Raw genomic sequence first — 276,752 nt, forward strand, 5'->3', positions numbered from 1 at the left:
CCCTGCAAAGTGTTGGGATCAATTTGAACTCCCCTTGTGTGTTGAACACACACTCTGCAGGCTTTGCAACTGGATTAAGGCTTTAGGCAGGAAAACCAGCGAAGGCATACTTAAGGGCTGCCCTATTAGAGGCAGCATTTTGGCATGGAGTTGTGATTTGTTTTCCTTGGTCAAAGAAAACACGAACAGAAACAACAATACGGTTGTCAGGAACTGTCTCTGTGTTTTGTTTATGTTTTTAAGCCAAAGAAGAAACCAGTTTTGTCATAAAAGTATAGGTTTGTTTGTTTTTCTTGCCTTTGTTTTTGGAGGCAATATTTTAAAGGTCATTGAACACAAAACCTTTCATTTGGTGGAACCGTAATACAGGTCGAGTCTTCCCAATTCGAAAATCTAAAACACTGCAAAAACTAAAACTTTCTGCCAACTTTTGTTATTTGTGGAGGGCGCCCTGAAAATGGATGCGAAGGCAAGTGTGGAGTGGCCCCATTTGTCTGTATCCTGCTGAGAGGGTATGAAAAAGACTCAGATGGAGTGGGGAAGGCAAAGATTTTCCCCTTGGAAAAAGATTTTCCAAGGGGAAAATCTTTGCCTTCCCCATAGCCTTGGAAACCCTCAGTAGTGCAATGGGTTTATTTGTTTATTTATTTATTTATTTGCTTTATTTCTATACCACATTTTTCAGCCTAAACAAGCGACTCAATGCGGGTTAAAGGTTGTATGGAAAAATGGTGGATATCTGATGGGTATTTCGGATAAAGAATTGGATAAAAATGTGGATCACTTCTTCGATAAATGACAACATGCACAAAAATACAGTTTGCTCAAGCTTGAAAACGGATCGAAGCACTGATGATGGAAGAATGGATTACTAAGGTTCTTGAGATAGGCAAAATTGTGAAAATAATGTGCATTCTAACAGATAAACCAATGGAATATTTTCTGAAAAACTAGAAAGCATTTATGGACATTTTGAGCAATAAGAAACCTAACAAAGTAAGTGGTTACAGCTATAATTAGGATTATTGCATTGGAGTGCTAATGGTATTTCTTTCTTTTTTTATCAGTTTGGATTGGGGTAGTTGGAGCCTTAGTGTGTTTCAGTAAGTTAGTGTTTAGGGTTGGGGATCACAACCAGACACAGTGAAGACATCTGCCCTTGCACTATGCTACTCTGCTGCTGAGTACACATGCCCAGTGTGGAACACATCTCACCACACTAAAACAGTAGATGTGGCTCTTAATGAGACATGCCGTATTATCACGGGGTGCCTGCGCCCTACACCACTGGAGAAATTACACTGCTGATACCCCTGTTTGGGTATCAGCCAGCACGTCAACGACTCAAATCAAGAAATAGTTTTCTTAGATCTACAGAGACACTCGCTGGAACACCTCAGCAAGCGAGAGTTCAAAAGTGGCAGGCTCAAACCCAGAACCTCAATCCGTGGGTGATACCAGATGAGAGACTCCCCCCTGGGCACACAGAAAACTGGGCGACTTGGAAGGCGCTGAACAGACTGCGCTCTGGCACCACGAGATGCAGAGCCAATCTTAAGAAATGGGGCTACAGGGTGGAATCCACGGCATGCGAGTGCGGAGAAGAGCAAACCACTGACCACCTACTGCAATGCACCCTGAGCCCTGCCACATGCACGATGGAGGACCTTCTTGCGGCAACACCAGAGGCACTCCAAGTGGCCAGATACTGGTCAAAGGACATTTAATTAGCTACCAAGTTTGCAAAATTTGTTTTTTTTATCTGTTTGTTTATTTTGTTCTGTTAGAAATGTAATGTTCTGGTTGCGGATGACATGATAAATAAATTAGGTGAAGAGATAGTTAAAAAATGCTGAAATGCAAGCCTAAGAGAGAGGTTTGTCCTTTGGCCTACAGAAGAGCAAAAGGGAAAGAGAGATAAAAGTATTTGGAAAGCACAGGATGCAGTGTGGTTCAAGGATACAAGGCAGGCTGACATTCAAGAAGCAGTCTGAAGTCATAACATCTATGTTTAGCCTGAAGAAGAGAAGGCTGAGAGGAGACATGATAGCCATGTATAAATATGTGAGAGGAAGCCACAGGGAGGAGGGAGCAAGCTTGTTTTCTCCTTCCTTGGAGACTAGGACGCGGAACAATGGCTTCAAACTACAAGAGAGGAGATTCCATCTGAACACGAGGAAGAACTTCCTGACTGTGAGAGCCGTTCAGCAGTGGAACTCTCTGCCCCGGAGTGTGGTGGAGGCTCCTTCTTTGGAAGCTTTTAAACAGAGGCTGGATGGCCATCTGTCAGGGTGATTTGAATGCAACATTCCTGCTTCTTGGCAGGGGGTTGGACTGGATGGCCCATGAGGTCTCTTCCAACTCTTTGATTCTATGATTCTATGTTTGCTCTAAGTATGTAGAAAGTTGTCAGTTTTAGAGGCGCCGAAGTGACAAGAAGGTGAAAGAACATGTTTTTGAGACATTGTTCCGGAGGTGGATCTGTTTCATGACACAGCAAGAAAAGTGTATAAGAAAGAACTGAAAAATCAAATGGGACACACAGCCTTATAGAAAGACATTTGACTTGTCTGGCTGTTTGTCCTAGTGTGGCCACACTTGAAAATAAAAGGATTTTTGCTTCACTCACGGAGACTGTTTGCCTTCCTTTGTCATTGGTAATTAAAATAGTTCCCTACAGAACCATGATACAGGTTGAGTCTTCCCGATTCGAAAATCTAAAATACTGCAAAAACTAAAACTTTCTGCCATCTACCAACTTCTGTTATTTGTGGATGACGTCCTGAAAATGGATGCGAAGGCAAGTGTGGAGTGGCCCCATTTGTTTGTATCCAGCAGAGAGGGAATTAAAAAAAAGACTCAAGTGAGGGTGGGGAAGGCAAAGATTTTCCCTTCCCTTTGCTAAAGGGGCAGAAGGTGTGCTGACAGCCTTGGAAACCCCCAATAGTGCAATAGGTTAAAGGTTATATGTAAAATTGGTGGATATCTGATGGGTATTTTGGATAAAGAATTGGATAAAAATGCGGATCACTTCTTCGATAAATGACAATATCAGCAAAAATACGGTTTGCTCAAGCTTGGAAACAGATCAAAGCACTGATGATGAGAGAATGGACTACTAAGGTTCCTGAGTTAGGCAAAATGGCGAAAATAATGTGAGTTCTAACAGATAAACTAATGGAATATTTTCTGAAAACTATAAACAATTTATGGACATTTTGAGCAATAAGAAATCAAACAAAGTAAGCGGTTACAGCTATAATTAGGATTATTGCATTGGAGTGCTAATGGTATTTCTTTCTTTTTTTTCAGTTTGGATTGGGGTAGTCGGAGCCTTAGTGTGTTTCAGTAAGTTAGTGTTTAGGGTTGGGGATCACAACCAGACACAGTGAAGACATCTGCCCTTGCGCTATGCTACTCTGCTGCTGAGTACGCATGCCCAGTGTGGAACACATCTCACCACACTAAAACAGTAGATGTGGCTCTTAATGAGACATGCCGCATTATCACGGGGTAATGCGCCCTACACCACTGGAGAAATTACACTGCTTAGCCGGTATTGCACCACCTGACATCCGCCGGGAAGTAGCAGCCAATAGTGAAAGGACCAAGGCAGAGACATCTCCAGCTCATCCCCTGTTTGGGTATCAGCCAGCACGTCCACGACTTAAATCTAGAAATAGTTTTCTAAGATCTACAGAGCCACTCGCTGGAACACCTCAGCAAGCGAGAGTCCAAAAGTGGCAGGCTCAAACCCAGAACCTCAACCAATGGCTGATACCAAATGAGAGACTCCCCCCTGGGCACACAGAAGACTGGGCGACTTGGAAGGCGCTGAACAGACTGCGCTCTGGCAACACGAGATGCAGAGCCAACCTTAAGAAATGGGGCCACAAAGTAGAATCCACAACATGAGAGTGTGGAGAAGAGCAAACCACTGACCACCTGCTGCAATGCAACTTGAGCCTTGCCACATGCACAATGGAGGACCTTCTTACAGCAACACCAGAAGCACTTAAAGTGGCCAGATACTGGTCAAAGGACATTTAATCAACTACCAAACTCGCAAATTTTGTATTTTGTCTGTTTGTTTGTTTTGTTCTGTTAGAAATGTAATACAATTGACTGGTTGCCCTGACACGACAAATATATAAATAAATCGTGTTTAGGGTCAAGAATAGGGCTCCACAGTCACCTATGTATCCACCGCCAAGACATTGCACTTGGAAGGCCACCATACTCGGACAACGAGGGATCGCCTAAGTAAGTAAGTAAGTGTTTTAGTATTATGTTTTTAGTTGTAAATCTTTCTTTTTTCCTGCTTTTTCTTTTTCAAATGTATATTACTTTAATTGTGAACTAGATAGTTTGTGTTAGAAATTAATAAGTACTCTGAAATAAAAAGAAAGAACCCAATTAACGCACCAAGTGAATCCTCACAAAAGTTAATGAACAAAGGGTGGCAATGTGAGGGGGGAAAGCGCTCCTGAGCAACAACAGCTACTGCATTATTCTAATCCTTACTGTGTAAATTAGAAAAGCAGTGTTATCCTCATATAGGAGACAACTCAGAGGTGCGGGGACTTGGGACAGTATCACTTTGATTCACCGCTCAGTCTTTGGCACCATGCTAAGCTTCTTTCTAACCTTTGGCACTGTTAATTCAAAGCCAAACTGACATATATGTTTTATATTGTTGTTACTATTACATTGCTGTTAATTGTATTTTTATGTTTTGATGTGAGCGCCATGGGGTACCACTTTGTAAGCCGTCCTGAGTCCCTCTACGGAGGTTGAGAAAGGACGGGATATAAAAGCCCTAAATATACAGAATTATTGTATGCTACAACTTTCACGGGGAATTTTTTTTTTGAAGAATCACATATTTGATTGGCTCCCAAAGTAAATTGGCCCTTGATTCCTGAAAAGTGAGCATTTCAAAACGAGTCTTTGTAGAGCCATGGGATTTTTCTACAGAGGAGCACTCAAACATTTGAAATGCTATGATTTCAGAAGAAATAAATCATATGCTTTTGTCAAGCATGTTATCTAGTTCTTACTTCAATTGTTAAATACTGGTTATTATAACCAATAAAGTTCAGCAAATTGTAGCATATGCCTGGTGACAGTCTCTCAGTATCACTTTTTGAACCTGTCTGTCAGGGAAGTGGTATTTCTGAGTTGAATGTCAAGATGGCAACCCAGAAAGGTGCCATGTTTGAACCAACCCTTCCACCTTCAGGATAGTGTGAGTTCATAACTGGTCACATCAGGGCCAGGTAGGAATTTCCCCCCAAGGGTTTTTCCTTTTGCAGCGGGGTGGAGTGGGGGTAATTAGCTTAATGTGCTGTAATTTAAATAGGTTTTCATGACATGTTTAAAAAATTCAATTCAATTGGGTAATCACTGTGGCACCACCTTGTGGGTTTAGGGTAGACTTCTAGAATGGCCTCTCTAGGGAGTGGCATGGAAGACTGGGAAGGGAGGTTTCCCTTGGGTCTAGAATAGAGGGGGGGGGGTTCTCACCCTTGTAAAATCCTGTGGTTTGGGAGGAAGCAAGTAAATATGTGGGAGGAAGTCATAGGGAGGAGGGAGCAAGCTTGTTTTCTGCTTCCCTGGAGACTTGGACATGGAACAATGGCTTCAAACTACAAGAAAGGAGATTCCATCTGAATATTAGGAAGAACCTCCTGACTGTGAGAGCCGTTCAACAGTGGAACTCTCTGCCCCGGAGTGTGGTGGAGGCTCCTTCTTTGGAAGCTTTTAAACAGAAGCTGGATGGCCATCTGTCAGGGGTGATTTGAATGCAATATTCCTGCTTCTTGGCAGGGGGTTGGACTGGATGGTCCATGACATCTCTTCCAACTCTATGATTCTATGAAGGAGGTCAACTTTAAGACAGCTTCCAACTTTGGTGATTTCAGTATGTAAAAGCAAAGTACAAAGAGGGGTGGATAGATGGGCTGCGGCTACAACACAGCTCAAGAGGTTTGCTTTGAACTCTTGGGAGAGACCATCATACACAACTGCCACAGACTTCAAAGTTTCCATGCAGTTGTGTTTCAACTATTCACAAACATCATCCGGTCCCTACAGAACAGCAAAGATCTCTGTCAGGCAGCCTGCCGTCTCTCCCCAGCTTCATTTTGCAAGTTTCCTCATATGAGACATGGACAGTTAAAATGGATTTTAGCTTATTTAAAGATAGACATGCCCAAAGCAAGCAAACAAGAAGTGAAGCCAAACAGACTTGCCTGCTTCGTGCGAGCGAGATTGATTCATTTTCTTTGGAAAGAAGTCCTATTTCCAAATAAATTACGATTCCCACAGCCGAAAGCAGATTTCCTCCCACCCTTATTTTGCACTTTTGTGTCAAACCTTGGTTGCCAGGTAACCATACTTTTATGATTCATCTGGTTTCTGACTAGCTCCTTTTTTTGAAATTTTGCAAGATGGACAACTACAAATGGCATCTGATCAATAGTGTGGTATCACAGATTTGAGGACCTCAGGCATGCTGCAATGCACAGCTGGAATACTCATATCCTCTCAGGGATTCCCTGCTTCCCTTTCCCAGCCTTCACTTCTAGCTAATTAAAGGAACCATATTGCATTTTATTTTATTCTCTTCAATTGACGTGGTTTGGAACAGGAAAGGGCTTCTGTAGAGAGAGCAGAAAGGAGAACCAGGCCAGAAGCAGGGCAATGAGGTCATCATTCAAGAGGCTCCTTCCGTCTCCCCCCACCAAGACTTTTTAAATGGTTTAGTACGCCAGCAGCTGAAAATCACTCCACATCAGAAGCATCATTGTCAGAAAGATGGTAATTACTTCCCTTCACTCGGATATATTCAATATACCTCCCATCATCGGAATCTGTAATGCCACATGTACACAGCGATTTCTCAAACAAGCTTTCAATTTCCTCTAGTTTTTTCCCTTTAGTCTCAGGAAGGCAGCCGTAGAGGAAAATGAGTCCCACAAAAGCAAACCCTGCATACAGGAAGAATGCACCTGCAACACAGAATAAGACACAAACACAGTTAACATATGGTTCTTTCCTTCGTCTTCTGAAACAAAATTACAAGGCCGTTGTCAAATATCTGATAAATATTTGAAGAGTCGATTCGCAATGAAGGTTGTGGATATAACACACACTGGAAGAGCCCCACTAGCAGATGATGATGATGATGATGATGATGATTATTATTATTATTATTATTAATTATTCCTTGAAGGAGCTGGGGGTGGTGACAGCCGACAGGGAGCTCTGGCGTGGGCTGGTCCATGAGGTCACGAAGAGTCGGAGACAACTGAATGAAAGAACAACATTATTATTATTATTATTATTATTATTATTATTATGTATCAAAAGCATTGCATACATTAGTATAAAACTGATAAAAATAGAAGGTGCGCCATATCCTTTGACCAAAAACGAGCAACAGCAACAGCATTTTTTGTAGCCTCCAACAATTCCTCCTCTGAACATGAGGCAGGGCACACAAGCATACAGATGCAGAATTGTCTGTTCTGCTCCACAGTCACATAAGGTGTGGGATTCTTTTAGGTAGTGCCATTTTACCAGGTTGTCTTTTGATCTGCCCACACCACTTCTGAGTCTATTCGGGGACTTCCAGGTTGACATCAGTGACTCAGTTGAAAAGTGACAAGATTATACTACTTTTGGGTTGTTGTGGGTTTTTTCAGGCTATATGGCCATGGTCTAGAGCAGTGGTTCTCAACCTGGGGTCCCCAGATGTTTTTAGCCTACAACTCACAGAAATCCCAGTCAGTTTATCAGCTGTTAGGACTTCTGGGAGTTGAGTGCAAAAACATCTGGGGACCCCAGGTTGAGAACCACTGGTCTAGAGGCATTCTCTCCTGACGTTTCGCCTGCATCTATGGCAAGCATCCTCAGAGGTATACTACTTTTGTGTTGTTCTGAGATTACTTACTTCTGTGAAACCTATCTATCACTTTTTGACAAAACCGAAATGGTATGAACAGATTAGAACCTGTTGTCTGTTATTAGCCCAGATGAAATTCACAGCCAATACCCTGCATCATAGGCTACAATACAATAAAATACCATATTAGTGAATTGCAACCATTCACAATAGGACCACTGCACACCACGTCCTGTTGTACAACAGACTTCCATTGTGAATAAGTAGTGAGGTATCTCTGAGTAATGTGAGTAGTGAGGTACCTCTGAGGATGCTTGCCATAGATGCAGGCGAAACATCAGAAGAGAATGCCTCTAGAACATGGCCATATAGCCCAAAAAACCTACAACAACCCTGTTTCTTTAATCATACTGCTTTGTAAGTCTTGGCTATCAGGGTTTTGTCAAAGCAGCAAAGCAAGAATAACATCACAGCAGTGGATTATCCTAAATGCTCCAAATGACCAGCCACTGCCAGAAGGGACAGAGAGTTTCATCTATGCTAACAATCACGTCATCAGCAGGGAGCTTTTAAATGGTTGAACAGAAGCTCTCCAAAGCTTTAGGTGCTCTTACTGCCTATTACAGGGAAACCCAGCTGATACCTAATCCATCTAAAATGAAGACATGTGCTTTTCATCTCAAGAACAGACAAGCATCTCGAGCTCTGAGGATTACCTAGGAAGATATCCCACTGGAGCATTGCAGCACACCCAAATACCTGGGAGTTACTTTGGACCATGCTTTAACTTACAAGAAGCACTGCTAAATATCAAGCAAAACATGGGTGCTAGAAACAACACATTTCTAGCATGTGTTAGAAGCTAACTGGCACAACCTGGGGATCACAACCAGACACAGTGAAGATATCTACCCTTGCGCTTTACTACTCTGCTGATGAATATGCATGCCAAGTGTGGAATACACCTCACCACGTTAAAACAGTGGATGTGGCTCTTAATGAGACATACCGCATTATCACAGGATGTCTATGCCCTATACCACTGGAGAAATTATATTGTTTAGCTGGTATTGCACCACCTGACATCCGTCGGGAAGTAGCGGCCTATAATGAAAGGACCAAGGCATAGACCTCTCTGGCCCAACCTCTCTTCAGATATCAACCAGCAAGCCAATGTCTTAAATCAAGAAATAGCTTCCTAACATCTACAGAGATCCTTGCAGGAACATGTCAGCAAGCAAGAGTCCAAAAGCGGCAGATTAAAACCCGGAACCTCAATCTGTGGCTGATACCAGATGAGAAACTACCCCCTGGGCACACAGAAGACCGGGTGACTTGAAAGGTGCTGAACAGACAGCGCTCTGGTGCCACGAGATGCAGAGGTAAACTTAAGAAATGAGGCTACAAAGTGGAGTCCACAACATGCGAGTGTGGAGAAGAGTAAACCACAGGCCATGTAGTACAATGCAGTCTGAGCCCGACCACATGCACAATGAAGGACCTTCTTACAGTGACACCAGAGGCACTCCAAATGGCCAGCTTCTGGTCAAAGGGAACTTAGAACAATGCCAAGACTTTAACTCTGTTTGTGGTTTTTCTATAAATTATAATTGTATGTTAAGTTGCTTCTGACATGATAATAAATAGTGGATTATCAGTAATAGCTATAGAAGTAAGGTGTGTATATTTTAAAAGCATCCTTTTACTCTTGAGGACTTGGGACTCTCATCATGATAAGCAATGGTATATGATCAATAGTAAAATACCCCATATCAGTAGTGATTGTGCATTTAGGACAAAGGGTTCTCTCTGTATGTGAAGTAAAAGCAAGTAGTATATAACCTGTTCATTAAAAAAATAGAATGGGTTAATATTAAAAATGGAGAAAGAAAAATCTGATTCACTTGCATAGGGAGTTTAATTTGACTTCATGAAGGGAAAAAGTTTGGAGGAAATTGGCATTTATCAGTCATGCAGCACTGAGAGAGAAAGAATCAGTTAGGAAAGAAATCCCCGAGGAATGTGTAAGCAATCCGGCCTATCTGGAGTATTAAAAAGATAAATTAAGATCAGACTGAATACTGGAAATAGCTAAAAAGAAAAAGAAAAACAAGAACTGGAAATGGCTAGCAGAGAATCAGAAATAGCTAAAAGAAATGAGAAATAGAATTGGCTAAATTTAGAAATGGACTGCAGGAAAACAAGAGAACTGGAAGAGGAAAGGCTAGTGGGAAGACTTCAAAGGATTGGTCCCCCTTGTACAAAGGGAAGGTCCTCATATTTTTCTTATGACATTTGAGAAGGCAGTACTAAAGTGGAGAATATTTGAGGAGGACATATGAAATTTCCCACCAGTTTGGTCAAGGAGGGGTTGGTGTATCCCTAACTTGATCTAATCAAGAGTTGCTCAATACTAAGACAGAAACCAGGCTGTGGGACTGTGAAGGGGACTTTATGGATAAATGAATTATGCCCATTTAAGGTGGAATCAGGTGTCAAACAGGGATGTGTTATTGCCCCAACCTTATTTCCCACCTTCATCGCTATGATACTTCATCTTGTTGATGGGAAGCTTCCCACCAGAGTGGAAATTATCTATCAGACAGATGGCAAACTATTTATCCTCAGCAGACTGAAAGCCAAAACCAAGGTTACAACAACATCTGTTATAGAACTCCAATATGCTGATGACAATGTCGTCTGTGCACATTCAGAAGACACTCTAAACACCTTCGCAGAAGCATACGAGAAGCTCAACCTGTCACTGAACATCGAGAAAACCAAAGTGCTCTTCCAGCAATCACTAGCCAATCTTTCTCCAGTGCCAGAAACACAGCTTAATGGTGTAACATTAGAAAATGTTGACCATTACTGGTACCTTGGCAGCCACCTCTCCACAAAAGTCACCATTGACACTGAAATACAACACCGCCTGAGCTCTGCGAGTGCAGCATTTTTCCAAATGAAGCAGAGTTTGAGGACTGGGACATCCGTAGGGATACCAAGGTGCTTGTTTATAAAGCTATTGTCCTCCCAACCCTGCTAGAGGTGGACTATCTACAGACGTCACATGCAACTCCTAGAACGATTTCATCACCATTGCCTCCAAACAATCCTGCAAATGTCTTGGGAAGAGAAGCAGACAAACATCAGCATGCTGGAAGATGCAAAGACCACCAGCATTAAAGCAATGGTCCTCTCCCATCAACTCTGTTGGACTGGCCACTGTGATGATGTGTAATTTTATTCCTATGGTTATGTGTTGTTTAAACAGTAGTTAATAAATGGTAAGTATGTAGAATTATATTTTGTTAGAGATGGTCGCTGGCTTGGCCTGAGTTGCCATAGCAATGGGGGTGGAGCCAACTGTCACCTAACTGCACATCTGTTTGAAATAAGCAGTCTGTGACCGTTAGAGTTACAGAGAAGACTGAAATCTCTGGTGGGAGATTCAGGGAACTAGTCTCTGACCGTTAGAGTTACAGAGAAGACTGAAATCTCTGGTGGAGATTCAGGAGACTAATTTGTGACCGAAAGGGTTACAGGAAAGGACCCGGTAGTGATAGAGCTACAAGGGGGTGATTGATTCTGGGTTAAGAATCAAGGTTTGGCTGGGAGCCAATTCTGTTAAATAAGCCTTTTAGCTTATTTGTTTTATTAGGACAGTTGTCCAGGAAAGATACATTTGCTTGAGGAAATCTCTTAAAGTCTGTACCTAAAGTTAGTCATGAAACCTTACTATTGTAACCAACTAAGTTTGCGCTTCTAGTGAAGAAACAATTGAATCGGTTATATTCTAATAAAACTTGTTACTGTTCTTTTTACAAGCCTTGCTTCTGTTACCTTTATTTCCATGCCAAACAGCCTGCATAAGAAGTAAAACCAAACCAGGGACATTAAACGCTACGCTATCAAATAAATAAATCTTTCTGTAATTAATAGTCCCTTTATAAACCAACTCTTAAGCTGATACTGATCATTGCCCGGCTTCCTCACAGAATTGGTGGCAGTAATTTTACGCTCCTTCACAGCCACGTTGTCGGATACCCGACCACTGTATTATTTATTTTATTTTATTTATTTCCTGCATTTATAATATCCTAAAGGACTGATATCCTTTTTTTCTAATATCCTTTTTTCAGACCCTCTTCTCACCCTGAAGTGGCTCCCTCACCACTGGGGGACCTTACATATGATAGGCTGACCTAACCTATGGTTTGGGGCTTGCAACATGCTCAGTGAACACCATGTCATGTTCTCAAAGCAGGATAACTGTGTATCATTTAAGACAGAAAAAACTTACCATAGTAGGTGAGATATTCCGCTGTATGCAGAAATGTTAGTGATACTAGAACATTGAAAATCCAGTTTACACCAGAAGAACATGCATTTCCTGTACTTCTTGCCCAAAGGGGATATATTTCGGAATTTACTGTCCAAGGCATTGGTCCCATTCCTTTAATAAAATACACAAATATTTATTTTTAATAGAATACTGGCCAATAAAACTTTGCAAAAATTGGAGAAAAAGATAAAATATATCTAAACAGGAAGACACTACTGACAACATTACTGTTTAATACAAACCATTATATGAAGGCTAACAAAAGAACCCATAAATCTACACCTTAGATATTGGAAGTCATGTTTAGGACTGTAAGAAGGAAACAGACATTCCAGAATTTATATTACTTATCTAATAAGGGTAAGTGCGTCTATTGGAATTCTATCATTTTTAATAGAATAAATGGCGTGGGACAGTTGCATTTTGGGAGCAAAGATATGGAACATAATCATTTGAATAATGTACAACTAACTCTTTCCTGACCACTGAGACTGGGCCCAAAAAGCTGACAGCAACAAAATTAAATGCACTGGAATAAGCAAAAAAACTGAGAAAAGCACAGATGCAGAATGCTTTCATGGATTTATTTGAGTAAAAATGAATGAGTAGGGAGTGTTTTAACATTACACAGAACTGAAAGAAGATGGTAATCTATGAATGATAACAACAGAAGGTAATGGAAAGGAGAAAGAAAATATTGTAACACTATTAGTAAGTAGACACATAAATTAAAAAAATGTATTTAGACAATGTCTGAAAAACAAAGAACTAATGTAATACAAATGTCTGGTTGCTCCTGACACGATAAATAAATAAATAAATAAACAGCAGAAATAATGTAAATGAATTTGTTGATTTGATTGTCAGAATCAAATCAACAGCGGTGAGGGATAGATAATATATATAAGCAGAAAAATAACACTAGATGTCAAAAGTTAAAGTATGGTAGATCAGGGGTCCCCAAACTATGGCCCGCGGGCCACTTCCGGCCGCCAAGGGCACTTATCTGGCCCACGGAGGAGGAGCCCCCCCCCCCCACACAGTGCCCCTCCCTTGGCTGGCTCACGCTATCCGTCAGGCCTGATGGGCAGTGTGAGCCAGCCAAGGGCAGCTGCCCGCATGGCCTACTCGCGCGTAAAGCGCCTCGTGAGGTGCTTTACGTGCAAGTAGACCGCGCGGGGCTGCTCCTCCCTTGGCAGGCTCACGCTATCCGTCAGGCCCAATGCGCAGCGTGAGCCAGCCAAGGGCAGCTGCTCCACGTGGCCTACTTGCACGTAAAGCACCTCGTGAGGTGCTTTATGCGCGAGTAGGCCGTGCGGGGCTACTCTTCCCTTGGCAGGCTCACCCTGCCCATCGGGCTTGATGGGCAACGTAAGCCAGCCAAGGGAGGCTGCCTTGGTGCTCCATGCAGTCATGCTGGCCACATGACCTTGGAGGTGTCTACGGACAATGCCGGCTGTTCGACTTAGAAATGCAGATGAGCACCACACCCCAGAGTCAGAAACAACTGGACTTCATGTCAGAGGAAAACCTTTAACTAGGAAAATTGTGGAAGATCCAGGGTGGGAGAAAGAACTCTTGTCTGTTGGAGGTAGGTTTGAATGTTTCAATTGGCCACCTTGATTACCATTTCATAGCCTGACAGTTTTTAGGGAGAATCCTTTGTTGAGAGGTAATTAGCTGGCCCTGATTGTTTCTTGTCTGGAGTTCCCGTGTTTGAGTGTTGTTCTTTATTTACAGTTATAATTTTAGAGTTTTTTTTAATACTGGTAGCCAGATTTTGTTCAGACTAGAAATAGGAAGATTTCCCATTCTCTGCTCCTGGAATTACTGCCTAAAGAGGGCTAGAAAGAACCCCCTCTAAAGGCCCTTCCACACAGCAAAATAAGATATGTGCAATGTGCATAGGAATTTTTTATTGATTTTTTTTTTAAAACTATAGTCCGGCCCTCCAACGGTCTGAGGGACAGTGAACTGGCCCCCGGTTTAAAAAGTTTGAAGACCCCTGATGGTAGATTGTATTGAATAATATGTATCTGCTGTAAAATAAACAATGTATAACAAATGTATTGAACCATGATAAAATAATAAAAATATATTTTTTAAAAGAATTCCCATTTCCCTTATTAATTTTTGGGAGGGAGGGGAGGCAAAGTATACATGGACATAACATTAACAATATCATCATCAACATCTTACATTCTCTCTCACAAACTTTATTCATTATTGGGAGCAAGTTATGACTGAATGAGCTGCCTCAAGTCAGTTCTTTGAAAGCATTAACTGGCTGCCAGTCTGCTTACTCTCTAAAACATCAGAATGAATTAGTTGGCGGAAGGGATAAGATGTTCACACAAATGTTATGCAGCCATTTTCCTTGTAAGAAGGAATGAGCTGCCTCAAGTCAGTTCTTTGAAAGCATTAACTAGCTGCCAGTCCGCTTACTCTCCAAAACATCAGAATGAATTAGTTGGCGGAAGGGATAAGATGTTCACACAAATGTTATGCAGCCATTTTCCTTGTAAGAAGGAAGGGACACACACACAACCATGATTCATGGAATTGAGAGATCTTCTGAGGGTATTACCCTAGAGGTCCAGTTTATTTCAAGTATTACCTGGTGCAAAGCAAATCAGGTATAAGATAAGTCCCAGGAGTGCCGTCCATGAGTATGGTGTAGGACAGAAGTTATATGCCCAATATGTGTCTTCCGTTTTGAGTCTGGTCTCATTTGAACACCTGTAAAACAGTTGCCATGCAAAACAAAGGTTTAAAGACAGAATCAAGACATGTGAGCAAAGTACAAGAGTACAAGAGTTCAAAACAGAAAAGAGACTCACACAATCAGGATCCTTGACCTGAAACAAAACATACCTTCTGCTTAAAGGCAAATGATGGGCTCATTCTGTATGTACAGAAAAGCTTTGTTGACACTATATCATAATCCTAACTGGCACAAGTTACAGGGAGCGGTCTACCCAGGGGCGGCTCAACCCATTACGCAAAGTAAGCATTTGCAGTATAGTTGATTTTGCCCAGGGGCGCTCTTGAGGCGCTCTTGGGGGAAAATAGACCTTGACATATGTGAGTTGTAGTTACTGGGGATGTATAGTTCACCTACAATCAAAGAGCATTCTGAACTCCATCAATGATGGAATTGAACCAAATATGGCAAACAGAAAATATATATCAGTGATTGGTGGGGGGGGGGGGATACTGTTTGCTTGCATTGAGAATTACCTAGGGCCGCCTCTGGGTCTACCTCCCTGTTTAGGAGCTCCATTGGCTGCTGTTTCTTTTCTGGTCCCAATTCAAGGTGCAGGTACTTACCTACAAACCCTGAACGGTCTGGGACCCATCTACCTTCCTGACCACATTTCCTTTTATGAACCTACACAATCCCTTTGATCTTCCGGAGAGGCCCTTCTTCCGCTCCCATCTACATCGCAAGTGCGACTTATGGGGACGAGGGAGAGGGCCTTCTCTGTGGTGGCCCCTCGGCTCTGGAATTCGCTCCCCAGAGAAATTAGGCAAGCCCCCACCCCAGCAGTCTTTAGGAAGAGCTTGAAAACTTGGCTGTTCCAGTGTGCTTTCAAGGAATTATGAACTATAACTCCTGACCTGACCAAACCTTGCAAAAAATTGCCCTCGGAAGCACTTTATTTTCTACCTACTAGTGCAATTAAACCCTACTTTCGTCCCTCTCATCCCCTGTCCAGATACAATACATTGCCTTCTCACCCAGTGTTTGAAACTTTTTAATCCTTGCTACCGGCCCTGCCCACTGTGATTTATTTTCTGTGTTTAAATTATTGTGATTTTACATTGCTTGATGTGCTTATTTATATTGTTTCTTGTATTTTATTTTTATATTTTATTGTCATTGTATGTTGTTTGCTGTATTGTTGTGCTTGGCCTCATGTAAGCCGCCCTGAGTCCCCTTGGGGAGATGGTGGCAAGGTATAAATAAAGATTATTATTATTATTATTATTATTATTATTATTATTATCAATCCTCCAAGTAGCGTATTTTATTACACTGTTAGTTTTGTAGTTTAAAAATGGTAATGCCTAATACTGAATCCAAATGGATATCCTTTCATTTTAAAAGCATTGCTTGTTCTCCTGTATCAATAGACAAGATGGAGAAGATGTGACTAGGACTTGGTGCAATGGGTTCAAATTACAGGAAAAGAGATTCCACTTGAACCTTATGAAAAACTTCTTGACTGTAAGAGTTGTTCGACAGTGGAACTCGTTGCCTTGGAGTGTGGTGGAAGCTCTTTCCTTGGAGGCTTGTAAACAGAGGCTAGATAGCAATCTGTCAGGGTTACTTTGACGGTGCTTTTCCGGCATGCCAGGGGTTTGATCCTATGTCACCCTATGATTCTCTTCTAAAATTCTTTTAAAGCTGAAAAATGCTTTGAACTTCTTTTGTAGCTTGAAGCACATACTTCTAGCCCCTGCAAACAGGTATCTTTCTGCAAACAGGTATCTTTCAGAACTCTGTAAAAAGAAAGCAGACTACCATGCTCCCACACTTCATTGTGTATTTGGAAATAATATTTCTAAAGCAATTAAAAAACCAAGGCGCTGGCAGATGCTAACTGATGCAGGCTTCCCTGTTCATGCACACAAGTGGCTGTTCTTATTTCTCTAGGTAATATCTTTATGTAGACTGATATATTATTGCATGACGAAATGCATTTGAGAACTGGGAATGGGAAATTGGAAATTGAATCAGATTTTTTTGTGTGAGTGTGATCTGAGGACTACACTATTATCAAGTTTGGAAAAGACAGGAACTCTGTTTATAATGCAAATGTATGACCAATAGAACAGTGCTACTCAAACTTTCATATCTTAAATTCTACTAATAATTCTGTTGACATGTCCACTCCTATCCTGTTGGAAACAGAAAATCCCACTTTACGCAAGAAGAATATTTTTTTGTTTACAGGCACTATTGTAACTGAACACAGACTAAACACAAACAAAAATTAATTCTATTAGTAATGCAAGTTTTTAATGCTGGTGTTGACAGGTGATCACAGTGTGAAAAACAAGAGCTCAAAATAAAAAATGAGTGGGAATAGTTTTTAGTATGACTCATACAAAAATTGGTTATATGTTTTCTGAATTTAATTGTTTAATATTATTCTTTTTTTAATTTTTATTTATAAATTCGTCAAACAAAATGTATAAGCATACATTCTTCCCTCTTTTTACAATCTCTTAGACAAAAGAGTATGTCATATTATATATAATCTAACAGTAAAAGAAAAACAAAAACAAAAATATCTTTAAGCATATTTCTTATCATTATTTTTAAATTTCCATTACAGCTTATACTACATTTAACTCTATCACACACCTTTTATCTACTTATAAATGCTTTATTTCTTTGTAATTATTATTATACCATTCCCCCCGCCCACTCTTCCCCTTCCCCTTATGTTGTTTCCCAATTCCAAAATGTCATTGTTTCTGTTGCTGGCTTATACCCCTTTCCCTCATTAAAAATATACTAAATAAAATTTTCCCATATTTTCCAAAAATCTGTTTGTTTCCATATTCCCCTTTTAAGTTTAATATTGCAAGTTAGCTTATCATTAATAGCTATATTCCGAATTTCCCTATACCATTCTTCTAATTTATTTTTTTTCTTTCCAGTTTTTTGCTATTAGCAGTTTAACTGCTGTTATCAAATTAGAAACCAATTCTTTCTCCTCTTGTGACAGAACTGTATTGTCATGTATAAGTAATAATGCTAACTTTGGTGTAATCTTAATCTCCATTTTTATTATTGCTCTTATTTCTTTAAATATGCTTCCCCAAAATTTTTGTATAGTTTTGCATGACCACCAAATATGAAGGTACGTCCCTATTTCTTGACAGCCTCTCCAACACTGATTTGAGTATTTTTTATCAATCTGACTTAATCTAATGGGAGTTAGATACCACCGCTATATCGTTTTATAGTAATTTTCCTTAATTCTTATATACATATTTTTGAGTAATCTCATACTCCATAAGCTTGCCCATTCTTGATTATTCACTTTCCCCCCCAATCTACTTCTCATACTTCCTTCAAATAAACTTGTTCTTGTTCGTCCATTAATAATAATTTATAGATATCACTTACTGTACTTATTAAAATTGTTTTTATTGGTTTCATATTATTCTTAATGTGAACCATCCTGAGCTTTCAAAAATGCCCCAGAATATAAGTATTTTAAATGATGACAAAGACACAAAATAATATTTTCATGTACTTTCAGACATGCAGGCAGAATCCAATCTCACTATTCCTCCATCTGCTTGTTTTGTTCAAAGCATGATGATTAACTATTTAGATCATTTGCATAACACTTTCACACGGTAAACAAGTTTAAAGTCTTTCCTCAATATTATCTAGAAATTAAAATGGCAGTTTTTTGTATTGAATACCACTTTACATATGCCACTGATTGCTGCCGTATGATTCAAAAGTAATTCGCAATGTCTGATTCCTCCTCTGACCCACCTTGTAAAGCCAGATTTTCACATTCGCATCAGTCTGAATTACAGACAATAGAATAAAAGTTTAATGGCACATCAGCTCCTTTCAGTGTCGCTCTTAGTATTTCTTTCTCTTGCAGGTGCTCAGCGATGAATGTGAGCTGATTATCCATAGTGATGTGTCTTGAAGCAAACAATGCTGTAATTGGCTTAGGAGATCCTATTCAGCCAGCCCTGCAGCTGCCCACTAAAGAGAAGTCCAACTCTTTCTGATGAACAAGTAAATACGTCCGTTTGTCATACTGCATACATATAAGTTGTCATATTGCATACATATAAGTTGATATGAAGCACTTTACTGATTGCAATCCCAATCTCTTGTTTGGCAGTATGCCCGTTACATGCCCATTATGACAATGGGCAGGGTTGGCAAAGAAGGAGACTTTTTTCTCTCCTTCCCTATCATTCTCTCCACACCCTGGGATGTAGATCACCTCTGTATGAGCTGTACATGGTGCCATATCATATGCCCAATTGTGGATTCTACAAATCTCTTCTTTGCAATGCCAACCGCTTGAACCCTCACCATGAAATAAAGAGGCCAGATGACAGATATTGAATGGGCCATATGATGATGTATCTATTTATTTGTTGAACTTCTGCAAACTGACCATGGAACAACAGACTGGTTCAAGATTGGGAAAGGCGTACGGCAGGGTTGTATACTCTCCCCCGACCTATTCAACTTGTATGCAGAACATATCATGCAATGTGCAGGGCTTGACGAATGCAAGGCTGGGGTGAAAATTGCTGGAAGAAACATTAACAACCTTAGATATGCAGACGACACCACTTTGATGGCCGAAAGCGAGGAGGAGCTGAGGAGCCTTCTAATCAAGGTGAAAGAAGAAAGTGCAAAAGCTGGATTGCAGCTAAACATCAAAGAAACCAAGATTATGGCAACAAGAATGATTGGCAACTGGGAAATAGAGGGAGAAAACGTGGAGGCAGTGACAGACTTTGTATTTCTAGGTGCGAAGATGACTGCAGATGCAGATTGCTGCCAGGAAATCAGGAGATGCCTCCTTCTTGGATACTTATTTATCCAATCTTGATAAAATAGTGAAGAGTAGAGACATCACACTAGCAACGAAAATCTGCATAGTTAAAGCAATGGTATTCCCCGTAGTAACCTACGGATGTGAGAGCTGGACCATAGGGAAGGCTGAGTGAAGGAAGATAGATGCTTTTGAACTGTGGTGTTGGAGGAAAGTTCTGAGAGTGTCTTGGACTGTGAGAAGATCCAACCAGTCCATACTTCAGTAAATAAAGCCTGACTGCTCATTTGAGGGAAGGATAGTAGAGGCCAAGATGAAGTACTTTGGCCACATCATGAAGACAGTTATGCTGGGGCCGACCAAGAGGAAGATGGATGGATGGCATCCTTGAAGTGACTGGATTGACCTTGAAGGAGCTGGGGGTGGTGACGGCTGACAGGGAGCTCTGGCGTGGGCTGGTCCATGAGGTCACGAAGAGTCGGAAACGACTGAACGAATGACCAACAACAAACTGCAAACCTGAAGGGAGAAGGGGGTTAAATCCACCTAATAGGTCTAGTCAAGGGGCAGGAGTCAATTCTCGAACCACTTCCACTGACCTCCCTTGGGCCAGCACCTGGCCCATAAGGACAATCCAATTTATCTTGGTTGCTCACCTCAGATGGTCTTAATTGGAAGGCCATCCTGAGAATGCTTCATAGAATCATAGAATCATAGAGTTGGAAGAGATCTCATGGGCCATCCAGTCCAACCCCTTACCAACAAGCAGGAAAACTGCATCCAAAGCACCCCTGACAAATGGCCATCCAGAACTGGGGCAAACTTCCCACAGTCCAACTCCCTTCACCAGGGCAAGAAAACGTAATCAAAGCCCTCCTAACATCCAGCCATAAATACAGATAGATATATATGATTCAGACACAGAGAGATATAGTATCATAGATTTGAAAGGGATCCCAAAAGAAGGACAAATTATATGTTGCATGTTCCAGAGTAAACCGTACAATCTCCACATCAACACTGACAAAGAAACAGCAAGAAATACTGTTTACCCACAAGCATAAAGAAATGACATATATCAGAAACCAACGCTTTCTCTTTACTTTATTTTCCAGATCACCAGACTGGGAGGAGTTATTCAGGGGCTGTGGTTCACAGACATCGGTTAGGAAGAAAATAACACATATCCTGACCTCTTAATGTATTGCCTTTCTATCAGGTACTTGTTAGTCCAAACTAAGTTTGATTTAGAAACAAACTGGAGACCATACATAGCTTATATCAGACATGAGAACAACCATATAAGTTCCCTGATAATGAGAAACAGTAAAGTTGGTTGAAGGAATTAGGAAACTAGCACATGAGTAAGAGTGAACCCTATTAATTCCACTATAGATTTCTATCTTTTTAAATCAGGCTTGGGTTTTGGTCTCATTATGCAAAGGCTTGCCTTCAGCATCTGTAAGGTCACCAAGGTGCAGAGGCAAAGATGTTTCGCCTTTACTCAGATGCCAGGTATTTCATTGATTTCACAGTTTCTAAACATCTCTGTTGATGTTGTTACCAATCATGACCCTTTCCCCTGTTGCTCAGGACTGAAAAGCCAGGATTACTGGCAGCTTGTTTCCATAACTGTCACATTCAATTAGTGTCCCTGTCTGTTCAGTGATTCCCACCAAGGTGTTTCAATTCCCAAAGTTTAGTGTATGCTCATTATGGCTGTGTTGACAAGCATAGTTAACAAGGTAATGACAATATTGACAAGTGAACACTTTAGGAATTCCCTCTTCCCCACAGCTATTTTCTGCCCAGTCCTATTTATCAACAAACCTTAGGAGAGGAAAAAAATACAGTCGAGTTTTGAATTAGTGTGCTTGTTGCTGAAAACGATGGCAGAATTTTCAAGCAATCCAAGAAGATAAAGTACGGCTTACTTAGGCAATTCCTCAATGTCCGAGTAGGATGGTCTTCCAAGATCAGTGTTCTAGTGGGTCCGTAGGTGACTGTGGAGCCCTATTTTTGATCTGTATCTTCTCCCGCAGTGAGGGTATTGGTTTCCAGGTGGAAGGCGGTCCCGGTTGGGGTTGGTTTGATGCACCTTCCTCTTGGCACGTTTCTCTCTTTCTCCTCCCATTCGTGTCTCTTCAAATTCTACAGCACTGCTGGTCACAGCTGACCTCCAGCTGGAGCGCTCAAGGGCCAGAGCTTCCCAGTTCTCAGTGTTTATGCCAGCGTTTTAAAGGTTGGCCTTGAGCCCATCTTTAAATCTCTTTTCCTGCCCACCAACATTCAGTTTTCCGTTCTTGAGTTCGGAGTAGAGCAACTGCTTTGGGGGACGGTGGTCGGGCATCTGGACAACGTGGCTGATCCAGCGGAGTTGATGGCAGAGAAAGTACGGCTATTTCACAATGGAATAGAACCTCTAAATCCCTTCCTCCACCAAAAGGTTAAGAACAGTACCCACAAAAGGTTTCTAAACATAAAGAATAGGAAATCTGGCACAAATAAGAACCCAATGTCTGTTAGTGATGTGCACAAACACTACAGGGTTGTATAAGAAAGGCTGATCAAAGGAAGCAATCAAACAGAAACTATAAGCACTATTTGGAAAATTCCTACATATCTGCAAGTAATTAAAGATTCTTCCATGCTGACATAAGTGTTTTTGCTTTTTAGAAATCTTAAGAACCATAAATTAACTGTAGTTCAAAATAATGTCTAGGGTGAGCAATACTCTAATGTTATAATTATAATCAATTTATTGCGAAGATATCACTTGAGTCTGTATTTAATCTCTACAGAAGGATATCACATCACAGGGAAGATCCAGGTCATTTATGAAGATTAAGACTCCAACTACTTTTTAAACAATGAGTACATTATGACTCCCTTATTCAGGGGAGGAATACATTCCAAGACTTTACATAGATTTTTTTTTGTTATGTCAGGAGCGACTTGAGAAACTGCAAGTCGCTTCTGCTGTGAGAGAATTGGCCGTCTGCAAGGACGTTGCCCAGGGGATGCCCAGATGTTTTGATGTTTTACCATCCTTGTGGGAGGCTTCTCTCATGTTCCCGCATGAGGAGCTGGAGCTGACAGAGGGAGCTCATCCACACTCTCTCCAGATTCGAACCTGCGACCTGTCGGTCTTCAGTCCTGCTGGCACAGGGGTTTAACCCACTGCGCCACCGGGGGCTCCTACATAGATATATGAAACTGTGTATGATAGCAAACCTTATGAAATAAAGGACTTCTGGCCCACAATTACCACAGAGTTGCACCGAACAACCTAGAATATGCTTAGAAAAGACACACACATACAGGGATCGTATTAAAATAATGTTTCCACCAGCTTTTTATATATATGTAAAGAAACAGTCACTTTCAATCCATATATGAATTAAAGAAAGATGAGGATCAGAATGCTTCCAAATCCCCAAATCTTTTCTCCTGCTGTCATTTTGTCTAAATCAGAATAATCATGATTTATAACTTATTGGTACTGGGGAAAGGGAATTGGCAAAGTTCTTACAAGATTTGTGTCTCTTTCCTTCTTGTTCCATGGAAAAGTAGATTGGGAGTGAGTTGCTGAGCTCGAAAGTTACTGAAGGGGAAAGAGTTAAGCCACCTTTTTTGCATATACTTTTCCTCCGTTCAGATTCAGACTGAGCATATTTTACTACAAGGACACACACACAATCACAGAATTCTGTGTAAATAAATGAAAACATTCTGAACATTGAAAAGATATGTATTTTTATACTAGGGAAGTAAAGTGTGGTCATTACAATGAATGCCTCTGCCATTTTGTTTAGAATTCTCCACACAGCAAAGTATTGCATACCACACTGTACGTCACAACCCTAGTTTTGTTCAATTATCTGGCAATTATTCACAAAGTCTTCTAGGAGGAACCCAGCTTAATAGGAATACAAACAAAAAAAACACTACAGAAAGTTAAACGTGCAAAAACAAAACATGTAAATCAGAGCCAAATAATCTGTCAACAAGGAATATGTATGATACATTGTGGATTATGTCTATCTAAATAAAAATGTAATGTTTGTTTGTGGGATTAGCATAACTCAAAAAATCACTGGACGAATTGACACCAAATTTGGACACAATACACCTATCAGGCCAACGATTGCCCATCACTCATAAAAACATTGAAAAACATAGCAAAAGAGACTTAAAAAGCAAAACCCCCCACAAAAATTACATTACAACAGACGCGCAAAACCACATATACACATCTTCACAAATATATAAACACACAAAACACATATACACAGACTGGGCCACAGCAACGCATGGCAGGGGATGGCTAGTAGAATATAAAGCTATATTTATACACACGCGAGTGTGGAGAAGAGCAAACCACAGACCACCTATTACAATGCAGTCTGAGGTCTCCCACATGCACAATGGAGAACCTACCAGAGGCACTCCAAGTGGCCAGCTACTGGTCAAAGGAAATTTAATATAACTAGCTGCCCCCTGCCATGAGTTGCTGTGGCCCAGTCTGGTGATCTGGAAAATAAAGTGATGAGAAAGTGTTATTTTCTAATATATGTTATTTCTTTATGCTTGTGGGTAAACAGTATTTGATTACGTTTTCTTGCCCTGGTGAAGGGAGTTGGACAGGATGGACTTAAGTATTTTCTATTGGTCATAGGGGTTCTGTGTGGGAAGTTTGCCCCAATTCTTTCGTTCTTTCATTGTAGGTGAACTATAAATCCCATGAACGACAACTCCCAAATGTCAAGGTCTATTTCCCTCAAATTTAATCTGTATTCCTAGTTGGTATATGGAACATTCATGCCAAATTTGGTCCAGTTACATCATTGTTTGAGTCCACAGTGCTCTCTGGATGTAGATGTACTAGAACTCCCAAACTCAACGTCAATGCCCACCAAACCCTTCTAGTATTTTCTGTTGGTCATGGGAGTCCTGTGTGCCACATTTGGTTCAATTCCCTTATTGGTGGAGTTCAGAATGCTCTTTGATTGTAGGCGAACTATAAATCACAGCAACTACAACTCCCAAATGACAAAGTCAATTTTTTTGAGTGGTGGTCACTCCTTGGGTTAGTAGGTGTCTTGGGGCCAAATTTGGCGGCAATTCGTCGTGTGGTTTTTGTGTTATGCTAATCTTACAAACGAACATTGCATTTTTATTTATATAGTTGGCAACTTTTTAAACTTTGTGTTTTAAAAATACATCACAACTGTACCCTTGGTTCGCTCCTGATACAATAAATAAATAAAGCAATATTGCGTCCCACTGCCTCAAATTACTGACATAGTACAAAAATAACCATCTTGACTTCAACTGCTTATCACATATCTTTCACAAACATGATGAAAAATGGATACAAACCAGCCACGACCAACTGAGAAACGGTCGTGGCCTTTATATTTTATGAATATTTTGCTGACAACTAATTTTGTTTGCTTACAACATGCTTAGAATTATGATTCAGCCTACAAATGCAGTGATTCAGAGAAGGAATCTTCAGAGGTTTGCCGTTTTTATTTTAAGGTTCTTCCTTGCAGGGTGCACGCTGGATTGCTACAAGACCTTCAAAAGAGTATTAAGAAACAGCATGAAGACTGATTCATGTATCAGACACTCATTTACACTTTTGAAAAACCATGTATCTGCACGACTAATATTAACTTTCTAATATGAAAGGAAAAAAATGATACACAGTTTCCCAACAGTAATTTGGTTGCCTCTCCACTACAAAAGAGTTTTATCAAAATCACTTTGTCAGGGAAAAAACTACTTCTCAGGGATACTCAAAATAACTAGTTAACAATAGTTTGAAGTACTTCTTCATAACACATATAGGTCTGAATCTATTGATCACACAAAACAGAGGAGATCCACTGACTGTGTGCACCAACTCACTATTTAACAATTTATTTATTAGGCCTGCTCTAGCTGAGACTATCAACAAGACTCATAATTACAAGATGTGGTGACTATCACTATTTTACGCTGCTTTTGTGATGAGCACAAAATATTCTGTAAAGATGAACTTTACCCTTATTATTTATTTATTTATTTATTTATTTGGTATGCTTGTATACCGCCAATATCTCAGCCTGTGCGGCGACTCATTGCGGTTTACAACATGTTAAAATATACAATGTTAAAAAATACAATTCACTTAAGCATATAAAAATTAAAATTAAGAATACATACAAAAAACATACGCAGTATTGGGCCACCAATACAGATCGGGACATCTCATAGTTAAAATCGTCATCCAATTCGTTGTCTTGATTGCTAATCCATGGTCAGATAAAACATCACGACGAAGGTCAATTGAAGACTTGCTCAAACATCCAGGTTTTTAGTTTTTTCCTAAATGCCATTAGCGAGGTCGCTGATCTTAATTCAGTAGGGAGGGCATTCCAAAGCCGGGGGGCCACCGCAGAAAAGGCCCTATCTCTCGTTCCCACGAGCCGCACCTGTGAAGCAGGTGGGATAGAGAGAAGGGCTTCTCCTGAAGATCTAAGGGTCCTGGTGGGCTGATAGGCCGAGATACGTTCGGATAGGTATGTAGGGCCAGAACCGTTTAGGGCTTTAAAGGTCAAAACCAGCACTTTGAATTGGGCTCGGTAGCTAATCGGTAGCCAGTGAAGCTGGTACAGCAGAGGAGTTGTGTGCTCCCTGCGCCCAGCCCCTGTTAATACCATGGCTGCCGCCCGTTGGACTAGTTGGAGCTTCCGGGCCGTCTTCAAAGGCAACCCCACGTAGAGAGCGTTGCAGTAATCAAGACGGGATGTAACCAGAGCGTGGACTACCGTGGCCAAGTCAGACTTCCCAAGGTACGGTCGCAGTTGGCGCACGAGTCTTAACTGTGCGAATGCTCCCCTGGTCACCGCCGAAACCTGGGGCTCCAGGCTCAGCGATGAGTTCAGGATCACACCCAAACTGCGAACCTGTGTCTTCAGGGGGAGTGCGACCCCGTCTAACACAGGCTGTAACCCTATACCCTGTTCGGCCTTGCGACTGACCAGGAGCACCTCTGTCTTGTCTGGATTCAATTTCAATTTGTTCACCCCCATCCAGACCGTCACAGCGGCCAAGCACCGGTTCAGGACCTCGACAGCCTCCTTAGTAGCGGGTGGGAAGGAGTGACAGAGCTGGACATCATCTGCGTACAGATGACACCGCACCCCGAAACTCCGGATGATCTCGCCCAGCGGCTTCATGTAGATGTTGAACAACATGGGGGACAGTATTGAACCCTGAGGAACCCCACAAAACAAAGGTTGTGGGGTAGAACAGGAGTCCCCCAGTGACACCTTCTGAGACCGACCCTCGAGGAATGACCGGAGCCACTGCAGAGCAGTACCTCCGAGACCCATTCCCGCGAGGCGTCCCAGAAGGATACCGTGGTCGACGGTATCGAAGGCCACTGAGAGGTCGAGTAGCACCAACAGGGACACACTCCCCCTGTCGAGCTCCCGACGGAGATCATCCACTAAGGCGACCAAGGCTGTCTCGGTACCATGTCCCGGCCTAAAGCCAGACTGTGCCGGATCTAGATAATCCGTGTCTACCAAGAATGCCTGGAGTTGTGAGGCCACCACACGTTCCATGACTTTGCCCAAAAAGGGAAGATTGGAAACAGGCCGATAGTTTACCAATTGAGTGGGGTCCAGTGATGGCTTCTTCAACAGCGGTTTTATTACAGCTTGCTTTAAGCTGGCTGGAAAAATGCCTTCCCGAAGGGAGGCATTAACCACCACCTTAACCCACTCGGCCAATCCCCCTCTGGCCTCCTTTAGAAGCCAGGATGGGCAGGGGTCTAGGATGCATGTGGTAGCTCTCATTCCTCCAAGCACCTTGTCCACATCCTCGGATTGAACCAATTGAAATGAATCCATCAAAATCAGACAAGCAGATGCTCGTGTTACATCCTCAGAGACTGCCGTTAATGCGGCGTCCAGTCCAGAGCGGATCAAGGCGACTTTGTCTGCAAAGAACCGAGCAAAAGCTTCACAGCGAGCAGCCGAGTCATCAGGGCACCCATCCTGAGTGGTGGGTTTTAAAAGGCCTCTGACAACTCGGAACAGTTCAGCCGGACGGTTCTTTGCAGACGCAATAGTGGCCGCGAAGAAAGTTTTCTTAGCGGCTCTTATTGCCGTGGCATATGACCTTAAAAAGGCCACAAACCGTGTTCGGTTTGACTCGCTCGGATCCGAACGCCACACGCTCTCTAGTTCCCTCTTCTTTCGCTTCAACACCGCCAGCTCCTCAGTAAACCAAGGGGCCGGTTTAGATCGGCTACTTGAGAGGGGACGTTCTGGAGCGATCGTGTCTATTGCCCTAGTCATCTCCCCATTCCAGAGAGCGACCAGGGCATCAACAGGATCACCAACCGCGGTGGCGGGAAAATCCCCAAGAGCCGTCAGGAATCCTTCCGGATCCATAAGCCTCCTGGGGCGGACCAATTTAATAGGTCCTCCACCTCTGCGGAGGTTAGGGGGCGCAGTAAGTCTAAAGCTGACCAGGAAGTGGTCGGTCCATGGCAACGGAGAGATGGATAACTCCTCAACACCGCCACCTTCCTCCCATCCCTGACAGAAAACCAAGTCCAATGTATGTCCAGCACTGTGGGTGGGGCCAGATACTTGTTGGGACAGACCCATGGTCGCCATGGTAGACATGAAGTCCTGAGCCGCTCCCGTTAGGGCAGCCTCAGCATGGACATTGAAGTCCCCCAGCACAAGCAGCCGCTGGGACTCCAATGCCAGGTCCGAGACTACCCCCGCTAGCTCAGGTAGGGAGACTGTAGTGCAGCGAGGTGGACGGTACACTAACAGAATCCCTAATCTGTCCCGGTCACCCACCCTCAGGTGGACGCATTCAAAATTTGTTGACTGCGGGATGGGGGTCCTGGTCAGAGGAATAGAATCTCTATAGACTACTGCAACCCCGCCTCCCCGCCCTCCGGATCTCGGTTGATGCTGCACAGAGAACCCGGGTGGACAAAGCTGGGTCAGATTTACACCTCCAGCTTCGTCCAGCCAGGTCTCCGTGATGCACGCCAGATCTGCCCGCTCATCCAAGATTAAATCCTGGATGACAGTTGTTTTGCCGTTGACAGATCTGGCGTTCAACAGCACCACTTTCAATCCCGAGGGACCGCCATCCTGGTTACACCTACTTACCGTATCAGGAGACCGATTTGGGATTACTAAAGTTTTTCCGCGTTCCCTAGGCCGAATTAAAGGTCTCCTTTTCCCGTATCTCCCCTTCCCCACCACGACTTCTATGGGGGCTCCTCGGTTAACGGAAGCCTCTCCCTCCTCCATGACGCTTTTGGTGCTTATATTAATAAGCCAGGGATCGTTATGGCTTGCATACCATGTTATAATTGCATTTTGCCATAGCTTATCCTTCCAAGTGTTCTTCAGTCCCGTTAAGCTATATTCAAGATCCCTCGCACTATTCCATTTATCCTTACCCACATATACAATTAGCAGCCAAGTCAACAGCTGCCAAGGAGCAGATGGAAGCATGGGTGGTAGAAGTTACACACAGTTAGAGCAGGGATTACGCTGTTAAATTACGGATGGTGTTTTAACACAATACAATAGAACAACAATATAAATGCGATGGCTTAATAACCCAAGGTGTTAACTAAAATGCGTCATGGAGGCCTGCATCAGTACTAGCTATACAATCAAGGTTAAAGTGCTGTAGTTGGCTAAATGCACCAAAAAGTCGTTTAAAGTGCTGATGGCATAAAGTGCAAGATCAACAATTAGTAAAGTGCACAAGGTAACCAACTGGTCATGGAGTTAAATTAATTAGCAATTAGCAATAAACAAGGGATGGTCCACACAATCAAGGTCAACACAGACGGAATTAGAGCAATGGTCAACACAGTCTATCTAAAATTCTATCTGAAATTGGAGCAACGAGATGCCCAAATGCCAAAATACTGGGGCCAAAAGATGGTCAACACAGTTCTCCGGAAATTGATGGTTGGCAAGTGAGATGTTGGAGATCGCATGCGATGGTGGCAGTTTTCAATAAGGTGGTGGAAAGATATGGTAATGATATAAGGTTTAGCAGACTAAAGTGCTTAGATTAAGGTGACCTGGGCAAAATAGGCTGAGATGGTTCTAACGTGCTCAATATGCAAGGAATGTCTACTATAAATAGTTCACAACTACTCAGACAAGACAGACAATTCGTCCCGAAGGGCCTAGGTCCTTGGGCCCGTGGAACAACAAGCCGGCACCCAGGGCCAGGTCTCCGGATCTTCTTGGCCGTCTCGGGTAAAGATGATCTTAGCAGAGCAGATGGTAATAAAGCACGTTCAACACAAGATAGCAGCGTCACAACAACGGTCAACACAATCAGTCTGAACAGCACAATGATAACAATACCATGATGACAACACAACCAATCCGCCACAGTGGAGGAGCCGCTAGGCCAGTTGCAGGCCAGTTGTCAATAAATAAAGTCGCAGTCGGGCCTCTGCCTGCGAAACTAGGCTCCGAAGAAGAGCTGGTCCTTCTGAGCCGAGAGGCAATACGGGACGCCAAGAGGACGCCGAGGAGATAGCAGGACAAACTGACCCGGGCTGAAAGGAGCCGGCGTGGGGCTGGCCAATTATTATTATTATTTATTTATTATTTGCATTTATTGACCGCCCCTCTCAGCCCGAAGGCGACTCGGGGCGGTGCACAGTAACAAAAGAACAGTGTACAATAAGTCAAGACAATACAGACCAGACAATACAAACAAACATATACTTATGCTAAAAATCCGCTTCGTCAAGTCCTGGGGTCATAGCCAATTTCATAATCCTAGTCCATTCCAGAGTCGTTCAAGATACACTCAGTTGAAGGCCTGCTCGAAGAGCCAAGTTTTCAGGGCCCTCCGAAAGGCCATCAAAGAGGGCGCCTGTCTAACTTCAACAGGGAGGGTGTTCCACAGCCGGGGGGCCACCACCGAGAAGGCCCGCTCTCTCGTCCCCGCCAGGCGTGCCTGTGAGGCAGGCGGGACCGAGAGAAGGGCCTCCCCGGATGATCTCAAGGCCCTCGTGGGCTCATAGGCCGAGATGCGGTCTGCAAGGTATTTTGGGCCGGAACCGTTTAGGGCTTTGTAGGATAACACCAACACCTTAAATTGGGCCCGGTAGCGAATCGGTAGCCAATGGAGCTGGGACAGCAGGGGCGTTGTATGCTCTCTGCGTCCTGCTCCGGTTAACAGCATGGCTGCCGCGCGTTGGACTAGCTGCAGCTTCCGGGCCGTCTTCAAGGGAAGCCCCACGTAGAGAGCGTTGCAGTAGTCGAGGCGGGATGTGACCAAAGCGTGTACCACCGTGGCCAAGTCAGACTTCCCAAGATACGGGCGCAGCTGGCGCACGAGCCTAAGCTGTGCAAATGCTCCCCTGGTCACCGCTGAAACCTGAGGCTCCAGGCTCAGCGATGAGTCCAGGGTCACACCCAAGCTGCGAACCTGCGCCTTCAGGGGGAGTGCGACCCCGTCTAGCACAGGCTGTAACCCTATACCCTGTTCGGCCTTGCGACTGACCAGGAGTACCTCTGTCTTGTCTGGATTTAGTTTCAGTTTGTTCGCCCTCATCCAGACCATTACAGCGGCCAGGCACCGGTTCAGGACTTCGACGGCCTCCTTAGAAGCAGGTGGAAAGGAGTGACAGAGTTGGACATCATCTGCGTACAGGTGACACCGCACCCCGAAACTCCGGATGATCTCACCCAGCGGCTTCATGTAGATGTTAAACAGCAAGGGGGACAAGATGGAGCCCTGAGGAACGCCACAGATCAACGGCTGTGGCGCTGAACAGGAGTCCCCCAGCAACACCTTCTGAGTACGACCCTCCAGAAATGACTGGAGCCACTGCAAAGCAGTGCCCCCAAGACCCATCTCTGCAAGGCGCCCCAGAAGGATACCGTGGTCGACGGTATCGAAGGCCGCTGAGAGGTCCAGGAGCACCAACAGGGACACACTCCCCCTGTCTAGCTCCCGGCGCAGATCATCTACTAAGGCGACCAAGACCGTCTCGGTACCATGTCCCGGTCTGAAACCAGACTGTGCCGGATCCAGAATATCCGTGTCTCTCAAGAATACCTGGAGTTGTGAGGCCACCACGCTTTCCATGACTTTGCCCAAGAAGGGAAGATTGGAAACAGGCCGAAAGTTGTCCAATTTAGTGGGGTCGAGTGATGGTTTCTTCAACAGCGGCTTTACAACAGCCTGTTTTAGGCTCGCTGGAATCTTGCCTTCCCGAAGGGAGGCATTAACCACCACCGTTACCCACTCGGCCAATCCCCCTCTGGCCTCCTTCAGAAGCCAGGATGGGCAGGGGTCTAGGATGGACGTGGTGGGTCTCATTCCTCCAAGTATCTTGTCCACATCCTCGGGTTTCACAAACTGAAAAGAATCCAACAAAATCTGACAAGCAGGTGCTTGTGTCACATCCACGGAGACTGCATCTAATGTGGCGTCCAGCCCAGCGCGGATCAAAGCGACTTTGTCTGCAAAGAACCGAGCAAATGCTTCACAGCGCGCTGCCGAGTTGTCAGGGCTCCCACCCGTAGGGGGAGTTAAAAGACCTCTAACAACCCGGAACAACTCCGCCGGACGGTTTTTTGCAGACGCAATAGTAGCCGCAAAGAAAGTTTTCTTTGCGGCTTTTATTGCCGCGGCATATGTCCTCAAAAAGGACACAAACCGTGTTCGGTTTGACTCGCTTGGGTCCGATCGCCACACGCTCTCTAGAACCCTCTTCTTTCGCTTCATCGCTGCCAGCTCCTCAGTGAACCAAGGGGCTGGTTTAGCTCGGTTACTCGAGAGGGGACGTTCCGGAGCGATCTTGTCAATAGCCCTGGTCATCTCCCCATTCCAGAGAGCGACCAAGGCCTCGACACTATCACCTACCATGGTGGCGGGAAACTCCCCAAGAGCCATCAGGAATCCGTTCGGATCCATAAGCCTCCTGGGGCGGACCATCTTAATAGGTCCTCCACCCTTGCGGAGGTTAGGGGGCGCAGTGAGCCTAAATCTAATCAGGAAGTGGTCGGTCCATGGCAACGGAGAGATGGACAACTCCTCCACACCGCCACCCTGCTCCCATCCCTGACAGAAAACCAAGTCCAATGTGTGTCCAGCGCAGTGGGTGGGGCCAGTTATTTGTTGGGACAGCCCCATGGTTGCCATGGCAGACATGAAGTCCTGAGCCGCACCTGTGAGGGTTGCCTCGGCGTGGATGTTGAAGTCCCCCAGCACAAGCAGCCGTTGGGACTCCACCGCCAGGCTCGAGACAACCCCCGCTAGCTCAGGTAGGGAGACTGTAGTGCAGCGAGGTGGACGGTACACTAGCAGAATCCCTATTCTGTCCCGGTCACCCACCCTCAGGTGGACGCATTCAAAATTTGTGGTCTGCGGGATGGGACTCCTGGTTAGATGGATGGAATCTCTGTAGACCACTGCGACCCCGCCTCCCCGTCCTCCGGCTCTGGGTTGGTGTTGCACGGAGAAACCTGGAGGACAGAGCTGGGAGAGGTTTACGCCCCCCGCTTCGTCCAACCAGGTCTCCGTGATGCACGCCAGGTCTGCCCGCTCCTCCAGGATTAAATCCTGGATCCAAGATGTCTTTCCGTTGACAGACCTGGCGTTCAACAACACCACCTTCAAGCCAGAGGGCCCGCTCGCCTGGTTACACCAATTTACCTTCGGAGACCGGTTGGGAATAGTTAATTTAGATAAGCGGTCCGAATTAAGCCGAATTCGAGGTCTCCGTCTCCCGCATCTCCTCCTTCCCACCACGACCTCTATGGGGGCCCCTCGGCTAGTGGAACACCTCCCCCCCTCCATGCCGCAGTTCCGAGCCATACGATCTCTTTCTCCTACGCTTGTTGTTAGGCTTAAAGGTTCTTGCCAACATCCCCTCTCCCCCTCCTCCCCCCTCCCCACCACATCTTCACTGGCCAAGCGGCAGGAGGCCAGCCTTCTCTGAGTCAGCAGGCCCCAAGTAGCCACGAAGAATGCCAGAGGCCAAAGCTGCCAGCAGCGGGCCGCCAGCTGGAACCAGGCCGAGGGGCAGCAGTGCGCCAGGCCCCCCGGCCGCAATGGCGGCCGCGGCGGTGACGATGGCAGAGATCGTGGCCCACCTCCTCCCGAAGGACCAGAGCGCGATGGAACCGGGCAGCGGAACAGCCCCCGCCGAGCAGCAGGAACGCCGAGCCCACAAGGCCCACAAGGCGACGAGGCAGTGGAGCAAGGCGTCGGCAACGAGGCGTCGGCGGCCGAGCGCCAACCCAGCGCCGAAGCGACCACGGAGCGCCAGCAGACTATAGGCCAAGCCGCCAGAGGAGTAATGGCGTCCACAACGATGGTGCCGGTCAGAACTCGCTTCCCCCGAATGGAGTGAGGGGACGGGCAGCAGTCAAGAGCAGTCAGGAACCAACACACCCCCGGGCCGTGAGTCGTGGGTCGGTTGGGGGGGGGGGCGGTTCGGCAGTTGGGAGGGAACGCTCTGCTAGGCCCTAAGATGGCGAAGGCCTCAGCGTTCTACCTCTCCTCCCTCCTCCTTCTTTTTAGCTCCCCTTCTTGATGAACTCGCCAAAAAGGCCTCCGGAGGGTTCCTTCAAACCCCCGGGTGCCAAGGTGGCGGCTGGTGGTTGTGGGGGGGTTGGATGGGGGGGGAATTTAAGGTTCGTTTGGATGATCTCACCGGACCGCTCTGTAAGTCAGCTGTTAGCTCTCCGCCATCTTACCGGGTTTTCCACTCACATGTCTGGAGGAGTCTCTTTCCTATCCCTGTTTTTTTTGAATAGAAAATATAGACATAAAATGTACACCTTCAAATATTCAGTTTTTAGTTTTAAGAGAAATTACATTCAGATATGCCTTGCCATTATTAAATCCCCAACTAGCTGGTCTAACTCTATTTAATATATATATAATTTAATTTTATTATAATTCAATACCTGGTCTAAGTCTATAAATCTAGATAGCCATTGCCTCCCTGGAAGAGTGTGAGGGAGGCAGTGGGTCCCACCCTTGGAGTGAAGAAAGCATACTCCTTTAACCCAATGGGAAGAATATGTTGATGAACATCAAGGCATGTTGATGGACATCAGCTGAGAGATAGGGCGGGTGTGTATGAAGATTGGGGCTGGCGGGAGATAAAAAGGAAAAATGCAGAAAAGGGAGAGTGTTGCACTTCAGGACAGGAAAAGCCCTCTGACTTTAAACACTACACCGTTGGATGGAAAACAATCCTTTTATTGAAAATAATTAAAAAGCAGTAAGGTAAAAAACACTTTAAAGAAATAGGTAAATCCAATTAGATAGGAAGATAAGCAGGAGCAAAGTAGTCCAGGGTAAAGTCCATAAAAACAAACTCAAAACTTCCCAAATAAAATGCAAGAAATTAGGAAACATGAATCCAAGGCATGAATATAGAAGCATAGATAAAAAAACCCCATGAAACAAAAGCACTTAAAACATGAATTTTCCAAGCAAAACTTCCATAAACAAGGATGAGAACTTGACTTGATTCCAAATGATGCTTCATCTGACTACATATCCTGTACTTGGGACTTTTATCTCCTCGTTAGCTATGTCTCTAGCACTCGCTTTAGCTGAGAATTTCTTATCTTTTACTCTCGGAGCCTGGCAGACCGCCGAAGCCACTGTTCGGGTCTCCTCTTTTGACTGATCTCCTCCCGTCTATCTATTTGCTCATTAATTTCTGCAGCTGGACCAGGTGCCTTGTTGTTTTCATGTTCCCTATCATGGGAACTCTCTGGTAACAATTCAGAAAGCACATCATCATCCCCACACCCCCAGGGACATTCCCATGGGAAACTACACTTTGAACAGGGATCGCCTGGTCATTCTCTGCATCAATATTACTGGCCAAACCATTGCCATCTTGAAACTCATCCTGCAACTCATTGACATCACTCCCCACATCCAAAGCACCCTGATCCTGAAACACAATCACAGGCTGAGCTCCAACAGAGAGGAGGAAGAAGACGAGATACCTTTGGATCTTTCTGTGACAAGACTACAATAAAAGGACAATTGTGAGTCCCTTAACAGCTTGCCTGCTTCCCCTCAAAGACTGCTATCCTGCCTTTATATTACCCACATGGCAGAGGGGAAGATTCATCCATGCATTCCATAGCTTATGTCATTCCTCTTTCAATGGAAGAGGAAAAAGCTCCCATACTCCCTCTCTCAGTAAACCTGAGAAAAGCAAAGAATAAGTACATTCAAGATAACAGATCCAATCAAATCAACGAAATCTGCCATATTTCCACGGCATCTTTATCTTGTAATCACATTCATTTCCCAATAGTTTTGGCACAGCCATATTTTGGGCCAAAATTGGATTCACTTTCTTCTATGACTGTTCTGGGAAGCAGTACTCACAACCGTGATAGTGAACCTATGACACGCGTGTCAGCACTGACACGCATGGCTATTTTTGATGACACACAGACACATGCGGCCACATACAGAGAAATACACCTTATAAGAGCCAATCTAATTCCATCCTTAAATTTGTAAAAGGCTCTACAAATTTAACATCTACATGTTTGAGCATTGTTCACTCCATAACTCAGCATGGATAATACATTTTTTCTTATTTAAACTATAAATATTGCAAAATTGTGGTTTTTTTCTCAAAGTGACACTCTACTTAAGTTATGCCCAGGTTTTTGGAAAATTTTGACACACCAAGCTCAAAAGGTTGCCCATCACTGATCTACAACAACAATAACAACAGATATATCAAAGCAACAGAAAGTATACATAATGGTAATAAAAAGTAATCTTTATAAAATGTATGTCAGGAAATCCATGATCCTTTACAGTATTGCACCTTACATACATTTTAAACAATAGTATTTAAGATGCAGCTGTTATTTAAGATGAAACGCATGTCAGAGGGGATTAATATTAGCCCTGGCAAGTAGGAATCTCAATCTTCTGCCCTCTTCTTATCAGATGCCACTGCTGAATAGATTTTTGTCAGAGGTAATATGTCTGACCTTCTGTTCTCATCTATGTTGACAATATGGCATTTTTCAGAAGGATCCAAATGGATCCTCTAACAACCCAAGCATTTCTCTTACTTCCTTTCCTTTCCACATTGGGAAAAGTTTACACTTTTTCCCTCCCACTGAACCAAGATCTTTGCATTGCTGGCAACTCTTCTGTGTGAAATTTTCTGGAGCACAACCTGAGGGCACAAGGAACAGAAACCTTGCTCTGCAGATTGATGATCTGTTTCTTCGATCTGTAGAAGGACCCTTTTGGATTCTGACCTCTGTGAATAAAAACTGTTTCCTGCTAATTCTGAGCTAGCATAGCATGCTGCCTACACATACTTAGAAAGGGCTTTCCTTGTATGTTTCAAGTAACAGTTCATCTATATAAATAAAAATGTAATGTTCGTTTCTGGGATTAACATAACTCAAAAACCACTGGACGAATTGCTGCCAAATTTGGCCACAAGACACCTACTAACCTAAGGAGTGACCATCACTCAAAAAATTGATTTTGTCATTTGGGAGTTGCAGTTGCTGGGATTTATAGTTCACCTACAATCAAAGAGCATTCTGAACTCCACCAATGATGGAATTGAACCAAACTTGGCACACAGGACTCCCATGAACAACAGAAAACACTACAAGGATTTGGTGGGGATTGACCTTGAGTTTTGGAGTTGTAGTTCACCTACATCCAGAGAGCACTGTGGACTCAAACAATGAAGGATCTAGACCAAACTTGGCACAAATACTTCACAGATAGAGTTTGGGGAAAATAGACTTTGACATTTGGGAGTTGCAGTTACTGGGATTTATAGTTCACCTACAATCAAAGTGTATTCTCAACCCCATCAACGATAGAATTGGGCCAAACTTCCCACACAGAACCCCCATTTTTTTTTTGGTTGTGTCAGGAGTGGCCCCTGGTGTGAGAGAATTGGCCGTCTGCAAGGACGTTGCCCAGGGGATGCCTGGATGATATTTTTTTGATGTTTTTATCATCCTTGTGGGAGGCTTCTCTCATGTCCCCGCATGAGGAGCTGGAGCTGATAGAGGGAGCTCATCCATCTCTCCCCGGATTTGAACCTGCGACCAGTCGGTCTTCAGTCCTGCTGGCACAGGGGTTTAACCCACTGCGCCACCAGGGGCTCCAGAACCCCCATGACCAACAGAAAATACTGTGTTTTCTGATGGTCTTTGGCGACCCTTCTGACACCCCCTCACGACCCCACAGTTGAGAAATGCTGCCTTAAGGCCATCCAGTCTAACACCCTTCACCAGGGCAAGAAAACATAATCAAAGCCTTCCTGACAAAGAGCCATCCAACCATAGATATGGATATATATGATTCACACACACACACGACAGTTATAGTACTATAGATTTGAAAGGGACCCCTAAAGAAGGACAATAATATGTTGAATGTTCCAGAGTAGGCTAACCAGACAATATCTACATCAACACTGACAAAGAAACAACAATAAATAATGTTTACCTACTACTATAAACCAACACTTTCTCATTACTTTATTTTCCAGATCACCAGACTGGGCCACAGCAACGTGTGGCAGGGGATGGCTAGTACTTATATAAATGACATAGGAGCAAGATTGGTCAGTATTTCCTGGCATTAGAGGCATCTTTACCAGGTTTTAAAATGGCAATGATCTTAGTTTTCCTTATAGGCAATGCCCAATGACTTACAAGCAATGCCCAATGCTGTCAGTTCCAACCAGAGCTTGGAAAAATGACTTTTTAAACTATAGTTTTCAGCATCCCACTACTGGCCCGGCCAGTCCAAGGTGGCTGGATGATCTTGAGGATGGTCACTCAAAAACATTTCCATGCTCTGAGCCATATATTCCTTTTTACTGGAGCTCCAAGTGGGATTTCCTCTGCAACCTTCAGCGTTATTCTTTATCCAAAGCAACACTATTTTTCTTATGTTTTCAGACTACTGTTTATGAACCCAAGAAGCTATCCCTTCCTGGCAAGCAACAGTGTTTTGATGGTCTTTTATGCTTTTCCACCACTATGAATGATGCCCTTGATAAAAGACAATGTACTGCACATTTCTAATTTTTAGCATCCCATTATTCTAAAAGTTATTTTAGTCATTAGCCATCATTAAGCACAATTATAATGGCTGTAATCAACAGTACAAGAACAGAAAAGCACAGAAGACATGTTTGTCAGAGGAACAATGATTACATTAATCACACTTGATGCTGATTTTTGTCTTAAAATATTTCAACAGTTTTAGTGCTTGAAGGTGAATGTGATGACAGAACTAGGTTTCTTCCCACCTGAATGAAATATCAGCACAATAAAGCTTTAAATCCTAAAGGATACCTTTAAAAAGAACTGTAATCAATCAGTGACTGTGGGATATAATGTGCCTATGTTTTCTATAGAGATTGTTAATTAATCTCTCAAATAGCTGTAGTATTTTCAGTACCTTTACTGAACCTAATTGTCTGACTTCTCTAACTTTTAACTGTAAGTAGGTAACAAACCTCACAATTACCCTAAGACCTTGCTAGTAATGCAAGATTATTGTTTTTTGAAAAGGTAACTAAAGAAAAAGGATATATTGCTATAAGAGAACAATTTGTTTCACAACAGGAAAGACAGAAAGATATACAGAAATGGGGATGCTGAATTCTCGATTGTCCTGGAATGAGTGCAATCCAAATTAAGAACCAAATTAAGGCATGGAGGCTGCTAAGATGGTTGAGCAATGACCTCTCACAAACTAATACCCATGCCAACATAAAGGCAGATCAGATAGCACACCAACTCTTGAAGAATGGGAAACCCAACCTTGCCACCAAAGTAGGAAAGAAACCAATAGCCAGACAATCAGAGATTGAGAACAACAACCTTCATGAACCCTTTACATCTACTGAATTGGACATGGCTCTCAATAAATGTAAAAATGGCAAAGCAGCTGGCCTGGATGATCTATGGATGGAACAAATCAAGAACTTTGGCCCAAAAGCAAGGCGCTGGCTGCTGGAGCTAATGAACAACTGCACTGCATCCTGTCAGATCCCCAAAATCTGGAGAAAAGCAAGAGTCATCACCATCTTGAAGCCAGGCAAAGACCGTAATGATCCAAAAAAGCTATAGATGGATCTCCCTGTTGTGCCACCTCTACAAAGTTCTGGAGAGACTTATTTTGCATAGAATTATGGAAAAAATAGACCCATGTCTGATTCCACAGCAAGCTGGCTTCAGGAAAGGCAAAAGCTGCACATCGCAAGTGCTGAACCTGACTCAGCACATAGAAGATGGCTTTGAAAGGCAGCAGATGACAAGAGCTGTCTTCATAGACCTGTCAGCGGCTTATGATATCGTAAACCACCACCTACTCCTGAGAAAAATGTATAATATCACAAAGGACTACCGTTTCACCTGCCTCATAGGAAACCTGCTACAAAACATCAGCTTTTTTGTTGAGTTCCAGGGCCAGAGAAGCAGATGGCGGAAAGAGAAGAACGGCCTGCCTCAGGAAAGCGTGCTTGCCCCATCCATGTTCAACATCTACACAAATGACCAGCCACTGCCAGAAGGGACAGAGAGCTTCATCTATGCTGATGATCGTGTCATTACTGCTCAAGCAGGGAGTTTTGAGATGGTTGAACAGAACCTCTCCGAAGCTCTAGGTGCTCTTCCTGCCTATTACAGGGTAAACCAACTGATCCCTAATCTATCTAAAACACAGACATGTGCCTTTCACCTTAAGAACAGACAAGCATCATGAGCTCTGAGGATCACCTGGGAAGGAATCCCACTGGAGCATTGCAGTACACCCAAATACCTGGGAGTCACTCTGGACCGTGCTCTGACCTACAAGAAGCACTGTCTGAACATCAAGCAAAAAGTGGGTGCTAGAAACAATATCATACAAAAGCTGACTGGCACAACCTGGGGATCACAATCAGATACAGTGAAGACATCTGCCCTTGCGCTGTGCTATTCTGCTGCTGAGTATGCATGCCCAGTGTGGAACACATCTTTTTCTTTTTTCTTTTTTTTGCAAGAAATAAACACAAGCATTCTGTTTCTGTTAGCACCGATTGAGCCACCTTAATATGTCTGCATTAAAGAGGGACATAATTTATGTGAAATGGTGTGGAAAAAAGTGTGGCATTCATTTACTAACGGTCCATTGCTTCTGACAACTGTGACTAGATTTGTCTAAACTCCAGTGATAAGCTAATTTTATGAAGGTGGAATTAAGTCCGTCATTCTGACAGCTGTGCAGGTTGCAATGCTAAAAAGCTACGAAGTATCATCTGGTCAGGACGTTATGCATGCCATCAAATGTTATATAAGCGTTCATATTGTTGTGAGTGGATATTCAGTTTTTAAAAAACAATGAAAGATTGTGTTTCTTTGGTAGAACATATAATCTGAACAGAAATATCTATTTTGTCAGAAAGAAAACACTGTTTGCTCCATGACCCCTTAAAATAATGTGGGTAACATCTCCACCAACGTATTACTGATTATATTATGTTTCCTTACCTTCACTTTCAATTCTTCTCTATCTCATGAGCACCCCCCCCCCATGATTTCCACCATGAATCACAATAAAAATATTACGACAAAAAAATGCTACTGAGAATACCCTTCAAAAGCATCCCCTAACTCCTGTTCATTCATGCACAATGCCATGGTGTTAAAACAGCTCATTTTTCAAGAAAAATATACTCTAATTCATTGAAATAAATGGGATTTAGGCTATTCATGACTGATTTAGTCCTTCTGATTGGAACTTACATCATTCAATATGACGAATTCTGGATTCAAGCCACAGGCAACACACATGAATGATTAGGGAAATTGGTGAAACTGTTCTGCATCAAACGGTCATGTTCTGCTCCCAAATACAGGCACTTTTTTTTTCAAAATATCCATATAATAAATGAGTACCACTGTATTGGTCAATAAAGCAACATTTTGAATGATTTAGTCCAAGGAAGTACATTTTGAATGGGTTGTTGTAGGTTTTTTCGGGCTATATGGCCATGTTCTAGAGGAATTTCTCCTGACGTTTCACCTGCATCTATGGCAAGCATCCTCAGAGGTAGTGAGGTCTGTTGGAGGTCTTTTGTTCATTTTCATGGTTTCCTCCTTTCAATGCTGGATCACTCCAACAACCACCATGTCAGACTACACAGAGAAGCCATTGAAATCCACAAGCATGTGGACAATTTCAACAGAAAGGAGGAAACTATGAAAATGAACAAAATCTGGCTATCAGTATTAAAAAACTCTAAAATTAGAACAGCACAACAACAGAGAGGAAACAAACAAGGACATCTAATCACCTCTCAACAAAAGATTGCTCCAGGCACTGCCAGGCAATCAAATGCTAATCAAGGTGGTCAGTTGAAACATTCACACCTAGCTCTAGCAGACAAGAGTCCTTTGTCCCACCCTGGTCATTCCACAGATATATAAACCCTTTTTCCTAGTTCCAACAGACCTCACTACCTCTGAGGATGCTTGCCATAGATGCAGGTGAAACATCAGGAGAGAATGCCTCGAGACCATGGCCATATAGCCTGAAAAAACCTACAACAACCCAGTGATTCCGGCCATGAAAGCCTTCGACAATAATAATAATAATGATAATAATAATTATTATTTTATTTTTGTACCCCACCTCCATCTCCCCAAGGGGACTCAGGGCGGCTTGCATTCTCATTCTCTTTCCAGTCTTGAACAGCCAAGCTAAAGCAAAGCTATTGAATAAAGTCTACAAAGTGTTGGTTAATCTTTTCTACGCTACTAGATAGCAGTTACGTTTTTGGCATTATACAAGTGAAGACTCTAAATCCGATCTCCTGATGTCAGAGGTCACGCTCACTGCAGACACACACTGAACACACACCGCAATGAGTCGCCCTTAAAGGGCTGAGAATTGCGGTATATAAGCGGAGTAAATAAACATAGTATGCACTTTCGCTGATAACACGCAAACCACTGTTTGCATTGGATACAATTTTATGTGCTCTCGAAGGCTGCATCTACACTGCCATATAATCCAGTTTTCAGAATGCTGAGTAACTGTATTGAACGGGATTATATGAATCTACACTGCATTATGAATTATATGGCAGTGTAGATACAGCCTAAGTTTATTTTCTAAAAACAAGACTTTTTTATTTTTCTTGAATATTTGGTTGTGAACACGTGCCATGTTTCATTTGTTCTTTGTTTTATTTTTCTCTTAACACCTCACAAAAGAACAATTAACAGTTTTCAGATGTAGTGCTTCACAAGAAAAGAAGAGAATAATAAAGCTTCTTGTAGAATCCTGTTATACCAGAGGATTTCTGTTGCAGCTGCCTAGCTTTTTTTATCTTCTAAGGTGACTGTTATTACCCTTGAAGAAAATAACAGGTTGCTAGAAATAAAACGACCATACAGCACAGTATTTGGGGGGGGGGGGGGGGAGAGACTCAATAATTTCATTAAAAAGAAGCAGTGCTTTGTCTTCATAGAGGAAATCTCCTGAACAGAAATAATCTTGAAACCATACAGATTCCTTGAATGAATGTAAGCACGGCTGCTTCTATATAGCCACATTCATGAGAGGTGGTTATGGTAGGGATAACCATAGTCAAACAAAACCAGCAACATCATCCAATGTACCAATCAAATTCTCCTTCATTCTGAATCAATCACTTTGAATAGCTTTTCTCAAAATGTCAGACATATCATTTTTCTGCCAAGACTGTAACTAAGAACTTCCCTTTTTTAAAGAAAACACTTTGTACTTTTACTTTTTATTTATACTATGACATGTCCCCTTTCCTCTGACTTGACATTTCTCTATAATATAGATAATATAGCCATTTCCAATTGCTTCAAGGTAATGATACCTCATTGTTCCTTCTTCTATTAACTAATGATAACAATCACAAAAAATACCATCTGATTCATAATGGTCAAGAATGCTACCATGCGTTGGATCTTCTACCATCCTTACTACCTACATTGCTGCTCATTTTATACATTTAACTTGTCTTCTCCCTCCCGACTTGAAAGAAGCATGATTCTCCTTTTAAAGAAGCATCTTTCTCTTATCTGTTTTCATGGGTTTGGCAATACAAATTGTGGTGGTTTTAAAAATATAAGCAGACCCTTGTATTTTTAAAGGAAAATCACACTTCCAAACATGAAAATCTGTTAAGTTAATCAATGGTATCAAGGCTCTATGGGAGACTGACCTCAGTATAAATGTAAGTCATGTACAGTGAAATAAAATTTGGGCTGCACTCACACTGAGCAATCACAGCTAGCCTAAGAAATTCACTGCAGAAATCCATGCATAGATGTTATCTTATAGTGACTTCGTAAGTTACTAAAACTAGTTATCCCCTTATTGGGTTGTTGTAGGTTTTTTCGGGCTATATGGCCATGTTCTAGAGGCATTCTCCTGACGTTTCGCCTGCATCTATGGCAAGCATCCTCAGAGGTAGTGAGGTCTTTTGGAACTAGGAAAAAGGGTTTATATATTTGTGGAATGACCAGGGTGGGACAAAGGACTTTTGTCTGCTGGAGCTAGGTGTGAATGTTTCAACTGAGCACCTTGATTGGCAATTGATAGCCTGGCAATGCCTGGAGCAATCTTTTGTTGAGAGGTGATTAGATGTCCCTGATTGTTTTCCCTCTGCTGTTTTGCTGTTTCCTCCTTTCTGTTGAAATTGTCCATATGCTTGTGGATTTCAATGGCTTTTTTTGTAGTCTGACATGGTGGTTGTGAGAGTGGTCCAGCATTTCTGTGTTCTCAAATAATATGCTGTGTCCAGGTTGGTTCATCAGGTGCTCTGCAGAAGTAGTCTGCGGTGCCTTTCATGTTCCTTGATTCGTGTTTGGGCAATGCTGCGTTTGGTGGTCCCTATGTAGACTTGTCCACAGCTGCATGGTACACGGTAGACTCCTGCAAAAGTGAGAGGATCCCTCTTGTCCTTTACTGAACGTAACATTTGTTGGATTTTCTTGGTGGGTCTGTAGATAGTTTGTATGTTGTGTTTCCTCATCAGCTTCCCTATGCGGTCAGTGGTTCCCTTGATGTATGGCAAGAACACTTTTCCTCTGGGTGGATCTTTGACTTGACTCTTGTGGCCTGTTCTCGGTCTTGCAGCTCTTCTGATGTCTGAGGTGGAGTATCCATTGGCCTGGAGAGCCCAGTTGAGGTGGTTCAGGTCATCTTGGAGGAGGTGGGGTTTGCAGATTCTTTTTGCACGGGCTGCCAAGGCTTTAATGGTGATTCTTTTTTGACTTGGGTGATAGTTGGAGTTTTTATGTAGATATCTATCTGTGTGTGTGGATTTTCTGTAAATGGTGTGATCCAATTGTTGATCTGGTTTACGGATGACTAGGACATCTAGAAAAGGCAGTTTTCCTTCATTTTCTTTTTCCATGGTGAACTGGATGTTTGGGTGGATGCTGTTAAGATGGTCCAGGAACCTGTTGAGTTCTTCTTCTCCATGGCTCAAAATGGTGAAAGTGTAATCCACATATCTGAACCATATAGTGGGCTTTTTGGTTGCTGTCTCCAGGGCTTGTTTTTCAAAGTGTTCCATGTAGAAGTTAGCTATGACCGGGCTGAGAGGGCTCCCCATAGCTACTCCATCTTTCTGTTCGTAGAACTCATTGTCCCACTGAAAGTAGCTGGTGGAGAGGTAATGGTGAAACAGAGCTGTGATGTCTTCTGGGAACATCTGGTTGCTTAGTGCAATGGTGTCTGCTACTGGGACCATGGTAAATAGAGACACCACATAGAAGCTGATCAGTTTGTCGTTGGTATTTAGCTTGAGATTGCTGATTCTTTCTATTTGTCCACATGCTTGTGGATTTCAATGGCTTCTCTGTGTAGTCTGACCTGGTTAGTTGTTAAGAGTGGTACAGCATTTTTGTGTTCTCAAATAATATGCTGTGTTCAAGTTGGTTTTCATATCTGTTTTGTATCTTTAAGTGATTTTAGTAAAAGTAATTTTTACAGGCAACCTTTTAAAATAAAATCTTCAAATACAATATTAGCGGATCTTCTAGATTGTTACTTGATGTAAATTGTGTTATAAATGTACAAATCCACCATTCTAACTATTGTGCTCTCCAATTATGTGTGCTTTTTTTCTCACCTCACAAATTTTATCACCAGGACGTTTTTATTTTTATTTTATTTTTTTGCAAAATCACAACTTAGTTTGAGCACAATAGTTGTTACAGCTTGGAGTGTGGACTCATAAATTATTTCATCCTACTGTGTTTTATTTTCTTACAGAGGGACAAAATGAGGACCCAAGGAGAGGAGTTTTGACTGGAGAGGACCCCCAATACACATAATTAGTAGTACGGCAAACCACAATTTAAAGACTTATGTAACAGCAGCACTTCTCAGAAAAAAACCTATTAGGGTCTTTTTAGAACACAAAAGAACACAAAAGCAACCCACCTGCCCCAGGCAGCTTCCATTGTAGAGTTCTTACTAATAGCAACACAGGAGGACTCCACAACACTCGACTTGTTGAGTTTGTAGCAAAAGCCACACACTGGATCCAGCATGCATCCATTGCAGTAACTGAAATGAAAAAAAGAAAATTCACCAGTTTTAAATACAATCTTTTTAGAACAAAATTTTAGCTAGACATTGGAAATTACTTGGCCATCTCAAATAACACCTTAATTAAAACTACTTTTGAGTAATCCGTGCTAAAACCTTAACAAGTTCCTTTTTGAGAGAATGCTTGTGTAATGGAATGAAAATATTTAAAGAAGCTGAACTGAAATAGCTAAAATATATTTCTCTCAATTAAAGTAAAATCTTTCTAAGTCCTGATTTTTTTCTGTTGGAAAATCAACTATACTGAACACATGTGCCTTCAGGTTGTTTTGAATGTATGGTGACTCTAAGGGGGTCTTATCATTGGGCTTTGTTTGTTCAGAAGTGGGTTGCCCGTGCCTTTTTCTGAGGCTGAGAACTTGACTAAGGTTAGCCAGTGGATTTTCATTGCCTGCTGGGGGCATGAGCCTTGGTCTCCAGACCAGCGATCAAACTACTGCACCACATGGCTCAAAAGGGTAACTCAGCGGGTTAAATTGCCAGCTGCAGGAAATCTGCTGACCGGAGGGTCAGAAGTTTGAAGCCATGAGTTGGAGTGAGCTCCTGGCTGCCAGCTCTAGCTTCTGCCTACCTAGCAGTTTGAAAGCATGTAAAGCAAGTACCGCCTTGGCGGGGAGATAAAAAGGTTGCTCCATACAGACTTGCCAGCAACATGATTGGCGAAGTCTATGGACAACAGGCTCATCATCATGGAAAAATGGAACAAGAGCTCCTTCCCATGGCCAAGCTGAGAATTGCCTCCAAAAGCCGAAGATGGAAGGGAAGGCCTTTACCTCTGTCTGTGTATTGTATATCATTGTTTATTGTGTAAAAAGGCATTGAATGTTTACCTTATGTATGTAAACTGTAATCTGAGTCACTCCAGGGAGATACTATGATATTATAATATATATAATATTATAATATATAATATATGATTTTATAATTATATATTTTATATTACATGTAATATTACTAATAATATTACAATATAATGGTATAGTACAACAAAGTAATATATAATACTGATATTGCACTATGCTAATAATATAGGTACTATGTACTATGCTAATAATATAGAGGGCCTTTTCGGTGGTGGCCCCTCGACTCTGGAACTCACTCCCTAAGGACATCAGGCAGGCCCCAACCCTGGCAGTTTTCAGGAGGAGCTTGAAGATGTGGTTGTTCCAGTGTGCCTTCCCGGATTAACGATCCCATAGCACTTTGTCCCTCTAAAGCACTTTACATTTTTTAGGTCTGCTCGTATGTCTCTCCACAAATGCCACTATCACCTGTTCGTCCATGTTCAGCACTATTTCCAATTTTAATTTTACATTTGGCCTTCCCATAGTTTTAATTGTATGTTGTCTTATTGATAATGTTATATGTTTATGTTTTATTTTAATTGCTTGTATTGTTGTGATTACTGCTAGTATTGTTGTGTTCGGGCTCGGCCTCATGTAAGCCACACTGAGTCCCTTGGGGAGATGGTAGCGGGGTACAAATAAAGTGTTGTTATTATTATTATTATTATTATTATTATTATTATCATATAATATATTGTATGTATATATATATCTTGTAAGCCACTCTGAGTCCCCTTCGGGGTGAGAAGAGCGACATATAAATGTAGCAAATGAATGAATAAATAAATAGAGGGGAATAAAAATAATATAAATAAAGTGCATTATTATTATTATTATTATTATTATTATTATTATTACATGCACCCCTTAAAATACCCCTTATTATTATATTATTATTATTATTATTATTACATGCACCCCTTAAAAAGCTGGATTACCAAATTCTGACCAAAATGCATCAGTAACATGGAAAGCATATTATATTGCATATTTTAAAAACCATTAAACAGAGGCTTTATTATATTTGAACCAGTCATTCATCTCTACCTATATTTATTAGTGTTTTTTTTAAAAAAAACAACAACATTATGCCCAGCTCTTACATTCAAATTGCAAAGGGCAGCCAGCTATTAAACCCAATGTAAAACTGACAGTGCAAATCTCCAGTGCTTCTGATAGTTAACAAATCTGCATAGCTTCCAGTGCTGCCACTTTAATGGAATGCTCAATAGTCTGGCATGAGACACACACACATTTTAAATGCAATATTCACAAATTGTCTGATTAAATTCAATTTCCCAACTCCACACTGCGGAACTCCACTTGTTATTTCATTTCATGCTTAATGCTTTTCAAGCACACTACAATTTGGGTGAAATGGATTCCTGTGTTGACAGACGATTAGGATCCTGCTTCTGAAGAAAGGTGCAGATATATGGATCTTTCCTCTGGTTTTTACATAAAAAACAATATGTTTTCGATCATGGGCAGTCCCCAGTATCTCTTAATCTTTCTTTTAGAGTTTGGACACAGCATCTCTTGACAAACACTATGTTCTTGACCACAGAGAGTATAACATTCTTTTTCGTGTCAGAAAAGGAAGAGAGATAACAGCCCAATTTGACAGATAAATAATCTCACAGTAGTGAATATTTCCTCTCTCAATCCTCTCTTGAGAACGCAGATGAGAAAAATAACCCCTCCATTATCAATTATAGACAGGAAAGGAGGAAGACATGATTGTATTAGAAATTCATTAACTTTTAGCAAACATCATTAAGGCAGACATGGGTCTGAATCTTATTTGTAGACCCAACTAGAGCAAATCTGTTCTACCAATAGGATCTGCATATATGTTAATTCAACATTCAGCAATTGATTTAGTATGTCAACCGCTATTGGGAATACTAATAGGTTTAAGTCAATGACAGCAGTAAAATACATAGATTTATGACAGATAATGCACACATAAAGAGACATAAACCACATTTTTAAAATTAGATTTTGAATTTGTGTAAGCCACTTTTCATAACAGATCCTTGGGCAGTTTACATAACATAATTTAATCCCCTTCCCAATGCATTATAACTATAAAAACATTGAAAATAAGAGGCAACATAATTATTAAACCAGCAAAGAAATACATAAAATTAGTATCAGGGCAAAAATAAGAATTATTTAAGTTGGCATCGAAAGGAGGCACATTTATTCATTTTCATGTAATCGCAATGAACACTGTAGTCAAAAAGTACCAAAGGCAATTACCATACAATTAAAGTATGCATATTCCTGCACAGAAAATAGATAAAACTTTCCAATACCCTGTTAGCATTTGCAGTCCTCTGTTTCTTTAGGGGGTCTGAGCTGGTAAAACTAACCTCTGAGCCATTCACTATCAAAGGGTGTGTGCAACAGGAACCCTTCCCTAATCCCCACTTCACTATGAGAAACACAGAAATCGCTTGCAGATGTGATTTTTCAGCTGGAAATGAGAAGGTACACCCCTCCACAAGCACACAAGAGAACATCTCTCCTTATGAACCATCTAGGACAGGAGTCCTCAAACTATAACGCAATGGAATAACTATTTGACATGGAGACGCTTAGTCTCCATGTCAAATAGTTATTCCATTGCGTTATAGTTCCATAATTTCATTTAGGTATGCTGAATTTTGGAAGGCCTGCTCAAAAAGCCAGGTTTTCACCTTTTTTCGAAAAGTCAGGAGGGAGGGAGCCAATCTTACATCTCTAGGCAGGGCGTTCCACAGTCGAGGGGCCACCGCTGAGAAGACCCTGTCTCGTCCCGCCAGATGCATCTGCAAAGAAGGTGGGAGCGAGAGCAGAGCCTCCCCAGGAGATCTTAATGTCCTAGATCAGGGGTCCACAAACTTTTTAAACAGAGGGCCAGGTCACAGTCCCTCAAACTGTTGGAGGGCCAGAGTATAACTTGGAAAAAATGAATTAATTTCTTTGCACACGGCACATATTTTATTTGTACTGCAAAAATCACTTCAAAACAATATAATAATTAAAATGAAGAACAGTTTTACCAAATATAAACTTATTAGTATTTCAGTGGGAAGTGTGGACCTGCTTTTGGCTGATGAGATAGGATTGTTGTTTTAAGGCTTTGTATGGTTTTTATATTTTTATATCATATGCTATTTTTAACAGAATTTTTAACAGATTGTTTTTACTTGTTATAATTGTTGAGGCATTGAATTGTTGCCAATTTGTGAACCACTTCAAGTCGCCTCTGGGCTAGGAGGGGCGGTATATAAATATAGTAAATAAAATAAATAATAAATACCCCAGCTGCAAGTGAACAGCCCCAATACAAAAATACAAATGTCATTAAAAGGAGTAACATTAAATTAAAGTGTCAAGAAGCACTGCTTGAATATCAAGCAAACAGTGAGTGCTAGAAATAATAACATACAAAAGCTGACTGGCACAACCTGGGGATCACAACCAGACACAGTGAAGACATTTGCCCTTGCACTTTGCTACTGTGCTGCTGAATATGCATGCTCAGTGTGGTTTACATCTCACCACGTTAAAACAGTGGATTTGGCTCTTAATGAGATATGCCGCATTATCACAGGATGTCTAAGCCCAACACCACTGGAGAAATGATACTGTTTAGCCGGTATTGCACCACCTGACATCAATCGGGAAGTAGCAGCCTGTATTGAAAGGACCAAGGGGTTGACATCTCCAGCCCATCCTCTGGTCGGATATCAGCCAACACGTCAAGGCCTTAAATCAAGAAATATTTTCAGATGTTGATAAATGAACCACGGGTACCAATCCTACGGCACCTCTGTGTGTGTGTGTGTCCTAGTCTGCTGTATGATACCCCATTAAAATTAAAGCTTAGATTCTGCCATAGCAATTTGCTGGTATGCTTACATTTTCTGGAGAAAATGCTATTAATTGGAGTGATCTAATGAAGATCTGAGACATAAATTATTTTAATATCTCAAGCCCAATCCACAACACCAGAATCTGTTGTAATTTTTCATACAGGCTTTCAAATAGGTTTGTTCTTGCTCTTACAACAGGTGTTGAAACACATGGTAAAAGCCTGGATTACAACCAAATCTGTCAGGTATCAATATCTTTCATGTGGTCTTCAATAAAGCAGTACACAAAACAACATGTCACATACAAAAGTAGATCAAAGGAATATTCTGGTAGGGACTGCCCATAGGATGACTTGTTTCGGATGTTCTTGATGTCAACGCCAATATGGAGATGGAGTTCAATAAAAAGATTTTGAAGCTGTTTTTACTATTGGCATTCTTTCCCTCTCCTCTGCTTCACTTATATTTCTGTCTGTACACCTTTGTACCTTTGTACTATTCTAAAGCCTTTGACTGTGTGGATCATAATAAATTGTGCAAGTTCTTGGTGGGATGGGCATCCCAAGCCACCTTGTCTCTCTCCTGAGGAATCTGTACAAGGACCAAGTCGCAACAGTAAGAACTGACCACGGAACAACAGACTGGTTCAAGATTGGGAAAGGCGTACGGCAAGGCTGCATCCTCTCACCCAACCTTTTAACTTGTATGCAGAACACACATCATGCGATGTGCGGGGCTTGATGAATGCAAAGCTGGGGTGAAAATTGCTGGAAGAAACATTAACAATCTCAGATATGCAGATGACACCACTCTGATGGCCGAAAGCGAGGAGGAGCTGAGGAGCCTTCTAATCAAGGTGAAAGAAGAAAGCGCAAAAGCTGGATTGCAGCTAAACATAAAAAAAAACAAACCCAAGATTATGGCAACAAGAATGATTGACAACTGGGAAACAGAGGGAGAAAATGTGGAGGCCGTGACAGACTTTGTATTTCTAGGTGCAAAGATTACTGCAGATGCAGATTGTGGCCAGGAAATCAGAAGACGCTTACTTCTTGGGAGGAGAGCAATGTCCAGTCTCAATAAAATAGTAAAGAGTAGAGACATCAGACTGGCAACAAAGATCCACCTAGTCAAAGCCATGGTATTCCCTGTAGTCACCTACGGATGTGAGAGCTGGACCTTAGGGAAGGCTGAGCGAAGGAAGATAGATACTTTTGAACTGTGGTGTTGGAGGAAAGCTCTGAGAGTGCCTTGGACTGCGAGAAGATCCAACCAGTCCATCCTCCAGGAAATAAAGCCCGACTGCTCACTGGAGGGAAGGATACTAGAGACAAAGTTGAAGTACTTTGGCCACATCATGAGGAGACAGCAAAGCCTAGAGAAGACAATTATGCTGGGGAAAGTGGAAGGTAAAAGGAAGAGGGGCCGACCAAGGGCAAGATGGATGGATGGCATCCTTGAAGTGACTGGGCTGACTCTGAAGGAGCTGGGGGTGGTGATGGCCGACAGGGAGCTCTGGCGTGGGCTGGTCCATGAGGTCACGAAGAGTCGGAGACGACTGAACAAATGAACAACAACACACCTTTGTATTGAGGGAAAAAAGCAACTAGGAAGTGAATAAAGTATACTTTGGAAGATAATGGTTATCAAAAGGAGAATATAGAATTCTGAATTAAGGAAGCTGTTATTTCAATTGAAAATTTGAATTTAGGATTTTTAAAAAAGGAGATATGACTACAGAGAGGCACTTTTCTGTGCATGGCATGACCTACTAAGAATTATTATTTTATTTTAGTGAAAGTTAATGTAGCCAAGACTAGCTACTCCTGCATATAAAATGAACTAGAATGCTTTAGCTACTATAGGTTACATAGGCAGGTCAATTCCTGGCAATTCCCCCTTTCTTACCTCTTACTTAATATGTAATATATGATCTTTACTCTTCAAAAAGTGCTATGCAAATAAAACCAAAACTGTTTTTGAAGTACCATAATCAATTGCAACTATAGTTACAGCTTTAGTTTTTAACCCACTTTCCTTTTATTCAGATGGGAAAACTTAAGTTAGTTTCTTAAAAAATAGAATTTATCAGAACCACAACTCCCAACATCCAAAGTCAATGTAGGGTCTTGGTCAAGTAGTCAAATGGGTCTATAAGCAGATACAGATAGAGGATCACTTCCAGCTTTTAGTATCATTATAATTCCAGATTAATTCCAATCTGGGATTATATTCATGGCACTGTCTGGTCAGAATATCGTTAAATGCAGGGGTTCAGTGAGAAATCATTGAATATATATTGATTTTCTGAAATTCTCCAGTCAAATCATCTACTGAACGTTTACCGAGCTTTATTGTTTCTATAACATCCATGGGGGTAATAGGACTGTTTAGGTAGCCTACTTACATATTTGCTAATAGTTAATGCTTGCATGTAGTCATCTATTTTATATCCTGTCCATCATCTATGAAAATGTTTTTCTTTTTAAAATTTTTATTAGAGATTTTTCAAATTGGATGTACATAAAATAGAAAACGGAAAGGGACCCTTGGGGAAAAGAGGAGGAAAAGAGGGAAAATATAGGGGGAGAGCGAAGAGATGAAGATGAGTAAAGTAAGAAAAAAGGAGGGGGGAGGGGAAACAGGATGTGGAAAGATTAGGGAAAGACCAGGTTTTTTGGGGGGGGGGGAGGGAGGAGGGGGTAATCTTGGCCAAGAAATTTTTTTCACAAACTGAAATGTATTGCAACTACAAAACAACAGACAGGAAGAGGACTTACAGCAATAGCTAATGAAAATAATTTCTGTCGTAGATAATAATATAGGAAAATAAAAACATTGCAAAAATAACAAGACATTGTCTGGTATTGAAAAATGATTTTGTGAAATCAATGTTTTCTTTTTTGGAAAAATCCCAACATATACAACAAAATCCTCAATAAAAGACTATTTTGTGTTTGCATCCACTATGGAGATAAATACTTCTCAAATATTGATTGTTCTTCTACTTGAGAAGAAAATAAGTGAACACTTACATCCCTAAACATGAAAAGGTGAATAGTGAAATTTCATCAAGTGAAATTGTATTTCTATCACCTTGGTTGATCTGTTTCATATTCTCAACAAGCCAGACATAACTTCTGCCAAAATAAATTGAATTAATGAATTAATATCTCTCTAAATTAATGCCACTGTACTGCACATAAAATGGTACCGATAATATTTAAATGTTTAGAAGTCCCTGGATCTGCACATTATGCACCTGCGAGTTTGTAAGATCTCAGGCATGAAATTGTTAGTATTCCATAGGCGCAGTCAAACCCAATTGCAGGATTCATAGACCATGAAGAAGAAACAGATAATCAAGCTTACTTTAGTTTATTCAACAACTTTCCTCAAAAATAGTATTATTTTATGTAGTATCCCCTGACTATGTATGAGCCAGATAATCAATCACTTAATTACTAAAATAGCCGTAAAATTACTGTCTATATTACTGACATTCAACTTATCAGATGAGAGATTTTACTACCTCAACATTTTGTTGCAGAATATACACGTAACCAGACTTAAAATATATGTAGTCATTTCATCTATATATATATAAATGCTCTGTGCATAATTAGTACCTTAAAAACAAAAGAACCAATGAACAAAATCACACCAAATTTGGCAACAAAACGTCTCACAACTCAAGGAGTGACCATCACTCAAAAAATTATGATTTTGTCATTTGGAAGTTGTAGTTGCTGGGATTTATAGTTTGCTTGCAATCAAAGAGCATTCTGAACTCCACCAATGATGGAATTGAACCAAACTTGGCACACAGAACTCCCATGACCAACAGAAAATACTGGAAGGGTTTGGTGGGCATTGACCTTGACTTTTGGAGTTGTAGTTCACCTACATTCGGAGAGCATTGCGGACTCAAACAAGGATGGATCTGGACCAAACTTGGCACCAATACTCAATTTGCTCAATTGTGAACACTGGCGGCATTTGGGGGAAATAGACCTTGACATTTGGGAGTTGTGGTTGCTGGGATTTATAGTTCACCTACAATCCAAGAGCATTCTGAACCCCATGAACAACAGAATTGGGGCAAACTTCTCACACAGAACCCCCAGGAACAAAAGAAAATACTTAAGGCCATCCAATCCAACTCCCTTCACCAGGGCAAGAAAACGTAATTAAAGTCCTCCTGACAAAGAGTCATCCAGCCACTGATATAGATATAGATGGATATGATTCACACAGAGAGAGATATAGTATCATAGATTTGAAAAGGACCCTTAAAGAAGGACAATGATATGTTGTATGTTGCAGGGTGGGCAAACCAGACACACTCCACATTAACACTGACAAAGAAAAAGCAAGGAATACTGTTTATCCACAAGCATAAAGAAATTACATATATTAGAAACCAACACTTTCTCATTACTTATTGTCCAGATCAACAGACTGGGCCACAGCAACGCGTGGCAGGGGACAGCTAATAACAATATAATCTCAAAAGTTTAAAAAGTTTTCTTTAATTTCATATAACTACTTCAAACGGACCAAAATCAATTGGGACAAAAATTGTCTCAGCAAATCTATTGCTCTGCATAGATGGGGTACTTTTTTCTCTCTCCAGAGAATGTAATGTATTGAGGACAAAAAATACAATAGGTATAACTCATTGCAAACTTTTAAATCCTGTTTATTGATTGCATTTGTACTGTATTTCAATATAAAGTATGTATCTCCTTCAATCCCAAAATAGTGGGAAGAAAGGCAGCATATTCCAGGGTCGAGAAGTATAGACTGAATAGCAGTATAATAATTTTAGCACAGGAGCTGAAGTTATTAAAAATAATTGTTAACTTTGAGTTTGTGTAAAGGCTCCCTAGGTAGTTAGCAATAATAAAAGAAGCAGCACAGCAATACAGCACATCATGAAAATAAATAAAAGAAGAAACATCACAGCAGCACAAGCAGCAAGAAACTACTTGCCTAGTGGTTTCTCCTCTGAAATAATCAAACTTTGATGGCAGGTTTGTGGATGGGTGGCCATCTACATACTGTATGTTTGCAACTCCCTTTACTCCTAAACAATAAAGCCATTGGTAAGGGACGTTGGGAAATAGAGTTCAACGTAATAATCCCTCTATCACCCTTTTAGCACCTGCTATAGAGCAAAGAAGTGCTTTTCATCCTGAGCATCACACAGCAATAGCACAATGTTGAGGACCCTGACTGCCTGTGTTGTAGTAGAGTCTGTTGGCAACGCTACAAGTGGTAGTAGGAGTGGTAGAGGAGGGAAACGAGGCGCCCAGGTGTTAGATGAGGAGCAGTAAAGGAAGACAATTCGGGAGATACTTATGTCACCCACTGATGAAGAATCCTTTGAAGGTTTCTCCGAGAGTGAAATGAGTGAGGAGGAGGAAGGAGATGCAGATGGGAATAGAGGTATTAAGAGGATTACTTGAGAGCAAGAGTCAGACGAGGAGCGCCAGAGAAAGAAGATCCGGGACATACTTACTGCTCCCACAGAGGAAGAGGATTTCATGGGCTTTTCTGGAAATGATGGGTCTGGGAGTAGTGGGAATGTGTGTACTCAACCAACGTCCAGTGACACTTTTGAGGGGTTTTCTGGTGGCAGGGATTGGCAATCTGGTGATACCATGGAATCGTGGGGAGACCTAAGTCTTGACAAAAGGTGGAAGAGTTGGAGGGATGGGCATTGGCGTTCAGCTGTAGAGGCTAAGCCAGATGATAGTGATGAGGATGGGGTGGAGGGCAGCTCATCATCGGATGATGAGTTGTAAGATAAATGAAGGCACTGGAGTAATAGAACTTTGCTGTAGGCAAAGTGTTGGTTTCGTGCCTTGGATCTTATCACTGCCACTTTTCTTGTTGGGCTTGAGTCCTGGATCTGCAGGTTGCTGCTTTCTTCGTGTACCGACCGGCTTGGATTCTCGGAATTGCGGATTTCTCCTCTCCTTGACTTCGGACTGTTGTTGACGACGTGCTGCCTTTTGGACTTTGAAACTTTCAGCTGGGATTTCTTCGACTCTGGACTGCTTCTGGATGACCGCTTCTCTTCACGGCTCATTGTTTGCTTCTTATCTTGGAACTGTGTGATTTTGGTGTGTTTTGGAAGAACTCGTGTTTAATCCGGATTTTTTGCCAGTTTAATCCGGTTTATTTCCTAAGTTTGTTTTTCAAGCTGCAAATTGCTACAAATTTTTAGTTTTGACCAGAGGCACTGAACCAAGTGTCTCTGAGTCCTGTTTACTTTGCTTTAATAAACTATTGTTTTGGATATACTCCTGTGTCTGGCTCTTTAAGGCATCTGGGTTCCGACAGCCTGTCCATGGCATCACTCTTCTGATAGAAAGATAAAAGCAAGACTTTAAACATTGGTTTTCACAGGCAGGAAGAGACGGACCTGTTATGAACTGTTTGACAACACTTTGGTTTTGTTATCTTCTATTGGAAGCCCCAGAATTTATTCAAGAGTTGCAATAAAATGCAATATTATGTATAACAGCAAAATAAAAATATATTTACTTTCTACCTAGTTGCTCATGTAACAACAGGCTTACATAAGAGTACCCATAACTATGTCTTAGACTTACTTTTTAAAGTAGGAATCAATCAGCTAGAACAAAGTTCGGAAACTATTTAAAAGCCTATTCCAATCCTATTTACAATGAAGTTTCGAGAGCAGGAGAAATACTTTGTAGTCAGAACATTTTGTGCATCTCAGAGCACTAATAGCAAGTGGATTCCTTATAAAAGAATGAGTTACCAATCAATGGTTTCTTGGAATGACTTCTTGGTTGCACAAGCTGTTTGCGCCAAAATATAGGTAAAAGCAATCCATGCTGTAGGATGCAGGTTCAATTAATTCAGGACAAAGGCAAAAGATTGACCATGCTTCTCAGTTTGCTTATTCATGTAATAACACAAGCAGAGTGCTTCAGCCAGCATTCTTTCTTCTTCACCTCATCCTCATCTGCCCAGAAAACAGCACCTTTAGGGCTGTGCATTTGATCTCATTGAAACACCCAACTGCCAATTCTATGCTGAACTAGAAGTGTAAGCCAATTTTATAAAACATAATAAAATATATTGAGTAGAGCTTGGAACTAACTAATTAGAAATAACAAACAACTTACCAATAGCTTGGTGCAATGGGTCTTCAGTATGTGCTGGGGTTTGGTTCCAGAACCCCCAGTGGATAACAAAATCCATTGATGCTCAAGTCCCATTATATACAACGGGAGACCCATGCTGGCTCCTACTGATCACTACACTGTAATCAAAACTCGTGCCAACAGACTTCTGTATCATCTAATACTTTTCCAGGTATTAAAATTAGGTTGACTGATCTGCAGTTTTCGTTTTTGCCTTTTTAAAGCAGAGGGACAATGTTTGTCCTTCTCCTATCCTCTGGCACCTTGCCTTTTCTTCAGGATTTCTCAAAAATTATATTAAGGGGACTTGTATGGCAACAAATTCCTTCAATACTTTTGGATGTGGTTTGGACCTGCAGATCTGAACTTATGTAGGTTAGCTAGGTGATCCCTGACAAACTCCCTATCAATCTTGATTTGCAATCCCGATCTCTTGCCAAGGTCTCTGCAGCTGCATGGAAGTACATAGTTCTTTTTTGCAGGGAAACTGAAGGAAAATCAAAATAGGTATTAAGTAGTTCTGCCTTTTTATTATGATCTGTTAGCATTTTGCTCTTTGCTTCCCTAGCTAGTATCACCTCATTTTGAGCTTTAAATTTCCTTATACTATACTATCACTGGAGGGAAGAATACTAGAGGCAAAGATGAAGTACTTGGCCACATAATGAGAAAACAGGAAAGCTTGGAGAAGACAATGATGCTTGGGAAAAAGGAAATGGGGCTGACCAAGGGCAAGATGGATGGATGCTATCCTTGAAGTGACTGGCTTGACTCGGAAGGAGCTGGGGGTGGTGACGGCTGACAGGGAGCTCTGGTGTGGGCTGCTCCATGAGATCACGAAGAGTTGGAAGTGACTGAATGAATAAAGAACAACAATACTATTTCTTCAACTGTAGGTCACAGGTCTGTACTCTTTCTTGGAGATCTGTCCTTCCATTCTATAAATATATATTGAATTTGATGTGCATTCATATTGTCTTTTTCAGGTATTTCCCAGTTTTCTTCTTCTATGGGATAGTTTGTGAATGTGCTTTTTGTAAGTTATTCATCAATGTCCACCCTTGCTGCGTGTCTTTTTCTTTTAACACGTCAGGCCATGGGATTCTACTCATTAATTCCTTAAACATATTAAAATCAGCTTTCCTGAAACTCAGGGTCCGTGTTTAACTATGGTCTTCCTTGTTTCATTTTGCAATTATGAATTCCAGCTTTACATGGTCACTTCCCATTAAAGTACTGAATGCCTTTGAGTATAGTGCGTGTACACAGAGCACGCGTGACCGCATCGATCATCTGGAGAGGCCCTGCTCTCGCTTCCGCATCCTTTGCAGGCGCGATTGGTGGGGACGAGGGAGAGGGCCTTCTCTGTGGTGGCCCCCCGACTCTGGAACTCACTCCCCAAGGATATCTGACAAGCCCCCACATTGGCAGTCTTTAGGAGGAACCTGAAAATGTAGCTGTTCCAGTGTGCCTTCTCTGAATAAGGAAACAATGCCCTGCTCTGATTATTTATCTGCAATTGTCCTCAGAAGCACTTTACTACCCATTGGGTTGGTCTCCCTACATTATATTTTAAAACCCTCTTGCTTAGATACATCCTACCTCTGTTCACGCCCAGTGTTTATTTAAAAAAAATAATTTATTACATCTGGCCCGGCTATAAGGTTTTAAATTATCTGTGTTATTGTTTATATGTAAGTTATATTAATTGTACTGATTTATTTGCTTTCTGCTTTGTTTTTACTGATTGATATGTTGTTGGGCTTGGCCTCATGTAAGCTGCCCCGAGTTCCCTTGGGGAGATGGTGGCGGGGTATAAATAAAGTATTATTATTATTATTATTATTATTATGACCAACTCCTCCTTATTGCTTCCCTAATTGAATCACCCAAAATGGCTGATTCCCTTGTTCCTTCTTCTATCTTCTATCTTCTGAAACAAGAAATTATCTGCAGGCACATCAGGAATTTGTTGGAGATCCAGAGTTAGCCTCCCAGCAAATATCAACATAATTGAAGTTCCCCATACCACTAATTCCTGCAGCTTTGAGATCTCTGAGAAGTATAGTTGTGGAAATTTACTGTGGAAAATAGAACATAAAGGAAAACAATTCTATATCCCACCCCAACTGCTCTAGGCAACGGGAATGGGGAGGCAAAGAATAATTCCAGGTAGAAAGCGAATAGTTATGGCAATCAAGAGCAACTGCACAGTTATTCTGTCTTTCCTCCATAACAGATTTTGTTTTGAAAGGGAAAACAATTGAAGCAGCAGGAAAACACCACAAGTTACTAAATGAAGACATTCTTGTCCGTACCCCCTGTAGAATCCCATGAATAAGACAGGATGATTACATAATGAAAGCTTTGCTTGGAAGCAGCCAATGACTCCATCTGCCAAGCAGCAAATGTGATTATATGCACAACATTGGCTTAAATGTAGATCCTGTAATTTTGCATAAACAGGGACAGACCTCATCCATTTATTACTAATAGACAAGGAAAGCTGGATATATGACATGCTGTTTTGTAATCTAAAATATATACCCTAATAATAGCTATTACAAAATCTAATTTCTCAAATGCAAACTTGTACCAACGGCATGTCTAAAATTGACCTTTTCTCTAAGTGAAATTAACAAGGTACAGATGCTGCTTGCTCAGTAAGCAGCAGAAATACCCATCCCCACTGTGCATTTTTTGGTCTACTCTGCTAGTCAAGTTCTTGTCTGCATCAAGATACAGATGTAGAATGTGTGTGTGTGTAATGGAAGTGAACATATTTTTGTATGTTTGTGAGTGAGTGAGTATGTATGTATGTATGTATGTATGTCTGTATCTATGTTTGTGGGTGATTTTCAAAGTGACTCCTACTGCCAGAGAGCATTGTGAATCGGGACCAAACTCGGCACACAGACTCAACATGACCAACGGAAAATATTGAAGGAGTGGGGGGTTGACACTGGATTTTGGTAGTTCACTCTGCACCGAGAAAACCCTGTGACTCCCACCAGCAAGAGAGCATCTACATCTGACCAACGATGGATCTTGACCAAACTTGGCACACATATCCAACATAACGAATTTTAAATCTTGGTGGATAAATAGTATCACATAATCCCTAACCTGGGCATCACCAGGTTACTTAAGCTAGTCTATATAAATAAAAATGTAATGTTCGTTTGTGGGATTAACATAACTCAAAAAACACTGGACACAATACACCTATCAGGCCAACGAGTGTCCATCACGTATAAAACATTGACAAACACAGCAGAAGAGACTTTAAAAGAAAAAACAAACAAACAAACAAACAAAACCATTACAACGTATGTGCAAAACCACATATATACACAAACAAACATACACAAATATATATATACACACACATATATGCATATATACACACACAAAACACATATACACAGAAAGGGGGAAGGAAGGAAGAAAGGAACGAGAGAAGGAGGGATAGAAAGAGGGAAAGAAGGAAAGAGAGAAGGAAATAAAAAGTGAAGGAAGGAAAGAGAGAGGGAAGGAAGGAGAGAAGGAACAAAAGAGAGAAAGAGGGAAGGAAGGAAGGAAAAAAGAGAGGAGGAAGGATGGAACCAAAGAGTAAAGGGAGGGAGGAAAGAAACAGGTAGAGAAGGAATAAAGAAAATGGGAAAGAAGGAAAAGAAAAAGAGGGAAGGAAGAAGAGAAAGAAAGGAAAGAAAGAGGGAGGGAAGGTTTGGCCACAGTCGCTCATAAAAACACTGAAAAACACAGTGGAAGAGACTTAAAAAGCAAAAAACAAAAAAACAAAAAAAACAACCCCATTACAACACATGTGCATAACCACATAAATACACATATACACAAATATATAAATACACACATATACACACACAAAACACATATACACAGACTGGGTCACAGCAACGTGTGGCAGGGGACGGCTAGTATATAAATAATAATAATAATAATAATAATAATAATAACAATAATAATAATGAAATAACAACAAATTCAACAGAAAGAGAGTAGGCAGCAATGGAATTCTGTAGACCAAATTCCATCAATCAAGGGAATTAAAAAGTGTGACGGAGCAGATTCTTTTTAATATTTATGTTAATTATCTGAGTCAAAGGCTCATGGGACTTGATACATGTCTACTTGACAGAGAAAATTGAAAGTTTATTACATTTTTACATGTAGATTGATTATACAATTGTATTTTTTTTTAGAACAGGGTGGTCTTACAATGCAGATGGACCTGTGAATAACCTTTTTTAGCAACAATAAATTCATATGATCCTTCTCTTTTTAAGAAAGCAGAAGGTGTTTATGCAAAAAGCTGACTACTTTTGGAAAGTGAGCCCTTGCAATGACTTTGTCAGTATCCAAGAACCCCACCTGTGGTCAATATTTAGTTATCTATGAATTAGTTATCTATGAATATTTAGTTATCTATGTGTGTCATCACACACATCAAGTACATTTTGTGGGATACAGCTATTCAGAAAACAATCTCTTCTACATCAAGGGAAGAAAATCAGCTGTATCCGTTTGTTAAGTCTTTGCAGCTAATGTTGCACCTTTTGAGTTATGATGCGAAACATAAAATGCATAAGAATGCCTTTTTGAAATTTAGTTCTACAGATGTATCCTCTGCTTTCTTCGAAATGACTCTGGAAACAGACCCATAACATGTGCTTGAAAACGATGTAATAATTGCTGTACCTATTATTTGCATCAAACCTGCACTATGAACTCAAATCATTACATAATGTCCTGATCATAGTTCAAACAAAGTTTGGCACATAAAAAGAGCAGTGTCTATAGCAGTCTAGATGACCATTGTGCTCCAGTTTGTCAACTTTACATGCCAAGCCTTAGGAGCCATGATCCAGACTACTTTTTAAATACTCTATCTCACAGGGAAGTATTACTAATATTACTTTAAGATGTAAATCTCAGTTCTGTAAAAAGAAAAAGAGTTCATCTGATAAATGAATAATCTAGCTATCGCCAACGGAAACACTGTAATTTGTGGCTACAAACCTTTTCACTAGCAGGATGGGCCAAATCTCCATAAACGTAATGCCTACTATATCAAAATCAAACAGAAGAATATAGAAATCAGACATGCAAATCAAACTGAAAGATTTGGAAAACTTCTACTTCTTGAGTTCAGTCTTTTTATTCTTGTTGCATATATTTCATACAGCCAGTATGGTGTAGTAGTTTGAATACTGATTACAGTTCGAATCTTTGCCCAGCAATGGAAACCTACTAGGCAGCCTAGTGTAAGTCACTCACTCTCTCTCAGATTCAGAGGGAGACAATGGCAAATGCACTCCAAACATATTTTGCCAAGAAAGCTCCTTAATAAATTCACCATAGGTCTTTCTAACTTAGAAATTACATGGACGTGCACAACAACAAGAAATATATATTTGAAAACCTCATTCTCGTTTGAAGATCCTTGGGTTATCTGTATAAATAAAAATGTAATGTACGTTTGTGGGATGAACATAACTAAAAAACCACTGGACGAATTGCCGGCAAATTTGGCCTCAAGACACCTTCTAACCCAAAGAGTGACCATCACTCAAAAACATTGATCTTGTCATTTGGGAGTTGTAGTAGCTGGGATTTATAGTTCACCTACAATCAAAGAGTCTTTTGAACTCCACCAATGATGGAATTGAACCAAACGTGGCACACAGAACTCCCATGACCAACAGAAAACATTAGAAGGGCTTGGTGGGCATTGACCTTGAGTTTGGAGTTGTAGTTCACCTACATCCAGAGAGCACTGTGGACTCAAACAATGATGGATCTGGACCAAACTTGGCACAAATATTCCATATGCCCAAATATGAACTTGAAATAGACCTTTACATTTGGGTGTTGTAGTTACTGGGATTTATAGTTTACCTACAATCAAAGAGCATTCTGAACCCCACCAACGACAGAATTGGGGCAAACTTCCCACACAGAACCCCCATGACCAACAGAAAATACTTAAGGCCATCCAGTCCAACTCCCTTCACCAGGGCAAGAAAATGTAATCAAAGCCCTCCTGAGAAATAGCCATCCAGCCATAGATGTAGATAGATATAAATGATTCACACACACAGAGATATAGTATCACAGATTTGAAAGGGACCCCTAAAGAAGGACAATTATATGTTGCATGTTCCAGAGTAGACAAACCAGACAATCTCCACATCAACACTGACAAAGAAACAGCAAGAAATCCTGTTTACTCACAAACATAAAGACATTACCTATATTAGAAACCAATGTTTTCTCAGTACTTTATTTTCCAGATCACCAGACTGGGCCACAGCAACGCGTGGCAGGGACAGTTAGTATGGTATAAATCTGGCTTGGATTAATAATATCTTGTCTACCAGTAAGGTCAAGGTCAAGGTTTCCCCTTGACATTTAAGTGTAGTTGTGTCCGACTCTGGGGGTGATGCTCGCCTCCATTTCTAAGCTAGAGCCGGTGATGTCTGTAGACATCTCCTAGGTCATGTGGCCATCATGACTGCATGGAGCGCCATTACCTTCCCACAGAAGTGGTACCTATTGGTCTACTCACATTTGCATGTTTTCGAACAGTTAGATTGACAGGAGCTGGGCGAACAGTAGGAGCTCACACCTCTCCCCGGATTCAAACCATTGACCTTTTGGTTAGCAAATTCAAAAGCTCAGTGGTTTAACCTGCTACGCCATTTGTCTACTAGTACTTGCTTGAATTATGATAGAGAACCAACCATTTTGGAAAAATAATTGCAATAAAAGAGCATTCTAAAATATCAACGTTCTATTATCAGGGTTCTAAAATGGCACCTTCATTCACAATACTGTATAACTAATCTACAACAAATTGTTTTCTGTTTTCTTTTTATTATTATTAGTAAAATGGCAGATGCCTGGACTCTGTGTGTTGAAAGATGTTCTATTATCCCCCGGGGTTCAAAATTACATTAGAAACTTAATGGAGAGGGAAATATGGTAAAGAAAGGTTAAGTGTTAGTGCTCAAGAACAGCCTTTATTGCTCAGTAGTCAATTTCAGGATTTATTATTAGATCATTCTTCAGCTCTAGAGCAGTTACAGCTTCCAACTATAATTTGAACTGCATTATCATTTGAGCAGCACAAAATAGTTTGAATATGTTTATGTACAACACTTCATTTTAGGATTTAGTAGAATTCCGGTTTAATGTATTTGTAAATAAAGTCCTTTCCTGCAGGGCCGTAGCCAGAAAAAAATTTCAGGAGGGGTTGAAATTTTCAGGGGGGGGGGTTGAAATTTTCACGGGGGGGGGGGGGGGTTGAAACCTGCCTCCTAGCTCACGCTGAAGCAAAGAGCACAGCAGGGGGCAGAGCAGCCTTCAATAGCCTGCAGCTCCGCCCTTGTCAACCACCTCCACCAAGTCTGGCCTCCTTAATGAGAGCATTCAACATCCCCTCCCCCCAAACTTGCTTGCTTCACTACTGTTCTGTTGCACGCTGGGCCTGTAAATAATTGTCTTTAGAACAGGATGTGCAACCTTTGCCCAGCGGGAAGCCAGGGGGCCTAAAGAGAAGATCTCAGAGGTTTCCACCACAAACAGTCTTTAGATGGCTTGAGAAGTACAACAAAGTTTTTTATTAATGAACAATCAAACAGAAACTTCTCTTGTCTTCAGTAAAGTTAAGCAAATGATTCCAAGCTTTTAGGCAACTGGTGAATTCCTAATCTTGCCCATGAAGGACAGGCAACTGTCTTCAATAACTTCTTCTTTAAAGGAAAATCCCCGTTTAACTTCTCCCAGGCTGACTGTAATCTAACCCTTACTGATGTGGGCTCCGCTACCAGGTCGAACTGCGTCTCGAACGGCGAGTGGACCTACCAGCAAGGCAATAGATGTTCTCCAGCTGGAGTTCTTTGGTCTTTAGGGCTGTTTTCCTGGAAATTCTTTGGAGACTCTTAAGACCTTTCTTAAGAGCTAGGAGGCAGGTTTCAACCCCCCCCCCCCCCAGAAGGTCTTAAGGGTTGAAGCTTTTGTACAGGGGAACCTTGTACACATCCTATATATAAGCTTACCTTGCTGAGACTAACTAAAAATGGCTCCCTTCCCTTCCCAATTGCCCTGAGCAAGGGGCGGGACCAAAACTTAACGATGATGGACAGGTGACTTGCCCTATGACTGCAACCAAAGAAGCCACCTATCTGCAGAGTCCCTGAAACCTAGGACTGCAAGCAAACATTTAATACAAAGCAAATAAAGTTGGAGCTCCTGGTACAGCTGTACCAGAACAACTACATCGGCTATTGCTGCAAGTAATGACAGTGTGAATAAATTGCTAATATTTGCTTGAGATAGTGCTTGCAGTTCTGGAGGGACTCTTGATTTTTTGCATCTCATAGACTTAGCAGCATGGGGATTGGGTTAACCAGTTAAAATTCATGAGTAAACCAGGTTTTTAAAAAAAATCTGAAACATTTGGGGGGGGGGGTTGAACCCCTAACCCCCCCCCCTCGCTACGGGCCTGCTTTCCTGGATCTAACACACCCCAAGGGTGCCCCAACCCTTGCCAATATAAGGAAGTCTTAATTTCAAAAAGATCTGAAGGGGGCATAATGGAAGATAGCCCTCCAGGGCCTTGCGGGGACACCCCCCCGCCCAAATAGGTACCTATCCATGACTTTATATATATTCATTGTCCACTATCAAATTTCAAAATTTACCAGTCTAAATTTTAAATTTTACTAATAAAAATGAAATTCAAGTATATTCCATTAACCTGAATTAACAAACGATGATACAAATAGGAGAAAGAAAACATTTTTTCTCCTCCTCAAGCTGCCTCCCTTCCAGCAGAGCCTCACTTGTAAAGTTGCTCCGAAGTAAAGCAGTTTTACGTGGCCAAAAGCTTCAGCCAGAATAAGACACCCAGCCATTAGATCAACAGTAGGGGGTTATTAGCCCAATCTAACCGCTTTGACCTGCTTGTGCAGAGGTTGACCAGGCTGTCCCAAATCAGAAGTGAGCTGGTGTAGACTGGGTTGTCCATTTATGTTTCTGAGAAACAAGAGAGGAGTATAAGGCTCTTGTCCTCTTCCCACTGCTGCCACCATTCTACCTGCTCATCCCCAGCTCTCCCCTCATCCTTTCTCCTTATCCTGCTCTTCCATATACCCCAGTGGTTCTCAACCTGGGGTCCCCAAATGTTTTTGGTCTTCAACTCCCAGAAATCCTAACAGCTGGTAACGGGCTGGGATTTCTGGGAGTTGTAGGCCAAAAACATCTGGGGACCCCAGGTTGAGAACCACTGATCTACCCCATCTACACCACCTCCTCACTATTCTGTGTATGGGAAAGAATGAACTGCCTCTTCATGGTTTGGGAGAAGCTGAATTGCCTTTTGATGTGTCTTTACCCAACCTGCAGCTAGACAAGATCTTTCAAAATCCTCCAAGCCCTCCCATGAGAAGAAATTCTTTGATTACCCAATTCTTCCTCAACATATACTAAACCTCAAGACATATACGCATATATGGATGGAACAGGGGAGTCATCCTACAGAAGTACGAGTGGGTGGTAAGAATGATAGGAAAGCAAGAGAGGCTATGAGTTGATATGCGTACATATGCATGCATGGAGGGAAGGTGGAGGAGGGTAAACGTTGTGGTAACGTGACCTAAAATAATCTGACACAGTGAACATGTGGACATGCCAGAAACACGGGTGGGGAAAATTGTAGCTTTCAAGACCAATTAGAGTTTGGATTGAAGTGAAGAGAGTGAAGAGTAAAGAGAGAGGGGGCCAGGGGACACTTCCATCTTGTCTCCTTTGCTATGTTAATAATATAATATAATGTAATATAATATATTGTATATACATATAATATTTATAATATAATACTACTAATAATATGATATTATAATTATATATTTATATTACTTGTAATATTGCTAATAATCTATATAAATAAAAATGTAATGTTCAATCCCCGTAGAGATTATAATGTAATTATAATTACAATTATAATGTACATTATAATTACATTACAATTACATTACAATTATAATGTAATGTTCGTTTGTGGTATTCACAGAACTCAGAAACTACTGGACAAATTGACACCAAATTTGGACACAAGACCCCTAACAACCCAATGTATGTCCTTCACCCAAAAAATTGATTTTGTCATTTGGGAGTTGTAGTTGCTGGGATTTATAGTACACCTACAATCAAAGAGCATTCTGAACTCCACCAATGATGGGATTGAACCAATCTTGGGAAACAGAACTCCCATGACCATCAAAAATACTATAGAAGGGTTTGGTGGGTTTTTACCTTGCGTTTGGGAGTTGTAGTTCACCTACATCCAGAGAGCACTTTGCACTCAAACAATGATAGATACAGACCAAACTTGGCACAAACATTCCATCTGTCCAACTATGAACACAATGGAGTTTGGGGGAAACAGACCCTGACATTTGGGAGTTGTAGTTACTGGGATTTATAGTTCACCTACAATCAAAGAGCATACTGAACCCCATCAACGACAAAATTGGGGTAAGCTTCCCACACAGAACCACCATACTTAAGGCCATCCAGTCCAACTCCATTCACCAGGGCAAGAAAACATAATCCAAACCCTCTGACAAAGAGCCATCCAGCCCTAGATATAGATTGATATATATGATTCACACACGCACAGATATAGTATCATAGATTTGAAAGGGACCCCTAAAGAAGGGCAATTATATGTTGCATGTTCCAGAGGAGGCAAACCAGACAATCTCTACATCCATACTGACAAAGAAACAAGGAATACTGTTTACCCAGAAGCATAAAGGAATTGCATATATTAGAAACCATTACTTTATTTTCCAGATCACCAGATTGGGCCACAGCAACACGTGGCAGGGGATAGCTAGTATTACAATATAACAGTATAGTACAATATAGTAATATACAATACTGATACTGTACTATGCTAATAATATAATATATTGTCTGTGTGTGTGTGTGTGTGTGTGTGTGTATACACCGTATTTTTCGGCACATAAGACAAGAAAATATGGGATATCTTGTAAGCTACTCTGAGTGCCCTTCAGGGTGAGAAGGGTGGCATATAAATGTTGCAAATAAATAAATAAATAAATAAATAAATAAGGGTGCATGTGGCCTGAACAGGGTTAAATCAGGGCAGGTTACTGTGCACTGGGACTGTAATATTGTGCTCATTAGGTTTCAGCCTTAAGGAAAATGTAAGGTCCTAGTGGATATAATTCTGTGGTCTCTCAAATCCTTTCTCACACACAGTTGGTGGGCATACGGTTGCCTGGACCATCTGTGAAATCAGTGCATGTAAGTCAGTTGCGAAGCTTCTGTATGAGGGAATAAACTGGCCAATAAATACACTTCTGAATACAAACATATCAGATTGGCACAGGAGGGAAGCCAAGGACAGTGAACAGCTTCTAACACAGGGAAAGGAATGTTAGAACAACCCATCTGGCTAACAGCCTCAACTGAACTGTAATTTTGTTGCTCATCACAAGCAAAGGCATGCACTATTCTACTCCTATCTTTAAAATACTATAATGTGTCTTCAGTTCAGTCAGTCATGGGGAGTGCGATGACTAACTCTGGGAAGTTAATTTTGCAAAGATGAGTCAGTCATTGATGAAATCTGTAATATGTGTGCTAGGGCAACACTTTGCCTTCTTTAACTCACTTTAGCTCTATTTCCTGTTATGGAACTTAGCTGGCAAATAAGCTGCATAATATGATGGCCTTAGAAACCAATGTATGCCTGCAACTATGTCTTGTGGTCAGTGGATTTTATACATTAGTATAGTTTTATACATTATGAAGCACTGTCCTTTTTGTTTTGTTGTTCTGAATTCACTTCCCAATTTCATAAGCAGCCACACTGTGTCTTATTTGATTTTAGTTAATAGATTATCTATCGTACTCTCAAGGAATGCATAGCTTAATAGAGAAACCATTAAAAAGCCACTATGGAGATAGCTAGACCTTCCTCACCTAGTTTCTCCATGGCTATAGGGGCTTCACACACACCCCCCCACTGAAATTCTCATGGTGGTCCGCGAGAAGGCCTTACTGATTCATTATTTAAACTGTTATGTTTATTAATATCATGATCTGATCACCGTTCTCAATATATGCCATATGTATGGGGGTATTGGGGTAACGATACAAAAGGTTTGCTAGGATAGACCGTCTTTCACCCAGACTGAGCCCCCCCCCCCCGAATCATATTCAGCCCCCCACCCCACCCCCCCACCCCCCGAATCAAAATCCTGGCCTACGGGCCTGATACCACATATACATTTTCTAAAGCACAACTCCTCAGTTACATTAAGTTAAGTTGTTTTTGCCCTGCTTTTCATCTGAAGTGCTCAAGGCCACTAGCAAGATAAATCAAGAAATGACATAGTGATTTTGTTTTATTGTTTTAATTAATGCTATATGTACTGGTTTTAATTACTGTTTTTGTATTTGATTGTGTTTATATTATTGTAATTGTGATGTAGTGGCCTTGCACCGTTACTAATGTAAGCTGTCCTGAGTCCCCCTTCGGGGGTAGAGAAGAGACAGGGTACAAATACCAGAAATAATAATAATAATAATAATAATAATTTAGAATTTAACATTAAAACACTCAAGCAGAAGCAGAAAACAACACAGAAAAATTATAGACCATTAAAAACACAAGAACCTAAATCCAACTACAGAAGACCTATTCAACCATTGCTGATTCATAAGCCTCCATTTACATAAATCCCGTTGATTTAAGGAATCATACTTCAGTTTGAACTACCAACAGAATTTAGGACACATTCATAAAGATAGCAATGCACAGCTGATAAACCTTATTGATAAAACTTTCCTTTTAAAGAGAAGGGAAGGTTGATAAAACCTTCCCTTGATGAAATAAAGTTTATCAGCACTGTGTTCCTATGAAGTATTAACCATTATAATATTATAACATTGTATTTTCACCAGTCCTTTTCTACTCAGGACTACCCCTGAAATTATATATCGCAAATGGCATATGGTAATCTTATTTCTATCCTGTGGAGAACTGCCAGCTTGATACTATTCAGAAAGGCCATTGGTTATAACCTCCTCCAACTTCATTTGTCAAGAGGAAGTCCTAACCAAAATAATACCCTACACATTGCTAGACAGAAGATGCTAATGGAAGCAATTTCCAGAATGCCTGCCAATGTTATAAGGTATCAGGTTCAATTTCTCCACTAATTTACACCATAATTGGAACCTATTTCTCATTAATTTACAAACTATGTTTCAAGCTAAGTTTCCATATCAAGCTGTACCTCTACTTCAACACACTTTATTGTCTACAACTTGCCCTTCAAATATCCTACACTTGAAGGGAAGATATGTATTAAAATTGCTTTTGTACGTTGTAAAAGCAATTCTGTTCTTATCAGCTGGAGTTAGATCCATTTTCAATCTTGTCCTAGTAATATAGGAGAAATCACACAGTAGTGGAGAAGATATATAGTCAATCAACCTACTAATGAGAAAGTTGCACTAAACTACCATTTGAGAAATTTCACAAAGTCCTGCGAAACGAATTCATAAAAATAAAGGACACTCAATATATGGCAACATATCACTCTGGCAGCCTGTTTGCAAATGAGAGTGTTTACTGGTATTCTCATTTTACTTACTACTATAGTTAGGGTTGAATGAAGAAAACATGCCCAACATATGAAATGAGTCATTTGTTTGGGCTTTGGGATATTATAGAATGAGCTAAAATATTCCAAGGAGAAACATCACGTTTGCAGCTAAATAAATTATTGCTCTCAGTGCCACTTACCTTGGCATCCACAAAAACAAAACAAAACAACTTGAAAGCTTCCTATTGTGATTAAAGATCTCTACTTCAATGACATTTTAAATATCTATTCTGTACTTTGACTCTAAAAACATGCAATTTGGCCAGGAATTATGCTAAGAAAAAGCTTAATCAATAAGGCAGGAAAGCCATTAAAATTTCACGCAGGAGTGATCACCAACCTCTGGCTTGTAAGTCTAGGACCTTCAAACTATGCAAATACTTTCTTTTCAAACTATGCCTAACTCTTAATGTAACCATTTCACACATCCTAGAATGAAAACAAGGAAAATGTCAATGCCCAAGGCACTGCCAACACAGGTAAATATCTTGGAATGAGGAACTTGCACTCCAAATGTACACGCAGTACTCTTTTGCATTCTGCACATTCCCACAAAACGTTTACATCAGGGAAATCAAATTCTACTCTCTTCCATTCTGTTGCACCATCCTTCCTTAGACCCTAAAGGGAGGGGATACCCATCCTCGAAAATAAAGATTTTTAAAATTGTGAGTAGCTAGTCTGCCTAATCAGTTCAAGCTCAGTAGCCAAAGCTTGATATTTCTAAGTTAGTTGTGTATCTAGCTGAACACCCTTTTTGTGGTTCTAGCCAATCCCCACAACAGGGGCTGGAAAACCATGATCCTCCATATGAAATCCCTCACTAGCAGCCAAGCTGACTGGGGCTGAAGCTAGTTTTTCCAACTGAACTCTGCAAGAAGGAATCATGGAGAAGACTGTACTTTATCTATAATGATGATGATGATTATTATTATGATTATTTATTTATACCCCACTTTTCTCCCTCGTAGGACCTAATCATACAAACAACAAACCGAATACATCAATAATAAATATGGCTTCTCTGTATTAGTACAGTGGTAAGGAAATTTGGTCCTCCAAATGTTTTAATTCAAAACTTTCCTATACTGGGCAGCATACTTGAAGTTGATGCCTGAAGCATTTGGAGGGCCAGAGGTTTCTCATTTCTGAATTACTGATTTAGATGAGTTTGTGTTATATTTTATGACAGAAAAAAGGCCACATATAATTGGGATCAGTTAAAATATAGCTCAATGGCACATCCAGCTCCAATGGAACAAAGAAGATACACTGAAATAACTAAGCTGTTTATAGACTGGGTTATTCCTGGTTTTTTGGGCTGTATGGCTATGTTCTAGAAGCATTCTCTCCTGACGTTTCACCTGCATCTATGGCAAGCATCCTCACAACCTCTGAGGATGCCTGTCATAGATGTAGGCAGAATGACAGGAGAGAATGCTTCTAGAACATGGCCATACAGCCCGAAAAACCAACAACAATCCAGTGATTCCGGCTATGAAAGCCTTCGACAATACATTGTTTATAGACTGTTTTGAGCAAAATGCTCTGGACTGAAGAACTGTATGATGCACAAAATGGGGGTGTGGGGGCAGATAACCATCTGACATCCTTAAGAAATCATGTCAACTTACCTATATTTTGTGCAGGTAGAGTTTTGACTTGAAGGGCCTTCGGGTTTAAGGGTGACTTGTGGTGAAACCTGAGCTGACACCAAAAATCCCAAAGCCAGAATAACAAGTGCAACAGTAGTGCCTACAAAACCAAAAACAAAGCATCAGAATACAGAATTTCAGCAATGCAGATGACTGTTTATTTCCTAGAAGAAGAAAAATTACAAGGTCCATTTAACAAAGTTAGAGTGACTTTGCCCACTGCATTAACAATTTCCAAAGGAGGCACATAACTCCTTAGTAAACACATCCAGGAAAAAATCTACATAGCAATTCACGGATGGGGAGGGAATGCATGGTTGCATCCAATGATGGCTAGTCACTTGTCCAGGATGTGGCGGATACTCCATTCATAGGGTATCTAAGGGGCTGTAAATTCATGGATTGTCAACTGAAGGTATCCTGGGGTTTGGGGGTTATAAAAGGGAGCTTAGTGTTCTCAGGAATACTGACATTAAATCAAACTGGCAGCAGCCCTCCCTCCCATCCCTGAAGCATGCTGTAGCATGTTGAAGTGATACGAAGTCTATTACATTTAGTTTTAGATCCAGCCCCCCAGTGAGTTCTGATGACTCAAATCAGTCAAGTAACACTCCACCAGAGCTTGGAATATGCTGCAAATTCAACACCGTACTTTACAATTATTATCCCTCCCTTGTTTGCTTGAACTCCCCCCCCCCTCTCTCTTTCATGTGCATTCAGATTGCAAGCTTGATTGACGGCAGAGACTGTAGTATTTATACTTGTTTCTAAGCTCCTTTAGGGTCCTTTCTGTCTGAAGAGCAGTTTATAAATATTTTACAATAAACTACCATGCATACTCGAGTATAAACCAAGTTTTTCAACCCTTTTGTAGGCTGAAAAAGCCCCCCTCGGCTTATACTCAAGACAAGGTTATTTATTATTTTATTCTGTTGTTATTATTATTACAGATATTATTTTACTCTATTATTATTATATTCTATTTTACTCTATTATTACTATTGTTTTATATATATACTGTTGTTATTACATTTCCATTATTTTACTCTGTTATTACTATTATTACAGTTATTATTTTACTCTATTACTATTACATATACTATTTTACTCTCTTATTATTACTGTTATTGTTCTGGTATGGCTGTACCAGGAGCTCCAATTTTGTTTGCTTTGTATTAAATGTTTGCTTGCAGCCCAAGGTTCCTGGAATTCTGCAGATAGGTGGCTTCCTTTGGTTGCAGTCATAGGGCAAGTCACCTGTCCATCATCGTTAAGTTTTGGTTCCGCCCCTTGCTCCAGGCAATTGGGAAGGGAAGGGAGCCATTTTTAGTTAGTCTCAGCAAGGAAAGCTAATGTACAGGACGTGCGCAAGCTTCCCCTGTACAAAAGCTTCAACCCTTAAGACCTTCCGGGGGAGAAAAGTCTTAAGAGCATCCAAAGATTTCCAGGGAAACAGCCCTAAAGACCAAAGAACTCCAGCTGGAGAATATCTAAGCCTTTACTGGTAGGTCCACTCGGTGCTTCGAGACGCAGTTCGACCCACATCAGTAAGGGTTAGATTACAGTCAGCCTGGGAGAAGTTAAAAAAGGGATTTTCCTTTAAAGTAAATAAGAAGTTATTGAAGGCAGTTGCCTGTCCTTCGTGGGCAAGTTTAGGAAGCTACCAGTTGCATAAAAGCCTGGAATCATTTGTTTAACTTTACTGAAGACAAGAGAAGTTTCTGTTTGATTGTTCATTAATAAAGAACTTTGTTATACTTCACAAGCCATCTAAAGATCATTTGTGGTGGAAAACCTCTGAGAACTTCTCTTTGGGCCCCCTGGCTTCCTGCTGGGGAAAGGTTGCACGCCCTGTTCTAAAGGAAATTCTTTACAGGCCCAGCACACGACAGAACAGTTATCACATTTCCATTATTTTACTCTATTATTATTATTATTATTATTATTACTATTATTATTATTAAATTATTTTACTCTCTTTATTATTATTGGAAGGATACGTAAGCACATTTACATTGAAGAGGGTTAGAACAATGGACAATCTTATATTAAATTACAGTTTTATGTAAAGATTCAAAAACATTTAACCTACTGATGCCTCAATTTGTGTCATTTCACTGATATCTATTTTTATTTTGAAATTTACCGATAGGTGCTGCATTTCCCGTCCTCGGCTTATACTTAAGCCAATTCGTTTTTCCAGGTTTTTTTGTGATAAAATTAGCTGCCTCAGAATTATCTTCCGGTTCCGGTCATGGCGGTCAGCAGCAAAACGCTGAGCTGCGCCGCTTGATTAACCCAATCGAGAGGAATCCGGTCGACCCTCCCCCCCCCCCCCCGACCATCTCTAACTGAGGAAAAAGAGACCTAAACCTCACGGGTCTTGAGGAGGCCCGAGTGTGCTGGGGGAGTGAGGAGCCAAGGAGAAGGAACTGAGAAGGCAGAGGAAGACAAGGGAGTGCCGCCATTCCAACGCGGCCGGCTTCCTCCCTCCCTTAACGAGAGCATAGCCCCAAACCTCACCTGGTGAATGCCGGAGCTTCACTCGGGGCTCTGTGGGGGGTCGAGCCGCTGCCCGTGCTGCCGCCGGGGCCGCCTGGAAGGTGGTGCTGCGGCGTCCGCCGCCCCCGCGGGACTGCTCCGTCGCCGTTGCGGCCTTGCTGCTGGGGCCCAAGGTGGAGCGCGGGGAGGGGAGAGAGAGTGCCGAGGCCGCCTCCATCAGCCTCCACCAGCGGCCGGACGGGAGCGTGCCCTCTCGGCGGCCAGACCACTCTTCGCAGCCGCCGAGGCCGCCGGGGCCGCCTGGGAGGTGGGGCTGCTGTATCCGCCGCCTCCGCAAAGACCATGCCGCCACCATCTGCGGCCTTATCCCTAGGGCAGCTGACGGAGCCCAGAAGGGAGCGTGGAGAGGAGAGGTAGAGCGCCGAGGCCGCCTCCATCTGCGGCCTTGCTGGAGCGCTCCCTCTCAGAGGCCGAACCACCCGTTGGGAGCCGCTGCCTGTCCTGCCGTTGGGGCCGCCTAGGAGGTGGGGCTGCTGCTCCACCGCCTCCATTGCGGCCTTGTGTTTGGGTCAGCTGCCGGAGCCAAAAGGTGGAACGCGGAGAGGTAGAGCGCTGAGGCCGCCTCCATCTACGGCCTCACTGGAGCGTTCCCTTTTGGAAGTCAAGCCACCCGGGGCCTTTGCCGCCCTGATCATCTGAACCGTCTCTGGACGCTGCTGAGGCCCCTTCCCCTCCACGGAGTGCTACGGCTTAGCCGTCTGGCCCAACGCTGCTGCTGTTTACCATCGGGGCCTACCATCTGCGAGGGCTGTGTGCGGGCCACTGCATTTTACCATCGGGGCCTACCATCTGCGAGGGCTGTTTGCGGGCCCTGGCTACCTGGGCCTTCACCTTCTTTTACCACCTCGGGCCCAACACCTTCTTTTACCACCTGGGGCCCAACACCGGAAAAGGAGACGGAGGAGACACACCGCGGAGGACGCGCAGCGGCCGCCATCTTGCTGTGCGGTTTGGTTCCTTGCCGTGTGGTTTCATGTGGCCCAACCATCTGGGCTTGTTCGTCCCCCTCTGCTGCTGGGCCAACTAGGCTTCTTCACCTTTGCCTATTCTGCCCGGGCCCTACTGTCATTCCATCTGACCCTCACCACCGGCCAAGTGACGGCCCTCTCTCTCTTTCAACCTTCACTGTGCTGCTGGGTAGCCTACTGTGTAGATCATTGCAGACCATTGTGTTGATCAATTTTGTGCAGACTGACTTGTATCTGAGCTGACCGCCACCGTGTCGACCACCTCCGGAAGACTATCCGCTAACTTACATCAAACGTCTGTAGTTTACATCTGAATCATAGCACTTTACTAACTGCCAGTCTCCTGACCACTGTGTACATTTTGCGAACATTGCACGGTATAGTTCCGTCCTACCTCTGCTGCTAAGGTGGCAATAAGAGCACAATACAGCGCTTAGTGGCGCCTGTTTCGTAGCCAACTGTTTGCACTTTACCAACTGTTTGCACTTTACCCCTCCCCAATTCCTCCTGCCGCACTTTAGTAGTATAGAGGGCCAATTATTTTTCTGTTGAGGCTGTTGCACTTTAATATCTTGTTGCACTTCAAAAACCTTGCACCTTAAGAACTACCCTGTAGCCGCGGGATTTACATTGCACTTTAAGACTCTAGTATTCCAGGGACCATCCTATTTCGCGGCTGAACGCCTGCCTCCTGTACCCATCATCTACCGAAGGGTTCATTTCCATCCATGTGGTCCTCCACCCTCCTATGCTTACTGTCACTGATACTATTATCTGGTGGAAGGGGCAGGGGAGGAAGTGGGCTGGAGCCTGTGGGGAACAATGAGGGGGGGAGAGGGGATGAAGAAGGCCAATACAATTGGCAAGATAAAACGCTAACATCCCAAACAGCTGGTGAAATTGTGACTAAGACCTTAGCCAGGAATGGCGGCATGGAGGAGGGGAGGTGTTCCACGAGCCGAGGGGCCCCCATAGAGGTCGTGGTGGGAAGGAGGAGATGCGGGAAAAGGAGACCTCAAATTCGGCCTAATTCGGACCACTTATCCATAATAAAAATTCCAAATCGGTCTCCTAAGGTAAATTGGTGTAACCAGGTGAGCGGACCCTCCGGACTGAAGGTGGTGCTGTTGAACGCCAGATCTGTCAACGTTAAAACGACCTGGATCCAGGACTTAATCCTGGACGAACGGGCAGATCTGGCGTGCATCACGGAGACCTGGTTGGATGAAGCTGGAGGAGTAAATCTGACCCAGCTCTGTCCTCCGGGTTTCTCCGTGCAGCACCAACCGAGATCCGGAGGGCGGGGAGGCGGGGTCGCAGTGGTCTATAGGGATTCCATCCATCTGACCAGGTGCCCCATCCCGCAGACCGCAAATTTTGAAAGCGTCTACCTGAGGGTGGGTGACCGGGACAGTATAGGGATTCTGGTAGTGTACCGTCCACCTCGCTGCACTACAGTCTCCCTACCTGAGCTAGCGGGGGTGGTCTCGAGCCTGGCGCTGAAGTCTCAACGGCTCCTTGTGCTGGGAGACTTCAACGTCCATGCCGAGGCGACCCTCACAGGCGCGGCTCAGGACTTCATGTCTGCCATGGCAACCATGGGGCTGTCCCAACAAATATCTGGCCCCACCCACTGTGCTGGACACACATTGGATTTGGTTTTCTGCCAGGGATGGGAACAGGGTGGCGGTGTGGAGGAGTTGTCCATCTCTCCGTTGCCATGGACCGACCACTTCCTGATCAGATTTAGGCTCACTGCGCCCCCTAACCTCTGCAAAGGTGGAGGACCCATTAAGATGGTCCGCCCCAGGAGACTGATGGATCCGAATGGTTTCCTGACGGCTCTTGGGGATTTTCCCGCCACCTCGGTAGGTGACCATGTCGAAGCCTTGGTGGCTCTCTGGAATGGGGAGATGACCAGGGCTATTGACATGATTGCTCCAGAACGTCCCCTCTCAAGTAGCCGAGCTAAACCAGCCCCTTGGTTTACTGAGGAGCTGGCAGCTATGAAGCGAAGGAAGAGGGAACTAGAGAGCGTGTGGCGTTCGGAACCGAGCGAGTCAAACCGAGCACGGTTTGTGTCCTTTCTTAGGGCATATGCCGCGGCAATAAAGACCGCAAAGAAAACTTTCTTTGCGGCCACTATTGCGTCTGCAAAGAACCGTCCGGCGGAGTTGTTTCGGATTGTCAGAGGTCTTTTAACTCCCGCCACTGCAGGTGGGAGCCCTGACAATTCGGTCACGCGCTGTGAAGCATTTGCTCGGTTCTTTGCAGACAAAGTCACCTTGATCCGTTCTGGGCTGGACGCCGCGTTAGATGCAGACTCTGTGGATGTAACGAGAGCACCTGCTTGTCCTATTTTGTTGGATTCTTTTCAGTTTGTGAAACCCGAGGATGTGGACAAGATACTTGGAGGAATGAGGCCCACCACGTCCATCCTAGACCCCTGCCCATCCTGGCTTCTGAGAGAGGCCAGAGGGGGATTGGCTGAGTGGGTAACAGTGGTGGTGAATGCCTCCCTCCGGGAAGGCAAGATTCCAGCGAGCCTAAAACAGGCTATTATAAAGCCGCTGTTGAAGAAGCCATCACTGGACCCCACTAAATTGGACAACTTTCGGCCTGTTTCCAATCTCCCCTTCTTGGGCAAAGTCATGGAAAGCGTGGTGGCCTCACAACTCCAGGTATTCTTGAGAGACACGGATTATCTGGATCCGGCACAGTCTGGTTTCAGACCGGGGCATGGTACCGAGACGGTCTTGGTCGCCTTAGTGGATGATCTGCGCCGGGAGCTAGACGGGGGAGTGTGTCCCTGTTGGTGCTCCTGGACCTCTCAGCGGCCTTCGATACCGTCGACCACGGTATCCTTCTGGGGCGCCTTGCGGAAATGGGTCTTGGGGGCATTGCTTTGCAGTGGCTCCGGTCATTTCTGGAGGGTCGCACCCAGAAGGTGTTATTGGGGGACTCCTGTTCCGCACCACAACCTTTGACTTGTGGGGTGCCACAGGGTTCCATACTGTCCCCCATGCTGTTTAATATCTACATGAAGCCGCTGGGTGAGATCATCCGGAGTTTCGGGGTGCGGTGTCAACTGTACGCAGATGATGTCCAACTCTGTCACTCCTTCCCACCTGCTACTAAGGAGGCTGTCGAGGTCCTGAACCGGTGCCTGGCCGCTGTAACGGTCTGGATGAGGGCGAACAAACTGAAACTAAATCCAGACAAGACAGAGGTACTCCTGGTCAGTCGCAAGGCCGAACAGGATATAGGGTTACAGCCTGTGCTGGACGGGGTCGCACTCCCCTTGAAGGCGCAGGTTCGCAACTTGGGTGTGACCCTGGACTCATCGTTGAGCCTGGACCCCCAGGTTTCAGCGGTGACCAGGGGAGCATTTGCACAGCTTAGGCTCGTGCGCCAGCTGCACCCGTATCTCGGGAAGTCTGACTTGGCCACGGTGGTACACGCTCTTGTCACATCCCACCTGGATTACTGCAACGCTCTCTACGTGGGGCTGCCCTTGAAGACGGCCCGGAAGCTTCAGCTGGTTCAGCGCGCGGCAGCCATGTTACTAACTGGAGCGGGTGGCAGGGAGCACACAACGCCCTTGTTGTCCCAGCTCCACTGGCTGCCAATTTGCTACCGGACCCAATTCAAGGTGCTGGTTCTGGCCTACAAAGCCCTAAACGGTTCCGGCCCAAAATACCTTTCTAACCGCATCTTGGCCTACAAGCCCACGAGGACCTTGAGATCGTCTGGGGAGGCCCTTCTCTCGATCCCGCCTGCATCACAGGCACGGCTGGCGGGGACGAGGGAGAGGGCCTTCTCGGTGGTGGCCCCCCGGCTGTGGAACACTCTCCCGGCACACATTAGACAGGCGCCCTCCCTTATGTCCTTTCGAAAAAGCCTTAAGACCTGGCTGTTCGAGAGGGCATTTAATTAAGTGCTAAGCAACAAACAATATGGTAATGAGAACTGGAATGGTACAAGGAAGATGAGACTGGCTATGATTCCACTGAGAGACGAAGCGGATTTTTGTGTAGTCTGTATTTGTTGTATAGTTATATGTTGTTGATACTGGCCTTTTTGTAATTGTCTTTTTATGTGTACTGTACACCGCCATGAGTCACCCGTACGGGCTGAGAATGGCGGTTAATAAGTGCATCAAATAAATAAATAAATAAATATATTCGGGTCTGCTTATTCTCGAGTATATACAGTAATTGGTAAAATATTATTTCTAAAATGTATAAGTTTAATTACTATCATTTCACTTCTTAAATGGTTTGCAAAACAAAGCAAACACATTGCCAGCAATCGAAGGAAAACAATCAATGAAAGCAAGGCAGAAGCCCAAATAATTATATATGCCTCTATCAAAAAGTGAACACATTACAGTATTTTCACTGTAGAAGCAAACGAGACTGGGGAATAAATTGACCAGCTATCTAAACTATTAATATGGTTTGGGACCTGGTCACATGACTGAAACCCAGAATTGAGATCCAATACGTAGAGATTATTTGAATAGAAACCGTATTAGGAAGTTGATGTCTTCTTTTTCCATCTAATTCCAAAAATTCCAAGAAAGCATTTTAATAAATTCTAGTTTAACATTCTAGTTTTATCTTATCCACCTCTATGTTTCACACCTGATCAAACAACTGAACATACAGCTTCCACTTTAATACCCAAGGCTCTGCATCACACTGGCCTCGTTCATTAGGTTTAAGATGCCTTTTGTATTTTGCAAAAGGTAGTTTAACTCTTGTCAAATTTCCACATTTAAACGAATGTACACAACTTTACCAGTCCATCTTAAGACAGCATGTTATAATGAAACTTTAGTCAAAACCGTCTCACCTACATACCTGCTAAACTTCCTAGTGTGAGTTTTCGGCGCCCCACTTTCTCAACAAGCCAGACCCCAACAAGAGTGAAAATGAAATTAGTGAATGCCGTAACTGCAGCAAGCCAAATTGCAAGTCGCTCGTTCTGTACACCAGACATCTGCATAATAGTAGCACTGTAGTACCTGTAAGAGTAATAAAATAAAATAAGTATACCCATTGATTTGATCATCACTATGTATACACAAACACACACAAATAAATGATTTCATATATCGGTCTTCATTCCAAATAGCTCTGTATAGGGGTTTTGCCTCAGTTTTCAATGGGCATGAATCGACATACATTACTATCATACTATCCTTTGCACGTTTATTGGAAAAACACTAGAATCTTGTCTGTTGGAAGATTCTGGAAGTTATTGTAATGACACTGTCTTTTCGCTCACAGAACTGTTGTTATTTAAGGCTACTAGTGTGCAACATAGATAACATTTCAACAGTCTGTAATCATGAAGACTATGATTTCTTAGCTCTTCAAGGTTTAAGAAGAATTATTACTTTTCAAATGAGTATGAGATAAATCAAATAAGAAGTCTACATTCTTCCGGCAAATTGCAAAAACTACATTTCTATACAATGTTTTTGGACTGAAAGGGGCTTGTGACAAGTGAGGTCTGCCCTGTAATGCATCGCAGCAACTGGGCAGACATGTCAAAATAACTGTATTTGACAACTTACAAGTGATTCCAGCTTTCTAAGAGTTGTGATTCTCATTCCAACAGGGAGCTACATCAAGTCTTTACTTGATGCGTCAAATACTCAAGAGAACCATTCGAAGTATGCTCAAGGGCAGAATAATTCCTCTTATTCTCAACTGATTGTAATACATTTCAGAAAATGCAAAAAAAGTTGCTGTTATACAAACATATTAAGTGCCAAACAATTTTCTAAATTATTTCAACAAATAGTAAAACATACACGTTAATGAAAAATCCTTTGCGTTTTGATGTAGTCATTAGAAAGAAATGTGCAAATTCCATCGTTTATTTCCAGTCCAAACTTGATTTTGATGACACAAGATTTCATTACTACACAAAATTGTCACAATTTGGAGAAAAATTCAAAGGTGTTGATCTTTTGTCTAAGAATGTTTTAGACCTATTGAATATCCATTGTATTAAAAACAATGGTTAAATTAAAGGATTTAATTTTCTTAAAGGCAAATAAATCTATTCCTAACATGCAGAAGTCCATCAGGATCGGGTCTGTCAATCTGCAAGTAAAGGATTTAATTTTCTTAAAGGCAAATAAATCTATTCCTAACATGCAGAAGTCCATCAGGATCGGGTCTGTCAATCTGCAACACTGATGACTCAATTAAGCTGACTACATTGTTCTTCTCATTAATGTAGACAGCTTTCAGAATCACTGTCTCAATTACTGGAAATCACAATGCATTCAGCTTAAATAGCTGGCATCGAAGTAAATCGCATCTTCACTGGCCAAATGCAGGTGTCCACTGGATTGTGTCCAGTGGAGAGTGACCAAGATGATCAAAGGTATGGAGACCAAGCCTTATAAGAAACAACTGGGGGAGCTAGATACATCTAGCTTTGAAGACTGGGAGGTGCCATGATAGCTATCAATAACGATCTGAAGGGGCATCACGTAGAAGATGGAACAAGCTTGTTTTCTGCTGTTCCACAAACCAATTTGAATTACAAGAAAAGAGAATCCACCTAAAAATTATAAAGTACTTTTTAATGTAAGAGCTGTTTGATAATGGAATAGATTTCCTTTGGAAGCCTTTCAACACAGGTTAGATGGGCATCTTTCAGGACAGTTTTAAGTTGCATATCCTATATGGCACAATGCTGGAAGGCCCTGTGGTCCCTTCCAACTCCTGATTCTATGTTTTTAACTGCTCATAATTGCTAAAATCAAGTTTTTTATTATGGTAGTGGTGCTGTAAATCCTGAAATTCAGGTATTCACCACAGAGATATGCCCCAAGGCAGAGTTCACATATATAAGCAGTTCCACTGAACAATATTTCCATGTGTGTAGTACAGTGTTTCTCAACTTGTGGGTCTCTAGATGTTTTGGCCTTCAACTCCCAGAAATCCTAACAGCTGGTAAAATGGCTGCGATTTCTGGGAGTTGTTGACCAAAACACCTGGGAACCCACAGGTTGAGAACCACTGGTGTAGTGTATCCTCCCAGCAGCAGTACAAGGTATCAGTTGACAATACTAGAATAGTAAACTAACAGTGGCAAATGAGGGTATTCTCTCACGTAAGCCTGGTCTCCTGCAGATATATTGGACTTCTACTCCCAGAATCCCTTCCCACTGGAAATTCTGGCTAGGGATTCTGGAAGTTTATATCTCAAACATCTGGAGGACTGGAGACTAACAAAGACTGGGGCCCCATTTACACTGCCATATAAAATCCAGATTATCTGCTCTGAACTAGATTATATGGCAGTGTAGATTCATATAATCCAGTTCAAAGCAAATGTGGATTATTTCCTTTGATAATCTGGATTATATGGAAGTGTAGATCCATCCTGGGTTAGAGAGTGCTGAGATCAGAAGAGAAAGAGCAGCAAAGAAACACAACAGGTGATAAAACAGTGCAAGACTTGCTCAAAATATTTCAGGAGTTCAACACACACACACACACACAAACAGTACACAAACCAGTTCTAGCCATGTTCATTTACACCTTGAGCAAATCATTTTGTAAAGAGAATATGATTTAACTACCAGTGACAGGCAACCCATATCAAAATATTTTGTACTACAGCAGAGAAAATATAAAATACACTCGATCCTCTGTATCCATGGATTCTGATTCTTTGGATTTCACCATCCACAGCTTGAATTCTTTTTTTAATTCCAAAAGCAAACCTTTATTTTCTCACTTTATATCAGGGGCACTACTGTACGATTCCATTTTATATAGGGCTTGAGTATCCTGAAATCAAATTTAGGAGGATACTAGGGGTCTACTGTATATTGTTGGTTAGAAAAGCCAACCATTCGTACTGGGTTAACTGCACAGCACATAATACCTCTCCTCTAGAGCCTTTGGTCTTGATTCAAACACAGCACTGTATAAGAGCCCTTGGCTGTCACTACCCACAAAGACTTGGGTAATAATTACCCTATTTTGTCTCCTCACTATAGAAAAGAGGCTTCAGTTTTTGGCAAACTATAATGAAGAAGCCCTGAGTCTGTGAGCATTTTCTCAGCTGACAAAACTTGGGACCACAACAAGAATTAAAACAGAGCATTTGCTTCTGATGTAACCATGGTTACTCATTATGTCCAAAACCAAAATATAGTACATCTTAATTATGGTCTCTAATAGTCTTTCTTACTATCAGCTCCTAGATCTTTTGGTCCATTACTGTTCTTCAACTGGAGAGCCAAGGCTGGGGAAACTAGCCCAGGAGAACAAGCCAGACTGCAGCCTATAGTATAAAATGAACTGGTGTATTGAAACAAAACATGATAAGCATCACTGTATATAGGTAAAACATACTGAAAATTTAAGTAAAAGCTCCTAGTCTTGTGGTGCAGCTGCTGGGCATGATTAAAACATGTAATGTTAAATCACAAGAAGCCTTGAGCATTTTGTTGTTGGCTGAAGGTGGAAAATTAAATTAACTGAATAAATAATAAATAATGTGTGAACGAGACCTTTATTGGTACCCGACAAAGCATAATCTTTGCTCTGATTAAGTTTCTTCATAAATGTAGCAAGCTGTTAATTGCCCCGTCAGCAAGACACTGGAAAGCTTTTCTTGACATTACCCTCCTCTAATATTGAAAGAGAAATAGAGATTTCAACTGCGAAGCCCATAACGTGAGAGTAAAGTGAATACTTATACAATGGAGATGCTACCACCAACCGAGATCACCAGAGGGAGCTCTGGAGACAACAACATATTTTCCACCAGAAGGTCACTTTACCCCTCTAGCCTTTAAGGAAAATCTTAGAGAAGAACCAGCAGGGAAAAAAAAAGATTGAAGTTAAATATTGTAATATAATGTGGTCACGGTACAACACTGGAGCTATAGAAGCCCAGACTATGATGAACAGGTAATTAAAGGTAATTAAAGTGAATTTATTTCACCTATCTGCATTAAAGTAACTACCATGTTCATTTCTCCCTTCTTAATGTTCAAAATAACTTCTCAGAGACTCCATGTGTTTCAAAAGAGAAGATAAAATGGGCACAGAACCACACAGATATCTGAAAGATGAACAAAACTGAATACACATGTATTCAGTGGAATTCAGAGGAACACAATGAATAAAGGATTAGCAGATTAGTCATATCCTTAGAGCTGGCTCTCTGAGCAGTTGCCACCCACTACACACAATCACAACAGCAACACAATCGCTTTTGATAAATTCAATCTGCATCCCTTGCAAACACTATGCAACTATAAATAAAAGGAGGGAGGTAAAGCTATTATAAAGCTACATTCACACATTCTCTATGGAGGACAGGCAAACAATGAGGGCTTTGGACAATCAGATATCCAGGATTAAAAGGACAGATGCGAGCTATAGAGGATACAATCAAGAAAAATGATTGATTAAAATTAGTCCTATAGCGATTTCATAGGGAGTCCACAGTGGTGCAGCGAGTTAAACTGCTGAGCAAAAGGTTGCAGGTTCAAATCCGGGGAGCGGCGTGAGTTCCCTCTGTTAGCCCCAGCTTCTGGCAACCTAGCAGTTCGAAAACATGCAAATGTGAGTAGATCAATAGGTATGGCTCCAGCGGAAAGGTAACAGTGCTCCATGCAGTCATGCCAGCCACAGACAACATCGGCTCTTTGGCTTAGAAATGGAGATGAGAACCAACCCCCAGACTAGGACATGACTGGACTTAATGTCAGGGGAAAACCTTTACCTTTACTAGCAATTCCATAGAGCTTTTTGAAACTCATGGATGTCACTTTATATTTTTGACTATTCAAATATAACCATGTTATATAAACTATCTATATAGAAAGGTGGTATACAAATGCGGTAAATCTATATAAATAAAAATGTAATGTCCGTTTGTGGGATTAACAGAACTCAAAAACCACTGGACAAATTGACACCAAATTTGGACACTATACCCCTAACAGACCAACGAGTAACCATCACTCATAATCACCCCCCCCCCCAAAAAAAAACACCGGAAAGGACTTAAAGAACCAAAAATGCTAAATGATGAAAAGCTAAATGATGATACAGGGGAAAAAGGGAAGGAAGAGGGAGGGAAGGAAGGGGAGAAAGAAAGAAAGAAAGAAAGAAAGAAAGAAAGAAAGAAAGAAAGACGGAAGCAAAGAGTGAAGGAAGGAAGGAAAGAGATAGGGAAGAAAGAAAGGAGAGAAAGTGGAAGGAAAAGAAAAAGAGGGGAAGGAATGAAAGAGGTAGAGAAGGAAGGAAAGAAGGAAGGAAAGAAAAAAGGGGAAGGAAGTAAAGAGGGAGCAAAGGAAGGAGGAAAAGAAGGAGAGAAAGAGGGAGGGAAGGAAAGAAGGAAAAAGAAGGAAGGATGGAAGCAAAAAGCAAAGGAAGGAAGGAAAGAAGGAAAGAGAAGGAAGGATGGAAGTAAAAAGCAAAAGAAGGAAGGAAAGAGGTAGAGAAGGAAGAAAGGAGAGAAAGAGGGAGGGAAGGAAAGAGAGAAGGAAGGATGGAAGCAAAAAGCAAAGGAGGGAAGGAAAGAGGTAGAGAAGGAAGGAAGGAAAGAAGAAAAGGGATGGTAGGAAGGAAAGAGGAAGCGAAGGAAGGAGGGAAAGAAGGAGAGAAAGAGGGAGGAAAGGTTGGCCATAACAACGCGTGGCAGGTACAGCTATAGTATGTCTAAAATTTTCTAAGAGAAATTTAGTACCTCCCAAAGGTTGCTGGCCTGAAATCAGCAGAAACAGAATTAAAAATTTCTTTTTATGCCTTACTGCACTGGGATTTCCTTATTTTAATTTTGTGGTTTTGTACCCTACTAGCCTTCTTTAATCTGAATCATGCTTGCCAGAGTCCTGACCGCTATCCATGCAGACTAGGGTTGATTCGGTTTGAGGTTTACAACAATTGGGAAGCACTATACTGGCCCATGATACCTGAACAGAATCAAGGAAGATTCACTGGTATAGCTGTCTATTCCTTGGAGTCTGTAGAACACAGCCCAAAGCATATCGAATCCCAAGTAATGTGATTCAGTAGAATGTATTTTTAGATAATTGGTATACAGTTGCAACCGTAGTAAACTGCTTGGTAAACAATGGCACAAGTCTCCCAGTTCTGTTCCCCCCATGTCTAGACACAGCAGGTTACAATTAAATACATCATTGCTATAAAATTATGGAATAATGGAGGGTGGATTTCCATCTGAAGTATTCCCAGCTATCCATAATTTAGATTTTCTATTTAGTTCATAAAGCTGTAAGAAAGAGGAGGAGGAGGAGAAGAAGGAAAACAACAACAACAACAACTTTATTTTTCTACCCCGCCACCATCTCCCTGAGGGGACTCGGGCCGGCCAAGCCCAAGGCAACATACAATTAAAAACTAAACAATCTATATATTAAAAAATGCTCTGTGCGTAATGAGTACCTTAAAAACAAAAGAACCAATGAACGAAATCACACCAAATTTGGCAACAAAATGTCTCACAAAACAAGGAGTGACCATCACTCAAAAATTATGATTTTGTCATTTGGGGGTTGTAGTTACTGGGATTTATAGTTCACCTATAATCAAAGAGCATTCTGAACTCCACCAGTGATGGAATTGAACCAAACTTGGCACACAGGACTCCCCTGACCAACAGAAAACACTAGAAGGGGTTGGTGGACATTGACCTTGTGTTTTGGAGTTGTAGTTCACCTACATCTAGAGAGCACTGTGGACTCAAACAATGATGGATTTGGACCAAACTTGGCACAAGCACTCAATATGCCCAAATATGAACACAGATGGAGTTTGGGGGAAACAGACCTTGACATTTGGGATTTGTAGTTGCCGGGATTGATAGTTCACCTACAATCAAAGAGCATTCTGAACTCCATCAATGATGGAATTGAACCAAACTTGACACACAGAACTCCCCTGACCAACAGAAAATACTTAAGGCCATCCAGTCCAACTCCCTTCATCAGGGCAAGAAAACATTATCAAAGTTCTCCTGACAAAGAGCCATCCAGCCATAGATATGGATAGATATGATTAACACAGAGATATAGTATCCTAGATTTGAAAGGGACCCTTAAAGAAGGATCATGCCTGTTCCAGGGTGTTCCAGGGTGGGCAACCCAGACACTCTCCACATCAACACTGACAAAGAAACAGCAAGAAATACTGTTTACCCACAAGCATATAGAAATTACATATATTTGAAACCAACACTTTGTAATTACTTTATTTCCAGATCAACAGACTGGGCCACAGCAACGCGTGGCAGGAGACAGCTAGTAACATATTAAAATAGTATAAAAACAGCATCACTATAATAAATAACTATAATAAACAAGCATCATAAGCAACGACAGACTCATTTTTGTCGTGTCCAAACCTTGAACACGACACTCTCTATTACAACTCTGTCCTCCTGTTCTTACTTCCTTAGCTCTGTCTCCTTTGCCCTCATTAAATGAACATCGCCTGCTCTTGCAAATTATTTTTAATGAGGTTGTTTTTTTCAGTGGGAAAACAGAATTCGCAATTACAGTTAAAACATGTAAACCGAAGCATTTAGACTCTAAAACACGATACTGCTGAATATCGATTCATATGTAAATTGCAAGAGGATATTTTTAACACATCTACAAAGCTTTAGAAAAAGTGCTTAGGTATATCTTTTTTCCTTGCCTATAAAATTAATTTTACACAAAGTAAAATAACTCAGATCTAAAATACTTCAGTGATACAATAAGTAGATATTATTAGAATATGCAGTTAATTGCAACAGCTATTAATACTGTCATCTATTTTTCACCCTTACATTTAAATTTTCTCCCAATTCTACTTAATCGTCTCCTCTAGTATCTGATATACATACATGATAAACACAGGCAAGGAAGTGTCTTATCACTGGACCCTGCCTATTAAAAGATTGTGTAGAAAGTGGATTGCAATCTATTGAAAAATCACTGGTGATCTTAATTAAAATCCATGTGTTTCTGACTCCCAACTGAATAAAAACAGCAAATAAATGAATCATATTTTTCTGCTGGATCCTGGATGCTTTTGATATCAGTACAGAATTTTTTTCAAAGGCTGAGCAACCCTCTTGGAACAGGCTCAGGAAATTGAACACTTGATATTAAATAAAACCTGTGATATTATAGCCATAACAGGTTTTAAAATCTATACCCAGATTTTATACCTGGCAATATCTGATCAAAAGATCAGGTGATGAACTAAAACGTAAATGTTTTATGAAAAGTTGTGTGTTAAAGACATGAAACACGAAGGCTGAAGTATCTCATAGACACAACAAACCAGGGATGAGATTGCAGCACTGCCTAGTTTGGAGGAAATCAGCAAAGTCATCAGCTATTTAACCTCAGCAGACTGAAAGCAAAAACCAAGGTCACAACAACGTTTGTTATAGTACTCCATATGCTCAGGATAACATAGTCTGTGCTCATTCAGAAGTCTTGTGAGCTACTCTAAACAGCTTTGCAGATCCATACAAAAAGCTTGGCTTCTCACTGAACATTGGGAAAACCAAAGTGCACTTTCAGCAGGCACCAACCAATCCTTCTGCAATGTCAGAAATATAGCTTAATGGTGTAACATTAGAAATGTTGACCATTTCCGCTACCTTGGCAGCTACCTCTCAACAAAAATCAACTTCAGACACTGAAATACAACACCGTCTAAGCTCTGCAAATGAAGCATTTTTTTTAATTAAGTAGTGTTTGTGGATCAGAAAATTTATAGGGATCTCAAGATGCTTGTTTATAAAGCTATTGTCCTCCCAATCCTGTTATACGCCTGCAAAACATGGACCATCTACAGACGTCACACTCAACTTCTGGAACGATTTCATCAGTGTTGCCTCTGAAAAATCCTGCAAATATCTTGGGAAGACAGGCAGACAAATGTCAACATTCTGGAAGAAGCGGACTACCAGCACTGACGCAATGATTCTCCGCCATCAACTGCACTGGACTGGCCACATGAATGCCCAATCACTGTCTCTCAAAGCAATTACTATACTCTCAACTCAAGAACGGAAAATGGAATGTTGATGGACAGGAAAAGAGATTTAAAGATGGGCCAAAAGCCAATCTTACAAACAGTGGCATAGACACTGAGAAATGGGAAGCCCTGGCCCTTGAGTGTTCTAACTGGAGATTAGCTTTTTACCAGAGGGTGATGTGAAATTTGAAGTGTTGCACTCCAGAACAGGAATAACCCTCTGACTTGGAGAAAGAGATCAGACCAAGCGCGATCGCAATGGATGTGAGGGCGATCTGGCTGCGACATCTGTCACCCCATTGATCGCCAGGGTTGATTCGGCTGATCTGGCTGGCTAGGCGGGTGTCCCCTTCCTCCCTCACCGCTCCATGTGCGTCCCTCCCGAAGCTGCGCGCTCGGTGGAAGAGGACGACGTCCCAGGTATAGAAGGAGTGTACCGAGGTCTCCAGTCTTCGGTCCCGGGTTTACGATAGCTGCGCTCCCCTGCTAGAACCTCCAAACAAGCTCAACCCTCTGACTTTAAAACACCACATGTTGAGTAGGAAAACAATCCCTTTTTAATTGAAGATAAGTAAAAACAGCAAGGTAAAAATATGCTTTAAGAAAATAGGTAGGTCCAATAAAGTAGGAAGATAAGCAGGAACAAAGTATTCCAAGGCAGGGTTTAGCAAAGTTCAAAAGCAAACCCCAATAAAATCCAAGAACCAGGAAAACAATAATCCACAGCATGAGTATGTAATCCCAAGAGACAAGGAGTCAAAAACATGAAGAAGAAATCCTTAACATGAATCTTCCAAGAACAAGAACAAGGACTTAGCAAGATTCTGAAACAATGCTTCATCTGACTATATTTTCCTTGGTGAGAACTTTATATCCCTCCATTAGGCTATTCCCAGCACCCCAAAACTGGTTTCGTTTTCCTTGACTGCCTCTCCCCCTTATCTCTCGAAGCCTAGCAGAACGGCAGAGGCCTTGGCTGAGCTGTCTATCTTGGCTGAATTCCAGCCGTCTGCCTATGTGCTTATTATCTATCTGCCCATTAGTTTTTCCAGGTGTCAAGTTGTTTTCAAATCCCAAATCTTGGGAACTCTCTGGGTCAGGGAGTAAACTATCATCCCTATACCCTGTAGGAACATTCTCATGGGAAGCCACACTTTGAACCGGTGTCCCTATGTCATTTTCTGCATTAATATCATTGACCAAACCATCTCCATCTTGACCCATAGTAACATCATTCCCCACATCAGAAGCACCTTGACCCTGAAACACAAACACAAGCTGAACTCCAACATGAAGAGGCATGAATGGAAGGTGAAAGGCAGAAACGTGACAAGCGGAAAGCGCATCAAATTAACCCTTGTTGGGACTGCCTTCACCTGGGAATTGATGCCCTTACTGTGAAAGAACATGCAGATCAAGAATAGGTCTCTACAGTCACCTACGGACCCACCACCAAGACCCTACTCTTGGAAGTCAATCATACTTGGCCATGAGTGCTAGCCTATGATGATGTGATACACAAAAGAAATATTGTCAAAACAGTGGAGAAACCCAGACTTCAGTCATGTAACACTGAAGTGTTATCTCTGAACCCAATCACTACCTACTTTTTATCTCAATTTCAGTAAGTTCAACAGCAGTCATCTTATCTTGCCATCTTAATGACTACTAAATTCAATCAAGTCTTGTCACACAAGCAGGGGAGCATTTTCTAAATCTTCTGAGAAGAGGAACAATTTGGGTGATTGGAAATCACTAAATTCTTAATATTTTATTTATACTTTAATAAGTGAAAGAAAGCAGGGCTTTAGCTATTATACATGGATTATATGCAATAAAGCATTCATTTCCTGAACAGCAGCAATCATTCTTCATAATATTCCACAACTGTTTTTATTTGAGCTTAAAAAGCAGCTTGTAATTGACAAAAGAATTCTCTGCGTTTAGTATATCTCAACTATTAGCCTAGTGAAAGTTATATTTCCTGAACGTCTGAGGACAAAGCAACATATCCTCCAAACAGTGATTTGGCTACCTTCCAAGACATGGTTTGAAGAATCAGAAACATAATGTCAAACTTTATGGGATATTTGCATGTCATGCATCAATAGCAACAGTTTGGTATAATCTCCAAATCAACAAATGGTTGTTTAGTGTTTCCTGTCCAAAGCAGAACGGCTTGATTTGAAGGATCATCTGAACTGACTCAGGGATGGTTTATTTGAAAATATAACCATCATTTTCATTTTCAACATGCCTCCCTAAATATGCTTTCTATTCACATCAGTGTGTTCTTGTCAGTAGATTCCTAAAGACAGTGATATAAAATCCTACTTTAGTGGCTGTTACTGCACGGGCTATAATACTTAGTTTATACTCTTCCATTTATGGACCACTCTTTCAGAGCACCCACCCACCATTATTTTTAATAAAGAGTGGCAGCATAGGGAATAATTTAAGTCGTATCACATACAGGCAGCTTTGCTGAACTGCATTTATTTCTCCCTCCGTTATCAGTGCATATATTAATTTTTACTGCTCTTTTCTCAGCAACCAGTATTATGCCACATCAGATTTAGAATGTCTTTAAATAATAATGACTCACTCATATTTAACGAAACAATGATGGGCCTGGACCAAACTTGGCACGAATATTCCATATGCCCAAATATGAACACAGGTGGAGTTTGGGGAAAATAGACCTTGACAATTGCGAGTTGTAGTTACTGGGATTTATAGTTCACCTACAATCAAAGAGCATTCTGAACCTCATCACCAACAACAGAATTGGGCCAAACTTCCCACAATAAACCCCCATGACCAACAGAAAATACTTAAGGCCATCCAGTCCAACTCCCTTCACCAGGGCAAGAAAATGTAATCAAAGCCCTCCTGACAAAAGCCATCCAGCCATAGATAGAGATAGATAGATATGATTCACACACAGAGATAGATATAGTATCATAGATTTGAAAGGAACCCCTAAAGATGGACAATTCTATGTTGCATGTTCCAGAGTAGACAAACCAGACTATCTCCACATCAACACTGACAAAGAAACAGCGATAAATACTGTTTACCCACAAGCATAAAGAAATTACAAATATTAGAAACCAACACTTTCTCATTATTTTTCACATCACCAGACTGGGCCACAGTAACACGTGGAAGGGGTCAGGTAGTATATAGACAGACAGACAGACAGAAAGACAGATGTATAAAGCCCTAAACGGTTTGGGACCTGCTTATCTTTGTGATTGCATCTTCCCGTATGAACCAGTACATACCTTGAGATCTTCTGGGGAAGCACTGCTCTCTCTCCCCCCGCCGTCACATGCACAGTTGATGGGAACAAGGGGGAGAGCCTTTTCAGTGGTGGCCTCCCGGCTCTGGAACTCCCCCCCTAGGGAAATCAGTTTCCCACCTTGTCCTCCTTTTGTAATCAACTGAAAAACTGGATGTTCCGGTGTGCTTTTGACTAAGCAGCTCACCAGTAACTTTCTTGTCCCTACTTGAAGTTCCGCACTTTACACTGGCCCACACTTTACACTGGCATACATTCTACCTCAACATGTGTTATGACAGTATTTCCTGCCCAGTTTGCTGTATTGTTGCATTTTCCTGCACTCCTGTAAAAATGTATTGCACTCATTGAATCTGTACCTCAGCTATGTTTCTTTCAACCGTATTGTTTTTATATTGCTTTCAACTGTGTTGTTATTTGTTTTATCTGATGTTTTAATTGGTTAAAGTGTTTTACATGTGTGTTTTAATTGTAATCTTGGGCGTGTCCTTTGTAAGCCGCCCCGAGTCCCCTAGGTATAAAAATAAAGTTGTTATTATTATTATTATTATTATTATTATTATTATTATTATTATTATTATATGCTTCTAAGCCAATATGGTATAGTGAGTTGAAATCCCTGCTTGGCTATGGAAACCAAAAGGGTAATCCTAGGCAAGTCACATACCCTCTGCTTTAGAGGGAAGCAAAGGCAATTCCTCTGCACAAATCTTGCCATGGGAACCCAGCCCTTAGGGTCACTAAAGTTGGAAACAACTTGAATGCACTCAACAACAGCAACATGACTGAAGAAGTCCTGTATTTGATACATACAGCTCAAATTGAGAGCCCTGCACATTTGCTAACTATTTTGTAGTCTTCCTGTCATTAACAGAGGATTTTCGCGTCAATGTCTTGACCTTTATTTTAATGGACCAAGATACCTTCAAACATAAGGTGAATCAATTAATCATCTTTTTGCCTGCCTGTTTTCATTACAAGTCACATACTCTCAGTCTGAGCAGATAATGATTCAACTTCCCAAGTGAAATCCACTTGTAAGATTATACTTAATACACAAAGTATCTATGAATCTTAACAGTTCTGGCTCTATTGTAGAACATTTGTAATGGTTGATGAGTGCTAGTTTGATGATACTTCTTCCAACTCCTGCTAAACTCACCGGTAGCGTACAGAAAATTCCTATTTTTCACTGAAAAATAATTGAAATTGTTTCATATAAATCTCATTTAATATCAATAGGAGAAAGTCATTTACGCCCCCAGTGAATCTTTTTTATGTTGTACCACCTCACAAAAAGATTCTCAGAAAGATGCGTGGTACTTATGAAGTATACGTGAGAGAAGGGAAGAAGGAGTCGCTCCTTCTTTTCCCCCTCCCTTCTCTATCTAGTGTCATTACAGGCACTGAGCAACACACATTGCCATTAAAAAATAATTTTATTAAAGATTTTTTAAACTGAATATACATAAAATAGAAAGCAGGGGGGACCTTTGTGAAGAGAGGGAGAAGGGGGGAGGAATGGGGGAGGAAGAAAATGAAAGAAAAAAAGAAAAAGAGAAAAAGGGGGGAGGAGGAAGGGGGGATGCAGGGTATGGGAAGATTGGGGGGGAGGCTGGGGCGGGGGGGGGGGGGGGGAATCGGCTTCGCAATCTTCTTCTCCGCGTCATCTTCTATGTTAGTCAAACTAGTTTCTTCACTGGCCCAAACGGCTTAAGTTTCTAATTTATTTGTTTCATCTTCTTTTCCCGCATACATCTCTAGTTTGTAGTTGGTGTTCAATTTTTCATAAACTCTTCAAACCTTTGCCAGTCAGTTTTCTTTATAGGTCTTCCTGTGTAGTCTTTCCTGTGTAGTCTTGTCCATATCTTTTATTTCCCAGACTTTATTTAGCCATTCTTCTTCGGTTGCCGTATCTTTTAGTTTCCATTTTCTGGCGTATGTTATTTTGGCTGGAGTTGTCAGATATGTAAACAGAATGTCTTCGTTTTCTTCTAGCTTTATGTCCTCATCCGTAATTCCTAATAGGAAGTATTCCGGCTTCATCTGTATTTTAACTTTTAAGATTTTTGGCTTACTTCTTGTATCATTTTCCAATAACTTCTGGCTTTGGGACAGGACCACCATGTGTGATAGAAAGTTCCAATATGTAATTCACATTTCCAGCATTTATTATTAATATTCTTATACATCAAGCTCAGTTTCTGTGGTGTCATATACCACTGAAGAACATCTTGTACCAGTTTTCTTTGAGTTCTGTTGCATACGTATATTTTATTTTTTGTTCCATTTCTGTGCCCAGTGGGTGCTACAAAACTCGGAATGATGGGCCAAGATAGGTGCCATCCCCTGTCCTCGAGCTGCCTGAGTGGTGCCCAGTTAGGGAGCAGCACGACTATTTACACTCATCCTAAACCCAGATGGGCTCTGGAGTATCCTGTGATTTTTGCAGTTCAAGGCTGTGTGAATCCAAACTAGCTCCATGGATTTATTTATTTATTTCCGGTATTTCTACTCCGTTCCTTCTCAACCCCCAAAGGGGAACTCAAAACAGCTTACATTTGGCAACAATTCGATGCCACTACATATAACAAAACAATATAATAACAATTAAAACAATAAATAGAACATCAATTAAAAACAATAAAACAGTATTACAGTCATATCATCGTTCCAGTTGAATTTCATATCCAAAGTGCTATTTATGCGTGCTGTCCAAAAGCCTTGTCCCAGAACCAGGACTTCAATTTCTTCTTAAAAGACAGGAGGGATGAAGCCGATCTTACCTCGGTGTAAAGTGTGTTCCATAGGCCGGGGGGGGGGGGGGGGGCACAGCCGAGAAGGCAGTGTCTCCTGTCCCCACAAGCTGTATTTGTGATGCTGGCAGGGCCTCCCCAGATGATCTTAAACTGTGAGGCAGGACGTAGAGGGAGATGCATTCGGACAAGTAAACTGGGCATCATGTGTCCACCATGGTGCCAGAACAGTTAAGGTGGATAGTTACATAGTCTAATAAATATAAACTTGCAAGTGGATTTCAATCATTATCTGCTAGGACTGATAGTATATGACTTGTAATGATGCATGAAACTGATTCACTTTCCCGCTTTAGGATAAAGGGTTCATGTAGACATGCCCATCCTTTGTGCCTATGAATGAGGAACTCTGTAGTATATACTGTATTTTCTGGCATATAAGACTACTTTTTGACCCAAGAAAATCTTCTCAAAAGTTAGGGGTTGCCTTATACACAGGAGTAGCCTTATATGTGGGAGTCATCTTATATGGGGGAGTAGTCTTATACGCCGGGAGTCATCTTATAGAGTGGGGCTGAAACTTCCAATCTGGATTAGAGAATCTGTGGTTGCCTCATATGGTGGGGGGAGCTCAAAAATGGCAGTGGCAGTGTCCCTGCCATATGCAGTGACTGTATGAAAGCATTAAGGGCGACGCTGTACAAGTATGGTAGAAGAAAATCCATTCATCAGGATTCATGGACTTAATGTGGTCCCGATGGTGAGGTGAAGGGGTGCCTCACTGGGAAGGTGTAAGTGAAGGGTGGAGCAAGCTGCAGGCGTCCGGGGTGCCCGGCGTATGGAAAAAAGAGATAGGGTGGCTCTGGGCCCAGAAAAACACACCTTTTTTACCTGTCTGGCCCGCCCTTGTATCCTATTACCGTACCTCCTCCTCTACCTCTCAGATCTCACTACTGAAGACTGAAGTGAAGTGATGCAGGTGCACAGGTGCGAGATCTGAGAGGCAGAGAAGGAGGTACAGTAATTACCATATTGAAATCAAAATTACCATATTGAAATCAAATCTGATGCTTAAAAAAATTATTTCGTGTGCGACTGGAAAAGTCGTGTGCGACTGGAAAAGTTGGGGGTCGTCTTATACGCCCAGTCATTTTATATGCCGAAAAACACGGTAGCTCTTGATATGTGACCTTCTTAAATTGCATATGTACATACTTGAGTTAGGCTGCTTGAGACTGCTGTAACACTGGTTCAGCAAATCCCACAAAATGCAGACTACAGACATATAAGGACAGTAGGAAATGTTCCTGTAAATATTGTCAAGCAAAATCTATAGTTTACTTTCAATTGTTTTCTCACTATAATGGAGTTTACAGCCTGGCTCAAAGCCATCCTTTCCCCTGATAAAAGTCTATCTTTCTTCTCCATACCTTGCAAGCCCTTGGGAGACTAAGATTGACACTTCTCTAAAAGCTAGCCATGACAAAGGTATTATTTATTGAGCCGGAGGTTTGCCTGGCTCTGTCATTCAAACTTACCTTCCTCTTTTCTGTCTAATCTTGTTATGATATTACCTATTTCTTTACTCATACAAAACAGAGTGCCATTTCTCAGCCTGCTGAAAATTCATAAACTTTATCCCCTAACAAATTATTGTTTGGAAAAAAAATTCTCTTGAATATCATAAAGTACTTATAATTCTAGTGACACTTTGGGTATTAGTTCATACATAAAACTGTCCGATTATTCTCTCCATACTGAAATTTTAATTAAATCAGAAATGTTTGCTCTACATAATTTAACTCCCTACACACCACTCTCCCCACTTCTTTCTGCCTTGAGACTGCATAATTAACTTCAGCAGCAGCCCCCAAAAGAATCAGAACACTGCTAATTTTTTTGTCAGGTGCTTGTAGGTTATCATATTCTGATTATGAACAAAAATGATAAATGAACAGTTTTGATGTGCCCACAAATCTTAACTTGATGTAACAAGCATAGGGTATAATGTTATTAGGCATAAACAGCTTGTGTGGATGTGTGCTCAAGATATACTTTACTATCTTGGTGAATTTTAACAGCATAGGAAGAAAACTGTTTGTTTAAACACATTCCTTGAGTCCAGGGATGAGGAATATGCAATCCAGAGTCTATTTGTACCTTTATCTTTACTGAAATGTTTCTTTTGTTGTGTCTCCACCTCTGCTAGAGACATACAGAAAAAGACACAGAGATGAGAGAAAACATATGTAATGCTAGTAGAATGATGGATAGATCATGGACTCTCTTGTACCACACCAAATTCCCAATCTTAACCACATTTCATGTTCGCTAGGACTCACTGCCATCTTTAAAATTTCCTTTACCTTCACTATCGTCATTTAAATGCTTAGTTTTAAAAACTCTATTTATTTATTTATTTACTTACGACATTTATATGCCACCCTTCTCACCCCGAAGGGGACTCAGAGCAGCTTAGAAGTAAAAAGTAAATACAATATATTATATTATTATCGTAGCACAATATTAATATTATATATTACATTGTACTATAACATTATACTGTAATATTATTAGTAATATTGCATTTAATATAAAATATATAATTATAATATATTATTATTAGTATACTGTATTATATTATAATATTATCACTATTATATGTATATACAACATATTATATTATATTATATTATATTATATTATATTATATTATATTATATGCACAGTTGGACAAGATGGAACTGCCTTCCTGGCCCCTCTCTTCATAATCTATATTATTTTCAACAATTTAACTATTATATACAATTTATAATGACAATAATTTCCTCCTATATGACTTATGTCTGCACATTTCTTCCCTCTCCAAAACCTCTATCCCAATTACTTGTTACCTGTTCATGCCCAGCATTATTTTTAAATTTTTAATTATTACATTTGGCCCAGCCATAGGTTTTTAAATGCGTCGTGTTATTGTTATTGTTTTTTGTTTATTTTGCTTATGAGTTTATGTATTGCTTTTGTATTATTGTTGTTATTGTTATTGTTGTATTGTTGGCTCAGCCTCATGTAAGCCGCACCGAGTCCTTCGGGAGATGGTAGCGGGGTACAAATAAAGTGTTGTTGTTGTTGTTGTTGTTGTTATTATTATTATATCACTATATACCTCAGTTTAATCAATTTTTCCCCACCTGCCCTGTAAACACACAGGGTTTGAAATTGCCTTGTCTTCTCTTGAACGACTATCTGCTGAATAGCTGATATATTATTTTGTAGGAAAGATTTGAGGCCATATAGGCAGGCCTGATAATGAACTTGCTGAAAGTGGTTCAGCATCTAATGTTCTTCTTTAGTAGCAGTAGTACCCAGAAGTGCTTTAGAGAATGATGATCTACTGTTCACATTTGTTCAGTTTCAGCTGCTTGAAGTATGACTGCCTATCGTTTTGGATGTTAAAATATTGCTCACTGTACACATCAGTCTCATTTGCCCTTGAGAGAACATGCCTCTCAATTAGCCATCAACAGTACCACTCACTGAACATCACTTTCATTTGCCAATAAAAGACTTGTTTCTTCCAATTTGCCCTCCTGAAGTTATTCTTTTCAGACTAACTCTTAAATTCTTTCAAAATTCAGTTTTGAAAAATAGCATAGGTTCTTGAAAAGCAAATATTGCACAGACTCCTGTATAAGTCTAGAAATTCAAGTTGAAAAATTGATCCTAAAAACAGGGTCAACTTAATCATGGATTAATGTATGTACTGTATTTTTATCAAAAAGGATCGACCACTTCTCTGAGCAGGAGCAGAAATTGAAAGCATAGGCCATCACACAAGAACCCAAAAGAAACACAACCTACTGTACTCTTTCCTCTGTAGTGCTGTTTCTAACCTCTTGGAATGTCTATGGGGAAAATGGCAACCATGTTGGCAGCTCTTCAGCACTTCCCATAAAAAAAAATCTCACCCCTCCACCCATCACCCAAACCACATACTTCTGTATCTTTATACACGAGCAGATTGTCCTCCTTACTTGCCCAAGCAGCTTGTCCACATCAACAGTACCTACCAACTGAAACTGATCCAGTGTAATCCCACTCAAAGAGTTGCTGGACATCTTGTTGTTTCTGCTCCAGACAGCATCTTAGCTGGCTCTTATGCTAGAGATTTTTCCGCAAAATGGTTATTAAAAGCATCACAGTGAGCCACTAAAAGTTCTAATAATGGATTCAGAGGGGAGGGTACCTGAGTTAAGCCTCTCACCACTCTGAATAGCTCAGCGGGATGTGAATCCGCAGACACAATGCGTGTAGAGAAGAAAGCTTTCTTTACTGTTCGTATTGCCACCTCATAGAAGAAGAGGTACCCTGTATTCCATGTCTTGTCACATAAAAGTCGAGTTTTCCTCCACCTGCGTTCTAGTCGTCCTTCTTGTTTCATTTCCCTGGGAATCTCCGTATACCAGGGAGACAGATTTGTGACAGGCCAGAGAATACGTTTGGGAAAGATCGTGTCATTAGCCCTGGTTAATTCAGATTCCATTTATTGACAAAGGATTGAAAAGGATCATCAGTGATGCTAGTCATAGTACCCTCCAAGACCTCTTGGAATCTCAGAGAATCCATTAGTCTTATAGGGTGGACTATCTTAATAAGTCCTCCAACCCTACAAGAACAGGTATACTAACCCTGACGAGAAAACGATCTGCTCATGACATCTCAGAGGTACTGATCACCTCCGCCCATAGATCCATATGTTCCAAGCTGAAAATCACATCAAAGGTATGACTGCTGAATGCATTGGTCCATAAATTAATTAGGAAAGGCCCATGTTTGCCATGGATACCATGAACTCCCAAGCTGAAGTCACCCAGAAGCAAAAGTCTGGGTGACTCCAACAACACCTCCAAGACCAGTTCTGTGAGCTCAGCCAGGGAATCTGTTAGGCAGAAGGGTGGACGGTACACTAGCATATTCCCCAATCTATCCCTGGTTTTCAGACTCAGGTACACACACTCAATGTAATTCAGCTGCCTAACTGGTAATCTGGTCAAGTTAAGATGGTTTTTATAGACCACATCTACCCCTCTTCCCCACCCACTTTCCCTCAGCTGCTCACTAACACAGTACCCGGCTGGGAGGGCCTGGACCCAGGTTGGAGCACTATCATCTTCCTGACAAGTTACAGTGAAGCATTCCAGGCCAGCTTCCTCATCTTTGAGGAAATCATAGATTATATGAGTCTTATTTTTCACTGACCTGGCATTGCTTAAGAGCAAGGCGAGGTTTTGTGGATCGTCTGGCTCACTTTCCAAGTTCCCCAGACTGGAAGGTGAGGTAGGTATTAAACAACTTTCTCTCCTTCCTCTATAAGGGCATGTGACCCTGCCATGGCTTATAAGTTAAATAAGCAGAAACAAATTGGTTCTTCTTGATTGCATAAGTAACTATAAGTAGAATCATAGAATCATAGAATCAAAGAGTTGGAAGAGACCTCATAGGCCATCCAGTCCAAGTCATGGATTGTGCTGTAACTATGCATCCTAGGACCCTTCCACACAGCCTTATATCCCGGAATAACAAGGCAGAAAATCCCACGTTATCTGAGCATGGATTCAGATAACCCAGTTCAAAGCAGATATTTTAGGATTTTCTGCCTTGATATTTGCATAGCTCCTTTTAAACAAATAAATCTGTATGTACAATGTTCCCTCACTTATTGCGGGTTTTACGTTCCAGGACCATCTGCGAAAAGTGAAAATCCGCAAAGTAGGGACGCTATATACAGTAGAGCTACTTCTGCTTTTGCAGCCCTCCCCCATCCCTCCCTCCCCCATCCCTCTCCCTTGCTCGCTACTCACCGGGCTGAGTCCTAGTTCTGCCACTGGGACCCGGCCTGAGGTGGCCAAGCTTCTGCTTCTGCCGCTGCTTCTGCCTTTGCACCCCTCCCTTGCTCACTCACCCGCCCTCCCTTGCTCGTTCACTATTCACCGGGCCGTGTCCCAGTGGCAGGACCAGGACTTGGCCCGGTGAGTAGCAAGGAAGGAAAACGGCAAAACAGCAAGTCCACAAAAAGCAAACTGCGAAGTAGCGACAGAACACTGTATATAATGTGTATGTATGTGCCATCAAGTCATCTTATGAACATGAATTTCATAGGAATTTATTTGGCAAAAAACACTCAGAGGTGGATTTGCAAGTTCCTAACTCTAAATACTATAACCTACAACACTTATTATTTATTGATGTTCTTTCATCCAGTGCACACACATTTAAAGCTTCTCTCTTACCTTTGAATAACTGTTGACTCACTAAATTATTCTCCCAAGACAGAACATGATTAAATATTTGTGCTTATTCAATCCCTTAGAAAAGAAAAATGAGCCAAAATATTTTCATACTATTCAAAATATAGAAGTATAAACTTGCTAATGTATTTGAATAACTGAGTTCGCTTTTATCAGACTACAAACCAGGATTAAGCCAGAGTTTGAAATATTTTCCAATTATGTGAATGTCACACATAGTGACTATTCCACTATAACAAAAATATTTAAGATAGAGTAGATAGTGCTAGAAGGAGAGGAATGATTCAGAATGAGAGTATATTTCCCCAGAGAACTGTCCTATTTTACTAATAAGCCACACACCATTCCAAGGCACATTGCATACACATCTCAGACTGCATTCCTCCTTCTGTGTATTTTAAAAGCTAAGAAAACTCCCCATGTAAACGGATAAGTAATAATTTTAGATATACTACAATGTAAAATGTCAGTTTTAAAGATACCTATACGACAAAAAGTTAATACATCTAGGCCTTCCAATATAGGATGTGTGTGAATTTACACAGAATTTGGAAAAGTTGTTTTTTGGACTTCAGTTTTTAGAAGTGCCCACTCAGTCTAAGTCTTGGCTGTGCTGACTAAGAGATTCTGGGATTTGCAGTCCAAAAACAAACATTGGGTATTTGCATTATGTACAAGTTCTAGGTGTATAAGATTCCTCAGAAAATCATAGGCAATCACTGGTGGCTGAGTATGATTGTCTTCCCAAGATAGAGTCTTGGCGGTGGGTCCATAAGTGGCTGTGGAGACCTGTTTTGGATCTACATGGTCTTTCATGTTGAGGGCATAGATTTCCAGGTGGAAGGCAGTCAAGACAAGGGTATGCTTGAAATGCCTTCCTCATGGCACGTTTCATGGCACTGTTGCCAAAATTCATGGCACTGTTGATAATAGTTCACCTCCCATTACAATGCTCGAGAGCCAGGGATTCCCAGCTCTCTGTGTTTATTCCATATTTTTGTAGGTTAGCTTTAAGGCTGTCTTTAAATCTCTTTTGTTGTCTACTGACATTCAATTTTCCATTCTTGAGTTGAGAGTCGAGTACTTGCTTTGAGAGACATGGCCAGTTCAGTGAAGTTGGTGGCAGATAATCATTGCTTCAATACTGATGTTTTCTTCTTCCAAGGTGCTGAAGTTTGTTCGCCTGCCTTCCCAAGAAATTTGCAGGAGTTCCAGAAGCTGAGAGCGATGGACCGTTTTGCAGGCATACAAGAGTTGGAAGAACAATAGCTTTATAAGCAAGCATCTTAGATCCCTATGATGGTCGCAATCTTCGAATACTCTCTGGTTCATTTGAAAAAATGCTGCACTCGCAGAGCTCAGACAGTGTTGTATTTCTGTGTCTATGTCAACCTTTCTGGAGAAGTGGATGTCTAGGTAGCTGAAATGGTCAACATTTTCTAGCATTAAAGCATTAAACTGTATTTCTCACATTACAGAGGGACTGGTTCGTATCTGCTGGTACAGCATCACTGTCCTAAAGCAGAGTTTTCTTGTCAAGGTTTTTTCTAAGGGGATTTGCCTCTGTCATCCTCTGAGGCTGAGAGAGCATTACTTATTTAAATTCACCCAGTGGGTACAGAGCAATAGCCCATGGTTCAAAACACTACAATGCCCTTTCTAAATTCTGAATTTCTTTGCTCCTCTTCTTCCTACTTACCTTTCTTTCTTCCTTTTCTCCCTCCTTCCCTCTCTTTTCCCCACCTACCACCCTTCCTTCCCTCCCTCCTTCCTTCCTTCCTTTCTTTCTCCCCTCTCCCTTTTTTCCTTCCTTCCTTTCTCCTTCCCTCCCTCCTTTTCTCCTCCCTTTCTACCTTCTTCCTTCTCTCCTTCCCTTCCTTTTCTACTACCCTCCTTTCCTGTTTTTCCTACCTCAATTTCATTATTTCTTTTTTCTTTCCTCCTCCCCCTGTCTTCCTTCCTACTTTCCTTCCTTCTTTTCTTCCTTCCATTCCTCCCACCCTCTCTTCTTTCCCTCACTCTTTTTCTTATCTCCCTGACCAGGAGGTTAGCAAAAGGGGAGACTTGGGACAACCCAGCCTAGTGAAGGGAATGGGTTTCCCCTTTGTGAATCGACACTTCCCCTGCCTTCCTGATCAGAAAGACTTGCATGGAAAGGGCCGACCAGTGATGGGGAAGTCCAGTCCCTTCTGGCCACATGTGGGCCATATGTCGTGCAGGCCTGGTTTATGCCATAATAGCCATCAAAATAAATTAGAACATTTCTGGCCCAGTATGGCAAACTCCTATCATTTTGCTTTTGCTCATTGCTCACAAAAGATATCAGAAAGAAAACCATAATGTGAGGTTTTAATCAAGACTAGTCCATTGGTTCCATCCTTGTGTGAGATTATATTTTTTGTTAAAACCTCAGTGGATTCTCTGGGTATCCAACTTTGTCAGTCTCTCATCCACAGAAATTGTTCTCATGTTCTCAAAATAAAGATGACTAAAAGAATCCACGAAGTATAAGACACAATGCCCTTTTCTATAGTACCTTGAGTAACACATTAAACAAAGTACAGTCCATGCCTCACAAATCACTGTCAATTTTTCTCAGGCTGCCTTTCAAAAGATGTCATATCATTTTTTTTGTTCTTTTTAACAATAGGAAACAGTAAGGCGCTACAGTATTTGCAGCTCTCATTCTGCAAATAGTAGACAATAGGTGAATCATCCCACCTGACCAGAACATATATTAATGTGGGGGGCACCAGAATATCTGCTGCACAGTGCCACAGACAAATTCAGGTAGAGGTAGCCTCTGAAATCCATGGTTAAAAGAAACACACAACATATGGATTATATTAGGGAGACCATTAAATCTAGAAATTACTAAGTTACAACATTTTTACAAAGTAAATACTTTACTGTATGCAAAGATAATTTGGACCACGTAAGTAATGTGGACTATGCATTGTTCCGAATGTCAACAAAGGTGTGATACATAGCATTCATATATCTTTTCAGTTAAAGGGTAAAGTATATTTCTTACTTCTTGGATTTTATCTCTCTGTCTTTTTTAGGCAACAATTTCATCACTTTAACCATCCTCTAAGCTTCTAAAGACTTTTACAAAAAGCCTTTTTCTCCATCTTTCCCTGCCTGCTAATTACCAAAGCTGTATCTCACAACAAAGCCTCTGACTCTCTCCCGCATAGTCCGTACACTCACAGCTTTTTGATCCTCCAGGGAAGTTATAATACTGCATTTGTGACATTGCAGTTATTACCAAGGCAACAGGCTGAAATCAAATAGTACTATGATTTCCTGGCAGGATCAAGGAGGGGAAAATGGTCTATGAAAGAGTTTTTAATAACACCAGTGGCTTCAAGTGCGAACATGGAAGAATACAAAGATGCTGGTGAGGCATCTTTCACCAGAACAGGTAGGGGATTTAAATCCATTCAGATACTTTTGGAATGGAGTTCCCATTATCTCCACCACTGGCTATGCTGATGTTCATGTGAGAAAAATCCATAGATTGCTGAAGCTACTCCTCCACTTTAATGAACTTTTAAAAAAAAATGTTAGATTTCAATGGGAATGGGAACACACACTCTCTGGCACATGTCACATTACTAATTGTTTCAGGTCATTCTGATTGACAATTGCTTCTTTTACACTTGGAATATAGCAGTATTGCCTACCACTTTTTTGCAGCATCAATGGCATTTGCACTTTGGTGGCTTTCCATACGAAATATGACGATATCATTTACACCACCCTGTTTACGCCACCTCATGCTCCACAATTTTTTTCAAAAACAAACAAACAAACAAAAACCAGGAAGCTGTAATTGCATAATATATAAGGATGGAAATACCTACACTCTAACCCAGAGAAGCAGATGGCGGAAACAGAACGGCCTGCCTCAGGAGAGCGTGCTTGCTCTATCCATGTTGAACATTTACACAAATGACCAGCCACTGCCAGAAGGGACAGAGAGTTTCATCTATGCTGATGATCATGCCATTACTGCTCAAGCAGGGAGCTTTGAGGTGGTTGAACAGAAGCTCTCTGAAGCTCTAGGTGCTCTTACTGCCTATTACAGGGAAAACCAGCTGATCCCTAACCCATCTAAAACACAGACATGTGCTTTTCACCTTAAGAACAGACAAGCATCCCGAGCTCTGAGGATTACCTCGGAAGGAATCCCACTGGAGCATTGCAGCGCACCTAAATACCTGGGAGTCACTCTGGACCGTGCTCTGACCTACAAGAAACACTGCCTGAATATCAAGCAAAAGTGGGTGCTAGAAACAATATCATAAAAAAGCTGACTGGCACAACCTGGGGATCACAAGCAGACACAGCGAAGACATCTGCCCTTGCGCTATGTTACTCTGCTGCTGAGTATGCATGCCCAGTGTGGAACACATCTCACCACAGTGGATGTGGCTCTTAATGAGATATGCCGCATTATCACGGGGTATCTGCGCCCTACACCACGGGAGAAATTACCCTGTCTAGCCGGTATTGCACCACCTGACATCCGCCGGGAAGTAGCAACCAATAGAGAAAGGACCAAGGCAGTGACATCTCCAGCTCATCCACTGTTTGGGAATCAGCCAGCACGTCAACGAGTTAAACCAAGAAATAATTTTCTAAGATCTACAGAGACACTCGTTGGAACACCTCAGCAAGCGAGGTGAACAGACTGCGCTCTGGCACCACGAGATGCAGAGCCAACCTTCAGAAATGGGGCTACAAAGTGGAATCCACGACATGTGAGTGTGGAGAAGAGCAAACCACTAACAACCTGCTGCAATGCAACCTGAGCCCTGCTACATGCACAATGGAGGACCGACTTTCTTATAGTAACACCAGAGGCACTCCAAGTGGCCAGATACTGGTCAAAGTACATTTAATCAACTACCAAGCTTGCAAACTTTGTGTTTTGTCTGTCTGTTTGTTTGTTTGCTTTGTTAAAAATGTAAAAATGTCTGGTTGCTCCTGACACGATAAATAAAAAAAAACCCTGATGAGGGAGATGAACACATACCAGTTTCCAGAAATACTTCTTACTATGCCTTTTCTGTGAGCTATCATTTCACTGGTTCTGCCTTTGTATGTTGGTCTGTTAAATTTGCTCTGTTTTCTCTATATTTACTAATTACACTTTTCCTGGATGTTGTTGTTTCCCTGGGCATTAATCTTTAAGATCAATGTGCAATTGTGCAGTAATAATATTTAAAATGTATTGTCGAAGGCTTTCATGGGTTATTGTAGATTTTTCAGGCTGTATGGCCATGTTCTTGAAGCAGTCTCTCCTGATGTTTTGCCTGCATGTGTGGCAAGCATCCTCAGAGGTTCTGCAGTTTCCTAGTTTCCAACAAATGAGAGAGACTGCTTCTAGAGCATGGGCATATAGCCCAAAAAAACTAAAACAACCCAATATTTAAAATGTTAGAAAACATTTTAAATATTTTACATTTTAACAAATGTAAAAATGTGTTCTCTTTTGAACTCTTGGACACCTTGATAAATTTATGGTGAAGCACTCAGCTATGTCATCTCCCAACAGAAGTCTGGCCCAAAACTCCCAACACAATTTTACCACACAGAAAGAATCAAGCCTAAAATGAGAAATAATAACCTTCCTGGCATAAATATTCATCTTAACAACTCAGCCAGCAAATTAACAGGTATCTAATCAAACTGCAAGAGAAATATTCTTAACTGGCAAACATATTGTAGTGGACAGCTAGTATATATTGCTCCCCGAAGTCTCTATATTCCCTCACTTGCAACAACAGTTTCTCAAGGACATTTTGTTCTTGTCAATCATACATCAAATACTTTCAAGGTGAACAAATCCAATTTGCCAGAAGTGCCCTCTACCAATGGCTCAATCTTTTGTCTAATCTCTAGGTGCTTCCTTGCACAACTCCTACATGGAGAAGTTTCCATTCAGCAATCACAACCACATATCGTGATAAAGTAAATTTTCTACTTCATCTCTTTTTTTGTGGCTAGCTCAAAATCTATATTAGTGCAATCTCTTTATTGGGTCAAGTAAGCAGTCAGTCACAAAAAACATCAGCCTAAAAAAACTGCAGATTTCTTTCCTCAAACAAGATGTTAAAAGTACAGGTTGGTGATGGAAGAAGAATGCAAGGAAGATATTTGACTTCGATTCTAATGCTATTGTGTTGGCATGATCAAGGTTTTAAGATAAAATGGAAAAGAAGCTGGGTCAATATACACTGAAAATAGGACTAAAGTGATGTCACAGTTCCAGATTCTACACTGAAATGTTCCTAAGATGCTTAAAAGAAGCAGAAGGAAGAAACGATCAATGTTTGATCCTCTATTTTTGAAAATATAAAATCCAGCTAATGCTGAGAAGTGTCACTGTCCTGATATGCAAGCAGGAAGGATGAATGTGTCACATACTGCAAGAACACTTCAGAAAGAAATAGCAAACTGACACCGATGCTCAATCTTCAAGGTGACTGTGAGTGTCCCAGGTAGCAATGACAGGAAATGACTCCTACCTGACTGCATCTGAGAGCATGAGTCTTTTTTCAATTGCCATTTGTTTCCACTTCCAGAACTACCTCCATCAGCTGCTATTCCAGCTGGTTATTACACAGCTTCATTAAGCAAACAGAAAAAGTAAAAAAAAAAATTGTGGCCAATTTTGCTTATATTCTTCTTTTTTCCTTCCTTTTACCACCCAATGCAATGTTTTTCAAACAGTAAACTATCTTTAGAACTTCGGACAAAAGTGGTATATAAAAGAAGAGAAGTTGGAGGAAAGTTTTGAGAGTGCTTTGGACTGTGAAAAGATCCAACCAGTCCATACTTCAGGAAATAAAGCCCGACTGCTCATTGGAGGGAAGGATATTAGAGACAAAGTTGAAGTACTTTGGCCACATCATGAGACAGGAAAGCTTAGAGAAGACAATGATGCTGAGGAAAATGGAAGGAAAAAGGAAGAGGGGCCGACCAAGGGCAAGATGGATGGATGGGATCCTTGAAGTGACTGGATTGACCTTGAAGGAGCTGGAGGTGGTGACGGCCAACATGGAGCTCTGGCGTGGGCAGGTCCATGAGGTCACAAAGAGTCGGAAATGACTGAATGAATGAACAACAACAAGAGAACCATTTTCTTCAGCAGTTGCACAAAGAAAATCTTATTTGCCATTGATAGCATTTTTCCCTCCTGCTCCACCCACAGCCTATAACCATTTGTGGTTCTGTTATACCATGGTTCTTGCATTCAGAATATAGTCAACTTGAAAATAGATTTTTTTTCTCGTGTCAGGAGCAACTTGAGAAACTCTAAGTTGCTTCTGGTGTGAGAGAATTGGCCGTCTGCAAAGACGTTGCCAGGGGATGCCTGGATGTTTTGATGTTTTACCATCCTTGTAGGAGACTTCTTTCATGTCATCGTGTCATGTCATGTCATGATGAAATAGTTTTCTAAGATCTACAGAGACACTCGCTGGAACACCCCAGCAAGCGAGAGTCCAAAAGTGGCAGGCTCAAACCCAATCAATGGCTGATACCAAATGAGAGACTCCCCCCTGGGCACACAGAAAACTGGGCGACTTGGAAGGCGCTGAACAGATTGCGCTCTGGCACCATGAGATGCAGAGCCAACCTTAAGAAATGGGGCTACAAAGTGGAATCCACGACATGCGAGTGTGGAGAAGAGCAAACCACAGACCACCTGCTGCAATGCAACCTGAGCCCTGCTACATGCACAATAGAGGACCTCCTTGCGGCAACACCAGAGGCACTCCAAGTGGCCAGATAATGGTCAAAGGATATTTAATCAACTACCAAGCTTGCAAACTTTGTGTTTTGTCTGTTTGTTTGTTTGTTTTGTTAAAAATGTAATACAAATGTCTGGTTGCTCCTGACATGATAAATAAATAAATAATAAATAAATAAATAAAAATAAACCATGCCATCATGAAAATAGATGAAAAAAGCCTAAATATTTGAAATGCATCAGGAAAAAAGCCATTCAATGTATGGGTTATAGAAAGCGTTGAAGTTTACCAAACAACGTCACATGATAATGTGAGTCATAACATTTCAGCTGACAGAAAGAGAACAGTTACATAGAATTAAGACATTTCAAAAGCAATCCATAGGAAAGATATCCCCATTACTTCAAATATTTTTTCCTTGTGTAAAAGAAATTGTTTTCTGAAAAACTGGTGTGCATTAATTTTTAAAAAAATAAATCTGAATAACAAGTTCAGTTATCTAAGACTGTGCATTTCTAACACTTGGCTCTTAAGAGATTTTGTTAATAAAGGTATTTCAGACATTAAAAGGTATTTTCTTGCAGGAATTTCTGTTCACCTCTCTCACATATTAAATCAGATCATTTCTATATTGTCTGCAAATACCACTGCCAGGTAAGGCGTTTGAGATCTAAAAACAGCTACAAGCTTAGGACAAGCAAAGTAAGCTAATGAGTACCATAGATCTTAACAGAGTTTCATTAAACTTCTAAAAAAAGTTTTGGATATAATCCCAACTGAGCAAATTTATTTTTGAAGGAACTTCAGAGAGTTTCACTGATCTGCCGTATGTATTCACTGTTATTTATTTTCACAAGTTGAAAATTAGACCTTCATCCTACACCTTCTAAATCCCTGAGCTGCACAGGAATAAGCACTTAGAAGGTGTGTGGCAGAAAAATGCTATTCACTTTTATCTATGTTTAACGAATTAAATTATCATATACATTTTTAGCTCACACTTAAGGCAGGCAGACAGCCTCAGATTAAGTGCTTCCCAAATATCACCTGTCAATTATTCAGAGAAATGTAGGAATATTTTATGCTATGCGTTTAAATAACTTTCAAGATATCATTAAAATGGAGAAAGGGTGGAGAGGTTGAATTATTGAAGTCATGAAGTCTGCATGATTTGAATCTTAAAATGGAACGGAAGACATACTGACTTGAATGGGTCAGGCTCTACCAAGTGTTATGGTTGTAGGATTTCTCTCCAACCTTAGGTGAAATATACATATTAGTTGGCACGAGGAGAATAAAATTAAAGCAAAAAAAATACATTTTTTATAGCAAGGCTGGGTGTTAATTCTGGGTGTAAAGTTGACACAGCAAATAGAAAACAAAGTGTACAGTCTCTCCGCACTTAGTCTAGAATCAAAGAGTTCAACAAGGGCCATCCAGAGCAACCCCTTGCTATGCCGGAAAATACAATCAAAGTACTCCTGACAGATGGCCATTCATTGAAAACATCTAGAAAATGAGACCCTACCATACTCCAAGTTCTTGCCATCAATAAGTTCGTTCTAATATTTAGGACAGTGATGAAAAGGTCCTCTGGGTGACAATTGCCAGTTGGGTTCTAGCTAGTTGAAGTAAAGGTTCCCCAGAGGACCTAAGTGCAGATTGTATGGGAGAAGGTGATCCTGGAGTTAACCTGGACCCAAACCATGTAGAGCAGTGTTTCTCAACCTTCTTAATGACGCGACCCCTTAATACAGTTCCTCATGTTGTGGTGACCCCCAACCATAACATTATTTTTGCTGCTACTTCAAAACTGTAATTTTGCTACTGTTATGAATTGCAATGTAAATATCTGAGATGCAGGATGTATTTTCATTCACTGGACCAAATTTGGCATAAATACCAGATACGCCCAAATTTGAATACTAGTGGGGTTGTTTTTGTCATTTGGGAGTTGTAGTTGCTGGGATTTATAGTTCACCTACCATCAAACTGCATTCTGAACTCCACCAATGATGGAATTGAACCAGTCTTGGCACACAGAACATGACCAACATAAAATACTGAAAGAGTTTGGTGGGCATTGACCTTGAGTTTTGGAGTTGTAGTTCACCTACATCCAGAGAGCACTGCAGACTCAAACAATGATGGTTCTGGACCAAACTTGGTACAAGTACTCCATATACCCAAATATAAACCAAGATGGAGTTTGGGAAAAATAGACCTTGACATTTGGGACTTGTAGTTGCTGGGATTTATAGTTCACCTACAAAGACCATTCTGAACCCCACTAACAATAGAATTGGGCCAAACTTCCCACATAGAACCCCCATGACCATCAGAAAATACTGTTTCCTGATGGTCTTCGGTGACCCCTTTGACACCCCCTCGCAACCCCTTCAGGGGTCCCGACCCCCAAGTTGAGAAACGCTGATGTAGAGCTTTAAAAGTCATAATCAACACTTTGCTGAGAAACTAACTGGCAGCCAATTGGGTAAATTTAGTATGGGTGTAATGTGTTCTCTCCTAGACGTACCTATAACCAATCTTGCTGCCATGTATTGAATTAACTGGCATTTCCAAACTTAGTACAAAGGTAGCCCAATGTATAGCGCATTGCAGAATTCCAACCTTGATGTTGCCAGTGTGTGCACTACCGTTTTTAGGTCTTCCAATTTTAGAAAGGGGAGCAACTGCATATCAGCCAAAGCTGACATACATGGGCTGACATTTGGAGAGATGGACCCAGATGTCCAAGCTGCAAACACAGTTTTTCAGAGGGAGTGTAACTCTTATGACCCTTAATGGCAAGCACCTATGTCTTATCTGGATTCAGTTTTTATTTTTCTTCATCCGTGTCCTGGACTGTTCTGACAGCGAGGATGAGGGGTTGTTGGAAGAGCCAAAGTTGGAGTTAGAAACCAGCAGCTCCCAGCAGTCCTCCCAACCTAACATAGCTTTTGCAGGAGAAGAGCCTTCTGCAATAGCCACCACTTTTCAGCAGGCCAAGAAAGCAGAGGGCAGTACAAAGAGCAGGTTGATGAAGGGTTAAGGGCTCCATCCCTTTTAGAATACAGATTAAGGCAAGGTGCAACCTGCAGGTCTGCCCAAATCAAAGAAAAATGAACTCTACAAAAGCAAGACCTGAGAACATCAGATAAAAGGTTCTCAAGGGTTAAGTTTTGTTGAAGGTGGCATTGTCTTTGCTATAATTCTGGACTTTGGATTATCAGACTTGTTGATTTTGGACTGTATCTTAGATTGCTATGTTTTGGATTTGGACTTTGCTATTTTTGGACTGCCAGTTTTGTTGACTTAGGACTGGAATTCGGGTTGGTGTTGGTTGCTGCATAGACCTTCGAATTCTTTCAGCTTGACCATGGTAATTTCGACTGTGAAACTTGGGCTTTATCTCACTCCCAGTGGCTACTGTGTGCTAAAACTATAAGCCTACAAGAAGTTTTGCTTTGGACTGTCTATGTGTCTTTGGACTTCGTTTGAATCTTATGGGCCTTGGGACTTGGCATACCACAGCAATTCAGCCCATTAACTCCTCCAGGCATTCATTCAGAAGAAATACACTGCCCTTAGTCAACACTGTTTTTGAAGGCATGGCCCTGAGTCTTCAAGACAGGGTGATGATGGGGTGATTTGCAAGTTTCTCATCAGTAGCTGATGGCAGCTACTGATGGCGCAGTGGGTTAAACTGCTGAGCTGCTGAACTTGCTGACCAAAAAGTCGCCAGTTCGAATCTGAGGAGCAGGGTGAGCTCCCATGGTTAGGTCCAGCTTCTACCAACTTAGCAGTTCAAAACAGTCGCCCCTGGGCTGAGAACAGTGGTATATAAGCAAAGTAAACAAATAAATAAATAAATAAAACATGCAAATGTGAGATCAATAGGTACCGCTGCGGTGGGAAGGTATCGGTGGTCCATGCAGTCATGCCAGCCACATGACCTTGGAGGTGTCAACAGATAATGCTGGCTCTTCGGCTTAGAAATGGAGATAAGCACCAACCCCTAGAGTCGGACGACTGGACTTAATGTAAGGGGAAATCTTTACCTACCAACAACTGAACTTTGGGGATAATGAAACCCTCTTTATTTGAAATTAATACACTGAAATTGTAGTATCTTTCTCCTTAAAGGGTTGAATTGCTCAAGAAACAGGCTATTTTTGTCATATTCTTCATATGACAATGTGGTATTTATAAACAGATTACAGATTTAAACTGAGGAATTTGTACCCTATTAAAGCTGTACACAACTTCCTTCACCAGTAACACCCACCTCAGCCTTTTTTGTTATTAGCACTTGCGTTTATATTTTTATTGTTTGGAACCAATCAATTTGTTGATATTACTCTCTTTGACAGGCATGTGTGGGCATTGGTATTACTCAAAAATGCAGGGAAAAAACTGAAAGAAATGTGCACTTGGAAAAGCAACTACAATTGGTCTTAAGATTTATGTCATGCATAATAATAATAAGACTTTATTTATAGACTGCCCTATCTCCCCAAAGAGACTCAGGGTGGTTTCCAACACATATGACAAACATTTAATGCCAGCAAAAAGACATATTAACAAGTTACATCAAAGCAATACACATCAAATAAAATAGAACAGTCATTACTATAAACCTAATACCAAAAAGAAATTAACAAAATATATTGTCGAAGGCTTTCATGGCTGGAATCACTGGGTAGTTGTAGGTTTTTTCGGACTGTATGGCCATGGTCTAGAGGCATTCTCTCCTGCCGTTTCGCCTGCATCTATGGCAAGCATCCTCAGAGGTAGTGAGGTCTGTTGGAACTAGGAAAAGGGGGTTTATATATCTGTGGAATGACCAGGGTGAGACAAAGGACTCTTGTCTGCTGGAGCTCGGTGTGAATGTTTCAACTGACCACCTTGATTAGTATACAATGCTGACTGTGCCTGGAGCAAACTTTTGTTGAGAGGTGATTAGATGCCCTTGTTTGTTTCCTCTCTGTTGTTGTGCTGTTGAAATTTTAGAGTTTTTTTTTAATACTGGTAGCCAGATTTTGTTCATTTTCATGGTTTCCTCCTTTCTGTTGAAATTGTCGACATGCTTGTGTATTTCAATGGCTTCGCTGTGTAGTCTGACATGGTGGTTGTGAGAGTGGTCCAACATTTCAGTGTTCTCAAATAAAATGCTGTGTCCAGGTTGGTTCATCAGGTGCTCTGCTATGGCTGACTTCTCTGGTTGAAGCAGTCTGCAGTGCCTTTTATGTTCCTTGATGCGTGTCTGGGCAATGCTGCGTTTGGTGGTCCCTACGTAGACTTGTCCACAGCTGCTTGGTACACGGTAGACTCCTGCAGAAGTGAGAGGATCCCTCTTGTCCTTTGCTGAACGTAGCATTTGTTGGATTTTCTTGGTGGGTCTGTAGATAGTTTGTATGTTGTGTTTCCTCATCAGCTTCCCTATGCGGTCAGTGGTTCCCTTGATGTATGGCAAGAACACTTTTCCTCTGGGTGGATCTTCACCTTTATTCTCGTGGCTTGTTCTCGGTCTTGCAGCTCTTCTGATGTCTGAGGTGGAGTATCCATTGGCCTGTAGAGCCCAGTTGAGGTGGTTCAGTTCATCTTGAAGGAGGTGGGGTTCGCAGAGGGGTTCTTTAACCAGAGAAATCAGCCATAGCAGAGCACCTGATGAACCAACCTGGACACAACTTTTTATTTGAGACCACAGAAATGCTGGACCACTCTAACAACCACCATGTCAGACTACACAGAGAAGCCATTGAAATACACAAGCATGTGGACAATTTCAACAGAAAGGAAGAAACCAAGAAAATGAACAAAATCTGGCTACCAGTATTAAAAAACTCTAAAATTGCAACAGCACAACAACAGAGAGGAAGCAGGCAGGGACATCTAATTACCTCTCAACAAAAGTTTGCTCCAGGCACAGTCAGCCCATTGTATGCTAATCAAAGTGGTCAACTGAAACATTCACACCGAGGACTAGCAGACAAGAGTTCTTTGTCTCACCCCGGTCATTCCACAGATATATAAACCCCTTTTTCCTAGTTCCAACAGACCTCACTACCTCTGAGGATGCTTGCCATAGATGCAGGCGAAACGTCAGGAGAGAATGCCTCTAGACCATGGCCATACAGCCCGAAAAAACCTACAACAACCCAAATAAATAAATAAATAAAACTTAACAACCCTAACAGACATAATCACATAATATGAATTTAAACAGAATAAAAAATTAAAACAGCTAACATCTTAAGAAGTAAAATGATTCCCAACAACTAACAGGCCGAGAGCAAGCCTGATTCTGAGACAATAAAGTGTAATAGGCTTTATTAATGCCAAAAAGTCCAAATCCTACTTTGCTAACTATGAGCCTGTATTTCTGGTCTTGAACACATTAACCAGACACAAAAAGTCAAATATCTTCACTTAAAGAAAATAATGCTATTTGTGATTTTCATGCAATATTGCAGAAGAAACATTTATTTACATGTACTCCTTATACTGTTGTATCCAAAAACAGAATGAGTTTATAAAATATTTATCTTCTGTTGAACTTAAAAGTGCAGTCTAATATCAAAAAATGTTTTTTAAAAAATGATACATACATGACTGTGTTAATACCTGCCAGCTGTTGGAACATTTGTAGACCACAGCCCACAATCAACTCTCTTCGAGTTGGAGGATAGGTCAGCATTCTGTAGATCACAGGTCCAGCTTCAAACAAACAAAGAAAGCAATATGTATTAATCTATCAGTTAAGTATTTTCCCTTATGGAAATACAGCTACCTCCATGTACTTTTGAACAAAACCCATTTATCTTTGCTGCAATTAGCTGTTTAAACTGAAGACAAATAGCTAATTAGCATAGATCAGGCAAATGTTTGAAATCATACAGATTTGGGACTTCAATCAATGAAATAAAATTGTTAATTCTTTAAAAGATCAAATGGTTGGCATTTAAAGCTAACAAAAAAGATTATCAATCAATTCTGTATTTTGTGTTAAAAGCATTGCATAAATAAATAAGTTTAAAACTAAAAAAAATGAACGGTGCACAAGCAGCTAAATAATTTTAGACCAATTAGGCTGAAAAATGCGGTATAGAAATAAAGCAAATAAATAATAAATAAATAAAAAGGGGCAACAGCGACTGCATTGTGTGTAGCTTTAAACAGTTCTTCCTCTGTGCATGAAGCAGGGCATTGTGAGCAAGCATACAGACGCTGAGTTGTTTGTTCTGTTCCACAGTCGCACAAAGTGCATGATACTTCTAGGTAGTGCCACTTTGCAAAGTTGTCTTTTGATCTGCCAACTCCACTTCTGAGGAACTTCCAAGTTGCCCATTCTTGGTTTGCTCCTAGAGGAAGACACTTGTAGGGGGGCATCCAGTTAGAATTGCTTGATTTTTCTGCCCACATGGATATTCTTGCTGTTGTTGGCGAAACATTAAGAAAACTGGTTCTCATGAAACTTTTCCTAGATTTGAGTCTAGGAAGAGGCTGCAATCCATACAGTGAGTGGTTTTCACAGTGTTCAACCTTATTTCTCTCGCAATTGGCAGCAACTTCCCGTTGCACATTGGAGCTGGGGGGGGGGGGGGCAATGCCAGCTAGCTTGTGAAGTCTATCAGGGGTTACACTCCCCCTGAAGACGCAAGTTCGCAGCTTGGGTGTGATCCTGGACTCATTGCTGAGCCTGGAACCTCAGGGGAGCATTTGCACAGTTAAAACTTGTGTGCCAGCTGCGCCCATACCTTGAGAAGTCTGACTTGGCCACGGTAGCCCACTCTCTGGTTACATCCTGTATAGACTACTGCAATGCGTTCTAAGTGGGGTTGCCTTTGAAGACTGTTCGGAAGCTTCAGTTGGTCCAACGGACAACAGCCAGATTACTAACAGGAGTGGAGCTCAGGGAGCATACAACTCCTCTGTTCTGCCAGCTCCACTGGCTGCCATTTTACTACTGGACACAATTCAAAGTGCTCGCTTTAGCCTATAAAGCTCTAAACGGTTCTGGCCCAACTTACCTGTCCGAACGCATCTCCCCTTATGAACCATCTAGGACATTAAGATCATCTGGGGAGGCCATGCTCTCGACTTCGTCTGCACCACAAATACATTTGGCAGGGACAAGAGATAGGGCCTTCTCAGTGGTGGCCCCTCGGCTATGGAATGCCCTTCCTAGGGACATTAGATCGGCTCCCTCCCTTTTGATTTTCCAAAGAAAAATCAAAACCTAGCTGTTCGAGCAGGCATTTGAAAATGCAGTATAAAAGACATTGGATTATGGAACAATTGGATTATGAGTTTGGATGACCTTTTTATTTAGGAGACGAAATGACTTGTTTTTTTACTATTGTTATGGTCTTAATTGATATGTTATTGCTTTTAAATGTTTTAAAGTTTTTATGATGTTGTTGGCATTGAATTGTGGCCTTGTGAACCGTCCCAAGTCACCTGTGGGCTGAGAGGGCCGGTATACAAATGTAGCAAATAATAAATAAATAAATAAATAAATAAATAAATAAATAAATATCAGCAGGTGTAAGTTTAAGACTGCTTCACATGGCAGATTATGCCAGACAGGGCAGGCATACTCAGCAATCGAGTAGGACAAGGCTAGGGCTGATGTTCTTATTAATTTTGGGTCTGCACCCCATGCACTACCAGTAAGTTTTGGCAGGATTTTATTGTTTCCCAAATGTTAGTGTTTGATCTAAGGTGACGCCAAGATATTTAGGATCAGTTTTCAAGCTCTTGGCCTTCTCAGATAACTTTCAATTTCCTGTTTGCTTCACAATTACATAGGCATGACCCCATGTGACATAAAATCCACATCACAAATAATAATAAAATTATAATAAAACTTTACTTATAGACTGCCCTATCTCTCTGATGGGACGCAGGGTGGTTTCCAATGAATATGGCAAACATTCAATGCCAAAAGGAAAACCATACAAACAATTTACAACAAGACAAGGCACATTAGACAATATAAAACAACCAACTATAACTTAATAATCAAAATAGCCATTTTTTTCATAAAATACAAAAACCTGATAAAGCACACTAAAAATAAAAATATAAAAAAAAATTCGTGTAAATGAAATTACATACAACCTATTTAGTGTTTAGATTTTTACATTATCATTCACTAGAACATCCGTGCTGTTTCCACAAATTCAATTGATGTCTTATTAATGCCAAAAATATTACCTCATTAATTAGGTTGTTAGAATTTGTTAGAGGAAGTGTTCCTCCGTCTATCATATTTAGTTTAAAAAACAGTGAAACCTGCTACCTCAGGAGAAGAAATACCAGTATGGGAGGAAATGCATCAGGCTGCTCTTTTTTCAGACTGGTTAATCTGTGTGACTTTTTTGGAATGACAATTGGGTAGAGAAGAAGGGGAGAAGTTTAGGTCAGAGCACAGGAGTTGAGTTTGTGGAATAGAAGACGGGACTTTGGGAAAGAAAAAAAGAAAAAGTGAGTCTCAAAGGGAGTGATTTGTTTACTTTGCAGGAGATCAATACCACCCCTGAGCCACCTGTACAAGCCTGTATATTCTGGTCTGATTTCTACTGTATGCCATGATTACAATATTATGTATTTTGTATATATCACATATCTTATTATAGTATAACAATTTATATGATGGTATGGTATACAATCTTGTACATTATTATTTGGGTTGTGTTGCAATGAATCTCTTTATACCCTTGAATATAGTTCTGTTCACTTGGTCATTAAGTGAAGGTTTTCTCAAAAAACATGTACCTTTCATTCCTAGCTTCTTCCTCTCTTTCTTCCTAAGCTACGCATTCTGCTTTTTATCGCCCACTCTCATCCTTTTTCCCTCCCCCTGTTTATCCATCTCCCTTAAATTGTATGATTTATGTAAGCTGGGAACAGAGATGAGTGGGCTTTTTAGATATCTGATCATTAAAACTGAAGATGCCACAGACTAAATTGGGGTTCCCTGGCTCCTACATGCAAAGTGTACGCTCTACTGCAGATACGTCTTGATATCAAAATATTTATGGAAGATATGCAAGAATAAAAAAGCAATATTACACATTAAGACAGCTTATGTGACTTTTTCTAGTCACTCTTCATCACTGTTGTGTTACTTCTTGATGTTAAAGAAAGTATTCACAACTAATAGAGAAACTAAAATTTCTAAATTAGAAAATAGATCCTGAGTATTATTGGTTTTTTTAAAAAAAAAACACTTGACAAATATAGTAAAAAAATTTAAATTTGAAGCACAGGCCTAAATTTAGATCACTAGAGTTGACCTAATAATACAATTGTTGATTTACTGTTATGTAAACCCCATTTATTCAATGGGTTTACTCAATTTAGAATTAACAACTGGACTAAACGTAATTCCAGCTACAATTGAGTAGAGAAAATAAGGATAAGGTGCATGTTTGGCTATAACCAGTGGAGGATCAGTAGGTACCCAATGTAGGCAATTGACAGTTGTTATTTAGAAGTACTGATTTGCTCTGACAATGTCTTTGGGACATAATAAAGGTCAGTTTATAACTTTAAATCCAAGCAGCTCTGCTTTAAAACCAAATTTCGCTTTTGGCCTGTTTTACCACTGGGAGCAATTTACTTCAAACTACAATTTTATTCTGTCTAGGCAGAACCTGTGATGTATTACCATGCTTGCAACCAATTTATCACCAAATAAAATCCAATAAAGTCATTCCACAAAAGAAGGAAAGCAGCACTAAATTCAGAAACACACCAGAAGGAATTCCTCTTACTTTCATAAAATGCTCCCTAACAAGGAGCACTGAATTGTTCATTTTATATGTCATTTGAAAAGTATATCTGTGGCCTTTATGGGCGTTTGAAACTCACAGAATTAAGCACCACTTTTCTTTCCAGAATTTCAATGGAGCTTCTCATTTATGATTATTTATCACTCTATTATTATTTCTGTTTGTTTAATTGAAATGTACTTTGTTCAAAAATCTTTAGTTGTTTCAAAAATAAGACTTTTCTTATGGTGTGAAAAATATGGCTTGATATTTGTGTGTGACTTCCACAACACAAATATCACACCACAGTTAATATCTCCACACCACAGAAAATCTATATATATATAAATGTTCTGTGAATAATGAGTACCTTAAAAACAAAAGAACCAATGAACGAAATCACACCAAATTTGGCAACAAAACGTCTCACAACACAAGGAGTGGCCATCACTCAAAATATTATGATTTTGTCATTTGGGAGTTGTAGTTGCTGGGATTTATAGTTAACCTACAATCAAAGAGCATTCTGAACTCCACCAATGATGGAATTGAACCAATCTTGGGACACAGGACTCCCCTGCTCAACAGAAAACACTAGAAGGGTTTGGTGGGCATTGGCCTTGGAGTTGTAGTTCACCTACATCTAGAGAGCACTGTGGACTCAAACAATGATGGATCGGGACCAAACTTGGCACAAATACTCAATATGCCCAAATATAAACACAGATGGAGTTTGGGGGAAATAGACCTTGACATTTGGGAGTTGTAGTTACTGGGATTTATAGTTCACCTACAATCAAGGAGCATTCTAAACCCCACCAACGACAGAATTGGGGCAAACTTCTCACACAGAACCCTCATGAGCAACAGAAAATATTGTGTTTTCTGGTGGCCTTTGGTGAGCCTTCTGACCTCCGCTTGCAACCCCCCCCCCCCAGCAGTCCCAAATCCCAGGTTGAGAAATGCTGCCTTAAGGCCATCCAGTCCAACTCCCTTCGCCAGGGCAAGAAAACATAACCAAAGCCCTCCTGACAAAGGGCCATCCAGCCATTCACACACAAACATATATGTATATGACAGATGCAGTATCAAAGATTTGAAAGGGACCCCTAAAGAAGGACAATGATATGTTGCATGTTCCAGAGTGGGCAAACCGGACAATCTCCACATCAACACTGGCAAAGAAACAGCAAGAAATGCTGTTTACCCACAAGCATAAAGACATTACATATATTAGAAACCAACACTTTCTCATTACTTTATTTTCCAGATCACCAGACTGGGCCACAGCAACGCATGGCAGGGGCCGTCTAGTACTTCTATAAGGATCAAGTGTGACATTATTAATGAGAATTTGAGTATTTTCAATAGTTGCAGTAATATAACATTGTTATTCTTATATTACAAATAGAGAGGGCAAAACAGGCAGAAACCAAAAGAAAAGTTGTCTTGGACAACATACTTCATAATAATAATAATAATAATAATAATAATAATAAACCTTTATTTGTATACCACTCTATCTCCCCAAGAGGAATCAGGGCGATTTCTAGCATGGTACAGCATTGCAATTACTGACATAAAAACATACAAAAAGTTATTATAAAAAGTATTAAAATATTACTATATAACAATTGTACATATTTAAAATTAAAAAGCCAGTTCTTTCCAATTACATTGGGCAGCTCAGCTTCCAATGGCCAAGATTTCAAAGTGGGCCTCGGGAACTATGAGAGGGCTGGGCTAGTACGACAAAGTCATTGTCCAGTCATTGTCCTGTGGGGTCCCTCAGAAGCCACAGTGGTACATGCTTCAGTTACATCCCGTCTGGATTACTGTAACATGCTCTACATGGGAAGAGCGCTCAGAAACTTCAGTTGGTCCAAAGAACTGCAGAAAGGTTGCTAACTGGGGCTGGACGGGAAGTGAACGACCCCGCTGTTGCAGCAGCTCCACTGGCTGTTTTTTCTGGGCACAATTCAAAGTGATTGTCATGACTTTTAAAGCCCTAGATGGCTCAGATCCAGGCTATTTGGCTAACTGCATCTCCTTGTATGATCTGCCCAGGCCCTGAGATCTTCAGGAGAGGCCCTTCTCTCGGTCCCACCTCCAACCCAAGCTCAGTTGATGGGAATGAGGGAGCAGGCCTTCTTAGTGGCTGTCTCTCAACTATGGAACTCCCTGCCAAGGGGAAACAGAATGGTCCCCTTCCTTCTGTCTTTCTGGTGATAGGGTAAAACCTTTATGTTCAAGCAGGCTTTTAAAGAAGGTTTTTAAGATCAAGTCTGGGGAGCTGTGGTTTTTAGCTTTGAATATGTATTTATGGATTTTAACTGATTTTTAAATACTAGTGATGTTTAATTGTTTTAATGTTTTATAATTGTAGATTATAAATTTAAATGTTTTTAATGTAGACTGCTTCGAGTCTCCTTGTGAAGAGGAACAGTGGAGTATAAATAAAAATAATAATAATAATACAAGAAGATCACGCAATCAGACTACAAGCAGAGGCACAATACCATTGCTCAGACGATTCATTGGAACTTGTGCCACAAATACCATCTGCATGTGACAAAGGACTGGTGGGATCACAAGATAGAAAAAATTACAGAAAATGAACACGTCAAACTCCCCTGGAACCTCCAAATTCAGACAGACAAGAGTTTTGGAGCACAATGCTCTTCACCTCACAATCATGTTAAAAAACAAAGTATGGATTGTCGATGTTGCAATCCCTGGTGACAGCAGGATTGAAGAGAAACAACTGGAAAAGCTGGCACAATATGAGGATTTAATGATCGAACTGCAAAGACTCTGGCACAAGCCAGTAAATGTGGTCCCAGTGGTGATCGGCACACTGGGTGCAATGCCTAAAGACGTTGGCCTGCACCTAAACACAATCAGTACTGACAAAATTACCATCTGCCAGCTGCAGAAAGCCACCTTACTGGGATCTGCACGCATTATTCGCCAATACACCACACAGTCCTAGACATTTGGGAAGTGTCCTATGTGTGATCCAATACAACAGCCAGTAAAATGATCTTTATTATATTATTTGAAACACAACTCATCTTGTTGTGTTTCAAATAATATAATAATAATAATAATAATAATAATAATAATAATAATAATCAATCTTTTCCCAACCCAGTATATGATCTCCACAAAATGACATAATGTATTGTCAAAGAGAAAGCTATTTTCATTACTTTTCTATGTCAAGTGTGATGGAATTCCAAGAAGACCTTTAGGTCTGATAGAAGCAACCGAAATTTGTTTTACAACATGAAATAGAGAGCTACCATGGTGCAGTGGCTTGAATACTCCAGGAGACACAGGGTTCAAATCCCTTCTTGACCATGAAAACACACTGAGTGACCTTGGGCAAATCATCCTCTATCAGCCTCATAGAATGGCAATGGCAAACCCTCTGTGAACCAATTTTGACAAGAAAACTCTGTGATAGGGTCAACATAAGGCAGACCTGAAGGCACACAACAGCTTGAAATATATTTAGCTTGTACTAAGCACATGACACCAAGAGAGGTTGCGGCACAAATGAGATGCAATCCCATGCACCTACATGGGGAAGATCCATTCCTGGAAGAAAACTGTGTTGGGAGATCCAATTATTATGGATATATGGGTCAGACTGTGTCCTTGCTAACCTTGGCTCTCAAATTCTTAACACTGTTCCTTTTCTAAAACCTAAGAAAGACTCCGAATATAACACGAACCTCCTCCTTTTTCTCCAAATGTCCAGTCCTTGTGGGATGTACCCTAAAAAGCTAAGCACAATCCTTAGACTATACATTTTAGGCTCCATAATCAGCTGAAGCAATACTTTGACAGCAATACCAGCACACCTACTGAGAAGTAAATCACACTGGCTTCAGTAGAATTTCGAAGTAATTACATACAGTAATCTTTATTTTCAATTTTAAAATGAGTTTCATTTTTTAAAGCGAGTTCTCTATTTCTATCTTACCTTCAGTAAGGCAAGTCCAGCATAAAGGATAATGCTCATAAGCATCTCCCTTTCCTTACTCTTCCAGATATTAGTTAGCTACCTTAGAATGGCAGTATTTTACGTTATTTTAGGCTCAGTTAGAAAGTTCCACTAAATGTGATTCTGGAGCCTTGAAGGAGGAAGGTGCAAGTCAGATACATTGATCTAAAATGCTTCAAATTTATTTATTTATTTATTTATTTACATTATTTCTATCCCGCCCATTTCAGCCCGACTCAGGGCGGTATACACAGTTGGCACAATTCGATGCCGAAACAAATTACATACATTGATAAATCAAAAACATCAAGTGCAATTAAACATAAATGACAGTGCGTAATAAACAATTTAAAAAGAAATTATGTCCTCTCGTTCAAATCTTCATCTGTTACATTGTCTTGGCCGTTCCTGGGTCAATTTCCAACTCTAGTTTGTCTGTTTACTCCGGGGTTCCGAATGCTTGCTCGAAGAGCCAAGTTTTTACTCTTTTTCGGAAGGTCAGGAGGGAAGGGGCTGATCTAATATCCCTAGGGAGGGAGTTCCACAGCCGGGGGGCCACCACAGAGAAGGCCCTGTCTCTCGTCCCCGCCAGACGTGCCTGATAGTGAAGAAGCCATGCTCTCTTTTGTTTTTAATGTTAGACAACAGAAGCAGAAACAGCAAACTCTCTGAGCTGTATTTTAAAGTATTGCTTCTTCTTTCAACTGCCAGATAGTGGCCATGATCAAAGCTACCCACACCCTACAAAGCCTCAACAATAGGGTATTTAAAGAGATACTCGTTTTAACCTTTTTCAGAATAGAAATGAAGTTTTTAAAAGGAAAGCAGGGACCAGGAAGGGGAGAATCTGGTGACAGTTGACTGAGTCATTTTAACATTAGTTCCCATACATTTCAACAGAAATCTTCAGCTGATCTGTTGGGCCCAGCTTTCCTCGGCCCTAGATAGAATAAAAGTGGGATACGAAGTAAATAATGAAGGTGTAAAAGGATACAGAGAGAGATGAAAATGACCATAAACCTTCAAAGGTTTATGTAAGACGTATGTCTGTCAAACAGCGGTCTTAATCTTGAGGTGCTTCGGCTTAAAGAAGAAACTTTTTAATTTATGTTCCTTTGAATACACGTGCATATAGTAATTGTTTAAGAACTCTATGAACCAGAAACACTGCCCTCTATATAAATAAAAATGTAATGTGTTGTATGGTATGATTTTATTCTGCTTTTATAATTGTAAGTATTGTGGCATCGAATCGCTGCCATTATGAGCCGCTCTGAGTCCCCCTGCAAGGATGAGAAGAGCGGGGTAAAAATGATGAAAATAAAATAAAATATGTTCGTTTGTGGGATAAACATAACTCAAAAACCAGTGGGCAGATTGACAACAAATTTGGGCACAAGACCCCTACTAATCCATGGAATGACCATCACTCAAAAAAATTGATTTTGTCATTTGGGAGTTGTAGTTGCTGGGATTTATAGTTCGCCTACAATCAAAGAGCATTCTGAACACCAATGATGGAATTGAACCAAAAGTGCCACACAGGACTTCCATGACCAACAGAAAACACTAGAAGGGTTTGGTGGGCATTGACCTTGAGTTTGGGAGTTATTGTTCACCTACATCCAGAGAGCACTGTGGACTCAAAAAATGATTGATCTGGACCAAACTTTGCACGAATATTCCATATGCCCGAATATGAACACAGGTGGAGTTTGGAGGAAATAGACCTTGACATTTGGGATTTGTAGTTACTGGAATTTATACTTCACTACAATTAAAGAGCATTCTGAAACCCACAAACGACAGAAATGGGGCAAACGTCCCACACAGAACCCCCATGACCAACAGAAAATACTTAAGGCCATCCAATCCAACTCTCTTCACCAGGGCAAGAAAATGTAATCAGAGCCCTCCTGACAAAGAGCCATCCAGTCATAAATATAGATAGATAGATATGATTCTCACACACATACACAGATATAGTATCACAGAATTGAAAGAGACCCTTAAAGAAGGACTATGAGATACTGCATATTCCAGAATAGGCAAACCAGACACTCTCCATATCAACACTGACAAAGAAACAACAAGAAATACTGTTAAATAAATTACGTATATTAGAAACCAACACTTTCTCATTACTTTATTTTCCAGCTCACCAGACTGGGCCACAGCAACGTATGGCAGGGGACAACTAGTAAAACTATAAAAATGGAATGTAAATGTGAATGAAAGTTTGAAACAATTGAAACTGCTCAGCAGGTGTGATTTAATAAGGAAGAGGGGAGTAATGGTAACAATTTAGACAAACCAGAATGCCCGCTAGCCTATTAGTTCTCATATACTGCAGCATTATAAATTGAAGTGTTCAGTTTCACCCATGTAGTTTTCTCTTTGAAGTTCTGGTAGAGCAAATAGGCCAGGAAGAAAGAAAGAGAGGTGTTTGTATGGACACTACCAGCAACAAGAAAGATGAGACCAAGTTAGAATTTCCCCCTCTTCTCCAATAAAAACACAGATCACAAATGAACAAACATTCCAATTGAGTATTATCAACATTAGGGCATATGTATCCCATAAGCCCAGCCCATGACACCAGTTTTATGGCAGTATCTATGTAACTTTTTTAATATGTCCAAAAAAGGCTAGAAATATGTCCAAAAAAGGCTAGAAATCTAAAAGAACAGTTCACTCACTGTTCTTATTGTTTTAAAATTATAAGCAGAAATCCACTACCTAGTAAGTCAAATGCTCTACAAACGTATGCCTTGAAGACAGGAGGTTACTTATTTGCTATATATGAGGGTTGGAACTTTAATAGTGGCAACTATTTATTTACATATAACTAGCTGTACCCGCCACACGTACCTGTGGCAAAGCTTCCCTCCCTCTTTCTCTCCTTCTTTCCCTCCTTCCTTCACTCCCTCTTTCCTTCCTTCCTTCCCCTTTTTTCCTTTCCTCCTTTCCTTCCTTCCTTCTCTACCTCTTTCCTTCCCACTTTTTCTTTTCATCCCTCTTTTTCTCCTTTCTTCCTTCTCTACCTCTTTCCTTCCTTCGCTTTTTGCTTCTATCCATACTTCTGCCTTTCCTTCTTTCCTTCCCGCCCTCTTTCTCTCCTTTCTTCCTTCTCTACCTCTTTCCTTCCTTTCCTTTTTTTCTTACCTTCTCTTCCTTCCTTCTCTACCTCTTTCTTTCCTTCCCCCCTTTTTCTTTTCATCCCTCTTTTTTTCCTTTCTTCCTTCTCTACCTCTTTCCTACCTTTACTCTCAGCTTCCATCTCGCTGTCCTTCTTTTTTTTCCTCCCTCTTTCTCTCCTTTCTTTCTTTCTTTTTCTCTCCTTTCCTCCCTCTTCTTTCCCTTTTTTCCTGTATCGTCATTTAGCTTTTCGTCATTTAGCTTTTTGGGATTTTTAAGTCCTTTCCACTTTTTTGGGGAGGGGGTTATGAGTGATGGTCACTCATTGGTCTGTTAGGGGTATAGTGTCCAAATTTTGTGTCAATTCATCCAGTAGTTTTTGAGTTATGTTAATCCCACAAACGAACATTACTTTTTTATTTATATAGATACAAAAGTGATACATACCACCAAGTTTTACAGTCCTTCAATATAGTCGCCAGCATTGTGTACAACCCGTTTCCAATGATGTGGAAGTCAAAGGACACATGTTGCAGCACGTGTTCTATTGATAGTTAGAATGGAGCGGTTTACTCCCGCAAGAATCTCTGGATCAGTTATGAAGCGAATGCCACAAAGTGGTTCCTTCATCTTAGGAATTAAGTCAAAGTCACAAGGGCTTAAATCTGGGGAGTATAGTGGATGGTACAGCACTTCCCAGCCCCATCGATTGAGCAAATCACCCACAGCTTGCGCTGCTTGTGGCTGAGCATTGTCATGCAAAATGATAGGGGCATTCTGCAGAAAGTGTCGCCATTTTTTTCTCAAAACTGGTCTGAGACGGTGTTCCAAAAATGAGCCGTAATATTGCGCACTGACAGTCTGATGTGGGGGAACGGTATGCGTTAGGATGACACCATCACAGTCGTACACTAGAATCACCATAACTTTCACATTTCTGGGGTTCTGACGAAGTTTTGAACTTTGTGGTGACCTCTAATGATGCTATTCGTTCAAGTCTCATCCAACGTAATGATGCGGTGTAAGAAAGCCTATCCTTTGTGCTCATAGCGCTCCAAGTGGGTACGAGCAGCATCGTATCGTAACCATTTTTGCATTTTCGTCAAGTGATGTGGAATCCACTATGAAGCAATTTTTCTCATGCCCAGGCATTCCTTCATAATGTGGAGCACAGTTGTATGCGCAAATCTTGTGTTTTGAGACAGCTCACAAATCGTATGCCGTTGATCAGTCTACAAGTGCGGCAACAGCATTCACTTCTGCTTCACTGACACTAGGACGACCTGGCCAATGCACGTTTGCCACATTTTGGTGTCCTTCGTTGAACGCTTTTATCCACCTTGCCACTGTTCATTCCCCACAAGCCTCTTGATGACACTGCCGTGCTATACGACCTCTGGCACATACAATCTTTATCCAACTCTGTTGTTCTTGTTTTGAAAACATTGTGACAACACTTACTTTAGACTGCAAGCTAAGACAAGGCTCAGTTCTTCACTGGGCGTGACGTAGGAAGGGTGAGCCTTTTTGCCCAGAGGTAAGGTAGGTATGTAACTAACATGTGATATACGCAACATTCTTTGGTTTCGTTGTGTGGCGTCTTTACAGCTATTAAAGTTCCAACCCTCATAGAAAAATGGAATGTGTGTTGTGTTCAGGGCAGGGAGGAATGAATATTTAGATTTTTGGCTTGGGTCACCTGGTCAAGCTGTACAAGCTCAGTAAGAATCCAACTTTCCAGGTACCAAGAACAACAGAACTAGAGGACAGATGTCAGTGGATGATAGACTGATTACAGAGACAATCTTCCTACGCTTCTGGGAGACTGGTGGAGTGATTGGCAATTGCAAATGCGCACAGGGATTTGTCCCATATCCATACCTCTAGGGAATACATGCTATGAAAGCTTGCAGAGAAGAAAGTGGAGATGTGGGAGGGAATTCACTTTGATCACTCTGCCTCTTCATCAGCAAAGGTCACAAACAACTTCCTTTAGCAACAATAACAGGCACCATTTGAGTCTAAAGATACATCCATCTGGTGCAGGTGAAGTCAAAGGGCATATCAGTTGGACTTCAGGCATCAAATGTAGTGGCTAAGACCAAATGCCAACCAATATCACGTGAAAAGATCAACTCCAGACTACTTTTCCACTAGCTTTGAAGGTTTTCCACAAGGATTCAAGACCAAAAGAATCTGTTATCAATGGCTTATCCTGTAAAATGTTGGCAACGCTGACACTTTTTAAATGTCTGCATTTTTTTCCAGATGGAGAACACATTGCAAATTATCATATTTCTGAGTGGCTTTGTGTTGACAAATAGCAAGAACTGTATGTAAATGACAGTGGCCACATAGAAGTTAAAATATGTGGTTCTGACCTTTTAATCATCATCATCATCATCATCATCATTTTATTTCTTACCCACCTCAACTCGTGGCGGGTTCCAACATCGCTAAAAACACACAGTCATCTAAAAACATTCTACAAAATACACATAATAAAACATATTGCTACAAAATACATATTAAAATACACAGAGCAGAGATTAAACAAAAAACATACGTTTAAAAATTGAGGGTATGCCTGCCAGAAGAGATAAGTATTTAAATGGTTTTAGCACCGGGATTGTGGCTCAGCTGGCTGAGTGTCAGCTGCATTAAGATCACTGACCAAAAGGTCATGAGTTCGAAGCCAGCCCGGGTTGGAGTGGGTTTCCAACCAATTGTGTGTAGCCTGTTGTCGACCTTTGCAATCCGAAAGACAGTTGCATCTGTCAAGTAGGAAAATTAGGTACCACCTTAAAAAGTGTGGGGAGGCTAAATTACCTGATTTATGAGGCCATAAAGAAGACTCCAGCAAAGCATTCCAGCGGGGAAGCATGCGGGGAATGCGGAAGTGCTTCATCAGCATCGCAGATGGACGAGGAAAGCGACAGCTCCCCTGGCGGCCAGAAAAAGTTAAATAGCCTCTGTGTATGTCTGTATATGTTTGTATGTCAAAAATTGGCATTGAATGTTTGCCATATATGTGTATACTGTAATCCGCCCTGAGTCCCCTGCGGGGTGAGAAGGGCGGAATATAAAAGCTGTAAATAATAATAATAATAATAATAATAATAATAAAATTCCAACAGCAAATTGAGCTGTCAGACCTCTTTCAGCAGTCATTCCACAGTTTTGGGGCAGCTGATGAAAAGGTCCTATGGGGGACGGTTGCCAGTTGGGTTCTGGCCGGTTGGAGTAGCCGCACCGCAAAGGACTTCAGTGTCTGATTGTATGGGAGAAGACTATCCTGTAGGTAACCCAGACCCAAAATATTATGAAACAGATCTGTGCATCTTTTGAGAATCTCAGGTTCTCCAAATGCTCCAACCTTGTTTCATTCTTACAAAGCACATTTTATCCCACTGAGTGAGGGTCTTTTCTCAAAAGCATGAGAAGGCTCCAATATCTCCAACATCCAACATTTCAGTTGCTTTTCAAGGCCATGGATTCTGTAAAGTGGCTTAAAATATCAGCATAAGTAGTTTAGAAAATAATAGAACAATGTTAAAACCAAAGATTGCAAAGCATGTGTTAGATGACATACAAAGCTTGCAAAGCATGTGTTAGATGGCATGTTAGAATGGGAATGTGTGGAAGTCGACAGCATAGTCTTCAACCATAATGCTAAGATTCCAATGACCTAATATTATCAAATGATTTTGAGCAGGGCCAGAATTAATCTGAAATGGATGATACCAAGATATCTTGATGAGTCAATTCATTGGTACAATAGATGGTGAAACTGATGGTACCAAAGCATCCAAAACAATGCCCATAAAATGCCATGAAAAGGAACATTCAGTCCACACACATCTCACCATGCAGGAATCCACGATGAAAGCACTCTCAACAAATTATCATTCAGCCTGTGTTTAAAAATTTCCAGAGGAGTTGATTCCACCATACTCCAAGACAGCCTATTCCACAATTGAATAGCTTATACCATCAGGAAATTCTTCCTAATGTTTAGGTGGAATCTCTTTTCTTGTAGTTTGAACCCATTGCTCTGCATCATAGTCTCTGAATCAGCAAAAAACAAACTTGCTTCCTCTTCAATATGACAACCTATCAAATATTTAAACATAATTATCATGTCATCTATTAAACCTCTCTTCTCCAGGCTAAAAATAACCAGCTCACACCTCACAAGGCATAGTTTCCTGCTTGCAGCTGTACGTCCCTCCTGGTGGACTGCTTCCTGCAGAACCAAGTCCTAGTTAGTCTAACACAGCATTTCTCAACCTGGGTATCAGGACCCTGGGGGAGGTCGCAAGGAGGGGTTTCAGGGGTGTCACCAAAGACCATCAGAAAACACGTATTTCTGATGGTCTTAGGAACCTCTTTAGCAGAGAAGGCTGAAGATCTCTCTGCCTGACCTGGGGGTTCTGTGCGGGAAGTTCAGCCCAATTCTATTGTTGGTGGGATTCAGAATGCTCTTCGATAATTGGTGAACTATTAATCCCAGAAACTACAATTCCCAGATGTCAAGGTCTATTTTCCCCAAACTCCACCAGTGTTCACATTTGAGTATTCCTGCCAAGTGTGATCCAGATCCATCATTGTTTTGAGTCCACAATGCTCTCTGGATGTAGGTGAACTACAACTCCAAACCTCAAGATCAATGCCCACCAGATCCTTCCAGTATTTTCTGTTGGTCATTGGAGTTCAGAATGCTCTCTGATTGTAGGTGAACTATAAATCCCAGCAACTACAACTCCCAAATGACAAAATCAACCCCCCCCCCCCCCCCGGCCCCCAGTATTCAAATTTGGGCATATCAGGTATTTGTGCTAAACTTGGTCCAGTGAATGAACCTTCATCCTGCATATCAGGATTACCTGTCCAAACGCATCTCTCCCTATGAACCAGAGATTAAGATCCTCTGGGGAGGCCCTGCTTTCTGTCCCGCCATTGTCACAGGCAAGATTGGTGGGGACGAGAGACAGAGCCTTCTGAGTGATTGCTCCCCGGCTACGGAACTCCCTTTCTGGTGAGATCAGGTCGGCCCCTCTCTCCTGTCCTTTAGAAGAATGGTAAAAACTTGGCTGTGGGACTAAGCTTTCGGGACAGGGCAATAAAGCAACAATAGGAAAGATTACCAGGCCAATTAGATTTGACGTGGATGACTAGGACGGTTTTAAATGGTGTATCTTAATATTTTGATAAATGTTTTTAATGTTTATGTATGTATATAAGAATTTGTGTCCCAGCATTGAATGTATGCCGTATATATGCTGAGTCCCTTTTGGGGTGAGAAGGGTGGAATATCAATGTTTTAAATAAATAAATAATATTTACATTATGATTCATAACAGTAGCAAAATTGCAGTTATGAAGTATCAACAAAAATAATTTTATGGTCGGGGGTCACCACAACATATTGTTGTTCATTCGTTCAGTCGTCTCCGACTCTTCGTGACCTCATAGACCAGCCCACGCAGAGCTCCCTGTCGGCCGTCACCACCCCCATCTCCTTCAAGGTCAGTCCAGTCACTTCAAGGATGCTATCCATCCATCTTGCCCTTGGTCGGCCTCTCTTCCTTTTACCTTCCACTTTCCCCAGCATAATTGTCTTCTCTAGCCTTTGCTGTCTCCTCATGATGTGGCCAAAGTACTTCAGCTTTGTCTCTAGTATCCTTCCCTCCAGTGAGCAGTCGGGCTTTATTTCCTGGAGGATGGACTGGTTGGATCTTCTCACAGTCCAAGGCACTCTCAGAACTTTCCTCCAGCACCACAGTTCAAAAGCATCTATCTTCACCACAATATCTATATTCACCACAATATAAGGAACTGTATTAAGATGTTGCAGCATTAGGAAAGTTGAGGACCACTGCTCTAATAAGTTAGTGGCCCATCTGTTCCTTTTGCAAGAGGATAAAACCTGTGTACCCACTGCAGTAGACCCAACACTAGTGGAGTTGTTACTGAAGAAGATGACACCAAAGAAACCTCGCCCCCTGCACACACAGAGATGAGTAAGCATTCTCTGGACACTGCAATTATTCAGTCCTCACTGCCCTTTCCAGTTTCTTTCATCTAAATTTTTTATTTGTACCCTGGTGAAAAAAAAAATGATGTTCCTTAAGGCTCTCTGATGTTTTTCCTTTGCAGTATTTTAGTTAGATGTGAATCGATAGTCAAAGATTTATTTTCCTATTTCTAAATGAGATCTACATGAAAAATCCTGATGTCATTACATTTGGTTAATCTATCCGAGCGTAGAATGATCTATTTCTAACACTTTGGAAACAGTGTAAAAGAGAAACATTTCAAGTGGAAGCATACATCTAGGTAAGTAATATGCTCAAGTGGAAACAGCAGATGTCTATTTGCAATCTGCTTATGAACTCCAAGTTTTCTCTCGATAAAACATGAAGACAAACGCTAGTTCTTTACTCAAGGAACAATGGCGTACTAGAATTTAATGGATGAGCTGCAAATCTCCTGAGATATTTCTCTGACATTATTCTGATAGCAAGGAAATGATCAAAGTTTTCCCATACTGCCTGACTTTTCAAGATGATTCACACAGTGAGACCGACCTGAAAGAATATATTTGGATGGAATATATTATCCAAATACCTTACAATATGAAGATTCATATTTTAGAATCAATATTTTATCATGGAAAAAGGTAAGGTTGTGGTGTCATGTAACACCAGAGGTGGCCCTAGGTAATTTTCAACGGTAAGCAAACAGTATTTTGGCGCCCCCTCCCAACCAATAATTGATATGGAGCAGGAATGAGAGGGGCTAGGCGAGGCTCAAGGGCCCGCCCCCTTCAGGAAGAGGATCGCCGGCAGTGAGGCAAGGAAGCCAAGGCTCCCCCCGGACTACTAGGGCTGTTGTGAGCCGAGGCGGTGCTCCTCAAGTGGCGGTCGAGGGGCATTCACGGAGGTGCCTCTGTGCCCCTGGCAAAAAAAAGTGTACCGCAACTGCTTACTTTGCGTAATGGACGAGCCGCCCCTGTGTAACACTGATACATCATCATGTACCAATTTTCTTGGAGGTCCATCAAATATGTGTGTTTTATTTTATTTTTTTCAGAGACGTTCGAAGTAGTTTGAAGTCCATCATCACTTGAAAGGCTGCAATTAGCTCACCCATGCATTAAACCCAAACGGGGAACTCATTAAGAGTGGTATTTTTAAAAACTATCATATACTTCAATCTACTCTGTTGCTCCTTCAGCCTGATTAGCAGATATTTTTGGTCAAATTGTGAAAATGCCCTCCCGTATTAACAAAATTAGTTTGCCATATAGTTGGCATTGGTATATAAAGTATAGTCAGAGTGTAAATACATGATTTATCAAAAAAATTGGCATTTTATGATGTTACGCCTCACAAAACCAAAGTGAAATAAACAGGACAAAAATATATACAATCGCAATGCTGCCTAACAGCAAATGAAACAGTACACCAACACTTGGGGTAGTCCAACCAGTCTTTCTCATGCACTTCATCTTATCTCTCAGTTGAAGATTAATTCTACTGTTATCCTGTCCAACCCCCCCCCCCCCCAAATCATAGCACTTTCTACCTATCTCACCTATGGGTTTTATCAATTTCTATCCACTTTTAGTCATGGGCCTTGCTCTCTCTGTCTAATTCTATTATCATTTTATCATTTGCTTTTATTATGATTTTGTTATTTTTATTTTACTATGTTATTATTAAGTATTTTATTTGATGTTACTAGCCGTCCCCTGCCACGCGTTGCTGTGGCCCAGTCTGGTGATCTGGAAAAAAAAGTAATGAGAAAGTGTTGGTTTCTAATTTATGTAATTTCTTGATGCTTGTGGGTAAACAGTATTTCTTCCTGTTTCTTTGTCAGTGTTGATGTGGAGATTGTCTCGTTTGCCTACTCTGGGACATGCAACATATCATTGTCCTTCTTTAAGAGTCCCTTTCAGATCTATGATACTATATCTGTGTGTGTATGGATCATATATATCTATATCTATGGCTGAATAACTTTTGGTCAGGAGGGCTTTGATTACGTTTTCTTGCCCTGGTGAAGGGAGTTGGACTGGATGGCCTTAAGTATTTTCTGTTGGTCATGGGGGTTGTTGGTGGTATTCAGAATGCTCTTTGATTGTAGATGAATTATAAATCCCAGTAACTACAACTCCCAAATGTCAAGGTCGATTTTCCCCAAACTCCATCTATGTTCATATTTGGGCATATTGAGTATTTGTGCCAAGTTTGGTCCAGATCCATCATTGTTTGAGTCCACAGTGCTCTCTGGATGTAGGTGAACTACAACTCCCAAACTCAAGGTCAACCCTTCTAGTGTTTTATGTTGGTCATGGGAGTTCTGTGTACCACATTGGGTTCAATTCCATCATTGGTGGAGTTTAGAATGCTCTTTGATTGTAGGTCAATTATAAATCCCAGCAACTACAACATTGAGATATATTAATCCCACAAACGAACATTACATTTTTATTTATATAGATTGTTTTGTTTATATGTATTTTTGCTCTAGTGTAATTTGTTTGGGCTTGGCCTCATGTTAGCTGCCACAAGTCCCTTTGGGGTGATGGTGGTGGGATATAAATAAAGTTGTTGTTATTATTATTATTATTATTATTATTATTATTATTATTATTAGCAGATGAACTGAAGGGGAGCAAACAGATTAGTATCAGACTTCTTTCAACCAAGGGGCCAAGATAGAAAAAGTGGAAATTGTTCTTAGTGAATGTGTGTTATCAAAGTCAGCTCCACTTTTTGCAATCCTTTATATGAGAACCACAACAACAAAAATACTGAGCTTCAGAAGAAATGTGTCTGAGATCAGAGGTAAACCTCCGTATCTCCTTCAGCCTGGAAAAAAAAAATCAGCAATGGTAATATCAATGAGCAGAGGAAAGAAGATCTATTTTTCTATAACAGGGCAATTCTTGAAAAAGAAAAAGGAGGAGAGCTATGGCTCACTGTTTCTCAGGATGGGAAATGGAAGAAAACAAGGGGAAGTTGGAGTAGGAAAGGAAAACTAGGAAATTTCTCACCACCTATCAAAGCCACTGCTAATAAGTTTAGAGGCAACAAGTAAATGGCCTCACATTCTCTCCCTCACCCTAGCTTTCAGAATACTGGTTTATAACAGTGGACTCTAGCAATGTCATGTTAAAACTTGGAAGCAGAGAATCTGTTGAAAAATATACAGAAAGTAAGTTATTATTGTGTTAAAAAAATAGATAAACTACCTTCCGGTCAATACTGGAAAAGCTATTGTGGCAACACCTCATATTGGAAATTGTCACTGATAATAGCTTCAGTTATATTGTGTTGTGGTTTCTGATTGACACTATGGAGTTACTGATCTTTTTTTTTCTATCTTACCTGCATTCACATTCCAAATTGTAGTTACAGTTTTCCTAATTCAGTGCTATCCAAAGAAACCAACATAAGCTAATCGGCAGGGAAATACTTCAAGGGTAATATGATCATAACAGTAAACAGAAATACTCAAAGGTAACGCTTGATTTTTAGATTAGCTCTTCAAAATAACAGTCACTTTTCAAATGTTCAAAAAAAATGTCACATCCAATTTTGTTCTTTACTGTTGCCTTGTAAACTGCTGCCGAACTCAAAGACTTGAACTGAAAAGCATTTGTCTCACCCCAGTAACCTATATTTAAGGACACAATCTTAGATTTATTGCTGAAGAAATGCAAATTGAAAGCTTGTTCTGCCCTGCAATTTATACATCACTTCTGGCACTGCAAAAGGCTACATGACAGCAGTATTAGAATTGTCAAGCGCAGTATTAACCTGATATTGCTTTTTAGTGACCAAAGAAAATCATTGGTTGTTTTAAAAGGTCAGTGGCTGAAAGTCTTTTTCAACTAGTAGCTGAAGTATGATAATGAATATCTAAAGATGTACAAGAAAAAAGAGTATAATTAAAGACTGCGATGTTTTAGGCAGTACGATGCATTAACAAGACTTATTATAAATTTATTGTTCACATACATTGTGAATTCATTTATTTATTTACAACATTTCTACCCCGCTCTTCTCAACCCCCGAGGGGGGACTCAGAGTTGCGAACACTGGCAACAATTCGATGTCTGAAATATCACAGTATAACAACAATATAAAAACATAAATACACAATAGATTAAAAACAATAACAATAGTTATACAATCATATACCTGTTTCCATTATTATAACAATCATATGATCCAGTTCAATGTCCAAAGTGCAGTTATGCTTGCTAGCCAAAGGACTGGTTCCAAAACCACGATTTTAGTTCTTTCCTAAAGGAAAGGAGGGAGGATGCCGATTTAATTTTGCTGAGGAGCGAGTTCCACAAGCGGGGGGTCACCACCGAGAAGGTCCCACCAGACACGTTTGCGAGGCTGGTGGGACCGAGAGCAGGGTCTCCCTGGTGGATCTTAAACTATGAGGCGGAACATAGAGGGAGATGCGTTCGGATCTGTAATTGGTTAAGTGGACGAACACAGAGAGTGCTCACTAATGCTTCCTCTTCATCTTGGAAAGAAGTGACAAGTGGAGTGCCGCAGGGTTCCGTCCTGGGTCCGGTCCTGTTCAACATCTTTATTAATGACTTAGATGAAGGGCTAGAAGGCATGATCATCAAGTTTGCAGATGACACCAAATTGGGAGGGATAGCCAATAGTACAGAGGACAGGAGCAGAATTCAAAACGATCTTGACAGATTAGAGAGATGGGCCAAAACTAACAACATGAAGTTCAACAGTGACAAATGCAAGATACTCCACTTTGGCAGAAAAAATGAAATGCAAAGATACAGAATGGGTGACGCCTGGCTCGAGAGCAGTACGTGTGAAAAAGATCTTGGAGTCCTCGTGGACAACAAGTTAAACATGAGCCAACAATGTGATGTGGTGGCAAAAAAAGCCAATGGGATTTTGGCCTGCATCAATAGGAGCATAGTGTCTAGATCTAAGGAAGTAATGCTACCCCTCTATTCTGCTTTGGTTAGACCACATCTGGAATATTGTGTCCAATTCTGGGCACCACAATTCAAGAGAGATATTGACAAGCTGGAATGTGTCCAGAGGAGGGCGACTAAAATGATCAAGGGTCTGGAGAACAAGCCCTATGAGGAGCGGCTTGGGGAGCTGGGCATGTTTAGCCTGAAGAAGAGAAGGCTGAGAGGAGATATGATAGCCATGTATAAATATGTGAGAGGAAGCCACAGGGAGGAGGGAGCAAGCTTGTTTTCTGCTTCCCTGGAGACTAGGACGCAGAACAATGGCTTCAAACTACAAGAGAGGAGATTCCATCTGAACATGAGGAAGAACTTCCTGACTGTGAGAGCTGTTCAGCAGTGGAACTCTCTGCCCCGGAGTGTGGTGGAGGCTCCTTCTTTGGAAGCTTTTAAGCAGAGGCTGGATGGCCATTTGTCAGGGGTGATTTGAATGCAATATTTCTGCTTCTTGGCAGGGGGTTGGACTGGATGGCCCATGAGGTCTCTTCCAACTCTTTGATTCTATGATTCTAAGTAAGCTGGGCTTTAATAACTACTGTTATGCACTGCAAAGAAAAATTGATTTTATAATAATATGGACTGATTTTAAATTTCCAACCCCAACTGAACTCATTCATTTAAAAATCATATCTTTCATTTTAAAATTTCCAGGAGTAAGCAGGCATTATAACTTGTTCCTCTAACTAGAACATAGTAGCTGGGTTTCTTAAGATAAAAACATGGGTTATGCTACTTGTAGTTTGAGAACCCACTTCGCAGTTTCAAAAGTTCAAAAGCAAAATTATTGTTTAGAACAGGGGTCCTCAAACTAAGGCCCAGGGGCCAGATACAACCCTCCAAGGTCATTTACCCAGCCCTTGCTCAGGGTCAACCTAAGCCTGAAATGACTTGAAAGCACACAACAACAACAACAATCCTATCTCATCAGCCAAAAGCAGGTCCACATTTCCCATTGAAATACTAAGAAGTTTGTATTTCTTAAAATTGTTATTCATTTTAATTATTGTATTGTTTTTAAGTGTTTTTGGCACTACAAATAAGATATGTGCAGTGTGCCTAGGAATTCATTCATGGTTTTTTCAATTTATAATCCGGCCCTCCAACAGTTTGAGGGACTGTGACCTGGCCCTCAGTTTAAAAAGTTAGTGGACTCCTGGTTTAGAGCAAGACTGGGTTTCATGCAGCCTGTGAGCCACATGACTCTCCCAAGGCACGTTCAACTCTGAAGGCTTCCAAGTTTTTCCTCTTGGGCACATCAGAGGAGGGAGAAACATCCCAGGCAAAGCAATAACTTACAGGATTCCCCCAAAGTGGGATTGCACCTTGCTTTAATAAATCTTTTAAAGAGCACTTCCCCATAATATGGTGGTACTATAGTCCTGTAACAGAGATGGCCGTCCCTTGCATATAAAGGGTTCGTTGTAGGGCAAAAACACAATTTAGGGACATGTCAAGAGGTTCCCACGCGGCAAATGATTTCACGGGTAACTGGCCTTCAATTCAGAGCACTTGCAATGCTAAGATAAACAACAGTCTTTATCTGCACAAGCGCTCTATTTCATCTACATATAGTGAAAGCAAACGTGTACAATCTACTCAGGCTTGCAGGTTTTTTACCTTAAGACCCCTGGTACACACTCACAGCATCAAAAATATGGTGCCTCTGTGCTGCTATTAAGTACACAAATTTGCTCCGTTGGGCAGAGGTCACAGTCCTTCCACATATGAAAGCATTTCTTCGATTTTAAGACATAGTTGATTATAAGGACCTTATCACATTGCCTAATGGATTCGCCACGCATTGTGGCGAATCCATGGGGTTCCGTCGGGAACTCTGTTGCCCCATGCCCTGCATCGCCCGACTTACAGGGACTCCATCCCTTGGAAGGAAGCGTCCACTGCCTGCTTCCCCCCATTGTTTCGAAGGCAATATGGAAAGCCTGCTGTATTGCCACCACTTGCTCTTGTCTTTTAGCACAGGGCCCAGTCGGAAGTACACGAGTGGAATGTAATGGGCTCCATGCTGAAAGGGTAGAACAAGTGGCGTACGACAAGCAAAGTAGCCCATCTGAAGAAATTGTAAAACACACAAAAAAGGCGGGGGGGGGGGGGGGGAGTGTCTTAGAATTGAAGAAAAACAGAATTTCTTATTTACCCAAGCTTTCACACAGTAATTTTATTGGGTTGTTGTAGGGGTTTTTTTCCGGGCTTTATGGCCACGTTCTAGAAACATTCTCTCCTGATGTTTCGCCTGAATCTATGGCAAGCTTCTTCAGAGGTTGTGAGGTCTGTTGGAACTAAGAAAAAGGGTTTATATATCTGTGGAATGTACAGGGTGGGGGAAAGAACTCCTGTCTGTTGGTGCTAGGTGTGAATGTTTCAACTGGCCACCTTGATTAGCATTTGATGGCCTGGCAGTTTTTTGGTGTGGCTTGTTAGTGCCTGGGGGAATCTTTTTTGAGAGGTGATTAGCTGTCCCTGATTGTTTCCTCTCTGGAGATTCCTTCCCTGTGTTTGGGTGTTGTTTTGCTATTATAATTTTAGAGTTTTTTTAATACTGGTAGCCAGCTTTTGTTCATTTTCATGGTTTCCTCCTTTCTGTTGAAATTGTCCACATGCTTATGGATTTCAATGGCTTCTCTGTGTAGTCTGACATGGTGGTTGTGAGAGTGGTCCAGCATTTCTGTGTTCTCAAATAATATGCTGTGTCCAGGTTGGTTCATCAGGTGCTCTGCTATGGCTGACTTCTCTAGTTGAAGTAGTCTGCAGTGCATTTCATGTTCCTTGATTCGTGTTTGGGCAATGCTGCATTTGTTGGTCTCTATGTAAACTTGTCCACAGCTGTGTGATACATGGTAGACTCCTGCAGAAGTGAGAGGGTCCCTCTTGTCCTTTGCTGAACGTAGCATTTGTTGGATTTTCTTAGTAGGTCTGTAGATAGTTTGTAGGTTGTGTTTCCTCGTCAACTTCCGTATGCGGTCAGTAGTTCCCTTGATGTATGGCAAGAACACTTTTCCTCTGGGTGGATCTTCATCTTTATTCTTGTGGCTTGTTCTCGGTCTTGCAGCTCTTCTGATGTCTGAGGTGGAGTATCCATTGACCTGTAGAGCCCAGTTTAGGTGGTTCAGTTCATCTTGAAGGAGGTGGGGTTCGCAGATTCTTTTTGCATGGTCTGCCAAGGCTTTAATGGTGCTTCTTTTTTTACTTTGGTGATGGTTGGGGTTTTTATGTTTATCTGTGTGTGTAGGTTTTCTGGAAAATTTATTGTAATTCTGGAATTATTTTGTTGCTCTACTACAAACCAACAAAACTAGGAGTAGACCCTAGTCTACCTTCTGTTTATCCTTGAATAGGATCCATTTCTTCAACCTGGCTCAAAGACAGATGTTTATATAATTACTCTACAGCTGATGACTGACACCGAACCTGACTCGACTTCAATGAAAAAAATCACCCTTGAGATGCTTCAAGATTGGCAAGTTTAATCTATAGTGCTGTATCTGTGATGAAGTATTAATAAATGCACGCTTATTAAGTGGTGCAGTTATTAAAATGACCATCCATGCACATGTAAATCGCCCCTTTTCATGCTAGGGTGAATTTTAGTATTTATATCCACAGTTAGTGCTCTATCCAGGAGAACAGATAGAGCCTGAAATGCATCTGGCAATGCTATCTCCCAAAATTCAGCATTGCTATAAACCCTATTTGTAATGTTAAAAGCCATCTTTTTTAAAAATGAAAATTCAAATGGCAGCCTGTGGACAAGTCAACTTTGAAACTTTCTGACAGCTCGTATATCTGCAAAGAAGGTACTGCCAAAATTGTTTCAACTCAGCCGAACTGTACTCTTTTTCAAGGCTGTAGCTGTACCTCAATGTTCTTTCACTTGCTCTCTATCTACCAGTGCGACAAGGACCAAAACTTCTGGGAAAACAGTGCTCCACTTCCATAGCAACAGAAGATGACTACCACACAGTGCAGTACTTACGAACTGAAATGTGAATAAAGATCTTCTATTCAGACTTTCTTTGAAGTGATTTGGTATTATTGCCAGCACAACTAATTTGATTTCATCTAAAATTCACTCTAAATCCCTTTTTCTTAGGAAAAAAATCAGTCCTGTGAAAAACCACTAATAGGAATGCAAAATCTAATTCAGCCATATTCACTGAAGTTGCAAAAACCTCAAAAATACAAAAGAACTTGAGCTCTGGTTACACTATTCAAATCCACATTTTCCTACAAAAGTAATTATTGAGCATCTTGCTGATAATCATTTTCCAGGCTACTGAATATTCAAATAAATACTGTACATATATTTACATACATGATGAGTCAGACAGTGTTCACCAGCTTAAGCAAGACATAAATAGAAATGTAATTACCAGATGCAGATCCACCACAATTAACAATTCTCCAAAGTCAAGCACTGCTCCATCTCCACTCGTATATAGCGGCATAAAGACTTGTCTTACGGCTCATGCACTTACCATGCCACCGCCCCCATTTATGTATAATGAGAAGACACTACACTGAGTCTTTGATAAGAGGAAAAAATGGTATACAAATAACAATAACAAATTCACAAGTTTATGGATCAAGACATCTCACAACTCTGACAGAAAAGTGGCATAAAAATGCAAAAATATATTTAAATACATTAAAAAATAAACACACATAGACATAAAACTCTCCTTTAATGTAGTGTTCCCACTTGACAGCTAAGGTATTAAGGCAGTAATGAATATGAATGAAAGTAATGAATGAATTAGTTGTGGTGCATTCTAGGCAGTTGAAATTTTATTCAAATTATAATACCTTGTCCCAAGACACTTTCAGAAATCATAAAACTTTTAGGACTTAGAACATCTATAACATTAACACAGAAAGAGACCAGTATCTAATGGCACATTTCTGTAACTCTCCCTGACTGCATGGACTTTCCCTAGCTGAGATTAGTAATTGGATTCCAACTGTGTGAATCCCACTGATGATGGATTTGGACTATATTTGGTACATATATCCATGGTGACTATCTTAAAATGCTGGCGGTATTGGAAAGCTTCTGACAGAGGATGATGGAAGCTGTAGTCCACCCACATTTGGAGACCCACATCATGGTCAAGATGATGGATCTGGACCAAACCTAGCATACATAAGCATTTTCTAATGGATCCATTCATAAAATCCAAAACCAAACAATTGCTATTTCCATTGACTAGCATTAGAAAATACCTCACCCGAGCATCACCAGGCACCTAGTTCAATATTTTTTTTAAAAAACTAAGATACTACCAACACTGAGGTCAAACCAAAGACAAATAGTATTCCAAAGCATGCATATAATGGCCCTTAAATTCAATAATTTCATTTTAATCACATTTTTAAAATAAACCCTACATCTGATGAAATTTAATCGCTAGTCAATGTGTGCTCTATTGTGTATTTACATGATAACTGCTAAAAAGGGATAATGCCTGAATACACAATACTTAAAAATACAGTAAATAGGTTAGCCAAAAAATAATTTGGGAAGATCTGTGTGTAAAACCATTTTCTCCCCTTGATGAAATAATCATTCAGACAAGACAGCAGCCAGACTGCTAACTGGAGCGGCTCTCAGGGAGCATACAACTCCCTTGTTGCGCCAGCTCCACTGGCTGCCAGTTCACTACTAGGCACAATTCAAAGTGCTGGCTTTAGCCTATAAAGCCCTAAATGGTTCTGGCCCAACTTACCTGTCCGAACGAATCCCCCCTTATGAGCCTTCCAGGACTTTAAGATCATCTGGAGAGGCCCTGCTCTCGGTCCCACCATCATCACAAGTACGGTTGGCGGGAACAAGAGACAGGGCCTTCTCAGTGGTGGCCCCTCGGCTATGGAATGCCCTTCCTAGGGAGATGAGATTGGCTTCCTCACTCCTATACTTCCGGAAGACTCTTAAGACATGGCTATTTGAGCGGGCATTTGAAAATACAGAGTAGCGGATATAATAATGGAATATAATAATAATAATAATAATAATAATAATAATAATAATAATAATGGGATATAATAATGGATAATAATAATAATAATAATAATAATAATAATGGGATATAATAATGGCGGAACTGGACATTGTTTTATTGATTATCAATTGATGTATGTTTCATTATAATGTTTGATTTTATTGTTACTGATGTTTTTTATATTGTATATTGTAATTGTGTCCTTGGCATTGAACTCTTGCCTTGTAAACCGCCTCGAGTCGCTGGAAGGCTGAGATGGGCGGTATAGAAATGTACTAAATAAATAAATAAATTCAATGCAGCCCAAGACTGAGCAAGAAACGATCATCCAGAAAATGGGCAATGGTTCAATAAAAAACAGCATATGCTAAATCTATATATATTGATACAAATTTAGAAAATGTTACCGTCATTCAAATAAATGACAGACATTGTGAGGAAAAGTGTGATGAGATTGCCTCTTTCCCAGCTCTGTTTGCTCTCTTAGTGCTATATATTCATGGAAAACTTCAAAGTCCTTGCTCTGATATTTATAAGTTGCTTACCTGTAACTGTAGTTTCCTGAGTAGTCACCTGTGAATTGTACATTTGGTATTCTTGCGCTTGCGCAGTGCAACTTCCGGAACCTTCTAGAAAATAAAAGAAGCATCTTAGCCCCAGCTAGACCCGCCCCCCCTCCTCCGAGTATATATACCCCAAAGGCGGGGCTAGCCAACAGTTCTCTTCAACCGCAAAGCAGCTAGAAGGCGTGGCATGATACTCGAGGGGAGGAAGGGCGGGTATGTACAAATTCACAGGTGACTACTCAGGAAACTACAGTTACAGGTAAGCAACTTATAATTTCCTGTCGTAGTCCCTGTGAATTGTACATTTGGTAGACTAACGAGCTATCAGCACGGCTGGCGGGATCATGCCACCGCCGAGGATAGCACCGCTCTACCAAACTCTAAGTCTCTCTCCGACGCCGCGTCAACCTTATAATGAGACACGAACGTCAAGGGAGATGACCAAATTGCTGCCCGACAAATGGCCTCTAAGGACACTCCCTTCATAAAGGCCACCGATGTTGCTACAGCCCTTGTGGAATGGCCCCTAACTTGCACAGGCAGGTCTTTCCCAGCCATTCGGTAACCCAACCGGATAGTAGAGACTATCCAAGACGATAACCTCTGGGAAGACAAAGGTAAGCCTAATGCGTCTTTCCGATATTTAATAAACAGTCTAGTCGTCTTTCTAATAGCGGCTGTTCTTTCCACGTAGAAGGCCAACGCTCTGCGAACGTCCAGTAGGTGTAAAGAACGTTCGGTAGGAGTGGACGGGTTTTGAAAGAACCCTGGTAACACCAACTCCTGGGACATGTGAAACCTTGAAGCAACCTTAGGCAGGAAAGCCACGTCCGTTCGCAGAACCGCCCTGTCCCTGTGAAACCTGAGGTAGGGGGGATCCACCCGCAGGGCACACAATTCACTGGAGCGTCTTGCTGACGTTATCGCCATCAAAAAGGCAGTTTTCCACGACAAGAAAGACAGGTCAACTTTAGCTAAGGGTTCAAACGGGGGCTTTGACAAACAGGATAACACGACCTCTAAGCTCCACGCCGGAGTAATCGGAGCTACCGAAGGTCGAACATTAGCAAATCCCCTAAGGAAAGTTTTGACCAAAGGATCAACAAACCATGACTGTAAACCCGATTTTCGCCTAAACCACGAAATAGCAGCAACATAACATTTCAAAGAGGAATGGGATAAACCCGCTTCCGCTAACTGAGCTAAAAAATCCAGAACAACAGGAATAGGGGCCCTAGCGGGGTCGAGGTCTCTGGAGCGGGCAAAGGAGCTAAACCTAGACCACTTGTAAACGTAAGACCGCTTCGTGGAGGTCCTGTGAGCAGCCTCCAAGATTGCCAACACGGGTGCGGAGAGCGTCCCAAAGGGGACTACTGAGTTGGCCCGATCCTCCACGCCGTAAGCTTCAGCTTGTGGACCTCTGGGTAGAGGACCCTGCCGCCCTGGGACGTCAGGAGGTCCACTCTGGCCGGGAAGCAAAAGAAGACGCCCTTCGCCATCTGGTGTAGGGGGGCGAACCACGGCTGTCGGGGCCACCAAGGGGTCACTAAAATGCACCGAGCGGCTTGTCTTTGGATCTTGGCCACTACCCTCAGGAGGAGGGGAAAGGGAGGGAATGCGTAAAAGGTTCGGTTCGACCAGTCCAGCAGGAAGGCATCCCCCAGACACCCCCTCTCGGGCGAGGCCTGAGCTCGGGCGCAGAACAGAGCGCATTTCGCGTTGGATTGGGTCGCAAATAGGTCCACCTCCGGGGTGCCCCAGGCTCGAAAGAGTCTCAGAGTCTCCCATTGGTTGAGGGCCCACTCGTGGTGGGTCAATGGGCTCCTGCTGAGTGCGTCCGCTAGCAGGTTTTGTTCCCCAGGGAGATGTGTCACCAGGAGGTGCACGCCCCGAGCGAGGCACCAATCCCAGACTCGGATGGTCAGATGTAATAGTGGGAGAGAGTGGGTGCCGCCCTGTTTGTTCAGGTAGTACATCACCGTGGTGTTGTCGGTGAGCACCTGTACTACCTGACCTCGTATGACCCTCTCGAAAGACATCAGGGCCCTCTCTACCGCCAAGAGTTCTAAGACGTTTATGTGGAGTGCGGTCTCTTCTCCTACCCACACGCCTTGAGCGACGAGACCTTGGGTATGAGCTCCCCAACCCATGAGAGAAGAATCCGTAGTGAGCACCACAGTGGCAGGAGGAGGATGGAAGGGGAGGCCCGCACACACCCAGAGGGCATCCTGCCAACATCGGAGGGATTGTCGAACCGGGGAGGGCAATGTGAGGTGTGTGGACGAGCTGTCCGTGATAGGGTTGAAAACTGAGATAAACCAAGACTGGAGGGGTCGCATTCGCAGCCTGGCATAAGGTGTGACGGAGGTGGTGGAGGCCATGTGCCCCAGTAGAATCTGGAGGTGTTTGGCTGTCACAAAGGGAGACTGGATGGTCTGCTGCACAAGGTCCCTCAGGTTGACGAAGCGGTCCCGTGGAAGGAAGACCTTCTGAGAGACGGAATCCAGCATGGCTCCGATGAATGTGATTTGCTGCGACGGGCAGAGGGACGACTTCTCGAGATTGACCACAAGGCCCAGCGACTGGAGAAGGGACAAAACACAAGATAATTGGGTTTGAAGCTTCTCTCGCGACCTCGAAACGATCAACCAGTCGTCAATGTATGGGTACACCGTAACGCCCCTTGTGCGTAGGTAGGCCGCCACCACCGCCATGCATTTTGTGAAAACCCGGGGGGCTGCAGACAACCCAAAGGGGAGAACATTAAAACAGTAGGCGTCATTACCCACCATAAAGGCTAAAAACCTGCGGTGGTGTTGGGCAATTGACAAGTGAAAATACGCATCTTTTAGGTCTATGGTGGCAAACCAAACACCCTCGGACAATAAAGGCAAGATGGAGGCAAGTGTCACCATCCGGAATTTTTTAGGCCGGATATGTTTATTTAGACCCCTGAGGTCGAGGATGGGACGCAGCCCACCTCCGCGTTTGCTGACCAAGAAGTAACGAGAAAAGAAACAATATGGAAACATTGAAGAACTTAGGGGTGAAACCGCACCCTTATTCAACATCATTTTAACTTCGTCTAACAGGGGAGCTGAAGGTGGGGTACACCGAATGTGTCCAACCCTTGGCTGGTCAATAAACTCAATTGAGTAACCCTGGGCGATGATAGAAAGCACCCAATTATCAGTGGTAATGCTCGACCAGGCTTGGAAGAAAGGAAACAATCTATCCTTAAAGTGGTGCACCCCCAGCGGCCCGGATTGTAAGGTAGGAACCAATCGTTCTGCAACCGGCAGAGACGTCTCAACCTGTTCAGGATAATTCTCAGGAAGCAGCGCGTCAAAGACGCTTCTTAGGGCCACCCTGGCTCTTTGTCTTGTTGCCGAAGGGTTGATTGCGGGGCCTAGTAAAGTAGGGGGACTTTCTCCCGCCCTGGAATCTAGAGGGGTTATTATTCCTGTTTCTAAACGGGCCCCCATAGGAGTTCCCGTAGTTTCTGCGGAAGCCAGAAGAGGTTGAGTTCCACCTCTGGCGTTGCTGGGGGTAAGGCTGCCAGGCGTAGCCGAACTTGCCTGCGGCCTGTCTCACATCCTGCTTTTGTTTTAGATTGTCATCAGTTTGGGGGTTGAACAACCCGTCCTCATGGAAGGGAAGGTCCTCCGCTAGGGCCTTCCCTTCTTCGGAGAGGTTGGAAGCACGGAGCCAGGCATGCCTCCTCATAGAGGTGGCGGTGGAATAGAGGTTGCCCGCGGCCTCGGCCATGTGCTTCGCAAAGTCTTTTTGCATCCTTGCCACCGCAAGACCTTCGGCTTGCAGCGCCTTAGGAAATCGTTGCTGGTCAGTTGGTAGCGCCTCGATGTAAGGCAAGATCTTTCCCCATAGGAAGGTCTGGTAGCCACTGGCATAAGTCGCATAATGCGCCATCCGGGTGAATAGCCCGGCGGCGGAATGCGCCTTCCTCCCTAAGGTATCTATTTTCTTGCCCTCTCTATCTGGAGGGGCGGTTAGTGAATTTTTTGGGCGTTTCGTTTTCGCCACTTCGGCCACCACCGTGTTCGGCTTAGGTGGAGCCGTAACCCATTTTGCGGAGGAGACGTCAATTCTGTAGAGTGAGTCTAGCCTTCTTGGGATGGCAGGAACCAGGGAGGGCGACATATCAGCTACTTTAGCTAATTTCAAAAGGTATGGTAGAACAGGTAATGGGGAGGCAGGGGATATAACCTGTTCCTCGGACGGGAACATTGGATCCTCCACATGTTCGGGGGGTTTAGGGGCAGGAATATCCAATGCCTTTATCATTTTATCTATCAGTGCCGCGAACCGATTGATGTCAGCGGGATGTATAAATGAGGCACTTTCACCCTCCCCCTGTTGGGATGGATCCGGGGGCTCTTGTTCCGAGCCCGAGGTATCGCCTTCAGCGGTAGCTTGCCCAGGCCGCATAGGGGTTGCGTCTCCCTGTGACTGTGACAAAGAAGCACTCACGGCCATAGGGCCAGTCTCAGTAACACTCGCATGGGGAGGAGGGAGGGAAGAGGCCAGCACAGGGGCCGTAGCACACGAGGTCATATCATTTAACACAGACACTGCATTACATGAGTTCATGTCATTAGAGTTCAGCGTAGCCGAGGGTCCATAAAGGGAAGCCCTACCATGGCCAGCATGGGAAGTAGAAGGGCCTTCAGCCGATGTCGAGGGCTGGACCACTGGAGCAGTTACAGTTCCCGCAGGAGGCATCGCCACGGATGGTGCGGGGGGAGCCTGCAAGGGAGCCTGCACGAAGATCATTTGGCCCCTGGGTCCCATTTGCCAGAACCAGGGGCAAGGCATGGGAGCCAAGGGAGGGCGTCCCCAACGCGAGGTCCTCACGGACCTGGACCGTCTGCTGCGCCTCGACCGCCCTGAGGAAGACGATGAGGAGGACGAAGAAGAAGAAGATGATGAGGAGGAGCGGGTGCGCCTCGATGCCGAGCGGCGGCGGCGGCGGCGCGATCTCTCGCTCCTCCGGGAAGGCGATCTGGATCTCCTTGGCCTCCTGCTCCGACGATGAGGCTGGCGTTGCGGCCAGGGTCCCGAAGCAGGAGCAGGGAGCGCCGGTATCGGGTCGGCGATATCGGGGGCGGGCCCCTCCTCTCCCCGGGGACCCGCCTCCATGGCGGCGTCAGCGGAGCCCTCCAGTGCGCTCCCGACACCGGAGGAGGCAGGGTTGGTCGGAGCCTCCGGCTGCGGGATCGAAGGCAGCAGTAAGGGTGTCGGCATCGGGGAGGCTTCCATCCTCATCGGGAGCGGCATCGGCTCCTGAGCCCGGGTGATGGGCGGGGGCGAGAGGAGAGGCAGCGCAGAAGTGGGAGGTGCCTGGGACGCTGGCTCCGGGACCGGCGCATGCGCGACTCGCGGGGTCGAAGTCGCGACTGCCGTAAGGGGAGCCGGGGCCTGTTGCCTGTCCTCCGCTTGGCCGCCAGGAGTCGGGAGCGGCACAGGCTCGCGGTTGGGGCCCAAGGGCCTTCCCGCTCTTTCCAGCGGGCTCCTTCCCTGGAGGGAGGTATGGGCGCCATCTTGAGAGGCCTTAGACTTGGGCCTTTTGGACTTTTTCTTTGCCGCAGCCGCGGCCAGTGAAGGTAAGTCCTGGCGCTCCAACGTTCGCCCCGGAGTAACAGGCGGCAGCAAGGCCCTTTCGTAAAGGGCCGCTCGAAGCCTCGAGACCCTGTTCTTCCTCGTTTGAGGAGTGAACGAGGAGCAGATAGAGCACGCCTGGGTCAGATGGGCCTCGCCCAAGCAGGTCAGGCAAAGGGAGTGCCCGTCCGTATCCGGCAGGATATTCGGGCACTTCGTGCACTTTTTAAAAGAAGTGGTGGTAGCCATGGTTGTGGCTTGAGAATAACCAGAGGCCGGTCCGGGGTCAGGGCACCTTAATCAGTCCAACAAGCGTCAAATCCAGGGGCTAAGCAAAAGAGTAGTCAAAATCAGTCCAAGTCAAATTGTTTGAAGATCAGTCAGGAGTTTGAGAAGATCGAAATTCGAAGGTTCTCTCCGGCTATGCACACGCGAAGCGGATTAAGAGAACTGTTGGCTAGCCCCGCCTTTGGGGTATATATACTCGGAGGAGGGGGGGCGGGTCTAGCTGGGGCTAAGATGCTTCTTTTATTTTCTAGAAGGTTCCGGAAGTTGCACTGCGCAAGCGCAAAAATACCAAATGTACAATTCACAGGGACTACGACAGGAAACTTAAGATTCTTCGATCTGGATAGCTTGCCTGTAACTGAAAGATACAGTCACCCTACTTGAGACACTGACATATTTCCAAAAACTATAGTTTCATCTGGCTTTTTTAAAAGCATAGCAAAGCAAGAGGTCAGGTAGGTTGCTAATAGCTAGTTGCCAGTCCCTAAATCTGAGTAAATCTGCATATTATGCAAACTGCCAGCTAATAAAGAAGATTTTACTCATTATGCAAAAAAAGATGTACTTTGAGTTTCCAAAAATGGGACTGTAATGTAGCTGCAAATTAATAAGATTTCTGCATGCAATATGGACTCAGTTTGAGATCAGAGAGAGTCTGATGAGAAAAATGAACAAGATTGTCCTTTGCTAAGGCATGAAATGTGTTATCTTTGCTGAAAATCCAAATGAATGACTAACCAAATAGGAAAGGAATATGGTAATAACTTCTGCCATATTTAGACCTCTGTTTAATAACCCTTTGACTTAAACTAGATTTTTTTCTACCAGTAGTTATTAAAGAAAACACTGAAGGAGATAATACGGTAAATCTGAATACAGTAAGGGAAGAATGTTTCACTCTTTCTCTTTTTGGTTATTTTTGCCATTAAAATTGTTCTCACAGATACAAAAAAAAAAAAAGAACACCTCCAGCAGGAAAAAGTCACCAAAAGGAAATCAATCTTAATAATGACTCCTTCATATTGCTAACAGTGATGAACTCACACAATGCAGAGTTTGAAAATGCCTATTTAATTAACTAATTGATTAGATTTTTCTTCTATTGTGGTTAAACTCATGGGATTTCCTGATCAACGTCAACATTAACTATTACTACCTTTAAGGGCTTTGAATTTGTTAGGAGGAGGTGAGACAGTACTTTCCCTGCCTTATTCAGTAAATCAGGAGGACTCCGGGATAATAAGACTCAGAGGAAATATATCACGTAGCTCCACACTGGTTAGATTGCCCTAATTTGCCTGCTGTCTAAAAGCAAGAATATAGTGAGGCCTTTTCTGGAGTGGAAGGGTGTGGTGGAAGGGATGATCTGTTAGCTCAGCAAAAAGGTCATTTATTTATTTATTTATAATTCAAACTTATATGCCGCCACTCCCTTGGGGCTCGGAGCAGCTTACAAGAACGGCTAAAATCTAACACAATTTAAAAACAATTTAAAACAATTTAAAAACAACAATTTACCGTTATGGTCTTTTCAGAAAGGTTGGTTTCCTCATCCATTCATCCCTGCATAGATATTAATGAAGTCTCCTAGGGATGAGGGATGATTAATCTTGATTCTTTTTAACTCTTTTCCTCTTTTTATTTTATTGTGGCTTCTACTGTGTGATACACACACACACACACACACACACACACACATTTAGTTCTCTATGTTTGGTGGAGTTTCCCAACCTGATAGATTTCAGATGTGTTCAGTTCCACCATTCACAGGCAACAAATATGAGGGTTGAATGAAAAGTAATGCCTCCACCTTCATAACTCAACAGATGGCGGTACTAGTATGCGACAGGTACTGGCTTGTTCAGTAGACTCTCCTCTACAGTTCCATTTTGAGTAACTTACTATTGCAAACTAGAACACACCCACACTGACAGCTACATGGGGCCCCTTTAAAATTCTCTTCATACACTATTACTTTCTCTTTATATACTGGAATCTCCACCTGCTTCCGTTGTGCATGCCACAGAAATATACCTAATAAGCAGAGCACCTTGCAGGAGAACCTATGTGAGTATTTTGATTCTAGTGGTATATGTTTCTTTACTTTTAATAATTGCATTCCTTACTATGTATAGCCACTTAATGTGTTCCCTTTAGGTCCTCATCATTGTTTATCTTACTTGAAGAATTGTACACTTTAAAAAACTTATTACTACCACCTGAAGAAGACTGCATATAGTCGAAACCGGTTGTGGTTGACAAACTGTGATTTTGAAAAAGGTTTTTGAAAGAGGACGGATAAACTGTGCTTGACAAACTGTGATTTTGAAAAAAAAAAGGACTATGAACTGTGTATTGCCGTGGACAAACTTTACTTAAATCAAGAAACTCTGGATTAAGAGACTTGGAAAAAGATTCACAAACTGTGTATTGTTATTGACAAATTTATGTTCAGAAGAACCTTAAAACAGCTGTATATCTTCTGAGGATGCTTGCCATAGATGCAGGCGAAACGTCAGGAGAAATGCCTCTAGAACATGGCCATATAGCCCGAAAAAACCCACAAGAACTTAGCTGTATATCTTGCTGTAAGAGTTCGTTGTTTGTACCATATAAGATAAATATTTTTTTTAGAGAACTGCATTCTGTATAACTTACACTAGATTCCATAAGTTGAATGTTTGGTCTTAGGGACCTTTTGCCTTTTGCATTTCAGGGAATCCTTGCTCTCTATTTCCAAAGGAGATTCATCAGAGAATGCAAGCTGTTTATGGTGATTATGTTGATGTGAGTACTGTGCGTCGTTGGGTGAGTAAGTTTAAAGATGTTGAGGTGGGAACATCTGACTTGCGTGACAAACAAAGAGTTGGATGTCCTGTGACAGCAACCACCGAGTTCAACAAGCAAAAGTTTGACAGATTGATACAGGATGATCGTCGTATCACTCAGAGAGAAATTTCAAGCATAATCGGCATTTCACAAGAACATGTGGGTCACATTATTGCTTTGCTTGGCTATTGGAAGATCTGTGCACGATGGGTACCCAGGATGCTGACGCCTGAAATGAAAGCGCCCAGACTTGAAACTTCAGAGACTGGATCTCACCACTGTACGACATCCTTCATACAGTTCAGATTTATGACCGTTTGACTTCCATCTGTTTCCGATAATGAAAGAAGATCTGCGGGGACATGATCATGCTTCTGATGAAGACGTCGAGAAAACTGTGAGACGCTTGTTGCGGAAACAGAGTGTCGACTTCTTCCATGACAGCTTCAGAAAACATGTTCATCGTTGGCAGAAATGTATCCAATTATCTGGTGATTATGTGGAAAAGTGAATAGTGGTAGTTAAAGAGCACATTCTAAGGATTATTTCTGTGTTTGATTTTTAAAAATATTCCCATCCAAACCCAAGTAACGAAGCTGGAGGCATTACTTTTCATTCAACCCTCATATATTTGAGGCTTTGCAGTATGTATAACAACAACAACATTTATATTCTGCCCTATCTCCCCAGGGCAAATTCCAACATACAAAACATTAATAAACCCTCAATAAAACAACAAGTACCGACATAATAATCCTGAATGACCCCACATATGAAAACAAAACTTAGAACCTAACGCCTATAAATTAAATAGAACATAATAAATCAAAAATTATAAAGTGACATAAAACCTAAACATAAAAATCCACATTGATTTACAAGAGCCAACTGAAGTTCACAAAATTATATAGGTTGATTGTGTGGCCAGTGATGTTAACTGGGCTAATGTGGACTAACAGAGCCCGAATACAGTGACAGTTCTCAACCAGAGGTCCAATACAGATATTTCATTGTCTAATCCCCTCCAGGAAAAATTATCAGGAGAAGGCAACTTTAAGATGACAAAAAAAACACAAAACACTTGAATCACTATTGACAGCTTCTAAGCTATTCTCTCTAAATCCCACTATCTGTTTCAAACACTATCATTGTAAAGAATGAGGTATTAATTATAGTTTTACAATTAAATAACAAAAATTGTCAATGTTAGTGGCAATGGATTCTAGTAGTTAACATTAAGAAATTAATTTCCAAACTCTGCCCTTCTGCCGCACATAGCAAAATGACAAAAACAGAATAGCTCTAAATTATAGTACATAGCTGTCATATTTTACTTTCTCTTTTAGTACTTTTTCCCTCCACAAAATAGATATTCAGTACTGGAATGCTGACATGAACCATATTTTCTTACTCTATCACAGCTGAACTATACACCAAACCTGACCATTGACCATTTTGATTGGAGTTAAAGGGACAGGAATCCAACAACATTAGAAGGGCCATAGGTTCCCCACTCCTGATCTAAACAACATTTTGAAAGAAGGATGGGAGAATGAATACCAGGACTAATACAGGAAGACAGACGATACCAAAGTTGCCTTACCAAGCTTCATGCAGAGAAATAATATTACACCAGTCTATCTAGGAGGAAAATGACATGTTGCTCCTTCCCAAAGGATCTTCAACCCACCTTATGCCCCAAATAGGCAGGTGCTGATAAGACCTACAGTACAGGGGGTTGGACTGGATGGCCCATGAGGTCTCTTCCAACTCTTTGATTCTATGATTCTATGAAAGCTGCTCCTTCCACTGCTGGTGGATTTAAGCTTTATATTGCCATTCATTAACTGTGTATTTTCTTCCATAAGAAGTTGAAAAATAATTATAACAACTGAGAACATGTGCATAAATCTATACGTGTTGGTATTTATATGAAGGGAACTCAGAGGGTGTGCATTTCATGACATAATTTGTTTTGACAATTAATCTTAATCAAAACTGTATGTGTGCTGCAGTACCTCACTGATTCACTAGGTGGCAGACATCTGGTTCCATAGTATAAGCCAGGGGTCCACAAACCTTTTAAACAGAGGGCCAGGTCACAGTCCCTCAAACTGTTGGAGGGCCAGATGATAATTTGAAAAAAAAAACCATGAATGAATTCCTATGCACACTGCACATATCTTACTTGTAGTGCAAAAACACTTAAATACAATACAATAATTAAAATGAAGAACAATTTTAACAAATATAAACTTATTAGTATTTCAATAGGAAGTGTGGGCCTGCTTTTGACTGATGAGATAGGATTGTTGTTGTTGTTGTTGTTGTTGTTGTGTGCTTTCAAGTAATTTCAGACTTAGGTTGACCCTGAGCAAGGGTCGAGTAAAGGTCCTTGGAAGGCCGTACCCGGTCCATGGGCCTTAGTTTGAGGACCCCTGGTATAAGCTATAAGGGCTCCTCAAAAGAGGCTCATCCAGATGGAAGTTTTCTAGAGAAAGGATATGGTTTAAGATGAGATCACTTAAACCTTGATGTTAAGTAGAACTGGGCAACTATATACTGCCATTTATGGTACTTCCACTACAGCTAAAAAGGAAGGAAAGAAGGAAAGAAGGAAGGAGGGGTGAGGGAGGCAGCATAAACATGCAGCTGAAATGAATACCTTCTAACACAGGTGAAGTGGGAGAAGTTTACTCATGGCAGGTAAACCCCAATATAAGCTGTCACAAGTTAGAAGTTTAAAAATTGCCATTTTTTAACCTGGAACAAGCCAACCTTTGTATTTTGGCATCATTATATGGACCCCAGCACATCAACATTCTCTGTAAATAAATACAAGCAGCCAGAAAGATCACTAATGAATCCACATTTTAAAACTTAAGTTGATTTTTCTTTTCGTGTCAGGAGCGACTTGAGAAACTACAAGTCACCTCTGGTGTGAGAGAATTGGCTGTCTGCAAGGATGTTGCCCAGAGGACGCCCAGAAATTTTACCATCCTGTGGGAGGCTTCCCACATGAGAAGCTGGAGCTGACAGAGGGAAGCTCACCCTGCTCCCTGGATTCAAACCGTTGAACTTTCGGTCAGCAGTCCTGCTGGCACAAGGGTTTAACTCATTGTGCCACTGGGGGCTCCTTAGGCTCCAACTTAGGTTGATGAATACAGAAGCCAACAGGCTACGCCTCATAACTGGATACAGAATAAGGCATGAAAAATTAAATAAAAAACTAGAATGCTGAACTTATACACTTAAATACTAAACAGCAAAAGTTAGCCATAACTCACTGCGTCCATCAAACTTTTCTTTGTGTACATTTTAACTGCAATAAATAAATATGAGATTTATTCCTTATTAAAAAGTTCTATAAATAATTTTACATCTGTTTAGATGTTTTCTAATAGTTGGTGGCATAATTTTGCTGTTACCCATTGGCTAAAATCAATAATCAAAAGCATGCTTTCATCACATAATTTTAGCATTCGGACAAGAGAAATGAAATATTTGCTATCCAAAACAGCAAATTTGTTTTGGTGGATGTTATTAAATCAATTCAAAGGCTTAATTTTGCAAATAACAACTATAGTAGTCACACTTTCTCAATTCAAACTAATTAAACCCTGAAAATCCACTGTTTGTTGTTAATTTGTTTAGTCTCTTCCGACTCTTTGTGACCTCATGAACCAGCCCATGCCAGAGTTCCCTGTTGGCTGTCGCCACCCCCAGCAACTTCAAAGTCAAGCCAATCACTTCAAGGAAACCATCACTCCATCTTGCCCTTGCCTGGTCCCTCTTCCTTTCTCCTTCCATTTTCTCCAGCATCATTATCTTCTCCAAGCTTTCCTGTCTTCTTATTATGTGGCCAAAGTACTTCATCTTTGTCTCTAACATCCTTCCTGCCAGTGAGCAGGCAGGCTTTATTTCCTGGAGTATGGACTGGTTTGATCTTCTTGCGGCACAAGGCACTTTCAGAATATTCCTCCAGCACCACAGTTCAAAAGCATCTATCTTCCTTTGCGCAACCACCAAGAACTTGCCACAATTTATTATGATCCATACAGTCAAATGCTTTAGAATAGTCAATAAAACAGAAATAAATGTTTTTCTGGAACTCCCTGCTTTTCTCCATTATCCAGAGGATATTGGCAATATGGTCTCTCGTTCCTCTGCCTTTTCGAAACCTGGCTTGTACATCTGACAACTCTCTCTCCATGTATTGCTGGAGTCTACCGTCCAGGATCTTGGGCTTTACTTTATTAGTATGTGAAATAAATGCCACAGTACAATAGTCTGAGCATTCTTTAGCATTTCCCTTTTTTTGGTACGGGGATACGAGTTGATTTTTTCCTAATCTGATAGCCATTCTTGTATTTTCCATATTTGCTGGTATATGGCATGTATCACCTTAACAGCATCATATTTCAAGATTTTAAACAGTTCAGCTGGTATCCTGTCATCTCCTGCTGCCTTGTTATTACCAATGCTTCTTGAGGCCCATTCATATAATTCCATTATATTTACATATGAAATACAGTAGGATATTTTTATAGTAATTTCTTAGATGAAAAAAAAGCTTCAAAAAGAGGTACACAGCATGCTGTGCAAGCAAACCCATATGTGGGAGGGGGAAGCAGAATAAGTTAGCTTTATTTATCTGCTTCATTCTACTGCCTAAGTACCAAGTAATAATGCCATAATTGAGATCTTACAAACCAAGCAAAGTGAGGCATTCTATTTGACTCTCTATTAGACTTGATGGCTCATGCGGTCTATTCCAACTCAATGATTCTATGATTACTTATCTGCAGGGATCCATACAAGAGAGTTGGGACTGGGACAGTAGGCAGATGGGCTTTGGAGTCCCATTTTTATCAGGGACAAATATTAACAGTTGCCTACTGGTACGGTGAAGGGTTATTTTGTAAGACAGTGTGGGTATCCCTTATCTAAAATGCTTGGGACAAGAAATGTTCTGGAAATAGAATTTTATCATTGTTGTTGTTGTTGTTGTTGTTGTTGTTGTGGATAACTTATATACGTAATGGGATATTTTGGAGAGAAGATCTGAATCCAAATATTAAATTAATTTATGTTTCATATACCCTTTATTCTATATATTGCCTGAAGATAACTTTATTTAGTATTTTTAATAACAAAGTTGTATACATTGAACCACCAGAAAGCAAAAGGGTCGCCATCTTAGCCAGTCCTAGATACTGGAATGTTTTCAATTTTAGATATTGGAATATTTTGGAACTCCGGATAATTTATATATTTACTATATTTATATACCGTCCCTCCCAGCCCGAAGGAGACTCAGGGCAATTCACAGTCGGTAACAAGACCAGGATGCTCAACCTATAGTGACTTTGCTTGATACATTAATTTGGTAGTTTGAGCTTGAGAAACAATATGAAGAAGTCTGGGAACAGACGGGAGTCGTGCGTTTTCCTCTGTTATTAACCTGTCTGCATAGTTTTCAAAGCTTCAGGGTAAGAGGAGGAGATTGGTCTTGTTTGCACAATTATTTGTTTTTGTTTGTTTTGGTTAGCTCCTGCACTATATAATCCTCAAGACTTCATCTTCCATCAGTCTCACCCCAGAGGGTGCCAGAGTCTCCTCATTTAATCAGCCATATGAAACTCTATTCTAAACCAAGAATACTCTGTGTTGAATCAGCTGTTTAGGACCAATGTCTACCATTACCTGTGAAGTGATGCTGGACTCCATCAGCAAAACAACTGCAATGTTTATCTACTGTATACCTCACTGTTGCTACATTCTTTATCATGAATAAAGCTTATATTAGAGAAATAACTTGTATTCACCAAGTCTTGCAAAGGCTTTGAACGATACTCAGTTCGAGAAAATACCACTACAATTTGACTTATAGACAAGCAACCACAACAAGAAATATCTCTCCCACCCATGGCAACTACAGAGCTAAGTGAAAAGGGGACAGACAGCTGAAGCAGTGGAGGCTTCTCCTAGAATTCTGCTCAGTTTCAGAAATCTTACTGAGAGAAAACTATGGAGTGAAAGAACAACAATAGCATCTCTTCTCTCTCAGCATTCAGGGTGCTTTTGTCATAGAATCTCTTTGTTATATTCTGTCATAATGGGTCTAATCATTTTACTCAGACAGCTGCTTGGCAAACCCCAGAACATGTATCACATCAGTCCAAGACTTAGACCTAACATGATTCCAGCACAGTGACAAAGGACAGAAATCTTATATATAACTCAGACTTTGCAGGTTTACTTATAATCTACTTTTAAAAAAGTAAGAATACTTCATGTGCACTTCATCTGATGAAAAGTCACATCTTGATCTGTTAAGAAAAGATATTGATCTACCTCCAGGCACAGTTGAGCTGTAAATAGTTATTGCATTTTATGACTTAAGGGATTAAAAAAAGAAAGCTGTAAACTCTGAATGACCCTCTTTTATTTGTTCAAACACTTCAAGGCAAATTTATGTTCTTTGATAGTTTACTGCATGTGTGAATTCACACCCTTGCACCTATATGGTATGTGTAAGTAAACACGTACATAACACATATTATATGTGTATGTGTATGCCTGTATATTCTGTACTGTCCTTTTAAATTACATGGAGAGCAATATTAACTAAAAAGACTATGTTTCTTGATTCCCCATTCTTCTTATTAGCACCACCTTTCAGATTACATAACCAGAAGAAGGGAAAAGTGCTTACAAAAGAGCAGGAGAAAAGAGATGAGATAAACTACTTATTGGATTGTTTGTAAAGTAAGGTATGTATTTTAATAAAAGGTTATCAAGAGCCCTGTCCAAAACAAGAGATTACTCATGTACTTAACTTGCTGATAACTGGTGTAAAAAAGGGCCACAAATTCATTAAAAGAAAAGATAATCTATTCAGGACTACTATTGCTTTTTATAATCCTTTTTGGTGTGGTTTCCAGTATTCCAAGACCTTTATGTTCTGTTTTTGTAGTTTCCCTTGTAAGTAAACCTGTGCATGATGAAGCAGACAGCTGTTTTAAGACGCATCTTAGGCATCTACCTTTCAGTATAAATATATGATAAAGCATGCTGTTAAAAGGCTGCTGCAATGGCACAATGACTAACAATAAATATGCAAATAAAGCAACAGAAATTCAGACTACCTGCACCAACTTCTTTTTCTTCCTCCTCTATGTTGTTCTTGATACTATCATATTCTTCATCAATTGTTTGATTTCCCCGCATCCGAGACAGGATTCGACGTGCTTTTTGAGTCTGCCCTTTTTGAATAAGCCAGCGGGGACTTTCAGGAAGAAAAAGGAAGCCAAAAAACTGTATTACAGCTGGAATTGCTGAAAGACCCAGCATATACCTGGAAGAGGGTGGAAAGACAACAAAAGTGTCTGTTTTAAGGCAGATTTAGCAAAATTATTTTCATAGGCAATAGCAAGGCTTTAAGGCAGGGGTCCACAAACTTTTTTAAACAGAGGACCAGGTCACAGTCCCTCAAACTGTTGGAGGGCTGGATTATAATTTGGAAAAAAAATGAATGGATTCCTATGCACACTGCACATATCTTGTACACAATACAATAATTAAAATGAAGAACAATGTTAACAAATATAAACTTATTAGTATTTCAATGGGAAGTGTGGGCCTGCTTTTGGCTGATGAAATAGGATTGTTGTTGTTGTTGTTGTTGTTGTTGTTGTGTGCTTTCAAATCGTTTCAGACTTAAGTTGACCCTGAGTGAGGGCCGGGTAAATGACCTTGGAGGGCCATATCCAGCCCCCGGGCCTTAGTTTGAGGACCCCTGCTTTAAGGTGTTAGCTACTTTTTGATATACACTGTTTTCTCTCTAAATAAGCAGATGGAGGGAGCATGTTTTTTCTTCCAACACTGCTATAATGGTGAGTTCCAGGGAACCTTGAATATATTATTTCTAATGTTACATGCAGAAATAATGATAAAAACCCTTTTTCCTATTTTAAATTTGCTCAGACTTTTATTTATGCATTTTTTTCTAACTTGCACACTTATCCATGCAATTTAATAAGTTTAGACAATTTTGTCTACTGACTGAATCATGGTTCTGTGCCATTTTTTTCAATTATACACATTAAATATAGTTAGTTTGTATTTAAAAGATATGAAAGGTTTTACATGTACTTTATTTTTGGGATGCCACACCAGTCTTGCAAATATTTGTGACAAGGCATGCTTTTTCTTGCAAAAGGTCTGAAAAGATGTGATAAGGTTATCTTCATTGAAACCATCAATTCCAATGAAATTTCTTTGAATTGCTAAACACGAGTCACATTGTCTTCGGAGTGTAAACAGAAAACAGGCTTGAATAAATTAATGGAAATTTGGAACAACATAAACATCCATTCAAAATTACTTTTGTTTTTCAGACAGTTGATAACATACTCCAAACTGTTTTTTTAAAGGGTTTCGTTTTTTAAACTGCTATTCTTGCAAATAACTAGCAAAGGACTGGATTTAAGTGCACAGAGAAGGAAACCATGCATACTGGCAGCATTCTCTAAAAACCTTTTTATGCTGCGATGCATAACACCCAAGAGATTTCATTTTAGTTGGACTTCTTTAACAATTGTTTACTGAAAAGATTCAGTCAATGGAAACATTGAGGACTACAGTTAACAAAAAACAAAAGACAAAAAAAAGATTCCATGTGAATTCAAGCAGTCTCCAAGTTGCAAACAAGATCAGTTCTATAGGCCTGTTCTTAAGCTGAGCTTGTATGTAAGCCAGAACAGGCACATTTTAAAAAGTGTAACTTCATCCTTGTATTAGTTTTTGAGAACATAGGGGAGGATTAGCATCCCTGTGGTATTTCTTTTGCTGTCTATGCCCCTATTCAGAAGATTTCACATCATTTCCTGTCCCTGTGATAATTGGATTTTGAAAAAAAATTGGCTTGTTGTGGAAACAAGGATTGATGAGAAAGCTTCAGTTGAAGCATCTTCCCCATGACAACTCAGGAGTGAATTTACCTTCAGAGAGGTAGATTTCTCTCACTTACTGTTGTCTTACCCCCATTTATAACCGAGTCAGATGATTGTAACTTGGGGACTGTCTGTAAAAAATAACCTATTCACAGAGGCAGCCCTAGGTAATGGTAAGCAAACAGTGCCCCCCCCCCCCCCCAAACCAATCACTGATATATATTTTCTGTTTGTCGTCGTGGGAGTTCTGTGTGCCATATTTGGTTCAATTCCATCATTGGTGGAGTTCAGAATGCTCTTTGATTGTAGGTGAATTATACATCTCAGTAACTACAACTCGCATATGTCAAGGTCTATTTTCCCCCAAGAGCGCCTCAAGAGCGCCCCTGGGCAAAATCAACTATACTGCAAAGGCTTACTTTGCGTAATCGGTTGAGCCGCCCCTGCCTATTCATGTCAAGTCTGTAAGGAAACCTTTTTCTGATAGCATTTTTAAATACAATATTGTGGGGGTGTATTTGTGTCACCCTTGGCAGCATTCATCCTTTTTACAATTGTTCAAAGGAAATACTGCAATTTCATTGTTAATTTAAAAGAAAACCATACCACCAACCTCCATCCATCTTTTGGAAGATAACTGAAGGCTCCATCTATAACACTTGCAAAGAACTGTCCTCCTGTGATGAAGAGTGTATTTATAGTTACTAATCTGCCTCTTAGATGGGGTGGAGCAACTTCCGCAATGTATACTGGAACTGTCATAGAAGCAATACCTAGAAGAAGAAGAAGAACAAAAATGAAGATTGTTTAATAGAACTCTGCATGCCTTGAATATTATTATTATTATTATTATTATTATTATTATTATTATTAAAGACACAACACCTATAAAGATGAGAAAGATTTTGAGTATTATAGTAGGTAATCAAACCAAAGAATTTGCAGGCAATATTAATAATATTATATATATGTATAACTCCTCTGATATAGGCAATCAGGGTGATATCAGTCACATGACAATAAAAGGATAGTGTTAACACAAACCGAAACACTGTTTGCCATTGAGGTCACTAAAGGAAGAAAATGGAAAGTGAAGTTGTGATATTGTTTCATTGGAGAGAAGTAGCAACCAATAGTGAAAGGACTAAGGCAGAGACATCTCCAGCTCATCCCTTGTTTGGGCATCAGCCAGCACGCCAACGACTTAAATCAAGAAATAGTTTCCTAAGATCTACAGAGACACTCGCTGGAACATCTCAGCAAGTAAGAATCCATAAGTGGTAGGCTCAAACCCAGAGCCTCAATGAGAGCCTCCCCCCTGGGCACACAGAAAACTGGGCGACTTGGAAGGCGCTGAACAGTCTGCATCATGAGATGCAGAGCCAACCTTCGGAAATGGGCTACAAAGTGGAATCCACAACATGTGAGTATGGAGAAGAGCAAACTACAGACCACCTGCTGCAATGCACCCTGAGCCCTGCCACATGCACAATGGAGGACATTCTCGCGGCAACACCAGAAGCACTCCAAGTGGCCAGATACTGGTCAAAGGACATTTAATCAACTACCAAGCTTGCAAACTCTGTGTCTTTTGTATGTTTGTTTGTTTGTTCTGTCAAAAATGTAATACAACTGTTCGGTTGCCTGACATGATAAATAAATTAATTGGAGGGTATTTATATTCCACCCTTTGCACTATTAACATGAAAATTACCAAAACACAGCATACCAACATACTACAGCAAGCAACAAATAAATAAATATCTACAAGCTGATGAATTATTAAAAATCTATTCTGCCATTCAGTTCTACAAAGTATTTACTAAGGGCATGTCTACACTGGTTACTAAATCAGGGGCCAGATGCAGCCGCTGTGACACTGTGTTGGTATCCAGTCTAGCTAGCCTACTCTACACTGAACCCACTGGACCATAAGCTCACCCTTCATGTCACTGCCACTGCTCCCAGCCAGTCAAAGGGTCATCATTGTCACTGTCCCATTCTGACATCAGCAGAGGCACCTCAACTGCACAACCAACTAGGAGATGAGTGAACGGGGCACCCACAACGACCAGAACTCCAAATGGAATTCCAGAAGTAGCATAGGCACAATCCATCCTATTTCCCTGTACTGTTGGGAGTGCGTTGAATGCAATTTTCCTGCTTCTTGGCAGGAGGTTGGACTAGATGGCCCATGAAGTCTCTTCCAACTCTATGTTTCTATGATGAGTGCAGGGAAAGGTTTATGCTACTCATATTTCATCTGAACAGTGGATAGTCTGAATCAGATCCAATTCTGATTTTGACTCAAAGATTAGAATACTCCAAAGTTTCCAGTAAGCTCCAGAACAGGGGTCCTCAAAGTAAGCCCCAGGGGGTGGATACGGCCCTCCAAGGTCATTTACCCGGCCCTCGCTCAGGGTCAACCTAAGTCTGAAACGACTTGAAAGCACACAACAACAACAATCCTATCTCATCAGCCCAAAGCAGGCCCACACTTCCCACTGAAATATGAATAAGCTTATATTTGTTAAAATTGTTCTTTGTTTTAATTATTGTATTGTTTTTAAGTGTTTTTGTGCACTACAAATAAGATATGTACAGTGTGCATAGGAATTCACTTTTTTTTTCAAATTATAATCCGGCCCTCTGTTTAAAAAGTCTGAGGACCCCTGCTGCAGAATATACCCCAACTTTGCCCAACATGGGGCAAACTCAGTTTAACCTTCAAAAGCATGTGATACTCATTGGAAGCTGACAAAAGTCCTGAGGACCACCAGCAGTGGATTTGAAGTGAACTAAGTTTTCTTGCTATGTAGGCTCACCCTCAGTATTAACAAATTCATGCACCTAAAATCAACTGACCTTTAAAGTACATAAGGGGGAGGGGTAACATTAACCATGAGTAAAGTATTCAGTGACACTTTATAATTGTATACTTCCACCAATAATTAACTATAAGATTAACAACCACTTTCATTATTTAAGACCTAGAATCTCACCAGATTTCCTGAGCAGCTGACAAAAAGTAAAATAACTGGTTTATATGGCTGTGTCGATACACGGATGTAATCGTGCATTTTCTGCCTAGGTGTAGTATCTTATATTTATTCTTGTTGAAATTTATTTTGTTAGATTTGGCCCAGCTCTCTAATCTGGTAAGGTCATTTTGAATTTTGATCCTGTCCTATGGAATATTAGCTATCTCTCCTAATTTGGTGTCATTAATAAAGATACTGAACACTACTGGGCCCAGGACTGAACTCTGGAGCACTCCACTAGTCACTTCTTTCTAGGATGAAGAGGAACCATTGGTGAGCACCATTTGGGTTCGGCTGCTTGACCAATTACAGATCTACCTCAAACATGTGTTAGAAATAACAGGTGTAATTAAAAGTTCAGTAGTTATTATGGGAAAGCAAATGTTTAAAGACAATCTGAAGTATAAGATTCATACATATGTCAATATTTCTGCACAAGAAGGAATGAAACATATTTCCATAAACATATCTCCATAAACGGTCACTAAAAGATGTGGATAGCTGACTTCAAAGTAAAGTAGCATTCCTTATTACCTGCTTTAACAAATACACTGTCACATAAAGTAGCAGCGTGTTAATACAAATGAATGCTACTAGCTCAATAAGAGAAATTATCCTAGTGTTCTACAAGAGGGTGTTTTAAATTACACATAGACATTAACTGAGATGAACTTTTTTGTTAATCTAAATAAATATAATATGTGTGAAAATGTATCAGCTTCATTATTTACAAGTAATTAGAATAGCACAGCCCATGATCTAGGTCATTTTTCCCCGCAGTATTACACATTTTTACACAAAATTACATTCAGGCTATGTATAAATTGTATGTGTGATGAATAAATGAATTTTGTATTTAGAATTTTGTATTTAGAACCCACATTGATACACAAAAATCATTTATTATTCACTTTTTGGGTGGGGGGGGGGGGATTCTGGAAAACCTATATTTACATATACATATATCATGAGATACCATGGAGATGGGCTTCAAGGCATCTTATGATGTATGCATATGCAAATACAGGTTTTCCAAAATCAAACAAGAAATCCAAAGCACCTCTGATTCCAAACATTTCAAATAAGGGATAGTCAACCTATATTAATTCATAATTTTAATATTTGAAGATTTTATAGAATCAAAACTGCCTACAATACAATCTTTATGGCAAATCTGAAGAGAACAGAGTCAAAGACTCTTTCAAATCCTGCTTCAGACCTAAATGCTTTCAGTTATTTTAGATATTCCCATACTGATGACGTAACAGATTTTATTGAGTATTAAATTTTGAGTCTGTGCCTTCAGCGTTTATTTTGCTACCCTTCCTATACTTCTAGACATAGAAGTTTATTGACAACACAAACATAAAGACATTTTCATCAATAATACTCTTTCAACGTGCTGATGAAATGTACCTTAAGTGTTGAATCGGTGTCATACTTACTGAAGGGAAAATAAGGGAAAGGAGATTGGGTTAAAGAGAGTGCTTAAAAAGGCATAAAAATGTTTCAATTGCGTGTATTTCTACAAATGATAACCAAAGGAAAACTGCAAGTATTTTATCAGACCTACATCACTTAGGCCTTTATGAATCACAGCATTAACTTTGAATTTTGCTCACAAAAGGATCAATAAGCCATCCTACAAAAAAGGGGGCAGGAGGACATATTTTTGTTTTCTCATTTGAAAAATTGTAGTAGCTGGTTGAATTTTTTCCACTTTGAGAAGCCACTTTGCAGACTGATCTGCTACAGCTCTGCTGCAATGCATTTCACTGCTCAATTTCAACTGAAAGTAGAGATAAAGGGATTTAAAAGGCTGTTATATTGTGGTATTGATTGCTGCTTGACATACCATCATCTAGCTTTGTTTTCTAAATTACACACAAGAGCCTAACCACAATATGTTGCCATTTTTGGAACTTCATTTTGAGTATTCATTTAGCCCCAAAGAAGAGCCATGTACACTCAGTCCTCGCTTAGAAATAAAAGTCGGTGAGTGGCCCTGGGCAAAGAACTCTCCCTGACTAGCCTCCCTTTCAGAGATGCTTTAATGGAGAGAATTAACTGCAGGTTATTGCAAACACCTAAATATAATATAATTTCACCTGGCTAGAATAAAATAATATCAAAAGAAACTGAAAAGCAAGAAGACAGCAAAAAAAAAAGTTTACCTATACCAAACTGTGTTGATCTTAACTTCTCCTAAAAGCTTCATCTTTTAAGAAAACAAAATCTTCATTTCTATCTTATTGGCAAACCGTTTTTGTTTTGTCCAGTACTAAATCCAATATGTTCATGGTGAAGCTGGCCCAGACACACTTCACCATTTGATCAGCCTGCCATATTGGCTGCCATGGCAAACACTTACTGTGAGGCAGGAATATAGATGTGGCCCCTCTAAGTTATGGATTCCTCTGAAGCCACATATGAGCAACAGAAGAAGATGCAGCACAGATGCAGTCCCCCTACCTTACATAAATGGTTTCAAAAGTCCTGTAAACTTTCAGTGGTTCTACTATGTATAGTTGATATGGTGGGAAGGAGAAAATACCTCTGAGGATGCTTGCCATAGATGCAGGCGAAACATCAGGAGAGAATGCCTCAAGAACATGGCCATATAGCCCGAAAAAACCTACAACAACTCAGTGATTCCAGCCATGAAAGCCTTCGAACCTCTGAGGATGCTTGCCATACATGTAGGCGAAATGTCAGGAGAGAATGCCTCTAGAACATGGCCATATAGCCCAAAAAAACCTAGAACAACCCAGTGATTCCGGCCATGAAAGCCTTCGATAATACAGAAAACACCTTTGTTGCCTTTCAGCCCTTGTTCCCCTAATAGAAAACAATACTGAGCAAAAGGAGAAAAACAAGCAACTTGTTAAATTCTCTTCTACTTCTTAACACCAAGTGAGAAGAATGATAACATTAATACTATTATAAGGAGTAGAAAGGTGAGCAAAGTATACAGAGATGTGTCCACACAATCAAGCAATAAGGAATAGAAGACTTTCAAACCCCAATTTCCAAGTGAGGCACTTCCTGCTGGGAACACTGAGGATCATCTAATATGGGTAATGTAGTGTAAATGTGTCCTCAAGCAGCCTTGGATTAAGAGTGATTGTTTACATAGCTGGGAGTGCAGGCACTCCACCTGGACGGTTGGACCTTAGTGTAGCCGAAGACACATCTGCCCCTAGCTGAATTTGCAAGTTTCTGGTCATCATGGACTCCTCTGTTGACGTCTGATGGACTGTTCACACAAACAGGAAGAAGGAGCAGAAATCCCTTTCCCTTCATATTAGTCACACAGGCACCATATTCTGATGCCAACAAAGATGTCCAACAATGGCCAGATGTGGAAGTGGCAGCAACACAGCCAAACTGGACCCGGTTAGGCTGTCCAGACTGCTCCAAAGGTGTGTGATATTCTGGAGATTCCAGCAAACTCTGGAATATTCTCCAACTTTGCCCAATGCAAGGGATGCTCACCAGAAGTAGCTATACTTTATGAAGACATTTAAGGTGAATTCTGGGTTTTGTGCTTATGTAGTCATGACCAGAAACTCTTAGAAGTAGCATAAAAAGGATTAATAAAGAAAGATTTGGTTGTGTTCATTCTCAGGAAGCCACCTTGAATTATGGTAACTCTCTGAATGAGAGCTATCCAAGCCCGTGTGTCATCAACAGCCCTGCTCCCATTCTGGAAATTCAAGGACGTGGCTTCTTTGCAAGAGTCTATCCATCTATTGCCCTATAATGTTATCTTCCTCTTTTCCTATTGCTCCCCAGTTTAGAAATCATTTTCATCTTTTCTAATGAGTCATGCCATTTTATGATATGTCCAAATCATGATGACCTCAATTTGATCACTCTGGCTGGATCACATTTTTATGGGAGTGTCCAAGAAGCAATAAAATAAAAAGTTCTGTTTTTCATCAGAAGGAATCTTCCTATTTTAATACCAATAACAGCTATTTAGCTAGTCAATAAGAGCAATACCTGGGTTTCTGAACAGCATGCCCCCTTAGACATCAGCTTTCTGCTTTCAACATCTTATTTCCTCAACCCCATAAATATCACAATGTTCCCACAAGTGCTATTCCATTTGCCATCAGTTCCAGGAGTAATACTTTTCCTTTTTCATCAAATTGACTTGGTGACTTCAAATCCAGAGTCAAAATTCAGTTCATTTTACATACAGTACTTAGGCATTTTCCATTTGGAAGAATGAAATACTTGTGTTTATCTTTTCTTGTCCCTAATGATTACTCCTTAAGTCAATCAGGAATGAGAGCACACAAGTGAAGAAAATTTAAGACTAAGATAAAATTTTAATTATGCCAAGAATAGTGTTTCTAAATACTAGTTATAATTTCTGAATAAAGAGCTTGACAATGAAGATCATTCATTCTCCTCCACAGCAGAAGTAGCATGTAGAATAAATGCTTCATGATGTGACAGGGCTGATATTTTGAACTAGTACAGTGTTTCTCAACCTTCCTAATGCTGCGACCCCTTAATACAGTTCCTCCTGTTCTGGTGACCCTCAACCATAACATTATTTTTGTTACTATTTCATAACTGTCATTTTGTTACAGTTATTAATCGTAATGTAAATATCTGATATGCAGGATTTATTTTCATTCACTGGACCAAATATCTAATAAGCTCTAATTTGAATACATACAACAAACAGAAAATACTGGAAGGGTTTGCTGAGCATTGACCTTGAGTTCTGGAGTTGTAGTTCACCTACATCCAGAGAGCTCTGTGGACTCAGTGATGGATCTAGACCAAACTTGGCACGAATACGCCCAAATGTGAACACGGGTGAAGTTTGAATAAAATAGACCTTGACATTTGGGAGTTGTAGTTGCTGGGATTTATAGTTCACCTCCAATCAAAGAGCACTCTGAACTCCACCAACGATGGAGTGGAACCAAACTTGGCACACAGAACCCCCATGACCAACAGAAAATACTGGAAGGGTTTGCTGAGCATTGATCATGAGTTTGGGAGTTGTAGTTCACCTACATCCAGAGAGCACTGTGGACACAGTACTCCATGACCAACAGAAAATACTGAGTTTTCTGACTGTCTTTGGTGACCCCTCTGCAATCCCTTTGCGACTCCCCCAGGGCTCCCGAGCCCCAGGTTGAGAAATACTGAACTAGTACTTTATGCATTTCCAAGTACCGCTAAAAGCACTAACACCATGTTGATTCTCACAGCCTCTGAACTAGACTATTGCAAAACCTTGTGCTCATGGTTACCTTTCAAGACAAGTTACCTTTAGTCGAAAGCAGGGGTGTCGTGGAAGAGAATTCCAAATGACAATTTTGCCTCATCAAATCAAATTTTCCTTCAATCTCCAAATTTCTAGTACTATAGAAAGTGAAATGTTGGAATTTATTGATGCCCAGAACTCTTATGTTTGCTGTGGTCTCATTTCTCTGTTCACTTTCTTTGGAGGCCTAAACTCTAGTTCTAAATGCTCAACTGAATGTATATGTTACTACAAGGAGAAAAATTGGAAGGGTAAAGCAAAATTTCATGGAGGTGGGCAATGTCCTAATTTATATTTCTATTCTCCCCTTAACTGTATTAACTTGTAACCTTTAAGGTTGAACCCATCTGTTTGTCTCTGCAAAGAACCATCCTGGCCACAGCAGGCCCAGAAACATACCAACTGGTCATGATGTTAATCTCATATCAACACAGTCCTCAACTCTATGTCCACAATGCTTCTAGAGACCATGTTTAGATATTACAAGGGATGCATCTGTCTTTTGAATAAAATAAATCTACTTATTAAGGAATTATTAAACCCTTCTGGCTATGGGTGTGCTTCCTTTGCATTTCCCCTATAACCCTCTCATGACCAAAGTCTACCCTTTAGCAGAGTTATTTTTCTTATATATATATTAAGTAGCAATTCACTAACATTCTTGTCTTGGGGAAAAAAAGTTCCATCTTGTCTCCTGCATATGTCATCAGTTGAGGACCCCTTTCCCCAGCACCAACTGCTACTCTGGGCCAGAGTGAAAAGAGAGGGGGGCAGGGGACAGTTTCACCTTGTCTACTGTGCTATACTAATAATATAATACAATATAATATAATTTATATACATATTATATTTATAATATAATAATGTAATACAATATAATACTAATAATATGATGTTATAATTATATATTTTATATTACATGTAGTATTACTAATAATGTATTGTCGAAGGCTTTCATGGCGGAATCACTGGGTTGTTGTAGGTTTTTTCGGGCTATATGGCCATGTTCTAGAGGCATTCTCTCCTCAAGGAGAGAATGCCTCTAGAACATGGCCATATAGCCCGAAAAAACCTACAACAACCCATTACTAATAATATTACAATATAATGGTATAGTTCAAAATAGTAATATTTAATACTGATATTGTGCTATGCTAATAATATAATATATTGTGTGTATATGTATCTTGTAAGCCACTCTGAGTCCCCTTCGGGGTGAGAAGGGCAGCATATAAATGTTGTGAATAAATAAATAAACTGATACAAACACACACACACCCCAAACTACTATCCTGGGCCCAAAGTCAGACACTTGACTGGAATCCACTACCACAAAGTAAGCACTTGTTAATCAGCTTCACTGACTACTAGTCCAATTCTAAATACAATTCAAATTGCTGACACATATTTTCAAGGCCTTACAGTAATGTGTATCTGAAGGACTGCTATCTGCCACAGGAAACTATTCATACACCATGATTGGGCAACCTTATCCACAGGTTCTGCCAACAAAACCTATATTCAGGGAAAAAAATCCAAAAAGCAAACCTTGATTCTGCTGCACGTTGAGCATTATGCTGTGTGCAGGCATGCCTTGCTGAAGCCTCCTGCTAGAGCACAGATCCTTACAGATCTTCAGGCTCCCTTTGCACTCATTAGTTGTCTGTTATTTTATATAAGGGACCCCAGTTTACACACCATTGTATATAGCAGATCTTCAGCAGTAATTGGGGGTGGGATTCAAACCCAGGGTCTCTACTATAAAATATCATTCTTAAAATATCTGTTTAGGTCTAGCAACTGTTTCTTGAGATCAATTAGGCTGTGACCAGAGAGAAGAACTCGTCAGCTCTGGCACCTCAACTTTGAAATGCCATCTCATTTTTTAACGTTTGGCACCCAGTAAAGAGATTTCACCGTGAAATGTCAAAGGTTGTATTTGCTGGGATAATGTAATGTTTCATATTTTACTTTAACCAAAATTTAACAGCTAATCCAAACTCACATCTGAACTTACAAATGTTCTGACATACCAAGTTTCCATGAGTTCAATAGATCCAACTCTAGATTTAGGTTAATGACATTTTAATTGCCTTTATATGCTTTTTGATTCAACTATTTTAAATATTTTATTAGCCACTAGCTGTCTCCTGCCACGCGTTGCTGTGGCCCAGTCTGTTGATCTGGAAAATAAAGTAATTAGAAAGTGTTGGTTTCTAATATTTGTAATTTCTTTATGCTTCTGGGTAAACAGTATTTCTTGCTGTTTCTTTGTCAGTGTTGATGTCGAGAGTGTCTGGTTTGCCTAATCTGGAACATGCGACATATCATTGTCCTTCTTTAAGGGTCCCTTTCAAATCTATGATACTATATCTCTGTGTGTGTGAATCATATCTATCTCTATCTATCTATCTATCTATCTATCTATCTATCTATCTATCTATCGCCGGTTGGCTCTTTGTCAGGAGGACTTATGTTTTCTTGCCCTGATGAAGGGAGTTGAATTGGATTGCCTTAAGTATTTTCTGTTGGTCATGACGGTTCTGTGTGGGAAGTTTGCCCCGATTCTGTCGTACATGGGGTTCAGAACGCTCTTTGATTGTAGGCGAACTGTGAATCCCAGTGACTACAACTCCCAAATGTCAAGGTCTATTTCCCTCAAACCCCATCTGTGTCATATTTGGGCGTATTGAGTGCTTGTGCCAAGTTTGGTCCAGATCCATCATTGTTTGAGTCCACAGTGCTCTGTGGATGTAGGTGAACTACAACTCCCAAACTCAAGGTCAATGCCCACCAAACCCTTCCAGAATTTTCAGTTGGTCATGGGAGTTCTGTGTGCCAAGTTTGGTTCAATTCCATCATCAATGGAGTTCAGAATGCTCTTTCATTGTAGGTTAACTATAAATCCCAGCAACTACAACTCCCAAATGACAAAATCATAATTTTGAGTGATGGTCACTCCTTGTGTTGTGAGATGTTTTTTTGCCAAATTTGGTGTGATTTCATTCATTGGTTCTTTTGTTTTTAAGTCACTCATTATGAACAGAGCATTTATATATATATATATAGAGAGAGAGAGAGAGAGAGTAATACCAAAGACATAGAGTTTTACCTAGGTAAAGGGGAACGAACCATGTTGATTATCACCGTTGCAGAGGTAATACAACATGATTAACACTGGTAGAGAAAGAACTTGCTCCTGATCTTTTAACTATGATGAAAAAATCAGGAGCATTATGTATTCTACTTCTTTGGACTCACATAACAGTTCACCCCGGGAAAAGAAGCAATAGTGTTCGTTGTCTGGGCAACCAACCATTTCAAGGATAAATGATACAACGTCACAATGCAGCTTGTGAAGGACACATGTCACTTCACACTCGGTTGTCAAACCGTTTTGCTTTGACAGGATGCATTAATTATTTATTCCACACCACTATGGAAAAGAGAAACCATAGGGTTACAATACAAATAACACTCAAGGAGAAAGACAAGTCAAAGGAACAACCTTTATTTCCGAAATATCTTTCTAATGAAGCTAACTGTAATTCCGTGCACTTCTCAAGTTAGTTAGTTTGACCAGGATCAAAAATTATGGAAACCATTATGATTCTGACACTATTTCAGCATCAAAATCTATGCACTTCTATCAAATTTCTAAAGAGTCGAGTATCTCTGGAGAAATGTCGAATGCATGTAAATAGCAAATTCATCTTCTCATATTAAGCAGAATAGCAGAAGTGAACTGACATTAATAACTTGATACTAAAGGGCTTCCTAAGAGACAAATCGAGCCTATTAAGTAAAGCTACCACCAAAAAAACTAGCAACCCAGTTGGCTAGTATATCACAGGACCAAACCATGACAAAAGTGGTGCAAAGCTTGAGAGGGAAAGGCACCACCCAAGAGCCACCACCTCAACTCTACAGTTTTTCCCTTTTATACCTTTTTTTGACCAGGGACCACTTGACCAGGGACCACTTTTACGAGGGACCAATCTCCAACATTAGTACCAAAATGGTTACGAATCAAAAAACTGAAATATACGGCAGCCAATGATTTAAAAGAAAATTGGTATAAAATGTTATACCGCTGGTATTATACCCCTGAAAAACTCGCCAAATTTAATAAAGGGATATCTAATACATGTTGGAAATGTACGGAAGAAAAGGGGACCTTCATACATGCATGGTGGACATGTAAACAAATTAAAAAATATTGGAAGGAAATACACGATATGACCCCAAAAAATTTAAAAACCAGCTTCCCTCTAAAACCAGAAATTTACCTATTACGGATATCTGAAGTAAAACTAACTAAAAACCAGGAGAAAATGCTTTTCCTGCTCAGCCCCGCAGCCAGACTACAAATCGCAAAGCTATGGAAACAAGAAGAAATACCGAGAGTGGAAGACTGGATCATCAAAGTATTTGACTTAGTGCAAATGGACAGTTTAACATAGAAATTAAACAATACCCGTGAAAAAACAGATTCGTCAGGCTTCAGAGACTTTATCAATTCAAGGAAGATTCCACTCATGATAGACTTGTCTAACTTATGAAAAAATAGACTCTTTAAAGTGAATACGAGAAGACCTGAACAGTTTAAAATACTCAAGACGCAATTGCAAACCGTGCCAACAAAGAGAAAAAATAGGACAAGTGCAAAGAAGCCAGAATGGATGTCCAAAGAACTTCTAACTGTGCTAAGACACAAAAGAGACATGCACAAGAAGTGGAAAAAGGGAGAAATCACCAAAGAAGAATTCAAACAAATAGCCAACACCTGTAGGGAAAAGGTCCGCAAGGCTAAAGCACAAAACGAGCTCAGGCTTGCCAGGGACATTAAAAACAATAAAAAGGGCTTCTATTCTTATGTCAGTAGAAAAAGGAAAAACAAGGAGGCGATAGGACCTCTTCGCGGAGAAGATGGGGCAATGCTGACAGGGGATAGGGAAAAGGCAGAACTACTTAATGCCTTCTTTGCCTCGGTCTTCTCACAAAAAGAGAGTCTTCAACCTCAGCAAGATGGAGTGGATGAGGGATTGGAGGACATCCAACCCCAAATTGGGAAAGAAGCCGTCCAGGAACACCTGGCCGCTCTTAATGAGTTCAAGTCCCCAGGGCCAGATCAACTACACCCCAGAGTATTAAAGGAACTAGCGGAAGTCATTTCGGAACCATTGGCAACCATCTTTGAGAGTTCTTGGAGAACGGGAGAAGTTCCAGCAGATTGGAGGAGGGCCAATGTGGTCCCAATCTTCAAGAAGGGAAAAAAGGATGACCCAAACAACTACCGTCCGGTCAGCCTCACGTCGATACCGGGCAAGATTCTGGAAAAGATTGTTAAGGAAGCGGTCTGCAAACACTTAGAAACAAATGCAGTCATCGCTAATAGTCAACATGGATTTATCAAAAACAAGTCATGCCAGACTAATCTGATCTCTTTCTTCGATAGAGCTACAAGCTGGGTAGATGCGGGGAATGCCGTGGATGTAGCGTACCTGGATTTCAGTAAGGCCTTCGACAAGGTCCCCCATGACCTTCTGGCAAGGAAACTAGTCCAATGTGGGCTAGGCAAAACTACGGTGAGGTGGATCTGTAATTGGTTAAGTGGACGAACACAGAGAGTGCTCACTAATGCTTCCTCTTCATCTGGGAAAGAAGTGACAAGTGGAGTGCCGCAGGGTTCCGTCCTGGGCCCGGTCCTGTTCAACATCTTTATTAATGACTTAGATGAAGGGCTAGAAGGCATGATCATCAAGTTTGCAGACGACACCAAATTGGGAGGGATAGCCAATAGTCCAGAGGACAGGAGCAGAATTCAAAACGATCTTGACAGATTAGAGAGATGGGCCAAAACTAACAAAATGAAGTTCAACAGTGACAAATGCAAGATACTCCACTTTGGCAGGAAAAAATGAAATGCAAAGATACAGAATGGGGGACGCCTGGCTCGAGAGCAGTACGTGTGAAAAAGATCTTGGAGTCCTCGTGGACAACAAGTTAAACATGAGCCAACAATGTGATGTGGAGGCAAAAAAAGCCAATGGGATTTTGGCCTGCATCAATAGGAGCATAGTGTCTAGATCTAAGGAAGTCATGCTACCCCTCTATTCTGCTTTGGTTAGACCACATCTGGAATATTGTGTCCAATTCTGGGCACCGCAATTCAAGAGAGATATTGACAAGCTGGAATGTGTCCAGAGGAGGGCGACTAAAATGATCAAGGGTCTGGAGAACAAGCCCTATGAGGAGCGGCTTAGGGAACTGGGCATGTTTAGCCTGAAGAAGAGAAGGCTGAGAGGAGATATGATAGCCATGTATAAATATGTGAGAGGAAGCCACAGGGAGGAGGGAGCAAGCTTGTTTTCTGCTTCCTTGGAGACTAGGACGCGGAACAATGGCTTCAAACTACAAGAGAGGAGATTCCATCTGAACATTAGGAAGAACTTCCTGACTGTGAGAGCCGTTCAGCAGTGGAACTCTCTGCCCCGGAGTGTGGTGGAGGCTCCTTCTTTGGAAGCTTTTAAGCAGAGGCTGGATGGCCATCTGTCGGGGGTGATTTGAATGCAATATTCCTGCTTCTTGGCAGGGGGTTGGACTGGATGGCTCATGAGGTCTCTTCCAACTCTTTGATTCTATGATTCTAAGCCAGAAATTTATTAATCCTCAGAAGACTTTGGGAAGTACAATTATCTTTTAGGACTTTGTTGGGGAGGTGGTGGGGCTACTTGTAATGTTTATATATATGTGATGGTTATTACTACCATTATCTGTCTTCTCTCTCTTTTCTTTCCCATAATCTTTTCTCACTTTTCTCTGATTTTGTTGTAAATATAAAAATGCACAATAAAAATCATTAAAAAAACAAAAAACAAAACAAAATGGTTACGAATCAGTTTTTGGTCAAATTTAGATCTGATTTGGTTATTTGGGGTGCTGATTCAGAAAACTGCATTGGATAGACCACATCAGCTCCAGTTTCTGATACAGAACATATGCCATCCAGTAGTCGCTATTTGTTCACCCACAGAAAACCATATTTAATCATCCAAAACTGATGTAGTCTATCCAATGCAATTTTCTGAATCAACACCCTAAATAACCCCAGGTACAGGCCTAAAAACAAAGACAACAAGAAAAAGCTTCTTTTTTTCTTTTGGTTGGGCTGTGTTATTATCCATGGATTTTGTTAATGCTCGTGTAAAAATAGAAGAAGGGGAGGGGGCTTAGGTTGAAAAAAATACAAAAAGCAAACCACACGACCCAAGAAACTCCAGTGCAACTGTTTTCACTAAAAGTCATATGTTCAATAGTTCACCTATTACCCACAGTTTTGCATATCCATGTGAAGTCCTGAAACATATCTTATACTTTATATTAAAATAATCCAGCTAAGAGAATCTAAAATACCTATCCTCTGGGCTTTAATTGAAAAACTTGAGAATTTCTTCTACCCCAGAACCCTATAATTCTTCCATGTTATGCACAGAATAACCTTTGTTTCTCTTGTGCATCTACTTATTATCTATGTCTGGATTTCATGAAAAAAATGGTATTTTATGTTCAAGTTTTGTAGATATCTGAAGTTTCAACTCTACAGAAAGAAACAGGGATAATCAATTTCTGTACCTCTCTGACAATTCTGACCAACCTTTTCACCTTGAAAATAAATATCTGTCACCTTCTGCTATTGTAGAACAGTCAAGTGATCTGAATAATGTATGCAACTTGTTTTAAATTCATGTGCATCTACTGATCTTGCTAATGAACTAGAAGCCATTCAGAGATAATGAAGCACCTAAAAGGGTAACAGAAAATCCACATTTCATTGTTATATTTTACATAGCACTTGCTGTACAGAAGATATATCAGGAGAGAAACCTTAATCACAGCTTGACTATGAAGCAACACATTCATGCATTCGTAACAAGCCTTTATTTTCTGAATCCACATTGATTTTCTAGCTGTCCCTATTCGCATATTGCAGTCAATCCCAGAGTTGATAAAATCTGTTTTAATTTTTTAGAGTTACCAATAAAGTACTCTTTTTAGAAGCTACTTTGAAAGCACCCACATTTGAACAGAAACACACTAATGCCGATATTTCTACTTTTAACATTATTCACGGCAATCAAACATTGAGTTGATGGCTTTTAAAAAAAGAAAGATCAATTGGGCAGAAGAAATCACTGAGTGAAGTTAAATACTGTAAGCAGCACGGTACCCATTGTACTTATTTATGGTACATGTTCCTTTTGGTTCTGGGGGTAAGCAACTCATCTCCTGGTATTTATCATCAGGATCAATTATGTGGATTTTCTTATCACAATCAATCAAGCAGACTTAGAAGATTTGCCAGAAAATTCTCCAGTGTTTTAAATAATGTTATCAAGTATGTTTGTTTGAAATATTATATTCAAATACATTAAAAGCTTTATGTGGAAGTTATTGTATGGAAACACTGTAATAATGTAGAGGGTATATGCTTTCCTTATATGCAGCAGAAATACTCAGCATACTCAGCACTTTGCTTAATGGTGTTTTCTTCCAAAAGCATGAACATAGAACTGCACCTCCAATTTCAACAGAGCCAGTCCTATAATGAAGAGGCCTGAAAAAGTACATCTGTAATTTTCTGCATAGGAAGTACAATATAGACTTAAATACTAGGCACCTTGACTTGAGTTGGTAATGTCATCATTTGGTGGTCCACTCTGAGGAAAGGGAACATTTTTCTTTCATGCAGATCAACTGCTCCCCTGTACTGACCTCTGGGTGTTTCATGTGATGGTAAAAAAAAACCCCTCAAATCTTACTAGATATCATTATGACAATTTCTTGTAAAAATTTCAGGAATGAGAACGACTTTGACTTTCTGTTTCAGATACAAATAATCTTTAGCCTATGAGGTTTAAATGTTTTTCATCCATGCCCAGGCCCCAACCTTATATACAGGGTGAGGCAGCATAACTTCCTTTTTTTAAATGCGCGCCATTCAGTCGGTTGAAGACGTAGCGGAGCGCTAGTGGTCTCGTTTGAGAGGTGGGAGTATAAAGTTTTGTCCTGACACAGTTCAGTCGCCATCATGCGTTGGAAAAGTGAGGATCGTGCTTTTGCCGTTGAGGTCTACTTTTCGAGCGGATTTGGAGTGGCCGGCCCCCTCTCCAGATTTGGCCCCTTGTGATTTTTTTCTATGGGGTTTTTTGAAATCTTGTGTTTATGTGAAGGGCCCTACAAGATTTGAAAACCAACATCCAGGAAGAAATTGCCAACATAATGCCTGCTATGCTGGCAAGAGTCATGACAAACGCTAGAAATCGGTTTACTCAGTGTTTGGAAAATTGAGAATGGGGGACGTCACCTACCTAATTTAATCTTCAAAACTATGTAAAACAAAACTTTAGGTATGTGTCTACATTATAAATGTTTTTTAAAAAATCTGATTCATACAATGGGTTTGATTAAGTTTTGAAAAAAAGAAGTTATGCTGCCTCACCCTGTACGACAAATGTAATTTCCTCATAGTGATGATCATAACAGCCATGCTTTCTGTTACAGAACACATCTATATAAATAAAAATGTAATGTTCATTTGTGGGATTAACATAACTCAAAAACTACTGGACGAATTGACACCAAATTTGGACACAATACATCTAACAACCCAATGTATGTCCTTCACTCAAAAAACCATGAAAAACAACAAGGAAATACTTCAAAACCCATAACTCATATAGGGAGAAACTGCACGTGTCCACAAAAGACACCCGCGGCCATGCCCCCTCCTCCGCGCGGGGAAAGAGCCGGTCGTTAAAGCATTGGGAGTCAGGTGCGTACGCACGGCCACACACACAAGCCAGCCATTAAAGCACTGCGAGGCCCCATACCCTCCTGCATGAGGGGAAAAAAACCAAACAGCTGTCCCACTTCTCTCAGAAGAGACTGCAGAGGACACCATCTATGGGGAGAAAACCTCTCCAGGATCGAAAGGGGAAGCCTCTGAGGTGAGTGAGGCCTCCTCCTCCTCCTTGGCAGTGAGGCCGGAGCCAGGAGGCTGTGGGGTCCGGGCCTTCTTCCCTGCGCAGGAACAGTGCCACCTCCACCCCTTCTGCCTCCTTCCCTGCATTCCCTTGCCCTCGATGGACAGAGGAGGTAGGGAGGAGGTGGAAGGAAGGGTTCAGGCAGGCGGGAAGACTGCTCTCCTTCCCTCCTCCCTTCTTTTCCATTCCCTTCCCAGACTGGAGTGAAGGTGGAGAACCAGACCCCGGCCTTCTTCACGGGGTAGCAGCAGCGTTGCCTCCCCTCTTCTGCCTCCCTCCCTGGGTTCCCACTTCCTTGGCCAGCAGAGGGAGGGAAGGGAAGGGAAGGGATGGAGGGCAGGGTTCATGCAGGTGTGAAGGCCACACTACTTTCCTCCTCCCTTCTTTTCCCTTCCCTTCCCAGCTGAAGTAAAGGAGAAGGCGAAAGGGGTATGATCTACACCAGGCCAGGGCAAGCTTGAGCCCTCCAGGGGTTTTGGAATTCAACTCCCACAGTTCCTAACAAGGCTGTTAGGAATTGTGGGAGTTGGAGACCAAAACCCCTGGAGGGCCCAAGTTTGCCCCGGTCTGGTCTACACTGAAGAATTATTCCACAGCAAGAAGACATGGCAGTTAAAGGGGCCCCATAGGCCATGCAGCCCAACCACTTTTTGAAATAAGCAGAAGTGAAAGAAAAAGGGGGGAAGGAAGGTAAGAAAGGTGAGAAAGAGTAAAGGAAAGGTTGGCCACAGCAACGTATGGCGGGTACAGCTAGTACTTCAATAAATCCATCCTAGTCCAAAGAACAGAAGCAGAACCCTAAATCAGTATCAGTCTTCACAAAGCTTTCCTTCTTAAGGTCAAAATTTTATATCTAAATATAATTATCTGTTTGTAACATGTTTTCTGTGACTTTAGGGGACAAAATAAAAAGCCTCGAAGGCACAACAGCATCCACAATTTTCAAAATATTCAAACTACCTGCAGCAATTCTACAAATAAAAGCACTGGCAAGAGGCAATTACGTAACAGGGACTGGGGAACATACCTACATGTAATGACAACTGGAAGGGTAGATCAGAAGGCATGCAACCCACCTAAGGGCAACGTTCTAACATTTCTTCTCACTTGTCAGTATGTAGGCTATGCTAGACGGATATGGCATCCACTGTTCTCGCACTATAAAAAATTTAAATAGTACTATGTACCATCATTTTATGCAGCACATTTTAAATTCTAAATACCCAGTTAGAATCAATCTTATACAGGCTTTTGATTTGAAGTCATTTATGACAGTCAATGAGCTATTCCATTTTCAGAAAAAAAAATAATCAAAGCCATATTCAGTGATATAATACAGCCAAATCATTGCAGATTGGTGATGGCAACATTCGGACAGGAACAGGTAATGCCAGCTTATATATCAAAAAGTCTTGTCTACAAGTTAAAGGGAGCTGATTTTGGTTCATCCCTTTCAAGCCAACTGTATACTACAACACACACACCTAGATATGTGTAGGGTATGTGTAGTAACCTTTGAGATCTTAATTGGGTGACTATTCAAAAGGCTCACAGACAACATAATTCACGTTATAATGACACTATAAATTTTGAATAAAAGTTGTTTACATTCTCCTTTTTAAGATAAATAACAGCTTTTCTGAAAATATAAGATAAAACTAGCCGTCCCCTGCCACGCGTTGCTGTGGCCCAGTCTGGTGATCTGGAAAATAAAGTAAAGAGAAAGTGTAGGTTTCTAATATATGTAATTTCCTTATGATTGTGTTGATGTAGAGATTGTCTGGTTGGCCTACTCTGGAACATGCAACATATAATTGTCCTTGTTTAGGGGTCCCTTTCACATCTATCATACTATGGTTGTGTGCATGTGTGTGAATAATATCTATCTATCTGTATCTATGGCTGGATGGCTCTTTGTCAGGAGGGCTTTGATTATGTTTTCTTGCCCTGGTGAAGGGAGTTGGACTGGATGGCCTTAAGTATTTTCTGTTGGTCATAGGGGTTTTATGTGGGAAGTTTGCCCCAGTTCCGTTGTTGGTGGGGTTCAGAATGCTCTTTGATTGTAGGTGAACTATAGAGCCCAGTAACTGCAACTCCTAAATGTCAAGGTCTATTTCCCCCAAACTCTACCTGTGTACATATTTGGGCATATGCAATATTTGTGCCAAGTTTGGTCCAGATCCATCATTGTTTGAGTCCACAGTGCTCTCTGGATGTAGGTGAACGACAACTCCCAAACTCAAGGTCAATGTCCACCAAACCCTTCTAGTGTTTTCTGTTGGTCACAGGAGTCCTGTGTGCCACGTTTGGTCCAATTCCATCATCAATGGAGTTCAGAATGCTCTTTGATTGTAGGTAAACTATAAATCCCAGCAACTACAACTCCCAAATGACAAAATGGAGGAAAGCATGGCAGTTTCTGAAGTGACATGTGGCGCGCACCTCTATTTTCTAAGGACATTAAGAATTCATTTTCTAATTTTACAAAGCAAGGAAGAAAGTTTCAAATAAAAAACAATAAAAACACAAAGAAACCAGAAGATAAAATAAATTACAAGATAATATATATATATTAATATAGATAGTAGAATACCATACTTTAACAGCATAGATGGTTTTCATCACTGCTTTTTAGTTATCCAGTTTGCTCTTTCTAATTTGAACTTAAGTTTACTGATCAGTTCATACGGCTTATTTATGGGCTTCAAGACACTACTTAAGCTCCTTAGCTCCCTCTGATGGCCAATCTTCCAATGAAAAGGTTAACTTACTATTTCAAATGGGACTACTGTATTTAAATCTTGCTGGGACGTGCTCTAACTTTCAAGGAAATCCAGTAATTGCTTCACTTGATTTATATATCTACTCATGTTCATTAGGCAGGATTTGGGAAGGAAAAAACAAAGAAGAAAAAGTATTTTGGAAAAAAACCCAGGCAAATCACAATTTTGCATGGTGTAGCGATTTGAATGTTGAACTATTATTCTGGAGAGCAAGATTTGGTCAAATGCAGAGACAGGATCCAGATCCGAGGCCATGACATAATTATATCCAACTTCTCGTAACTTTGTTCACAAAAGCAGAAGCACTCTTGTTGCAAGGCACGTCTACAGTTATTATACAATTTATGTATATTAATATACATAATACTAGGGTCCCCTGCCACGTGTTGCTGTGGCCCAGTCTGGTGATCTGGAAAATAAAGCAATGAGAAAGCATATGTAATGTCTTTCTGCTTGTGGGTGAACAGTATTTCTTGCTGTTTCTTTGCCAGTGTTGATGTGGGGATTGTCTGATTTGCCTACTCTGGAACATACAACTTATCATTGTCTTTCTTTAGGGGTCCCTTTCAAATCTTTGATACTACATTTGTCATATATGTATATATATGGGTGTGTGTGAATGGCTGGATGGACCTTTGTCAGGAGGGCTTTGATTATGTTTTCTTGCCCTGGTGAAGGGAGTAGGACTGGATGGCCTTAAGGCAGCATTTCTCAACCTGGGAAGTCAAGATCCCGGAAGGGGGGGGGGGGGGAGATTTCAGAAGGGAGATTTCAGAAGGGTCACCAAAGACCACTAGAAAACACAGAATTTTCTCTTGGTCATGGGGGTCTGTGTGGGATGCTTGGCCCAATTCCATCGCTGGTGGGGTTCGGAATGCTCTTTGATTGTAGGTGAACTATACATCCTAGTAACTACAACTCCCAAATGTCAAGGTCTATTTCCCCCAAATTCCATCTGTGTTCACGTTTGGGCATATTGAGTATTCCTGTCAAGTTTAGTCCAGATCCATCATTGTTTGAGTTCACAGTTTTCTTTGGATGGAGGTGAAATACAATTCCAAAATTCAAGGTCAATGCCCACCAAAACCTTCCAGTATTTTCTGTTCGTTATGGGAGTTCTGTGTGCCAAGTTTGGTTCAATTCCATCGTTGGTGGAGTTCAGAATGCCCTTTGATTGTAGGTGAACTATAAATCCCAGCAACTACAACTCCCAAATGACAATATCATAATTTTTTGAGTGATGGTCACTCCTTGTGTAGTGAGACGTTTTGTTGCCAAATTTGTGTGATTTCGTTCATTGGTTCTTTTGTTTTTAAGGTTCTAATTATGCACAGAGGATTTTTATATATATGGAAGATTGTATATTTTTTTCTTGAAAAGGAAACAAAAATATAAAGAACTGCTGCCCAAGAAGTTCTGAGGCTTTAACCACAAATGTCGCATCTACAGGCAAGTTGTTCTCATATATTTGTAAAATGGACAGGTTAAAAGCCATGCCGAAGCAATCCTATTAGTGATGGATTACTCTTGTGCAAAGGGCTCCCTAAATCTATGCCACTTTTGATTCATGCATCAAATTTGCCATAGCAGACAAATGAAATAGGGCAGAAACACTTCTGTTAGAATATAGTGGCAATGAAACAGAGGTCAATCCAAAACCCAATTTGGATTGATTAATACTGCTGCTGATATCAGAGTTACTTATATTGATGTACCTAAAATTGCACTGATTTTTCTCCTTATAATAACATTCAAAATATAAGGAACCACACAGTGAGTTACTGGATTAATCTATGTAAATCACATCAGTTTAATAATCAGTGCATGTATTTTCATATTGTAATTGCTGGCTGAACTTGTATTTGCTTATTCAACCAAATATTTTAAATTATGTGGTCATACTTTTAATTGTAAGCCATTTTGAGTCTCCTTTGGAAGAGATAAAGTGGAGCATAAATAAAAATAACAACAACAACAACAACAACATATTGGGTTCCTTCTCACTAAATATTTGGGACCTAAGAATTAACCATTTGTTCTAGATCCAATATAAAATGTTCTATAATGTTTGTTAGCCTTCTTAATTTGTAATAAAGGACGTACACTAAACATACAAGGAAAGCTAGCAGAGTCAAAAATGCTATACTGATTTCCATATGTTATTATTGTCATCACAAGAAAAGGATAACTCTGAGGACCAAAGGACTTTATCTATATATGAAAGATTCCTGTATGGTTTAAAACAGTGATTTCTTGGATTTTAAATTCTGTGGACACATCTATAGATACAAGAGATTATCCACTGCATATGGTAACCTTCCTTGTATAAAGGGTGATGAGAATGACAGGAGAAGGGAAGAGCTAGAGTGCTCACTAATCCCACTCTTCATATGCAGAGCATACATCATTTAAAACCACTGAGCAGTACTTGCATATTTAAGAAAAGTATAAAAGTATACTATAAAGACCTTAAATCCCAGGGACATCGCTTGTTGTTCTTCTTGTTGTCTGCCTTCGAGTCCTTTCTGACTGATGTCCATGCTAAGGTTTTTCTTGGAAGGCTTTATTCAGAGGGGATACTACACTTAAGCAAAAGAAAATGTAGGATTCTACACTTAGGCAGAAAAAAAAATGAAATGCACAGATACAGGATGGGTGACACCTGGCTCAACAACAGTACATGTGGAAGAGATCTTGGAGTCTTAGTAGACCACAAGTTGAACATGAGTCAACAATGTGATGCAGCAGCTAAAAAAGTCAATGGGGATTTGGGCCACATTGTGTCTAGATCAGGGGTCCTCAAACTAAGGCCCGAGGGCCGGATACGGCCCTTCAAGGCCAATTACCCAGCCCTCGCTCAGGGTCAATCTAAGTCTGAAACTACTTGAAAGCACACAACAACAATCCTATCTCATCAGCTAAAAGAAGTCCCACACTTCCCATTGAAATACTAATAAATTTATATTTGTTAAAATTGTTCTTCATTTTAATTATTGTATTGTTTTTAATTGTTTTTGCACTACAAATAAGGTATGTGCAGTGTGCATAGGAATTTATTCATTTTTTTTTTTCAAATTATAATCCGGCCCTCCAGCAGTTTGAGGGACTGTGACCTGGCCCTCTGTTTAAAAAGTTTGAGGACCCCTGGTCTAGATCAAGGGAAATAATGGTGCCTCTCTATTCTGCTTTGTTCACACTGTACCTGGAATATTGTTTCCAATTTTGGGCATCACAATTCAAGAAAGATATTGACAAGCTGAAAGGTGTCCAGAGGAGGCTGACTCAAATGATCAAAGGTCCGGAAATGATGCTTAAAGATCTGGGTCTGTTTAGCCCACCAAAGAGAAGGTTGAGAAATGATCACCATGTTTAAATATTTGAATGGCTGTCATAAGGAAGAGGGGGCAAGCTTGTTTTCTGCAGCCCTGGAGACTAGGACTTGGAGCAATGGTTCAAATACAGGAAAAGAGATTCCACTGGAACATTAGGAAGAACTTCCTGACCGCGAGAGCTGTTCCAACAGTGGAAGTCTCTGCCCTGGAGTGTGGTGGAGGCTCTTTCTTTGGAGACTTTTAAACAGAAGATGGATGGACATCTGTTGGGAGTGCGTTGACTGCACTTTTCCTGAATGGCAGGGAGTAGTACTGGATGGTCCATGTGGTCTCCTCCATCCCTATTATTCTATGGGGTTTGGCTTTGTCCTCCTCTGAGACAGAGAGTATAACTTGGTTAAGGTTAACAAGTGAGTTTTACAAAATATGTATTAGTCTGTTGAAAGCCCATGTGCCTGCTCCACCCCTTATTCAACAGTCCACTACACTTCTAAGGTGGATGCACACAAGAGAAAGTTTCCCTCCTCACACAGCCTGCGTTGGGCACAAAAGATGAATTCTCTAGCCCTCCTCTGGCCATATAGAATTCATGTACTTGTTTTCTGTGTGTTATTTCTCCTCACCTGTAGCCACCAGGTAAGCACCTAAATGCAAGGCAGACTTAAACATAGCGATTAATCATTCTGATAAAAGAACAACATTTCTGCAGCTGCATGTACATAAGCAATTCATATCTTAATTTGGTCCCCAGAAATTTCCCATTCTATAGAATTCTCACAGTAGTCCATGCTCTGGTTACATCCCATATAGACCACTGCAACGCTCTCTACATGGGGTTGCCTTAGAAAATTGTTCAGAAGCTCCAAATGATCCAATGAGCAGCAGCCAGGTTGCTTACGGGAGCGGCGCTCAGGGAGTACACAACTCCTCTGTTGCGTCAGCTCCACTGGCTGCCAGTCTGTTACTGGACACAATTCAAAGTGCTGACTTTAACCTATGAAGCCCTAAATGGTTCCGGTCCGGCTTACCTATCCAAACGTATCCCTCCTTATGAACCATCTAGGACTTTAAGATCATCTGGGGAGGCCCTGCTCTCGATCCTGCCTTCCTCGGAGATGTGTTTGGCGTGGAAGAGACAGGGCCTTTTCAGTGGTGGCCCCTCGGCTATGGAACGCCCTCCCCAGGGATACAAGATTGGCTCCATCCCTTCTAACATTCCACAAAATGGTTAAGACCTGGCTCTTCGAGCAAGCTTTTTCAACTGGAGCATAATTAGAAGTAAACAAATATATGGAATGACTGACGATGCAACTGGACAACAATTTTAGTAAGGAGATGCTGAGGATCTTGTTTTTACAGATATATTTGCTTTTTATATTATATTTTAAATGTTGAATTGTTTTAACTGTATTTTGATATTTGTTATGGCATCAAATTGCTGCCGACTGTGAATCGCCTTGAGTCGCCTCTGGCTGAGAAATACAGTATACAAATGTGGTAAATAAATAAATACAGCAAACCAACAATCAAGTATATGAATTTGACTTAGCCGATGGTTTGTTGACCGAAATAAAGGCTACTGACTGATTGTCTGACTGTATATGAATTGCTACTTATTAACAGTAAATAATACTCTAAATTCTGAATTACCAATATTGTGATTACTCGTGATTCATCACAGACTTAAGCCAGGATAATTATACTAACTTTACAGAAAGAGCATTCAACATGTTACTAAGTCTTAAAATTATTGAATGAACAGCTGAAGAACAGCGTTTTATTGCCATGGAGAAAATATACCATTTGACATCATTCTTGTTACTCACTCAAGCATTTGTTTAATAGTGCTACAGGAGGATAGTGATTTTAATACCAGTTGTAGAAAGATTCTGCAGTGTTTGGACGGCTCATCCAGTGCATTTACGAGAAAACTTACAACAGAACAGCTACACCAGGGGTCCTCAAACTAAGGCCAGGGGGCCAGATATGGCCCTCCAAGGTCATTTACCCGGCCCTCACTCAGGGTCAACCTAAGTCTGAAAAGACTTGAAAGCACACAACAACAACCACAACAATTCTATCTCATCAGCCAAAAGCAGGTCCATGCTTCCCACTGAAATACTAATAAGTTTATATTTGTTAAATTCTTCATTTTAATGATTGTATTGTTTTAAAGTGATTTTGCACTACAAATAAGATATATGCAGTGTGCATAGGAATTCGTTCAAGTTTTTTTCAAATTATAATTCGGCCCTCTAACATTTTGAGGCACTGTGACCTGGCCCTCTGTTTAAAAAGTTTGAGGACCCCTGAGCTACACCACTGCAAATCATTTTAAAAGAGATGGGGAAGTGGCTGAGAATGACCTTAAGGTGAACCTATCACTGGGTTTTCATGGCAAGATTTGTTCAGAGATTTACCTTTGCCCTTCCCTGAGGCTGAGAAAGTGTAACGTGCCTGAGGCCAACCTTTGGGTCTCTGTGGCTGAGCAGGGATTAAAACCTGTTCTATAAAACATTGTATCCACTAAACCACATATTAAAAGCAAGACAACACACTGAAAATGATTAATTAAATAAATGAGAAATCAGTGTTTCTAAATGCACAGGCAGGTATGGTTTGAGTTACTTGGATTCTAACTCATTGCTTCCATGAAGGGTTTCATTCTTAGTCAGTTTTTAAAAAGGTCACTGTAGCCCTGAAGGTACACTAACATTTTCAAGCCCAGTGTAAACGTCCGACTAACAAGGAAGTGTAAAGAAAGCACGACTGGCAACCCGGATGGCCAAATATTTCTGATCTGCTCACAGTGGACAAGACAGTTTGACAGCACAAGCATACACAAAACTGTCCCAAAACAGACAAGCATGAGAATATCTACAGGTAACATTCCTGACTGTGCAAGGGGGAAAAAATCTCTCCTGGTTTTATCTGAGAGAGGTATCATGGGTTCAGAGCACGGTCCCTAAAGTTATCCCAAATGGTTCCCCCCCCCCCTTTTAAAACATTTAAGGGATCATGAAACATTCCCCCTTTTGAATCCAATGTTTACTGTTAATCTTTTCCTTTGTTTGTGGATATTTGTTCACTTTCCTTATTACTTGCTAGTGTTAAGTGCATAAATGCACTTCCCCAATGTTATCAACATCCCATATACTGTATATACTCGAGTATAAGCCTAGCTTTTCGGCCCTTTTTATAGACTGAAAATGTTCCTCTCGGCTTATACTCGAGTCAAGGTTATTTATTATTTTACTCTGTTATTATTATTTTTATTACATGTATTATTTTACTCTAATTATTATTATTATTATTATTATTATTATTACATTTATCATTTTACTCTATTATTATTACATTATTATTTTACTTTATTAATGTTATTATTACATGTATTATTTTACAATATTTATTGTTATTATTACATTTATTATTTTACTCTATTATTACTGTTATTATTACATTTCAATTATTTTACTTGATGAATTGAACACTATTTGTGTCTTAATATTTGCACTAAAATGTCTGATGCAAGGCCAGAAAGTTATTTTTGTTCTTTATAATATGTTCTGTCTATTTGATCTTTATGAAACAAATTATTTTTATTATTATTATTATTATTATTATTATTATTACATTTATTATGTTACTATCATTATTATTATTGGAAGGATACATAAGCACATTGAAGATGCTTAGAATCAGAGTTGGACAGTCTTATCTTAAATTACAGTGTTATGTAAACATTCAAAAACAGTTAACCTTCTGACGCCTCAGTTAATGTAATTTTATTGGTATCTGTTTTTATTTTGAAATTTACCAGTCGCTCCTACATTTTCCACCCTCGGCTTATACTTGAGTCAATACATTTTCCCAGTTTTTGTGGTAAAATTAGGTGTCCCGGTTTATATTCGGGTCGACTTATACTCGAGTATATACGGTACTTTGTCACCTATACATGAGCTAACAAATCTATATATATAAAAATGCTCTGTGCATAATAAGTACCTTAAAAACAAAACAACCAATGAAAGAAATCACACCAAATTTGGCAACAAAAGGAGTGACCATCACTCAAAAAATTATGATTTTGTCATTTGGGAGTTGTAGTTGCTGGGATTTATAGTTCACCTACAATCAGAGAGCATTCTTAACTCCATCAACGATGGAATTGAACCAAACTTGAAACACAGAACTCCCATGACCAACAGAAAATACTAGAAGGATTTGGTGGGCATTGACCTTGAGTTTGGGAGTTGTAGTTCACCTACATCCAGAGAGCACTGTGGACTCAAACAATGATGGATCTAGATCAAACTTGGCAAAATATTCCATATGCCCAAGTATGTGCACAGGTGGAGTTTGGGGGAAATAGACCTTGACATTTAGGAGTTTCAGTTACTGGGATCTATAGTTCACCTACAATCAAAGAGCATTCTGAACCCCACCAACGATGGAACTGGGGCAAACTTCCCACATAAAACCCCTATGACCAACAGAAAATACTTAAGACCATCCAGTCCAACTCCCTTCACCAGGGCAAGAAAACATAATCAAAGCCCTCCTGACAAAGAGCCATCCAGCCATAGATACAGATAGATATTATTCACACACATGCACACACACATATTTATTTATTTACTTTATTTATTTACTTTATTTATATATCGCTCTTCTCAGCCCTTAGGCGACTCAGAGCGGTTTACAACAGTTTAGATATACAGAATACAAAATCATTATGCATTTAAAAACAATTACTAGTATTATATTGCATTACATTACAATATTATAAATATTATATGTATATACATAGTATGATAGATGTGAAAGGCACCGCTAAACAAGGACAATTATATGTTGCATGTTCAAGAGTAGGCCAACCAGACAATCTCGACATCAACACAAGCATAAAGAAATTACACATATTAGAAACCAACACTTTCTCTTTACTTTATTTTCCAGATCTTAAGACCTTGACATTTGGGAGTTGTAGTCACTGCGATTCATAGTTCACTTTCAATCAAAGCGCATTCTGAACCCCACAAACGACAGAATCGGGGCAAACTTCCCACACAGAACCGCCATGACCAACAGAAAATACTTAAGGCCATCCAAGGCCATTTTCTAGATCAACAGACAGGGCCACAGCAACGCGTGGCAGGGGACAGCTAGTATTTAATAAAAATTAGAGATTTTTAAAAACAGGAAATGCATAAAAAAACAGATTATTAAAGGGACAACTGACCAGAACAAACTCAAGAAGTTGGAAGTGGTGTTCAAAATACACTGTAGAGTTAATGGAGTTGGATTCTACCTGATGTGGCTCAATGCTATGGAATCTTGGAAGTTGTAGTTTGGTAAGGACCTTGTAAAACCACCACAATGCTCAGGATTCCATAGCACTGAGCTATAGGTGATGAAGGTTTAAGTGCTATTTTGAGGGGGTGTAGATTTAAATGTAGTTCTACAGATATTTTAATACTTTTATGCTCTGATCTAAAATATTTTTTTTCATTTTTCTATCCATATTTTGATGTATTGGCTCTGCTTTTAATTCTATGGTATCATGTTTACCATTCATCACCTTGAGTCGCTGTATCGAGAGAAAGGACGAATAAAAAATAAAGTAAATAAATAAACTGCATTAATTCTAAATTGCAGGTACACACCTTGAGAGGAAAAAGGTACCCAGGAAGAGTTTACAGGCACAGCCAAGGAGTCCCTAGCAAAGGGGTGTGTTTGGGTGGCCATCTGTCGGGGGTGCTTTGAATGCAATTTTCCTGCTTCTTGGCAGGGGGTTGGACTGAATGGCCCATGAGGTCTCTTCCAACTCTATGATTCTATGAAAAGAGATTCCACCTAAACATTAGGAAGAATTTGTCAGAGGGCGACAGAAACTTTGAAGCTTAGAAGAATGGACACTTTGAGACTTCAGTAAAAGCAAACGTATAGCTTTACTGAGTAGAGTATACAGCAAACACTCGCATTGACACCCAACCAAAAAGAACAGAAACAAGACAACAGCACCGAAGTAAGAAGGACGAACGAAATCTTATCTCTGGATCCTCCCTACATGTTCCAAGCACACTCAGGGTCACAACTTCACAGTTCATTATATGCTTGACTGATTAACCCTTTCAGAGTCAATACACTCTCTGCTAATGCAATCAGGTTACATTCACAGGCATTACACAAAATTACATTTAAACATTCACATTACACTAATCTTACATTAACAGAATTTCCTAATGGTAAGAGCTGCTCCAAATGTGGTGGAGTTTCCTTCTCTGGGGAGTTTTAAACAGAGGTCAGATGGCCATCAACGTTTATCGAGGGAAGTCGTAGTTTATTCTACTTTGGCTAGATCTTACCTGGACCACTGTGTCTAGTTCTGGGCACCACAATTCATGAAGGACATTAACAAGCTAGAAGTTTTCTACAGGAGGGAGACCAAAATGACCCAAGGTTTGGAAACCAAGCTCTATGAGGAACAGCTTAGGGAACTGGGTATGTTTAGCTTGGAGGGGGGGAAAAACAGAGGGGACATGAGAGCCATGTTTAAATATCTGAAAAGATATCACAATGAAGAGGGAGCAGGCTTTTTTCTGCTGCTTTGGAGACTACGACATAGAGCAATGGATTCAAACGGCAGGAAAATAAATTCCACCTACACAATAGCAAGAACTTCCTGAAAAGATCTGTTCAGCACTGGAATATGCTGCTTTGGAGTGTAGAGGAGTCTCCTCTGAAGGTTTTAAAACAGAGATCACATGAGCATCTGTAGGGAGTGCTTTGACTGTGACTGTTGGGGTCTCTTCCAACTCTAGCATTCTATGACTAGAGGTTTTGCTGAATACTGGTTGTAAGAACTATGACATACACTGCCTTGGAGTGTGGTGGAATCTTCTCTGGAGGTTTTACACAGAGGCCAGCTGCTGGGAGTGCTTTGCTTGTGCCTTCATGCATGGCCGAACTGAGTTGTGGAGTGAATGGCCCTGGGGGTTTCTTCCAACTCTAGGATTTAAACATTAGGGAGAACTTCCTGATAATAAGAAAGAGCTGTTTGGCAGTGGGAAATGCTGCTTCAGAGTGTGACAGCGCCTCCTTCTCAGAAGGATTTTAAACAGAGGCTGGATGGGCATCTGTTGGGAGTGCTTTAATTGTGTATGACAAGGGGTTGAACTGGGTGGTACTTGGGGGTCTCTTCCAACTGTAGGATTCTATTTAAACATTAGGAAGAAATTCCTGACTGTAAGAACTTATTTTATTGTCCATGTTTTTATTTTAAATGCTTGTATTGTTGTTATTGTTGTTATTATTGCCTGTATTGTTGTATTTGGGCTCGACCTCATGTAAGCAGCACCGAGTCCCTTGGGGAGATGGTGGCAGGGTACAAATAAAGTGTTATTATTATTATTATTATTATTATTATTTATTAAGAACTATGACAGTGTGGTGGAGTCTCCTTCTCGGGAGGCTTTTAAACTGAGGCTGGGTGGCCATCTGTGAGGAGTGCTTTGATTGTGTTTCCCTCTGTGACCCTTGCGGGTCTCTTCTAACTCTAGAATTCTATAAAAAAAGATTCCATCTGAACCTTAGGAAGAACTTCCTGATGGTAAGAGCTGTCCAGCAGTGGGATGTGCTGCCTTGGAGTTGGTGGAGTCTCCTCTGGAGGTGGCCATCTGTGGGAAGTGCTTTGATTGTGTTCCCCTTTGTGGCCCTTGGGGTCTCCTTTGAACTCTAGGATTCTATAATAAGATTCTTGCTAAATATCAGGAAGAACTTCTTGACTTTAAGAACTATGACATATGCTGCCTTGGAGTATGAAGTCTCCTCTGGAGGCTTTTAAACAGAGGCTGAGTGGCCATTTGTTAGGAGTGCTTTAATGGTGTATGATAAGGGGTTGGATTAGGTGGTCTCTTTCAACTCTAGGATTCTATGAAAAGAGATTCTACCTAAACGTTGGGAAGAACTTTCTGATGGTAAGAGGTGTTTGGCAGCGGGATGTGCTCCCCCAGAGCGTGGTGGAGTCTCCTTCTCTGGAGGCTTTTAAACAGAGTCTGGGTGACCATCTGTTGGGAGTGCTTTGATTGTGTATGACAACTCTTTCCAAGAATCTATGACTTGAGATTCTTGCTAAAGGTCAGGAAGGCTTTGTGCCAGAGGCTGAGTGGCCATCTGCGGGGAGTGCTTTGATCGTGTTTCCCTCTGTGACCCTTTGGGTCTTCTTCCAACTCCTGCCAAGATTCTACGACTTGAGTTTCTTGCTAAAGATCAGGAAGGACTTCCTGAGTGTGGAGTCTCCTCCGGAGGCTTTGAGACAGAAGCTGGGTGGCCATCTGCGGGGAGTGCTTTGTGTTTCCCTCTGTAACCCTTGGGGTCTTCTTCCAACACCTTCCAAGAATCTATGACTTGAGATTCTTGCTAAAGGTCAGGAAGGCTTTGTGACAGACGCTGAGTGGCAGTGGCTGGGTGGCCATCTGCGGGGAGTGCTTTGATTGTGTTTCCCTCTGTGTCCTTTGGGGTCTCCTTCCAAGAATAAATGACTTGAGATTATTGCTAAAGGTTAGGAAGGCTATGTGACAAACGCTGAGTGGCAGAGGCTGGGTGGCCAACTGCGGGGAGTGTTTTGATTGTGTTTCCCTCTTTGACCCTCGGGGTCTCCTTCCAAGAATCTATGACTTGAGATTCTGGCTAAAGGTCCGGAAGTACTTCCTGAGTGTGGAGGCTTTGTGACAGAGGCTGGCTGGCCATCTGCGGGGAGTGCTTTGATTGTGTTTGCCTCTGTGACCCTTGGCATCTCCTTCCAACTCCTTCCAAGAATCTATGACTTGAGATTCTAGCTAAAGGTCAGGAAGAACTTCCTGAGTGTGGAGGCTTAGAAAAAGAGGTTGGGTGGATATTTGTGGGGAGTGCTTTGATTGTGTTTCCATCTTTAAACCTTAGGGTCTTCTTCCAACTCCTTCGAAGAATCTATGACTTGAGATTTTTTGCTAAAAGTCAGGAAGGACTTCCTGAGTTTGGAGGCTTAGAAACAGAGGCTGGGTGGCCATCTGCGGGGAGTGCTTTGATTGAGTTTCCCTCTGTGATCCTTGGGGTCTCCTTCCAAGAAGCTATGACTTGAGATTCTCGCTAAAGATCAGGAAGGACCTCCTGAGTGTGGAGTCTGTGAGAGAGGCTGGGTGGCCATCTGCCAGGAGTGCTTTGATTTCCCTCTGTGACCCTTGGGGTCTTCTTCCAATTCCTTCTAAGAATTTGAGATTCTTTAAGAATCAGGAAAGACTCCTTGAGTGTGGAGTCTCCTCCGGATGATTTGTGACAGAGGCTGGGTGGCCATCTGCCGGGAATGCTTGGATGGTGTACGGCAAGCGACCTCTAGGGAGAGGGGGAGAGGGAGGGGTGCTCACCGATGCCGAGGCCGACGACGAGGCGCCCGGCGAGGAGGGTGTGCTTGCCGGGGGCGGCGGCGAGGAGGGCGGCTCCGGCGGCGAAGGCGAGGCTGGCCAGGAGGACGGAGGCGCGCCGGCCGAGCCACCCGTTGAGGGCTCCTCCGAGGAAGGCGGCGAGGGCGGCGGCGGCGACGGAGCCGGAGACCAGCAGCTCCTGCCAGGCGGCGTCGAGGCCGAGCTCGCGCTTGAGCAGGAGCAGCGCCCCGGAGACCACGCCGGTGTCGTAGCCGAAGAGGAAGCCGCCCAGCGCCGAGAAGGCCGCCGCCGCGTACACCAAGCCCGGCGTCTCGCCCGCCTGGAACTGCCGCCGCGCCGCCCGCTCCAGCTCCAGCTCCGCCGCGCCCGACGACGAGCCCAGGCTGGAGACCGAGCCGCCCGCCGACAGCAGGCTCCGCTCCCCGGCGCCCTTCCGCTCGCCCATCAGGTGGCCCAGACTCCGCAGCGTGTACTCCGCGCCGGCCGGGCGGGACATGGGGCCGACGCCGCCGACGCCGCTGCCGAAGCGCCTCCGCCGCGGACTAAGCCTGGCCCGCTCCGCCTCCCCTCAGGTCATGCCGCGAGTGAGTGAGGCAGAGAAGCGCCCGAGCTGCTGACAGAGAGAGGCGCCTCCTTTCCCCGCTTCGGGAAAGGAGGGAGGCGCGAGGCGAAAGGGGCGGGCCCTCGCTCGCTCGCGCCGCGCTCGCCCTCCTTCCGTATTCATGCTTGTTGTTGGTTGTGGTCAGCCTCCCGCGCGCGCCTCTCCGCACACGGCGCATGCGCGAGGGAGGGAGAATAGGGGCGTGGCCTCTTCCAAGCAGGCACCCTAGGCTCAGGAGGAGAGGAGATGCCAGAAGCGCCTTCCAGGGATATTATAAAATATCCTTCAATTACAAAACATAGTTTCAACCGTCACTGCAAAACTGGAGGTGCTGGCATCTCGTTTCTAAAATGATGGTAAAGTATAGTTGGTAGGAATTTCGTTATTGTGGAGTAACGAAATTTCGTTACTGTTTCGTTATAGTAGTTGCCCATAATTATTATTTAATTATTTAATTATTTAGAAGTTTTCTATACCGGCCTTCTCATCTCAGCGAGGGACTCAGGTCGGTTTACAGCATATATGAAAGTACAATGTATGTATACACCAAGCCCGGCGTCTTGCCTGCCTGGAACTGCCACCGCGCCGCCCGCTCCAGCTCCAGCTATAGATGAAAGTACAATAATATAGAAGATCCCCACAACCTGGGGATCACAACCAGATACAGTGAAGACATCTGCCCTTGCTCTGTGCTACTCTGCTGCTGAGTATTTTCTGTGTTGTCTCTCCATGGCTTCAAATTTTGATGAAGGTCCTGTGGAGCGTCTACTGTTATGTAGTATAGTCATGGGTTGATGCACTCCTGCTAGACAGTAACTCTTGTTGTGATCATATTCACATATTTATAAGAATTGACTTGCTACAATTCCTGGTTCTCGGTCATTGATATTTTTGCCTTCTCTGTCTAAACTCCCTAATTTAACTTTCAAGTGATTAATTTGTAAGCATTTTGGTACAATACAAAGTGTATGCATTCCCACCTGCATATGAAGGAATATACATATCCTATCTAATATTCACTCATCTTATTTCTTATGCTGATCTTATTGCTGATGACCGTGCCATTACTACTCAAGTAGGGAGCTTTGAGATGGTAGAACAGAAGCTCTCCGAAGCTCTAGGTGCTCTTACTGCCTATTACAGGGAAAACCAGCTGATCCCTAATCCATCCAAAACACAGACATGTGTCTTTCATCTCAAGAACAGACAAGCATCCCGAGCTCTGAAGATCACCTGGGAAGGAATCCCACTGGAGCACTGCAGTGCACCCAAATACCTGGGAGTCACTCTGGACCGTGCTCTTACCTACAAGAAGCACTGCCTGAACATCAAGCAAAAAGTGGGCGCCAGAAACAATATCGTACGAAATCTGACTGGCACAACCTGGGGACCACAACCAGATACAGTGAAGACATCTGCCCTTTCGCTGTGCTACTCTGCTGCTGAGTATGCATGCCCGGTGTGGAACACATCTCACCACACTAAAACAGTGGATGTGACTCTTAATGAGACATGCCGCATTATCACGGGGTGCCTGCGCCCCACACCACTGGAGAAAATACACTGTTTAGCTGGTATCGCACCACCTGACATCCGCCGGGAAGTGGCAGCCAATAGTGAAAGAACCAAGGCAGAGACATCTCCAGCTCATCCCCTGTTTGGGTATCAGCCAGCACGTCAACGACTGAAATCCAGACATAGTTTTCTAAGATCTACAGAGACACTCACTGGAACACCTCAGCAAGCGAGAGTCCAAAAGTGGCAGGCTCAAACCCAGCACCTCAACCAATGGCCAGGCATGTAGCCAGGGGGGGGGCTCGGGGGGCTTCAGCCCCCCCCCGAAATTCTCATGGTGGTTCGCGAAAAGGCCTTACTGGTGCATTATTTAAACTGTTATGTTTATTAATATCATGATCTGATCACCATTCTCAATATATCCCATATGTATGGGGGTATTGGGGTAATGATACAAAAGGTTTGCTAGGCTAGACCCTCTTTCACTCAGACTCAGCCCCCCCCCCGAAACTCAGCCCCCCCCCCCAAAACCCCCCTGAAAATTTTTTAGCCCCCCCCGAAACGAAATCCTGGCTACGGGCCTGCCAATGGCTGATACCAAATGAGAGACTCCCTCCTGGGCACACAGAAGACTGGGCGACTTGGAAGGCATTGAACAGACTGCGCTCTGGCACCACGAGATGCAGAGCCAACCTTAAGAAATGGGGCTACAAAGTAGAATCCTCGACATGCGAGTGCAGAGAAGAGCAAACCACTGACCACCTGCTGCAATGCAACCTGAGCCCTGCCACATGCACAATGGAGGACCTTCTTGCAGCAAATCAGAAGCACTCGAAGTGGCCAGATACTGGTCAAAGGACATTTAGCCAGCTACCAAACTCACAAGTTTGTATGCGGTGGAAGTGCGGCAGACGTAGGGCGGAGGGATATGTGGCAGCTTTCTGATTGGCTGCCACTGTGGTGCTATTTGCATATGGTCTCTGATTGGCCAGCTTCAAGAGGAGGCCTGGTGGAGAAAAGGGTTCATGAAAAGGGTTCCACTCCCCAAGACTGCTGCAATCCACATCTAATGACCAATCAAGACTAAACTTGGCGCACAGAGCCCCCATGACCCACTCTACATATTGCTGCAGTTTTGCAGGAGGGTTGACCATGGATGATGGGACTTTCAGTACCTTCACTCACATTCTGAGACCGCTGTTAACCTCATCCAATGACTGATCAAGACCAAACATGGCACATAGACCTCTCATGACCCACTTAACGTCCTGGTGTGGTTTGGAAAAATTTGGAGATGGATGATGGGACTTGCAGTAACTTCACTCACTTTCTGAGACCACTGAGACCCTCGCTAATGACTGATCAAGACCAAACTTGGCACACGGAGCCCCAATGACCCACTCTACATCCTGGTGCAGATTGGAGGAGGACAGACCATGGATGATGGGACTTCAAGTACCTCCACTCCCTTCCCAAGATTGCTGCAACCCTCATCTAATGACCAATCAAGACCAAACTTGCCACACAGAGCTCCAATGACCCACTGTACATCCTGCTGCAGCTTGGAGGAGGGTTGACCATGGATGATGGGACTTGCAGTACCTTCACTCACTTACTGAAACCACTGCCACCCTCATCCAATGACTGATAATGACCAAATTTGGCACACAGAGCCCCCATGACCCACTCTATATCCTGCTGCTATTTGGAGGAGGGTGGACCATGGATGATGGGACTTCAAGTACCTTCACTCACTTCCTGAAAACAATGCAACTGTCATCCAATGACCAATAAAGACCGAACTTGGCATACAGAACCACCATTACCCACTTTCTCTAATAACCCAGGCAGCGCCGGGTCCCCAAGCTAGTCTTCAATAAAAAAGGATTGTTTTCCTACTCAATGTGTGATGAAGTCAGAGGATTATTTCTGTTCTGGAGTGCAACAGGAAATAGCAAGGGAGTCCTGTGCCCCTAACCCCAGCCAGTGTGGAGGGTATGGAACCAGGTATCAATGGAAAGTTTCCTGCCTAGTTTTCAAGATCAGAAACCTAGGCACGCTTGCCAGAAGTAACCACATCTGAAAGTAAACATTTAAATGAACATGCTAAAGACTACCGGGAAGTCATTTAAAAACAGGAGGCAATTAGCAGTCCCACAGCATTTTTTCAAACTGGGAATTTTTGAACCTGCCTGACTGGATTTCTGTCACATGACCTGACTACTTTTTTAACCACTTAGGGCTGGATTGTATGGAAGTGTGGACTCACGTAATCCAGTTCAAAGCAGATATAGTGGATTATCTGCCTTGATATTCTGAGCTATATGGCTGTGTGGAAGGCCCCAAGTTTAGACCTAAAGGATGAAAGTTGATCAGTGGACAAGGTTTCTACGAGGGGTATTTTTAAAGTAAGGTCCGTTGGAACATAAGTACACAACGAAAGTTTATTTCAAAAAAGTAAATTTATTTTCAGAAAGTACATGCTTCACTCTATTTTTCGACACAGTTGCCAGGTTTGTTCAAACACTTATCATACCTCTGAACCAATTTTAAAATACCCTCTTCATAAAAACTTGCCGCCACCAAAAGCCACCAAATCGTCTGTAATCAAAGAAGGGCGACCGGAGCGGTCCTCATCATGGACGTTGTCACGGCCATCTTTGAATTGTCGTACCCACTTACGCACTTTGCTTTCACTCATAACAGTATCATTGTACACTTCACAAATCTGTCGATGAATTTCTACAGCAGGCAGGTTCCTTGCTGACAAAAACCGTATCACTGAGCGAACCTCACATGTGGAGGGTGAGTTGATAGTCTTAAACATTTTTAAAGCACAGAACAGAACTGTACAGATTAGCTACAGAGCGGAAACTGAGCACAATTGTTCCCGAGGCATGCCGGTACACGACGCACGTGCTCGTTGCGGTATGCGCATGAACTACTAGTGTCTACAACAAAACGGACTTTACTTAAAAAATACCCCTCGTAGTTTGGTATTGAGGTTGGCAGTTCCAACTAATTTTTCATAACCAGGTTGGAAAGATTCCATTGCTTTTACTTTATAAGAATAGATGAAAATATCAAAACATTCATTGAGTTCTAATTTCAGATTGCTTCATCTCTATGAAATAGACTTTCCAGTATGACTGTCACCATTTCTTTAAAAAATCAATTTTATATTTTTCTCTGAGTACGTTTTGGGATGTTAAGATTGTAGGGAGAGCTATTCTTGGTGCGAAAAGATGTCTAACGCTGCTTAAAACTAGCCTATTGTCTGTTTTCGAAAATGTGGGCTTTTAAAAAAACCAATCCATACATTTTGGATTTTTGTTCTTAATTCACACCTTTGAAGGTTTTGCTTTGAAAATATGGCAGAGGGCTTCGCAGAACCATTACATTTTAAAGTTGAATAGTGGAGCTATTTTTAGATGTATAGCTTAAAATGTCACTAATGAACAGCATCAGACTGTTGCAAACACATGCACCATACATAGATAGACATAATAGGGGACATAATTGGCTGCATCCCATGTTATCACCATCACCTGCAGTATATCAACATTATTAAGGTTGTACAAGCCACTCTAAACACCTTCGCAGAAGCATACGAGAAGCTCGGCTTGTCATTGAACATCGAGAAAACCAAAGTGCTCTTCCAGCAGTCACCAACCAATCCCTCTCCAATGCCAGAAATACAGCTCAATGGTGTAACATTAGAAAACGTTGATCATTTCTGCTACTTTGGCAGTCACCTCTCCACAAAAGTCAACATTGACACTGAAATACAACACTGCCTGAGCTCTGCGAATGCAGCTTTTTTCCGAATGAAGCAGAGAGTGTTTGAGGACCGGGACATCCGTAAGGTACTTGTTTATAAAGCTATTGTCCTCCCAACCCTGCTATATACCTGCGAGACGTGGACTGTCTACAGACGTCACATGCAACTCCTGGAACGCTTCCATTAGTGCTGCCTCTGGAAAATCCTGCAAATCTCTTGGGTAGACAAGCGGACAAATGTCAGCATGCTGGAAGAAGCAAAGACCACGAGCATTGAAGTGATGGTCCTTGACCATCAACACCGCTGGACCAACCACGTTGTCCGGATGCCTGACCACTGTCTCCCAAAGCAGTTGCTCTACTCCGAACTCAAGAACGGAAAATTATTATTATTATTGAACTTTATTTGTACCCCGCTAGCATCTCCCGAAGGATTCGATGCGGCTTACACAGGCCGAGGCTTCAACAACATAACATAACAATACAATCTAAGCAAATCAAACAATTAAAATAGAATAAAGAAAAGTAAACAATAGGCACAATACACTAAACACAATAAAACTGGGCCGGGCCTGAAGGTGGGTACAAAGATTAAAAGTGCTGATGTGACAGGAGGTGTATATGGGGCTTCTAGGGCAAGTGCGATGTGCGATGTGCAGCAATCATTGGTTCTGATAAAGTGCTTATGGGACTTGGTAGTGGAGATTTCCTAATCTGGGAAGGCGCATCGGAAAAGCCAGGTCTTCAAGTTCTTTCTGAAGATAGCCAATGTAGGGGCCTGTCTAAGGTCTTTCGGGAGGGTGTTGCAGAGTTGGGGGGCCACCACGGAAAAGGCCCTGTCCCGCGTCCCCACCAAGTGCGCTTGCGACGCCGGTGGGATCATGAGCAGGGCCTCTCCAGATGACCGAAGTGAACGCGTGGGTTCGTAGATGGAAATGCGGTCACGCAGGTAGGCTGGTCCCAAACCGTTCAGGGCTTTGTAGGTAAGCACCTGCACCTTAAATTGGGCTCGGAATATAAACGGCAGTCAGTGGAGCTCCTTGAACAGGAGGGTTGACCTCTCTCTGTAAGGGGCCCCAGTTAGCATCCTGGCTGCTGATCGCTGGACCAGTTGGAGCTTCCGAGCCGTCTTCAAGGGCAGCCCCACGTAGAGCGCATTGCAGTAGTCCAATCTGGAGGTGACCAAGGCATGGACCACAAATGGAATGTTGGTGGGCAGAAAAAGAAATTTAAAAATGGGCTCAAAGCCAACCTTAAAAGCTCTGGCATAGACACTGAGAACTAGGAAGCCCTGGCCCTTGAGCGCTTCAGCTGGAGGTCAGCTGTGACCAGCAGTGCTGTAGAATTTGAAGAGGCACGAATGGAGGGTGAAAGAGAGAAACGTGCCAAGAGGAAGGTGCATCATGCCAACCCCAACCGGGACCGCCTTCCACCTGGAAACCGATGCCCTCACTACGGGAGAAGATGCAAATCAAGAATAGGGCTCCACAGTCACCTACGGACCGACCGCCAGTACACTGAACTTGGAAGACTATCCTACTCAGAAAATGAGGGATTGCTTAAGTAGGGTTATAGCAATGTGTCGTAATAACCAAAGTTTGTGTTTATTAATACAAGTTGATCAATAGTCCTCACTTCTTTTTCATCGATAGTGGTAGTTGTATTTCATCACTGTGTCTCAACCATTTAATACAAAATTTGTGATTGTGAAACTTATGACCCAATGTCAAATGCCAGTGAAATCTGTAATTTATATGCATAATTATGCTGGTGAGAATACATTAAAATGTACTCCTTTATAGAGTGTTCAGCTCCCATGTCTTTTATAGAAGCCTGCTATCCTGCTTATTTACTGGTGTAGATGTTTACATGTCAAAAAGTAGCTTAGTGTGGATAATTCTGTCCTGATAAATGACCAAAGGGAAAAGACCTGTGCAGCCTCTCCACATTCGTCCTTTAGAAACCTTCTGCAGTCTGTTCAACTTGTAGTTGGAGCCTTAGAGACACTGTTTATTTTTAGGGTTTTCATCATATGCACATCATTGTCCTTGAACTCGAGATCTGTTCCACTGAGGACCCTTCCACACAGCCCTATATTCCAGAATATCAAGGCAGAAAATCCCACAATATCTGGTTTGAACTGGGTTATCTGAGTCCGCACTGCCATATATTCCAATTCAAAGCAGATAATGTGGGATTTTATTTAGCTGTGTGGAAAGGGGCCTGAACATACATTGGACTGGTCTGCAATTTGTTGTTGTTGTTGTTGTTTATTTTTTCACTCATTGACCAGCACACGCCAGAGCTCCCTGTCAGCCATCACCACCCCCAGCTCCTTCAAGGTCAAGCCATTCACTTCAAGGATACCATCCATCCATCTTGCCCTTGTTCAACCCCTCTTCCTTTTTCCTTCCATTTTCCCCAGCATCATTTTCTTCTCCAAGCTTTCCCGCCCACAATCTATATAAATAAAAATGTAACGTATGTTTGTGGGATTAACAGAACTCAGAAACCACTGGACGAATTGACACCAAATTTGGACACAAGACACCTAACAATCCAATGTATGTCTTCACTAAAAAAAATTGATTTTGTCATTTGGGAGTTGTAGTTGCTGGGATTTAGAGTTCACCTACAATCAAAGAGCATTCTGAACCCCACCAACAATGGAATTGAACCAAACTTGGCACACAGTTCTCCCATGAACAACGGCAAATACTGGAAGGGTTTGGTGGGCAATGTCCTTTGGTTTTGGAGTTGTAGTTCACCCACATCCAGAGATCACTGTGGACTAAAACAATGATGAATCTGGACCAAACTCTACACGAATATTCAATATGCCCAAATGTGAACACTGGTGGAGTTTGGGAAACATAGAATCTTGACATTTGGGAGTTACCAAAGCACTGGTGGGTTTATGAAAATACGCTTAGATGTAAGTTACTCACAAAATCAACAACATGCCATATAAGATATAAACATAAAACAGTCGTAAGCAGGTTATTTATAAATAACCTATCTCACTGTTTCATAAAAAAGCATTTTCCAGTATTCATCTATAGAAATAAAAATGTAATGTTCGTTTGTGGGATTAACATAACTCAAAAACCGCTGGACGAATTGTCACCAAATTTGAACACAATACACCTCTCAGGCCAATGAGTGACCATCACTCATAAAAAGAAGAGACTTCAAAGCACAAAAAAATTTAAAAGAATTCCGAAATTTTTCTTTAAAAAAGTTCGATATTTACGAAATTTCGTAAATTACGAAACAATTACGAAACGATTTCGAAACGAATACAAATCGATTCGTTAATGGCGGACGCGACCGCACAATACGCTAAAAAACCTCCATATGGGACAGGGGGAACTTTTGAAGCTTCCCTCTCCCTCTGTTGTTGACTGTTGGTGTGATATTTATAATTTTTTTTCACTGATTAAACAAACAACAGCTATAAAACTTGCCCCAGACATGCGGAAATAATAACGAAACGATTTCGAAACGAATACGAAACGAATACGAAGCAATTACGAAATGAATTGAAAAATTCGTTTCGTTTTTTAGATGCTCCTGAATGGTTCAAAATCGCTTCGTTATAAAAAAATAACAAATTTTTAACGAGTTACAAAATTACGAAACCGCCCAGCCCTAGTGTCCATAGTTCATACTGGGGAAGTTCAGACATGAAAATGAGTTCTATAGAGCCAAAAAGAAATTGAAGAAAGTTCAACAGTCACAAAAAGGTGCTTGATTATCTCCACTGAGCCAAAGAATGGATTCCTGCAGCGCCAAGATCGAGTTGGTCTTTGGTCCTTGGGAAACTATAACTCCCTGCAAGGGCTGGGACCCCAAGGCCAGGCTCTTCCCTGAAAGCCTCATGGGGTCCTTGTTGTGGTTAGTGTCTTGGCAAATTGTCCAAGACTTAACCCCTTTGTGCAGTCTGGTACCCTTGCCCTTTGCAGAACTATGTTACCATGCCTTATTTTGGGGGGGGGAGGGGGCATGCTCGACTTCAGAATCCTGCATTTGTAGTTTGGGAAGGCAATAGAGCTCTCTGGCTGAGATTTCCAAATAAACTACAAAGCCCAGGATACCATAGGACAGAAACATGACAGCTGAAGTGTAGTGTTAGAAATGAGAAAGGCAAGCCAATGCTGTGCAAGTGAGTTCCATGACATCCGTGGCATGAATTTCTAAATAAGTCTCTGAATTACAGTATTATTTATGAAGTTGCTATCCATTTATATAACTCGTTAGGTAGAAAAGATATGAATCTAACAATAGATAGGAGGGGAAACAGGGGGAGAGGGAAAGGATGAGTACAGTGAGAATGGAAAGACCTGTAATTTGCCTTAAATACTGCTGGGCATTGGGACAATGGGCATGTTCCATAGATGTCACAGATAATAATTGGAACCTTTCCCTGAAAGAGAACACTGCCTTTTGCCAAAGTTATTGTTGGGATTTGCTGCATGATTCAGAGTGAACCTGGGCTGCAACTGAAAATATGAAATAGCTGAAATCTGTAGGTGGCTTTTGATTTCCTAAACCAGCTTTAAAGCTAGATGAAAATAATATATTAGCAGGGAATGTTTCATGCATGAAACTGATAGGAATGCTATGCTATGCCTCCTAGTGGCTGGAAGCATTTGCTTTAACAAACACAAGAAGTGAATGTATTGTCGAAGACTTTGATGGCTGGAAGCACTGGGTTGTTGTAGGTTTTTCGGGCTGTATGGCCATGTTCTAGAAGCATTCTCTCCTGACGTTTCGCCTGCATCTGTGGCAAGCATCCTCCAAGGTTGTGAGGTATCTACCTAGAGGCGGCCCTAGGTAATTTTCAATGGTAAGCAAACAGTATTTTGGTGCCCCCCCCCCCCCAACCAATCACTGATATATATTTTCTGTTCGTCATGGGAGTTCTGTGTGCCATATTTGGTTCAATTCCATCATTGGTGGAGTTCAGAATGCTCTTTGATTTTAGGTGAACTATACATTCCAGTAACTACAACACGCATATGTCAAGGTCTATTTTCCCCCAAGAGTACCTCAAGAGCACCCCTGGGCAAAATCAACTATACTGCGAATGCTTACTTTGCGTAATGGTTGAGCCGCCCCTGTATCTACCCCAATAAAGAAGGGGCTGTCCAGACAATGTTCTGGACAGTCCTGAATTAATTCTCTACAAACCAGGAAAACCCTGGTTTGTAGCAAATTAATTAGATAGTGGGTTTATTCCGTACCGTCTTGGAAGGTGTGGGATAAACCCACTATTTCCTGTTCTGGACTGCAGAATACTGCAGTCCAGGCAGTATTCCCAGAGTTTACCGTGCTAAATAAGCCCAATAAACTGTAGGAATGCCCACTCCTCCCCCCTCCCCCCCAAGCCCTCAGACCCCTTAGAAAAGTAACGGAAACTTATGCGGCCTCCATTATAGGCTTTGGCCAGCTCTCCCAGCCCGTAGAAATGACAGGAGAGTGGGGGGGAGGGGGAGGACGGAGGAAAACCACCACCACCACCACCCCACCACCACCACCACCACCACCACCCCACCACCACCACCACCACCACCACCACCACCCCACCACCACCACCACCACCACCCCACCACCACCACCACCACCACCCCACCACCACCACCACCACCACCACCACCACCCCACCACCACCACCACCACCACCAACACCCCCCCCACCACCACCACCACCACCAACACCCCCCCCCACCACCACCACCACCACCAACACCCCCCCCCCCCGGCTCTCCTGTCTTGTCATTTCTATGGGCCGGGAGAGCTCACCGAAGCCTGTAATGGAGGCCATGTAAGTTTTCATTACTTTTCTAAGAGATCTGGGGGTTTGGGGGGAGGGGGGTAAGGCCTCCAGACGTTCTCTTGGTCTAGTCCCAAGAGAACGTCTGGACACCCACCCCAGAAAGCACGTGCTTTCTGGCATGGGTCTAGACCAGTGGTTCTCAACCTGGGGTCCCCAGATATTTCTGGCCTACAACTCCCAGAAATCCCAGCCAGTTTACCAACTGTTAGGATTTCTGGGAGTTGAAGGCCAAAAACATCTGGGGACCCCAGGTTGAGAACCACTGGTCTAGACAGCTTTCCAGAAACATCCACGTTTTTTAAACGTGGATGTTTGTGGGATAAAACGTTGTCTGGATCTGCCCTAAGAGAACAACTTTTTGTTCCTGTTGCTAATCCATTTCGTCCACTACAGATCATTAATGATGTTCCCCATTTGCATATGGATAAAGCTGTTCTTTAAAAAAAAAACACACATACATGGCCTGCCCCAAAGATCATGCGAATGATTTTAAAATGTTATTGATCATGCATGCAATTACACCTTATCTTCTTCAAAATAGGCCCTTTGCGATCAAATGCAATGATTCCAGCATTACTACTACTTTTCAAATTAGTAGAAGAAGTCTTCACTTGAGATGTTGTTCAAAGCCCTGATTCCATCTACTTTGATGTTTTCATCTATCCCAGAATTATGTCCTTTGATGTGGTTTTTGAGTTAGGGGAAAGAAATTGCATAGAGCCAATTCAGAACTGGATGGTATGTGGGAAAGCATTCAGAACAGACTTCACATGAGCTACATTGTTCTCAGTTCTTGAAGTTGAATTACACTGCTCCAGACTTCTCTACATTTTTGCCCATGATAAGACACAAAAAACTGCAATGTGCTTTGCTAATGCACCAACTGCTGCAGAGGCACAGACTCATCCCGAATAGATTACTGCAATGCGCTCTACGTGGGGCTGCCTTTGAAGACAGTTTGGAAACTTCAGCTAGTTCAACCAATCTGGCAGCCAGATTACTAACTGGGGCGGCATCCAGGGAGCATACCACCCCCTGTTATGCCAGCTCCACTGGCTGCTGGTCCATCTCTGAGCCAATTCAAAGGGCTGGTTTTTACCTATAAAGCTCTATATGGCGCAGCTTACTTGTCCAAACACAACTGCCCCTACGTCCCACCTTGCAATTTAAGATCATCCAGGGAGGCCCTATTCTTGCTCCTGTCAACAGCACAAATGCGACTGGCAGGGACGAGGAACAGGGCCTTCTCGGCTGTGGCCCCCCGCCTATGGAACACACTCCCGAATGAGGTAAGATCTGCTCCCTCCCTTCCGGCCTTTAGAAAAAAAAATTAAAATCATGGTTCTGGGACCAGGCTTTCGGACAATAGATGTATGCAGCTTTTTTAGAGGTACAAGGACTGGAATGGTGACTCGATTGACGAGATTGTTTTATGGTTTTAATGATTGTTTTGATGCTTGTTGATGTACAGTTTGAATATGATTTATGTCAAATGTGTGGTTTTACTATTTTAGTTGTAAAGCATTGAATTTTGCCATTATTTATGTGTAAACCGCTTTGAGTGAGAAAAGGGGTATATAAATACTGTAAATAATAAACAAACAAATAAAATAGCCCCTTGTGGGATGCTACATAATTCCTCATTTTTTAAGATGTAGGGGCCCTTCCGCACAGCCCTATATACCAGAATATCAAGATAGAAAATCCTACATTTTTGAGTGTGAACTCAGATAATAATAATAATAATAATAATAATAATAATAATAATACTTTATTTATACCCTGCTACCATCTCCCCATGGGACTCGGTGCGGTTTACATGAGGCCGAGCCCACAATACAACAATACAAGCAATACAGGCAATAACAAATACAATACAAAGCAATTAAAATAAATCTCATACACAAAAAGCATAAACATTAAACAGAATACAGTGCACATTTAAAATCTATGGCTGGGCCAAATGTAATTAAAGTTTAAAAAATAATGCTAGGCATGAACAAGGTACAGGAGGTGGGGCGTTAATAGAGACATACAAGCAGTCCTAACTCGATATAAAGTGCTTTTTGGGGACATAATGCTAAGGGTTCATTATTCTGGGAAGGCACACTGGAACAACCATGTTTTCAAGCTCCTCCCGAAGACTGCCAGAGATGGGGCATGCCTGATGCCCTTAGGGAGTGAGTTCCAGAGTCGAGGGGCCACCACCGAGAAGGCCCTCTCTCTCGTCCCCACCAATTGTGCTTGCGATGCAGGTGGGAGCGTGAGTAGGGCCTCTCCAGATGATCGAAGAGATTGTGTGGGTTCGTACACAGAAGTGCAGTCATGCAGGTAGGCGGGTCCCAAACAGTTCAGGGCTTTGTAGGTAAGAACCTGCACCTTGAATTGGGACCGGAAAATGAGCGGCAGCCAATGGAACTCCTTAAACAGGGGGGTAGACTGCTCCCTGTAAGTTGCTCCAGTTAGTAACCTGGCTGCTGCCCGTTGTACCAATTGAAATTTCCGAGCCATCTTCAAGGGCAGCCCCACATAAAGTGCATTACAGTAATCCAATCTGGAGGCGACTAAGGCATGGACCACCCTGGCCAGATCTGACTTCACGAGGTACGGTCACAGCTGATGTGCAAGTCTTAATTGTGCGAAGGCCCTCCCGGCCACCGTCAACACCTAGGCTTCAAGCGTTAGTGAAGAGTCCAGGAGAAGACCCAAGCTGTGGACCTGTGACTTCAGGGGGAGTGTAACCCCGTCCAGCACAGGTTGCCACCCTATAACCCGATCTGGCTTATGATAGAGATCATTCACTAAGAAGACCATAGTAGTCTCACCTCCAAGCCAGTTTGAAATGGTTCAAGGAAGAAGTGATACTTGGAGTAGTTTAAAGGTATGATATCTGAAGTGCAGAAACTGGAGGTAGGTCCATGCCCAGGCTATTCAAGGACAGATAGTGATGATGATGTTATTAAATCCCCAGCTGAAGATTAAGCCATTGTCTTCCTTCCAAACAATCTAATTGGAGCTCTCTGTGCGCAATTGCTAATGGAGCTGAGTCCAGAAGGATCGTCATACTTAGGGATAATGTGCATTTCTGATGGCTTTAATGGATGTTGTTCTTTTATGCATTTGTGGGATATTTTTTTCCATTTCAACCCAGAGAAAACTGGGCATTTGTTGCCTTGTCCATTCACCAGCGATGGCCATCAGACATTACTATAGCAAATTCATTAAATTATATGGCCCACAAGCCATTGAGCTAACGTGGAGCCCTCAAGATAATTCAGAATCTCAGTGCTTCTGCTAGTGATTGCTGATGAGTTAGAATGATACAGAATTGCAAAAAAATATTGTTGCTCATTTTGATTTCTGGTATTGCTTTCCATTTTTGGTTAACCCGTGCTTTGATACCATTCTATTAATCTACGATAGGTTCTTTGCCTCTGTTCACACACACACACACACACACATAAAATGTAATGTTCGTTTGTGGAATTAATAGAACTCAAAAACCACTTGGGGAATTGACACCAAATTTGGACAGCATACACCTAACAACCCAATGTATGTCCTTCACTCCTTCTCTACATATTATTGGACTGCAACTCCCAGCAGTCCTCCTGATCGATCTATCTATCTACCTACTTATCTATCGCTATCTAATCTATCTATTTGGAGGATTGCTGAGAGCTGAAGTCCAGGAATAGGAAATGGGAAAAATGCAGGGATTGGGATGCTCGCAAAGAAATCCAAGCAGAAGAAAGCTTGCAGCTTGGAAGAAGTGCGTTTGGATCATCCTCCTCTCCTAAATGGCTTGGTCTAGGAGGTGCTGGGAGCTGTAGCCCGGATGAGAGTATGGATATGCGATTGTGTGTGTTGTTTGCTGGAGGAGTCATTTTTGCATATGAGCTGTAGCATCTTTTTGCTTTTTTTGACTTTTTAAGTCCCTTCCGCTGTGTTTTTCAGTGTTTTTATGAGTGATGGTCACTTGTTGGCCTGATAGGTGTATTATGTCCAAATTTGGTGTCAATTCATCCAGTGGTTTTTGAGTTATGTTAATTCCACAAATGAATATATATTATACACACACACACGCACACACACACACTAGCCGCCCCCTGCCACACATTGCTGTGGCCCACATGGGGGTTCTGTGTGGGAAGTTTGGCCCAATTCTGTTGTTGGTGGGGTTCAGAATGCTCTTTGATTGTAGGTGAACTATATATCCCAGCAACTACAACTCCCAAATGTCAAGATTCTATTTCCCCCGAACTCCACCAGTGTTCACATTTGGGCATATTGAATATTCTTGTAGAGTTTGGTCCAGATCCATCATTGTTTGAGTCCACAGTGATCTCTGGATGTAGGTGAACTACAACTCCAAAACCAAAGGACACTGCCCACCAAACCCTTCCAGTATTTTCTGTTGGTCATGGGAGAACTGTGTGCCAAGTTTGCATCGTTGGTGGGGTTCAGAATGCTCTTTGATTTTGATGAACTATAAATCCCAGCAACTACAACTCCCAAATGAGAAAATCAATGTTTTTGAGTGAAGGACATACATTGGGTTGTTAGGTGTCTTGTGTCCAAAATAGGTGTCAATTCGTCCAGTGGTTTTTGAGTTCTGTTAATCCCACAAAGGAACATTACATTTTTATTTATTTATATAGATACACACACACACTAGCCATCCCCTGCCAGATGTTGCTGTGGCCCAGTCTGTATATATGTGTTTTGTGTGTGTATATGTGTATGTATATATTTGTGTATATGTGTATATATGTGGTTTTGCACATGTGTTGTAATTGGGTTTTTTTTTGGCTTTTTAAGTCTCTTCCGCTGTGTTTTTCAGTGTTTTTGTGAGTGATGGTCACTCGTTGGCCTGATAGGTGTCTTGTGTCCAAATTTAGTGTCAATTTGTCCAGTGGTTTTTGAGTTATGTTAATCCCACAAACGAACATTACACACACACACACACATAATCCTTTTTTCATAAAGCACAATAACTTGATAAGATTAAAATACAGCATCCCTAGGAAGGTAATACTAGTAATACTATTTTATTCAATAGGAGCTGGAGGATTAACAAACAGTTATATTGAAGGTATTGTACCATGCATCTGTAAAATGACCGGGTTGTAAATATACAAAGCATTTCTTGCTTGTTGACAAAAAAAATCCCTTTTCGTCGGTATGTGTACAAAAGAGGGCGTAATGCATTTCAGGATTATGTATTACCGGTACTGTACTTATGATGATATATAGGCAGGAACCAGATGAATGTGAAACTATAGCTTTTATGTATTACAAGTACTTTTAAACACATTTCTCAACCAGTCTGCAATGAAACATGAAAACAGATCATCTTTATGTCTTTTTTTATTGAGTTTTAATATTACAATAATACAAAAAAGAGAACGACAAACATATACAAAGAGTATAACAATGACATAGCTACCATCATACATAAGCATACACATTAATACGCAATAAAACATCTTAACAACAACAAGACTTACCTAGCACACTCACTACAAGTATCTTTAAAAACAACTGTCCATAACAGCAGTGGACCTCCTACTCTCTTGTCTACGGCATTTCTTTATCTGTAACCTTGTTTTTATTTTTCTTTAATTCTAAAACTGTTTCTTATTTCCTATCATGCCCTATCCCACTATCTACTGTTTCTTTCTTATAGCGTTTAAACCCATGGTTTTTACAAGGAGATAACCTTGGTTTCTTGACTGTCTAAGCGATATCTTTTCCTGTTCCTTGACTCTTTTGGGCCATCTTCGTCTAGAATAACCAAGCTCTCTCCTATTTTCCTTTATCTCTCCTGACGGAAATCTTAAACTATTCTGAATTTCTCGTCCTTACCCCACGGATGTTATGCTCTCATCTTATCTTACTGGGGAAATTAGGCTATTGTCCATTTTATCTTGTTTTCTCTAAGCCATGCTTTTACAGGTGTCCAATTTGTTGGTAGTACAGGCATGTTTCTTGAGGCTGACAGGATGTACGTTAGGTGGTCCACATTCATTAACTCGATTATTTTCTCTGTCCACTCTTCCTCCGTTGGTAATATTCTTTGTTTCCATACCTTGGCCAGCAATAGACGTGCTGCCGTAATCAAGTATGTGAAGAGTTTATCCGTCTCTTTGTCCCATAATCCTTCCGTTAGTCCTAACAGAAAACACTCTGGTTTTAGGGGGATACTTTTTTAAAGTATTTTTTGGCACTTCTTTTGTATTACTTTCCAGAACATTCGTACTCTCTTGCAGGACCACCACATATGTTTGTACGTCCCTTCCTCCTCCCCGCACTTCCAACACTTGTTACTTGTATGTTTGGAGAATTTAGCTATCCTGGTCGGCGTGAGATACCGTTGGTGTACCATTTTTACCCAATGTTCTTTATAATAATAGGAGTACGAGTAGTTTGTTTTTATATTCCAAATTTTACTCCACTCTTCTAAGGTTATGGATCTTCCTATTAACCTAGCCCATTTTACCATATATTCTTTAATCCTTTCTTCCTCTGTGGCCCATTCAAGTAGGAGCTTATAAGCTTTTGTTATGTATTTTTTTGGGCTGTCTAGAAGTCTGTCCCATACAGAGGGGAGTTCCATAAAGCCTTTTTTTTTTGTCTTCTTTAAAGTATTCATTTAACTGCCAGTGCTGGAGCCAAGTGATATTATTATATTGTTTTTTTAATACATCCTGGGTTTTTATTCTAAATTCCTTTCTTTCCTTAAGCAATAGGTCCTTGTACGTTGGCCATAAGTTCCAGCCCAGCTCCCTCCTTTGGTGGGCTTCTAGGGGGGAAAGCCAAAGTGGTGTGTGGGGGTACATCCTGTCCTTATACGTATCCCATACTTTTAAGAGGGCGGCTCGAATGAAATGGTTTCTAAAGTTTTTTTCTACTTTAGCCTTATTATGCCATAAGTAGGCATGCCACCCAGTTCTTAGATCGTGGCCTTCTAGGATTAGTAGTTTTTTATTTCTTAGTAATATCCATTCTTTGATCCATTCCATACTACACGCTTCAAAATACAATTTTAGATTCGGCAGGCCTAGACCTCCTCTCTTTCTTTCATCTGTCATGTTTGAAGTGTTAATCCTAGGTTTTCTATTATTCCAGTGTGATCGCTCTAGGTCTGATCGATTAGGTCATGACCCTTTCCTCCAACAGATCATCTTTATGTCTTAAGAGCATAGGAGGTGTCATACTGGATGGCAGCAAAATCCTATCTAGCCCAGCATTGTTCATTCAGTGAACACATCCCTACTGGCAGTCTACAATTCAGCTTCCAACTTGTATGAGGGTTGAATGAAAAGTAATGCCTCCACCTTCGTTACTTCGGTTTGGATGGGAATATTTTAATAAATCAAACGCAGAGATAATCCTTAGAATGTGCTCTTTATAGAATCATAGAATCAAAGAGTTGGAAGAGACCTCATGGGCCATCCAGTCCAACCCCCTGCCAAGAAGCAGGAATATTGCATTCAAATCACCCCTGACAGATGGCCATCCAGCCCCTGTTTAAAAGCTGCCAAAGAAGGAGCCTCCACCACACTCCGGGGCAGAGAGTTCCACTGCTGAACGGCTCTCACAGTCAGGAAGTTCTTCCTCATGTTCAGATGGAATCTCCTCTCTTGTAGTTTGAAGCCATTGTTCCGCGTCCTAGTCTCCAGGGAAGCAGAAAACAAGCTTGCTCCCTCCTCCCTGTGACTTCCTCTCACATATTTATACATGGCTATCATATCCCCTCTCAGCCTTCTTTTCTTCAGGCTAAACATGCCCAGCTCCTTAAGCCGCTCCTCATAGGGCTTGTTCTCCAGACCTTTTATCATTTTATTCGCTCTCCTCTGGACACATTCCAGCTTGTCAATATCTCTCTTGAATTGTGGTACCCAGAATTGGACACATTCTGGGCACCACAATTCACCACTACCACTATTCATTTTTCCACATAATCACCAGGCAATTGAGGAGCACCCGGTGGCACAGTGGGTTAAAACCTTGTGCTGGCAGGACTGAAGACCGACAGGTCGCAGGTTCGAATCCGGGGAGAGGCAGATGAGCTCCCTCTATCAGCTCCAGTTCCTCACGCGGGGACATGAGAGAAGCCTCCCACTAGGATGACAAAACATCAAAACATCCGGGCGTCCCCTGGGCAACGTTCTTGCAGACGGCCAATTCTCTCACACCAGAAGCGACTTGCAGTTTCTCAGGTCGCTCCTGACACGACTAAAAAAACCAGGCAATTGGATACATTTCTGCCAACAATGAACAAGTTTTATGAAGCCGCCACGGAAGAAGTCAACACTCTGTTTCCACAACCAGCGTCTCACAGTTCTCTCATCCTGGGTACCCATTGTGCACAGATCTTCCAATAGCCAAGCAAAGCAATAATGTGACCCACATGTTCTTGTGAAATGCCGATTATGCTTGAAATTTGTCTCTGAGTGATACAATGATCGTCCTGAATCAATCTGTCAACCTTTTGCTTGTGAAACTCAGTGGTTGTTGTCACAGGACATCCAACTCTTTGTTTGTCATGCAAGTCAGATGTTCCCACCTCAAGATCTTTAAATTTACTCACCCAACGATGCACACTACTCACATCAACACAATCACCATAAACAGCTTGCATTCTCTGATTAATCTCCTTTGGGATGACACCTTTTGCTGCCAAGAATTCAATGACAGCACATTGCTTAAGTCGTATTGACCGACTGTCTGTGGAGGGTTCCATATTTCGCATTTAAACAACACAACCATTCAATGCTAAGGTTTCCACCAAAATGGAACTGTAGAGGAGAGTCTACTGAACAAACCAGTACCTGCTGCATACCAGTACTGCCATCTGTTGAAGAGTTACGAAGGTGGAGGCATTACTTTTCATTCAACCCTCGTATATTACCGGCAATTTGATATTTAAAGGCATACTGCCTCTGGCACAGACGGCAGCTTATAGGCACCATTAATAGATTCTAATGCTAGGGCTACAAATCTTTCTTTACATGCTGCTCAGGAGCTTAGGAAGTTCATGAACCGCAGTAGAAGCAAGTAGGAGGATCTTCTTCTTAGGCGATCCCTCGTTGGACGAGTAAGATGGTCTTCCATGATGGGTTTCCTTGTGGATTCGTAGGTGGCTGTGGAGCCCATTTCTTGACCCGCATCTTCTCCCACAGTGAAGGCATTGGTTTCCAGGTGGAAGGGTTGGCTTTACGCGCCTTCCTCCTGGCACGTTTCTCTCTTTCACCCTCCACTTGTGCCTCCTCGAATTCTGCAGCACTGCTGGTCACAGCTGACCTCCAGCTGGAGTGCTTCCCAGTTCCCAGTGTCTATGCCAGAGATTTTAAGGTTGGCTTTTCCTGTCCACCAATGTTCTGTTTTCCGTTCTTAAGTTCAGAGTAGAGCAACTGCTTTGGGAGATGGTGGTCAGGCATCCGGACAACGTGGCTGGCCCAGTGGAGTTGATGGCAGAGGACCATCACTTCAATGCTGGTGGTCTTTGCTTCTTCCAGCACGCTGACGTTTGTCCGCTTGTCTTCCCAAGAGATTTGCAGGATTTTCCGGAGGCAGCGCTGATGGTTTTGGAGGATACACGGTAGGAGGATAGTGAAGGGTTGTTAGCTTGAAGTTAAATTATTTGAACTTCGTCTGGCCAAGTTAATAGCCAAAGACATTGTGTGGGTCCCCCCCCCCCACCTCACATGCTTTCAAATCAAGTACATCCAGCACTTGACCTCTTAACCAAAGTCTTCTTGCCTCTCTGTTTATTGTTCTCTTTGAGCTAGCCAGAGACTGAAGGAGAGGCATTACTTGATTGCCTTTGATTGCAGATTCTATTTTTGCAGTTAGATTCCACATCACAGGGACTCAGGAATCGCTAATAACAGCATCACCTGTTGCCTCCCTTTTGACCTTCATCTATGTAAAACACTGGCAACCAGGCAATCTGTGTTCCCATTGCGGATATTAGTTCATGAGTGGAGAATATACAATGGCTAATTTCACCTGTGGATTTACAAGTATCAGTGAACAAGCAGAAAGTGAAGCTTTTTGCTCATTCCTCTGCAATCGATATTATTCAGAACTACCCATTCAAACTCGTGTCACAAATTTCATGTTCTCCCAAACACACAAAGAATATTCTTCCACATTCTCCCTAATGCCCTCCATGTCCCTTATTTGACAAATGATGACTGCCTATCCACACCTTATCTTTTGCTATGTAACTTGCCTAGAGCCATGAGGAGAGGAGGGTAAGAAATAAAATTATTATTATTATTATTATTATTATTATTATTATGAGTAGTAGTAGTAGTAGTAACACAACAAGATGAGTCCACATAGACACTCTGCTGGATGTTGTATTGGATCACACGTCGGACATTTCCCAAGTGTCTAGGACTGTGTGATGTATGAGCGAATAAGGTGTGCAGATTCCAGTAGGGTGGCCTTTTGTAGCTGGCAGATGGTAATCTTGTCAGCGCCGGTTGTGTTTAAGTGCAGGCCAAGGTCTTTAGGCACTGCACCCAGTGTGCCGATCACCACTGGGACCACCTTGACTGGCTTGTTATAGAATCATAGAATCAAAGACTTGGAAGAGATCTCATGGGCCATCCAGTCCAACCCCCTGCCAAGAAGCAGGAATAATGCATTCAAATCACCCCTGACAGATGGCCATCCAGCCTCTGTTTAAAAGCTTCCAAAGAAGGAGCCTCCACCACACTCCGGGGCAGAGAGTTCCACTGCTGAATGGCTCTCACAGTCAGGAAGTTCTTCTAACAGCAACACCAGAGGCACTTGAAGTGGCCAGCTTCTGGTCAAAGGACATTTAGCATAATACCAAGTTTTTAACTTTGTGTTTTTTCTATACATTATAACTGTATTTTCAATTTGTTTCTGACACGATAAATAAATACATAAATAAATACAACCAGTCTTCCCCCACACAGACTGCAGCCAGGAAATCAGAAGACGCTTACTTCTTGGGAGGAGAGCAATGACTAATCTCGATAAAATAGTGAAGAGTAGAGACATCACACCCAAGATCCACATAGTAAAGCAATGGTATTTCCCGTAGTAACCTATGGATGTGAGAGCTGGACCATAGGGAAGGCTGAGCGAAGGAAGATAGATGCTTTTGAGCTGTGGTGCTGGAGGAAACTTCTGAGAGTGCCTTGGACTGTGAGAAGATCCAACCAGTCCATACTTCAGAAATAAAGCCTGACTGCTTATTGGAGGGAAGGATATTAGAGGCAAGATGAAGTATTTTGGCCACATAATGAGAAGACAGGAAAGTTTAGAGAAGACAATGATGCTGGGGAAAATGGAAGGAAAAAGGAAGAAGGGCAGCCCAAGGGCAAGATGGATGGATGGTATCCTTGAAATGACTGGCTTGACCTTGAAGGAGCTGGGGGTGGTGACAGCCAACAGGGATCTTTGGCGTGGGCTGGTCCATAAGGTCACGAAGAGTTGGAAGTGACTGAACGAATGAATAATAGTCTTCCCCCATTGGTTATTTTGTTTATTATATTAAACATCACAAACATTAACTATATTCGGTCAGCCTCACGTTGATACCAGGCAAGATTCTGGAAAAGATTGTTAAGGAAGTGGTCTGCAAACACTTAGAAACAAATGTGGTCATTGCTAATAGTCAACATGGATTTATCAAAAACAAGTCATGCCAGACTAATCAAGCTGGATAGATGCGGGGAATGCCGTGGATGTAGCATACCTGGATTTCAGTAAGGCCTTTGACAAGGTCCCCCATGACTTTCTGACAAACAAACTAGTCCAATGTGGGCTAGGCAAAACTATGGTGAGGTGGATCAGTAATTGGTTAAATTGACGAACCCAGAGGGTGATTCTCACCAATGCTTCCTCTTCATCCTGGAAAGAAGTGACGAGTGGAGTGCCGCAGGGTTCCGTCCTGGGCCCGGTCCTGTTCAACATCTTTATTAATGACTTAGATGAAGGGCTAGAAGGCAGGATCATCAAGTTTGCAGACTACACCAAATTGGGAGGGATAGCCAATACTCCAGAGGACAGGAGCAGGATTCAAAATGATCTTGACAGACTAGAGAGATGGGCCAAAATTAACAAAATGAAGTTCAACAGTGACAAATGCAAGATACTCCACTTTGGCAGGAAAAACGAAATGCAAAGATACAGAATGGGGGACAATGCCTGGCTCGAGAGCAGTACGTGTGAAAAAGATCTTGGAGTCCTCGTGGACAACAAGTTAAACATGAGCCAACAATGTGATGTGGCAGCAAAAAACCCAATGGGATTTTGGCCTGCATCAATAGGAGCATAGTGTCTAGATCTAGGGAAGTAATGGTACCCCTCTATTCCGCTTTGGTTAGACCACACCTGGAATATTGTGTCCAATTCTGGGCACCACAATTGAAGAGAGATATTGACAAGCTGGAATGTGTCCAGAGGAGAGCGACTAAAATGATCAAGGGTCTGGAGAACAAGCCCTATGAGGAGCGGCTTAAGGAGCTGGGCATGTTTAGCCTGAAGAAGAGAAGGATGAGAGGAGATGTGATAGCCATGTATAAATATGTGAGAGGAAGCCACAGGGAGGAGGGAGCAGGCTTGTTCTCTGCTTCCCTGGAGACTAGACGCGGAACAGTGGCTTCAAACTACAAGAAAGGAGATTCCATCTGAACATGAGGAAGAACTTCCTGACTGTGAGAGCCATTCAGCAGTGGAACTCTCTGCCCTGGAGTGTGGTGGAGGCTCCTTCTTTGGAAGCTTTTAAACAGAGGCTGGATGGCCATTTGTCTGGGGTGATTTGAATGCAATATTCCTGCTTCTTGGCAGGGGGTTGGACTGGATAGCCCATGAGGTCTCTTCCAACTCTTTGATTCTATGATTCTATGGGAGGAGGCCACTTTATACCGGCAGCACTTAAACTTCTCAAAGCCAAACCAATCACTCAAATACTGTATGGAACCCAGCTTGGCCCCTTTTCAAATTATGCCCAATTGCAGGGTTCCTATTGTATATTTTCTGCTTTTTATAGCAAATAATTCTGTCATGCTGCGAAAACAAATATGTGAATGTGTCCTTGGTGGGATATTGAGAGGCAGGTGGAGGGGGGGGGGGGGGAATTGGTTAGCTCTGCCCTCCTCACTGGGCATCGGGTGCCACTTTGACTCTAAGGCAGAACAACTGCAATAGCTACATCAGGGGATGAAGCAGAGCTGCTTGTCTCACAAGTGTCCCTGGAGAAATATCAGCTCTTCTATAAAATATCAGAGAACAAGTGTGTGTCAGAATGACCTTTTATGTTCTTGTGTATCAACCAGAAACTCCCTTCTGTACAGCAGATAGGCTTAGCAGAAAGAACATGGTATTCCTCAGTGATCTCAGGTATCTTAAAAACAGTTGTTTGTTCAGTTATTCCTTTAATAACTTTGAAGAGTTGGTTGACAAAACATTCTGTCTTGGAAGCATTTACGCACGAAGAGAACTCAATACACAATTAAAATTAAAAAAAAATTAAAAACCTACCAGTTAATCACCTACAACAGAGCTTTTCAAGCTATCTGGTATTGGGGAGTATCATTTTGCTCCCCAAATATGCCAGGGGCTCATATCATATTTGTGCTCATTGACTCCAAATGTTTCTTTCTTTCTGGCAACTGATAGCTTATGCTGATCCAGAGACTATCACTTTGAATAGCGCTGACAATATTTATATGTGCATGGACTTGAAGGTTCCTAAGTAACAATACTTCAATGAGGATTATTCCTAGGAAAAGGGTTTGAATCCCTATTGCAACCATGATACTTTTACTTACTTACTTAAGCAATCCCTCATTGTCTGAGTAGGATAGTCTTCCAGGATCAGTGTACTAGCGGTGGGTCCGTAGGTGACTGTGGAGCCCTATTCTTGATCTGCATCTTCTCCCGCAGTGAGGGCATTGGTTTCCACATGGAAGGCAGTCTCAGTTGGGGTTGATGTGCCTTCCTCTTGGCACATTTCTCTTTTTCACCCTCCATTCGTGCCTCTTCAAATTCTACAGCACTGCTGGTCACAGCTGACCTCCAGCTGGAGCGCTTAAGGGCCAGGGCTTCCCAGTTCTCAGTGTCTATGCCAGGGTTTTTAAGGTTGGCCTTGAGCCCATCTTTAAATCTCTTTTTCTGCCCACCAACATTACATTTTTCGTTCTTGAGTTCAGAGTAGAGCAACTGATTTGGGAGACAGTGGTTGGGCATCCAGACAACATGGCCGGTCCAGCAGAGTTGATGGCGGAGGACCATTGCTGCAATGCTGGTGGTCTTTGCTTCTTCCGGCACGCTGACATTTGTCTGCTTGTCTTCCCAAGAGATTTGCAAGATTTTTCGGAGGCAGCGCTGATGGAATCGTTCCAGGAGTTGCATGTGACATCTGTAGATAGTCCACGTCTCGCAGGCGTATAGCAGGGTTGGGAGGACAATAGTTTTATAAACAAGCACCGGGAGCCCCCGGTGGCGCAGTGGGTTAAGCCCCTGTGCCGGCAGGACTGAAGACCAACAGGTCGGAGGTTCGAATCCGGGGAGAGGCGGGTGAGCTCCCTCTATCAGCTCCAGCTCCTCATGTGGGGACATGAGAGAAGCCTCCCACAAGGATGATAAAAACATCAAAATCATTCGGGCGTCCCCTGGGCAATATCCTTGCAGATGGCCAATTCTCTCACACCAGAAGCTACTTGCAGTTTCTCAAGTCGCTCCTGACACAATAAAAAAAAAACAAGCACCTTGGTATCCCTATGACTGTCCCAGTCCTCAAACACTCTCTGCTTCATTCGGGGGAAAAACTGCACTCGCAGAGCTCAGGCAACACCACCTGAGCAACCATCACAACCCATTATGTGACCCTAGGCAAGTCACAAATTCTTAGCCATTGAAAATATCCTAATAAGGGTCGCCATAAGTTGTAAATGACTTGAAGGTGCTTAACAACAAATTATGTATTTTCAACCAGTGAATTTTCCAATTTTGTTATGTAAGGAAGCAGACAGATATATTATAGTCATATTATCTAACTTCGAATTACTATAGTATTAAAAAAAATCAATTATGTATAATGTATGTCTGAGCAACCCAGGGCCCTTTCACAATTATAGCACTGTGATTCCTCTTTAGCTGCCATGGCAGCATCTTATGGAATTGTCGAGTGTGTAATTTGGGGAAGTACTAGACCTCTTAGGCTGAGACTGATACATACATCAGCCTAAACAACAAATCCCATGATTTCCTTGGATGGAACCATGCCAGTCGATATGGAACCACAATTATGTGGTATGAACGATTCCTCTATTATGTTTCTAGCATTTCCATGAGAATGGCAAGCTAGTGAGTGGGAGCTGCCATTTACATGGAGAAGATGACATGGAGGGAGCATTAACCATTCTTTCATCCTCTGTTTCATCCTCATGTCTGTGCGAATGTGAAGTGGGGGTGGAGAACAGCTACAGTCCCAGGTTGACCCCACTTCTAGCTTTCATAATACTGACGTCGAGCATGCGCCCCCCCCCCCCCCAACAAGGGAAGGTGACTTATAGTTCTGCAAAGGATAAAGGTACCAGACTGCGCAATAGGGGTTAAGTCTTGGTCACATTGCCAAGGCATTGACAACAACAAGGACCCCACGAGGCTTTTGGGAAACGGCTGGATCTTGGAACTTCTGCTCTTCGTGAGAGTTGTAGTTTCCCAAGGACCAAAGTATGAATCAGTTGCAGCACAGCTGGGGTTTCATCTGCCAGCCTTCCCAATGATCATAGACTCTCTGCCTGCATGTCTTGGACTTCAGTACATACTATCTCCCTCATGAACTTTCCTCAAAGACCTTTTAAAACATTGGACTTCAGGCTTCTTCATGAAAATTAGTCCTCTTATTAAATATTTGGGATGAGGGATGGGGACGGGATCTTTTCTGTATGAATTTTATATTAATTGAACATGTATGAAATATTGCTTTCCCCTTTGCCTTTCCCTTTGCCTTTTTGCCCTGAAAAATTGCGACCTGAGATTGCTCACTGCCTGGGGGAGGATCACAGCCTCCCTAGAAACTTGCTTGATTATTCAACATCTGCATAGACAATAACAAGTTGGGATTTCCTCTGCCCGCTCTCTGAGTTTGTCTGGCGGGCAAGGAAGTTCTTTGAACACTTTGATTAAATTACAAAGGGACAAGGATGACCCCCGGGGTCCCCTCGTCCTGGCTCTGTTTGTTCCTTTTGCCAAAACCCATCAAGGACACTCCTTATCTGATCCGAGACAGGAAAACCTTTCTTAAGGAAGATCACACTTTGCCGGCCAAAACAATGCCTCAAATTACAGCTGGCCGGCTAGCGATAATCCCATCACCTCCCATTCTGAATTTTGCCTATAAAAATGCTTGTAAACTCTGTGCTGGTATGCTTGTAGTGGAAATATCCCTACAGTGCATCCGATCTCAGCTGAATCGCTAATAAAGACACCTCGGTCGCCGACTTCTTCCACTTTGGTGAAGATTTATTATTTTTTGCTGCTGGAATTGGCTTCGCTGCCCTCACCAAGGTTCAGTGACCCTCTTTGGTGCGGTCCTCGGGATCTCCTCGGCTGGGGAGATCCCCCTAAAAGCGGCTCGATATCAATACCTGCAAGGTTAGGGCTAGATGTGATCCTCAGAAGGACAAAAATTTGGCAACTATTAGGGTTGTACAAAATGGCACATAATCCATTCTGCTTTTGTTCTGTTTTCGGGTGCCCCCCTCAGCCCATTCTGTTTTTGGGATGATTCTTCCCAAAATGGAAACAGAAATCAGGGTTCTGAATTACGAATCCGAAAGCCCCCCCTCTTAATCTTCCAGAATCATCCAAAAAACAGAAGGGGGGCCAAGGCTAGTGCAATTTCTAGAGGGCCCAGGAAATTAGGTGCAATGCTATAGCAGGCAACAACAATAATAGGTATAGTTTATGGCTGTTCATAAGTCAAGGGTGGGAAATGCAGCAGCTACTGGTAAACTTCAAAATAATTTCAAAATAAAAATAGATACCAATAAAATTACATTAATTGAGGCATACAGCTTCTCCTTTTCTCTTGGCACAGCAACCCAACTGGGTTGCTGTGCCAAGAAGAGAGGCCACACACCTTTCTCTCCTCCTCTCTTGGCACAGAGATACAGCTGGGTTTCTGTGCCAAAATAGGAGGAGGCACGCAGCTGGTAGAAACCCTTCAAAGGGCATCTTTCAGCCCCACACCTTCTCACCAGGACCCTCACTCGAGTATAAGCCAAGGGGGGGCCTTTTCAGCATAAAAATGTGCTGAAAAACTAGGCTTATACTTGAGTATATACAGTAGTTAAGTGGTAGCTGCAAACTCATGAAAGAGAAACTTGTGAGTATGGAAGGCCAACTATTTTCTAAACCCCAAATCTCTCCCTGCTCACCAGTAGGAGTCTGCAATTTGGCAATCTTTTTTGGCTCTCCTGGGTTGTTTTAGTCTAAGGCAAGGTTTTTCTATATCAGAAAGCAACCCAGAAACCAAATTCTGCTTTATTTCCTGGCTTCAATAAAGACTACTCCTGGGCCTGAAACAATCCCGTGAGTTAAAAAAAGAAAAAAGCCAGACTACTAGTCAAAAAGTGGTGGGGTTGGAGAGGATTTGAAGTTTTATTCTCTATACAAACTTTTCAAAAGAACACTAAAATGCATGATGGGTGGATACATTTCAAAGCTGTCTGTGTGATGAAGCATACTGTGATCATCAAATTAAAACCTCATTAAGTAAAACCAACCAACTGAAGATTTTAGAAGCAACCTAAGAGTTGTCTTGCATCTATTCTGTCAAATATACAACATGTGAGTGACACATTGGCAAATGCAATTATTTGAGCTGGATCCGCACATGAGAGAGAGCATAACAGAGTACAAACTGACTGAGCAAATGATTGAATCTGTCATATTGTCTAAACTGGAGCTGACAGTTACAGTTCCTGTTACAATTAACACCCAATTATTCTTTTTCTCCCTAGTATGGTCAAGCGAACACAAGGTGACCTTACCATATTATTTTTACTCAGAAAAACTTTGCTCTAATAGCACTTTTGTGTAGTAGGTCCAGGCATACCTGGGAGAATTTTAATTTGCATTTGATATTCTTGACAAGTGAAATAAAAACTGACCACACAGGAAGCAGGAAAAACTCATAGTTCAATGTATTGTCGAAGGCTTTCATGGCTGGAATCACTAGGTTCTTGTGGGTTTTTTCGGGCTATAGAGCCATGTTCTAGAGGCATTTTCTCCTGACGTTTCACCTGCATCTATGGCAAGCACCCTCAGAGGTAGTGAGGTCTGTTGGAATTAGGACAATGGATTTATATATCTGTGGAATGGCTGGGGTGGGGCAAAGAGCTCTTCTCTGCTGGAGCTAAGTGTGAATGTTTCAACTGACCACCTTCATTAGCATTTGAAGGCCTGGCTGAGCCTGGGAAAATCTTTTGTTGAGAGGTGTTAAGAACCACTGACCGCATAGGGAAGCTGATGAGGAAACACAACATACAAACAATCTACAAACCCACCAAAAAAATCCAACAAATGCTACGTTCAGCAAAGGACAAGAGGGATCCTCTCACCTCTGAAGGAGTCTACCGTATACCATGCAGCTGTGGACAAGTCTACATAGGGACCACCGAATGCAGCATCGCCCAAACACGAATCAAGGAACATGAAAGGCACTGCAGACTACTTCAACCAGAGAAGTCAGCCATAGCAGAGCACCTGATGAACCAGCCTGGACACAGCATATTATTTGAGAACACAGAAATGCTGGACCACACAAACAACCACCATGTCAGACTACACAGAGAAGCCATTGAAATCCACAAGCATGTGGACAATTTCAACAGAAAGGAAGAGACCATGAAAATGAACAAAATCTGGCTACCAGTATTAAAAAACTCTAAAATTACAACAGCAAAACAACACAGAGGAAACAACCAGGCACATCTTAACACCTCTCAACAAAAGATTTTCCCAGGCTCAGCCAGGCCTTCAAATGCTAATGAAGGTGGTCAGTTGAAACATTCACACCTAGCTCCAGCAGAGAAGAGCTCTTTGCCCCACCCCAGCCATTCCACAGATATATAAACCCTTTTTCCTAGTTCCAACAGACATCACTACCTCTGAGGATGCTTGCCATAGATGCAGGCGAAACATCAGGAGAAAATGTCTCTAGAACATGGCCCTATAGCCCAAAAAAACCCACAAGAACCTAACTCATAGTTACTTTACACCAGATCAAACAACGATCCTGGTTGCATTGGTGTATAAATCTAGAACACAGTAGATTTGGAAATGTTACATTTACAGCTCCAAGAATCTGTGAGCTTTATTATATAGTTTGGAAAAAGCAAACTCCCCAGAACCTTTGGATTTACTGTCTGCTCTAGATACAACTCAATCTTCTTCATTTTTCATGGACAACCAATTCATTTATCATTTCAGAGAATATGACTGCATTCCTCTGCATACATTGTTATGAAGATGACTAACCCCTTATGGGGTTCCTCTCATAAGGTTTTCTTGGTAGGGTTTACTTATAGGTAGTTTTTTGAAATTGTCTTCCTCTGTGGCAGAGAGAGTGTGACTTTTATAAGGCCATTGGGTTTCCATGGCTGAGCAGGAGTTGAACCACGGTCTCCTAGAAACACTGACACTTCTAAATCACACTGACTACTACTACTACTACTACTACTACTACTAAGAAGAAGAAGAAGAAGAAGAAGAAGAAGAAGAAGAAGAAGAAGAAGATCGCGCAGACAGACTACAAGCAGAGGCATAACACCATTGCTCAGATGATTCATTGGAACTTGTGCCACAAATACCATCTGCCTGCAACAAAGAACTGGTGGGATCACAAGCTTGAAAAAGTTACAGAGAATGAACACGTCAAGCTACTCTGGGACTAGGTTCTTGTGGGTTTTTTCGGGCTATATGGCCATGTTCTAGAGGCATTTTTCCTGACGTTTCGCCTGCATCTATGGCAAGCATCCTCAGAGGTAGTGAGGTTCTTTCACCACTTTGATGCCCATGGACCTTGCGCTCCCAATGAGTGACTTGATGACCTTCTCGAGGGGCATGTCGCGCAGGACGAAAGCCGGGTCCTAAGACTTCACCAGGGCGATTTCATAGAGGTGCTTCAGGGTCACCATCCCGGCCACTTCATACCCTGGATTCGTGGCTCCTTTCTCTATCCCAGCCGCTGCCAGCAGGAAATAGCTCGACGTTGGCTTGTTTATTTGGATGTCGTACGATCGGTCAGGCCGCACCGTGATGCGTGTGGGCAGCGGGATCCCTTCTTTGATGTCCTTGGTCCTTTCATTGAAATCTTTGCAGAACTGTCCGATAGCGATGCCTCTTGAAAGCATTTACTCCTTCCTGAATGCCGCCATCTTGGGTTACGGAGGCGGGGGTCCTGCTTTCGTCCTGCGCGACATGCCCCTCGAGAAGGTCATCAAGTCAGTCATTGGGAGCGCAAGGTCCAGGGGCATCAAAGTGGTGAAAGAACCTCACTACCTCTGAGGATGCTTGCCATAGATGCAGGCGAAACGTCAGGAAAAATGCCTCTAGAACATGGCCATATAGCCCGAAAAAACCCACAAGAACCTAGTGATTCCAGCCATGAAAGCCTTCGACAATACTCTGGGACTTCTGGATTCAGATAGACAAGAGTTTTGGAGCACAATACTCCTGACCTCATGATTGTGTTAAAAAATAAAGTATGTTGCAATCCCAGGTGACAGCAGGATTGAAGAGAAACAACTGGAAAAGCTGACACGATATGAGGATGTAAAGGTTGAACTGCAAAGACTCTTGATCATCATTTCTATACACTAACCCCTGATAGTCAGCAGAAATCTGATCATTTAACTCAGACTCATGATCATTCTCCTCAGAAGCCTGAGGCAAAGAGACAATCACAGGCTGACCCGTACAATACTTCTTGAATGTTGTTGGATAATTTTCTATAGATTCTTCTACAGGTTCTTGCTGAGATCCTTTTTACTGTTAAAAGAACCATAAAATTGATTATATATGTGTAATAAAAAATATATCCCAATGCACAGGTTGGAAATAACTGGCTAAATGTAAGGAATTATCTGCTAATCTTCCCCCCAACCCCCCCCCCCCAATAGTATATTAGTTAACAGCACAGGGGGATCACATTTGTTAATGTTAGTTTATTGTGTCTACAAAATAGCAATGCAAAATTGGAAACAACAGAGTCTGTGAGGGAACTGACTGGGAAGAGTGAAACTGAAGGAGAGAGAATTTCAAATTTGCCTCCCAGCTCCTGCCACGAATTGGGTAGTCCATATCCCAACCCCCTTTATTTAAATTCTTCAATTTCAATATATCCCTCCTATGAACCATCACGGTGATTAAGATCCTCTGGGGAGGCCCTGCTTTCTGTCCCGCCATTGTCACAGGCACGATTGGTGGGGATGAGAGACAGGGCCTTCTTGGTGATTGCTTCCTGGCTATGGAACTCCCTTCCTGGTGAGATCAGGTCGGCCCCCTCCCTCCTGTCCTTTAGAAGGATGGTAAAAACTTGGTTGTGGGACCAAGCTTTTGGGACAGGGCAATAAAGTGACAATAGGAAAGATGACCAGGCCAATTAGATTTTACACGGATGACTAGGACGGTTTTAAATGGTGTATTTTAATATTTTGATAAATGTTTTTTAATGTTTATGTACTGTATGTGAATTTGTGTCCCAGCATTGAATGTTTGCTGTATATATGCTGTGCTCCGCCCTAAGTCCTCTTCTGGGTGAGAAGGGCGGAATATAAATGTTTTAAATAAATAAATATTCAAGAAACTTCATCTCTTCATTATAGTCAATTTGGCATTTTTACAATCAAAATTTTTGGCAGAAGAGAAAAAACAAAAATAGAATACTCAACATCTGGAATGATCTGAGATGAACAGCAAAGCAGATGAAAAAGAACTGAGGGGGAGTGTTTTTTTGGTGCTATTTATGCTGGTGCTCAAAGACATGGGGGCCCTATCAAAAATATTTAGCTCTGGAACATTTTGTGGATGGATCTGTGCTGGTCCAATACCCAGTTGTGTGAGCCACACAATCAGCACAACTGTTATCAGCACATCTCAACAGATGAGATGGGAAAAAATGTTCATTGAATAGGATTGATCCGTAATCAATGGATCTTTGTGGCCACCTGTTGGGACTCAGCCTGCGTGTGACCCTGAGCCTGAATCTCTGATTGTATTGCCTAATGTTGATAATATTGATGTAAATGGATGAACTGACCTACTGGCTTAGGCAAAGCAGTGGGAAAGGGATGAAATAGACTGATTGGAGAGTATTAGAAGATTATTTGAAAAAGGAATCCTAATGGACAAGGTTGATAAGAAAAATAGAAGATGTGCGAGAATGTTTTGTTGTTGTTTTATTATTATTATTATTATTATTATTATTATGAACATAACTCTCCCCCACCCCTCTTACTATTTTTGATAGGAGAGGGGGGAGCACGATAAAAAAAGAAGGAAAAGGGGGGAAAAATCAAGGAAGCAAAGGAAGAGGAGCGGAAATCACAACTTTTTTTAATGTACATACTTTTTCTTTCTTTCTTTTTTCTCTTTTTTTCTCTTTCTTCTCTTTTCCTACCCAAAGGTGTGGTAGGGGAGAATGGGTAAGGGGAATGGTAGGGACATGGCCTTTTTTAAATAAAAGGTTTTTTTTAAATCTGTTTTTCTACCTCCTATATCTGATGTTTTTGTTTATGTTTGTTATACTTTCTTATGGTAAAACCAATAAAATTTATTTGAAAAAAATATTGATGTAAATGTTGAAGGGTTTGGATAGTGAGGCTGAAGTGATCAAAGAGGACGAGGTTCAAGATGGAGACACTTTGGGCAGTAAAAATCCTACAGGCTTTGATTTAGAGGCTTCAAGGGAAAAGCCAAGTTCTCATGAGAAAGAAACTTCACTAGCTTCTCCTTCTGGCCCGAGTTTGCAAGATAACTTGACACCTGGTCAGGTCAATGATAATGATGAAGGCTTGATGAAAATACATAATTCACATATTGGAAAATATATATTTGATGTAACCATATTAGAAATAGGAGTTAGAAAATATATAAGAGAAATGTATGTATGTATGCATGGCCTTCACTTCACTTGACTTCTTAAAAGCTGCAAAATTAGAGAGGCCAGCATCTAGGAAAAGGAATGTCTAGAGGCCTGGCATATTTCAAGAGGCCCTATCTTGGTACCAGGCACCTTATCATAAGACTAATGAGGTGGCCATTAAGAGGTTTCAGGAAGACCTTATCTTAGGATGGATGGAGACTCTTGCTATCAGGTCCAGTAGACATTCTGGCGAGGGTCCTCATTAATAGCAACTCTTCAGATAAGGATGCTAATGAAGATTGACAAGGTGTTGAGTTTGAAAATATGCTATTGAAGTCAATGTAAAAGTAGAATTTTGTGACACACATTGTGATGTCTGTATGATGCATGCATAATTATTTTTAAAGGTATATAAACCAAGGATTTCATTTGTTCTGAACCCTTCTTTCCTGGCTTACCAGGAGGGTGCCAACCAAGAATAAAGCCGTGCTTTTCAGTTCTCAGGATCTCTCTTTGTCTCTTTTCCTCAAACCTTCTCCATGACATTTCAATAACAGCCGCAGCTTAGCCAGAGCCGCAGGGAGACTCAATGTTTACGTAGGTCCGAGAGAATTCAACAACTGAAACCAAAGATTAGAGTTAGCCAGAATCAGTTTCTGGGATTTAAGAGTGGCCGGGAGGGGGATTTCCTCAGACCAAGCATCGTTTAGTTTCAAGTACAAAGCTCCAGGGTTTTCCAGTTTTCAGCAGCCTGGTCTCCAAGGGAATTTCTGGTTTCAAGTGAGATTTAGCAGGGGCTAATCTGTTCATGGATTTCTATTGAGGGTTTTCTGGATATTACTGCTTTGGATTTTCTGCTAGCTTTTTGGATATTGCTATTTGCTATTTCATTTTGACTTCTTTACCTTTGGACTTCTATCTATTTTATATTCATCATTCAATAAGAAAGGGATTGTATTTTTCCTAAACCAAGATGTGGTGTATTAATGACAAGAAGGCCCTGTTTCCTGCGCTGGAGTGCAACACCACCAACCCAGCATACAGCCAATTCCTGGAGTGCCTATGTAGGCACTACAAAGGCAACCGAGTCTCTTTAATTCACATCCTAACTCAGTTTAAATGGTTGTGTAAAAACAGCCATACGCACACAGTGTGAATTCCCATGGAACACAAAGCCTTTTCAAGAAATATATCAAAAGGCTGACTATAATTTGTTTCAGAGCAACACCTAGTTTCACTGATACTAAGATGTCCTTTCTAGTGATTCTGTATTTATTTTATATACCTGCAGCTCATTAAAATATAATTGGGAAAAAAATTGCAGGAGAAAACCCACAAAAAGTATGACTGTTAAGGCCTGACCAGTCAGGCTACTATAAGTCTTCTACTGATCTATGCTATTGGAAGACTGTGCTGAATCTGGAGAAGGATAAAGGAAGATACTGTATTTTTTAAATTTTCCACTCACTACTATCTATAACGGAGCCCCCGGTGGTGCAGTGGGTTAAAGCACTGAGCTGCTGAGCTTGTTGATCGAAAGGTCGCAGGTTCGATCCCGGGGAGCGGCGTGAGCTTCCGCTGTCAGCCCTAGCTTCTGCCAACCTAGCAGTTCGAAAACATGCAAATGTGAGTAGATCAATAGGTACCGCTCCAGCGGGAAGGTAACGTCGCTCCATGCACTCATGCCGGCCACATGACCTTGGAGGTGTCTACGGACAACGCTGGCTCTTCGGCTTAGAAATGGAGATGAGCACCACACCCCAGAGTCAGACATGACTGGACTTAATGTCAGGGGACTACCTTTACCTTTACCTTACTATCTATAACAGTGTTTCTCAACCTTCGTAATGCTGTGACCCCTTAATACAGTTCCTCATGTTGTGGTGACCCCCAATCATAAAATTATTTTAGTTGCTATTTCGTAATTGTAATTTTGCTACTATTATTAATTGTAAATATCCAATATGCAGGGTGTATTTTCATTCACTGGATCAAATTTGGCACAAATACCCCATACGCCCAAAGTTAAATACTGCTGAGGTTCGGGGAGGGGGGGGGGGTAATTTTGTCATTTGGGAGTTGTAGTTGCTTGGATTTATAGTTCAATCAGAGCATTCTGAACTCTACCAACAATGGAATTAAACCAAAATTGGCACACAGAACTTCCATGGCCAACAGAAAATACCGAAAAGGTTTGCTGGGAGTTGTAGCTCACCTACATCCAGAGAGCACTATGGACTCAAACAATGATGGATATGGACCAAACTTGGCACAAATACTCAATATGCCCAAATATGAACACTGGTGGAGTTAAGGGGAAAGAGACTTGACATTTGGGAGTTGTAGTTGCTGAGATTTATAGTTCACCTCCAATCAAAGAGCATTCTGAATCCCACCAATGATAGAATTGAGTCAAACTTCCAAAACAAAATCCCCATGACTAACAGAAAATACTGCCTTTTATGACGGTCTTTAGCGACCCCTCTGACACCCCGTCATGACCCCCGCAGGGGTCCTGACCCCCAGGTTGAGAAACACTGATCTATAAGATTAAATACATCCAAAGGAGTTTTTAAAGGTATTGCATTCAGAGTTTGACTGAGAGGAAAGTAGTAAAGAGGTATTTCCATTCTTTAAATCAAACAGTCATCTTTGTAGCCTCTGGTGGGAATGGATAATGCTTTCTTCTCCAGCTTCAAGGACAAATGTCAGAATATATTGGCACTGTATGACATAGCTTTGCCATTCGCTGAACTTGTGATATTTCTTTTACCCTTTGTTGAAGTGGCAGCGCTTAACTGAAAGGATTGCTTCCACTCTTTTCAGTCACTGGCAATTTATTTATTGTATATTTCAAGATTTATCTCCTACTAGTTTTAGTTTTCACTTTTTTAGGAAAAACAAAGCCTCGGGGTGGTTGACTTGCAGCAATAAATTTTCAAAAAGGAGAGTACAGCAGCATGCATTTAGAATGAATAAATAAAATGGTCACAGTAAAAAGCATCTGAAAAACCTTGCGGTTTGGGGAGAAAGCCATCAAATTTTGATTTAAAGGCTCAAAGGAACGGGATGGAGTTTGCCAGCTGGCTGAAAAGTGCTAATGAGATCTCTGTGACTGTAATTGGGATTGAGACCCACTGTCATGGCCAACTCTGAGAGTGAGGATGAGAGGTTGCTAGAAGGGCCAGAAGAGGAGATGGAGGGCAGCAGCTCCCAGACAGCAGTCTGTCCTGCCTACTTTAGCCACTGCCAAAGATGAAGCTTCATCAGATGCAGACACTTCCCAACAATCTGTCCATGCTTCTCTGAAGGGAACTGAAACATATCTGAGCAAGCTACAGAAGGTAAAGGTAAAGATTTTTCCCTGACATTAAGTCCAGTCGTGTCCGACACTGTGGGTTGGTGCTCATCTCCATTTCTAAGCCGAAGAGTCGGTGTTGTCCGTAGACACCTCCAAGGTCATGTGGCCGGCATGACTTCATGGAGTGCCGTTACCTTCCCGCCGAAGTGGTACCTATTGATCTACCTACATTTGCATATTTTCGAACTGCTAGGTTGACAGAAGCTGGGGCAGACAGAGCAAGCTCACACTGCTCCCCAGATTCGAACCTGCGACCTTTCGGTCAACAATTTTAGCAGTTCAGGGGTTTAACCCACTGTGCCACTGTGGGCTCCAAGCTACAGAAAGCTTGCCCATACTCACACCTATAGAGCATAGGAATGAGCCGGCAATGTATTGCAAGTCTCAGATATTAGCTGCGAAACAATAGTTAACCTAACCAAACACCAGCTGAGATTCTCAGTGACCTTTGCACTCCAGAACAGGAAATAGCCCCCCTGACTATAAACACACCACACGTTGAGTGAAGAAACAATCCTTTTTATTAAAGCTTAGCAAAAAAAAAAAGTCAGTAGAAATAAATACCTGTAAAGATAGATAAGATTCCAAAAAGCAGTAAGGCATTCAAAGGCAGCAAGATAAAATAGTGTCCAAATGTAGCAATCAAAAGCAATGTCCAAATAGCACGAAAATACAATCCAAGGCAATGATTATCAAACAAGAAGCAAGAACAGACCAGACGCTGCTAGTTACCTTGAAAGGCTAGAGAAATCCATGAAGACGAGACCACTTGAACAGAAATTCCATGAGGCTTGTACTTGGTTTCCAAACGATGCCTGATCTGACAAGATTTCCTACAAGCACACCTTAAATCCCAAAAACTGGTTTCGTTTTCCTCCAGTCTTTGACCTTAACTGGTAAATTCTTTCGGATCTACGTAAACATTGGGCCTCTTGTCAATTCTGGCTAATCTCCAGCCGCCGACTCTGCTTATCTGACTCCTCATTAACTTTACCAGGTAGGTTCTTGTGTTTTTTTTTTCGGGCTATAGGGCCATGTTCTAGAGGCATTTCTCCTGACGTTTCGCCTGCATCTATGGCAAGCATCCTCAGAGGTAGTGAGGTCTGTTGGAAATAGGACAATGGGTTTATATATCTGTGGAATGGCTGGGGTGGGGCAAAGAGCTTTTCTCTGCTAGAGCTAGGTGTGAATGTTTCAGCTGACTACCTTCATTAGCATTTGAAGGCCTGCCTGAGCCTGGGAAAATCTTTTGTTGAGAGGTGTTAAGATGTGCCTGGTTGTTTCTGCTATTTTGCTGTTGTAATTTTAGAGTTTTTTTAATACTGGTAGCCAGATTTTGTTCATTTTCATGGTCTCTTCCTTTCTGTTGAAATTGTCCACATGCTTGTGGATTTCAATGGCTTCTCTGTGTAGTCTGACATGGTGGTTGTTGGTGTGGTCCAGCATTTCTGTGTTCTCAAATAATATGCTGTGTCCAGGCTGGTTCATCAGGTGCTCTGCTATGGCTGAAGTCAATAACCCTGCTCCTCAGACTTGGGCACAGAACATGAAGTGCTGTCCCTAGTGATGCTTGTGCATATTGCTCCTCAGATGGAGGGGATTGTGAATTGTAATGTAAGAATCACTTTAAATTTTGTTTGCATATATCCCATAATATTATCCTGGGACTCTACCACGTTGAGTGGTAAATGTCTTGTTTTGCTTTTGGAACTTTATATCCTATCCACTTTTACCACTGATTGCATTAGGAATCTGCTGGAGGGCAAATGATTTTCTCCGACAGATGCAAAAACAGTTCATTATTTTTTGATTTACTGAAAAGAAACCTTTCTTGTTTTTATTGAAAGGCAGATCTGTAAGATGATGGATGAGCCCATGAATCACATGCTGGCAGCGAGGCTGTTAAAAAAACAAATCTAATGGCAAAAAGGCATGTGCCAGTCAACTTTAGAACATTTTTCTGACAGGGCTGAAGGCAGAGTTTGAGGAGCTGATGTCAGGACGGCCACTTGCAACTTGAAAATGTGCTTCCCGATTCCTGTGGGAACAAACCAAGAGCTGCCAAAGGGAATCAGGTTGCAGAAACTTATAATGAAAGCAACAAATCTCATCTGGGCAAAGTCTGGAGCCTAAAAGCACACACTATATGCCTACAAATTGTTCTGGTAAACAAATCAACGGGTTGCAGACTTGATCTACAAACACACTTAGAAAAGCATTGAAAAAAAGAGAAGGAGGCAGAGCATCAATTATACTGTTTTCATGATAGTGAGTAATCAGGCCAGAGTCAAGCTATTTGCTTGGTAATGGATTTTATTTTTTAACATTTATCACATGTTAACCTTAATTCCAGAGTCTTGAGAAATGTGAGGACCCAGAAAAAAGCAAGTTAAAATGTATTGATAATTAACTGCAGTTGATTATTCTTCTAAGCAACGTTGAGTACCAGCAGGAGGAAATAAAAAAACAAAACAAAACAAGTGGTGTTTTGGGGGAGGGGGATATCCCATGGAAGAAGAGAATAAACAAAAGGTACAGAAGCCAAATCCAAGCATCAAACTGAAGTCGAATATGACCCCCCCCCCCCCCATAAGAGATAGTAACTTATAGTTTTGCTAAGGGCAAGGACGCCAGGCCGGATAATAAGGGTTAGGCCTTGCTCAGTTTGGTGTGTATCATTTAATCAAGGCTTTATGCTCTATTTTCATATGTTTACAGCAGAAAGTAACCAGTTTATTAGGTTCTTGTGGGTTTTTTCGGGCTATAGGGTCATGTTCTAGAGGCATTTCTCCTGACGTTTCACCTGCATCTATGGCAAGCATCCTCAGAGGTAGTGAGGTCTGTTGGAGCTAGGAAAAAGAGTTTATATATCTGTGGAATGGCTGGGGTGCGGCAAAGAGCTCTTCTCTGCTGGAGCTAGGTGTGAATGTTTCAACTGACCACCTTCATTAGCATTTGAAGGCCTGGCTGAGCCTGGGAAAATCTTTTGTTGAGAGGTGTTAAGATGTGCCTGGTTGTTTCCTCTCTGCTGTTTTGCTGTTGTAATTTTAGAGGTTTTTTTTTAATACTGGTAGCCAGATTTTGTTCATTTTCATGGTCTCTTCCTTTCTGTTGAAATTGTCCACATGCTTGTGGATTTCAATGGCTTCTCTGTGTAGTCTGACATGGTGGTTGTTGGAGTGGTCCAGCATTTCTGTGTTCTCAAATACTATGCTGTGTCCAGGCTGGTTCATCAGGTGCTCTGCTATGGCTGACTTCTCTGGTTGAAGTAGTCTGCAGTGCCTTTCATGTTCCTTGATTTGTGTTTGGGCAATGCTGCGTTTGGTGGTCCCTATGTAGACTTGTCCACAGCTGCATGGTATACGGTAGACTCCTGCAGAGGTGAGAGGATCCCTCTTGTCCTTTGCTGAACGTAGCATTTGTTGGATTTTCTTGGTGAGTTTGTAGATTGTTTGTATGTTGTGTTTCCTCATCAGCTTCCCTATGCGATCAGTGGTTCCCTTGATGTATGGCAGGAACACTTTTCCTCTGGGTGGATCTTCATCTTTACTCTCGTGGCTTGTTCTTGGTCTTGCAGCTCTTCTGATGTCTGAGGTGGAGTATCCATTGGCCTGGTTTATTTATTCAGTTTATTCTTCTTCTAAGCAATGTTGAGTACCAGGAGGAGGGAATTAAAAACAAAACAAAACAAACAAGTGGTGTTTTGGGGGAGGGGGATATCCCATGGAAAAAGAGAATAAACAAAGGTACAGATGCCAAATCCAAGCATCAAACTAACCATTATACAGCTGAAGTTGAGTTTTTTGGTAACGTCAAAAGAGTGCCACAAATCTTGTTCATTCGCACCTCCCTCCCACCCCCAGCTTGGTGGTAAGGAAGTCTATGCAATGGGATGAAAAGCATTTCCTCATAACCTTGTGGTACCTTGTGGTTCTTGTCCATATTACCTATAAGGCATCACAAGAATCCCACTCTTTTTACCGACAACACCACTCCCTAGATTCAGGCTTTGAAATGCTTTGGTCCTGAAGTCAGAAAAGTATGTAGTATTGCTAGCTCGACAAGACCAGTACTGTGATTTAACCCAGCTTCCTGTGGCTACCTATTAACTTCCATAGGAGAAATGTCTTTAACTGCAGATTCCCAAAAACAGCTCCTTGTCCTTCATAAACCCTTCCAGGAGGACACTCTCATATCTTTCCTGTGCTACCTGCTCAGTTAGAATTTTCTCCTTAAATATAAGTAACATCTTCCATAACCAAGGGCAGAGACATAGGTAATCAATAGGTTTGATTGATTTAAAAAATGTTTCATTTCAGATGTAGGGGGCGCTGCTGGTTCGATTCGGAATTGAATTCCGAATTTTTCCCCTCAAAAATTCAGAACTTTCCTAAATTTCCAAAATTACTGAATTGCTTGGTTAAAGGCGGACATGATTGTGCAATGTATGGGATTTCGGGTGTCTTTTCAGGAAACTCACAGCAAACAAAGAAAATAAGAACAGCCCTGCCCTTTTTGCCTAGGAAGATGACTTCACTACTTTGGGAAGGAGAGTTTGTGTGCAAAGAGTGGCTTGAATTGATGGGAGATCTAGTTCTTTTGAGACAATATGCAACACAAACTAAAAAACACTGAGGCCAGAGAGACCAGCTACAATGTTGGCTTTTAGAAATGTTGGAGTGAGTGCTTTGGTACCTCCATGTTGCTCCCTCCCATGCCACTCACCTACACACACACTACCCTCGCGGTGCTCACCCAACCCAAATCTCAACAGCAACAACACGCAAGTGGCAAGGCAGGCTGTGCCCACTGCCCAGGCAGACAGGCAGCCAAGCACGGCTGGCAACAGCCCTTTTCCCAGCCCTTTTTCCTTTCTGCTTGCTTGCTTGCCTGCCGTGCTTTTCTTCCAACCTCACTTCTCTTAGTCTATGTATTTCTCTTTCCCTTTCCCTTTTCCTCCTTCTCCCTTCTCCCTTCCCTTCCCGGCTCCGAATGAGCCTCTGAGCCATGTGCTTCCCATTATATACAGCAATGGCAGTATATAACCCTGCTGAACCCCCCCCCCAAAACCTCTCCCCTGATTGCCTGGGAGGGGAGGCAAGGAGCATCCCAGCCTTCCAGCAGGCTAGAGGGCTGAAAATTTTTGACTCACTTCCTGAGTTGTAACAAAAATGGTAGAGAAAGCTTCAGAAGGGCAAAGGGACTTCCAGGTTTTTTAAATGCTTCGAAATTACTTTTAAAAGGTAACTTTAACGAAATTATTATGAGTAATGAGTAATCCGATGCGGCTCTATCCATGCTTAGTAATCAGAGTAGTAATATCCAGCTTAACCCTATTGCACATATCTACTCTGACCTTTGAAGGAAAAGCTACACTTTCTATTAAAACATCTAGATCTACTTTTGTCATTCATCTCCATCATCAGATTTGCTAACACTTAAGTTGAGGTCTTCCTTGGTATGCTCCATTAATACATTAATACATTCACAGCAACTATGACTTCCCCGCACAGATATGCCAATCTCTTTCAGTCTCTCTGCCATTGGACAAGACACACCATTGCAGAATGCAAAGATAATATGTGTGTTATTGTGTTGCAGCAGTTGCTGCCCACTTGTTTGCACGAAATCTGCTTGCTTAATGATGCTTTTGTTGCCATACTGGCCTCTGCCCAACCAAATGTTGTGCAGGGCTTTGGCCTTTTGACCAATTGTTTTCACCCAATGTCCACCACCAAGCTTTGCTTTTCACCACATTTATCTCTGTAAGAGAACAGCAACAATCTCCTTCAAGTTCTCTGCAGATTCAACGATAGCTTGCAGATGAGTGAGGGACGTACTTGGCAGATGGGATTCTTTCACGGCTAACTCTCCAAGAGTTACGTAAGAACTAACTCTCCAAGAGTTACGTAAGAACATGAAGCCGCTGGGTGAGATCATCCGGAGTTTTGGAGTGCGATGTCATCTGTAAGCGGATGATGTCCAACTCTGTCACTCCTTTCCACCTGCTACTAAGGAGGCTGTCGAGGACCTGAACCGGTGCTTGGCCGCTGTGACGGTCTGGATGGGGGCGAACAAATTGAAATTGAATCCAGACAAGACAGAGGTACTCCTGGTCAGTCGCAAGGCCGAACAGGGCATAGGGTTACAGCCTGTGTTGGATGGGGTCGCACTCCCCCTGAAGGCGCAGGTTCGCAGTTTGGGTGTGATCCTGGACTCATCGTTGAGCCTGGAACCCCAGGTTTCGGCAGTGACCAGGGGAGCATTCGCACAGTTAAAACTCGTGCGCCAACTGCGCCCGTACCTTGGGAAGTCTGACTTGGCCACGGTAGTCCACGCTCTGGTTACATCCCGTTTAGACTACTGCAACGCTCTCTACGTGGGGTTGCCTTTGAAGACGGCCCGGAAGCTCCAATTAGTCCAACGCTTGGCAGCCATGATACTAACTGGAGCGGAGCGCAGGGAGCATACAACTCCTCTGCTGCACCAGCTCCACTGGCTGCCGATCTGCTACCGGGCTCAATTCAAAGTGCTGGCGCTGGCCTTTAAAGCCCTAAACGGTTCTGGCCCAACTTACCTATCCGAACGTATCTTGGCCTATCAGCCCACCAGGACCCTAAGATCTTCTGGGGGAGGGGCCTGCTCTCTATCCCGCCTGCTTCACAGGTGCGGCTGGCGGGGACGAGAGACAGGGCCTTTTCTGTGGTGGCCCCGCGGCTATGGAACGCCCTCCCCATGGAGGTAAGATCAGCCCCCTCATTGATGGTATTCCGGAAAAGACTAAAACCCTGGATGTTCGAGCAGGCGTTCGGTTAACTCAGTGCAATAAGTGTAATGATTGAAGGACTGGCAATTTGGACGACGAAACTGGATCGCGATTTTAGTCAAGAGATAAATTGGATTGTTTATTGATATATGTATTGTGGATCGTGTTTTTATGCTTTTAAACTGTATACTGTTGTTTGTTATAAGTTGTTGTAAACCGCGTTGAGTCGCCGGCTAGGCTGAGAAACGGCGGTATACAAGTAGAGCAAATAAATAAACTCCATTTTCATTCTGCTGCAAAGTTTTGAACCCTCTTCTATACCACCTTTCTGGACCCTGCAGAGAACCTCTGCCCTCTTGATCAGCTCCTTAGCAACAGCAATTCTCTCAAGCAGCAAGGATTGCACAGACATGCTGGTAACATTATTCCCTTAGCTGAAATGACACAGAAACTGCAATAAAGTAAAAAAAAGAGGTCTTTGTCCTGGGTTTTGGGAAACAACCTCACCCCCAGAAGAAGCTGAAGCACTTTCCTGGCTGCAGCGGGGTTGAGGAGGATCACGGGAGTGAAGTCAAGACCGAAATGTATGCATTTACATATTTCTGAAATGGTTAAAGCACTGAGCTGCTGAGCTTGTTGATTGAAAGGTCGCAGGTTCGATTCTGGGGAGCAGTGTGAGCTTCCGCTGTCAGCCCTAGCTTCTACCAACCTAGCAGTTCGAAAACATGCAAATGTGAGTAGATCAATAGGTACCGCTTCGGTGGGAAGGTAACAGCGCTCCATGCAGTCATGCCGGCCACATGACCTTGGAAGTGTCTACGGACAATGCTGGCTCTTCGGCTTAGAAATGGAGATGAGCACCACACCCCAGAGTCAGACATGACTGGACTTAATGTCAGGGGACTACCTTTACCTTTACCTGGGACCGAGATATCTGAATTGTTCTCGTTCTGCACAAAGAAAACATGGGAAATTGTGAGTAGAACAGTTCTCTTACTTACTTGTTCAGAAATAAATAAAATGATAGCTTTCCATGTTTAACCCTCAAGGCATTAAATTATCATATGATCTAGTCGGAAAGCAAACAGTTCATGAGATAAATGCATTGCGTTTTAAAACAGATTAACTTCTGGGGGATAATCATGATCAGTTCATGCTTTTCAGAAAAATCCAAAGAAGGATTTCAGCTCAACCAGCAAGATAAATAATAATAATTCATGCTTACCTATGCATACATTTCTTTACCTTTGAGCCAATTTAATTTAATTTTGTTTCGTTCACAGGAAACCATCAAATGCTGTTCATGAAACCTGTGTGTTTGAATGGATCAACCAATGGAAACACTTTATTTATTTATTTATATATTTATTTATTATTTCCAGTATTTATATTCCGCCTTTCTCACCCCACAGGGGACTCAGGGCGGATTACAATGTACATATACACGGCAAACATTCAATGCCATAGACACACAACATATATAGACAGACACTCAGAGACTATTTAACATTTCAGCTTCTGGCCACCAGGTGAGCTGTCGCTTCACTGTCCTTTTGTGACACTGATGAAGTACTTCCTCATTCTTTGCATACTTCCTGGAGATTTTTATGGCCTTGTAAATCAGTTAAATTAGCCTCCCCACATAAGTGGTACTTAAATTTCCTACTTGACAGATGTAACTGTCTTTTGGGCTGCAAAGGTCGACAACAAGCTACACAATTTTGGTCGGAAGCTCACTCCGACCAGGGCTGGCTTCAAACTCATGACCTTTCGGACAGTAGTGATCTTAATGCAGCTGATTCCCAGGCAGTTGCTCCACAGTCCCGGTATTTAACTTCTGTACATACATAAACCCTCCTTGCTCTTGAGTTGTTGGGAGAGCACCATGCATACAAGAAAAAAGAGGCCTTGGGACAATTACCTTTCAAGGTGGCAACTCCAAGAGTTCACCAACCATCATAGTCACAAATTATGGGGATCTCTTGTAATTTTTGTGTTGTTTCTAATTTATGGTAGCCCTAAGGTGAATCTATCACATGGTTTTCTGGGACTGAAACTATATGGCTTGCCCAGGGTTTCCCAATAGGTTTTCATATCTGAGCAAGAATTTGAGCACAGATATTCTGAGTTGGCTCTCTTCACATGCATTGGTTTTCCTCTTCAGAAGTCTGTGTGTAACACAGAAACTTTAGGAGGTGGGACAAGCCCAGAAGACATTAGTGGTAGAACCAAAAACAGCTGCACCCCACTCTTTCTTTCAGTCCTCTCCATGAACATACTGCATAAAGAGAGCTATAGTCTCCTTGTTTGTCTTTGGCATTACTTAAGAATTCAGAAAGTCATGGAAACAAATGCCAACATAAACAAAAGAAGGAAAAAATTGTTTATTTTTTTTAAAAAAACATAGCTATGGAACTAGGAATGGATTACTCGTTACTCATAATAATTTCGTTAAAGTTTATTTATTTATTTATTTATTTATTTACTATACTTGGATACTGCCGTTTCTCAGCCTAGCCGGCGACTCAACGCGGTTTACAACAACTTATAACAAACAACAGTATACAGTTTAAAAACATAAAAACACGACCCACAATACATATATCAATAAACAATCCAATTCATCTCTTGACTAAAATCGCAATCCAGTTTCGTCGTCCAAATTGCCAGTCCTTCAATCATTACACTTATTGCACTGAGTTAACCGAACGCCTGCTCGAACATCCAGGGTTTTAGTCTTTTCCGGAATACCATCAATGAGGGGGCTGATCTTACCTCCATGGGGAGGGCGTTCCATAGCCGCGGGGCCACCACAGAAAAGGCCCTGTCTCTCGTCCCCGCCAGCCGCACCTGTGAAGCAGGCAGGATAGAGAGCAGGCCCCCCCCCCCAGAAGATCTTAGGGTCCTGGTGGGCTGATGGCTGCCGAGCGTTGGACTAATTGGAGCTTCCGGGCCGTCTTCAAAGGCAACCCCACGTAGTTACCCTTTTGAAGCGATTTCGAAGCATTTTTTAAAACCCACACATCCCTTTACCCTTCCGGAGCTTTTTTCACCATTTTTGTTACGACTCAGGAAGTGAGTCGGAAATGATTCAGCATATCACAACTGCACAACTGACAGATTTTAACAGGCTGGATCTACACTGCCCTATATCCCAGGATCTGATCTCAAATTATCTACTTATCCCAGATGATCTAGCAGTGTATACTCATATAATCCAGTTCAAAGCAGATAATCTAGGATCAGATCCTGGAATATAGGAAAGTGTGGATCCAACCTCACTCCATGACATTCCTTCAATGCTGCCATCTACTTGTAGCAGAGTGAACATGTACTGATTTTATACTTCAGATATTAACTGGAGGCTGATGTTTGGATTTCCACTTGATTTCACCAGGAAAAAAAATGTGAATATGAAAGGCACATGGCCAAGGTATTTCTGAATGCATTGACAGATGGTGAGTGAGATGGGAAAAGAAAAACATCTCTGTTACATTTGGAGAACTGACAGTTTTCACAACATATTACAAAACCCAATTTATTTCTTTATCCTTGCACTTGTTTGTGAGAATAGCCTAGATGCCGCATCCCTTTATCATCTCCAGGCTATTGAAAGTTCAGAAGCTATAGCTCCATGTTTCTTGAAGTTCTTTTCTTAGCAAATATAGAAAAGTAAGCGTCAAGAGGCCCTTTTGATGGATGATGGCTTTGGGTAGAATAAATTAGAGATTCTTTTGAAGCGCATCTACATAAATTGTCCATAAAGCATGGTTAGTGCTGACTGGTGGGGGATTCCAGTACTCTAAAAGCAATTTTCCTAAGTTTATGATAAACTTGCAAGGAGAAGGACGTTGCACTCCAGAACAGGAAAAGCCCTCTGACTTTCAACACCACACCGTTGAGTAGGGAAGCAATCCTTTTATTGAAGATAATTAAAAAGCAGTAAAGTATTATTATTATTATTATTATTATTATTATTATTAACTTCATTTGTATACCGCTCTTCTCAGCCATTAGGCAACTCAGAGCAGTTAACAACCAGTATCAACAACACAGTACAAAATCATTAGTCATTTAAAACAGTAATATCAATTAATTAACATCAAAAACATCAATACAACAATACAGCAAAACAGCAATCCATCACGTCTCATCAATAGAATCAGCATCCGATCTCGTTGTCCATTAATCCATATTCCAGTAATCAATCAATTGCACTGCTTAGTTAAAAGCCTGTTTGAAGAGACAGGTCTTCACTCTCTTCCGGAATGCCAATAAGGAGGGGGCCGATCTGATGTCTGTAGGGAGGGCGTTCCACAGCCGAGGGGGCGGGGGCACTACTGAGAAGGCCCTGTCTCTCGTCCCAGGCGTGCTTGTGAGGCCGGTGGGACCAAGAGCAGGACCTCCCCAGACAATCTTAACGTTCTAACTGGTTCATAGGAGGAGATGCGTTTGGTCAGATAGGTTGGGCCAGAACCGTTTAGGGCTTTAAAGGCTAAAGCCAGCACTTTGAATTGTGCCCAGTAGCAAATTGGCAGCCAGTGGAGCTGGCGCAACAGAGGAGTTGTATGCTCCCTGAGTGCCGCTCCTGTTAGCATCCTGGCTGCCGATCGTTGGACCATTTGAAGCTTCCGAGCAGTCTTCAGAGGCAACCCCACGTAGAGAGCGTTGCAGTAGTCTATACAGGATGTAACCAGAGTGTGGACTACCGTGGCCAAGTCAGACTTCCCAAGGTACGGGCGCAGCTGGCGCACAAGTTTTAGTTGTGTGAATGCTCCCCTGGTCACCGCTGAAACCTGGGGTTCCAGGCTCAGCGATGAGTCCAAGATCACACCCAGACTGCGAACCTGCGTCTTTAAAAAGCACTTTAAAGAAATAGGTAAATCCAATTAGGTAAAAAAAAAAAGATAAGCAGGAACAAATTAGTTCAAGGTAATAGTCCAGCAAAGTCCATAAGGTCCTGCTCTCGATCCCGCCTGCTTCACAGGCACGTCTAGCAGGGATGAGAGACAGGGCCTTCTCTGTGGTGACCCCTAAGCTATGGAACTCTTTACCTAGGGATATTAGATTGCCCCCCTGACCTTTTGAAAAAAATTGAAAACTTGGCTCTTCGAGCAAGCTTTTGGAACCTCAGCATAATCGGAAAATGAATTCCTCGACTCTGGAATTCACTCCCTAAGGACATCAGAGTGTCCCAACGCTGGCAGTCTTTAGGAGGAGCCTGAAAATGTGGATGTTCCAGTGTGCCTTCCCAGAATAAGGAAAACTCTTAGCAATATGTCCTCAAATGCACTTTAATATTGATTTAAGATTGTCTGTGCGCCCTCATCTTTCTCTGAAAACCCTATCCTTGTTTGCCCTACCTTGTCCATGCCCAGCATTTTTAAATTCTAAATTTTAATTATCACATTTGGCCCAGCCATAGGTTTTTAATGCTGTATGTTTCGATATTGTTTATTGTCTATTGTGTACTTTCTGTTTTTGAGTTTATTTTAACTGTTTTGTATTTACTATTGTTATTGCTTTTGTTTATTGATGTGCTGTGGGCTTGGCCTCATGTAAGCTGCACCGAGTCCCTTGGGGAGATGGTAGCGGGGTACAAATACAGTTGTATTATTATTATTATTATTATTATTATTATTAAAACTTGAATCAGAAAATGACCTAGGAACGGCTAAGATGATGGAACGGATGAGGACTGAACATGAAGACATAGTTTTAATTTTTTTTATTGTTCACTGCTTTTATGCTTTTAAATGCATTGTGATGTTTTTTTTCTACTTTTATTAATGTACGTCTTTTATATATGGCATCAAATTGTGCTGACTTGTTCGCCGCCCTGAATCGACTTCGAGCTGATATGGGCAGGGTAGAAATAGCGTAAATTAAATTAATTAAATAAAAAAAGAACAAAGTCCAAACTTCCCAAACAAAATGCAAGAAATCAGGGAACATGAATCCAAGGCATGAATATAAAAGCATAGAGTCCATGAATCAAAACCATGAAACAAAAGGAACTCAAACATGAATTTTCCAAGCAAGGCTTCCATGAAACAAGGACGGGATCTTGAATTGATTCCAAATGTTGCTTCATCTGACTACATTTCCTGTACTTGGGACTTTTATCTTCTTGTTAGTTATGTCTCTAGCGCTCAAAAATTGGTTTCACTTTAGCTGAGAATCTCTTACCTTTTTCTGTCGGAGCCTGGCAGAACGCCAAAGCCACTGTTCGGCTTTCTGTTTTGACTGATCTCCTCCCATTTATCTATTTGCTCATTAATTTCTGCAGCTGGCCCAGGTGCCGAGCTGTTTTCACATTCCCAATCATAGGAACTCTCTGGTAGCATTTTTTTGTTGAGAGAGCACCGTTGAGAGAGTTTTGTTGAGAGAGCACCGTTTTTGTTGAGAGAGTTGTTGAGAGAGCACCGTGCATACAAGGAAAAAGAGGCCTTGGGACAATTACCTTTGTCCCAAGCACAGCATCATCCCCTCACCCCTCAGGGACATTCTCATGGGAAACTACACTTTGAACAGGGATCTCCTGGTTATTCTCTGCATCAATATCATTGACCAAACCATTGCCATCTTGAAACTCATTGACATCATTCCCCACATCCAAAGCACCCTGATCCTTAAACACAATCACAGGCTGAGCTCCAACAAAGGATCTCTTTCTATGTTATTTCTGTCATCCTCCTGACATGGAAGGAGACTTTCTGAGAAAGGGAGAGCCTCCCCAGTCTAGAAGGTCCTTCTCTCTATCCAGCTTCTGCAAGTACAGTGTAATTGACCTGGTGGTAGAGAACATGGATAGCACATGCCCCCTTTACATGTCATAATTAAGGTAAACGATAATACTCACATGGTTGTTGTTCTCGGGGAGACTTTTGTCTGTTATATGTGCAGTGTAATTTCGTCCTCTTTCTCAAGATTAGTGAGAAGAGACAAGAGATATTAACAGATATTAACAGATATTAATGTGATATCTGGACTTCCTGGTTAGGTACCCAGTAAGTACTTTAGTTAACCCAAAAATAAAAGTATCAGCTGGTAAATTCGGCACCTTGGATATCTCTTCTAAAGCCTTGAATAAAACCCTAGACTTCTTTTATCCCTAAGACATAACTCACTAGTCACCCCAGTACCAAATAAAAATACTAATGCAGTATCAAGATCTGTATGACAGTATAATTAGAATGTCAAACTAGAACTGAAATGCCCACTCAACTGCAAATCTTGCTGGATGATCTTGGGCTAGTCATGATCTTTCAGACTGAGCTACTTCACAAGACTATTTGAAAGATTAAATAGGAGTGGTGCACGGGAACAATACATAAGCGCCTTAGATTAAAATGTGGGACACAAATGTAGGTTTTGCTTGTTTGTTTGTGTGTGTGTGTGTGGAATGAGTTGAGAAAGTGCAAGTCACTTCTGGTGTGAGTGAATTGGCTGTCTGCAAGAATGTTGCCCAGGGGATGCCCAGATAGTTTGGTGTTTTATCATCCTGTGGGAGGCTTCTCTCATGTTCCTGCATAGGGAGCTGGTGCTGACAGAGGGAGCTCATCCATACTCTTCTCAGTCAGTCTTCAGTACTGCTGGCACAAGGGTTTAACTCACTGCGCCACCAAGGGCTCCACAAATGTAGATGGTGCATTTAATAAACAACTAGAAATATACCACCATTTTCCATGGACGATGGCGTTGGATAGAATAAACTAAGGACTCTTTTGAAATGCATCTACAGAAATCATCTATTAAGCATGGTCAGTGCTTTATGGATAACGGGAAGCCTTAAGTCTTAACGGGAAGTCTGTTGCAACCCAGAGCAGGAAACTTGACCCTCAGACAACAATCCACCACACTTGGCTTCAGGAAAAACAATCCTTTTTATTGATGAAAGATGAATACAAAATAGTGGGAAAATGCAAAGGTAACAAGTCACAGTAAAAATCAGCAACAAGAAATGTCAATAAACAAGATCATAAAACCCACAGCAAAACTGCTGAATCCTGGAACCTGTTAGCAATCCACTAACCATACTTAGCAGAACTAGAAAACTTCCGAGGAACAAGGCCACTTGAATCAGGAGACCTGCAAACGCTGGCACATGAATCTGGAACGATGCCTGGTCTGAAGCTGTATTCAGGCCAGGCATATTTAAGGCCAAGAAATCTATTGCGAGGCATGCCTGAAGATTTTGTTTTGATTTCTTTCAATTTGGCTGACCTGCGTAAACATTGTGCTTCTCCCCAACTCTGCCAAATCTGCCCCCGCCTATCCTCATTAGGCAGGCCAGGTGTCTGATTCTCTGGAGAGCTAAGACTGGGAGGAAAAGGGAGTGAACCATCTCCGCTGGGCTCAGAATGTATGCTCTCATGGGAATCTTGACTTTCGCTTTCCAAGGCTGTAGGATTTTCACTACTCAAACCATCATCATCTAAATTGACCTCAGAATTCACATTGACATCTACATGGGCATCAGGAAATACAATCAGAGAGTCAGATTCAAGTTCACACACAGGCTGAACCCCAACAAAGTCTTAAGAGGTGACAACATAAAAACTGATCTGACACGTTAGACGCATGAAAAGAATACATATTTATCACAACTGGAAACATATTGGAAGAAGTGTATGACATATTTCATACATTAAAATGTGTCCATTTATGTTGGGGATTCCTCATCTTCGGAAGAGGAAGGGGAGCAGGGAAGTGCTCAGGAATTGGAGGGAGAAGAAGAATCAGACGATGAGGGTTTCAAAGTGCCCACATTTCTAGAGAGATGAAAAGAGACAGAGCGCAGACGCCGTTCAGCCAGAATAGCTGCTAAAAACGCCGAGCTAATTGGGAGACACCCTATCACCTCCTGCGTGGGGAATTCAGGGCTATAAATCAGAGGAAGGATTAGTCAGCTTTTACTGGTAACAACGACCCTAATACTGCTGTTTTCACTCCTATGGAATCTGCTTTGTGTCTGCTGCTACAAACTTAGTTCATTGTTTATTGTCTGATGGAAGACTGGTGTTTCATTTGAGGACCTTGTAAGAGACTTGAATTTATGTCTGGATTAAGACTCCCTTGCTTTCTTTTGCACTTTTCAATTGCATTTGCTTATGCTTTGTGTTTGCTGAAGTAAAGCATTTTTCTTTTACTTTCAATAGGCTGGTTTTGAAGGGCAATTCAGGACAATTTACCTAAATTATTAGTCATTAAATCAACACTCATTTTATTTGAAAGAAGAATATCAATTGAGCTGTGATGGCGCAATGGGTTAAACCCTTGTGGCAGCTGAACTGTTGACCTGAAGGTCAGCTGTATGAATCCGCGAGACAGGATGAGCTCCCATCTGTCAACTCCAGCTTCCCATGTGAGGACATAAGAGAAGCCTCTCACAGGCATCCTCTGGGCAAAATCTCTGCAGGCGGCCAGTTTTCTCACACCAGACAAGACTTGCAGTTTCTCAAGTTGCTTCTGACATGATAAAAATAATTGATGATAGAGTTGTTCACTGCCAGGTTTAACCTTGTGAAATGCCCATCCTTCAATCTGGTATAGAGATGGGGATGTATTCTTCCCAGAAAACAGGCTAAATGGCCATAACTGAAATAATAATAGAAAATTTTATTAATATCCACTCAAAAAAATTGATTTTGTCATTTGCAAATTGTTGTTGCTGGGATTTATAGTTTACCTACAAACAAAGAGCATTCAGAACTCCACCAATGATGGAATTGGACCAAACTTAGCACACAGGGCTCCCATGACCAACAGAAAAAACTGGAAAGGTTTGGTGGACATTGACCTTGAGTTTGGGAATTATAGTTCACCCATATCCAGAGAGCACTGTGGACTCAAACAATGATGGATCTGGACCAAACCTGTCACGAATATTCCATATGGCCAAATATGAACACAGATGGAGTTGGGAGGAAATAGACCTTGACATTTGGGATTTGTAGTTACTGGGATTTATAGTTCACCTACAATCAAAGAGCATTCTGAACTCCACAAATGATGGAATTCAACCAAACATGGCATACTGGACTTCCATGACCAACAGAACACACTGGAAGTGTTTGGTGGGCATTGACCTTGAGTTTGGGAGTTGTAGTTCACCTACATCCAGAGAGCACTGTGGACTCAAACAATGATGGATCTGGACCAAACTTGACACAAAAATTCCATATGCCTAAATATGAACACAGATGGAGTTTGGAGGAAATAGACCTTGACATTTGGGATTTGTAGTTACTGGGATTTATAGTTCACTACAATTAAAGAGCATTCTGAAACCCACAAATGACAGAAATGGGGCAAACTTCCCACACAGAACCCCCATGACCAACAGAAAATACTTAAGGCCATCCAGTCCAACTCTTTTCACCAGGGCAAGAAAATGTAATCAGAGCCCTCCTGAGTCCTGACAAAGAGCCATCCAGTCATAAATATAGATAGATATGCTCTCTCACACACACAGATATAGTATCATAGATTTGAAAGAGACCCCTAAAGAAGGACAATGATATGTTGCATATTCCAGAGTAGGCAAACCAGACACTCTTCACATCAACACTGACAAAGAAACAACAAGAAATACTGTTTACTCACTAGCATAAAGGAATTACATATATTAAAAACCAACACTTTCTCATTACTTTATTTTCCAGATCACCAGACTGGGCCACAGCAACGCGTGGCAGGGGACAGCTAGTGCAGTAATAAAATGAGGAAGAACAAAGGTAGAATATGCAGACATTTTATATGACAAAATAGAGAGAGTACATAGATTTTTTAAAAAACCCAAGGTTTAAAAAACATAGATTTAAAAATCAATGAACATTATATTATATTTTATAGCAAATCTGAATCAATATTCCCTGACAACAGAACAAATGTTTTGTTCTAGTCAAACTGTCAAACAAGACATGGAGGGAATTGGACTTGAGTGGAAACATTTCCCATTGGACTGAAGGATCCCCGGAGAACATTTAGAAGTAATAAGCATTGTTTGATTCATGGTTACAGCCAAGCTTTTACTCCAGGGGCATTTCAACTGAATTGTTTATTGTACCAGCCACAGGCCATGATATCAAATAATATACAATCTTTAAAGTACCGTATACACTTTCCAATATAAACGTTGAATACTCCAGGGATAGGCATTGTGTGGCACTCCAATTATGCACACCCATAATCCCTTATATTGGCTATATAAGTCATACATCTGGAGGGCAATTCCCACTTTGTCTTATACCAAAGATTCCACATCAAATGAAAAGGGAGCCCATGAAAGTGGACTAATTTCTGGCCAATCAGGGGCGGGTACGGGAACTTTGAATGAATGGCTCTCAAAGAGGATAAAATGTCTTTTATTGTATTGCATGGTTATGTCCGATCCTTTTGAGCGTAGGCTCTGTATCAGACATCCTTTCAGGCCTGAAAGTAGTAAACCTCTGTTCCTACTGCTTTCAAACTTGGTTTATGGGGGCACCGCTCACTCCTTGGCAGGTAGCTGAATTTCAGCTTCAGAATGGAATCAGATGCCATGAAATGCAAACGAGGCAACAGGCGGATTTGGCATGAATGCAGTCAGTCATGAAGGGGCTGCAGTTTAACAGAAAGTACGAAAGGTGATTCTTTCCTTTGTGAGATTCAGACATAGTTTGAAGTTGACATAGAGACATAGAGAGGGTTTTGAACTGATAGAGACAGGGTTTTGGAATTGAGGAAGAAGAACTACCTGTGTCTTTGGGGAGTTTAAACCTCTGAGCTGCTAAACTTGTTGACTGAAAGGTCGCAGGTTCGAATCCAGGGAGTGGTGTGAGTTTCTTCTGTCAGCCCCAGCTTCTGTCAACCTAGCAGTTTGAAAACATGTAAATGTGAGTAGATCAATAGGTCTGGCAGGAAGGTAACGGCACTCCATGCAGTCATGCTGGCCACATGACCTTGGAGGTGTCTATGGACAACGCCGGCTCTTTGGCTTAGAAATGGAGATGAGCACCAAAGCCCCAGAGTCGGACACGACTGGACTTAATGTCAGGGGAAAACATTTACCTTTATCTTACATGACCTTACCAAAAAACATATCTTGGTATCTTGGTTTTTAGGACTGTTGCTGGGATAAATTGGGGTGCTGATTCAGAAAATTGTTTTGGATAGACCACATTAGCTCTAGTTTCTTAGATATAATTATCCTTGTTTTTATGGGTGAACAGGTGGTTGATGGTATATGGCATATTTTCTGTCTCTCAAAAATTAGAACTGATAGGAGGACTGGTGCCATTTTTAGAATCAGCATGTCAAATATACCCAGAAATAGAGCTAGGTTTTGAGGCTTCTAAATGTGTGTTGGCCAGTGTTATTAGAGGTTAATATATTGCTCTAGTCTGTTTACTAAACTAGGCTTGTTTGATGCAAAAAATGGTTCAAAACTCATTTCGGATGTAGGGGCACTGGTGGTTCGGTTCTAAGGTCAATTCTGATTTTCACAGAAAAATATGTTCAAAACTTTTTGAAACTTCAGAGACTTCTGAATCCTTTCATTAATGGTTTGAAAGTGTTATTTCCTGTTTCATTGGGTGGTCTTTACTTTGAAAGCAGTTTTTTTTTTTTACTCCAGAAGTGGGGAAAAGCAAGTGGAGGAAATTCCTTCCTTTTCTGGTTTAAAAGTGGCTTCTCTGGCTTTAAACCTCACTTCTCTGGCTTGAGCCAAGGCCAGGAAATTCCTTCTTTTTCTGGTTTAAAACTGGCTTCTCTGGCTTGAGCTGAGGACAGGGACCAGAAGCGGGGAAAAGCAAACGGAGGAATTTCCTTCCTTTTATGGTTTAAAACTGGCTTCTCTGGGTTGAGCCAAGGCCAGGGACCAGAAGTGGGGAAAAGCAAACAGAGGAAAGTCCTTCCTTCTCTGGTTTAAAACTGGCTTCTCTGGCTTTAAAACTGGCTTCTCTGGATTGAGCTGAGGCCAGGGACCGGAAGCGGGGAAAAGCTGAATAATTTCCGATTCACTTCATGAGTCATAACAAAAATGGCGGAAAAAGCTTCAGAAGGGCAAAGGGACTTCTGGTTTCCTTAAAAATGTAGAAATCACTTCAAAAAGGTAATTTTCCCGAATTTATTCTGAATTACGAAGATTCCGACAGTACCTAACCATGCCTATACTAAACCTATTTTTGTTGTTTAAACCTGTCCCAGTTTATCTTTCTGAAGCCGGCATTGGAGTAAGGCTATGCATACCAAAACGGAAGAACCCACACAACAACATAGCCACAACTCCAGATTTTGGGGCCCATGTTAATGCCCAGTAACCTAATCCAACAAGGGAGTTATTGGCGGGACAAGGGCAGGGTGAATGGCAGGTTTCCTAGGGATCATGTTGTCTGTATCAACTGAAGTTTAAATATATGCAAGAAAATCTCAGTAATTATTTATGACAGCTATGTTTCACAGATATCATATGGAAGTTACTTTTGAAAAATAATGACTTCCCTGTTATTTGTGTTTGCATTAGAAAAGTAATTTGTTATTGTAGCTGGTTATAATGTTCTCAAAAGTATCTCATTATATTACTTTTTTTTATCCCTTCCTACGTTTTCATTACTTTACATTTTTTCCTCATTACGTTACATTAAAGTGGGAGATAACAATGGACTTGAGAATTATGTCTGATGAACAAAACTATTCAACTTGGGAAAATGTGCAGAATTTCATGATCGCCTCAAGTGAGCATTTTTCACATTCACACACATTATATCTGGTGACAGCCTAACAGACGTGGGAGATCAGGAGAGTAAATTGTTCAGGGCCTGGAAGAAAGTGTTGAAATTAACTATCAAAAAGTATTAATCATCCCCTTCTTCATAGTCGTGACTCGAGAATTATGTTTTTCTTCACTCAAACAACCAATTTTCAATCCTGTGAGGAAAAGAAACATAAGGGAAATACATCTCAATACTAGCGTTAAATGGGCAATATTGGAGTTCAATTGCCCTTCAATGAGATTACCTATGGATTGAGGAGGGAGCAACAGGAATGGAAAACATTGATATGCATTGCTTTGCCTAAAGATTAGATAAGAGATGCTACTCAGTGCCATATGAGAGATGGTAAATCCACTCCAGGTTGTAATCAAATATTTTTTTTAAAGCTTTCTAAGACACTGACTTTTTGGGGGGATAGAGTTCAACATTTTGGATACAGTCAATCCCTGAGTTACAAACATCTCACTTACAAATGACTCATAGTTAAGAACGGGGGTGAGACAACAGGAAGTGAGACAAATCTATCCCAAAGAAGAGAAATTCATTCCTGGAAGAGTTAACATGGGGAAAAGGTGTCTCAATGGAAGCTTCTTCTTCTTCTTCTTCTTCTTCTTCTTCTTCTTCTTCTTCTTTACTATTCCTTGTTTCCACAACAAGTCAAATTTGTCAAAATCCAATTATTACAAGGACAGAGAGTAAGGCGAAATCATCTAAACGGGGACACAGACAGCAAAACAAACACCATGGGGGTGTTAACTCTTCCCTATGCTATCAAAAATACACACACACTCTCTCTCTCTTCAGCTGGAATTATACATAAAAATGTATCTGTTCTGACATACATACAAATTCAGCTTAAGAACAAACCTACAGAACTATCTTGTTTGTAACTTGGTGGCTGCCTGTACCTTCTTCAAAGTCCGGAAACCTCCCGCAACTCCAGAAAATAGCAAGATCAGCAGCCACAACTCTCCCTTTAAGTTCATTTTCTCATACACACACACACACACAAATTCAAAGTCCACAAATATGCACTGATACATATCAGCACATGAGCGGAACAGATCATCACCAGCAAATCTCATACAAAGATTCTATCCTTTCCTAACCCTTTAAAAATATATCCTTTTTTGTAATTTTTTTGCCTATCTTGTATCCTTTACTCTCTGCATTACCCCTATGTGTATCAAATATGTATTAAATAATATGATTTCTGCCCGAGCAAGCCACAGAGTCCATCACCTATTGCTGACCCCACTGAGGAATTTCTTGGACATCTGGGGCTGGGCAAATTCCCTAGACCAGTGTTTCTCAACCTGGGGGTTGGGACCCCTGGGGGGGGGGTGTCATAAGGGGTGTCAGAGGGGTCACCAAAGACCATCAGAAAACACAGTATTTTCTGTTAGTCATGGGGTTCTGTGTGGGAAGTTTGGCCAAATTCTCTCATTGGAAGGGTTTAGAATACTATTTGATTGTAGGTGAACTATAAATCCCAGTTACTACAACTACCAAATGTCAAGGTCTATTATTTCCAAACTCCACCAGTGTTCACATTTGGGCATATTGAGTATTCGTGCCAAATTTGGTCCAAATTTGGGGTCATTTAGCCCCGTAGTTTTTTTTGTTTTTAAGGTACTCATTACGCACAGAGCATTTTTATAGATATAGATTAGAAAGGAAATTTATCTGGAAATAGTACAGGACACCAGCTCAACTGGCAAATATGGAAACAAGCCCAATGTGTTGGCACTGTAAAGTAGAGAAAGGCTGGTATGCACATATGTGGTGGGACAGTCTAAATGCAAAAAAAAAAAAAAAAAAAAAAAAAATTAAAAAATTGGAATAAGATAATTAGAAAAATTGGGAAACTTTTCCAAATAACAATCCAAGTCAATATGGAATTTATGTTAATGGCAATTACAGGAAATAAAAACATTGCTGAGAAAAACCAAGACTTATTTAAAGCAATGATTTTAGCAGGAAAGGCAGTAATAGTTTGGGGATGGAGAGATGGAAAAAAATGGAATTTGGAAAATTGGAATAACTATTTATTTGAGCAAGTCCAGTCAGTTATTATTGCATGAACAACCCAAGAAGATTCACAGGAGGACAAAACAGAAGAAATTAAAGAGAAATGGGCAACATATATGAAATGGGTAGAAGGCGAAGCCAGCACAGATATTGTACAAAGATGTCAAAAGTTGTGTTCGTGGTTAAAAATAAAGATATAGAGAGAAAAGTGGTGGGAGGGATAGGGAAGGGTGGTGGGAGTAGGTAGGAGAAAAATAAAAAATGTAATATGAATGAATGTGTAAAGAATGAGAATAGATAATACAGAAATATATTATTATAATGTATGCTTACAATAGATAAATATTATCTGTTCAAATATGCTATTTTCTTTTCAATAATTTTTTTTAAAATGTCTTTGTATAAGACCTCATGTTATGGTTATAATGTTAATAATCATCATCATCATCTTTATTTATACCCCGCCACCATCTCTCCAATGGGGACTCGGAGCAGCTGACATGGGGCCAAGCCCAGACAACATATTACATCGAAATAAAACCAAAACATAAACAACAAGCAACATCATCAAAATTACATTAAAAAAAACATATGAATACAATAACAAAATAACATTACAATAGACACAGTCACAGTAATGGTGAGCAGGCCACATGTACAAGATAAAATGTTTAAAAACTCTAATGAGATAAAAATAGGAGCAGGTTATTTGCAGAGAGCTCATAAAGACACACAGGGTTGTGAAAACTAAACTTCCCATTTGGGGGGCATGTACTCCAGTGTCAGAAGCATTGAGGGGAGCAATAGTATCATGTTGTGCACCTACTCGCCAAAGGCACAGCGGAAGAGCCGGGTTTTAAGGTTCTTTTCTAGTGTAGGGGCTTTCCTGATCTCTCCAGGTAATGAGTTCCAGAGTCGGGGAGCCACAGAGGAGAAGGCTCTCTCCCTTGTGCCCACAAGACGAGCTTGTGAGATTGGCAGGGGCGAAAGGAGGGTCTCCCCCAAAGATCGAAGGGCTCGGGTTGGTTCATGGAGAGACATACAGTCATGAAGGTAGGCGGGTCCCAAACCGTTTAGGGCTTTGTAGGTGATAACCTGCACCTTGAATTGGGACCAGAAAAATAAACATTGTACATTTTGGCATCTGCCATACATGCATCCTTTCTGTGAGTATGATCTTTAATCTGGAGCTTTCGGCTTTAGTGTAAATGCTCTCCAGGCACGGACCCTCCATGGCCATGGTCCTGATCTAAATTTGCCCTCACTGTCTTGTTAAAATTTGAAATTAAACAATGTTGTTGTTTAGAAACCACCCCAAGGTTCTAACATGCATTTGTACATAGTGCACCAATTCAAACAGTGTTTTAGACTGAGAACGTGCTACTAGAGTACATGTTGCCCAAATGGCTCAAATGAATATCAGTGTAAAGCTGGGTCACAGTAGTAATTTGTTATTGTGAAAAACAAAAATTTGCAGGATCTGCTTAGACCTTTGTTCAAAATGTGGCTATTTACATGCAACACCTTTAAGTAACAGCATCAGAAATCTTTGTCAGATCAATTTCCCCGTAAGTTCAAGCAGGAATGGTGTTACTTCTCCTGCGGCTATATATACACAAGCCATGCTTACCAACTCAATAAATGTTCTGAAACACTAACAGTGGATTTTAACGAATAAACTTTATGGCAGTAATTCTCAAAGGGTGAAAAATTCAGAAGGCTTTCTTAATCTCTTCACTTTCAAAGAATCCCATAATGGAGTATTAGAGGAAGCAAAGGGTTTTTCTTCTAATTTTACAGCCGAATAGGTAGTAGTAAGAGCTGCATACTATTAACCATTTTTTGTTATTTGCTCTGATGAGACTGGCTTGATTCCCAGTGGTAGCCAGTAGGACATTTTAGAATAATGTGGCAGAGGAGAATAATTTCCAAGTAAAGGATGGCACTGGCAAATAGCCATTAGCAAAATAACATGGATGTCTTTGATAACTTCCATGGTATCCTGCTTTCGATTAGCAGTTGCCTCTCCTATTTTATATATTTATTTATTTATTTATTTATTTATTTATTATTTGCACTTGTTAACCGCCACTCTCAGCCCGAGGGCGACTCGTGGCGGTGTACAAAACATAGAACATAGAAGACAACAGTTTACAATAGATCAGGACCACAACACACATCCTACTAATACACAGCTAATTAAACTAAAAATCCGCTTCGTCTTGTTAGGGTCATAAACAATCTCGTAGTCATAGTCCATTCCGGTGGTCATTCCAAAAACATAGCACTTAGTTGAAGGCCTTTTCGAAGAGCCAGGTTTTCAGGCCCTTGCGGAAGGCCATGAGGGAAGGCGCCTGTCTGATTTCAGCAGGGAGGGAGTTCCATAGCCGGGGGGCCACGACCGAGAAGGCCCGCTCTCTTGTCCCCGCCAGGCGTGCCTGTGAGGCAGGCGGGACCGAGAGAAGGGCCTCCCCAGATGATCTCAAGGTCCTCGTGGGCTCGTAGGCCAAGATGCGGTTCTCAAGGTATTTTGGGCCGGAACCGTTTAGGGCTTTGTAGGATAACACCAGCACCTTAAATTGGGCCCGGTAGCAGATCGGCAGCCAGTGGAGCTGGGACAGCAAGGGCGTTGTGTGCTCCCTGCGTCCCGCTCCGGTTAACAACATGGCTGCCGCGCGCTGGACTAGCTGGAGCTTCCGGGCCGTCTTCAAGGGCAGCCCCACGTAGAGAGCGTTGCAGTAGTCGAGGCGGGATGTGACCAAAGCGTGTACCACCATGGCCAAGTCAGACTTCCCAAGATACGGGCGCAGCTGGCGCACGAGCCGAAGCTGTGCAAATGCTCCCCTGGTCACCGCTGAAACCTGGGGATCCAGGCTCAGCGATGAGTCCAGGGTCACACCCAAGCTGCGAACCTGCGCCTTCAAGGGGAGTGCGACCCCGTCCAGCACAGGCTGTAACCCTATACCCTGTTCAGCCTTGCGACTGACCAGGAGTACCTCTGTCTTGTCTGGATTTAATTTCAGTTTGTTCGCCCTCATCCAGACCGTCACAGCGGCCAGGCACCGGTTCAGGACTTCGACAGCCTCCTTAGTAGCAGGTGGGAAGGAGTGACAGAGTTGGACGTCATCTGCGTACAGGTGACACCGCACCCCGAAACTCCGGATGATCTCACCCAGCGGCTTCATGTAGATGTTATATGCAGCATCACTGTCTGATTATTGTATGTGTGCATGTGTTTCTGTTGACTTACGGTGACATTCTGCATTTCACAGAACTTTCTTAGACAATGAATACTTAGAGGTGGTTTTGACACTTCTTTGCTCTGAAATATAATCAACAATACCTGAGATTCATTGGTAGTTTCCCATTCAAGTCCTCCATTCCCATTCCCATCCTTCAAAGTTTCCCATTCCCATCCTCCAAAAAATCGGGTGCCCTAACAAATTTGTGAACATCCTGCGGCTCCTCCATGATGACATGATGGCAACTGTTTTGGACAGCAATGGCTCCCAAAGTGACCCATTTAAGGTGGAATCCGGTCTCAAACAGGGATGTGTCATTGCCCCAACTTTATTCTCCATCTTCATCGCTATGATACTTCACCTTGTTGATGGGAAGCTTCCCACCGGAGTGGAAATCATCTATCGGACAGATGGCAAGCCGTTTAGCCTCAGCAGACTGAAAGCCAAAATCAAGGTTACAACAACATCAGTTATAGAATTCCAGTATGCTGATGACAACGTCGTCTGTGTGCATTCAGAAGAAGATCTACAAGCCAGTGTGAATTTTTCTGAATGCAGCCTAGAATGTTTGAGGACCGGAACATCTGTAGGGAGACCAAGGTGCTTGTTTATAGAGCTATTGTCCTCCCAACCCTGCTATGTGCCTGCGAAACATGGACTGTCTACAGACGTCACATGCAACTCCTGGAACGATTCCATCAGTGCTGCCTCTGGAAAATCCTGCAAATCCCTTGGGAACACAAGCGGACAAACATCAGCGTGCTGGAAGAAGCAAAGACCACCAGCATTGAAGCGATGGTCCTCCGCCACCAACTCCGCTGGACCGGCCATGTTGTCCGGATGCCCGACCACCGTCTCCCAAAGCAGTTGCTCTACTCCGAACTCAAGAATGGAAAACAGAATGTTGGTGGACAGGAAAAGAGATTTAAAGATGGGCTCAAAGCCAACCTTAAAAACTCTGGAATACACACTGAGAACTGAGAAGCCCTGGCCCCTGACCGCTCCAGCTGGAGGTCAGCTGTGACCAGCAGTGCTGCAGAATTTGAAGAGACACGAATGGAGGACAAAAGGGAGAAGTGTTCCAAGAGGAAGGCGCATCAAGCCAACCCCGACCGAGACCTTCCACCTGGAAACCAATGTCCTCACTGCGGAAGAAGATGCAGAGCAAGAATAGGGCTCCACAGCCACATACGGACCCACAAGATATTGGAAGACAATCGTCCTCGGAAAATGAGGGATCGCCTAAGTAAAGTCCCATTCAAGTACTAGTCAGGTCTGTTCTGCTGTTCAGATGGAAGCTGGTGCCTTTTGGGTATCACTACCTTTTAAAATTCGCATGAACATTATAAAACTCTACATCTGGTTCAGGAAAGCTAAAAGGACACTGAAGGAAAACATTATGTTATGAAAGTGAGAAAGTGGAAGCATAACTGGGAAATGGGAAATGGAGAAATAGGTTGTGAATGTAAAGGCTATATTTGGATTTTCAAGGCAAGCTGTCTTTTCTTCTGAGAATTAAATGAGGAACTTATCCCCTTTGGGTTAAATTTTTAATGTGGATGGTCTCTGCTTAATGGACTTTTGCTGTCTGTGATTCATTCACCAGTGAAATATTTCAAACTTGAAACCAAACATTGGGTCTCCTTTGGGGAGATAAAGGAGGGCATAAACATAATAATAATAATAATAATAATAATAATAATAATAATAATAATAATAATAAGCTTCAAAAGGCCTCCCTACTCGGATTTGCATGCATTATTCGCAGATACATCATATAGTCCTAGACCTTTGAAAATAGTAATGCTTTTGCCCACTCACCACAAAATGGAAAACTACCTTCCAATAAAGAAGGGAATCCTGTAGCAAACACCATATGCATCTCTGAGTATTCCAATTTCTTGGCATTAATAGTCTCTAGTTTTTGACAGGCAGTCCCCGAGTTACAAACATCTGACTTACAAACAACTCATAGTTAAGAGGAAGTGAGAGAATTCTACCCCTAGGAAGAGAAATTCACTCCTGAAAAAGTTATCATGGGGAAAGGGAACTGAAGCTTTATCCACAATCCTTGTTTCCATAGGAGCCCCCATCGGCGCAGTGGGTTAAAGCGCTGAGCCGCTAAACTTGTTGACCGAAAGGTCACAGATTCGAATCTGGGAAACTGTCAGCCCCAGCTTCTGCCAACCTAGCAGTTCAAAAACATGCAAATTTGAGTAGATCAATAGGTACTGCTCTGGCGGGAAGGTAACAGCGCTCCATGCAGTCATGCTGGCCACATGATCTTGGAGGTGTCTAAGGACAATGCTGGCTCTTCGGTTTAGAAATGGAGATGGGCACCGCATCCCAGAGTCAGACACGACTGGACTTAATGTCAGGGGAAAACCTTAACCTTTGTTTCCATAACAAGCCAAGCTTTTCAAAATCCAATTATCACAGGGATTGAGGGCCCTTCCACACAGTCCTACATCCCAAAATATCAAGGCAAAAAATCCCATATTATCTGCTTTGAACTCTTTTCAAAATCCAATTATCACAGGGATTGAGGGCCCTTCCACACAGTCCGATATCCCAGAATATCAAGGCAGAAAATCCCACATTATTTGCTTTGAACTGGGTTATCTGAGTCCACACTCCGATAATGTGGGATGTTCTGCCTTGATATTCTGGGATATATGGCTGTGAGGAAGGGCCCTGAGAGTGAGATTAAATCTCCTTAACAGGTGCACTGACAGCAAAAAAAAAAAAACAAAACATTACAGACATGTTAGTCTTTCCCTGTGCTATCCAAAACTAAATGAAATATATATTTGGCTTTAGTTACACTTAAAAATGTATCTGTTCCGACTTACATACAAATTCAACTTAAGAACAAACCTACAGAACCTGTCTTGTTTGTAACTTGGGGGCTGCCTGTAGTTGTTCTAATGATGGCCACATGAAGTATAGGAACAAACAACATCATAGATGGGAATGGATGAAGAGAAGTGGAGTGATGCTTCCTGTCATTGTTGTTGGTATTCACATTTCTATCCCACGTTTTCTCCAAGAGCTCAAGGCAGTCTACATTGGGTCCTCCAAACACTCCCATTTATCTGATAACAACCTTGTAGGGTGGGGTATGTTACAGTAAGTCATAGCATGATCAAGTGTGTGTTAAAGAAACATCTTATGATATTAATTATTATGTACAGCTGGTAATGTAGGTCAGCTAGCATGCTTGGGCCACACCTGGTGGGATATAACTGTATGGATTTAGAATACAGTTTGGAGAAGCAATATGCTACTCTGAGGAGATTGCTGCCATGCTCTAACAGCAATGCTCCTTGAATAGCTATTTACTTAAGGTTTATCTTTTGCTCTCTCATTTGAATGAAGATGAAGAAGCCTTATTCTGTGTTACTTACCCGGACTATGTAAGTTAGTTGCACTGTTTGATTTGGTATGCAACACTGCAAGTTTATGCCTCTGTTGATAAGAGTAAAGGTTTTCTTTAACGCACACTTGATCCTGCTACAACTTACTGTAATAGGGTAGAATGAGAATAAGGATGTATCCATAATACAGACTGAAAGCAGTTTGAAAGCACTTTGACAGCCATGGCCCAAAGTTGCATAATACTGGAATTTGTAGTTTTCTGTCAGAGCGCTAATCCATCATTCTGAGGCCACAATAAACTACATCCTAGAATTCCATAGCATTGAGCCATGGAAGTTAAAGGGCTTCCAAACTGTTGGAAATCTGCATTATGGATACACCCTATGGCAGTGTTTCTCAACCTTCCTTATGCTGTGACCCCTTAATACAGTTCCTCATGTTGTGCTGACCCCCAACCATAAAATTAGTTTCATTGCTACTTCATAACTATAATTTTGCTACTGTCATTCGGTGGCATACCCAATATGCCCAAATTTAAATACTGGTGGGGTTGGGAGGGGATTGATTTCGTCATTTGGAAGTTGTAGTTGCTGGAATTTATAGTTCACCTACAATCAAAGAGCATTCTGAACTCCACCGACAATGGAATTGAACCAAACTTGGCACACAGAACTCATATGACCAACAGAAAGCACTGGAAGGGTTTGGTGGGCATTGGCCTTGAGTTTTGGAATTGTAGTTCACCTACATCCAGAGAGCATTGTGGACTCAAACAATAAAAAATCTGGACCAAACTTGACATGGATACTCAATATGCTCAAATGTGCGTACTGGTGGAGTTCGGGGAAAATAGACCTCGACATTTGGGAGCTGTAGTTGCTGGGATTTATAGTTCATCTACAATCAAAGAGCATTCTGTACCCCACCAATGATACTACTGGGCCAAACTTCCCACACAGAACCCCCATGACCAACAGAAAATACTGTCTTTTCTGATGGTCTTTGGTGACCCCTCTGACACCCCATCACGACCCCCCAAGGGGTCCTGACCCCCAGGTTGAGAAACACTGCCCTATGGCACTGACTTTGACAAAAATATTGGTTAATTTAAGTCAAAGGTTTTGGATTTCCAGATATTTCAGACTACATGATTCCTGCTACCATTAGCCATCCAGGCTGGAATGTTTGGGAGTTAACGTCCAAAACATCTGGAAGGCTGACTTTTCCCCAGCCCTGGATTAAGCAGGGAGCTCATTTACAACTGTATTATTTTTATGTGACGAACAAAAATAAGTTTCTTTATATAACAACATCTCTGGGTGGGAAACATTTAGCCTGAGTCACCATCTGATTTGGAAATGAGAAAACAGGCAGCCGCTTCCTGCTGGCACTTTTTCTACTTTCGGCTAAGTGGTGAGCTATCCAAGCCTCCATCAGGGAACAGAGGTCTTTTTTAGAAACAAAGCTCTCCAGAGTGGCATCAGGGTCCCGCTGGGCAGGGTGGGTGGAGAAATGAGTGACATTTGCCAGCCTTCAGATCCCATTGTCTCATACTGCTTTGGCAGAGTCTTGGCCCTGCTGATTACAAAGAAATGGCAGAACTTTGATCTATTTTCATTAAAATAATTAGTAGGAAAATGGAAAATAGTAGAAAACTTCAAATATTTGTACAGTGATGCCTTGACTTAAGAGTTCTATTCTGTGACCAAGCTCTTAATTCAAAATGCTCTTATTTTCAAAGCAAAATTTCACATTAAAATACTATTAATCCATTCTGGCCCCCTGAAACCCCCCTTTTTTGCTATGTGTTTTTAACTATGAAAATGTACCTTCTAAGTAATGTATACATTCACATCTGTATAATTTTTTTTTGTCGTGTCAGGAGTGATTCCTGGTGTGAGAGAATTGGCTGTCTGCAAGGACGTTGCCCAGGGGACGCCTGGATGATTTGATGTTTTTATCACCCTTGTGGGAGGCTTCTCTCATGTCCCTGCATGAGGAGCTGTAGCTGATAGAGGAAGCTCATCCGCCTCTCCCCGGATTTGAACCTGCGACCTGTTGGTCTTCAGTCCTGCCGGCACAGGGGTTTAACCCACTGCGCCACCGGGGGCTCCATCTATATAAATAAAAATATAATATTTGTTTGTAGGATTAACATAACTCAAAAAACACTGGACGAATTGACACCAAATTTGGACAGCGTACACTTAACAACCCAATGTATGTCCTTCACTCAAAAAGTTTTGATTTTGTCATTTGGGAGTTGTAGTTGCTGGGATTTATAGTTCCCCTGCAATCAAAGAGCATTCTGAACTCCACTAACGATGGCATTGAACCAAATGTGGCACACAGGACTCCCATAAACAACAGAAAACACTAGAAGGGTTTGGTGGGTATTGACCTTGAGCTTGGGAGTTGTAGTTCACCTACATCCAGAGAGCACAGTGGACTGAAACAATGATGGGTCTGGACCAAACTTGGCACAAATATTCCATATGCCCAAATATGAACACAAATGGAGTTTGGGGAAAATAGACACCTGCAAGATGTGGACTATCTACAGATGTCTACAGATGTCACATGCAACAAACGATTCCATCAGAGTTGCCTCTGAAAAATCCTGCAAATCTCTTGGGAAGACAAGTGGACAAATATCAACGTGCTGGAAGAAGCAAAGACCACCAGCATTGAAGCGATGGTCCTCTGCTATCAACTCCACTGGACTGGCCACCTTGTCCGGATGCCCAGTCACCATCTCCCAAAGCAACTCAAGAATGGAAAACGGAATGTTGGTGGGCAGGAAAGGAGATTTAAAGATGGGCTCAAAGCCAACCTTAAAAACTCTGGCATAGACACTGAGAACTGGGACGCCCTGGCCCTTGAGCACTCCAGCTGGAGGTCAGCTGTGACCAGCTGTGCTGTAGAATTTGAAGAGGTACAAATGGAGGGTGAAAGAGAGAAACATGCCAAGAGGAAGGCGTGTCAAGCCAACCCCGACCGAGACCTCCTTCCACCTGGAAACCAATGCCCCCACTGCGGGAGAAGATGCAGATCAAGAATAGGGCTCCACAGTCACCTACAGACCCACCACCAGGACACAGATCTTGGAAGACAATCCTACTCAGACAATGAGGGGTTGCCTAAGTAAGTAAATAAGAGACTATTGATGGTTGTGCAATGAAACAGGACTGAAACAGGATGGCTCCCATCCCACCTGTTCTTCAGTTGTAACCATGGGAGTAAAGCAGGATAGGAGGTAAGAGCTCTGAACATGATTGCTGGCCCAAGTTTAGAGTTCCCTCTTTTCAGGACATTTCTGCCTCTTTTCAACCCTGGAACATGTGATGAGCTCAGTGCTTCTCTCTGCTTAAAAAGAGGCTGAGGGGGAAATTTCTCAATGTGATGAGGTCAATTTCCAGGGTTCCCTCCTTTCAGGCCTCTTTTCAACCATGGAGGACTTGAAAAGAGGCTGAAGTGTCCCACAATTGGAAAATTTCTCAATGTGATAAGGTAATAAAAAGCATCACAACAGAGGTGTTCTATAAACTGTATTTTTACAGCATCGGTGTAAAAATATTGCACACATAAACACCAGATGTCACTGCAAAGTAGGATAAGTTCATAGACATGGGTAGGGAAAACCCCTAGTGGTGGCTACATAAAATCATCTGGCTTATTTTAAATCCTTCCTCTGTGTGTGTGTGTGTTTATTTATTTATGTATGAGTAGGCAAAACATATTGTATTCTATTTCTATACAACAGGATGCACTCAATTCTTCCAATTTTGTCTTTGTCTCACTCCCATACCTAATGCCTCTATGACCAATAAAATGCCTAAATTCAAAACAGAGTTGGTAACTGATTGTATATGTGGTACAACTCAGTATTTTATAGTTATACGAGGGTTGAATGAAAAGTAATGCATCCACCTTCGTAACTCCTCAGCAGATGGCAGTACTGATATGTGGCAGGTACTGGCTTGTTCAGTAGACTCTCCTCTACAGTTCCATTTTGGCAGGAAGCCTTAGCATTGAACAGTTGTGTTGTTAAAGTGCGAAGAATGGAACCCTACACAGACAGTCGGTCAATGTGACTTAAGCAACGTCTAGCCTTTGAATTCTTGACAGCAGAAGGTGTCACCCCAAAGGAGATTCATCAGAGAATGTAAGCTGTTTATGGTGGTTGTGTTGATGTGAGTACTGTGCGTGGTTAGGTGAGTAAGTTTAAAGATGCTGAGGTGGGAACATCTGACTTGCAACAAAGAGTTGGACGTCCTGTGACAACAACAACTGAGTATTACAAGCAAAAGGTTGACATTGATTCAGGATGATCGTTGTATCACTCAGAGAGAAATTTCAAACATAATGTGTGGGTTACATTATTGCTTTGCTTGGCTATCGGAAGATCTGTGCACAATAGGTATCCAGGATGAGAGAACTGTGAGACGCTGGTTGCAGAAACTGAATGTTGACTTCTTTCGTGACAGCTTCAGAAAACTTGTTCATCATTGGCAGAAATGTATCCAATTGTCTGGTGATTATGTGGAAAAGTGAATAGTGGTAGTTAAAGAGCACATTCTAAGGATTATTTCTGTGTTTGATTTATTAAAAGATTCCCATACAAACCCAAGTAACGAAGGTGGAGGCATTACTTATCATTCAACCCTCGTAGAATCATTTAAAAAATGTAATAGAAAGTCCAGTTTCATAAATTTACAAGGCATACTTGTTTTAACCTTTAAAGCCCTAAACGGTTCTGGCCCAGACGTATATGAATCATCATTAAGTTTTAAGAACTTCAGGAGAGGCCCTGCTCTCAATCCCACAACTATCACAAACACAGTTGATGGGGACGAGAAACAGGGCCTTCTCAACAGTGGCCCCCCGCCTATGGAATGCCCTCCTTAGAGATATTACATTGGCCACCTCCCTCTTGTCTTTTAGAAGGAAAATCAAAACCTGGTTATGGGACCAAGCGTTTGATCAGTAAGCAGCAAGTGGATGAAGATCACACAACTAATGGCAATAAATTGACCCGGACTGGCTTTTGGATTTCGATTTTAATGGATGTCCTCTGAAGCCATTAACCAGTTGCAATGGCACTGAATCCTGTCCCTGTTGCGGATTATGTATATCGCTTGATAAACTCATATCTGAAGAACAACTTTTTAATGTTTAAAGGGGTGTACATATTTTGAACAAGAGCTGTTTTTATTGTGTGCTGATCCCAAAAATGACATGGAGCTGTTTTTGTTTTCACTTTGTTTTAAAAATATGTTTAAATGTAGAATGAGTTGTTTTTAACTAAATAAATTAAAATTAATTTTGATTTTGTTTTGTTTTTTAAAGTGAGTGTAACTAATGGAAATGGTAGTGACAATACTGATATATGATGCCCATTAATGTTTTTTTTCCCCAAAAAATATTTATTTATTTATTTACTATATTTATATACCACCACTCTCAGCCTGCAGGCGACTCAGGGTGGTTTACAGTCAGCACCTAAACCATAAAATACAATCAAAACATTAATATGAATATAAAACCAAGTAAAAGCAATCAATCAATAAAAACATGTATCACCAGAGTCTCCTTGTTGAAAGCATTGTCCAGTCATGTCGTCATGTCGTCCAGTCGTTCCATTTTCCAATGTCTTTTACACTACACCTGCAAATGCTTGCTCAAAAAGCCAAGTCTTTACTTTTTTTTTTTTGGAATATTAAAAGGAAGGGGCCGATCTGATATCCCTAGGGAGGGCGTTCCATAGCCAAGGGGCCACCACTGAGAAAGCCCTGTATCTCGTCTCCACCAGGCGTACTTGTGACGATGGCGGGATTGAGAGCAGGGCCTCCCCAGATGATATTAAAGTCCTGCAGGTATCATAAGGGGAGATGCGTTAGGACAGGTAAGTTGGACCAGAACCGTTTAGGGCTTTATAGGCTAAAGCCAGCACTTTGAATTGTGGCCGATAGCAAACTGGCAGTCAGTGAAGCTAGTGCGGCAGAGGACTTGTGTGCTCCCCGAGCGCTGCTCCTGTTAGCAATTTGGCTACCATCCATTGGACCATTTGAAGCTTCCGGACAATCTTCAAAGGCAACGCCACGTAGAGTGCATTGCAGTAGTCTATACGGGATGCAACCAGAGCGTGGACTACTGTGGCCAAGTCAGACTTCCCAAGGTATAGGCGCAGGTGGTGCACAAGTTTTAACTTTGCAAATGCTCCCCTGGTCACTGCCGAAACCTGAGGTTCCAGGCTCAGCTATTAGTCCAAGATCACACCCAAGCTGCGAACCTGTGCCTTCAGGGGGAATGTAACCCCGTCCAGCACAGGCTGTAACCCTATGTTCTGTTTGGCCTTGCGACTGACCAGGAGTATCTCTGTCTTGTCTGGATTCAATTAAAATTTGTTAGCCCTCATCCAGATCACAGCAGCCAAGCACCAGTTCAGGACCTGAACAGCCTCTTTAGTAGCAGGTGGAAAGGTGTGACAGAGGTGAACATGATCTGCGTACAGATGACACCGCACCCCGAAACTCTGGATGATCTCCCCCAGAGGCTTCATGTAGATGTTAAACAACATGGGGGACAGTATAGAGCCCCAAGGAACCCCACAAGCAGGCATGGAGCTGGGGGGGGGGGTTGAGGGGCTTCATCCCTCCTCCCCCCCCCCCCCGAAATTCTCAGGGTGGTCTGCGAGAAGGCCTTACTGGTACATTATTTAAACTGTTATGTTTATTCATATCATGATCTGATCACCATGCTCAGTATATCCCATATGCATGGGGGTATTGGGGTAATGATATAAAAGGTTTTCTAGGGTAGATCCTCTCTCACTCAGACTCAGCCCCCCCCCCCCCCAATCAAACTCGCCCCTCCCAATCTAAATCCTGGCTACGGGCCTGCCCACAAGACAATGGTTGTGGGGTTGAACAGGTGTCTCCCAATAACACCTTCTGGGAACGGCCCTCTAGGAAGGACTGGAGCCACTACAAAACAGTACCTCCAAGGCCCATTCCCATGAGGCGTCCAGAAGGACATCATGGTCAACGGTATCAAAGGCCTCTGAGAGGTCCAGCAGAACTATCAGGGACACACTCCCCCTGTCAAGCTCCCAGTGTAGATCATCCACTAAGGCGACCAAGGCTGTCTCAGTTCCATGTCCTGGCCTAAAGTCAGACTGTGCCAGATCCAGATAATCCATATCTTCCACGAATACCTGGAGTTGTGATGCCACCACACGTTTCAGGACTTTGCCCAAGAAGGGAAGATTGGGAATGAATTGAGTGGGGTCCAGTGATGGTTTTTCAACAGTGGTTGAACCCCCTTTGAATACGAAATGTTCTGTCTGGATTAAAGACTTTCTGTTAAAGTTTTTCACATCTTAGTTTGCTTTTTAAGTACAAATAGGTTTGTGCTTTGTGCTTGCATGCTCTTGTGATTTAATTGGAGCTGATGATGTGATCTAATTGGAGCATATTCTCCCCCCCCCCCCAAAAAGACTTTGCGTTGTTGCATTCAAAATTTTCTCAAAAAGTATGGCTTTAATACATTTTGCTTAAATGCTGTAAACCCAGTCTTCTCTTACTTTGACATAGAAGCACAGATTAACCTAAAATACATCACAAATATTAGTCACAGTTTGTGGTCTCTAATTGTGAAACAGACAAGAGTGTCTTTGTCCATGAAACCTTGAAAGATGTGGCACTGAGAGAAACAAAACTGCCCCACTTTTCGAAAATTACTGGACACAGTTTATACAGACGTCAGCTATTTAAACTGCCTTCAGCAATATTCCTCCTGAAAAGAAACCCGATACATTTACATTTAGGAATTCTCCTGACTGAATGTCACTGAAGAGCAAGTTTATGACCTAGGACAGAACTCCATCTGAAAGAAACAAGCCAGTAATTTACAAAGTGCTAAAGTGTACTGTGGATTTAGCCATGTTTCGTTTGTATGGACAGTTTCTCTCTGACTCATTTTAATCTTATTAAGATTTAGTCGACTTTGATGAATGTTATGCCTATTTTAAGGTTGGTATAATATGATGGCATAGAAAGCCCCTTTGATAGTGTTGTCAAACCACAATACCCCTGCAGAGATGATAGCCCTATTGTAAAGGTTGTGCACCAATTGTACAGGGCTACCACCCGTTTGCGAAGTCTGCACGCACCAGTTGTACAATTGTGCTAATTGCAAAGGTGCTGCAATTCCAACAACAGACAGGGTATAGGGTTTTTAACTTTAAAGTACCCACCCTCTGTCACCAAATGTAAAGACTGTTCTTAAATTCTGCTACCAATTAAATAGGTGTGGATGATTATAGATTTAATTCTGGTAACTGCTACCAGCGTGAGGTCTTGCCGATGAGAACTAGTTCCCCAGACGCAGATAGATGGAGATGACACGGTCTTCAAACAAAAGTTAATAAGTTTATTTTGTACAAAGCATATGCTTGCAGGCTGTTGGTTTACTTGGAATAACTTAGAGAACTTGTAGAACTTTAAATGTAACTTGGTTTGCAATACAGTTCACACTTCTGGATGATACAACTTGTAATTGACTTTTACTGTGGTGAAGCACTTTCTTAAACAATGTTTCCTGAGGTGAATAGCCTTCTGGTTTGATCTCTTCGTGATCAAACCCCAGATCTCTAGTTCATTTCTAACTAGTGATCTAAACAAGCTTCCCTTAGTCCTCTCTGACTAATGAAACTAATTAGGTTTCCCCCTTCAGCCTTCCTAGACTGAAGAAACCTCTGACTATTCACAAACACTGCTTCTCTACTTCCCACTCTCTCTCTCTCAACTGCTAACTCCGACTCCAAACCCCCAACTGAACTGCTTCACTTCAAAACGCAGATAACACCTTCTTGCTAGGCTCCGCCCACTTCTCTCTCTCTTCTGCCTGGTCTCCTTGGCAACCTCCTGTGGAGACAACCATTAACTCTAGCTTTCAGCTACTGTTACCAAAACAAATATATTCTAACAGTTAAACATATACATTGTTTCTGTAACTTCTGTACACCCCCCTCTTGTCCCCAGGAAGATTTATAGTTCTCCAAGGGCTCAGAAATAAATATATGATTTCCACCCCTTTTTGACCTTTTCCCTGAAACTTTGAGAGATCCAAGGCATTGGGAACCAGGAAATGGACCGGCAGCAACTTTACTCCCCACATCCAAAGAATCTATCATTTCTACCTCTTTAATAAATTGTATCTATTTTTCATGACTTTCTGTGTAACTTGTATCTTTCAGTTGTGAAATGTATCTATTTCTTATGTATAAAATGTAGCAAGATGTAGCCCAAAAACTGTCAATTCCTCACAAGCCCACTGAGATAACCTCTTGGGAACAGGAAGGCTGAAGGAAACCCTCTGGCCATTTCCCAAGCCAGGCAATCATTGGATCCTTTGTTCATGTGTATGCAGAGATATGTGACTTCCTGTGCCAGCTCAGATAAGCCCATTTGTACAGCTATATGCTTCACCTGAGGCTGAGAGATTGCTGCTAATAGAAACAGAGGCTTAGAGCAGGGGTCCTCAAACTTTTTAAATAGAGGGCCAGGTCACAGTCCCTCAAACTGTTGGAGGGCCGGATTATAATTTGAAAAAATATATGAATGAATTCCTATGCACACTGCACATTATCTTATTTGTAATGCACAAAACACTTAAAAACAAACCAATAATTAAAATGAAGAACAATGTTAACAAATATAAACTTATTAGTATTTCAATGGATAGTGTGGGCCTGTTTTTGGCTGATGATATAGGATTGTCGTTGTTGTTGTGTGCTTTCAAGTCATTTCAGACTTAGGTTGACCCTGAGCAAGGGCCAGGTAAATGACCTTGGAGGGCCATATCCAGCCCACGGGCCTTAGTTTGAGGACCCCTAGCTTAGAGTATGTGCACTCATTAACTCTTCTATTGATTGCCCAAAATCATCACCTTTGTTCTTGGAACCCCTCACCTTAGTTTCCTGAAGCTTCTACCTTTGTCAGCATGGAACTGGATGGCTGAGTTAATAAAAAGCTCATTAACATTTCATTGACATTGTTTCTCTGACTACACTCCCTCCTAGGAGCGGGAGGTTTTAATAGCTGTCAAATTGTATAAGATGTCTTGCTTTCTCTGTATGTTTATGCTTGTATATTTGAAGCATCTTGATTGTATCCCTTTTGGTTGAATTGTATTAAACCTCTGTGGCTTGTCTTCAGCCTGGTGAGTTGTTTTTCTGTCCTGGCCCTTTCAGTTTACAATACACTCACCAGGCACAGATCCTCTTATCCATGGTCCTAGCTAATCACTACAATAGGATGAGTAAGTATCTTTTTACACTGTCTAGATTGGCTGTTTGTGGTGTAGAGAGAGTAAAGTACATTGGTCTTTGACAGAGTAAGTTGATTAGTCTGGCTTTAGGCCAGGACATGTTACTCAGACAGCTTTGGTCGCCTTAGTTGATGATCTTTGCCAGGAGCTCGATAGGGGGAGTGTGTCCCTGTTGGTTCTGCTGAACCTCTCATCGGCATTCAATACCGTCGACCACGGTATCCTTCTGAGATGCCTCGCAGGATTGAGTCTTGGAGGTACAGCCTTGCAGTGGCTCCAGTCCTTCCTTGAGGGTCGCTCCCAGAAGGTGTTG

The 276,752-nt window shown here is 41.7% G+C and overlaps 1 protein-coding gene and 1 pseudogene across 1 annotated transcript; both read right to left on the bottom strand.

Annotated features, from left to right (window-relative positions):
• Positions 1–3,788: 3,788 nt before the first annotated feature.
• On the bottom strand, positions 3,789–199,408 carry SLC2A13 (solute carrier family 2 member 13). The gene is made up of 10 exons (XM_060778395.2): positions 198,671–199,408; positions 165,382–165,541; positions 162,963–163,171; positions 118,138–118,246; positions 82,204–82,367; positions 73,788–73,908; positions 46,361–46,486; positions 14,872–14,993; positions 12,213–12,365; positions 3,789–7,013 (listed from the first exon to the last, which is right to left on the bottom strand). Exons 1-10 carry the CDS (start codon positions 199,182–199,184, stop codon positions 6,787–6,789), a joined length of 1,905 nt encoding a protein of 634 aa, XP_060634378.2. The 5' UTR covers positions 199,185–199,408; the 3' UTR covers positions 3,789–6,786.
• Positions 199,409–241,062: 41,654 nt separating this feature from the next.
• On the bottom strand, positions 241,063–244,130 carry LOC132777229 (UPF0415 protein C7orf25-like; annotated as a pseudogene).
• Between the last annotated feature and the right edge of the window lie 32,622 nt (positions 244,131–276,752).

The sequence above is a fragment of the Anolis sagrei genome, chromosome 5 (assembly GCF_037176765.1).
Source record: "Anolis sagrei isolate rAnoSag1 chromosome 5, rAnoSag1.mat, whole genome shotgun sequence".
Taxonomy (NCBI): Eukaryota; Metazoa; Chordata; class Lepidosauria; order Squamata; family Dactyloidae; genus Anolis; species Anolis sagrei.

Excerpts from the sequence above, each read along its gene's own strand:
- SLC2A13 (XM_060778395.2), bottom strand. The coding sequence starts at position 199,184 with ATGTCCCGCCCGGCCGGCGCGGAGTACACGCTGCGGAGTCTGGGCCAC. Across the intron at positions 163,172-165,381 it reads CTTCCAAAAGATGGATGGAG|GTATATGCTGGGTCTTTCAG; the intron begins GTTGGTGGTATG and ends ACCCTCTTCCAG. Across the intron at positions 7,014-12,212 it reads GGAATATCTCACCTACTATG|GTGCATTCTTCCTGTATGCA; the intron begins GTAAGTTTTTTC and ends TCTGTGTTGCAG.